This window comes from Schistocerca cancellata, chromosome 4 (assembly GCF_023864275.1).
Source record: "Schistocerca cancellata isolate TAMUIC-IGC-003103 chromosome 4, iqSchCanc2.1, whole genome shotgun sequence".
NCBI classification, from domain to species: domain Eukaryota; kingdom Metazoa; phylum Arthropoda; class Insecta; order Orthoptera; family Acrididae; genus Schistocerca; species Schistocerca cancellata.
In genome coordinates, this window is record NC_064629.1 from 660,541,868 (window position 1) to 660,830,225 (window position 288,358).

At 38.7% G+C, this 288,358-nt stretch overlaps 5 protein-coding genes and 1 long non-coding RNA gene across 26 annotated transcripts; 3 read left to right on the forward strand and 3 right to left on the reverse strand.

Moving 5' to 3' along the window:
- Positions 1 to 22,775: 22,775 nt before the first annotated feature.
- Positions 22,776 to 83,013, reverse strand: LOC126183394 (uncharacterized). Of its 14 annotated transcripts, none has more exons than XR_007536736.1 (3): positions 82,884 to 83,013; positions 82,656 to 82,795; positions 22,776 to 23,539 (listed from the first exon to the last, which is right to left on the reverse strand). XR_007536736.1 is itself a non-coding variant. In XM_049925340.1 (3 exons), the coding sequence occupies exons 1-3, from the start codon at positions 82,891 to 82,893 to the stop codon at positions 23,391 to 23,393; spliced, it is 312 nt and encodes a 103-aa protein (XP_049781297.1). In that variant the 5' UTR covers positions 82,894 to 83,013; the 3' UTR covers positions 22,776 to 23,390. The 14 variants fall into 14 exon arrangements, 3 of the variants coding, with proteins under 3 accessions (XP_049781297.1, XP_049781296.1, XP_049781294.1); XR_007536735.1 differs by having other exon boundaries at positions 82,650 to 82,795; XR_007536732.1 differs by lacking the exons at positions 82,656 to 82,795; positions 82,884 to 83,013 and adding exons at positions 37,044 to 37,224; positions 82,147 to 82,643.
- On the forward strand, positions 77,399 to 80,181 carry LOC126183390 (uncharacterized). The gene is made up of 2 exons (XM_049925333.1): positions 77,399 to 79,091; positions 79,358 to 80,181. Exons 1-2 carry the CDS (start codon positions 79,008 to 79,010, stop codon positions 79,691 to 79,693), a joined length of 420 nt encoding a protein of 139 aa, XP_049781290.1. The 5' UTR covers positions 77,399 to 79,007; the 3' UTR covers positions 79,694 to 80,181.
- Positions 77,434 to 151,725, forward strand: LOC126183391 (uncharacterized). 2 transcript variants are annotated; one of them, XM_049925335.1, is made up of 3 exons: positions 77,434 to 77,520; positions 149,043 to 150,614; positions 150,881 to 151,725. In XM_049925335.1, the coding sequence occupies exons 2-3, from the start codon at positions 150,531 to 150,533 to the stop codon at positions 151,214 to 151,216; spliced, it is 420 nt and encodes a 139-aa protein (XP_049781292.1). In that variant the 5' UTR covers positions 77,434 to 77,520; positions 149,043 to 150,530; the 3' UTR covers positions 151,217 to 151,725. The 2 variants fall into 2 exon arrangements, with proteins under 2 accessions (XP_049781292.1, XP_049781291.1); XM_049925334.1 differs by lacking the exon at positions 77,434 to 77,520 and having other exon boundaries at positions 148,979 to 150,614.
- Positions 95,255 to 154,928, reverse strand: LOC126183395 (uncharacterized). 7 transcript variants are annotated; one of them, XR_007536744.1, is made up of 3 exons: positions 153,676 to 154,173; positions 108,643 to 108,739; positions 95,255 to 96,018 (listed from the first exon to the last, which is right to left on the reverse strand). XR_007536744.1 is itself a non-coding variant. In XM_049925342.1 (3 exons), exons 1-3 carry the CDS (start codon positions 154,420 to 154,422, stop codon positions 95,870 to 95,872), a joined length of 312 nt encoding a protein of 103 aa, XP_049781299.1. In that variant the 5' UTR covers positions 154,423 to 154,928; the 3' UTR covers positions 95,255 to 95,869. The 7 variants fall into 7 exon arrangements, 2 of the variants coding, with proteins under 2 accessions (XP_049781299.1, XP_049781298.1); XM_049925342.1 differs by lacking the exons at positions 108,643 to 108,739; positions 153,676 to 154,173 and adding exons at positions 148,366 to 148,518; positions 154,413 to 154,928; XM_049925341.1 differs by lacking the exon at positions 108,643 to 108,739 and adding an exon at positions 148,366 to 148,518 and having other exon boundaries at positions 153,796 to 154,173.
- Positions 154,929 to 231,776: 76,848 nt separating this feature from the next.
- LOC126183393 (uncharacterized) lies at positions 231,777 to 233,210 on the forward strand. Its single transcript, XM_049925336.1, has 2 exons — positions 231,777 to 232,099; positions 232,366 to 233,210. Exons 1-2 carry the CDS (start codon positions 232,016 to 232,018, stop codon positions 232,699 to 232,701), a joined length of 420 nt encoding a protein of 139 aa, XP_049781293.1. The 5' UTR covers positions 231,777 to 232,015; the 3' UTR covers positions 232,702 to 233,210.
- A 2,492-nt stretch (positions 233,211 to 235,702) lies between these two features.
- On the reverse strand, positions 235,703 to 236,550 carry LOC126183397 (uncharacterized). Its single transcript, XR_007536746.1, has 3 exons — positions 236,420 to 236,550; positions 235,899 to 236,336; positions 235,703 to 235,810 (listed from the first exon to the last, which is right to left on the reverse strand). It is a non-coding gene; the product is annotated as an uncharacterized LOC126183397 (long non-coding RNA).
- Between the last annotated feature and the right edge of the window lie 51,808 nt (positions 236,551 to 288,358).

Consider the following 288,358-nt stretch of genomic DNA (forward strand, 5'->3'; position numbering starts at 1 on the left):
CTCCATAAGCTCTTCAGTGGTCATTTCTTGGCTGTGATCTTCACAAGCTCATCAGTATCATTACTATCCACTTCTAGTACAATGCTTTTGACCAAAGACACAATCTCGTTGACTGCAGGCTTCACAGGTACTGCCTCAAATGCCTGTCACATTCAACAATGCACTCCAGCCAAAGCTTCCTCCAAGCAGAAGTGAGAGTTCACTTGGTAACCCCTTCCCACACCTTTTAGATCATCTTGACACAGGCAATGATGTTGAAGTGATATTACCAAAACTCACTGGAGTGAGATTGATAGCTTCAGTCAGCCCAAAGCAATTTCCAAGAGTGCTTTGGTGCAGAGCTCCTTAAAGTTGGAAATAATCTGCAGGTCCATAGACTGGAGTAACAGAGTGGTGTTGGGAGGCAGAAATTGGATCTTGATGAATTGAAATTCTTCAAGGAGTTGGACTCGTAGGCCTTGAGAATGGGCATGAGCATTGTCCATAACATGCAAGAATTGGGAATGGCAGATTCATCTCAAGCAAATATGTTTTCACCGAAGGACCAGATACTTCATTGATCCAATCACAAAATCACATGACACCCAAAACTTGTAGTTGTTTGATCTCCACATCACATTTAACCTCTTCTCGATTTTGCTCTTCTTGAAGGCTCATGGAGTTTCTGAATGGTAAACAAGCAGTGGTTTACATTTCAAATTGCCTCTTTCATTGGTACAGAATAGCAGAGAGAGCAAAAACCCATACTGCAATATGTAGTACTCCCGGCAGTGGCATATGAACAATGAGGCTACAGCAGTGCAACTGAATGGAAAAAAGGAGAAAAATAATGGTCATGTCAGTGTACTGAACACCATATAGTGACGAATTTTTTTATTTTTATTAATAAGCTTGAGGCACTGCTGAGTATCTCACATGATGAGAAATCATCAAGATTTATATGTAGGGACTTTAATGACAATGTGCTAATGGCCTTATCACAGTGGTAACATCGGTTCCCATCAGATCATCAAAGTTAAGTGCTGTCGGACTGGGCTAGCACTTGGATCGGTGACCATCTGGTCTGCCGAGCACTGTTGGCAAGTGGGGGTGCACTCAGCCCTTGTAAGGCAAACTGAGGAGCTATTTGATTGACAAGTAGCGGCTCCAGTCTCAGAAACTGACCTATGGCCATGAGAGCGGTGTGCTGCCCACATGCCCTTTCATATCCCTATCCAGTGACACCTACGAGCTGAGAATTACACGGCGGCCAGTCAGTACTGTTGGGCCTTCATAGCCTGTTCAGGAGGTTTTTTTTTTTTTTTTTTTTTTTGCCAATGTGTTGGTAAAAAGTCCAATTAAAATTCAATTCCACAATACACAATATTTTACACAGTTTGAATTTGTATTCAAATTTAGATAACCTTAAAAGGCTAACAAATGCTTCAAAATGTCTCATAGCAAATTTATTTTGAAATATAGAAACCTCAGATAGAGAAGTTTTGAATATTGAACTAGGCATATCTGATCACAATGCACTCATTAAAGTTTTCACAGTTCAGATAAATACAAAAACAGTACATCATATGTACAAACCAATTTTCTCCACTGAAAACTGCAACCAGTTTGCTATCACACTGTCTAACCAATCCTGAGGAGCAGTATTGCTTCATACAATGTTTTCTCTTATCTTTTCATAACAGATTTTGAAATGTTCTTTCCAAAAAGATTAGTCAAAATCAACTCACATAGGAATAGACACAGAAATTCATGGATCACATCTCATATAAAAACTTCTTCCACGACTCTGAAATGAAAGCTTGTACTGATTCTAATTAAAAAAAGTAACAAACTACAAAAAGTGTATAGAAGGATAATTAATCTAGCAAAAATACTAAATAATGCTAGATTAAAAGGAAGTCAGCCAATAAATCAAGAACTCCATGAGAAATTGTTCAAAGAGAAATGAAAGAGACAGTAAGGAACAGGATATTGTACTTAAATCTAAAGATAACATAACAATAAAGATGGAAGCTTTGTCTGTATTTATTTATTTATTTATTTATTTATTTATTTACATCCCAAGATCTTTTATGTACATATATTTTACCCTAGATGTTGGACAAAATTTCATTAATTTCAATACTGTTATATCGAGTATTATTTGGTAGGGTCATTTTTATGATGTTTGTCTGAGCATAATTTGCAACAGAAAATTCTTTACTTGGGGATTTTACATAATTTTCTTTAGGTAAGTGGGATATCTTTCACATATAATGCAATTTGGCACTTTTGCACTTTCATTTTTACAATACTTGTACGTACATATTTTTAAGGAGAGCTTCCTGGCATCAGATGTACAGTATATTTACAAATTCTGTTTTTAAGATACTGTGATACTGAGTAAAAACAGTTTTCCATAAGATATAAAGTTACACTAATAATTACTTTCGAAGTGTACCTGAGAAACTAAGCAAGAACTTTATCAAACAAGAGAAAATAAAAACATCAAAGTAGTCAGCAGTTTGATAATAAGTCCCACAGATGAACATGAAACGTTGAAAGTAAGTAATAGTCTGAAATCAAAAATGTCTGCAGGAATGGACGAAGTGCCAGTGAAAAAAAAAAAAAAAAAGTTGCCTCCCAGAGTTTAAAACCACTGAACCACTGATAGATATTGCCAGTTTCTCATTCAGTAAGGTGTGTTCCCCTAGAGGCTGAAAATCTTTCAGGTTAGACGACTATTCAAACATGGAGATGCATGGAAGGTAGGAAACTACAGACCTATATCCTTCCTTCAATCTTTTTCAAAAATATTTGAAAAACTGATAAAAATCCAACTCATAAGCTACCTTGACACCTTCAGTATTCTGAATTATTGCCAGCATATCTTTCATACAGGTCACAACACAGAAACAGCTATGCAAGCCTATACAGAAGAGTATGTTATGAATTTACACAATAGCAAAAGTGTGGTGGGAATCAACCTAGAGCTTTCCAAGGCCTTTTGATACAGTAAACCATCAAATTATACTTGACAAACTGGAGGCAATAGGCATTGGAGGAATTGGGAGGAAATTGTTTGAATCCTGTCTCCAAGATAGAACTTAAGTTGTGGAACTCACCTTAAAATAAGTAAAAATAAAGCATCACATGCTAAGAAAGTGGAAGCAGGTGTCCTGCAGGTTAGAGTTCTTGGCCCATTATTTTTCTTGATCTATATAATGACATTAAAATCCCAAACAGTTCATCCAAAATTATGTTATTTGTAGATGACACAAACAAAATTATAAGTGAAGACAGAAAATCTTTATTCACTACAGCTGAAAAAGTTCTGAATCGTGTGCAACAGTGGTTTAATGCTAATAAGTTAGAACTTAATTTAAACAAAACAAATTGCATGCCAGTATAGTAAAGTAAATGAAAAGGATGACCATTTATTATTGGGTGACCAGGAACACAGAAAGTACAGTCTACAAAAATTTTGGGCATGTATACTGATCATGACTTGAGCTGGAAAGACCATGTCATATGCATATCCTCAAAACTCAGTTCTGCTCGTTTTGCATTACGAATAATTCCTCTTGTAGCACAGATTTTGCAAGATTAGTGCATTTTTCTTGTATCTGCTCTATTGTATCTTACGGAATAATGTTCTGGGGTGTAACAAAATCTCATTTGAGAAACATTTTTAAATTACAGAAAAGAGCCATTAGAATTATTACACACAGCTCTCCACAAACACACTGCAGGCCTTCATTCATGCAGTTAAAAACACATACAGCACCATATTTGTATGTATTCAAAAGAGTACTATGCACAAGAACACACTTGAGTAGTTTACATATAAATTCAGATTTCCAAAATGATGATATATGTACCAGTAAGAATCTGCAGTAGAAACAGCAAGAAAAACAAAAAGCTCAAAAACATTTGAGTTTTTATGGAATAAAGCTGTATAATGCTCTGCCAATTTGCATCAAGGGAATCGTAGAGGAGGGACAATTTAAGTCTGAAATTAGAAAGTTAACTGTTAAATAAATGTCTTTATAACATGGAGGGATATTTTGTATCCCTAAATCACCAACAAACACTTATATCTACTTCATTATCAGTACAATCACGCTGTTCTCATTGTAAATCTTATATTTCATTTGTTTCCTCTTGACTGTAAATGATGTGATAAATGTGTGTTCTTGAAGTGTACTATATGTATGTCGAATCCTATTTACTTGTTCAGAGAGGATGTTTAACTCCAATGCATTAGTTCATTGTGTCATTTTTAAAACATTGTAAAATAATAATTTTATATTTTGTTGTATTAATTTGAAGAATTGTGACAGTTCCCATATCATACAAGTGATGCAAAGTATGCTAATAAACTAAACTGAAAACTAAAAAAATTACATAAAGCTCCAAATCGGTCAAAGTTGTCTGTAAAAAATATTCTAAGTGACTCACAATATGGCTCCAAGTCCAGCCTGTCAACAGTAGAAGCAGTTGACAGTATTGTAGGCAATTGCAACACCGAGTATTCTACACCCGGCATGGAAGAGACAGACAGCCCAAAAGTTTTCACAAGATGCTCATCAGCACTATCGTGCAATGCATGGCCTAATGTGGTAGAGAAGAGAGGAGAGGTGAGAGAGACACATTTTGATCAAGCAACAGTTTAACAGGCCCAGCATCAAAGAATTTTAAACTAGAACAGTGTTTAATCCCCGATTTATCCAGTGTTAAAGGTTGTAAGTGTTGAGCTTGTAACTATAAAATCAGTAGATGGGGAATTTATTGACTGAATACCTATGTATTTTGTGGCTCCTGTAGGCCTGAATATGATTCAAGCCGAATTTAAAGCATATAGAAAGTAATTATTGACTAAATATTTCAGAACTGAATAATTTTAATTATATATATATATATATATATATATATATATATATATATATATATATATATCTGCTTGTGTCTGTGTATATGAGGATGGATATGTGTGTGTGTGCGAGTGTATACCTGTCCTTTTTTCCCCCTAAGGTAAGTCTTTCCGCTCCCGGGATTGGAATGACTCCTTACCCTCTCCCTTAAAACCCAAATCCTTTTGTCTTTCCCTCTCCTTCCCTCTTTCCTGACGAGGCAACCATTGGTTGCGAAAGCTAGATTTTGTGTGTATGTTTGTGTGTCTATCGACCTGCCAGCGCTTTTGTTTGGTAAGTCTCATCATCTTTCTTTTTATATATATATATATATATATAAAGGTCCTACAAAAATTGTCCTTTTTTTGCAACCATATGAAAGTCCTATCAATAAAATGTTGTTTGGTCTATGCTCTGTAGTGAGAAGGTGAACCACAGAGTTATCCAGCCATGATTTATTGTTTAAAATACACTTGAGGTACCACAAAGTTGACTGGGTGTTCTTCTGACAGGTATTCTTACTTTTCCATCTACATTTCTAATGCACACTTTTTTTTTGTAGTCTCTGAGAAATGAACGAATGTATTGAATTGCTAATCCCATACTACCATAGTACCCAAAGCTTATTTATAAGTGTTCTGTGGTTTACCATGTCAACAGTTTCAGTTAAATCTAAAAATACACCTGCTGTTTTCTGTTTTTCATCAATGGCTTTTAAAACAGTGGTTATATGTTCGTCGATTACCATCTTACTTGATTTCTTACTTTGCAAACCATACTGAGGACTCGCTAATAATCCATATTTGTTTATAAACTGTACTAACTTAATGTACATTATCTTTCTAATACTTTTGAAAAACAGGCTGTTAATGTAATGGGGCGACAGTTTATCACTTTATGTTTGCCAGTAACTTTGAGAATTGGAATCACTTTGGATGTTGTTAGCTGATCAGGAAAGATGCCTGTCTGTAATGAGGAGTTGCATAATAAGTGACGGGGTCAATAATATTTGGCAGGAAGAACCGCAAGTTACTGCTGGGTATGCCATCAACTCCTGCTAGCTTGACTGTATCTTCCCTGCTTACGTGATCCACAAACACTGATAATTTACAGCTGTTGATCTTGTTTTCTGTTGGCCACTCGATAATCACACAGTATGTGTTACTAACTACCTGAGCACGATGGAATACTGACGAGTGCAATTAGCATATTCAACAAAATGGTGAAATATATTAACATAAGCTACTTTGACATTAAAGTGTGTGGTTGAATTGCTGGTAAGTAAGGCAGAAGACTTCAATATATTCCATACAAGGCATGGCACTGCTTGTAAATACACACACTTCCATTCTGAGATGTATAAGTAAATACAATATTGTAAAATATTCTGAAAAAAGTGGTCGTCAATATTGTGTGGTATATCCCCATATCCCACGTTAATCAAATAACAGACTAAAACCAATATATAGGTACTAAGTACACATTATTGGTGTGTGTTATGTCTTATAAGATTGACCCCGGTATCTCCGTAAATAAACGATGGAGAAACCCAAATAAAATAACCACAGACTTTCTAGCTTTTGCAGATCACATGGCATTAATTACTGACTCACTAGATAGTGCCAAAGAACAAATCACAGAACTACAGACAGAAGGAGGCAAAATAGGGCTAAAGTATCATATGAAAAAACACACTTCATGAAAAACATCAATGATACCCTTCCACATCTTAATTCATCACAACACAACATCTAAAACAAACTTCTTTAAATATCAGTACCTAGGAGAACTGATAACAAGCAGTACAAAAGGAACGATACCATGGAAAGCAGAGTATCGTATATGAAATAGTAAGGGCATTCCAAATGACAAAAATATATATATAACTATCAATAGCTCTATTTGAAAGTGAAAATGCTAATTGATGTGGTGAGGAAAAGAAGATTACAGTTTTATGGGCACATATACCGAATGGATACTAAGAAACCAACGAAGCAGGTCTTCAACTTACTAACCAGCTACAAATCCAAACCTACACTGTTCACTGAAATTGACAATGATATGAAATACACTGGACTTAGAATGAACGTAATAGATAACAGAATACTTCTTAGGGAAGCAATAATAGATAACAGAATACTTCTTCGGGAAGCAACCCAAAAGGCAGAATTTCATGAGAAAAAAGACGAGGTCTGCAATCAGAAGAAAGTGAACCCAGGAAGAAACGGAATAACAATCTGGAAGGATGAAGGAAGTCTGGAAGTAACGAAAATTAACACAAAGAAGCTGTCGACATTGATTTCCTCGAAGAATCTGCTCGAAAGTCCCAATTAGTAAATTTAATGATGTCATTCAACTTAAATATGAAAGTTATATGTCCTACAAGATTAAACAGCTGTCTTGATCAGGTTGCTACTAACACTGATTGCACTGTAAAAATTATAAATATTGGTTTTTCAGATCACAGTCCACTAACAATATATTTTAATCCACCATTCAATGTACTCCCATCAGGAGAAACAGTTATTAAATGTAGAAGTTATAGTGATAGCAACATAAACAACTTTGTACTTAGCTTAGAGAAAGAAGACTGGCAAAGTGTATTTACTTCCTCAACAACAAATGAAAAATATGACAATTTTCTGCAGTAATTTGAATATTACTTTAACTGCCATTTCCCAGAGAAAACAAAGAGTATCACTAACAAAAAACAAGAATGCTTGGGTCACAAAAGGCATTAAAACTTTATCAAAAAAGATGAGGCTGCTGCACAGACTTAGCAAACTCGACAGTGGCAAATCCAAAGAGTTCAAGGTATACTATAAAAATTACAAAAACGCATACAGGAGTTATAAAATGTGCTAAAAAAGCTCATAATGATAAAAAAATTAGGTGCTCTTCCAACAAATGTTGGAAGAGCACCTAATAGTTTTATCATTATGAGCTTTTTTAGCGCATCAGGGGTATAATAAATGAACAGACTGGTAGAAAGTTAAGGATAGAGGATAAAATCACACTAAATATAGAAGGACAAAAGACTGAAAATGCACATAAAATTGCCAATAAATTCAACTGCTATTTTTCAGAAATTTCCACAAATCTCCTAACCAACTCTTTACATACTGTTCACTCTCCTCCCACAAATCTCCTGACTAACTCTCCAAACACTGCACACCCTTGTCTCAAAAATAATACTCATCTGAACTCCTTTTTCCTATCTCCTACAACACCGCATGAAATTGAAGATATTATTTAAAAAAAAAAAAAAAAAGCCAAAAAGATTTATTCTGCAGGGCATGATTTGATACCCTGCTCCTTACTTCATAAGTGTTCAAATTACATCAGTGGACCCCTGTCAAATATCATAAATACCTCATTTCTAAACGGAACATTTCCAGACCAGCTAAAACTTGCTAAAATTATACCTCCCTACAAGAAGGGAGAGAAAACGAACGTGACAAACAATAGGCCAATTGCTATACTATCTACCTTAAAAAATATTTGACTACTGTACGTTAACTAGATTAGAAATATGTTTAAATTCTAACAACATAATCACATCTTCCCAACACGGACTTCGGAAAAATAGGTCCACCACACATGCTCTGTATGCATTTCTAGAAAAGTACTCAAGTTTCGTTGACCATAAACAACCTGCTGTCTGTATATTTCTTGATCAGTCCAAGGCCTTTGACATGGTTGACCACAAGCTGCTGCTTATGAAACTCCATAAGTATGGGATTAGAGGTGTAGCCAACAATTGGTTCCATAGCTACCTTAGTCAAAGGAAGCAATATGTAGAAATAAGAAAATCAGACACATTCAGGAACTGCAGGTCAGATATACTACATACAACAAATGGCGTCCCTCAGGGATCTGTCCTTGGCCCTGTTCTTTTCATATTGTTTATAAGTGATCTCCCAGAACACATACCAAATGCCAGTTTCTTTCTGTATGCGGACGACACAAATATCCTGATAACCAGTAGAGGTGACACATTGCAAGATGCAGTTAATGAAACTACTTGTCATTTACAATCGTGGTTTGAATCAAATAGACTACTCATAAATACTCAAAAAACTGTAAGTATGAACTTCCATACTAGACAAAATAAAACCCCCTTCAATGCAGCTATAGTTATCGACAAAGATGACATTACGAACAGGCAGGACACCAAATTTCTTGGACTTACAATCAGTAACACACTAAATTGGAAACCACATATTGAGGCATTGTCACAAAAGCTTAGTAAAACCTGCTACCTATTACGATCATTAACAGACACAGCCATTGTAGATACCTTGAAGCTGGTGTACCATGCCCTGTATGAGTCTGTCTTGATCTATGGCCTAATCTTCTGGGGAAAGAGCTCCAAGTCTCTCACAGTTTTCAAGTTACAAAAACAAGTAGTAAGAATAATGAAATGTAAAAAAAAAGAACTGAACACTGTAAACCACTATTTCAACAGCTCAAAATCCTGCCACTAGCATGCCCTTATATATTGGAACTAGCTTGTTTTAGAGTACAGCACTTGGATGCCCTCGACAGAAATGCAGATTGCCACATGCATGACACCAGGAACAAAACACAGTTACAAATTATAACCCACAACACAAAATTATATGCGAATGGGGTTAAATGTATGGGCATTAAAATATACAATCACCTCCCAACAGACATAAAAACATGCAAAAACCCAGAAATAATGAGAATTAAATTAAGGAAATTGCTACTACATCACTGTTTCTATTCCGTACATGGATTTCTTGAAACAAAATTTTAATTACTTGCAATAAGCTGTTTATTCAGTTGTAGATGTTTCTACTTAGTAAGATAATTTAATTATTGTATCTTATCTATATTCTGTCTGTATCTCATATATGTATTCTGCTATGTGAACTATGTACCACAGTCTAACATAACAGTCGCGAACCTCACTGCTGTAAAAGTTGCCGTTTGACAGATGGAGCAACACTAGCGCTCAGCGCGGCAGGTAAGGTGAACGTCAGACGCGTCGTAAGCATAATGTTTGTTTGCATCCATTCCCTACGTAATTTCCCAATTATTCGAGTTAGTTTCTTGCCTCCAAGAGTTTGTGTAGTATCAGAAGGCATATATGTTTCTAAAAATGATTCTAAAATAAGCGCAAGTATGGACAAAAACCATGAATAGAGTGGCAAGCAACAACACATTCGTGAACAAACATTTGTGACATTGGACAGAATTGCAGCTTACCACGTTGATATCAAAAGAATGTAAACACACAGATTCACATGTAAGAAGCACAGACCTGTACCTCCACATGCAAAAGCGATGGACAGCTCGTTTACCGTTCTGTAGGCCTACTGTGTTTGTCATTGTCACTTGTTTCCACGACCTTCATCTTTATATTATTCTACGTGGGACAAGCAACTGACAAATAGTGGGAGAAATATGCTGAAACCATAATGAGCTGATTACATTACATTTCACGAAAAACCAAAAATTTGATTAATTTTCGAACAATCTGTCTGTAAGTATTTACCTTGTCCCATAATAGATTCGCTCGAAGTCTAGAGATCTGCACATTCTGACACTTCACACGCTTTTGTAAGACACGAACAGCTGCACTTAATCTAACCACTTCATCGTCAAAGCAGGTCTTGTGTTGATGATTCTCACGAATCTGGCACTAATAAATGGAGAGTTGAACTAGCTGCTTCTGTGTCATAGGACTGTTTTACAGCTTTAGATTGACTGTCGAATCTTTGTGGCAGCTTCTTCTTCATCGTCAGTTGAGGTGGCTTATCTGGAATGTCAAACAGTGTGGATACTGCATTCCACATGAGTTTGTTATTGTCTGCGTTCATGACCTGGTCTTGTTCGAAATGTAGCGAACAAAACCTAATATTATTATACAGGTAAACCGGGTCTTTCTTCATAAGGTCTTCTCGTCTGCTATTAACTAGCCATTTTTTTGCTCCTAAAACGAAACATTCACGATTGATACACATACATTTGCAAATGAATCCTGACGAAACAGTTTAGTAACATGATGGTATATACCTCTCAGGATCCATAGTAAACCTAAAAAAGACAGCTGTGGTGTCTTCTTCTTATTGCTGCTGCAATTTATTGCGCTACAAAAGCTCCCGATGGTAAAATCCATTGTATAAATCAAAATAAACAATCACTATTCGCTTTCACGATCGCGCCGAACTCACAGTTCAACCTACCGGCCGCTTGGAGCGCTGCTGGCAACAAAATCGAGGCAAAGAGTCGCGACTGTCATGTTAGACTGTGTGTCCTATATCATGATGTGCTTTGCTGTACAAATTGTATGATCTACAGGACCAATAATAAATCAATCAAATCAAATCAGTCCATTTATCGTATCCTCAAGGAGGGCTATTCGTGTATATAAATAAATAATAAAAAGGAAAGTAGAAAAATTTCCTGGACGTGTCCAGTGGTTCTTGTCTTTGCGTTTCATCTGGACGGACATTTATTTAAAAGATGTGGTAAATATTCTGAAATCCGATGAGCTCCGCGAAAATATAGTTGTACCACAGATGTACATTATGTCTGCTGCTAGTTGTTCATCCTTCACGTCAGAGATAGAGGATACTCGTGCTGCCATCTCGTGCAGACGTTACGAAACACGTAGTAACGAGTGCTTGCTGAGCTGTCTTACGTTACGTGTCATTGCAAAATTTTATTAAACTACTGAAGTACCACACTATTTACGTAGAAAACTTAAGACAAAAAATAAATTATTTATGCCAGGAACTGCTACCGTTACGCCCACAGGAATAAAAGAGCAATAAATTTCATTGCATTGGTTCCACACTCGTTTGTCTTGGCATTCTTTCTCCTTTTAAATCTCCGACTCTGTGCCCCACGCCTTCTGAGAGAGAAATGTAAAATAGGAGTACAACTCTATGTTATCTTTGTTGTTATGCGTATTTAAATATGGTTGTTAATCCCTTTAACTCCGCCTGCAGCTTCTGTGCAGTGAGTTATCTGCGGAAGCTGTTGCCGGTCCCAAGCCCGGATAAAGGAGGAGGGTTGGCCATTTAATAAAGCCTTAAAAGGGATGATTCAAGTTGTTCAGGGACTGATTTTGCGAGGGGAAGGTTGTAAGCAGTCATGGCTGCAGTACAGTTATAAATTTTAGAATTTAAAAAGCAGCCAGCCACGATTATGGTTCAAAAAAGTTTATTGAAATCAAACCATCACCGATTTCGGATTTATTACAAATCCGTGTAAGATGGCGCCTATAGATTTTCTTACTTTCCTGCTAGGGTCTCGTTTCGCAGTGTACATTTTCTGCCCTAAGAGTAAAAGTTCTTCATTCAAAATCCGATTAACTGGGAAGAGAATTTTTTTCCATTTTAAGCTACATATAAACAAATGGAATGATATTAAGTTAAATAAAGCATGCAATGTGCCGGCACACCAAGTATGTTTACGACATATTTCATGTTTTATTTTACTTTACGGTCATGTCTTGTGTGTTCCTATTACGGTTAAAAAGCAAAAAAATCTGTTGAAAGTTCACAAATACAAAACGTTTTGTTTATAGTGGTGCGCAATAACGATTGCAGAACGAAGCGATAGCAGAAAAGCAATAAAATCTTTCACAGACATCGTAATATGGAATTGTGACAAATCCAAACCGGCATTGATGTGCTTTAAATAACATTCTTTAAATTGTGTGTGTGGCTGTATCTGTTTTAAATTATAAACCGTATAATTAACAGAGGCATCCTCTAAGACTAGGTACCATAATGAGATCGTTTACATTTGATTATCCCACCCATCTTTTACTTAGGAGCATGATGGAAACCTTCGCAAATAAAGCATCTACACAGCCCCACAGCGGTGATAGCTATATGGAAATCGCGAATCAACTTGTGTGGTTTCCTTTTGTTTCTTTAAATACGACTGATGTGTCATCAACAGTTGTTTCTAGTGAATGTAGTAAGGAATTTTGCGTCTTTCAGAATAATCCACTCAAGAAATTGACGTTGAATACTACTATAAATTCCAGCGTTTTTCATCTGCATGTTACGTAGGTTAAATGGAGAAAGTTAACAATAAGCATTTCTACAGATTTCCAAGACAAACTAAAGAGTTGCATCTGATGTGGAGTAGTCCTTGTAAGCTGTGAAGGCGGAGGGAGTTTTGGCTAGTGGAGTTTCAAAAGCAGACTTAAGATTCAGATAATCGAAAAAGTCCAAGATTCATAGGAATGCTTTAACAGGGCTACCAGAACTTAAAACAAAGCTACACCATGGGAAAAATGAACGAAAACCGCTTAAAGCTTTGTACGATAGCAGCAACAAGAGCTAGGCAATGGACATATGAAGACAAGGAATTTGCTCTGTCCTTATACAAGCAAAACCCTTGCCCATACAGGTATTTGTTAGTTCATTTTTGCCTTCCTTCTGTGACTCATATGAAACCTCTATTGTGTGTTGCACCTTCCAAGCCAGGATTGAGTCCTGCAGTGATGAATGTAATAAAAGCAGAAGCCGAGGCAGTGCACAAAAATGATAAATATGTTGCTTTGTTCCTTGATGAAGTGTCTTTGGAGACAATTTTTTATTATGATGTGAATAAGCAACAAATCAGTGGGTTGTAAGAAGGGCAAATATATTTGCAGACCATGATGTGTTGGTAGTCTGATCAGAGGCATATGCAAAATTTGGAGGCAGGTAGTCGCATATCTCTTCACTCAGAGCTCAGTTTCAGGCACTACTTTAAAAGTTCTTATTATCTATGTTATAAGCAACTGCAAATAGAGCTGATGGCAGTTGGTACAATTTGTCATCAGAGTGCAGCCAACTGGGGAGCACTGAAGGGACTCTGCAGTCAGTAAACAAGTGAATCCAGTCCATTTCATTTTTTACCTATTGCAGTAATCAGGAATAACAATTTGTAAAGCCCACTATTCTGAACAGTATATATTAAGTAAATTTGCACCAATTTTGATTTACATGTATCTCAGAAATTGAAAACAGACTATCTGTACTAAAAGAATAAATGTGGTTAAGGAGAAATTGAAGAACAAGTTTAAAGCTGCTTGACAGTTCAGAGATCAATTTTGCTGTGTACTTTGAAAACAAGAAATGTAGAAGTCAATGTTTGTCTTTATTAATTGTTGTTATCCCCATTTCCTATCTGTGATACTTCTCTCTCAATCTTGATGTTGTATCTGCTATTGTGTTGAAGCATTTACTCTCGTTTTATGTAGGGACATTTTAGAGGAAGTCAGTGATTAAATAATGCAAGTTACCTGAAATAGGCCTACAGTTGTGAAAAATATTTGATAACACGTAGGTCTACATGCTTTGCCCACTTCTACTGGAAAGCTATAATAATCCTTGTGATTTTCCAGATGCAGTTCCCTCTGTGTCTAAGTACCTACATTACCTGGGAGAGAACATCCTGTAGACGTAGATTGTAGGGAATGCCTGAGTAGGCATACTTTGTTTAAAACAGCGATAACTTGCAGCATAAGTATTCAAAGTGATTGTGAGTATCTGAACTCAAGTTGCCAATGTGATCTGAGAGGGATTATAGATAATGTTTTGCGTTACTTGTTCTGGTAATGAAAATTCTATTTGTCTTGTGAAACACATACAATCCCACAAAATCTTATGCCTTGTAGTAATTAGTAATGATTTCCTTATATGCGGTTGTAGATGTAGTAGATGCATTAAGACTGATTACGTCCAGTCAGATGTATATCTAGATGTGTTGAGGTTGATTAGGTGCAAGGAAGAGAGTGGGATTTACAGATATTCCAGTTAAAAATTTGACAATTTGTATATTATGTTAGCTGAAGTGTAGGCCTAATACCTGAGGATATATTGAAAAAGTTTAGCTGTACAATTATTTGTAATATTGAAGAAAATATCTTTCTTGGAAGTACTTTAGTGCAATAAATTTCATTGCAACTGCAGGTAAATAAGTTTGGGTAAAACTTCTTGCAGGTAAGACTGGCGCACTGAACTGCTGCAGAAACAAAGCGATGTATAGATGTCAGATGATAATCTTGTGTTTGTTCCTTCATACCATTTCATCATCAAAATGAAAGTTGTACCACACTCAGGAAATGAGCACAGGAGAGCAGATGTAGGAATCAAGTGTCACTGCACTCGGTGAGGTTGTAATGGAGTTGGTTTGCAGTAGGATGAAACCCAGTGCCGGTCCATGGGCCTACTGTTCTCAAAAAGTACGTTGCGGCTGCTGAGCTTAACTCTCAATCTGAAGAACAGAAAGTGTCACATGCCTTCACATCATGAGACAGTGTGAGAAGGTACAAATGTAATCCAGGACATTAGTGCAAAATGTGATCACGAACTTTACGCCATCACCTCTCATCCCTTTGTCACCCAAATACTGGCATTGAAAATTTTCCACCACCAGGATGACTTGCATCCAAGTTGAGAGCCACCACACAGAACTTTGTTAGCAACCTTGGTTATGGAGATGGGGCCATCTCACCACAATCGTAGAAATTTCATAGCAATAGGCCTACTGCTGTGTTAACATTGCCAAGTTCTGTAAACATTCTCCTGTTTGTTTTTACCCCAAATGTCATATAAGAGTGGGATCCAACACACTCTCTACATCATTTGTCCACTAAATTCAAATGGTCGGTGGAGGAAAGATGTTTGTTTATGTTCATCCATAAATAAACATTTATTTGCACTCAATGTCATCAAGATTGAAGCTGATAACTGAAGATCTAGCTGAAGCCTCTTCAGGCTTCTTATACTTAAATGCCAATACATATATTCCCTAACGGTATTTGTGGATAACGGAAACTTTAGGATGAACTCGGCAATTCACAACCACAGTACTACAGGTAGAAATAATTTACTCCTCCTGGTTTAAAAGGGAGTTTTATATTCTGGTGCAAAAGATTGTAACAGGTGTACTGTAGAAAAGAAACTAAACATTCCCACCCATCCATATAAACGGCAAGTTGACATATCCTGAGCATGTGAATTTGTTGAAAACAAGTGACCAGTCAGTGTGTAAAAAAGAGTCGAGCTAAGACACTAAAAGTAAGTTGTCAGTCAGTGTCTGAAAATAATCAAGCTCTATACGGAAAAAAAAGAGGAAGTATCCAGTCTATGTGTGAAAGCAAACAAGCTACTGCATGTTTGTTTTGCTTCACAATTGCTAAATATGTATGGAAATTGGACATACATCCTAATCTCCTTCTCCCCTACGTCTCTGTTTCCTCCTGTCCCTCTGACGCCTACCATCTCCTTCCCCTTCTCTCTGTCCATCTCCTCCTCTGCCCTCTCTATATCCATTTCCTCCCTCCCTGCCAATGGCCATCTCTTCTCTCCCCCTTCTCTCTCTGAGCTTGAGCCTTGCTTGTTATTACAATTTTAGTTTCCATAGTAGTATTCTAATCATAAACCATAAATACAATGTTCCTGTTTCCTGTGAAAACAGACTGCAAGGAATAAAACAAAACAGTATAGTTTTGTGTTTACAGTTTGCATTTAAAGTATATATAATGAGGTAGAACATATATGGAAGAAATAATTTGTCTAGCAGTTTAAGTGCCCAGCTATCATAATTGAAACTGATTGTGAGAAAGAAAACAAAACTATACATTTTCACAGCAGAGCATGGCAAACATTTTATTTGGCACAGTCAGTTTTAACAGAAAATTGGTAGTTGGTCTTTAAAAGAATATATGGCCAGTGTCTCCCTGAATGTTTATTAGGGTATCATGTAAAAATTTGAAATAAATTGGTCAAGACCTTTTTGAGATTTCTGCTAACAGTGTTTCCCATTACCACATACAATTAAAAATGTAGCCTACATCCATCTAAGCATTTATTAGGGCATTGTGCAAACATTTCAAGTAAATCAGTCAAGTACATTTCCAGATTTTTGTTTACAATATTAAACAATGGCTTGTCTTTTCACAGTGGTATAGATTAACTAACACTGGCCAAGCGAATATCAACTGCAGTTATAATTGTGTGTTTGACTTAGTAATGGGTTACTGTAGATGAATACAAAACTGGGGGGGGGGGGGGGTGCTCAATGTATGTTAGTAGTGACATAGACTTGCATTGCAGTGCCCTTGCTGTGAATGATTACTGTACAGAAAATTTACTGGAAACAGTGGTGTTGTTCTGTCACTGTAAAATCTTACAATTGTACGTGTATAACTGCACAACAGATAGTGATATTGGTATATCTGTGCAGGTTTTACAGAAACTAATTGTACACTTTGAGAAGTGGCCTAAACATACGATTTTAATTTTTGGTGGCTTGAGTACTGATACAAGACTAAGGACACATACAAATTAACCTACTCAGTATGCTATGATCACATGACCTGTTCTGTATTAACGATCACTTAACAAGACAAACTGCTTGCCTTGACAATGTAATTACTAATGTTGATACAAATCAGTTATCAACTAGGGTTGTTCAATACACATTATATCAGTGCATAAAGGTGTTCAGTTAAATTAAATACTAAAAAGTCTATATCTGATTCCAGTGAAATTAAGTCCAGAACCTAGCTAAAGACAACAAACTGGAATGGCATTCTGCTTGAAAGCAGGCCTGCTCACATTGAAAATGCATTTACATTAACTGTCAGTGCACTGTCAGAGACATTTAAAACTAATTGCCCTAAAGCAGTGAGAAAAAATAAGGGAACTGACAGGATATATGGTCTCACATCTGTGCATTACCGGTTCACACACTATCTACAAAAGCTATTAACTCTGTTAATAATTTCCTATGACAAATCAAGGGATAGTGGAGCAGAAAGAGCAAGCCACATATAGTTAAAGTATGAATAACACTGCTGCAGCTGAACACAATCGTAAATATGACAACATCCATGACTCAAAACATGAAAACTCTTTTCCTACAAAATATTGAAGATTTAGTTCCTGGCACTAAAAGATAAGAGGTAAAAGTAACCAATAATAAAAGTGCAATAGCGAAACTAAGTTACTCAAAATCAGAAGACATTTATGAACTCTCTATTTTCGAGAGAAAAAATCTGAGGATGTAATAGCACATCCATTAAATTCTCTTATAAACTGGATGTTTGTTAGTGGTTGTTTCCCTATATCCTTAAAAATAACAGTCATTATTTATCTGCTAAAAAATTTATCGTGTTTTGTTCTAATACTTACTGCCCAACCTGTGTTGCACCCATCCTTTTTTCCTTACTGCATGACTGTGTGTGTAAGCGTACTAATTACCAGATTTGCAGAAAACTATGACTTTTTAACCTTGTGTGTGTGAAACGTAGTAATAAGGTGAAATGTGATGTCAAGTTATGTTTGTGGTCCCAAAAATGGATCTATTGCAAATGTTTAAATACCTTAGAAGAGAGAAACATAATCCGTGACTGTGGAAATGTGCACTGCAATGTTCATGATATTCTATGTTTCCAACAGGAATACCGAAAGGAAGGTGTGACTGCCTTATTAAAATATGGTATATCAGTTAAGCTGTATATAGAGAAGTCTGATAAAGTAACAGAAGACTATTCAAAGTGTCGTGAAATTGTCATAACCGAACAAAATGATAACTTCATTAGACCCAAAAAGTTCCATCGTGCTAATCGTAATGATAACAACACTAGTCTGCCAACAGCAAATAATTTTGCACATTTAACGTGTTATGAATCAAAAGATGTGAAAATAGCCATATCAACTAAGTACTCTCGCCATACTTGCACTGTACATGCTTGAGCTCTGTCCTGCAAAATGATGGTCAGGTCCTGCAGAAAGTGTCATTACTTCTGTCTGTAAGCTGGTCAAAGGTTGTGTTCCGAAAACGAACAGCACAGAGACAGAAGTGATGACACTTTATGCAGGACCTGACCATCATTTTGCAGGACAATGCTCAAGCACGTACAGTGCAAGCTGTTACTGATTTCTTTGACTGATGGGGCTGCTAAGTGCTATACCACCTACTGCACTCCCCTGAGTTAAGCCCTCATAAGTTCAACTCAATTTCTAAACTGAAAACACTTCACAGCATTTGCTGCAGAACTGCTGCAAATTCGTTGGGCAATAGACCGTGCCGCTCGAATGGTCAACACAACTGGCACTGCTAAGAGTATCCTACAACTTCCACATCATTGGCAATTGGTTATGCACAATGCAGGTGACGACTTTGAAGGTCAGTAAAACTTTGAAACACGTATCTATTTTGTACGAGCTGCAAATAAATAGTTGCCAGCATTAAAGTTCCAACCCTTGTATGTAGTTCTATAATGGAAAACGTTATAAGCCCATTCAACAATCTCTGGTGGCTTCTGATGTTTACCTGCTTAAGAGCTCTCGAAATTCCTAAATATATTTAAAACAGTTACTGTACAGGACAAGATACCGAGCAAAAAGCTGGGCAGTTCTAGGTGAGCTGGTGCATTACCAAACTCTTCCCTCTTGGGACTGAACTGTATCCCCCTGTTGACATTGCTGGACAGAGATTGTAATGTAGACACAATTGCCACATATGAAGACACATACTGGATGTGGTCACAGGAAACACAAGAGAAAAGCTGGAGGCAAAAACAACAAATGTTGTTTTGCTGATTAATGCAGATTCTTAGGTATTCTTGTGGATAATGAACTGAAATGGAAAAAACAGCCAGCCGAAGTGGCCGTGCGGTTAAAGGCGCTGCAGTCTGGAACCGCAAGGCCGCTACGGTCGCAGGTTCGAATCATGCCTTGGGCATGGATGTTTGTGATGTCCTTAGGTTAGTTAGGTTTAACTAGTTCTAAGTTCTAGGGGACTAATGACCTCAGCAGTTGAGTCCCATAGTGCTCAGATCCATTTGAACCATTTGGAAAAAACATATTAATAATGTTTGTAAGAAACTGAGCTCTGTCATATTCTTAATGATGCAGCTATCACAGTATTCAGACAAGAACCTTCTGTGTACAGTGTATCATGGACTTTTCGAACCATATTTACAGTATGGAGTGACTGTGGGGGGAAACTCAAACAAACAAGAGACAAAACGAGTGTTCACATAAAAAAAAAAAAAAAAAAACAATTAGGACCATTTTAAGAAGAAAGACCTCTGAAACGTGCAGAAACTGTTTCAAGAATTTAGGTACCTTAACTTTTTCATCGTTGTATATATACAAAACAATAATGTACATCACAAAAGGTAGTGAGGACTGGATTACAAATGCTAGTGTACACACCCACAATACAAGAAGGAAGAATGAAGTACGGAGCATTCCCCTCCGACTGGCAATGCTAGAAAAAGGACCCCAGTACTCTGGTATCAGACTACTAAGAAGTCTGCCCAAAAACCTGCAAGATAGTATACTTCATAATGACTTTCCAAAGAAACTTAAAGACTATCTCATTGAAAAAGAGTTTTACAGTGTTGCAGAATACTTATGCCATTAAATTTGTATATATTGTTACTCATTATCAGTGATGTAAAAATGTAAGCTAAAGGTGTAGAAAAATAAGTGATAAAGAATGTTAATACTTTGACATGTCCTATATTACACGTACATTTACTGTACACAATGGAATCTTACAGGATCAAATAAAATTCAATTCAATTCAACAGAAGCTGTGCACAATATAACCTACTTACTACTGCTGGAAAGCTAGTCCCAAACAATAAATCCTACCACTAAAGTAGGAGGAATTTCAATTTGCTGGTACCATGTGTGTTAATATTTTGGTCTATACTTAAACAAGAAAATTATTTTTATTATTCAAGTAAAGTAACTAAGAAAGCTTGCAAAACTGTGTATGAGGTAGCTCAGACTGAAATTGACATGAACTATCAATTCCAGTGAAAAGATTATATAGTAGCACCATTGCTGTATTTGCAGCAAACATGCGGGCCAAACAGTTGCACAGTGATCATGCAAAAGGACACCTTGGACATATGCAGAGAGATGTGCTTCTAAAACTAACTGTAGCATTGGAACTACATCAGCAAATGCATTATTAGTAACTTATTGTTGTTTTCTTTATATGATAACTTTAGACAACAGAAATATACTACATTACTGGAACATCAAATATGCGGAAACTGAAGAGGTGGCATTTCACATGGGCATCGTACTTTAATTCTATCAAATTCCACAAAAATAATGCATCATACAGATGATAAAACAAAAAAGAAAAGCAAGTTATGAACCACAAAGTATGTGCCAAGACTGTAGTTTTTCTGAGGCCAGCATAAAACCAGAGGATATGTGACATAATCTGTTCAAGTTCATAGATGATGAAAGCTTGTACAAGGTGATTAGAAACAGTCTGAAAAGCTTGTAATGGTGTTTTAGTGCAGGTTGTGCTGAGAAATAATTGTTAAGAAAAAAATTCAATATGTTGTGCCACTTCAAAGTTAAATAGCACTGAGGTTAGCCAATCAAGGCATCATGCGTGAAAATTCAAGCAGTCCACCAGTTACAATTAGTGTCAGTTGTTCCCAGAGTGCAGCTGATAGCGAATGTGACTGCTCAGCCTTTGGTTTGAGTTCAATCCTTACTACCATCCCATTTCCAATTTTTGTAAAGCTCTCTAGTTTGGTTTGGGGAAACCAAATGAAGAACATATTTTGTGACACCATCTCTGGTGGGCCACTTGAATTTGCACATGCAACAGCCTGATTGGCTAACTTCAATACTAATTAACTCGGAAACAGTGCAACACACTGAATTTTTTCCTTAATAATTATTTCTCAGCACAACCTATCCTGGGACACCCTGCAAGCTTTTCAGACTGTTTCTGACCATCCTCTGTATATTATATTTGAACATGTTTTTGTATTTTTAGAAATGTATTTACATTTTTATACTTTTATATTATGCTGAAAAAATTAGAAAATTTGTCGATGTAATATGGCAACTGTTATACAGAGTGATTATAATTAAAGTTCCAAGTACAAAAAGTTGTAAAAAAATGGACCAGTGCTTGGAAAGACGTCAAATTTGAATGGAATATTATTAAAGAAGGATGAAATGTTATGGAAAAAAAAATCTGAACGAAAATTTTACCACTATGTGTCACAGTAAGCAGCAGAATATGCAAAATAAAAGATGGGAGGTATACAGCTGTTCCCCAGTTCGTATCTGAGATGCTCTGCATGACTCTCAATGCAGGATCGTTTGCTGCTGGTAAAGCCCTTTTGTGACTGACCATACACCAGTAGTTATGCAGAAACTTCAGGCACTCAAGGGTATGAAAAAAAGGTGCAGGTCCAATGTCTGCCAAGGGTGTGGAGAATATGAGTGCCAAATTCATAAAGATAGGTCCGCTTGAACTGCAGTTTGCAACAGGGAGGAAAACAATTGATCCAACATCAGTAGAAGGTGTGGCCACAACATTGCAGGAGGGGTCGAGCAGTGGTGTGAAAATATGCAGTGCACAGGGAATTGCCCAAACTCTGGACATGCCTTTGAGCATGGTGCATGAAATTCTTCGATACTTACTGCATTGCTATACAAAATTACTCATGTTCAGGAGTTGCTTCATACTGACCTGGCAGTAAGACAAATGTTTGTTCTAGAATTTCTTACTTGCATGGAAGTGGACAATGAATGACTATGGAACATTCTGTGGACAGATGAAGCCCATTTCCACTTCTATGGACGTGTCAGTACACGGAACTGCAGAATATGGAAAATCTGCTCCCACATCAGCTGGCATCTCTTTATTCTGCAAAGTGAACAGTATGGTGCAGGTTGACAGCATTGTTTACATAGGACTGTATTTTTCTGAGGAGATGGGTTGTGGAGGTCCTGTTACCTGTACCATCACTGGCAAATTTCATTATGTCTCTATGTTTGTCATCAAATATGTGAAGTCCAGGATTCCTACTCAGTTCACTAGAAAAACAATTCAAACAAATCATATTAATGAGTTTTATTACAAAAAATTAAAAGACAATACTTAAATCTGACAATTACACAGATGTGTCACAAGCAAAGAGTGACATACAAAATAAGCAATTTCTTCAGTATAACAGGTCCCATGTCTGTGTTACATAGAGTGTACAAGCAAGGTAATGAGCACTGACGCTTCTATCCAGCTGCTGGTCGTGAAGTGGCTATTCAACTGGAGCATCACCAGTCAGTCACGGCACTTATGTCCTCTCCACATAGGGGCTGCTGTTGTCGTGTAGTCATCCTGGAGAGGGGTCAGTCAGCGTGTGACTGGCTGACGTCTTCTCACAACCACCTCTTTTCTATCATTCCCAACTAGCATGCTGGTGCTTGACTTTATGCCGTTACATTGCTCCCCGCCAAGGTGATGGACTGTCATTGTATATGGAGCACGAAAACAGTGGGGGAGGCAGCAGGGTGGACACACTAATGGACTGGAAGCTGTGGCTGCAGGGGACGTGATACTTCCAGTCATACCCCACTATCTGGCCTGTGCACTGGTGGAAATGTCCCCCGGAAGACATCCAGAAGGCTACGTGTCCACCTCCTGAGGCCCATACCACAATGTAGAAGGCGTTGGCTACTGCGGCATTTGTGGGTCCAGCTCCATTGGTAGGACGAGATCAGGCAGAGGAGGCAAAGGCTCCATCTGAATGGGGTTGTCCTGTGGTGTTGTGATGACACCCTCTGGCAGCTGCTGTGGCCACACTGTCCTTGGGATCTGTGAATCTGGGGGAAGAGATACAGAAGGATAACCATGCACATGGCAGTGGCGAATTTTATTGTGATGTCGGCGCTGCAATCCGTCTGGGCCTGAAATGAGATACATGCATAGGCCAATTTGACAAAGGATCTCGCCTTGCACCCACCATCTGCTGCCGCTAAAAACCCCGTAAAACACAAAATCATGCAGTTCAAAGCTATACTTCCAGCCTTCTTTTGATTCTGATAAAATGTTCTGCTTCACAGTTCGACTGTGGATGGAACGGTGCACTAGTTAGGTGCTGTATGCCATTGTGTTCACAGAATGATTCAAATTCATTTGATGTGAACTGAGAACCATTGTCCAACACTATGAGTTTAGGCACATCTTCAAAGGAAACAATTGAGGACAACACCTGATAAGTGCTATGTGACGTCGTTGAGTTCACTAGCACAGCAAAAGGAAACTTGCTATAAAAGTCTACCACAATCAACCAACGAGTGTTCCAAAAAGACCCCGCAAAATCTATGTGCACACATTGCCATGATGATTGTGACTTAGGCCAAGTAGAAAACATTTGTTGCTGAGCAAACTGATTTTCCACACATGCATGGCACTGTGACATAATCTGTTCTATTTGGGTGTCCATACCCAGCCAAGTGCAGTGTCGACATGCTAACTGTTTCATACAAACAATCCCCCAGTGTCCTTGGTGAAGTAACTGCAATACTTCTTTTTGCAAAGCTTTGGGGATCAGCACATGTGACTGTCCACTGTCATTTTGAACAAGAATCACTCCTTTCTGTATAGCGAGGCTATGCTGACATGCAAAGTATCAGCGCGCTACTGCAATGAGTGGGGCCAAGATGTGCGAATATATTTTAGCAAAATGTTCAAATTTGAATGAGCTTCCATGGCCTGAGGAATTTTCCTGTCATTCAGAGGAAAGGACTGAAGCAATTCAGAATTGTGAGCATTGATGTGACAACAAGATGCAGCAGAAGCATCAAAGTCTGTATCAGGGTCAATCAGAAGACGTGAAAGTGCATTTGCATTACCATGTCGAGCTGTTGGACGATACACTCTCTCATATTGTTATTGAGACAACAACAAAGGCCATCTTTACAATTTTTGGACAGTTTGTACAGGAACCAGCTTCATCGGATAAAACAAGAACTGCAGTGGCTTGTGATCCATTTACTAAGTAGAATTTTCTGCCATACAAATAGTGGTGGAATTTGGTGACACCATACACAATAGCCAATCTTTATCTATTTGTGAATAGTTACACTGAGATCTGGACAGCACTTTTGATGCAAAAGCAATAGGCCTGTCTTTATCACCAAATCTGTGCAAAAGCACTGCACCATTTCCATAAGAGGAAGCGTCAACTTACAACACAACTGGTAGGTCAAGATAAAAGTGTACCAAGTGATCACTGAGAAATACATATTTATATTTTTTAAAAGTTTCTTGGCGCTCATCTATCCAAACAAAGGGGATGTTCTTGCGATGAAATTGATGCAATGGAGCTGTGATCTGTGTAGCATTTGATATGAACTGAACATAATAGTTCATTTTCCCTAAGACTGACTGCAATTCTGTGACATTGTGAGGAACTGGCAGGTCCTGTATGGCTAACAAATGTGACTAAAGAGGATGTACACCTTGACTGTTTATGACATGACCAAGATACTGCAACTCAGGTTTAAAACTGTCACACTTGTCCAGTGTACACTCTAGTCCTGCATCAGATAACACACGAAACAAACTACACAAATTTTCAGTGTGTTCTTCAGGTGTATGACCTGCTACAACAGTATCATCCAAATAGTTTGAACAGATTGATACTTGAGCAGTCAGCTGTTCGAAATACTGTTGAAAAATGGTGGGTGCAGAAGCACTGCCAAAAGGCAAATGCAAATATTTAAACAAGCCCACATGAATGTTCACGACACACGTTTTGAGATGCTTCGTCTAGTAGTATTTGAAGATAGGCATCGCGCAAATCAATTTTTGAAAAGTAATGACTAGTGCCTAATCCATTCGTGAGATCCTCTGGGGTGGCAATGGATAATTATCAATCACAGTTTGTAGGATGACTGTAGACTTAAAGTCAACACAGAGGCGAATGCGAGCTGAAGGTTTGGGGAGCAAAACCAGTGGACTTGCCCATTGACTAGCTTGTATGGGTGCAATAGCTCCACTATCTTGCAATTCTTTAAGTTCAGTGGACACTTTGTCCCATAATGCAATGGGAACAGTTCTGCCCAGCAAAATTTCGGCTGAGCATTGTCTTTCATAGTAATATGTGCAATAAAATAACAAAATTGTTAGTATTGAATAAAGCTTCAGAAAAAGTTCAGGGAATTTTTTCAGCAAGCTACCTACACTGTCTTTGGCACTGAATGCAGTCACTGACAACAGTGTTTCCTGAATGTTAACACCAAAAAAATAAAATAAATCAAGGCCAAATATGCTCTCACAATCGCATGATTGTAGCACATGAAAGTCATAGTTCGTGTACACAAGTGATACATGGCAGGCAAAGTACATTTTCTGAGAACAGGGATGTCTTGTCTATTATAAGCTGTGAGGTGTGTGCTACTTTTAGAAAGGTGTGGGGAGCCTAACAGTTCATATGTGTCACGATTCAGCAATGTAACAGAGGCACTCATGTCCAACTGAAATTTCACATGCTTCCCACTTATATGCAATTGAACAAAAAGTTTGTTGGACTGGCATAGCACTGAAGAAAGTGTTTGCTTGCTAGTTTTGCTAATGACTGCAGCAGGCTTTGAATACACTGCATTGATTACGTGAGTGGGCAGAATTCTTTTGTTTGTTCCGTTGCAAACATATGGATTGTACGTGACCTTTCTCGCTCCAAGTGCAACACTATGCTTGTCTGGTGGACAGTCTTGGCATTTGTGCCACGAATAGCACTGAAGGTATGACTTAATTCTATTTGCCAGGTTGTTTGGTTAGTTTAAAAGAGAGGGGAAGGACGAAACTGCTAGGTCATTGATCCCTTGTTCCAAATAAAACAATGCCACAAGAATGAGAATAAAACAAGCGAGACTGACAACACAAAACGGAGAGAAGGGAAAAACCACAAGGATGAACAAAGGGCGACAAACACTTAAATGGACAAAAGGGGACAAGAAAACCACAGAAACACAATAAATAGGTAGAAGATACTAAAACGACAAAGCAGATTACGAGATGCCAGCCACTCTGCAGCACATTAAAACCTCCACCCTAAGAGCACTAGGGTGGAGGACACAGAGGGACAAAGGACATGCGCTAAAACTTAGATCAAATGATAAAACCCACCCGCAGGTATAAAACGTATAATTAAATCACCCGATAAGGTGTTGTCAGATACAATAAGTGGCAACAAGTCCGGTAACCGAAGATTTCGTCACAGGGCAGTCAAAGTGGAACAGTGCACCAATATATGGGCCACTGTCAACCGGGTGCCACACTGACACTGAGGCAGGTCTTCACAGGAGGTAGTTGTGCCCAAGCGTGGCCCATGTGGAGCCAGCATAGAACCACACAGTCCCTGTGAGAGGCCTGCATGGAGGACTGCCACACATTCGTAGTCTCCTTAATGACACACAGTTTGATGTGGTTACTAAGACTATGCCATTCCGTCTCCCAAAGCCGGAAAACCTGGTGGCACAAAAACAAACGCAGGTCAGTAATTAGAATGCCAATCTCCATAAGCGGTTTCCGTGTAGCCTGTTTGGCCAGCCTGTCAGCAAGTTCATTGCCTGTGTTTCCGACATGTCCTGGGGTCCACACAAACACCACTGAATGACCGGACTGTTCCAGGGCATAGATGGACTCCTGCATGGTTGCTGCCAAAGGATGATGAGGTTAGCACTGGTCGATAGCTTGTAGGCTGCTCAAGGGGTCAGTACACAGAAGAAATGACTCCCCAGGGCCTGAACAGATGTGCTCAGGAGCACGAGATATAGCCATCAGCTCTGTAGTGAAAACACTGCAGCCATTGGGCAAGGAATGCTGTTGAATATATCCTCCATCAACATATGCAAAGCCGATGTGACCATCAGCCATCAAGCCATCCGTGTAAACCCCTTCGTGGCCTCGGTACATGTCAAGAATCGAGAGGAAGTGACAGCGGAGATCTGCGGGGTGAACTGAGTCCTATGGGCCATGCGAAAGGTCCAGGCAATGCTGCGGCCTGGGTGTAAACCGTGGAGATGTATGTGTATGGACCTTGGGTATAGGTGGTAAAGGCACGGACTCCAGTTGAGACAGAAGGGATTGGACGCGAACTGCAATTGTAAGCCCTGACCTGGGCTGCCGATGCGGGAGATGAACCGCCATTTGTGGGAAAAGGAGATGGTAATTTGGTTGAGCAGGAGAACTACAAACATGTGCAACGTAACTGGCGAGCAGTTGCGCATGCCTGACCTGCAATAGAGGGACACCAGCCTCTGGCAGGACACTGGTCACCAGACTCATCCTAAAAGCTCCCACCACTAGTCGAACACCACAGTGGTGCACTGGCTCGAGTATACGCAATGCTGAGGGCGCCGCCAAACCGTAAACCAGACTCCCATAGTCAAGGCAGAATTGAACAAGGGCTCTCAGAGCTGCAGCAGCATACAGTGATCTGCACCCCAGTTGGTGTTCCTCAGATCCTCCTTGTCATGTTCCATACCTCACGTCAGTATAGTCCTTCCCTCCTCACGCCAGCCTGCGTGAGCTAAACGCGTGTATTTCAGCCTCCTCTCGTAACACGGTGTTGGCTCTTCTGCCAACACAACAGATGACTCAGTGGTCTTCATTTGCAGTATGATCCCACACATTTTGTAACATAACCTTTAGCATGCCTGAAACTATGTCATTGTCTGGGCCACCGAATGGCAATTGATCTACAATGCTACCAAGATGTAGTACAACATCATTCAAGGCCGCTGCACCCCAGGAGAGTTCACGAATATCAAAGTAACGGTGGTACAGTTCTCTTGCGCAACATATCACGCTACCTCGGCATCACATTGATCAAGAGTATGACATGATGTCAAAACATTGTTATCTTGCTCTCAAAGCCCAACCAGCACCATTCTTGTATCCAGTTATAAACCCAAACTCAGCCCTGGCGTCGCACCTCAGTTTTACCTTGTGCTAGGTGCTGCTCCACACTGTGTGTGAATACGTCACAGTCTAATAAGATAATGCAGCTGTGGTGCATGTCAGGAACCTCAGGCTGGAGCTACACATCTAGTGCAATCTTCCATCAGGGATAGTGTGTCAGATGGCTGGCATCCCATGTCTGTAGCAGTGCTTTCGTCACTCAGTGAAATATCCACTGCTACACATTCCCCAGATAATCAGATTGTTAAATGAATTAGACTAAAGGCCCTCCTTGGGAAGAAGCCAAAAGGAAGAATACAAAATAACAAGATGCAACAACCATAGAAAGAAAGCAAAATTGTATAATGTATTTTTAAACAACAAAAAAAGCAGCCTCCCTATTGATGGTCCACAGCCGACAGTGGTGTCTGCTTTCTTGTAGCAGCTACAATAACCTATTTGAGAGGAAGGTATGTGCATCACTAAGAGTGTGTATTCAATCTGTCCAAAAGCTAGAGTTGTGGAAAAAACTGTATGAAACTAAGATACCTTAGATGTTTGCTTTTACCATCAACCCAACTGAAGAGCTGAATCTGGCTGTGGGGTATGGAAATATGGTACTAGTTTGATGGTATATCGACATCTAGAATTTCGATCAATACACAAATCTTTGTTTAGACACTGAAAATATTTGTTGTGGTCTCCTGTCTGAAGACTGGTTGATGCAGCTCTCCACACTGACATTCATTTGAACCTGTTTACTGTGTTTCCCTCAACAACTCCTCCTGCCCCTCCCAGATAAAAAGTTTCCTTCCATTACAAAAGTGACTGTTTGTTGATGCCTAAGAATTTTTCAGTTAACTCATCCCTTCTTTTACCCAAGTTATGGCACAGATTTCTTTTTTCCCCAGTTAGATTCAGTACCTCCACATTAGTTGTTTGATCTGCCCATCTGATCTCCAGCATTACTCTGTAGCGCAGCATGACATAACAAGAATACAGATATAGAATTTAACATCTCAGTGCACAAAAAAGAATATGCTCTTGATACTCTAATACAACATTCCTGCAACTAACATCACAACGCATAGCCCCGCAATCTTGTGTAAAAATTTTCCAATTAATGTCACACTGCATCAAAAAAATTATGCTGCTGCTCTAAAATTGCAGCAAATAACGCTGTGATATGTTAACTATGCATTTTATTTTCTTCAGACACTAACACTGTGTTCATGTGATGTCAGGAATGTGTGTGGATTATGCTGGCGGAGTGCACAGGTGCCTCTGCGAATGACAACAGTTGCCGGTGGACAGTGATGGGTGGGCGGCTGACAGGGGAATGCAGCAGCTGCCAGCACAGGCAGGGTAATTATCCCTCCTCTGCCATGGTGGGCTATAAACACTTGACTCCCACTGTAGGATCAATAATTTAGTCAAAGAGCATGCAGATGAGCAATTGGCTTAGTGCAATGGGTAAGGTACTTGCAAATACAGAAAAAGGTGTGGCCCCCATCATTACTGCTGGTTGTGCTAAATCAGTCCACATTTCATATGAAAATAATAAGAAGATGCACTAAAAAACACATTTATTTTTATTTAATTCCTTTTTTACGACCTTCACATCACAGTCTAATAGGTGTAGGACCACAACCTCACAATCTCTATGCAACTGGAAATGTTTGTCACAACCAATGGTGGCTGCTGTGCACAAGCACAAGAGCACATGAACACCCCAACTTTCGACACCTTGCTAATTTATTGATTATTTTTCTTTGAATGCTGTTAAGCATAATGTAGATGCTGTAATCTGAAAGGTACGGCACTTAAATCTATCGTGCTACTGCTGCTCTAGACTCCGTGAAACTTGGCATCAGGGTCGTAAGCATATATTCAGTTGTGCACATTTTAAGGAGCTTTTGTACATGCTCAACTCTCATGGCGTAACTGCCTTATGGGCCAAATACATACGGATTTGATAAACAAACAGTTCACAACGTGCACAGTTAGATCTTGCCCCTCAACCAGAAGTTTACATCAGTGCCACCAGGTGGGAGTACACTTTTACCTCCGTTCACTTGGCATAAATCCCACTAGATGATAGCCCACTCCTCAGATATGCTAATTCACTCACTGTATCCTGTAGTAAAATTAGATCAGACATCAGTATATGTTTAAGTTGTACTGACAGTAAATCTGTTTTGTGGGTTTCTAAATGAGTTATAATATATTAAGCTTTTAAGTTATCAAACAGTAATCCATTTAAGGCGCTGACAAGGGAAACTCCCCTTCCACGCCCCCTCAGATTTAGTAGTAAGATAATCCAGTGGATAGCCCATCAAAAACTGAATGCAGATGAAGCATGAAAACAGGAAGAAGGTCTACTGAACTGTGAGAAGAAAGAAAAATAGAAACAGTGAATGGTTCAAACTAAACAAGTACAACATCAAACATATTTAGATAGCTACAGTGTTGTGGTTCAGTAGTCATGGTGTTGGACTGCGAAGCAGATGAGCAGTGTTAAAAACTCTCTAGTGCCGATTCCTTTTATTTATTTACTTTTTTCACAAAATTATCAACTGTCCATCTGGTCATTGAAATGTTTGTTCTCTTTCTGTAGTCTTGGAAATTGTCATACTATTAATTGGTTATAGAATATCAGTCATGTGGCAAGAATATATTACTTTGCAAGTAAATGTGATGACTAGCAAGAATAGGTGAGATACCACATAGACATCTCACAGAAATGAAAACAACAAATAAACAAATATGAACAATGTTACAACAAAGGAATTCAAGAGTAAAAAATTCCATAATGAAATGCAACTTCAAAAATGATAAAAACATTTGTTTTGATAAATCACAGAGAAAATTATGCGATCGTGAAACTGTTGTGTTCATTTGTTGCAGCTTATGTGACAGACTGTTATATTTTCATAATTTCTTTGGGAGTGGTCACTTTCACATTCATATGACCACCTAACTTGGGCAAGGAGTCATAACTCACTCACTCATCAGGTGTACAGTTCAGGTATGTCGATAAGAGATTCCTAACATATGACACACGTACTGTCACTAATGCCATGTATGGCACACGAGACGTGTTTTCCAGTGGAGGATTCGGTTGACTTTTCACTTTGTCAGCAAATGTTTGTAGTTCCCATTCGAAAGCCACTACCTTTTGTATGCTAATAGAATAGTTGTGCAGAATCAACTTTCATTATAGATCTCTTCCTTACATTTTGCTATTGCAAATGGGCTTTACATCATGACACAGACATAAATTTGAATACAACAAACAGACAGGTCATTGACAGGATGGTCAATTCACAATTTTGTGAAAAAAAATTGGCACGATGAAACTCTGAACATGAGCTTGTCCACTTTGTAGTCCAACTCCATTACCACTTAACCATGACACCATGGCTTTTTGGCTGTGCTTGATGATGTACTACTTGAACTTGGACTCTTCACTGTTTCTATTTTTTTTTCACAGTTCAGTACACCTTCTTCCTGTTTTCATGCTGAATCTGTGTTCAGTTTTTGATGGGCTGTTCACTGGGTCCTTTACCACTAAATCTGAGCAGGGTGTGACCAGGAGTTTCCCTTGTGAGAAATGTAAGAGCCTAAAGCACATCACCATTAGTTGTGAAATTGTAGCTTTATTTACACTTCTGAAATCTGTTGATCTTATGGTGAGTCAGGTTTATCTGTGCTGTAGGCCCACATTGTATATATGAAAATTCACAAAAAGCTGTATCACTGGTTTCTCTGATACTCACTTAAATTTGGGATCAATGGCAGTGTGCATTAGGCCCTTATGGATCTCAGTGCCTCATTTGTATTCTAGTGAAGTGACAGTGTTGGTAGACATTACTATTTGAGTATAATCATTTCCGCAAATGGCACTTTGTGTTTTAAGTTGGTTGTTTACTGTGTGGGAATTGGCTTTCATGTGCATCATAATCATGAACTATGTTGAATCTATTTTAAATGCTAACAGGGAAGTAAAGCTGTGAGGAGGGGTCATGAGTCGTGCTTTTGTATCTCAGTTGGCAGACCACTTGCCCGTGAAAGGCAAAGGCCCCGAGTTCGAGTCTTGGTCCGGCACACAGCTTTAATCTACCAAGAAGTTTCATATCAGTACACTCTCTGCTGCAGACTGAAAATCTCATTCTGGAAATAGAAAAGTAAATTACCAGGAAAAGTTAGCTGCAAAGGAGATACGGCCTCTGAGAATAGATCCTTTGATTGAGAGAGGGACGAAATCAAATAAGTGTGACTACAAGCAAACATTTAAGAAGGAAGTGTACAGTTAGCACAAGTTGTTGTGTGGGTGCAGCATAAGAATATCTGATTTTCAGCCTGGAAGTAAATTCATGAACTAATACATCTATCAGGGATCGTGTACATTTATCCAGAAAAATGGAAAAGCACAAAAACTCCCACTTACACAACAATGTGAAGTAAGGAGTTGCAAAAACTTACACATTATTTTGTTGTTGCCCTAAACTGTAATTAATTATTTAAAAAACAACAAATTCCACAAAACAATTCTTTCTTTTATCAAAAAATGTATGCATCTTATTATTATTATTATTATTATTATTATTATTATTATTATTTCTTTACTTTCTCAGACATTAAGTCTGGTTAAAAATGGAAAGTGATGCGGACCTTGATCAAGCGTCACTTCCTTTTAACTGTACGGTATATGTTACATTGCATTTAGGAACTTTCGGGTAATTGAACATGTATCAATAATTACAGATTACTGTAGTTGTATATATACGTTTGGGTGTAGCTGTATTACATTGATGTACTGGTGGATATTGCATGGTATGACTCCTGTAGTTGATAGTACAATTGGTATAATGTCAACTTTATCCTGATGCCGCATGTCCTTGACTTCCTCAGCCAGTTGGATGTATTTTTCAATTTTTTCTCCTGTTTTCTTCTGTATATTTGTTGTATTGGGTATGGAAATTTCGATTAGTTGTGTTAATTTCTTCTTTTTATTGGTGAGTATGATGTCAGGTTTGTTATGTGGTGTTGTTTTATCTGTTATAATGGCTCTGTTCCAGTTTAATTTGTATTCATCATTCTCCAGTACATTTTGTGGTGCATACTTGTATGTGGGAACATGTTGTTTTATTAGTTTATGTTGTATGGCAAGTTGTTGACGTATTATTTTTGCTACATTGTCATGTCTTCTGGTGTATTCTGTATTTGCTAGTATTGTACATCTGCTTGTGATGTGATCTAGTATTTCTATTTGTTGTTTGCAAAGTCTGCATTTATCTGTTGTGGTGTTGGGATCTTTAATAATGTGCTTGCTGTAATATCTGGTGTTTATTGTTTGATCCTGTATTGCAATCATGAATCCTTCCATCTCACTGTATATATTGCCTTTTCTTAGCCATGTGTTGGATGCGTCTTGATCGATGTGTGGCTGTGTTAGATGGTACGGGTGCTTGCCATGTAGTGTTTTCTTTTTTCCAATTTACTTTCTTTGTATCTGTTGATGTTATGTGATCTAAAGGGTCGTAGAATTGGTTATGAAATTGCAATGGTGTAGCCGATGTATTTATATGAGTGATTGCTTCGTGTATTTTGCTAGTTTCTGCTCATTCTATAAAGAATTTTCTTAAATTGTCTACCTGTCCATAATGTAGGTTTTTTATGTCAATAAATCCCCTTCCTCCTTCCTTCCTGCTTATTGTGAATCTTTCTGTTGCTGAATGTATGTGATGTATTCTGTATTTGTGGCATTGTGATCGTGTAAGTGTATTGAGTGCTTCTAGGTCTGTGTTACTCCATTTCACTACTCCAAATGAGTAGGTCAATATTGGTATAGCATAAGTATTTATAACTTTTGTCTTGTTTCTTGCTGTCAGTTCTGTTTTCAGTATTTTTGTTAGTCTTTGTCTATATTTTTCTTTTAGTTCTTCTTTAATATTTATATTATCTATTCCTATTTTTTGTCTGTATACTAGGTTATCCAATATGTAATCTTCTTGTTTAGTGTGTTTTCCCTTGACTATGCTATTTTTCTTACATTTGTCTGTTCCTAAAGCCATATTTATATCATTGCTGAATACTTCTGTTATCTTTAGTAATTGGTTGAGTTGTTGATTTGTTGCTGCCAGTAGTTTTAGATCATCCATGCATAGAAAATGTGTGATTTTGTGTTGGTATGTTCCAGTAATATTGTATCCATAATTTGTATTATTTAGCATGTTGGATAGTGGGTTCAGAGCAAGGCAGAACCAGAAAGGACTTAATGAGTCACCTTGGTATATACCACAATTAATCTGTATTGGCTGTGATGTGATATTATTTGAATTTGTTTGGATATTAAGTGTGGTTTTCCAATTTTTCATTACTATGTTTAGGAACTGTATCAATTTAGGATCTACTTTGTATATTTCCAATATTTGTAGTAACCATGAGTGGGGTACACTATCAAAAGCTTTTTGGTAATCAATGTATGCGTAGTGTAGCGACCTTTGTTTAGTTTTAGCTTGGTATGTCACCTCTGCATCTATTATCAGTTGCTCTTTACATCCTCGTGCTCCTTTGCAACAGCCATTTTGTTCTTCATTTATAATTTTGTTCTGTGTTGTATGTGTCATTAATTTCTGTGTAATTACTGAAGTTAATATTTTGTATATTGTTGGTAGGCATGTTATGGGGCGATATTTAGCTGGGTTTGCTGTGTCTGCTTGATCTTAAATTTCAGATAAGTTATTCCATGTGTGAGTGTATCAGGGGATGTGTATGGGTCTGCAATGTAACTGTTAAATAATTTAGTTGGATGTGAATGTGTTGAGGTGAACTTATTTAGCCAGAAATTTGCTATTTTATCTTTCCTAGGGGCTTTCCAATTGTGCGTAGAGTTAATTGCTCGGGTGACGTCATGTTGCAAAATTATCACTTCAGGCGTTTGTGGTATCATTTTGTATGTGTCTGTTTCTGCTTGTATCCACCATGCATACCTGTTATGTTGTACCGGGTTTGACCATATGTTGCCCCAGAAGTGTTCCATGTCTGTTATGTTTGGTGGATTGTCTATTTTAACGTGTGTGTTATCTATTGTCTGGTAAAATTTCTTTTGGTGTGTGTTGAATGTTTGGTTTTGTTTCCTTCTATTTTCACTTTATTTTGTATCTTCTAAGTCGTTTGGCCAATGCTTGTAATTTCTGCTTCTTTTCATCTAATTGCTCTATCGCTTCTTGTTGTGAGATTTTACCTAACCGTTTTGGTTTGTTGTCTGATATTTCGTTTCTTATAAATTGTGTTAGCTGTCTGATGTCTTTTCTCAGTTTTTCTATTCTGATCTGTAGCCTGTGTTGCCATGCTGGTTTTGTGGGTTTCTTCTGTGTGTTGGTTGGTTCTGATCTCTGCCTAGTGTGTATATTTAGTGTAGTGAGTGCTCCTATATAAACCAGTAATTGTAACTCTTCCATAGTTGTGTTTTCATTTATTTTGTTGTGTATGATTGTGTTGATAGTTGTTATTGTTGTTTCGACTTGTGGGTTATTTGGTGGTCTATGCAAGAATGGTCTAATGTCTGTATTTGTGTTTTTGTATTCTATATATGTCAGCTGAAGTTTTTCTTCTATATCTAACATGTGTGTCACTTTGTGTTCTATTTGTGCCTGTTCTGGTGGCTGTCTTAAGATTTCATTTTCCTCTGATTGTTTAATTGATGCGTGTTGTTCTTTGTTTGTTTGCTCTGGGATGTTTGAGTCCATTACTGTATTTTCTTCTTCTTCTGATTGCACATTATTTTGTTCCAGTATTTGTTGTACTTGTTTTTTGATGTTTTCTAATTCTGACTGGGGTATCCTGGTAATAACAGAACATGAGGTGTCGGTTAACTTCATCTGACCATCTGATCCTCTGTCTTTGTTTTCCTTCTAGATTGGTTGCAGGAAGCATGTCCTGCAAAACACCTATATGTGGATTTAAATCATTTTCCATGTGGCTAGCAGTGTCATTACTATTGTGGACGGACATAGGGTTCAAGCGTCATCCCCGACCATGACAGCACTTGTCTAAGGCTTCATTAGTTCTGTCCTGAACCAACTAATCACACTAAAAGGGGGGTTAGCCCTATTAGTGGTTTGTTCTTTTCGTCGCCTTTTACGACTGGGAGAACATACCGGAGGCCTATTCTTTTCCCAGGCCTCCATGTTATTATTATTATTATTATTATTATTATTATTATTATTATTATATTTGTTATTGGCAGTGGCTATAGTTGTATAAACTTGTTGATAAGCATAACTGTTATACAGCAGATGCTATTAATTTCACACTTTCAAATTTTTCTGAATCTAAAAATCTGTGAACACCCAGAATGTATACCCATGAGCCACCACTGGTCACAATAGCTGTACTTGGAAATAAACTCACCACTTTAAAATTCTGGTGGTAGCCTGAACTTGCAATACACACTCATTATATGTGTATAAATTAATGACTAATACCATTACTCTCTTCTTATCACATTTAGCGTCTACCATCATGACCTTATTCATTGTATGTCATGCAATGAACAAACTGTGGCATCCTCTGTATGGTTCATCTTTTATACCTGAAACCAAAGATTATAGACACATTGTCCTTTGTTTCTTTATTGTTTCATACACTGCTGCAAGTGTTATATATGTTAAGGCACTTTAAAATAGCTCTATATCAGCTGAGTAAGTACTCTTATAGGCAGAGGATGTCAAACTGTGGATTTCAGCTCACCTCCTTGATGCAAGTGACAAGTAAGTATTAGTCATGATGGAGTTAGTAAAAAAGAATGTGACTACACATGTATGAATCTCTCACATATTTCTTTGTCTTGCTGCAGGTGAGGTGAAACCATCAGATCTTAGAATTATGTTATATAATCTTACCTGCAGTTTAAACGACAGTGACAACAAACCTTTTAGTTTGGGAATTACCTCAGACTGTGAGATTTACCCAGTGCTAGTTTTCAAAAATCCTTGATATAGTGCTACAAAAGTCATAATATCCTTAGATGATTGGAGTTGCCTATGTGAAACTTAAATGTGGACTACTGCCATGTTCAATGAAATTGGTCAAGCTCCCTCAGGTGCCAAATGGTTGCCTCTGGGGACTTCCCAGGCACCTTTAAAATTTATAATGAAAATGAATGTACTCATCTACAGGGACAGACATTTAAGAACTTAATGTATGCCAGTTATGCAATTCAGCATGCTCTTATCAGGTGGATAAGCCTACAACCATGGGTGTACTGATTCTATGAGGAACTTTAGACCAGTTTAATGGAGTTGGCCTGCCAAACTCCCAAACTCTTGACAGAAATCACCACACCACTGCATGATGCATGTTGTGCATTGATGTCTGGGAATATTTATGAACCAGCCATGCCTGATATGGACAACAAACTATGATAGTATTAAGAACGTATATTTACCCTCCCATTTGCAAGAACTGATAAATGAATAAAAGTGTAAGGGCAATATGCGTTTTCTCTCTATAAAATCCTGTGTGCTAATGTAAACCTGTAGTCATAACCATAACTGAGTGGACAAAACATCCTCATCACAAGGATTTTGCAGTAACTGACTGGTCCTAGAATGAAGAAGAAGAAGAAAGGGTCACTCCTTCCTAATTTCATCTGTGCCTTAATTATTGGTCCTTCAGGGCATGGAAAAACTAATTTGGTCCTGTCACTGCTAACCCAATATGAGCGAGTCTGCTTTGAGCATGTATATATATTTTCAAAACATTGTTGCAGAACACGTATCAGCTACTGCAAGAGAGTTTGCATGGCATTGAGGGAGTAACATACCAGACATTCTGCAAAAGCAGTATAGTGCACACCCACCTGAGAAAGTCAAACCAAACACCATTCCCATATTTGACAATGCTACAGTGGAGAACCAGTATGAGATCGAAAACTATTTCTGCTTTGGCCACCATATGAAACTCAATGTCTTTTATTTGAGTCAGACATACTCAAGGACTCCAAAGCAGCTGATTCAGGATACTGCAAACCTTATTATCACTTTCAAACAGGGTAATCTGAATTTAAAGCATATTTACCAGGCTCATGTGGGAACCAACTTGTCATTCAATGAATTTGTCACAATGGGTGGTGACTGCTGGAATAACTTGCAGAATGGTGTTCTTGTTACTAATGAAAACTAGGAAATTGATTGGTGGACAGTACAGATGAAATTTCCAGGACATTATGGTTAAAAGAGATTGTACCAGTGCACAATTGTGCGAGTAAATTGTTTGTTATGCACAGATTTTCAAGGATGTCGTGTGCTCACTTTGAGGGTGTGATGCAGAGACCAAGCATAGATCTATACATTGACACAGAAATTAAAAGTCTTAAAAACTGCATTGAAAAATTCACCAAAAAGCCATGCTGTGGAAATGCAAGCTTTGGGGGGATGCCCTCAAAATGGCAGCTGAACAGGCCCATGAAACTTAAGTGACTTTATAAGATATGTAAAAAACTCCTCCCATAAATATTGAGAAAAGAAATACACTGGAAGAAAACATCAGAACCTTTCTGAGGTTAATCAATATAGTAAACGCAAATGTTAATGAGATTGAATGAGTGTTAGACATATGAAAGAGGAACCCTAGACATTAAAATGTGTATTTAAGTTGTGTACTATCTCAAAGTCAGTTTAGTATGCAGCAGCACATGAAAAAAATACATAAGCATTGAGGCGCACGCATAAGGCTATTCATTGTAAATTATGATTGCTGAAGTTAGGACAGTTGAGGTGAGGTAATACTGGTTCGGAGACATTTATACCAGTAGCCACAAGTCCTAAAAGGCTCTCACTCATGAAGGATGGAGGCAGAAGAAGGAGTGAAAGAGAGGAGGAAGGTGAGGGATATACCATTACATTAACCATCACAGTGCTAGCAAAATAGATAGGACTACAGAGTTATCAGGGAAAAACTGTCTATGTTGGAAAAGCATCCAATACACTTAACCAGATATTTAATACACATTGGAGAGAAGGAGTTTGAGTGAACACCTGGTTTAGTCAATGTGATATTCTTAAAAACTTTGAATTCTAGCCCATTCCTCCCCAAAGAGATATGATCATACGCTGAAATACACTGAAATGGCAAAAGTCATGGGATAGCTATATGTGCATATACATATGGTGGTAGTATCATGTACACAAGGTATAAAAGAGCAGTGCATTGTTGGAATTGTTATTTGTACTCAGGTGATTCACGTGAAAAGTGTAGTGGCTCCACTGTTTAGGATAGGGAAAGTTAGTTTTGTGCAATATTCTGAGCACAAGTTACAGCCAGGTGCGGGCCAGATTGCAGTGAGTTATGCATACCAACAGCTGCAAAGTAGAACAGAGGCCACAGAGCATCACAGGCAGAAGGGGCCCACTGGCCAACCTGGCATGTTATGAGTACATGACGCGAAGTGGTGCATATGGACGGTGGGGCGTGTTGCACCACCAGCTACATGCAGCAGCAGATGGGGCGCCAGCAGTCCAGTCCATGGCAGGTCGCTGGTTGGACCCTCTGAGGCCAATGCAGGGTCTGTAGCCAGCCAGTCGTGGGCCACTCCACGGCTTGCTACTGCGGGCAGTTGTCCTGGCTTCCAACACATGCCAGAGGCATCCCAAGGCGAGGGCTGCAGATTTGGATGCTGGATCACGGGCACTTGTTGTTGCTGCGATTTCAGCCACGCTGGCGAAAAGCATGTAGCTGGCTGCCTGCGGCTCACACTGAGTGGTGCTAAGTCGGCAGGGATGCAGACCGCTGATTCAACTGCCGGCATCCTGATGACAACACAACTCTGCTGGCATACAAGGCCTACACACAGTGCGTGCATGGGTTGCTGAGGCAGCCATTCTGTGCCAAGCCATTTCACAGACAGCGAAGTGGTGTCCTCAGCATTGCGGGACCCAGTGATACAGACAGAGGGGAACATGGCACTGTAGTTGGAAACAATAAATCACTTGTAAAGCTTGGATGAGTCTAAATATGGTGCCTTCTACCTCTTCCTGCTACATTTGGTCATCCTGATACATTCAGTGGCAGAAGTTCCCACTACAAAAGGTTTCTGATGTGATTATGGCTACATGATGGGAATCAACAGACTTTGAATGAGGAAGGGTAGTTGGAGCTAGACACATGGGATGTTCCATTTCAGAAATCATTAGGGAATTCAAGATTCACAGTGTCAAGAGTGTGCTAAGAATACCACATTTCAAGCTTACATCACACTATGGACAACGCAGTGGCCGATGGCCTTCTCTTAATGACCGAGAGCAGCGGTGTTAACGTAGAGTTGTCAGTGCTAACAGACAAGCAACACTGCATGAAATAACCACAGAAATCACTGTGCAACATATGGTGGACATATCCATTAGGACTATGCTGTGAAATTTTGCATTAATGGGGTATGGCAGCAGACGACCTACACGGTTGCCTTTGCTAACAGCACGACATTGCCTGCAGTGCCTTTCCTGGACTCATGATCATATCAGTTGGACCCTAGATGATTGGAAAACCAAGGCCTGATCAGATGAGTCCTGATTTCAGATGGTAAGAGCTGATGGTAGGGGTGGAGTGTGGCATAGACCCCATGAAGCCATGGACCCAAGTTGCAACAAGGCACTGTGGAAGCTGACGGTTGCTCCATAATGGCGTGGTCTGTGTTTACATGGAATGAACTGGACCCTCTGGTCCAACTGAACTGATTGTTGACTGGCTAATGGCTATATTCAGCTACCTGAAGACCACTTGCAGCCATTCATGGACTTCGTGTTCCCAAACAACAACGTGGCATGTCACCGGGCCAAAACTATTCGTGACTGGTTTGAAGAACATTTTGGACAATTTAATCAATGATTTGGCCATCCAGATAGCCCGATGTGATTCTACCAAACATTTCAGGACATAATTGAGAGGTCAGTTTGTGCACAAAATCCTTCACTGACAACACTGTCACAATTATTAGTTAATTACATGTTCAATGGATCATATTGCATGATTGATCATAGTGATGTGGAATTTATATTCAAATCACAAATTAATTTGTACATATGGTAATAGAAATTCTTCTATGGAATTGAAGGTGTTGTCAAGGAGAAACTTTCTCAGTTTGTTATCAAATTTTACTTTGCTGTCTGTCATACATTTTATATCACTGGGTACGTGATCAAAAATTTTTGTTGCAGCATTGTGCATCCCTTTTTGAGCTAAAGACAACCTTAATGTGGAGTAATGAATGTCATTTTTCCTTCTGTTGTTGTAATTATGTTCTTCATTGTTCCTTTTGAACTGTAGTGGACTGTTTACAACAAACTTCATGAGGGAATTAATATACTGTGAAGCAGTAGTGCGGATGCCCAACTCCATACACATAAGTCTACATGATGATCATGGGTGAGCACCACATATTATTCTTACAGCATGTTTTTGGCAATGAAGACTTCCTTTCTTAAAGATGAGTTACCCCAGAATATTATTCCATATGAAATTATTGAATGAAAATATGAAAAATAAGTCAACTTGCTGATTTGTCTCTCCCAAAGATTTGCAGTGATTCTAAGTGCAAATGTGGCTCAACTAAGTTTTTTTAGGAGTTCCAAAACGTGTTTATCAAAAATGGTTCAAATGGCTCTGAGCACTATGGGACTTAACTTCTGAGGTCATCAGTCCCCTAGAACTTAGAACTACTTAAACCTAACTATCCTAAGGACATCACACACATCCATGCCTGAGGCAGGATTTGAACCTGCGACCGTAGCCATCGTGCGGTTCCAGACTTTAGCGCCTAGAACTGCTCGGCCACCCCGGCCAGCACGTGTTTTACCAATTTAAATTGTCATCAGTATGGACCCCTAACAATTTTGAAGTTTCCACCCTATTTGTTACTTCCTCATCATCTATTACACTTATCATTGGTGTAGTACTTCTAGATGTGCAGAACTGAATATGTTATGTCTTTTTAAAAGTGAGGGTGAGACTATTCACAGCAAACCAGTCAATGATACTTTTAAGAACTTTGTTTATCATTTCTTCTGTTTCTGTGCATATGCTTGGATTGACTGCAATACTAGTGTCATCTGCAAAAAGTACTAATTCTGCTTGTTGTATACTAGACGGAAGATCATTTACATATACAAGAAACAATAGTGGACCTGAGACTGAACCATGAGGAGCCCCATATATATTATTTCTCCCCAGTCAGAATTATGTCCCTGGACTATGTTGCTTGAATTAATAATTACAACATTCTACCATACAGGTAGCATGGCTCAATATTTGCACAAGGGACTTCCAGCGACTTGGTGAGTCCATTACACTTCAAGTTGCTGCACTACACCACACAAAATGTGGTCTGACATGATATTAGGAGGTATCCTGTGACTTTTACTGCCTCAGTGTATTGTGTATGACTATTGCACATGAGCTAAAAAACATAAAAATAGAAAGCTTGCATAACAAGAAATACTGAATATTATTGAATGTGCATTAGAAGCTGTACATGGTGTGTCTAAAAGCACTAACATCGGCTTTAAGAAAATGAATAAGTGACCTGTGGAATACATACACTATGATGACCCTAACAAAACAGTAGAATAGTTATGGCTGCTCACAGCATCATCTGTCACAGGGAATAGAGGGCACGCAGTTGAAATTGTATCAATCACCTCTGAGATAAGAGAATGATGCATTGTTGAATAATCATGGAAACAGTTGTCCGAGAGGTCCATAAACCAACGTGAAAGGTATTTGATTGTAGACATGTTATTATATGTGGTTTGGATGATTCGTGGCAGACAGACTTCTTGGATATGAGGCAATATTCATGGGCAAATAGAGGCTTCAAATATATTTTAATGGCTATAAAGATGTATTTTAAATTTGCCTGGGCTCTGCCTGTGAAGGTGAAGACTGGTAAGGAAGTAGCAAATACTGCCGCAGACAGAGATGAATTACTGCCCTGTCAATTTTTGCACTGATCATGATGGGGTATTTTACAATTGCTATTTTGGAGTAGTAATGGATTGGTACAGAATACATCGCTACTCTACATTCATTCACATGAAATCATGTACAGGATGTCTGAAAAGACTTTCCCTGATTACGTAAATTGATAACTCAGGCTAGAAGTAAGATACAAATATGGAACTTGTGTCAAATTGTTTACAGCTATCAAAGTTTTTTTTCTGTTTTAGGATTGCAGTACGTAAGTAGTGGATGAGGTGCAGTGCCCAAGAAGCCATGTCCTGTGGTACCATGAGACACGATCACCAGCCACAGTGCAGAGACACTTCCAGACAACATTTGGAAGGAATCCACCTGAAGTCAAGAGCATTAAAGTTCAAGAACACAGGATCGGTTGCTGACCTCCCGAGGTCTGGTCGACCAAGAACCTCAGCAGACAGGGTGGGAGCTGTAAGGCAGTCTTTTCTGCGAAGTCTGAAGAAATCGGTGCGCAGGGCCTCATGTGAATTACACGTGCCAAAAAGCTCCCTCCATGACATTTTACACAAACGTTTATTGTTTCATGCATACAAAGTGCAAATCATTCAGGCCTTGTTGCCCAATGACAGTACACGTTGATATGACTTTGTGGTCGAAATGCTATCACGTATTGAGGACGATCATGGTTATCTCAGACAAATTGCCTTTTCTGACGAAGCGACCTTTTTTGTCAGTGGAGCAGTGATGTGTGAAAAAAACTTTGATAGTTTGTAAACAATTAGACACCAGTTTCAAATTTGTGACATACTTCTAGCCTGAGTTATCAATTTATGTAATCAGGGAAAGACTTTTCGGACACCCTGTATTGTGGAGCATTTAAACAGTACAATAAAAAATCATATGTTGGTTCAGTTTAATCTTTGAAGATCATGGCAGTAGCTCAGTATTCATCCTCAAATAATTGCACAGTATAACCACTCTCAATGTGATACCATTAACATGTGCGCTATAGATACCTGTGATAATGAGCTTCTAAACACAGTGCGCAATCGCATTAAAAAGCTGGATCCATGCAGACAAAGATTTAATATAGGCAGTTCAGCGCATATTTCAAAATACAAGACAGTATTTGAGAAATCAAACCTACCAAACTGGTCACTGGAGATATTTACAGTTTCAAAAGTATGATGTACAAATCTAAGGACTTACACCTTAAAATGTGGTGAAGCTGAAGAAATTGCAGTAAGTTTCTACACAGAAGAATTACAGAACAGCTCTAAATCCAATGTGTTTCTCATAGAGAGCATTATAAGACGTCAAGGGAACAGGGCATTAGTGAAAAGGCTACACTTCCCTTCACAGCGTAACAGCTGGGTGGATGCTAAAGACGTGGTGTATAATATGCATGCGATCTTTCCAAGCATATACTGGACTATCTGTATTGTGGGCCAGGAATAAAATTACAAAAGCGTCTGGTGCACAGTGATAAGGGGATTAATCTAGAGCAGGCACGTATTGAGCATGATTCAGCCTACTATGCAAATAACAATTTATCTGAAGATCATGTCATGGATCACATTTTAGCTGATAAAGCTAAACAAATATGTGAAAGAAATGATATAGGCATACGTCAACATACTGGATCATTCACAGTTGATAAGGCAATGCATGTCAAACTTAAATTGGGTTCTGTGATAAATTTCGAACAGGTTATGAACATCGCTCATTGGCTACTTAAGAACATAAAGAAACCTGTGGACAGTTAAAAAATTACATTCAGCCATTGCTGTTGGTGCCAAATGTGTTCTGAAGCAGAAAGGAGTAAGAAGAAGATGGGTTAAACCGCCCTAGATTATAGGATTACCTAGGTCATCAGGTGGAATTATTCCATTTTTAATTCCAGCCCTGTCTGGCTTATTACCTATCTGATTACGGGCCGGCAGTGCTGCCACCATAGTGTGGACAGTGAAGAATGCACAAGGTGTGGAATGGCAGCTTCGGGAATCACAAAGACCTAAGAAGTATAAGGAATCTATCGCTATCAGGTAACCATGAGGGGGGAAAGTCCATAATTGTGCTACATGTAATAACACTTATAAATACAGAACTGCCTAAATTTAAAAAAAAATCCCACATCTGGCAATTGCAGGGGTTGTTTAAGAGACAAGGACTCCCAAAGAAGATGTCAAAAAGTGGCTTACATTAGATTAGATTCACTTTTCGTTCCATAGACCCAAAAATGAGATGATTCTCATGGGTGTGGAACATGTCAGAATGAATAACATAAAAAACATAAATCATTTGAACATAATATCTGTTACACAGATCATTTGTCAGGAGATTGTCAAAATAGGTGAATGTGTTACAATAAACTGGAGCAGCTAATATTTACAGAATTAATAAACTGTCAGAATGAAACTTTGTTGTGCCTATCTGTGACTCAGCATCACCACCATATGGTGAATAGCAACTTTCCTCCTCAGAATACTGAAACATCGTTATGCACTTTTAATAACTTTGTCATGCACAAAATACCTAATCTTGATTGTTATTACCAAGTGCTGTCAAAACTGAAATCTAACAGATATTTTTACTTAAGCAGGTCTAACAGTCCCTGTTAAGATATTCATATATAGAGTACAAGGAATTGCCTATCAAAAAGTCTTTCAAACTCTGTTTGAACCACACTTTATCTGAAACCAAGTTTTTAATGGTTGCTGTCAATTTACTGAAAATGTGTGTTCCTGAATATTGGACCCCTTTTTGGACGAAGGTAAGTGATTTTAGGTCTTTATGTAGATTGTTCTTATTCCTAGTACTGAAACTATGAGTTAAGCTATTGGTTGGAAATGGAAACATTACTTGCAACAAATTTCACTAAGGAATAAATATACTGAGAAGCAGAGGTTAAAATACAAAGTTCCTTGAACAGGTTTCTACATGATGTTCTTGAATTTACACCACAAATTATTCTTATTTCACGCTTTTGTATGCTAAAAATGTTTGTTCAGTTTGATGATTTACCCCTGAATATGAGCCCATTTGATGTAATAGAATGAAAGTAAGCAAAGTATGCAAGTTTTTTTTTTTTTGTATTTCTTACATCTGATACCATTCTCACTGCAAATATAGACTTGTTTAGGCACTTCAGTAATTCTGTAGTATGCCCTTCCCAACTGAATTTATTATCGAGTTGTAATTGCAAAAATTTAACATTGTCAACCTATTCAATCTGCATGTCTTCATATGTTATACACATACTGGAAGGAAATCTCTTACAGGTTCTGAACTGCGTATGGTGAGTCTTTTCAAAGTTTAATGACAGGGAATTAGATTTAAATCATTTATTAATGTCCGTGAAAATTTGATTAGCAACTATTTCTAAATCTGTACTCGACTTGCTACTTGTTGCAATGTTTGTATCATCTGCAAACAAGACAAACTTAGGACCTGGAAACGCTACAGACGAGAAGTGATTAATGTACACAACAAAAAGCAACGGACCCAAGATGGAACATTGAGGAACATCACATGTATTTGATGTATTCTTCTCGGGTTATAAGCTGAGTGGTGGTGTCGTCTTGTCACAATGTTTAAATGAGTTTTGTACCCCTCAACATGGTTTATCGTCTGACAACCTGAGAAAAATTCATCAGTGGAATTTGCTGAGAAAGACTGCAATCGCATATACCTCCTGTATTTGATTCCCAATCAGATGAAGACTGACTGCTTACTGTGCAGGTGTTTCGCAGCGACACCCTTTGTCTCCTGTTAGTTACATAAGACTCAAACCATTCCACACCATTGCTGGTGACACCATAATATTCTAATTTACTTAAGAGAATGCTGTGGTTCACATAGTCCAAGGCTTTTAGCAGGTCACAGAAAATGCCAATAGCCTCTGATTTATTATCTAATGAAGTAAGTACATGCTTGCTGTAAGTGTAAATAGCTTTCTCTATATCAAAACCCTTCAGAAACCCAAACTGTGACTTGGACAATATATTATTTGCAGTCGGATGCTTAAGGAGACGCTTGAACACAACCATTTCAAATGTTTCTGAAAAAGCCTGTGCATACTGAATTCCTCTGCTGTGCTACCATTATCTTTCCGTTCATGGCAACTTTATGAATATCCAGTTCCTCCAACCACTGGACGTCTGTCTTGGGCAGTTAAAACGAATATTAAGGTAGAAACTCTGTAGTTCACTATCATGGCGTTTCAGGGCAAATGGAAAGAAAACCTGAAGAAAGATTCAAGCATATTCAACAACTGTAAACTGACAAATGCTGAGGTCTTTCTAAATGGAGAATTCTGCCCATACAATAATTTACAGCTGAACAGAATAATAAAGGGTACAGTCCATTATAAAACATGTATTCGAAGTTTCGTCCGTGGTATTACGAGATGGATGACGGTTTCATATACCTACTGAGCCAACAGAAGTTAAGGGATTAGCGCCAATCATTGTTATAAACACATAAAGTAGAATGAGCTCATCAAAGACTGACCTGTTGATATTCATATGGAATTTGAGTCATCAGACAATTTCCCCAAAGAAACTGTCTCATTATCATTGTTGTTACATGATATTGTGGTGAATTATTGTCCGCTGACTGGAATCGTGTACACAACACCATTTCATGAAGGAGACTCAGAGTGTGAATATTATTGCTGATGCTCAAGGGTTCAGGGATGAATTCGGCGAGTTTGTGTTTAAAGATATAGCATTTCTGACAATATTATAAAAGGGATATATTGCTACTCATTATATAGTGGAGATGTTGAGTTGCAGACGGGTGCAACAAAAAGACTGCTAAACAAGTACCGGTAAGTCACTGAGGCCACGTATGTGCGAGTTATGTTATGTGAATGCATGTCTGTATTGTCTACTTTAGGCGTTTTGAGTGAAAGCTTACTTGTTTAGCAGTCTTTTTGTTGTGCCTTTCTGCGACTCAGCATCTCCGCTATATGGTGGGTAGAGGTCTATCCTTTTGAGGATACTGTCATTATTCCAGCCTGGACCTGCCAATATTTCATATAGCATTTCTAACTTTTATGAACTCTGGACGTTTAATAGCTACATTCTCCACTACTGTACAGGCTTCTAAAGCATTCAGGAGTATTAAATGTGCGAAAACGTGAAGGGCAATGTTATGACTGGCATGAAATCATTATTCAAAGGACTGGGACGAACATGACTTGTCTCTGGAACATGTGCTGATGAAGTTTCGGAAGTTTGATCACACCTATAGTGCTGTTTACAGCAAAGGAAGTGGAAAGTGTTCTGGATGAAGAAAATATTCAAGAACGCTATGATATGTACTCTTGAATCGTATGGTTGTAGGCTATCCACCAACTAAGGAAGAGGTGCAGAGAAGAAGATGAACAGGACAGTGCTTTTATTTCTGCTTCAAATAATGTGAAATTACTTCTAAGTTGGGTGATCAATAGATTATTTTATTTAAAAAAAAAAAAAACTAAGTTATACATCTGTCAGAGCATGTGCTTCGATAAGTGCTGAAGTAATAAGGAATACCACTCAGTCCGTGATAAGAAGATTGCAGCACTGCATTGATACCAATGGTCATCACTTCGAGCACCTTCTGTATGTTCATGCCACCTATGTGACCTTCATTGACCTTCAAAGACCTTACTGTTACACATCATTCGATTCGTCCCAATAGCCACTATCAGAAAATAAGTACCAAACTATAACATACCATTAAAAAAAAAAATGTTGACCTTCATATCTCTGAAGCGACCTTACCCAGCAACAAAAAACCAACATCATATTATGGCGCCTGTTGTCCCATGCAACATTTGTCCCACAAACTTTTCAGCTCCTATCATACTTTCAGAGTTATTCTAGGTGGCAATAGTTAGTGACTCATCCTGTACATTGCACACAGTGCTTTGCTGTGGAGCAACAACTGTCCACTGTGGCAGAGCCAGATGCATCAGCTCTTCCAGACAGCGTTTGTCTGACATAGAAATTTATTACATCATCCCGAATCATGCTGGGGTCATATCAATAGCTGCTCTGTGAAGCAGTGTATTGCATCAACTCAGACTCTTTGGAATAATCCAGTCAAGCCCGTGGTTTATATATCTGGCTTACATACTGAATCAGCTATATCCTTGTTCCAGCTTGTCTGTGGCATCAGCATCATGCTTTTCTGGATGTAAACAGTCTGATTGGTGGAGGAATAAAAATGGTGGCAGAGTTATTGTCTCTGGTTGAAAAAATACTGTGATGGGTGGGCTGTATCAATTTGAGCTGGCACTAGCTGCCTGCCTTCCCTAACAACAGAGTGCTATTAATAGGTAGTGCTGCGGAACTGCAAGTCAGTAGCGATCAGACAGCGAAGAGAACCACTTCGAGCATGAAGCGAGAGCAATCAGTTTGCTCTGCATCCTCTGATGGAGATGGAGGCAAATGAGCTCTCATTAGTGGCGGTGTGTATCATGAACATTGTGCGTGTTCCCATGTACTTGTTCATTACTATGAAGCCAGAAATGGAAAGTAACACAATTTATTTCTTGTTTGCTGATTGCCCTGAGGCAGCAGCAAGATGGTTCAGACCTGTGGTCCCAGAGCCATTAACTGGAGATCTTTGTGAAGGTGAGTGCACATATTTGTGATTGATTCTCTGTGTGAGTGCACATCTTTGTGTGAATGATACTACGATTATCTGACATATTTCCTCTTTTTCTCTATAGATTTTTTCAGTGATGTACATATGGTATTTATGTTGTGGAGCCCATGACACCATTTTCAGCTCTAAGTTCCCAGGTCTTGATTCAACTTGTGAATGAACTTACATATTTGTATTGATACATATTTCTTCTTCTACAATTATCATTACTACTGTTACTACTACGTCATCTGTATGCTTTGCTTACAAGTTCTCCTTCTAGAATGAAATTTTCACTCTACAGTGGAGTGTGCGCTGATATGAAACTTCCTGGCAGATTAAAACTGTGTGCCAGACTGAGACTCGAACTCGGGACCTTTGCCTTTCGCGGGCAAGTGCTCAGTAGCTTGGTAGCAAAGGTCCCGAGTTCGAGTCTCGGTCTGGCACACAGTTTTAATCTGCCAGGAAGTTTCAAGATCTCCTTCTTTCTATGTGCAGTCGATACTCAGAATGACATTCCATCCCAGGCCATGACGCCATTTTCGTTCATTGCATTGCAGGGATCGACACCAATTATCGATGAATGCATTCGTATGTAATATTAGTAATTCATTGTTATTATACATTTATTCACGCTTGCATGAATTTCTTGCTGAATTATCTTCTTGTTTCTAGGTGTCTTCGGTAACAGTGAAGCCACAGGAGCAAAATAGATTGAGTTGTTAACTCATGACCCCATCATTCTTATCCATCAGCTCACAGGGCTGGATCCATCCCACCATAGATGAGCATAACTTTTTTGTCATACTTTCATGCAGGGCTTATGACATGTTTCTTTGTTTCTAGGTATGCTCGATAATAATAATATTTATGATCTAAGGGCAATATATGATGCAGATCAATGTATGAGTAAGCACCACAAATCGTAACTACCATATGGTTGTTTCATTCCCAACATTGTTAGATATACAAGATACTTATCATTGTCTTTTTTCCCTAGCACAATATTTGAGGATGCCATGTGGAGGCAGGCTTCACCCAGCAATAACAACTCCATCTCCTAACCCATTGTTAAGGCAGCAAGCACCATCACCACTACAATGTGTGGGGCCTTCATGGCTAAATTCCCTGCATGTGGGTCTGTCTATGGTGTGATCACCTTGATTGGGACCATCATGGCTGCAGTTCCCATGTGTAGGGCTGTTGTAGCTGCAATCCCCATTTGCGGGGCCATCTATGGTGCCAGAACCATGTACAGGAGCATCTGTGGTTTCATACCTGCATGTGGTGTCATATAAGGCACCGTCACTTGGCCCGTGACACTCATGGTGTCACCCGAGACCTGCAATGCTATCTACCTACAGACACCAGCTCGCAAGTAGTCACATGCAAGCATTACACTACTCAATGATTGCAGGCACATTTAGGGAGCAGACCTCATTTAGCCACATAGTAAATTCTACTGAGGGTACACGCACCTTCTTAACCTCTACCTTAACATGTGCTTACTCATTCTGGAAAGGGAGCTGCCTAAAATCTTAAGAGATCCATGTTATCCTGCCACAAAATGCGCCACCATACTAATCTGTGAATTAATGTATTCCCCCAAACAAGATGATGGTGTTGAGGAGAAAGTTAACATCTATATTTGGGCAGGAAATTGATGTGATAATCCAAGGGGACTAATCACTGAGTCACAGGGGCTTTGCCAATGTGGCTATAGGCACATAAAAGTGAATAACCCATGAATGGGTGGTCTGTTCAAAGAATCTGAAGATGAGAGTTACATCATTTACCTTGATGTCAACAATTGATATGGATACGCCATGCAACAATGTCTGCCTGTTGGAGAGTTTCAGTGGCTATCTGTGCTATCTGTTGATGACATTCTCAGATTAAGCCTTTTCTGGAGGAATATGCCTGAAGGAACATTGCATCATACTTGTGAACAACAGAGGAACTGCAATATCATATTTGTTTGGGAATATACATAACGAGTGTACAAGTGCCGGTTTCAGTCACATCGTAGACAAAATATGCAACATTGGGTCTGGCCATGAGGCATGCTCGGGTAGCCCAAAAGTAATGTGAGTGCCAGCAATGAGCAGGAAATCTGGCTTTAAGTAGTGGTCAGGCACAAATTTTCACTGTTGTTATTCCATTCTACAGCTGATGGTTGTCCACATTCGGACTGTGAATACATTTCACATATTTCATAACGGCATACATGCTCTATACAGCTTCACAATGCATATCTAATTTTTTTTCTGAATACATCCTTAGAAGTGTTCTCATTAGCCAGCTTTGAAAGAGCATACCAAACATTGCCAAAATATCGATAAACATATATGCATGCATGTCTGAAGGAACATTGCACCATATTTCTGAGCAACACAGGCACTGCAGTATTGTATTTACCCACCAACAATGGGCAAGAGACTTTCAATAAAAATGTCTCCCCTGTACGGAACCAAGCAAGGTGGTGCAGTGGTTAGCACACAGCACTCGCATTCAGGAGGACAATGGATTAAATCAGTGTCCAGCCATCCTGCTTTAGGTTTTCCGTGATTTCCCTAAATCACTTCAAGCAAATGCAGGAATGGTTCCTTTGAAAGGGCACGATTGACTTCCTTCCCCATCCTTCCTCAATCTGATGGGACTGATGACCTCACTGTTTGGTCCCCTACCCCAAATCAATCAACCAGCCAACCTGTATGGTAATATACATAATGGGTGTATGCGTGGAGGCGACAAGCACATAGTAGATGATATACGGAAGTTTGGGTCTGGCCATGAGGCATGTTCAGATAGCCTAATGGTAAGGTGACCACTTGCAATTAGTAGGAAATTTGGGTTTGAGTCCTGATCCACAATGAATTTTCGTTGTCGTCATTTCATTATACCACTGATATTTCTCCATATTCACAACTGTGAATACATTTCATGTATTTCATAATGGCTGTAATCACAGTAGTGCCTGTTCCTTCAGATGCATGGATGTCCGAAGGAACATTGCATCATACTTCTGAACAACATAGGCACTGCAATATTGTAAATATATAACTCTCTTTTGATCTTTTCATTTTCAAAAAAACCTATCCTTATTCTGGATAGTGCCACGGCATGTACAAATGCAAGGCTGTTATATAGCTTAGAGTCAATTGATAATGGAGGCACACTCGTTTTTTTTCTTATTGCTAGTACACGCACTACTGACCAAGTTGCAATGACACTACATCTTTTCTTGAAAATAAAAAGCACAAAGAACTTTTTAAAGGTCATTTATTTTCTCTTTGAATTTTAGGTAACTCTGTTGAGATGATAAATATATGTAAGTATGCATGCATTTCTTTGCCTACATCAGGTAGTAATGCACACCATACATGCTCTGTTCAGCTTCACAACACATATCAAAGTTTCTAGTGAATACATCCTCAGAAGCGTTCTCATAGCATACCAAGCATTGCCAAAAAATCGATTAACACAATCTCACAAAGCAACATCATCATTCACCGCCCATTGAATTGCTGAACTGGCGTACACCAAGTTTCCAAAAGTAGCTTCATGTAAATGGGTGTATTCTAATTTACCCTCATCACTGATAATTTTAACAGTATTTGGATAGTCATCAACACACCTGAATGACAACCCAATAACACAGGGGCTGCAGTTTGATTTTTGTTCAGAGATTTTACCTTTGAGAAATTCTCATGTAACTGCCAGCACTCGTATGACGAAAATATTACTAGGTTTTCAAGCACTATTAGAGTATTGAACTCATGAGCTAAGGACATTCATACAACTATACATTTACCATCACTCACATTTAGACTGTATCTAACAGTGAATAGAAACACTTTAATGCATGTGTTATACCACTGCAGCTGCATGGATGGTAGTGCAGACATAGGTGACAGTGGTAACTCATGATCATAGAAGAAGAGTTCTTTTGTACTGTCTGGTGATATGTCGCTGGTGGACAACTTTTGATGTCGTGTCGGAGGCTCAAAGTTGGATGAGACAGGCGGCAGGACCCTGAAGTCTATCAAATCAGTTAAGTGTGGGGAAAATCGAAAACCTCCCATACATCAGGCTGGTCAGTTGCATTATCATCAGGAGTTTGCTGCACTGTAGTATAAATAAAAAATATTTCTAAGAATAGCAAATAATAAGAACAATAATGAGAAGAGAGATGGAGAAATCAATACTTATATTCGAAGGAAACAGTTTTCTTTTTTTTATTCTGCTCAGTATTGGTGGATAATCTCTGACACTTTATGGTGATGGCAGTGTTACTCGAACAAGATTCACATTAAGAATGACAATCTTCGATACTCTAAGGAGCAGTGGAGGCGGTGGTGGTGGTGGGGTAATGTTCAATAGCAGCACACTGGGAGTGCGAAAGGCCTCATTTGTTTATTTGTCCTTACTACCACCCTAAAATCATCGAAACCATGGCTAAACATGAAACCAATACCGCAAGCGTGCTCATATATTATGGTAATTATCGTGAATGTTACTAATTACTAATTATGTCCTAAATAAACAAAACATGCGCCCGAAGTGACCCCGTTTGTTTGATTAATGGCCATTAAACTAGGCTAGCGCAACTGGCTAGCTAGTTAACTTAAGGGGAACAACGGCTCCCCCCCCCCCCCCCCCCACAACCACCACCATCCATTGCGCCAGAACTGGTACACAACTACAATTTCTGTTCTCTTCTTTTCTGAACTGTTTATCGTTTACGTCATTTCCGTTCAACGGCACACTCCAAACAAATACCTTCAGAAACGAGTTTTTAACACTTAAATTTATGTTAAAAGCGAACAAATTTCTCTTTTTCAGAAACACTTGTGTTGCTATTGCCAGTCTGCATCTTGTATCCTCTCTACTGCGCCATCGTCAGTTATTTTGCTACCCAAATAGTAAAACTCATCGATCACTTTCAGTATCTCATTTCCTAATCTAATTCCCTCGACGTCACCTGATCTGATTCGACTACATATCAATACCTTCGCCGGCCGTGGTGGTCTCGCGGTTCTAGGCGCGCAGTCCGGAACCGCGCGACTGCTACGGTCGCAGGTTCGAATCCTGCCTCGGGCAATTCGGCAACCTCGAAATTTTTAATTCTTCTCCCTGAAGTTCAATTTCCTGATCAAATTCGTCCTTCGTTTCATTCACTGTTTGCTCAATGTACAGACTGAATAGCATTGGGGATAGACTACAACCCTGTCTGACTCCCATCTAAACCACTCATTCCATTTCATGCCCTTCGTCTGTTAACCTGTACGCTATTTCGACATCAAAATTTTTTTGTGGGCACACACAGAGTCAGTCTCTGTGCTTTGGCGTATTCTACTGCCTCACTAGTCGTGAGCTTTGCGCTAGGTTTAGCGGTACATTGTGAAGCTAGACTTGGGTGCAAGACAAACTGTATGATGAGCATTTATCTTCTGCTGTGTTCACACCATTTTTTCCGCGAGATTTGTCTCTTAGCTAATACGTAAACTGTTAATCACTATAATTACGGATAAATGTCTTTAAATTGAACATGTGGAAATTTATAGCATTATTTGGCAATAAGCTAGTCAAAGTCATCCTCTGATGGCCTTCACTTAACACCCATGGCTGAAGGCTTACATCGATTCAAATATAAAGCAATTTTCCTCTGCTTGCACTTCATTTTGAAATATACTCCAAATTAATCAAGAAAATGGAAAATCGTTCTGAATATTAGGAAGCGCCAGACTCCAAGATAAACAGATTCGAGGGAGAGGTGGCAGAGGTGGATGGAAGTTGTTCATGGAAAATCAACTGACAGATGCTTACCTATTCTAATGAAAAAATTTCAATACTGGAACGGCGAAAGTTTGTGTGTGACATACTACACTGAAGAGCCAAAGAAACTGATACACCTGCCTAATATTATGCAGGGCCCCTGCGAGAACGCAGAAGTGCTGCAACGCGAAGTGGCATGAACTCGAATAATGTCTGAAGTATTGCTGGAGGGAACTGACACCATGAATCCGTTAGAGTACGAGGCACGGAGATCTCTTCTGAACAGCACGTTTCAAGGCATCCCAGATATGCTCAATAATGTTCATGTCTGGGGAGTCTGGTGGCCATCGGAAGTGTTTAAATTCAGAAGAGTGTTCCTGGAGCCACTCTGTGGCAATTCTGGACGTGTAGGGTGTCGCATTGTTCTGCTGGAATTGCCCAAGTCCGTCGGAATGTACAATGGACATGAATGGATGCAGGTGATCAGACAGGATGCTTACGTACGTGTCACCTGTCAGAGTCGTATCTAGACGTCTCAGGGGTCCCATATCACTCCAATAGCACATGCTCCACATCATTACAGAGCCTCCACCAGCTTGAACAGTCCCTTCTGACATAGTTCAGAGCATCAAAACACAAGACTTCAAGACACATGGAACCAAGTGCATCAACAGATAAGGGGAACATCACAGCATGTAGTACATCAATGTAGATCAGCACTGTCACACAAGATGAAGTATCAAAAGAAACAAAAAGACAAAAATCTCCAACCACTTATGTGGCTGCTCTCTTCAAACAGGTACTTTTCCTGATGTATTGGAAACATCTAAGCTAATTCCATTTGTATTGTTTAGTTACCTAGTTGTAGTTGACCTTCCTTGGTGGCACACACAAAACTGATGTCTCATCCTCTAGAATAGCTTCAGTCAGTTTTCATGTAGTTCAGTGTCAAACATAACACACGAGTTAAACTTTTCACTATTCTATATTTATTTCAAACACACATTTTCATTGGAGTGTTGACCAGCCTCTATCATTTAAAAGTTCTTTAAGTATTATTTCTCTAGTGAATTTAACATCTGTCCTGCTGATTTTATCCATTGATCTCAATAAGCAACCATGTAAAGCAACATTACTTTTTGACATTATAAGCAGCAATAATGCCTTCTGATATCTTACATACAGAGTCAATTCATGTCATCATTACAGAGTTTATTTGTACACATCACTACCTTACAGAGTATCGAGTTCACTCCCAATACGGTAACTATAATAGTCCACTAAGATAAGTTCAACATTTAGTGACAGTGGGTTACTTCTCTTTCGAGTCACAGTCCATCAAAATAATACAAAACATTATTATCATCTGCACAAGCATGTCCTGTTGTTCACAGTTAGAAGTTAATATGACACTAGCCCTATGCAGTCTGAAATAAACATTACTGCACACAGAGTGTCACTAATTGTCATTGATGTAAATATCACAAAACTGTTAACTTGATCTTAATTTTAAGCGCATGTTCATTGGAGCATTAGTTGAGGTTAACAGTACATGGATTTTCAATAGATGCTAGCTAAGTATGCTGACATGTTTTGCATAGTTCTTACTGGTGAGGGATGTGGACATTTCAACATGTAAACTTTCATGAAGATGTTAAACAGTTGACTGCCTTGCATGGACTGACTATTTTTTGCTTGTGTGAATGTGTCTGTTTTTTCTATTTTCAAAAGTCCAGTTTTCACACTGCTGTGAAACTTAAGCAGAGACACACCTTTAAGTTCTTAGAAATAGCATTCTGCTGTCACAGGGCACTGAGTTAATGTTACACTACCCTCCTTCAACTGACATGCACCTTGACCACACACTGTTGCAGGTTGTAACGGAACATATTAAAGGCTTTACTGTACCGAAGTATGCGATTCCCTCCAAATTCAACCAGTTTAACGAGTATTTATGATTATAGAAAAGTTATTGTGTATGTTGACAATGATTGCGTAACATGTCTCCATAAACAGGCAACCCATTAAATTATACTGAATAACTAACCCACACAAAAGTTAATATCACTTGATCACTGATACAGCAAATGTCATCATGTAAAAACACTGAGTTCATCTTAAATAATTAATATGAAGTACGAAAAGTAGTGTACAACTTAGGTATTTTGGATCTCCTTAAATAAAAATCACCCAGTGAAACCTATTTGTTCACTAGGAGCGGTTTCACTTAGTATTCACGAAATCAATCCTGTTTTAGATGAAAACCAATGTATTTCTTAATAATTCATGTTAATTACTTATTTATGCAAATTAGAGAAGTCAATTGACAAACTTCTAGAAAACGGACTTTTTGTAACAAAGAATTATTCTGTCAAGTCAACAAATCTGTCTGTCATTTTAATAACATGTTAAATTATGTCACTCGATGCAAATTAATAACTTTTCTGCACAAATTATGATAACAGATGTACATGTGACTTGTAAACTATATCTCTTTTTAGTAGTTCTTTGACAATGTTATAAATACGAGCAGCAAGAAGGGTCGAGAGGCAGTCGGAATGTCACTTTGGTACAGTGTGTTAGTGTGTTATTGTTTGAGGTGGATAAACAATGCAAAGAACATGTAAAGGAAGTTGTGTTGTGTCATAGTCTTTGGTGGACAGTGGAGTTAAGATGGCCACCAGAGAAATAAATATTTGTAGTTTACATATTTGTTGGTTTCGTTCATTCTTTATCATCAAAAGCACATAAAAAACACGGGACCTCATGTTTTTAACCCTAGACAACCAGATTTAGAGCCAGCATCAACATCGAGACACAGCAGCGATCCAGCAAGCAGCAGTGATTACTACAATGCATTGTAATGGCGCCAACCTAACATCAAGTGCTAACAAGCTCCGTAAATGGGAGTGGAATAGCGCGATTATAGCAATTAGCAATATCTACGACCAGGCGACCATTACAAGGTCTTAATTTGTTTACCATAGTGATGATACATATACCTGCCATAACAACAGGTTCATTACGCAGTGATACAATTTTGTTGACAAGAAATCTAGTATATAAATTCTAATTACTGCTTTGATATTCCTTTGCCAAACTAATGCAGCAGAATGTGTCACAGAACATGGAAGTGATACATCACTAACATATGATTCCTGGATTAGCACTACAAAAAAATCATTTGTGACCTTCCACATCTCAACTGAAACTCAAAGGTTAATATATAAGACTGATCTGAAGGAACCCAATACAGGCAAGTGTGCCTTGTCTCTGTGGGGTTGAAGTGAACTTGTAGGCCTTCATGAGATCTTTGTATCCCTGCACAAAGTCAAAGACCTACCACATATATTATAACACTTGAGTAAAATGTGATCTATTGTTTGACTCACTGTAAAAGTAATTAACTTTCCTTTTGGATGCATAATACATGTTATAAATGTCAAGGCTGCCTGAATAACATTAGAACCCATCAGGCCGCTCAATCTATGCTATGGAACATATCTCCTGATGACTATTTTGTGTTCTGCAAAGGAGTACATCCAGTTCTCAGTATTTTTCTAGATAGATGGTGTGGTGTACCCTTGTTATGCATCAAGGACTTGGTCATGTGACAGATCTAGCCCAATGTGTGATTAATGTCTTCATTGTTGCTGCCAGTGATTTGGGTGCTGCATTGCCTCTGTTGTGCAGGTAAGTGATGCAATGTAACTTTTTGTGGTTATTTATTTTTGTGTGATATGATAATGATCATGACATGTCTGTCAAGAAGTTGTAAAATTTTGCTTGTAACAAAATCTGGGCCAAAAATATGACTAATCATATGTCTCTTTAATTTATCATATTACACTCAATTTAATTTTTTATAAATCAGTATTGAGCCCAGAAAGATGAGCTTTAGAATGCTCCAAACTGTCTAAGTGTACACTTTTTTGGTACAGTTAGTCCATTGTTATGATGAAAAGCAAGCAAGTTTGTAGAGCAGGTGGTACCAAGTATCAGATTGTATCTTGATATTTCCAAGGAGTTCTGAGTTCATCATGGCATGATATAATTCAGTGCCAATTTACTACATACATGATCATTCACATCAACAACTTTCTGATCAATCAAACCATTCATACTAGTATCATATTTACTCACTGTTTCACATACATCAGTACACTGTTGGTCAGTCTTACCTGCTTCCATTTCAGTCTTTAGTAACGCATTTATATTGCTGTTAATTGGCAATGTTTCACACACACCTTTTCCTTGTTAAACTCATCAGCCTGGCTGGCAATTTCATTTACTATTAGTAAGCACTATGTTTCTATTACAAAATCTGCCTTAGTTGCAACAGACTATTACTCATTTACACCACTACTAATTACTAGTGACTCACATTCTCCTCTGACATAACCTTCCTGCTCAATATCATTTACTGCCACAACAGTTTCATTCATTATCTGCACACATGCCATTTCAACCTTACACACTTCAGATTCCTCTGTTAGCACCCCATTTACATCCATATCACTAATTATGGATTCACACTCTCTTTCAGTCTGACATTCATTCATACCAAGAGCTAATAATCAACCAGCTGTTTCCTGGAATTCTAGTCATGTATTCACAAAAAGGACCATAAATAAGGAAACACTGAGTGCTTTTCAGACAGCACTATCTGCAGTATAGTGGCAGTCTGGATTACAGGACATGGCAGCAACTGACGAATTTAAAGAGTTCTTTCAGACCATCAAAACCAAATTTGACTGTCTATCCACAGAACAACAAAAAAGTCCTGCAAACATGTCACAACATAGGCAAAATGTAGTGAACGGAAAAACATGGTAAATATTTACAAGCAAAAAATTTTATAAAAAGGATGTAGAAGAAGCCAAAAAGAAATGTAATGATAGGTTCATTGGAGGAACTTACAACCCATTCAAGGCACCCTGTGACTTAAGGAACAAACACAGGAAAAATCCTATCTCTCCTTTACGCTGGATAACTTCCACAGTTATTTTATTGATGTTGTGAGAAACGCTATAAGTGCAATCCCTGACTTGAATATAGACCTGCAGATCCTGTAAGAAATGACAAAAGGTGCACCATGATGAAGTGAAGGAAACTTAAAAAAATAAAAATTGTAAACTCAGTATGTATATGGGATGTCGACTAATATTATCAAGAGAATGATCTATGAAATTGTTGAACCATGAACTATGGTAATCAATAAAGGTCTTTCTGCTGGTGTATTTCCAGACTTCCTTAAATTTGCATTAACAGTACCAATTTATAAAAAGAGAGACGCCAGCATAATAGCAGGCTTCAGTCCAATCTCAGTAATTCCAGTCTTTGCTAAAGTCAGTGACACTAAAATGAAATATCAGTTGTCTAATTACTTTGAAATTAATTAATTCTTCTCAGAGGCACAGCAAGGTTTCCATAAAGACAAACCTACAACAACAACAGCACTAGATCTGTTTATTAGAATAAAGCACAGTTTCGATGAAAAATAATCTTTGGTACTGATTCTTTGTGACCTTAGTAAAGCACCTCACTGCATTCCTCAAAAGGTCCTTCCAAAGCAGCTCAGTCAGTATAGAGTTGAAGGCACTGTTCCGGCAATCCTCAAATATTACCTGGAAAATCGATGGCAGATTGTATCAGACCAAGGAATTATGTGAATGGAAGTTGGGATATGGCTTGCTGCTGGGACTTGTAATGGGGCCCTTCCTGTTCATAGTTTTCATAAATTACTTAATCTCTCATGGACAGTTCTTGCAGTTTGCAGATGACATGACTTTGTATTCAAAAGGCATAAATGCCAGAAAGGCTCAAGAAGAAGTAGATGCTTCATTTGTTGAGACAAAAGAATCATTTGCAAACACTACATAAATTTCAGTGGAGAGGAAGTGTGGCTGATGATATAGTGGGGAATGTTGGCCCCAGGGAAAATGTTCTTAGTCCTAAAAATGTCACCACAGCTTCTGGAATTATTCGACAAAGGCCAAAGCAATTTGTCGGAAGAATTGCGATAGAGACTGAGTTGAAACACTCCATCATTCAGAAAATACTTATACAGAGTCTACATGTGTTTCCATTCAATATCCAAAGCCACCCGTCTGTACCCGTACGAGTTGTGTGACAGAGGGCTGACTTTGCAAACCATATTCTCACAATGATTGACAAAAAAGGATTTGATGTTGACTGCATCTGGTTCACAGAGGAAGCATGCTTTCATCTGAATGGAGTTGTGAATAAACAAAACTGGAGATTCTGAGGTGCCAAAAATCACCATTTGTGTGAAGTAAAACCACTGTATTCTCCCGAAGTCACTGTTTGGACTGCAGCAAAGCCATTATTGGCCCTTTTTCATGCAAGAAACAATTACCAATGCATATCACATTGCAATTTTGGAATAATTTGTTGCAACACAGTTCATTTTGGAGGACTGACAAGGCACTGCGTGGTTCATGAAAGATGGGACCAGAGGACACTGCATCAAACAAGTGTTTTGCTTTCTTGAGAAATCTGAAATTATATCTGTGTTAATCAGAGAAATACATAATTTAAAGCATCAGTGTGTATTATTATTAGAACAGAAAAGACAAAACACACCTGAAGAACAAAATGATTGCCTCAACAAGCAAAATACTACAATTAACAAATGCAGTCCTAAACAAATCAGAGAACTTGGTATGAAAAAAATGGTAAATAATGTAAGCAAAATTATTATGTTGGTGGGCAGTGATGAGCATGAACTAGCAGATATTGTGAAATCAGTGTAAACAGTTAAAAGCAACCAGTTTTATTAAGCCAAATGCCTTACTGTCAGAAGTAGGGAAGGTAGCACAATCTGCTTAGTGTGCAAAGCTCATTCAAAATGATTTTGTTGTTCTGTTAGGGAGGTCAAATGATGTAAATAAAAATGAAACTCAGGAGGCTACACAGAATCTGAAAAGATACCTGAGCCACCTGCTTAGTTGGAAGCAGAACAGGGAGGAAAACCAGAAGAAAAACAGCCACCTAATGTAATAGTTTGCAATTTACCACACAGGCACAGCCTGTCTCAACAGTCCTGTGTTAATAGTGAAATCACAGTGGCAAATAAACAATATACAAGCATTTGAAAACATTTCAGAAATGTGCAAATTATTGACAAACAATATTGGTTGTAGATTTTATACAGAACATGGGCCACATCTAAACAAGTTGGGAAAGCAGGTAGTAGCCAAACAAATAGCTAATACTGTTTCAGAAAAAAACAGAATAAAACATCTGAGAAGAAACTGGCACTTAATTGACCCAGCCAATCAATATAGTGCTACATCAACTGTGGAGACATCATCATACCAAAATTTAGTAGCAGCTGAAGCACCATCTTCAGCAACGATGGCAGCAACACCACCTTCAAAAACAATAGCAGTAAGGTCAGCTGCAGCATCTCTCATAGCAGCAATAGCAGAAGTTCAACCAGCAGACCAAACATAATGCTGACAGAAACAACTGTAGTACCAACATCAGTGACAATAGCTGCAACAACAGCATCAACAATAGCTCCAGCAACAGCAATATTAGAATGTACATCAATGACAGTGTCTATAATAAGAAGCAGTGAAAAAGAAAATGTGACCACCTTACCAACCAAACGGAAAACAGTGCCTCCCACTCATGTGAGTGATTTTTTAGTTGGAAGCAGAACAGGGAGGAAAACCAGAAGAAAAACAGACAGAAGAAGTTGCCTAAGGTAAGTGATGCATCATAAATGAGGAAGACGTGTCAAACCCATAGTCAGTCAGTGCCAGCTGTCAATGAAAATTGTCTACTCTTTTTGCATATTAATATCCAGTCAATGAAAAATAAGCTCTTGGAACTGCAATATTGGTTGGAAATACTTCATTGTACTGTGCTTTTGGTAAATGAACATTGGCTATCTCATACAGAAATAGATTTGAGTGCACCTAATGGGTTTGAACTAGCTACAGGGTATTGTAGAACTAACATGAAGCATGGTGGTGTAGCCAAATATAATTGTAAGAGACTGAAATTGATATATGAAGCTATAGATATAAGTAGTTTCTGTACTGAAACATATTTTGAAGCAGCAGCTGTATTGTTTCCAAGTATTGGTATATTAGTTGTCACTGTGTATCGCACTCCTAATCAATATGAGGACTTGTTTATACAGTCTTGAAAAACTCATAGTATTCTTCCTTAAGAAGAAAAAGTGCAGAGTTTTGATATTCGGTGATATAAATATAGACATTAGTATTAAAAGCACAACTGTAAACTATCTACTTAACACATTAAGAGCACTTAACTTTTACTGCATAATCTATACACCCATGAGACAGAATGCATGTCTTGACAACATAATCAGTAATTTTCAAATAAATGAAAGTCAGAGCAACATAATTAAATTAGGCATTTCAGATCATGATGGGCTTTGGCTTAAATTTCCACTACATAATAAAATAGGAAGCTATTCAGATGAGCCAGGTAGAACAATAAGGAGACTAAATGAAAAAAAGCTACCTATCTAAAATCCAGGTTAAAACAAATAGACTGGGATGAAGTAATCACAGAAGCCAAGAAAGCTAATGAGTCAACCATTAAATTCCTAGATGTAGTAGTAAAAATATTTGAAGAAACCTGCCCTAAACAGTACCAAAGAACCCACAAGAGTAACACCCACCCCTAAACCAAAGAATGGTACACACCACAATTAAACAATTTAAGAACAGTTATGCTCATGTATCGTGCCAGGTCTCACCATAGTGAAACAGATAAAAATACCTACAAACTAGCCAGAAAATACTATAGGTCTGAAATCAAGACAGCAAAATACAAAGCCAATGACACATTCATAATCAATTCCACAAATAGATGCAAAGGAGCATGGAAAGTCATTAAAACAGAAATAAACTGCCAAAAGAAAGAAAACAGTATACAGTATTATGGAATAGTGTAGAGTGCTCTCTAACTATTACAATCTTACTTATGCAATAGAAAACAAACAGTGGCTATAAATGATAAAAGATCCAGTTTCATGCCTGTTACCAAAGGAGTGCCATAGGCCTCCGTACTTAGACCTTTTATTTATGTAGTCTACATAAATGATTTGCCTTCTTCATTATCTTGTGACACAGCACTGTATACAGACAATACAATGCTAATTACTCAGGGAAACAACTTGGATGAATTACAGAATAATGTAACAATAACAATGGACAGATGCATCAGCCAGTTTCAGGCAAATTCATTACAGATAAATAATAATAAGACAGAAGATATTGGTTTTAATTTGAATGCCCCCAAACATGAAAACAAATCTGTAAAACTACTAGGGTTCCACATAAACCAAAAACTTAACTGGGAAACTCACACAGACATGCTATGCAAAAACCTCTCAGGTGTAAATTTCTTGTTACATAAATTGAGAGGCTCTAGTAGTAGAACACTCCTACTATATGCATACTATGGGGAAACTGCCAAATTTCAAAGACTGTGTTTAAGAGAGAGAGAGAGAGAGAGAGAGAGAGAGAGAGAGAGAGCGCAATCAGCTGCCTTGTAGGACTACCACCCAGAGACTCGTGTAAGCAGCATTTTAAAGAATTAAATATAATGACAGTCCCTGGCTTGTATATTTATAGTTGCCTGATATATGTCAAAGAAAATTTAAATAACTTTGACTTTACGATGGCAATGCATCCACATAATACAAGAAATAGACATCCCGTTTGCCAGACTATCAAAGATTCACTGCAGTTATAAGTATCAAGCACCCACATTTTTAACAAATTACCCGGAAATGCACATTCTATGCCCATGGATAAATTTAAAGTAAAAGTAGCAAAATGGATAAAAAGTAAAGTATTTTATAAAGTTCAAGAATTTCAAGAGAGTGCAATAAATGATATTGGATTTTGATGGTATGTTTTGTGAAAGGGGTATATATTACAAAATTAAAAATATAATATTATGCAGGCAATTCGTCTTGTCAAAAATATGTAAAAATATGTATATATAGATGTATACAATGTACCTGTAACTTTTATTATATGACACCGATTACATGTAAAATGTTTAAAGGTGAATAAATATGAATATAAATATGGGAACAGAGCGATTGTGTTGGCATATAGTAAATTTACTGGCACGTCAATGGATTGCCTTCCACATTCACCCAATCTGACTCCTGCTGATTACTTCTTGTGGGGCACATTGGCAGACATTGATTACCAGATACATCCAGCCATGCTGAATAAACTTTAATTGGTGATCTGTGTAGCACCTGAATCCATTTCCATTGATACACTACAGGATGTGACGGCAAATTTCGTTGTTCATTTGTGTAGCCTCTGTACTGCTGTTGGTGGACATTTCAATAAGTTTATTATGTGATTGCAAAGACTACTTGCACAGAATTAGTTTAATTATGCATGCTGATACTGTATGGGCTGCACAGCACCATCTGTTAGTAGCTTTCCAAACTATTTTTAAACCTCTATATAATACCTGTATAAAATTCTTACAGTGTTCACGATAAACAATCCTTTTGTTGTTGTTGTCTATTGACCTTAGTTTCCAAGATATTTAATGCTCAAATCAGGGACTGCTTTGCTGGACACCCTTTAGCTTTTGTCTATTAATCAACATTTTAATACAATTCAAATGTAATACATGTTTTAATAATTTTTAGTATGCAAATAACTCCTCCCCTTTCCCTTCCCTGAACCATGGATCTTACCATTGGTGGGGATGCTTGTGTGCCTCAGCAATACAGATAGCCATACCATAGGTTCAACCACAACAGACTGTTGAGAGACCAGACGTACATGTGGTTTCTGAAGAGGTGCATCAGCCTTTTCAGTAGTTGCAAGGGCAACAGTCTGGATGATTGATTGCTCTGGCCTTGTAACATCAACCGAAATGCCTAGCTGGGCTGGTACTGTCAACAGCTGTAAGCAAGGGGAAGCAGCAGCCATAATTTTTCCTGAGGGCATGCAGCTCTACTGTATGGTTAAATGATGCTGATGTCCTCTTGGATGAAATATTTCTGAGATAAAATATTCCCCCATTCAGATCTTCAGACAGTGAATTCTCAGAAGGATGTTGTCATCAGGAGAAACAAAACTGGCACACTACAGATCAGAGTGTAAAATGTTAGATCCTTTAATTATGCAAGTAGGTTAGAAAATTAAAAATGAAAACAGATAGGCTGTAGTTAGATATAGTAGGAATTAGTGAAGTTCAGTGGCAGTAGGAACAGGACTTCTGGTCAGATGAATACAGGGCTATAAAAATAAAATCAACTTGGGGTACTGCCTGAGTAGGACTAATAATGAATACAAAATAAAAAAAATAGGAATGCAGGTAAGCTACTATGAACAGCATAGTGGACACATTATTGTAGCCAACATACACACAAAGCCAACACCCACAGCACTATTACAAGTCTATATGAGCACTAGCACTGCAGGTAATTAAGACATTGATGAAATGTATGAGGAGGTAAAAGAAATTATTCAAATAGTTAAGGGAGATGAAAATTTAATTGTTATGGGGAACTGGAATTATAGTGGGGAAAAGGATGAAAAATAGTAGGCCAATATGGAGTGGGGGAAAGGAATGAAAGAGGAAGCTGCCTCTAGGACTTTGTACAGTGCATAATATAATCATAACAAACACTTGGTTTAAGTATCATGAAACAAGGCTATATACATGGAAAAGATGCAGAGACAATGAAAGGCTTCAGACTGATTATATAATCATAAGACAGAGATTTTGGAACCAGATTTTAAATTGTAAGACATTTCTAAGTACATCTGTGGACTCTGAGTACAACGTATTCATTATGAGCTGTAGATTAATGCTCAAAAACTACAAAAAGGTAGGAAATTAAGGAGATGGGACCTGGATAAGTTTAAAGCATGAGAGGTTGTTGAAAGTTTCAGAGGGAACAGTAGGCAATGGATGACTAGAACAGGGGGAAGGAACATTGTAACAGATGAATGGGTAGCTTTAAGAGATGATATAGTGAAGGCAGCAGAGGATGAAATAGATAAAAAGACCATGTCTAGTGTAAATCCTCGGATAATATGGGAGATATTCAATTTAAGGGGAGTGATCCAGGAATACCAGGAGAAACCTTGAAAAAATTGTCAATTTTCTAAACAGTGCAACCCAAAGAACAAGATTTGTAAGTCCATATAATGCTTACTATCTTTTAAGTCATCTTTCAGAACATTTTTACATATGAACCACAGCTTTAGCTCTCACACATTTTTTAATTGTATTTTTTAATTGCAAATGAAAAACGATGCTAATCATTTATGTACATCATAGGTACACATTACTCAAAATACAAACAAAGTAGAAGATTTATGTTTTTCCTTTAAGTTCTTCACACTATTATCTTTAAAGCAGACTATTGAAAAGATGGTGCTGTCATAAATTGTGGTACAAAAAAATTTAAGTTTGATTAAGGATTATCAAAAATTTTGGAAATGAATTCATGGTTTTTCTTCAAAAAAGTGTTTTATTTTCAAAGTTAAATCACAAGAGTAGTCTACATTTTAGTTAAGCATGTTTTAAGACACTATACAAAATTTCAGCTCTCTATTTTTAACCCTCAGTTGGTAACATCCATCTCTTAGGCAGGTATAAACGCACTCAATGTATTGTTGACAGACATGCATTTTTACGTGGATCTGATATTTCAGCTATCCTTTATTCATGAGTTGAACTTGCTACTGTGTGGGCGTCATAGTTTCATTTCCACAATATTCACTACAGTGGAAATTCTTTGAAAAATTTTGTCACCTTAGTCTCCCAGACGGATGTTACTGTAAACAACAATTTTTCACATGTTACCAACTAAGGGTTAATAGTTTTTAGCCAAAGTGTACCAGAACATTATGTCATATTTAATTACAAACTATGTAGGAAAGTTAATCCAACAGCAATAGAGAGTTTTTTAAACCTTGTCAAGGAACAAGAGTGGCAGGATGTTTATACTGCTGATAACATAGATGATAAATACAATGCTTTCCTTAAAACATTTCTCATGCTCTTTGAGAGTTGTTTCCATCAGAATGTTCTAAATAGGGTACCAGCAGTAATGGGCAGCCCAGGTGGCTGACTAGTGGCATAAGGATATCACGTAAAACAAAGCGGGAATTATATCAAAATGTTAGAAGTAGTCACAATCAAGCTACAGTAGTCCATTACAAACAGTATTGTAAGGTGCTTAAAAATGCTATCAGGAAGGCAAAGTATGTGAATGGTATGTGAATAGAATAGCTAATTCACAGGATAAAATTAAAACTATATGGTCAGTTGTGAAGGAAGTGTCTGGTCAGCAGCACAAGGTCGACAATATAAAGTCAGTTCGCAGTAAAAATATTCCTGTTACTGATAAATCAGATATATGTACAGTACTTAACAATCATTTTCTGAGCATTGCTGGTGAATTAAATAAAAATTTAGTTTCTACAGGAAATCATATAACTTTCTTGGCAAATGCCTTTCCGAGATTGATGTCTGAAATACTCCTCTGTGATACAGACATGAGGGAGATAGATCAATAATTAAATCACTGAAGACTAAGGACTCTCAGGGTTATGATGGAGTGTCTAGCAGACTATTAAAGTGCTGTGCTGCACATGTTAGCCCTGTATTTATCCATATTTGTAATTTTTCCTTTAGGAATGGTCAGCTTCCTGAGCAAATTGATCTACACAGTATGCTACGAGCATGTGACCTATTCTGTATTAATGATCACTTAACAAGACAAACTACTTGCCTTGACAATGTAATTACTAATGTTGAGACAAATCAGTTATCAAGTGGTGTTGTTCAATACACATTTTATCATCAGGTTACCTTCCATTCAGAAAGTGGGTTCACTCAGTGACTTATGTGATTTATAAATTATACAGTGCAGCAATCAGTCATCCTAATTTTTGCAGGTTTTATTATGCAAAACCAGATTTTGGCTAGTGCCTAGCCATTATCAATGAATTATTTTCTAATCTCGATGCATGTTAGTTCCCTGTTGTTTGGGCATCAGTCACAGTTCATTGAATACTACCAATTCAAAGAACTGCGACTGACAACCAAACAACGGGGAACTAACATGCACCGAGATCAGAAATTAGTGCATTGATAATGGCTAGGCACTAGCCAAAATCTGATTTTGCATAATAAAAGCTGCAAAAAAAAGGACAACTGACTGCTGTGCTCTATAATTTTAATAATTTCCTATGATAAATCGAGGGATAGTGAAGAAGAAAGAGCAAACCACATATGATTAAAGAAGAAGTATAAGGCAGAAATCAGTCAGATTAAGCAAGTGCAATGTTAATACGTTTATATTAATAAGTTGCAAAATAAATGTACAGTAGCCTGGATTGTTGTCAGGACTCATGTGGGCAGAAGTAAAGATATTAGCAAAAATAATTCCTGTGATGCTGGTATCACACCAGATGATTTCAACACATTCTTTGTTCATGCTGGCAGTATGAATAACATTGCTGCAGCTGAACACAATCGTAAATATCACAACATCCATGACTCAAAACATGAAAACTCTTTTCCTCCAAAATTTTGAAGATTTAGTTCCTGTCTCTAAATGATAAGAGGTAAAAGTAACCAATAATAAAAGTGCAATAGCAATACTAACTAACTCAAAATCAGAAGACATTTATTGTCTATTTTTGAGAGAAAAAAACTGAGGATATAATAGTGCATCCATTATGTCCTCTTATAAACTGAATGTTTGTTAGTGGTTGTTTCCCTGAATCCTTAAAAAATAACAGCCTTTACTTCTCCGCCCAAAAATGTAATGTGTTTTGTTCTAATAATTACCACCCAGCCTGTGTTGTCCCCATCCTTTTTTTCTTACTGCATTACTGTGTGTGTAAGCGTACTAATTACCAGATTTGCAGAAAACTATGACTTTTTAAACCTCGTGTGAGTGAAACATAGTAAGAAGGTGAAATGTGATGTCAAGTTATGTCTGTGGTCACAAAAATGGATCTATTGCTAATGTTTAAATACATTAGAAGAGAGAAATGTAATTTGTGATTGTGGAAATGTGCACTGCAATTTTCATGATATTCTATGTTTACAAAAGGAATACCAAGAGGACTGTGTGACTGCCATATTAAAATATGATCTTATGTTAGCTAAACTGTATGTATAAAAACCTGAAAAAGTCATCAAAGACTATTCAATGTGTAGTGAAACTGTCATAACCGAACAAAATGATAACTTCATTAGGCCTAAAAAGTTCCATCGTGCTAATAGTAAAGAGAACACCACTAGTCTCCCAGTAGCAAATAATTTTGGACTTTTAACGTGTGGTGAGTCAAAAAATGTGAAAATACTAGAACAAATGAAGTACTCCCACAAATGTATCGGCTAAAAATCACTCAGTTACGAAATGCTGTCATAACAAGCAAGGAAATAATAGATAATGCTGGGAACATGCAAACATAACAATTATCGGTTGGGAACATGCAAACATAACAATTATCGGTAAGAACAAAGAAGATATTTACATACTTTCAGGCAATCATGGAAAAGGTTTAGCTGACATGTCTAACATACAAGCTATGCTCAAAGTTGGTGGAGTAATGAAACCAGGTATCCCTTACGGGTAGTTCTGTGAAAATTTTCTGACTCCTGGAATCAACTGTGTAATAATAGGAGGCGCTAATGATGTTAATAGAAATGAAGGTACACTTGTCATAAGAGTGCTAAGAAATACATTACAGAAAATTACAAACGTTAACTTCTTCCTTGGTAGTACAGTGGAACCTTGCGTAGTGAGCATAATTTGTTCCAGGGCAGTATATGTACTTTATTATCCACTAAACATAACTAATTCTTTTTTACTAGGAAGCTATCTATAGTCATTCGTTTCTGCTAATGCTTCAACACTTGGAGAAATTGCGATACAGCATTATCGTCAAATAAATTTCTAGTGCACGTAGCCACTGCTTTATTAGTGTGTTGATTTTCAGTGTACAATGCAACCGATTCCCATGCTTTCAGCATTTCTCTTATTGCATCAGAAGACTGCTTCTTTGCTGTTACTGCCTCCTCCTCCTCCTCTGAAGAACTCCTCTCCACAACATCCTGCTGTGAAACATGCTGCAACTCCATAAGCTCTTCAGTGGTCATTTCTTGGCTGTGATCTTCACAAGCTCATCAGTATCATTACTATCCACTTCTAGTACAATGCTTTTGACCAAAGACACAATCTCGTTGACTGCAGGCTTCACAGGTACTGCCTCAAATGCCTGTCACATTCAACAATGCACTCCAGCCAAAGCTTCCTCCAAGCAGAAGTGAGAGTTCACTTGGTAACCCCTTCCCACACCTTTTAGATCATCTTGACACAGGCAATGATGTTGAAGTGATATTACCAAAACTCACTGGAGTGAGATTGATAGCTTCAGTCAGCCCAAAGCAATTTCCAAGAGTGCTTTGGTGCAGAGCTCCTTAAAGTTGGAAATAATCTGCAGGCCCATAGACTGGAGTAACAGAGTGGTGTTGGGAGGCAGAAATTGGATCTTGATGAATTGAAATTCTTCAAGGAGTTGGACTCGTAGGCCTTGAGAATGGGCATAAGCATTGTCCATAACATGCAAGAATTGGGAATGGCAGATTCATCTCAAGCAAATATGTTTTCACCGAAGGACCAGATACTTCATTGATCCAATCACAAAATCACATGACACCCAAAACTTGTAGTTATTTGATCTCCGCATCACATTTAACCTCTTCTCGATTTTGCTCTTCTTGAAGGCTCATGGAGTTTCTGAATGGTAAACAAGCAGTGGTTTACATTTCAAATTGCCTCTTTCATTGGTACAGAATAGCAGAGAGAGCAAAAACCCATACTGCAATATGTAGTACTCCCGGCAGTGGCATATGAACAATGAGGCTACAGCAGTGCAACTGAATGGAAAAAAGGAGAAAAATAATGGTCATGTCAGTGTACTGAACACCATATAGTGACGAATTTTTTTATTTTTATTAATAAGCTTGAGGCACTGCTGAGTATCTCACATGATGAGAAATCATCAAGATTTATATGTAGGGACTTTAATGACAATGTGCTAATGGCCTTATCACAGTGGTAACATCGGTTCCCATCAGATCATCAAAGTTAAGTGCTGTCGGACTGGGCTAGCACTTGGATCGGTGACCATCTGGTCTGCCGAGCACTGTTGGCAAGTGGGGGTGCACTCAGCCCTTGTAAGGCAAACTGAGGAGCTATTTGATTGACAAGTAGCGGCTCCAGTCTCAGAAACTGACCTATGGCCATGAGAGCGGTGTGCTGCCCACATGCCCCTTCATATCCCTATCCAGTGACACCTACGAGCTGAGAATTACACGGCGGCCAGTCAGTACTGTTGGGCCTTCATAGCCTGTTCAGGAGGTTTTTTTTTTTTTTTTTTTTTTTTTTTTTTGCCAATGTGTTGGTAAAAAGTCCAATTAAAATTCAATTCCACAATACACAATATTTTACACAGTTTGAATTTGTATTCAAATTTAGATAACCTTAAAAGGCTAACAAATGCTTCAAAATGTCTCATAGCAAATTTATTTTGAAATATAGAAACCTCAGATAGAGAAGTTTTGAATATTGAACTAGGCATATCTGATCACAATGCACTCATTAAAGTTTTCACAGTTCAGATAAATACAAAAACAGTACATCATATGTACAAACCAATTTTCTCCACTGAAAACTGCAACCAGTTTGCTATCACACTGTCTAACCAATCCTGAGGAGCAGTATTGCTTCATACAATGTTTTCTCTTATCTTTTCATAACAGATTTTGAAATGTTCTTTCCAAAAAGATTAGTCAAAATCAACTCACATAGGAATAGACACAGAAATTCATGGATCACATCTCATATAAAAACTTCTTCCACGACTCTGAAATGAAAGCTTGTACTGATTCTAATTAAAAAAAGTAACAAACTACAAAAAGTGTATAGAAGGATAATTAATCTAGCAAAAATACTAAATAATGCTAGATTAAAAGGAAGTCAGCCAATAAATCAAGAACTCCATGAGAAATTGTTCAAAGAGAAATGAAAGAGACAGTAAGGAACAGGATATTGTACTTAAATCTAAAGATAACATAACAATAAAGATGGAAGCTTTGTCTGTATTTATTTATTTATTTATTTATTTACATCCCAAGATCTTTTATGTACATATATTTTACCCTAGATGTTGGACAAAATTTCATTAATTTCAATACTGTTATATCGAGTATTATTTGGTAGGGTCATTTTTATGATGTTTGTCTGAGCATAATTTGCAACAGAAAATTCTTTACTTGGGGATTTTACATAATTTTCTTTAGGTAAGTGGGATATCTTTCACATATAATGCAATTTGGCACTTTTGCACTTTCATTTTTACAATACTTGTACGTACATATTTTTAAGGAGAGCTTCCTGGCATCAGATGTACAGTATATTTACAAATTCTGTTTTTAAGATACTGTGATACTGAGTAAAAACAGTTTTCCATAAGATATAAAGTTACACTAATAATTACTTTCGAAGTGTACCTGAGAAACTAAGCAAGAACTTTATCAAACAAGAGAAAATAAAAACATCAAAGTAGTCAGCAGTTTGATAATAAGTCCCACAGATGAACATGAAACGTTGAAAGTAAGTAATAGTCTGAAATCAAAAATGTCTGCAGGAATGGACGAAGTGCCAGTGAAAAAAAAAAAAAAAAGTTGCCTCCCAGAGTTTAAAACCACTGAACCACTGATAGATATTGCCAGTTTCTCATTCAGTAAGGTGTGTTCCCCTAGAGGCTGAAAATCTTTCAGGTTAGACGACTATTCAAACATGGAGATGCATGGAAGGTAGGAAACTACAGACCTATATCCTTCCTTCAATCTTTTTCAAAAATATTTGAAAAACTGATAAAAATCCAACTCATAAGCTACCTTGACACCTTCAGTATTCTGAATTATTGCCAGCATATCTTTCATACAGGTCACAACACAGAAACAGCTATGCAAGCCTATACAGAAGAGTATGTTATGAATTTACACAATAGCAAAAGTGTGGTGGGAATCAACCTAGAGCTTTCCAAGGCCTTTTGATACAGTAAACCATCAAATTATACTTGACAAACTGGAGGCAATAGGCATTGGAGGAATTGGGAGGAAATTGTTTGAATCCTGTCTCCAAGATAGAACTTAAGTTGTGGAACTCACCTTAAAATAAGTAAAAATAAAGCATCACATGCTAAGAAAGTGGAAGCAGGTGTCCTGCAGGTTAGAGTTCTTGGCCCATTATTTTTCTTGATCTATATAATGACATTAAAATCCCAAACAGTTCATCCAAAATTATGTTATTTGTAGATGACACAAACAAAATTATAAGTGAAGACAGAAAATCTTTATTCACTACAGCTGAAAAAGTTCTGAATCGTGTGCAACAGTGGTTTAATGCTAATAAGTTAGAACTTAATTTAAACAAAACAAATTGCATGCCAGTATAGTAAAGTAAATGAAAAGGATGACCATTTATTATTGGGTGACCAGGAACACAGAAAGTACAGTCTACAAAAATTTTGGGCATGTATACTGATCATGACTTGAGCTGGAAAGACCATGTCATATGCATATCCTCAAAACTCAGTTCTGCTCGTTTTGCATTACGAATAATTCCTCTTGTAGCACAGATTTTGCAAGATTAGTGCATTTTTCTTGTATCTGCTCTATTGTATCTTACGGAATAATGTTCTGGGGTGTAACAAAATCTCATTTGAGAAACATTTTTAAATTACAGAAAAGAGCCATTAGAATTATTACACACAGCTCTCCACAAACACACTGCAGGCCTTCATTCATGCAGTTAAAAACACATACAGCACCATATTTGTATGTATTCAAAAGAGTACTATGCACAAGAACACACTTGAGTAGTTTACATATAAATTCAGATTTCCAAAATGATGATATATGTACCAGTAAGAATCTGCAGTAGAAACAGCAAGAAAAACAAAAAGCTCAAAAACATTTGAGTTTTTATGGAATAAAGCTGTATAATGCTCTGCCAATTTGCATCAAGGGAATCGTAGAGGAGGGACAATTTAAGTCTGAAATTAGAAAGTTAACTGTTAAATAAATGTCTTTATAACATGGAGGGATATTTTGTATCCCTAAATCACCAACAAACACTTATATCTACTTCATTATCAGTACAATCACGCTGTTCTCATTGTAAATCTTATATTTCATTTGTTTCCTCTTGACTGTAAATGATGTGATAAATGTGTGTTCTTGAAGTGTACTATATGTATGTCGAATCCTATTTACTTGTTCAGAGAGGATGTTTAACTCCAATGCATTAGTTCATTGTGTCATTTTTAAAACATTGTAAAATAATAATTTTATATTTTGTTGTATTAATTTGAAGAATTGTGACAGTTCCCATATCATACAAGTGATGCAAAGTATGCTAATAAACTAAACTGAAAACTAAAAAAATTACATAAAGCTCCAAATCGGTCAAAGTTGTCTGTAAAAAATATTCTAAGTGACTCACAATATGGCTCCAAGTCCAGCCTGTCAACAGTAGAAGCAGTTGACAGTATTGTAGGCAATTGCAACACCGAGTATTCTACACCCGGCATGGAAGAGACAGACAGCCCAAAAGTTTTCACAAGATGCTCATCAGCACTATCGTGCAATGCATGGCCTAATGTGGTAGAGAAGAGAGGAGAGGTGAGAGAGACACATTTTGATCAAGCAACAGTTGAACAGGCCCAGCATCAAAGAATTGTAACTAGAACAGTGTATTAATCCCTGATTTATCCAGTGTTAAAGGTTGTAAGTGTTGAGCTTGTAACTATAAAATCAGTAGATGGGGAATTTATTGACTGAATACCTATGTATTTTGTGGCTCCTGTAGGCCTGAATATGATTCAAGCCGAATTTAAGGCATATAGAAAGTAATTATTGACTAAATATTTCAGAACTGAATAATTTTAATTATATATATATATATATATATCTGCTTGTGTCTGTGTATATGAGGATGGATATGTGTGTGTGTGCGAGTGTATACCTGTCCTTTTTTCCCCCTAAGGTAAGTCTTTCCGCTCCCGGGATTGGAATGACTGCTTACCCTCTCCCTTAAAACCCAAATCCTTTTGTCTTTCCCTCTCCTTCCCTCTTTCCTGACGAGGCAACCATTGGTTGCGAAAGCTAGATTTTGTGTGTATGTTTGTGTGTCTATCGACCTGCCAGCGCTTTTGTTTGGTAAGTCTCATCATCTTTCTTTTTTTATATATATATATATATATATATATATATATATATATATATATATATATATATATATATATATATATATATATATATATAAAGGTCCTACAAAAATTGTCCTTTTTTTGCAACCATATGAAAGTCCTATCAATAAAATGTTGTTTGGTCTATGCTCTGTAGTGAGAAGGTGAACCACAGAGTTATCCAGCCATGATTTATTGTTTAAAATACGCTTGAGGTACCACAAAGTTGACTGGGTGTTCTTCTGACAGGTATTCTTACTTTTCCATCTACATTTCTAATGCACACTTTTTTTTTGTAGTCTCTGAGAAATGAACGAATGTATTGAATTGCTAATCCCATACTACCATAGTACCCAAAGCTTATTTATAAGTGTTCTGTGGTTTTCCATGTCAACAGTTTCAGTTAAATCTAAAAATACACCTGCTGTTTTCTGTTTTTCATCAATGGCTTTTAAAACAGTGGTTATATGTTCGTCGATTACCATCTTACTTGATTTCTTACTTTGCAAACCATACTGAGGACTCGCTAATAATCCATATTTGTTTATAAACTGTACTAACTTAATGTACATTATCTTTCTAATACTTTTGAAAAACAGGCTGTTAATGTAATGGGGCGACAGTTTATCACTTTATGTTTGCCAGTAACTTTGAGAATTGGAATCACTTTGGATGTTGTTAGCTGATCAGGAAAGATGCCTGACTGTAATGAGGAGTTGCATAATAAGTGACGGGGTCAATAATATTTGGCAGGAAGAACCGCAAGTTACTGCTGGGTATGCCATCAACTCCTGCTAGCTTGACTGTATCTTCCCTGCTTACGTGATCCACAAACACTGATAATTTACAGCTGTTGATCTTGTTTTCTGTTGGCCACTCGATAATCACACAGTATGTGTTACTAACTACCTGAGCACGATGGAATACTGACGAGTGCAATTAGCATATTCAACAAAATGGTGAAATATATTAACATAAGCTACTTTGACATTAAAGTGTGTGGTTGAATTGCTGGTAAGTAAGGCAGAAGACTTCAATATATTCCATACAAGGCATGGCACTGCTTGTAAATACACACACTTCCATTCTGAGATGTATAAGTAAATACAATATTGTAAAATATTCTGAAAAAAGTGGTCGTCAATATTGTGTGGTATATCCCCATATCCCACGTTAATCAAATAACAGACTAAAACCAATATATAGGTACTAAGTACACATTATTGGTGTGTGTTATGTCTTATAAGATTGACCCCGGTATCTCCGTAAATAAACGATGGAGAAACCCAAATAAAATAACCACAGACTTTCTAGCTTTTGCAGATCACATGGCATTAATTACTGACTCACTAGATAGTGCCAAAGAACAAATCACAGAACTACAGACAGAAGCAGGCAAAATAGGGCTAAAGTATCATATGAAAAAACACACCTCATGAAAAACATCAATGATACCCTTCCACATCTTAATTCATCACAACACAACATCTAAAACAAACTTCTTTAAATATCAGTACCTAGGAGAACTGATAACAAGCAGTACAAAAGGAACGATACCATGGAAAGCAGAGTATCGTATATGAAATAGTAAGGGCATTCCAAATGACAAAAATATATATATAACTATCAATAGCTCTATTTGAAAGTGAAAATGCTAATTGATGTGGTGAGGAAAAGAAGATTACAGTTTTATGGGCACATATACCGAATGGATACTAAGAAACCAACGAAGCAGGTGGAGGAGGAGGGAGGAGATTAGTGTTTAACGTCCCGTCGACAACGAGGTCATTAGAGACGGAGCTCAAGCTCGGGTGAGGAAAGGATGGGGAAGGAAATCGGCCGTGCCCTTTCACAGGAACCATCCCGGCATTTGCCTGAAGCGATTTAGGGAAATCACGGAAAACCTAAATCAGGATGGCCGGAGACGGGATTGAACCGTCGTCCTCCCGAATGCGAGTCCAGGGTGCTAACCACTGCGCCACCTCGCTCGGTACGAAGCAGGTCTTCAACTTACTAACCGGCTACAAATCCAAACCTACACTGTTCACTGAAATTGACAATGATATGAAATACACTGGACTTAGAATGAACGTAATAGATAACAGAATACTTCTTAGGGAAGCAATAATAGATAACAGAATACTTCTTCGGGAAGCAACCCAAAAGGCAGAATTTCATGAGAAAAAAGACGAGGTCTGCAATCAGAAGAAAGTGAACCCAGGAAGAAACGGAATAACAATCTGGAAGGATGAAGGAAGTCTGGAAGTAACGAAAATTAACACAAAGAAGCTGTCGACATTGATTTCCTCGAAGAATCTGCTCGAAAGTCCCAATTAGTAAATTTAATGATGTCATTCAACTTAAATATGAAAGTTATATGTCCTACAAGATTAAACAGCTGTCTTGATCAGGTTGCTACTAACACTGATTGCACTGTAAAAATTATAAATGTTGGTTTTTCAGATCACAGTGCACTAACAATATATTTTAATCCACCATTCAATGTACTCCCATCAGGAGAAACAGTTATTAAATGTAGAAGTTATAGTGATAGCAACATAAACAACTTTGTACTTAGCTTAGAGAAAGAAGACTGGCAAAGTGTATTTACTTCCTCAACAACAAATGAAAAATATGACAATTTTCTGCAGTAATTTGAATATTACTTTAACTGCCATTTCCCAGAGAAAACAAAGACTATCACTAACAAAAAACAAGAATGCTTGGGTCACAAAAGGCATTAAACCTTTATCAGAAAAGATGAGGCTGCTGCACAGACTTAGCAAACTCGACAGTGGCAAATCCAAAGAGTTCAAGGTATACTATAAAAATTACAAAAACGCATACAGGAGTTATAAAATGTGCTAAAAAAGCTCATAATGATAAAAAAATTAGGTGCTCTTCCAACATTTGTTGGAAGAGCACCTAATAGTTTTATCATTATGAGCTTTTTTAGCGCATCAGGGGTATAATAAATGAACAGACTGGTAGAAAGTTAAGGATAGAGGATAAAATCACACTAAATATAGAAGGACAAAAGACTGAAAATGCACATAAAATTGCCAATAAATTCAACTGCTATTTTTCAGAAATTTCCACAAATCTCCTAACCAACTCTTTACATACTGTTCACTCTCCTCCCACAAATCTCCTGACTAACTCTCCAAACACTGCACACCCTTGTCTCAAAAATAATACTCATCTGAACTCCTTTTTCCTATCTCCTACAACACCGCATGAAATTGAAGATATTATTTAAAAAAAAAAAAAAAAGCCAAAAAGATTTATTCTGCAGGGCATGATTTGATACCCTGCTCCTTACTTCATAAGTGTTCAAATTACATCAGTGGACCCCTGTCAAATATCATAAATACCTCATTTCTAAACGGAACATTTCCAGACCAGCTAAAACTTGCTAAAATTATACCTCCCTACAAGAAGGGAGAGAAAACGGACGTGACAAACAATAGGCCAATTGCTATACTATCTGCCTTGTCAAAAATATTTGACTACTGTATGTTAACTAGATTAGAAATATGTTTAAATTCTAACAACATAATCACATCTTCCCAACACGGACTTCGGAAAAATAGGTCCACCACACATGCTCTGTATGCATTTCTAGAAAAGTGCTCAAGTTTCGTTGACCATAAACAACCTGCTGTCTGTATATTTCTTGATCAGTCCAAGGCCTTTGACATGGTTGACCACAAGCTGCTGCTTATGAAACTCCATAAGTATGGGATTAGAGGTGTAGCCCACAATTGGTTCCATAGCTACCTTAGTCAAAGGAAGCAATATGTAGAAATAAGAAAATCAGACACATTCAGGAACTGCAGGTCAGATATACTACATACAACAAATGGCGTCCCTCAGGGATCTGTCCTTGGCCCTGTTCTTTTCATATTGTTTATAAGTGATCTCCCAGAACACATACCAAATGCCAGTTTCTTTCTGTATGCGGACGACACAAATATCCTGATAACCAGTAGAGGTGACACATTGCAAGATGCAGTTAATGAAACTACTTGTCATTTACAATCGTGGTTTGAATCAAATAGACTACTCATAAATACTCAAAAAACTGTAAGTATGAACTTCCATACTAGACAAAATAAAACCCCCTTCAATGCAGTTATAGTTATCGACAAAGATGACATTACGAACAGGCAGGACACCAAATTTCTTGGACTTACAATCAGTAACACACTAAATTGGAAACCACATATTGAGGCATTGTCACAAAAGCTTAGTAAAACCTGCTACCTATTACGATCATTAACAGACACAGCCATTGTAGATACCTTGAAGCTGGTGTACCATGCCCTGTATGAGTCTGTCTTGATCTATGGCCTAATCTTCTGGGGAAAGAGCTCCGAGTCTCTCACAGTTTTCAAGTTACAAAAACAAGTAGTAAGAATAATGAAATGTAAAAAAAAGAACTGAACACTGTAAACCACTATTTCAACAGCTCAAAATCCTGCCACTAGCATGCCCTTATATATTGGAACTAGCTTGTTTTAGAGTACAGCACTTGGATGCCCTCGACAGAAATGCAGATTGCCACATGCATGACACCAGGAACAAAACACAGTTACAAATTATAACCCACAACACAAAATTATATGCGAATGGGGTTAAATGTATGGGCATTAAAATATACAATCACCTCCCAACAGACATAAAAACATGCAAAAACCCAGAAATAATGAGAATTAAATTAAGGAAATTGCTACTACATCACTGTTTCTATTCCGTACATGGATTTCTTGAAACAAAATTTTAATTACTTGCAATAAGCTGTTTATTCAGTTGTAGATGTTTCTACTTAGTAAGATAATTTAATTATTGTATCTTATCTATATTCTGTCTGTATCTCATATATGTATTCTGCTATGTGAACTATGTACCACAGTCTAACATAACAGTCGCGAACCTCACTGCTGTAAAAGTTGCCGTTTGACAGATGGAGCAACACTAGCGCTCAGCGCGGCAGGTAAGGTGAACGTCAGACGCGTCGTAAGCATAATGTTTGTTTGCATCCATTCCCTACGTAATTTCCCAATTATTCGAGTTAGTTTCTTGCCTCCAAGAGTTTGTGTAGTATCAGAAGGCATATATGTTTCTAAAAATGATTCTAAAATAAGCGCAAGTATGGACAAAAACCATGAATAGAGTGGCAAGCAACAACACATTCGTGAACAAACATTTGTGACATTGGACAGAATTGCAGCTTACCACGTTGATATCAAAAGAATGTAAACACACAGATTCACATGTAAGAAGCACAGACCTGTACCTCCACATGCAAAAGCGATGGACAGCTCGTTTACCGTTCTGTAGGCCTACTGTGTTTGTCATTGTCACTTGTTTCCACGACCTTCATCTTTATATTATTCTACGTGGGACAAGCAACTGACAAATAGTGGGAGAAATATGCTGAAACCATAATGAGCTGATTACATTACATTTCACGAAAAACCAAAAATTTGATTAATTTTCGAACAATCTGTCTGTAGGCATTTACCTTGTCCCATAATAGATTCGCTCGAAGTCTAGAGATCTGCACATTCTGACACTTCACACGCTTTTGTAAGACACGAACAGCTGCACTTAATCTAACCACTTCATCGTCAAAGCAGGTCTTGTGTTGATGATTCTCACAAATCTGGCACTAATAAATGGAGAGTTGTACTAGCTGCTTCTGTGTCATAGGACTGTTTTACAGCTTTAGATTGACTGTCGAATCTTTGTGGCAGCTTCTTCTTCATCGTCAGTTGAGGTGGCTTATCTGGAATGTCAAACAGTGTGGATACTGCATTCCACATGAGTTTGTTATTGTCTGCGTTCATGACCTGGTCTTGTTCGAAATGTAGCGAACAAAACCTAATATTATTATACAGGTAAACCGGGTCTTTCTTCATAAGGTCTTCTCGTCTGCTATTAACTAGCCATTTTTTTGCTCCTAAAACGAAACATTCACGATTGATACACATACATTTGCAAATGAATCCTGACGATACAGTTTAGTAACATGATGGTATATACCTCTCAGGATCCATAGTAAACCTAGAAAAGACAGCTGTGGTGTCTTCTTCTTATTGCTGCTGCAATTTATTGCGCTACAAAAGCTCCCGATGGTAAAATCCATTGTATAAATCAAAATAAACAATCACTATTCGCTTTCACGATCGCGCCGAACTCACAGTTCAACCTACCGGCCGCTTGGAGCGCTGCTGGCAACAAAATCGAGGCAAAGAGTCGCGACTGTCATGTTAGACTGTGTGTCCTATATCATGATGTGCTTTGCTGTACAAATTGTATGATCTACAGGACCAATAATAAATCAATCAAATCAAATCAGTCCATTTATCGTATCCTCAAGGAGGGCTATTCGTGTATATAAATAAATAATAAAAAGGAAAGTAGAAAAATTTCCTGGACGTGTCCAGTGGTTCTTGTCTTTGCGTTTCATCTGGACGGACATTTATTTAAAAGATGTGGTAAATATTCTGAAATCCGATGAGCTCCGCGAAAATATAGTTGTACCACAGATGTACATTATGTCTGCTGCTAGTTGTTCATCCTTCACGTCAGAGATAGAGGATACTCGTGCTGCCATCTCGTGCAGACGTTACGAAACACGTAGTAACGAGTGCTTGCTGAGCTGTCTTACGTTACGTGTCATTGCAAAATTTTATTAAACTACTGAAGTACCACACTATTTATGTAGAAAACTTAAGACAAAAAATAAATTATTTATGCCAGGAACTGCTACCGTTACGCCCACAGGAATAAAAGAGCAATAAATTTCATTGCATTGGTTCCACACTCGTTTGTCTTGGCATTCTTTCTCCTTTTAAATCTCCGACTCTGTGCCCCATGCTTTCTGAGAGAGAAATGTAAAATAGGAGTACAACTCTATGTTATCTTTGTTGTTATGCGTATTTAAATATGGTTGTTAACCCCTTTAACTCCGCCTGCAGCTTCTGTGCAGTGAGTTATCTGCGGAAGCTGTTGCCGGTCCCAAGCCCGGATAAAGGAGGAGGGTTGGCCATTTAATAAAGCCGTAAAAGGGATGATTCAAGTTGTTCAGGGACTGATTTTGCGAGGGGAAGGTTGTAAGCAGTCATGGCTGCAGTACAGTTATAAATTTTAGAATTTAAAAAGCAGCCAGCCACAATTATGGTTCAAAAAGTTTATTGAAATCAAACCATCACCGATTTCGGATTTATTACAAATCCGTGTAAGATGGCGCCTATAGATTTTCTTACTTTCCTGCTAGGGTCTCGTTTCGCAGTGTACATTTTCTGCCCTAAGATTAAAAGTTCTTCATTCAAAATCCGATTAACTGGGAAGAGAATTTTTTCCATTTTAAGCTACATATAAACAAATGGAATGATATTAAGTTAAATAAAGCATGCAATGTGCCGGCACACCAAGTATGTTTACGACATATTTCATGTTTTATTTTACTTTACGGTCATGTCTTGTGTGTTCCTATTACGGTTAAAAAGCAAAAAAATCTGTTGAAAGTTCACAAATACAAAACGTTTTGTTTATAGTGGTGCGCAATAACGATTGCAGAACGAAGCGATAGCAGAAAAGCAATAAAATCTTTCACAGACATCGTAATATGGAATTGTGACAAATCCAAACCGGCATTGATGTGCTTTAAATAACATTCTTTAAATTATGTGTGTGGCTGTATCTGTTTTAAATTATAAACCGTATAATTAACAGAGGCATCCTCTAAGACTAGGTACCATAATGAGATCGTTTACATTTGATTATCCCACCCATCTTTTACTTAGGAGCATGATGGAAACCTTCGCAAATAAAGCATCTACACAGCCCCACAGCGGTGATAGCTATATGGAAATCGCGAATCAACTTGTGTGGTTTCCTTTTGTTTCTTTAAATACGACTGATGTGTCATCAACAGTTGTTTCTAGTGAATGTAGTAAGGAATTTTGCGTCTTTCAGAATAATCCACTCAAGAAATTGACGTTGAATACTACTATAAATTCCAGCGTTTTTCATCTGCATGTTACGTAGGTTAAATGGAGAAAGTTAACAATAAGCATTTCTACAGATTTCCAAGACAAACTAAAGAGTTGCATCTGATGTGGAGTAGTCCTTGTAAGCTGTGAAGGCGGAGGGAGTTTAGGCTCGTGGAGTTTCAAAAGCAGACTTAAGACTCAGATAATCGAAAAAGTCCAAGATTCATAGGAATGCTTTAACAGGGCTACCAGAACTTAAAACAAAGCTACATCATGGGAAAAATGAACGGAAACCGCTTAAAGCTTTGTACAATAGCAGCAACAAGAGCTAGGCAATGGACATATGAAGACAAGGTATTTGCTCTGTCCTTATACAAGCAAAACCCTTGCCCATACAGGTATTTGTTAGTTCATTTTTGCCTTCCTTCTGTGACTCATATGAAACCTCTACTGTGTGTTGCACCTTCCAAGCCAGGATTGAGTCCTGCAGTGATGAATGTAATAAAAGCAGAAGCCGAGGCACTGCACAACAATGATAAATATTTTGCTTTGTTCCTTGATGAAGTGTCTTTGGAGACAATTTTTTATTATGATGTGAATAAGCAGCAAATCAGTGGGTTTCACGATGTAAGAAGGGCAAATATATTTGCAGACCATGATGTGTTGGTAGTCTGATCAGAGGCATATGCAAAATTTGGAGGCCGGTAGTTGCATATCTCTTCACTCAGAGCTCAATTTCAGGCACTACTTTAAAAGTTCTTATTATCTATGTTATAAGCAACTGCAAATAGAGCTGATGGCAGTTGGTACAATTTGTCATCAGAGTGCAGCCAACTGGGGAGCACTGAAGGGACTCTGCAGTCAGTAAACAAGTGAATCCAGTCCATTTCATTTTTTACCTATTGCAGTCATCAGGAATAACAATTTGTAAAGCCCACTTTTCTGAACGGTATATATTAAGTAAATTTGCACCAATTTTGATTTACATGTATCTCAGAAATTGAAAACAGACTATCTGTACTAAAAGAATAAATGTGGTTAAGGAGAAATTGAAGAACAAGTTTAAAGCTGCTTGACAGTTCAGAGATCAATTTTGCTGTGTACTTTGAAAACAAGAAATGTAGAAGTCAATGTTTGTCTTTATTAATTGTTGTTATCCCCATTTCCTATCTGTGATACTTCTCTCTCAATCTTGATGTTGTATCTGATATTGTGTTGAAGCATTTACTCTCGTTTTATGTAGGGACATTTTAGAGGAAGTCAGTGATTAAATAATGCAAGTTACCTGAAATAGGCCTACAGTTGTGAAAAATATTTGATAACACGTAGGTCTACATGCTTTGCCCACTTCTACTGGAAAGCTATAATAATCCTTGTGATTTTCCAGATGCAGTTCCCTCTGTGTCTAAGTACCTACATTACCTGGGAGAGAACATCCTGTAGACGTAGATTGTAGGGAATGCCTGAGTAGGCATACTTTGTTTAAAACAGCGATAACTTGCAGCATAAGTATTCAAAGTGATTGTGAGTATCTGAACTCAAGTTGCCAATGTGATCTGAGAGGGATTATAGATAATGTTTTGCGTTACTTGTTCTGGTAATGAAAATTCTATTTGTCTTGTGAAACACATACAATCCCACAAAATCTTATGCCTTGTAGTAATTAGTAATGATTTCCTTATATGCGGTTGTAGATGTAGTAGATGCATTAAGACTGATTACGTCCAGTCAGATGTATATCTAGATGTGTTGAGGTTGATTAGGTGCAAGGAAGAGAGTGGGATTTACAGATATTCCAGTTAAAAATTTGACAATTTGTATATTATGTTAGCTGAAGTGTAGGCCTAATACCTGAGGATATATTGAAAAAGTTTAGCTGTACAATTATTTGTAATATTGAAGAAAATATCTTTCTTGGAAGTACTTTAGTGCAATAAATTTCATTGCAACTGCAGGTAAATAAGTTTGGGTAAAACTTCTTGCAGGTAAGACTGGCGCACTGAACTGCTGCAGAAACAAAGCGATGTATAGATGTCAGATGATAATCTTGTGTTTGTTCCTTCATACCATTTCATCATCAAAATGAAAGTTGTACCACACTCAGGAAATGAGCACAGGAGAGCAGATGTAGGAATCAAGTGTCACTGCACTCGGTGAGGTTGTAATGGAGTTGGTTTGCAGTAGGATGAAACCCAGTGCCGGTCCATGGGCCTACTGTTCTCAAAAAGTACGTTGCGGCTGCTGAGCTTAACTCTCAATCTGAAGAACAGAAAGTGTCACATGCCTTCACATCATGAGACAGTGTGAGAAGGTACAAATGTAATCCAGGACATTGGTGCAAAATGTGATCACGAACTTTACGCCATCACCTCTCATCCCTTTGTCACCCAAATACTGGCATTGAAAATTTTCCACCACCAGGATGACTTGCATCCAAGTTGAGAGCCACCACACAGAACTTTGTTAGCAACCTTGGTTATGGAGATGGGGCCATCTCACCACAATCGTAGAAATTTCATAGCAATAGGCCTACTGCTGTGTTAACATTGCCAAGTTCTGTAAACATTCTCCTGTTTGTTTTTACCCCAAATGTCATATAAGAGTGGGATCCAACACACTCTCTACATCATTTGTCCACTAAATTCAAATGGTCGGTGGAGGAAAGATGTTTGTTTATGTTCATCCATAAATAAACATTTATTTGCACTCAATGTCATCAAGATTAAAGCTGATAACTGAAGATCTAGCTGAAGCCTCTTCAGGCTTCTTATACTTAAATGCCAATACATATATTCCCTAACGGTATTTGTGGATAACGGAAACTTTAGGATGAACTCGGCAATTCACAACCACAGTACTACAGGTAGAAATAATTTACTCCTCCTGGTTTAAAAGGGAGTTTTATATTCTGGTGCAAAAGATTGTAACAGGTGTACTGTAGAAAAGAAACTAAACATTCCCACCCATCCATATAAACGGCAAGTTGACATATCCTGAGCATGTGAATTTGTTGAAAACAAGTGACCAGTCAGTGTGTAAAAAAGAGTCGAGCTAAGACACTAAAAGTAAGTTGTCAGTCAGTGTCTGAAAATAATCAAGCTGTATACGGAAAAAAAGAGGAAGTATCCAGTCTATGTGTGAAAGCAAACTAGCTACTACATGTTTGTTTTGCTTCACAATTGCTAAATATGTATGGAAATTGGACATACATCCTAATCTCCTTCTCCCTTACGTCTCTGTCTCCTCCTGTCCCTCTGACGCCTACCATCTCCTTCCCCCTCTCTCTGTCCATCTCCTCCTCTGCCCTCTCTATATCCGTTTCCTCCCTCCCTGCCAATGGCCATCTCTTCTCTCCCCCTTCTCTCTCTGAGCTTGAGCCTTGCTTGTTATTACAATTTTAGTTTCCATAGTAGTATTCTAATCATAAACCATAAATACAATGTTCCTGTTTCCTGTGAAAACAGACTGCAAGGAATAAAACAAAACAGTATAGTTTTGTGTTTACAGTTTGCATTTAAAATATATATAATGAGGTAGAACATATATGGAAGAAATAATTTGTCTAGCAGTTTAAGTGCCCAGCTATCATAATTGAAACTGATTGTGAGAAAGAAAACAAAACTATACATTTTCACAGCAGAGCATGGCAAACATTTTCTTTGGCACAGTCAGTTTTAACAGAAAATTGGTAGTTGGTCTTTAAAAGAATATATGGCCTGTATCTCCCTGAATGTTTATTAGGGTATCGTGTAAAAATTTGAAATAAATTGGTCAAGACCTTTTTGAGATTTCTGCTAACAGTGTTTCCCATTACCACATACAATTAAAAAAATGTAGCCTACATCCATCTAAGCATTTATTAGGGCATTGTGCAAACATTTCAAGTAAATCAGTCAAGTACATTTCCAGATTTTTGTTTACAATATTAAACAATGGCTTGTCTTTTCACAGTGGTATAGATTAACTAACACTGGCCAAGCGAATATCAATTGCAGTTATAATTGTGTGTTTGACTTAGTAATGGGTTACTGTAGATGAATACAAAACTGGGGGGGGGGGGGGGGGGGTGCTCAATGTATGTTAGTAGTGACATAGACTTGCATTGCAGTGCCCTTGCTGTGAATGATTACTGTACAGAAAATTTACTGGAAACAGTGGTGTTGTTCTGTCACTGTAAAATCTTACAATTGTACGTGTATAACTGCACAACAGATAGTGATATTGGTATATCTGTGCAGGTTTTACAGAAACTAATTGTACACTTTGGGAAATGGCCTAAACATACGATTTTAATTTTTGGTGGCTTGAGTACTGATACAAGACTAAGGACACATACAAATTAACCTACTCAGTATGCTATGATCACATGACCTGTTCTGTATTAACGATCACTTAACAAGACAAACTGCTTGCCGTGACAATGTAATTACTAATGTTGATACAAATCAGTTATCAACTAGGGTTGTTCAATACACATTATATCAGTGCATAAAGGTGTTCAGTTAAATTAAATACTAAAAAGTCTATATCTGATTCCAGTGAAATTAAGTCCAGAACCTAGCTAAAGACAACAAACTGGAATGGCATTCTGCTTGAAAGCAGGCCTACTCACATTGAAAATGCATTTATATTAACTGTCAGTGCACTGTCAGATACATTTAAAACTAATTGCCCTAAAGCAGTGAGAGAAAATAAGGGAACTGACAGGATATATGGTCTCACATCTGTGCATTACCGGTTCACACACTATCTACAAAAGCTATTAACTCTGTTAATAATTTCCTATGACAAATCAAGGGATAGTGGAGCAGAAAGAGCAAGCCACATATAGTTAAAGTATGAATAACACTGCTGCAGCTGAACACAATCGTAAATATGACAACATCCATGACTCAAAACATGAAAACTCTTTTCCTACAAAATATTGAAGATTTAGTTCCTGGCACTAAAAGATAAGAGGTAAAAGTAACCAATAATAAAAGTGCAATAGCGAAACTAAGTTACTCAAAATCAGAAGACATTTATGAACTCTCTATTTTCGAGAGAAAAAATCTGAGGATGTAATAGCACATCCATTAAATTCTCTTATAAACTGGATGTTTGTTAGTGGTTGTTTCCCTATATCCTTAAAAATAACAGTCATTATTTATCTGCTAAAAAATTTATCGTGTTTTGTTCTAATACTTACTGCCCAACCTGTGTTGCACCCATCCTTTTTTCCTTACTGCATGACTGTGTGTGTAAGCGTACTAATTACCAGATTTGCAGAAAACTATGACTTTTTAACCTTGTGTGTGTGAAACGTAGTAATAAGGTGAAATGTGATGTCAAGTTATGTTTGTGGTCCCAAAAATGGATCTATTGCAAATGTTTAAATACCTTAGAAGAGAGAAACATAATCCGTGACTGTGGAAATGTGCACTGCAATGTTCATGATATTCTATGTTTCCAACAGGAATACCGAAAGGAAGGTGTGACTGCCTTATTAAAATATGGTATATCAGTTAAGCTGTATATAGAGAATTCTGATAAAGTAACAGAAGACTATTCAAAGTGTCGTGAAATTGTCATAACCGAACAAAATGATAACTTCATTAGACCCAAAAAGTTCCATCGTGCTAATCGTAATGATAACAACACTAGTCTGCCAACAGCAAATAATTTTGCACATTTAACGTGTTATGAATCAAAAGATGTGAAAATAGCCATATCAACTAAGTACTCTCGCCATACTTGCACTGTACATGCTTGAGCTCTGTCCTGCAAAATGATGGTCAGGTCCTGCAGAAAGTGTCATTACTTCTGTCTGTAAGCTGGTCAAAGGTTGTGTTCCGAAAACGAACAGCACAGAGACAGAAGTGATGACACTTTATGCAGGACCTGACCATCATTTTGCAGGACAATGCTCAAGCACGTACAGTGCAAGCTGTTACTGATTTCTTTGACTGATGGGGCTGCTAAGTGCTATACCACCTACTGCACTCCCCTGAGTTAAGCCCTCATAAGTTCAACTCAATTTCTAAACTGAAAACACTTCACAGCATTTGCTGCAGAACTGCTGCAAATTCGTTGGGCAATAGACCGTGCCGCTCGAATGGTCAACACAACTGGCACTGCTAAGAGTATCCTACAACTTCCACATCATTGGCAATTGGTTATGCACAATGCAGGTGACGACTTTGAAGGTCAGTAAAACTTTGAAACACGTATCTATTTTGTACGAGCTGCAAATAAATAGTTGCCAGCATTAAAGTTCCAACCCTTGTATGTAGTTCTATAATGGAAAACGTTATAAGCCCGTTCAACAATCTCTGGTGGCTTCTGATGTTTACCTGCTTAAGAGCTCTCGAAATTCCTAAATATATTTAAAACAGTTACTGTACAGGACAAGATACCGAGCAAAAAGCTGGGCAGTTCTAGGTGAGCTGGTGCATTACCAAACTCTTCCCTCTTGGGACTGAACTGTATCCCCCTGTTGACATTGCTGGACAGAGATTGTAATGTAGACACAATTGCCACATATGAAGACACATACTGGATGTGGTCACAGGAAACACAAGAGAAAAGCTGGAGGCAAAAACAACAAATGTTGTTTTGCTGATTAATGCAGATTCTTAGGTATTCTTGTGGATAATGAACTGAAATGGAAAAAACAGCCAGCCGAAGTGGCCGTGCGGTTAAAGGCGCTGCAGTCTGGAACCGCAAGGCCGCTACGGTCGCAGGTTCGAATCATGCCTTGGGCATGGATGTTTGTGATGTCCTTAGGTTAGTTAGGTTTAACTAGTTCTAAGTTCTAGGGGACTAATGACCTCAGCAGTTGAGTCCCATAGTGCTCAGATCCATTTGAACCATTTGGAAAAAACATATTAATAATGTTTGTAAGAAACTGAGCTCTGTCATATTCTTAATGATGCAGCTATCACAGTATTCAGACAAGAACCTTCTGTGTACAGTGTATCATGGACTTTTCGAACCATATTTACAGTATGGAGTGACTGTGGGGGGAAACTCAAACAAACAAGAGACAAAACGAGTGTTCACATAAAAAAAAAAAAAAAAAAAACAATTAGGACCATTTTAAGAAGAAAGACCTCTGAAACGTGCAGAAACTGTTTCAAGAATTTAGGTACCTTAACTTTTTCATCGTTGTATATATACAAAACAATAATGTACATCACAAAAGGTAGTGAGGACTGGATTACAAATGCTAGTGTACACACCCACAATACAAGAAGGAAGAATGAAGTACGGAGCATTCCCCTCCGACTGGCAATGCTAGAAAAAGGACCCCAGTACTCTGGTATCAGACTACTAAGAAGTCTGCCCAAAAACCTGCAAGATAGTATACTTCATAATGACTTTCCAAAGAAACTTAAAGACTATCTCATTGAAAAAGAGTTTTACAGTGTTGCAGAATACTTATGCCATTAAATTTGTATATATTGTTACTCATTATCAGTGATGTAAAAATGTAAGCTAAAGGTGTAGAAAAATAAGTGATAAAGAATGTTAATACTTTGACATGTCCTATATTACACGTACATTTACTGTACACAATGGAATCTTACAGGATCAAATAAAATTCAATTCAATTCAACAGAAGCTGTGCACAATATAACCTACTTACTACTGCTGGAAAGCTAGTCCCAAACAATAAATCCTACCACTAAAGTAGGAGGAATTTCAATTTGCTGGTGCCATGTGTGTTAATATTTTGGTCTATACTTAAACAAGAAAATTATTTTTATTATTCAAGTAAAGTAACTAAGAAAGCTTGCAAAACTGTGTATGAGGTAGCTCAGACTGAAATTGACATGAACTATCAATTCCAGTGAAAAGATTATATAGTAGCACCATTGCTGTATTTGCAGCAAACATGCGGGCCAAACAGTTGCACAGTGATCATGCAAAAGGACACCTTGGACATATGCAGAGAGATGTGCTTCTAAAACTAACTGTAGCATTGGAACTACATCAGCAAATGCATTATTAGTAACTTATTGTTGTTTTCTTTATATGATAACTTTAGACAACAGAAATATACTACATTACTGGAACATCAAATATGCGGAAACTGAAGAGGTGGCATTTCACATGGGCATCGTACTTTAATTCTATCAAATTCCACAAAAATAATGCATCATACAGATGATAAAACAAAAAAGAAAAGCAAGTTATGAACCACAAAGTATGTGCCAAGACTGTAGTTTTTCTGAGGCCAGCATAAAACCAGAGGATATGTGACATAATCTGTTCAAGTTCATAGATGATGAAAGCTTGTACAAGGTGATTAGAAACAGTCTGAAAAGCTTGTAATGGTGTTTTAGTGCAGGTTGTGCTGAGAAATAATTGTTAAGAAAAAAATTCAATATGTTGTGCCACTTCAAAGTTAAATAGCACTGAGGTTAGCCAATCAAGGCATCATGCGTGAAAATTCAAGCAGTCCACCAGTTACAATTAGTGTCAGTTGTTCCCAGAGTGCAGCTGATAGCGAATGTGACTGCTCAGCCTTTGGTTTGAGTTCAATCCTTACTACCATCCCATTTCCAATTTTTGTAAAGCTCTCTAGTTTGGTTTGGGGAAACCAAATGAAGAACATATTTTGTGACACCATCTCTGGTGGGCCACTTGAATTTGCACATGCAACAGCCTGATTGGCTAACTTCAATACTAATTAACTCGGAAACAGTGCAACACACTGAATTTTTTCCTTAATAATTATTTCTCAGCACAACCTATCCTGGGACACCCTGCAAGCTTTTCAGACTGTTTCTGACCATCCTCTGTATATTATATTTGAACATGTTTTTGTATTTTTAGAAATGTATTTACATTTTTATACTTTTATATTATGCTGAAAAAATTAGAAAATTTGTCGATGTAATATGGCAACTGTTATACAGAGTGATTATAATTAAAGTTCCAAGTACAAAAAGTTGTAAAAAAATGGACCAGTGCTTGGAAAGACGTCAAATTTGAATGGAATATTATTAAAGAAGGATGAAATGTTATGGAAAAAAAAAATCTGAACGAAAATTTTACCACTATGTGTCACAGTAAGCAGCAGAATATGCAAAATAAAAGATGGGAGGTATACAGCTGTTCCCCAGTTCGTATCTGAGATGCTCTGCATGACTCTCAATGCAGGATCGTTTGCTGCTGGTAAAGCCCTTTTGTGACTGACCATACACCAGTAGTTATGCAGAAACTTCAGGCACTCAAGGGTATGAAAAAAAGGTGCAGGTCCAATGTCTGCCAAGGGTGTGGAGAATATGAGTGCCAAATTCATAAAGATAGGTCCGCTTGAACTGCAGTTTGCAACAGGGAGGAAAACAATTGATCCAACATCAGTAGAAGGTGTGGCCACAACATTGCAGGAGGGGTCGAGCAGTGGTGTGAAAATATGCAGTGCACAGGGAATTGCCCAAACTCTGGACATGCCTTTGAGCATGGTGCATGAAATTCTTCGATACTTACTGCATTGCTATACAAAATTACTCATGTTCAGGAGTTGCTTCATACTGACCTGGCAGTAAGACAAATGTTTGTTCTAGAATTTCTTACTTGCATGGAAGTGGACAATGAATGACTATGGAACATTCTGTGGACAGATGAAGCCCATTTCCACTTCTATGGACGTGTCAGTACACGGAACTGCAGAATATGGAAAATCTGCTCCCACATCAGCTGGCATCTCTTTATTCTGCAAAGTGAACAGTATGGTGCAGGTTGACAGCATTGTTTACATAGGACTGTATTTTTCTGAGGAGATGGGTTGTGGAGGTCCTGTTACCTGTACCATCACTGGCAAATTTCATTATGTCTCTATGTTTGTCATCAAATATGTGAAGTCCAGGATTCCTACTCAGTTCACTAGAAAAACAATTCAAACAAATCATATTAATGAGTTTTATTACAAAAAATTAAAAGACAATACTTAAATCTGACAATTACACAGATGTGTCACAAGCAAAGAGTGACATACAAAATAAGCAATTTCTTCAGTATAACAGGTCCCATGTCTGTGTTACATAGAGTGTACAAGCAAGGTAATGAGCACTGACGCTTCTATCCAGCTGCTGGTCGTGAAGTGGCTATTCAACTGGAGCATCACCAGTCAGTCACGGCACTTATGTCCTCTCCACATAGGGGCTGCTGTTGTCGTGTAGTCATCCTGGAGAGGGGTCAGTCAGCGTGTGACTGGCTGACGTCTTCTCACAACCACCTCTTTTCTATCATTCCCAACTAGCATGCTGGTGCTTGACTTTATGCCGTTACACTGCTCCCCGCCAAGGTGATGGACTGTCATTGTATATGGAGCACGAAAACAGTGGGGGAGGCAGCAGGGTGGACACACTAATGGACTGGAAGCTGTGGCTGCAGGGGACGTGATACTTCCAGTCATACCCCACTATCTGGCCTGTGCACTGGTGGAAATGTCCCCCGGAAGACATCCAGAAGGCTACGTGTCCACCTCCTGAGGCCCATACCACAATGTAGAAGGCGTTGGCTACTGCGGCATTTGTGGGTCCAGCTCCATTGGTAGGACGAGATCAGGCAGAGGAGGCAAAGGCTCCATCTGAATGGGGTTGTCCTGTGGTGTTGTGATGACACCCTCTGGCAGCTGCTGTGGCCACACTGTCCTTGGGATCTGTGAATCTGGGGGAAGAGATACAGAAGGATAACCATGCACATGGCAGTGGCGAATTTTATTGTGATGTCGGCGCTGCAATCCGTCTGGGCCTGAAATGAGATACATGCATAGGCCAATTTGACAAAGGATCTCGCCTTGCACCCACCATCTGCTGCCGCTAAAAACCCCGTAAAACACAAAATCATGCAGTTCAAAGCTATACTTCCAGCCTTCTTTTGATTCTGATAAAATGTTCTGCTTCACAGTTCGACTGTGGATGGAACGGTGCACTAGTTAGGTGCTGTATGCCATTGTGTTCACAGAATGATTCAAATTCATTTGATGTGAACTGAGAACCATTGTCCAACACTATGAGTTTAGGCACATCTTCAAAGGAAACAATTGAGGACAACACCTGATAAGTGCTATGTGACGTTGTTGAGTTCACTAGCACAGCAAAAGGAAACTTGCTATAAAAGTCTACCACAATCAACCAACGAGTGTTCCAAAAAGATCCCGCAAAATCTATGTGCACACATTGCCATGATGATTGTGACTTAGGCCAAGTAGAAAACATTTGTGGCTGAGCAAACTGATTTTCCACACATGCATGGCACTGTGACATAATCTGTTCTATTTGGGTGTCCATACCCAGCCAAGTGCAGTGTCGACATGCTAACTGTTTCATACAAACAATCCCCCAGTGTCCTTGGTGAAGTAACTGCAATACTTCTTTTTGCAAAGCTTTGGGGATCAGCACATGTGACTGTCCACTGTCATTTTGAACAAGAATCACTCCTTTCTGTATAGCGAGGCTATGCTGACATGCAAAGTATCAGCGCGCTACTGCAATGAGTGGGGCCAAGATGTGCGAATATATTTTAGCAAAATGTTCAAATTTGAATGAGCTTCCATGGCCTGAGGAATTTTCCTGTCATTCAGAGGAAAGGACTGAAGCAATTCAGAATTGTGAGCATTGATGTGACAACAAGATGCAGCAGAAGCATCAAAGTCTGTATCAGGGTCAATCGGAAGACGTGAAAGTGCATTTGCATTACCATGTCGAGCTGTTGGACGATACACTCTCTCATATTGTTATTGAGACAACAACAAAGGCCATCTTTACAATTTTTGGACAGTTTGTACAGGAACCAGCTTCATCGGATAAAACAAGGACTGCAGTGGCTTGTGATCCATTTACTAAGTAGAATTTTCTGCCATACAAATAGTGGTGGAATTTGGTGACACCATACACAATAGCCAATCTTTATCTATTTGTGAATAGTTACACTGAGATCTGGACAGCACTTTTGATGCAAAAGCAATAGGCCTGTCTTTATCACCAAATCTGTGCAAAAGCACTGCACCATTTCCATAAGAGGAAGCGTCAACTTACAACACATCTGGTAGGTCAAGATAAAAGTGTACCAAGTGATCACTGAGAAATACATATTTATATTTTTTAAAAGTTTCTTGGCGCTCATCTATCCAAACAAAGGGGATGTTCTTGCGATGAAATTGATGCAATGGAGCTGTGATCTGTGTAGCATTTGATATGAACTGAACATAATAGTTCATTTTCCCTAAGACTGACTGCAATTCTGTGACATTGTGAGGAACTGGCAGGTCCTGTATGGCTAACAAATGTGACTAAAGAGGATGTACACCTTGACTGTTTATGACATGACCAAGATACTGCAACTCAGGTTTAAAACTGTCACACTTGTCCAGTGTACACTCTAGTCCTGCATCAGATAACACACGAAACAAACTACACAAATTTTCAGTGTGTTCTTCAGGTGTATGACCTGCTATAGCAGTATCATCCAAATAGTTTGAACAGATTGATACTTGAGCAGTCAGCTGTTTGAAATACTGTTGGAAAATGGTGGGTGCAGAAGCACTGCCAAAAGGCAAATGCAAATATTTAAACAAGCCCACATGAATGTTCACGACACACGTTTTGAGATGCTTCGTCTAGTAGTATTTGAAGATAGGCATCGCGCAAATCAATTTTTGAAAAGTAATGACCAGTGCCTAATCCATTCGTGAGATCCTCTGGGGTGGCAATGGATAATTATCAATCACAGTTTGTAGGATGACTGTAGACTTAAAGTCAACACAGAGGCGAATGCGAGCTGAAGGTTTGGGGAGCAAAACCAGTGGACTTGCCCATTGACTAGCTTGTATGGGCGCAATAGCTCCACTATCTTGCAATTCTTTAAGTTCAGTGGACACTTTGTCCCATAATGCAATGGGAACAGTTCTGCCCAGCAAAATTTCGGCTGAGCATTGTCTTTCATAGTAATATGTGCAATAAAATAACAAAATTGTTAGCCTTGAATAAAGCTTCAGAAAAAGTTCAGGGAATTTTTTCAGCAAGCTACCTACACTGTCTTTGGCACTGAATGCAGTCACTGACAACAGTGTTTTCTGAATGTTAACACCAAAAAAATAAAATAAATCAAGGCCAAATATGTTCTCACAATCACATGATTGTAGCACATGAAAGTCATAGTTCGTGTACACAAGTGATACATGGCAGGCAAAGTACATTTTCTGAGAACAGGGATGTCTTGTCTATTATAAGCTGTGAGGTGTGTGCTACTTTTAGAAAGGTGTGGGGAGCCTAACAGTTCATATGTGTCACGATTCAGCAATGTAACAGAGGCACTCATGTCCAACTGAAATTTCACATGCTTCCCACTTATATGCAATTGAACAAAAAGTTTGTTGGACTGGCATAGCACTGAAGAAAGTGTTTGCTTGCTAGTTTTGCTAATGACTGCAGCAGGCTTTGAATACACTGCATTGATTACGTGAGTGGGCAGAATTCTTTTGTTTGTTCCGTTGCAAACATATGGATTGTACGTGACCTTTCTCGCTCCAAGTGCAACACTATGCTTGTCTGGTGGACAGTCTTGGCATTTGTGCCACGAATAGCACCGAAGGTATGACTTAATTCTATTTGCCAGGTTTGTTGGTTAGTTTAAAAGAGAGGGGAAGGACGAAACTGCTAGGTCATTGATCCCTTGTTCCAAATAAAACAATGCCACAAGAATGAGAATAAAACAAGCGAGACTGACAACACAAAACGGAGAGAAAGGAAAAACCACAAGGATGAACAAAGGGCGACAAACACTTAAATGGACAAAAGGGGACAAGAAAACCACAGAAACACAATAAATAGGTAGAAGATACTAAAACGACAAAGCAGATTACGAGATGCCAGCCACTCTGCAGCACATTAAAACCTCCACCCTAAGAGCACTAGGGTGGAGGACACAGAGGGACAAAGGACATGCGCTAAAACTTAGATCAAATGATAAAACCCACCCGCAGGTATAAAACGTATAATTAAATCACCCGATAAGGCGTTGTCAGATACAATAAGTGGCAACAAGTCCGGTAACCGAAGATTTCGTCACAGGGCAGTCAAAGTGGAACAGTGCACCAAAATATGGGCCACTGTCAACCGGGTGCCACACTGACACTGAGGCAGGTCTTCACAGGAGGTAGTTGTGACCAAGTGTGGCCCATGTGGAGCCAGCATAGAACCACACAGTCCCTGTGAGAGGCCCGCATGGAGGACTGCCACACATTCGTAGTCTCCTTAATGACACACAGTTTGATGTGGTTACTAAGACTATGCCATTCCGTCTCCCAAAGCCGGAAAACCTGGTGGCACAAAAACAAACGCAGGTCAGTAATTAGAATGCCAATCTCCATAAGCGGTTTCCGTGTAGCCTGTTTGGCCAGCCTGTCAGCAAGTTCATTGCCTGTGTTTCCGACATGTCCTGGGGTCCACACAAACACCACTGAAGGACCGGACTGTTCCAGGGCATAGATGGACTCCTGCATGGTTGCTGCCAAAGGATGATGAGGTTAGCACTGGTCGATAGCTTGTAGGCTGCTCAAGGGGTCAGTACACAGAAGAAATGACTCCCCAGGGCCTGAACAGATGTGCTCAGGAGCACGAGATATAGCCATCAGCTCTGTAGTGAAAACACTGCAGCCATTGGGCAAGGAATGCTGTTGAATATATCCTCCATCAACATATGCAAAGCCGATGTGACCATCAGCCATCAAGCCATCGGTGTAAACCCCTTCGTGGCCTCGGTACATGTCAAGAATCGAGAGGAAGTGACAGCGGAGATCTGCGGGGTGAACTGAGTCCTATGGGCCATGCGATAGGTCCAGGCAAAGCTGCGGCCTGGGTGTAAACCGTGGAGATGTATGTGAATGGACCTTGGGTATAGGTGGTAAAGGCAAGGACTCCAGTTCAGACAGAAGGGATTGGACGCGAACTGCAATTGTAAGCCCTGACCTGGGCTGCCGATGCGGGAGATGAACCGCCATTTGTGGGAAAAGGAGATGGTAATTTGGTTGAGCAGGAGAACTACAAACATGTGCAACATAACTGGCGAGCAGTTGCGCATGCCTGACCTGCAATAGAGGGACACCAGCCTCTGCCAGGACACTGGTCACCAGACTCGTCCTAAAAGCTCCCACCACTAGTCGAACGCCACAGTGGTGCACTGGCTCGAGTATGCGCAATGCTGAGGGCGCCGCCAAACCGTAAACCAGACTCCCATAGTCAAGGCAGAATTGAACAAGGGCTCTCAGAGCTGCAGCAGCATACAGTGATCTGCACCCCAGTTGGTGTTCCTCAGATCCTCCTTGTCATGTTCCATACCTCACGTCAGTATAGTCCTTCCCTCCTCACGCCAGCCTGCGTGAGCTAAACGCGTGTATTTCAGCCTCCTCTCGTAACACGGTGTTGGCTCTTCTGCCAACACAACAGATGACTCAGTGGTCATCATTTGCAGTATGATCCCACACATTTTGTAACATAACCTTTAGCATGCCTGAAACTATGTCATTGTCTGGGCCACCGAATGGCAATTGATCTACAATGCTACCAAGATGTAGTACAACATCATTCAAGGCCGCTGCACCCCAGTCGAGTTCACGAATATCAAGGTAACGGTGGTACAGTTCTCTTGCGCAACATATCACGCTACCTCGGCATCACATTGATCAAGAGTATGACATGATGTCAAAACATTGTTATCTTGCTCTAAAAGCCCAACCAGCACCATTCTTGTATCCAGTTATAAACCCAAACTCAGCCCTGGCATCGCACCTCAGTTTTACCTTGTGCTAGGTGCTGCTCCACACTGTGTGTGAATACGTCACAGTCTAATAAGATAATGCAGCTGTGGTGCATGTCAGGAACCTCAGGCTGGAGCTACACATCTAGTGCAATCTTCCATCAGGGATAGTGTGTCAGATGGCTGGCATCCCATGTCTGTAGCAGTGCTTTCGTCACTCAGTGAAATATCCACTGCTGCACATTCCCCAGATAATCACATTGTTAAATGAATTAGACTAAAGGCCCTCCTTGGGAAGAAGCCAAAAGGAAGAATACAAAATAACAAGATGCAACAACCATAGAAAGAAAGCAAAATTGTATAATGTATTTTTAAACAACAAAAAAAGCAGCCTCCCTATTGATGGTCCACAGCCGACAGTGGTGTCTGCTTTCTTGTAGCAGCTACAATAACCTATTTGAGAGGAAGGTATGTGCATCACTAAGAGTGTGTATTCAAGCTGTCCAAAAGCTAGAGTTGTGGAAAAAACTGTATGAAACTAAGATACCTTAGATGTTTGCTTTTACCATCAACCCAACTGAAGAGCTGAATCTGGCTGTGGGGTATGGAAATATGGTACTAGTTTGATGGTATATCGACATCTAGAATTTCGATCAATACACAAATCTTTGTTTAGACACTGAAAATATTTGTTGTGGTCTCCTGTCTGAAGACTGGTTGATGCAGCTCTCCACACTGACATTCATTTGAACCTGTTTACTGTGTTTCCCTCAACAACTCCTCCTGCCCCTCCCAGATAAAAAGTTTCCTTCCATTACAAAAGTGACTGTTTGTTGATGCCTAAGAATTTTTCAGTTAACTCATCCCTTCTTTTACCCAAGTTATGGCACAGATTTCTTTTTTCCCCAGTTAGATTCAGTACCTCCACATTAGTTGTTTGATCTGCCCATCCGATCTCCAGCATTACTCTGTAGCGCAGCATGACATAACAAGAATACAGATATAGAATTTAACATCTCAGTGCACAAAAAAGAATATGCTCTTGATACTCTAATACAACATTCCTGCAACTAACATCACAACGCATAGCCCCGCAATCTTGTGTAAAAATTTTCCAATTAATGTCACACTGCATCAAAAAAATTATGCTGCTGCTCTAAAATTGCAGCAAATAACGCTGTGATATGTTAACTATGCATTTTATTTTCTTCAGACACTGACACTGTGTTCATGTGATGTCAGGAATGTGTGTGGATTATGCTGGTGGAGTGCACAGGTGCCTCTACGAATGACAACAGTTGCCGGTGGACAGTGATGGGTGGGCGGCTGACAGGGGAATGCAGCAGCTGCCAGCACAGGCAGGGTGATTATCCCTCCTCTGCCATGGTGGGCTATAAACACTTGACTCCCACTGTAGGATCAATAATTTAGTCAAAGAGCATGCAGATGAGCAATTGGCTTAGTGCAACGGGTAAGGTACTTGCAAATACAGAAAAAGGTGTGGCCCCCATCATTACTGCTGGTTGTGCTAAATCAGTCCACATTTCATATGAAAATAATAAGAAGATGCACTAAAAAACACATTTATTTTTATTTAATTCCTTTTTTTACGACCTTCACATCACAGTCTAATAGGTGTAGGACCACAACCTCACAATCTCTATGCAACTGGAAATGCTTGTCACAATCAATGGTGGCTGCTGTGCACAAGCACAAGAGCACATGAACACCCCAACTTTCGACACCTTGCTAATTTATTGATTATTTTTCTTTGAATGCTGTTAAGCATAATGTAGATGCTGTAATCTGAAAGGTACGGCACTTAAATCTATCGTGCTACTGCTGCTCTAGACTCCGTGAAACTTGGCATCAGGGTCGTAAGCATATATTCAGTTGTGCACATTTTAAGGAGCTTTTGTACATGCTCAACTCTCATGGCGTAACTGCCTTATGGGCCAAATACATACAGATTTGATAAACAAACAGTTCACAACGTGCACAGTTAGATCTTGCCCCTCAACTAGAAGTTTACATCAGTGCCACCAGGTGGGAGTACACTTTTACCTCCGTTCACTTGGCATAAATCCCACTAGATGATAGCCCACTCCTCAGATATGCTAATTCACTCACTGTATCCTGTAGTAAAATTAGATCAGACATCAGTATATGTTTAAGTTGTACTGACAGTAAATCTGTTTTGTGGGTTTCTAAATGAGTTATAATATATTAAGCTTTTAAGTTATCAAACAGTAATCCATTTAAGGCGCTGACAAGGGAAACTCCCCTTCCACGCCCCCTCAGATTTAGTAGTAAGATAATCCAGTGGATAGCCCATCAAAAACTGAATGCAGATGAAGCATGAAAACAGGAAGAAGGTCTACTGAACTGTGAGAAGAAAGAAAAATAGAAACAGTGAATGGTTCAAACTAAACAAGTACAACATCAAACATATTTAGATAGCTACAGTGTTGTGGTTCAGTAGTCATGGTGTTGGACTGTGAAGCAGATGAGCAGTGTTAAAAACTCTCTAGTGCCGATTCCTTTTATTTATTTACTTTTTTCACAAAATTATCAACTGTCCATCTGGTCATTGAAATGTTTGTTCTCTTTCTGTAGTCTTGGAAATTGTCATACTATTAATTGGTTATAGAATATCAGTCATGTGGCAAGAATATATTACTTTGCAAGTAAATGTGATGACTAGCAAGAATAGGTGAGATACCACATAGACATCTCACAGAAATGAAAACAACAAATAAACAAATATGAAAATTCACAAAAAGCTGTATCACTGGTTTCTCTGATACTCACTTAAATTTGGGATCAATGGCAGTGTGCATTAGGCCCTTATGGATCTCAGTGCCTCATTTGTATTCTAGTGAAGTGACAGTGTTGGTAGACATTACTATTTGAGTATAATGATTTCCACAAATGGCACTTTGTGTTTTAAGTTGGTTGTTTACTGTGTGGGAATTGGCTTTCATGTGCATCATAGTCATGAACTATGTTGAATCTATTTTAAATGCTAACAGGGAAGTAAAGCTGTGAGGAGGGGTCATGAGTCGTGCTTTTGTATCTCAGTTGGCAGACCACTTGCCCGTGAAAGGCAAAGGCCCCGAGTTCGAGTCTTGGTCCGGCACACAGCTTTAATCTACCAAGAAGTTTCATATCAGTACACTCTCTGCTGCAGACTGAAAATCTCATTCTGGAAATAGAAAAGTAAATTACCAGGAAAAGTTAGCTGCAAAGGAGATACGGCCTCTGAGAACAGATCCTTTGATTGAGAGAGGGACGAAATCAAATAAGTGTGACTACAAGCAAACATTTAAGAAGGAAGTGTACAGTTATCACAAGTTGTTGTGTGGGTGCAGCATAAGAATATCTGATTTTCAGCCTGGAAGTAAATTCATGAACTAATACATCTATCAGGGATCGTGTACATTTATCCAGAAAAATGGAAAAGCACAAAAACTCCCACTTACACAACAATGTGAAGTAAGGAGTTGCAAAAACTTACACATTATTTTGTTGTTGCCCTAAACTGTAATTAATTATTTAAAAAACAACAAATTCCACAAAACAATTCTTTCTTTTATCATAAAATGTATGCATCTTATTATTATTATTATTATTATTATTATTATTATTTCTTTACTTTCTCAGACATTAAGTCTGGTTAAAAATGGAAAGTGATGCGGACCTTGATCAAGCGTCACTTCCTTTTAACTGTACGGTATATGTTACATTGCATTTAGGAACTTTCGGGTAATTGAACATGTATCAATAATTACAGATTACTGTAGTTGTATATATACATTTGGGTTTAGCTGTATTACATTGATGTACTGGTGGATATTGCATGGTATGACTCCTGTAGTTGATAGTACAATTGGTATAATGTCAACTTTATCCTGATGCCGCATGTCCTTGACTTCCTCAGCCAGTTGGATGTATTTTTCAATTTTTTCTCCTGTTTTCTTCTGTATATTTGTTGTATTGGGTATGGATATTTCGATTAGTTGTGTTAATTTCTTCTTTTTATTGGTGAGTATGATGTCAGGTTTGTTATGTGGTGTTGTTTTATCTGTTATAATGGCTCTGTTCCAGTTTAATTTGTATTCATCATTCTCCAGTACATTTTGTGGTGCATACTTGTATGTGGGAACATGTTGTTTTATTAGTTTATGTTGTATGGCAAGTTGTTGACGTATTATTTTTGCTACATTGTCATGTCTTCTGGTGTATTCTGTATTTGCTAGTATTGTACATCTGCTTGTGATGTGATCTACTATTTCTATTTGTTGTTTGCAAAGTCTGCATTTATCTGTTGTGGTGTTGGGATCTTTAATAATGTGCTTGCTGTAATATCTGGTGTTTATTGTTTGATCCTGTATTGCAATCATGAATCCTTCCGCCTCACTGTATATATTGCCTTTTCTTAGCCATGTGTTGGATGCGTCTTGATCGATGTGTGGCTGTGTTAGATGATACGGGTGCTTGCCATGTAGTGTTTTCTTTTTCCAATTTACTTTCTTTGTATCTGTTGATGTTATGTGATCTAAAGGGTCGTAGAAGTGGTTATGAAATTGCAATGGTGTAGCCGATGTATTTATATGAGTGATTGCTTCGTGTATTTTGCTAGTTTCTGCTCATTCTATAAAGAATTTTCTTAAATTGTCTACCTGTCCATAATGTAGGTTTTTTATGTCAATAAATCCCCTTCCTCCTTCCTTCCTGCTTATTGTGAATCTTTCTGTTGCTGAATGTATGTGATGTATTCTGTATTTGTGGCATTGTGATCATGTAAGTGTATTGAGTGCTTCTAGGTCTGTGTTACTCCATTTCACTACTCCAAATGAGTAGGTCAATATTGGTATAGCATAAGTATTTATAACTTTTGTCTTGTTTCTTGCTGTCAGTTCTGTTTTCAGTATTTTTGTTAGTCTTTGTCTATATTTTTCTTTTAGTTCTTCTTTAATATTTGTATTATCTATTCCTATTTTTTGTCTGTATCCTAGGTTATCCAATATGTAATCTTCTTGTTTAGTGTGTTTTCCCTTGACTATGCTATTTTTCTTACATTTGTCTGTTCCTAAAGCCATATTTATATCATTGCTGAATACTTCTGTTATCTTTAGTAATTGGTTGAGTTGTTGATTTGTTGCTGCCAGTAGTTTTAGATCATCCATGCATAGAAAATGTGTGATTTTGTGTTGGTATGTTCCAGTAATATTGTATCCATAATTTGTATTATTTAGCATGTTGGATAGTGGGTTCAGAGCAAGGCAGAACCAGAAAGGACTTAATGAGTCACCTTGGTATATACCACGCTTAATCTGTATTGGCTGTGATGTGATATTATTTGAATTTGTTTGGATATTAAGTGTGGTTTTCCAATTTTTCATTACTATGTTTAGGAACTGTATCAATTTAGGATCTACTTTGTATATTTCCAATATTTGTAGTAACCATGAGTGGGGTACACTATCAAAAGCTTTTTGGTAATCAATGTATGCGTAGTGTAGCGACCTTTGTTTAGTTTTAGCTTGGTATGTCACCTCTGCATCTATTATCAGTTGCTCTTTACATCCTCGTGCTCCTTTGCAACAGCCATTTTGTTCTTCATTTATAATTTTGTTCTGTGTTGTATGTGTCATTAATTTCTGTGTAATTACTGAAGTTAATATTTTGTATATTGTTGGTAGGCATGTTATGGGGCGATATTTAGCTGGGTTTGCTGTGTCTGCTTGATCTTTAGATTTCAGATAAGTTATTCCATGTGTGAGTGTATCAGGGGATGTGTATGGGTCTGCAATGTAACTGTTAAATAATTTAGTTGGATGTGAATGTGTTGAGGTGAACTTATTTAGCCAGAAATTTGCTATTTTATCTTTCCTAGGGGCTTTCCAATTGTGCGTAGAGTTAATTGCTCGGGTGACGTCATGTTGCAAAATTATCACTTCAGGCGTTTGTGGTATCATTTTGTATGTGTCTGTTTCTGCTTGTATCCACCATGCATACCTGTTATGTTGTACCGGGTTTGACCATATGTTGCCCCATAAGTGTTCCATGTCTGTTATGTTTGGTGGATTGTCTATTTTAATGTGTGTGTTATCTATTGTCTGGTAAAATTTCTTTTGGTGTGTGTTGAATGTTTGGTTTTGTTTCCTTCTATTTTCACTTTTTTTTGTATCTTCTAAGTCGTTTGGCCAATGCTTGTAATTTCTGCTTCTTTTCATCTAATTGCTCTATCGCTTCTTGTTGTGAGATTTTACCTAACCGTTTTGGTTTGTTGTCTGATATTTCGTTTCTTATAAATTGTGTTAGCTGTCTGATGTCTTTTCTCAGTTTTTCTATTCTGATCTGTAGCCTGTGTTGCCATGCTGGTTTTGTGGGTTTCATCTGTGTGTTGGTTGGTTCTGATCTCTGCCTAGTGTGTATATTTAGTGTAGTGAGTGCTCCTATATAAACCAGTAGTTGTAACTCTTCCATAGTTGTGTTTTCATTTATTTTGTTGTGTATGATTGTGTTGATAGTTGTTATTGTTGGTTCGACTTGTGGGTTATTTGGTGGTCTATGCAAGAATGGTCTAATGTCTGTATTTGTGTTTTTGTATTCTATATATGTCAGCTGAAGTTTTTCTTCTATATCTAACATGTGTGTCACTTTGTGTTCTATTTGTGCCTGTTCTGGTGGCTGTCTTAAGATTTCATTTTCCTCTGATTGTTTAATTGATGCGTGTTGTTCTTTGTTTGTTTGCTCTGGGATGTTTGAGTCCATTACTGTATTTTCTTCTTCTTCTGATTGCACATTATTTTGTTCCAGTATTTGTTGTACTTGTTTTTTGATGTTTTCTAATTCTGACTGGGGTATCCTGGTAATAACAGAACATGAGGTGTCGGTTAACTTCATCTGACCATTGATCCTCTGTCTTTGTTTTCCTTCTAGATTGGTTGCAGGAAGCATGTCCTGCAAAACAACTATATGTGGATTTAAATCATTTTCCATGTGGCTAGCAGTGTCATTACCATTGTGGACGGACATAGGGTTCAAGCGTCATCCCCGACCATGACAGCACTTGTCTGAGGCTTCATTAGTTCTGTCCTGAACCAACTAATCACACTAAAAGGGGGGTTAGCCCTATTAGTGGTTTGTTCTTTTCGTCGCCTTTTACGACTGGGAGAACATACCGGAGGCCTATTCTGTTCCCAGGCCTCCATGTTATTATTATTATTATTATTATTATTATTATTATTATTATTATTATTATTATATTTGTTATTGGCAGTGGCTATAGTTGTATAAACTTGTTGATAAGCATAACTGTTATACAGCAGATGCTATTAATTTCACACTTTCAAATTTTTCTGAATCTAAAAATCTGTGAACACCCAGAATGTATACCCATGAGCCACCACTGGTCACAATAGCTGTACTTGGAAATAAACTCACCACTTTAAAATTCTGGTGGTAGCCTGAACTTGCAATACACACTCATTATATGTGTATAAATTAATGACTAATACCATTACTCACTTCTTAACACATTTAGCGTCTACCATCATGACCTTATTCATTGTATGTCATGCAATGAACAAACTGTGGCATCCTCTGTATGGTTCATCTTTTATACCTGAAACCAAAGATTATAGACACATTGTCCTTTGTTTCTTTATTGTTTCATACACTGCTGCAAGTGTTATATATGTTAAGGCACTTTAAAATAGCTCTATATCAGCTGAGTAAGTACTCTTATAGGCAGAGGATGTCAAACTGTGGATTTCAGCTCACCTCCTTGATGCAAGTGACAAGTAAGTATTAGTCATGATGGAGTTAGTAAAAAAGAATGTGACTACACATGTATGAATCTCTCACATATTTCTTTGTCTTGCTGCAGGTGAGGTGAAACCATCAGATCTTAGAATTATGTTATATAATCTTACCTGCAGTTTAAACGACAGTGACAACAAACCTTTTAGTTTGGGAATTACCTCAGACTGTGAGATTTACCCAGTGCTAGTTTTCAAAAATCCTTGATATAGTGCTACAAAAGTCATAATATCCTTAGATGATTGGAGTTGCCTATGTGAAACTTAAATGTGGATTACTGCCATGTTCAATGAAATTGGTCAAGCTCCCTCAGGTGCCAAATGGTTGCCTCTGGGGACTTCCCAGGCACCTTTAAAATTTATAATGAAAATGAATGTACTCATCTACAGGGACAGACATTTAAGAACTTAATGTATGCCAGTTATGCAATTCAGCATGCTCTTATCAGGTGGATAAGCCTACAACCATGGGTGTACTGATTCTATGAGGAACTTTAGACCAGTTTAATGGAGTTGGCCTGCCAAACTCCCAAACTCTTGACAGAAATCACCACACCACTGCATGATGCATGTTGTGCATTGATGTCTGGGAATATTTATGAACCAGCCATGCCTGATATGGACAACAAACTATGATAGTATTAAGAACGTATATTTACCCTCCCATTTGCAAGAACTGATAAATGAATAAAAGTGTAAGGGCAATATGTGTTTTCTCTCTATAAAATCCTGTGTGCTAATGTAAACCTGTAGTCATCACCATAACTGAGTGGACAAAACATCCTCATCACAAGGATTTTGCAGTAACTGACTGGTCCTAGAATGAAGAAGAAGAAGAAGAAAGGGTCACTCCTTCCTAATTTCATCTGTGCCTTAATTATTGGTCCTTCAGGACATGGAAAAACTAATTTGGTCCTGTCACTGCTAACCCAATATGAGCGAGTCTGCTTTGAGCATGTATATATATTTTCAAAACATTGTTTCAGAACACGTATCAGCTACTGCAAGAGAGTTTGCATGGCATTGAGGGAGTAACATACCAGACATTCTGCAAAAGCAGTATAGTGCACACCCACCTGAGAAAGTCAAACCAAACACCATTCCCATATTTGACAATGCTACAGTGGAGAACCAGTATGAGATCGAAAACTATTTCTGCTTTGGCCACCATATGAAACTCAATGTCTTTTATTTGAGTCAGACATACTCAAGGACCCCAAAGCAGCTGATTCAGGATACTGCAAACCTTATTATCACTTTCAAACAGGGTAATCTGAATTTAAAGCATATTTACCAGGCTCATGTGGGAACCAACTTGTCATTCAATGAATTTGTCACAATGGGTGGTGACTGCTGGAATAACTTGCAGAATGGTGTTCTTGTTACTAATGAAAACTAGGAAATTGATTGGTGGACAGTACAGATGAAATTTCCAGGACATTATGGTTAAAAGAGATTGTACCAGTGCACAATTGTGCGAGTAAATTGTTTGTTATGCACAGATTTTCAAGGATGTCGTGTGCTCACTTTGAGGGTGTGATGCAGAGACCAAGCATAGATCTATACATTGACACAGAAATTAAAAGTCTTAAAAACTGCATTGAAAAATTCACCAAAAAGCCATGCTGTGGAAATGCAAGCTTTGGGGGGATGCCCTCAAAATGGCAGCTGAACAGGCCCATGAAACTTAAGTGACTTTATAAGATATGTAAAAAACTCCTCCCATAAATATTGAGAAAAGAAATACACTGGAAGAAAACATCAGAACCTTTCTGAGGTTAATCAATATAGTAAACGCAAATGTTAATGAGATTGAATGAGTGTTAGACATATGAAAGAGGAACCCTAGACATTAAAATGTGTATTTAAGTTGTGTACTATCTCAAAGTCAGTTTAGTATGCAGCAGCACATGAAAAAAATACATAAGCATTGAGGCGCACGCATAAGGCTATTCATTGTAAATTATGATTGCTGAAGTTAGGACAGTTGAGGTGAGGTAATACTGGTTCGGAGACATTTATACCAGTAGCCACAAGTCCTAAAAGGCTCTCACTCATGAAGGATGGAGGCAGAAGAAGGAGTGAAAGAGAGGAGGAAGGTGAGGGATATACCATTACATTAACCATCACAGTGCTAGCAAAATAGATAGGACTACAGAGTTATCAGGGAAAAACTGTCTATGTTGGAAAAGCATCCAATACACTTAACCAGATATTTAATACACATTGGAGAGAAGGAGTTTGAGTGAACACCTGGTTTAGTCAATGTGATATTCTTAAAAACTTTGAATTCTAGCCCATTCCTCCCCAAAGAGATATGATCATACGCTGAAATACACTGAAATGGCAAAAGTCATGGGATAGCTATATGTGCATATACATATGGTGGTAGTATCATGTACACAAGGTATAAAAGAGCAGTGCATTGTTGGAATTGTTATTTGTACTCAGGTGATTCACGTGAAAAGTGTAGTGGCTCCACTGTTTAGGATAGGGAAAGTTAGTTTTGTGCAATATTCTGAGCACAAGTTACAGCCAGGTGCGGGCCAGATTGCAGTGAGTTATGCATACCAACAGCTGCAAAGTAGAACAGAGGCCACAGAGCATCACAGGCAGAAGGGGCCCACTGGCCAACCTGGCATGTTATGAGTACATGACGCGAAGTGGTGCATATGGACGGTGGGGCGTGTTGCACCACCAGCTACATGCAGCAGCAGATGGGGCGCCAGCAGTCCAGTCCATGGCAGGTCGCTGGTTGGACCCTCTGAGGCCAATGCAGGGTCTGTAGCCAGCCAGTCGTGGGCCACTCCACGGCTTGCTACTGCGGGCAGTTGTCCTGGCTTCCAACACATGCCAGAGGCATCCCAAGGTGAGGGCTGCAGATTTGGATGCTGGATCACAGGCACTTGTTGTTGCTGCGATTTCAGCCACGCTGGCGAAAAGCATGTAGCTGGCTGCCTGCGGCTCACACTGAGTGGTGCTAAGTCGGCAGGGATGCAGACCGCTGATTCAACTGCCGGCATCCTGATGACAACACAACTCTGCTGGCATACAAGGCCTACACACAGTGCGTGCATGGGTTGCTGAGGCAGCCATTCTGTGCCAAGCCATTTCACAGACAGCGAAGTGGTGTCCTCAGCATTGCGGGACCCAGTGATACAGACAGAGGGGAACATGGCACTGTAGTTGGAAACAATAAATCACTTGTAAAGCTTGGATGAGTCTAAATATGGTGCCTTCTACCTCTTCCTGCTACATTTGGTCATCCTGATACATTCAGTGGCAGAAGTTCCCACTACAAAAGGTTTCTGATGTGATTATGGCTACATGATGGGAATCAACAGACTTTGAATGAGGAAGGGTAGTTGGAGCTAGACACATGGGATGTTCCATTTCAGAAATCATTAGGGAATTCAAGATTCACAGTGTCAAGAGTGTGCTGAGAATACCACATTTCAAGCTTACATCACACTATGGACAACGCAGTGGCCGATGGCCTTCTCTTAATGACCGAGAGCAGCGGTGTTAACGTAGAGTTGTCAGTGCTAACAGACAAGCAACACTGCATGAAATAACCACAGAAATCACTGTGCAACATATGGTGGACATATCCATTAGGACTATGCTGTGAAATTTTGCATTAATGGGGTATGGCAGCAGACGACCTACACGGTTGCCTTTGCTAACAGCACGACATTGCCTGCAGTGCCTTTCCTGGACTCATGATCATATCAGTTGGACCCTAGATGATTGGAAAACCAAGGCCTGATCAGATGAGTCCTGATTTCAGATGGTAAGAGCTGATGGTAGGGGTGGAGTGTGGCATAGACCCCATGAAGCCATGGACCCAAGTTGCAACAAGGCACTGTGGAAGCTGACGGTTGCTCCATAATGGCGTGGTCTGTGTTTACATGGAATGAACTGGACCCTCTGGTCCAACTGAACTGATTGTTGACTGGCTAATGGCTATGTTCAGCTACCTGAAGACCACTTGCAGCCATTCATGGACTTCGTGTTCCCAAACAACAACGTGGCATGTCACCGGGCCAAAACTATTCGTGACTGGTTTGAAGAACATTTTGGACAATTTAATCAAATGATTTGGCCATCCAGATAGCCCGATGTGATTCTACCAAACATTTCAGGACATAATTGAGAGGTCAGTTTGTGCACAAAATCCTTCACTGACAACACTGTCACAATTATTAGTTAATTACATGTTCAATGGATCATATTGCATGATTGATCATAGTGATGTGGAATTTATATTCAAATCACAAATTAATTTGTACATATGGTAATAGAAATTCTTCTATGGAATTGAAGGTGTTGTCAAGGAGAAACTTTCTCAGTTTGTTATCAAATTTTACTTTGCTGTCTGTCATACATTTTATATCACTGGGTACGTGATCAAAAATTTTTGTTGCAGCATTGTGCATCCCTTTTTGAGCTAAAGACAACCTTAATGTGGAGTAATGAATGTCATTTTTCCTTCTGTTGTTGTAATTATGTTCTTCATTGTTCCTTTTGAACTGTAGTGGACTGTTTACAACAAACTTCATGAGGGAATTAATATACTGTGAAGCAGTAGTGCGGATGCCCAACTCCATACACATAAGTCTACATGATGATCATGGGTGAGCACCACATATTATTCTTACAGCATGTTTTTGGCAATGAAGACTTCCTTTCTTAAAGATGAGTTACCCCAGAATATTATTCCATATGAAATTATTGAATGAAAATATGAAAAATAAGTCAACTTGCTGATTTGTCTCTCCCAAAGATTTGCAGTGATTCTAAGTGCAAATGTGGCTCAACTAAGTTTTTTTAGGAGTTCCAAAACGTGTTTATCAAAAATGGTTCAAATGGCTCTGAGCACTATGGGACTTAACTTCTGAGGTCATCAGTCCCCTAGAACTTAGAACTACTTAAACCTAACTATCCTAAGGACATCACACACATCCATGCCTGAGGCAGGATTTGAACCTGCGACCGTAGCCATCGTGCGGTTCCAGACTTTAGCGCCTAGAACTGCTCGGCCACCCCGGCCAGCACGTGTTTTACCAATTTAAATTGTCATCAGTATGGACCCCTAACAATTTTGAAGTTTCCACCCTATTTGTTACTTCCTCATCATCTATTACACTTATCATTGGTGTAGTACTTCTAGATGTGCAGAACTGAATATGTTATGTCTTTTTAAAAGTGAGGGTGAGACTATTCACAGCAAACCAGTCAATGATACTTTTAAGAACTTTGTTTATCATTTCTTCTGTTTCTGTGCATATGCTTGGATTGACTGCAATACTAGTGTCATCTGCAAAAAGTACTAATTCTGCTTGTTGTATACTAGACGGAAGATCATTTACATATACAAGAAACAATAGTGGACCTGAGACTGAACCATGAGGAGCCCCATATATATTATTTCTCCCCAGTCAGAATTATGTCCCTGGACTATGTTGCTTGAATTAATAATTACAACATTCTACCATACAGGTAGCATGGCTCAATATTTGCACAAGGGACTTCCAGCGACTTGGTGAGTCCATTACACTTCAAGTTGCTGCACTACACCACACAAAATGTGGTCTGACATGATATTAGGAGGTATCCTGTGACTTTTACTGCCTCAGTGTATTGTGTATGACTATTGCACATGAGCTAAAAAACATAAAAATAGAAAGCTTGCATAACAAGAAATACTGAATATTATTGAATGTGCATTAGAAGCTGTACATGGTGTGTCTAAAAGCACTAACATCGGCTTTAAGAAAATGAATAAGTGACCTGTGGAATACATACACTATGATGACCCTAACAAAACAGTAGAATAGTTATGGCTGCTCACAGCATCATCTGTCACAGGGAATAGAGGGCACGCAGTTGAAATTGTATCAATCACCTCTGAGATAAGAGAATGATGCATTGTTGAATAATCATGGAAACAGTTGTCCGAGAGGTCCATAAACCAACGTGAAAGGTATTTGATTGTAGACATGTTATTATATGTGGTTTGGATGATTCGTGGCAGACAGACTTCTTGGATATGAGGCAATATTCATGGGCAAATAGAGGCTTCAAATATATTTTAATGGCTATAAAGATATATTTTAAATTTGCCTGGGCTCTGCCTGTGAAGGTGAAGACTGGTAAGGAAGTAGCAAATACTGCCGCAGACAGAGATGAATTACTGCCCTGTCAATTTTTGCACTGATCATGATGGGGTATTTTACAATTGCTATTTTGGAGTAGTAATGGATTGGTACAGAATACATCGCTACTCTACATTCATTCACATGAAATCATGTACAGGATGTCTGAAAAGACTTTCCCTGATTACGTAAATTGATAACTCAGGCTAGAAGTAAGATACAAATATGGAACTTGTGTCAAATTGTTTACAGCTATCAAAGTTTTTTTTCTGTTTTAGGATTGCAGTACGTAAGTAGTGGATGAGGTGCAGTGCCCAAGAAGCCATGTCCTGTGGTACCATGAGACACGATCACCAGCCACAGTGCAGAGACACTTCCAGACAACATTTGGAAGGAATCCACCTGAAGTCAAGAGCATTAAAGTTCAAGAACACAGGATCGGTTGCTGACCTCCCGAGGTCTGGTCGACCAAGAACCTCAGCAGACAGGGTGGGAGCTGTAAGGCAGTCTTTTCTGCGAAGTCTGAAGAAATCGGTGCGCAGGGCCTCATGTGAATTACACGTGCCAGAAAGCTCTCTCCATGACATTTTACACAAACGTTTATTGTTTCATGCATACAAAGTGCAAATCATTCAGGCCTTGTTGCCCAATGACAGTATATGTTGATATGACTTTGTGGTCGAAATGCTATCACGTATTGAGGACGATCATGGTTATCTCAGACAAATTGCCTTTTCTGACGAAGCGACCTTTTTTGTCAGTGGAGCAGTGATGTGTGAAAAAAACTTTGATAGTTTGTAAACAATTAGACACCAGTTTCAAATTTGTGACATACTTCTAGCCTGAGTTATCAATTTATGTAATCAGGGAAAGACTTTTCGGACACCCTGTATTGTGGAGCATTTAAACAGTACAATAAAAAATCATATGTTGGTTCAGTTTAATCTTTGAAGATCATGGCAGTGGCTCAGTATTCATCCTCAAATAATTGCACAGTATAACCACTCTCAATGTGATACCATTAACATGTGCGCTATAGATATCTGTGATAATGAGCTTCTAAACACAGTGCGCAATCGCATTAAAAAGCTGGATCCATGCAGACAAAGATTTAATATAGGCAGTTCAGCGCATATTTCAAAATACAAGACAGTATTTGAGAAATCAAACCTACCAAACTGGTCACTGGAGATATTTACAGTTTCAAAAGTATGATGTACAAATCTAAGGACTTACACCTTAAAATGTGGTGAAGCTGAAGAAATTGCAGTAAGTTTCTACACAGAAGAATTACAGAACAGCTCTAAATCCAATGTGTTTCTCATAGAGAGCATTATAAGACGTCAAGGGAACAGGGCATTAGTGAAAAGGCTACACTTCCCTTCACAGCGTAACAGCTGGGTGGATGCTAAAGACGTGGTGTATAATATGCATGCGATCTTTCCAAGCACATACTGGACTATCTGTATTGTGGGCCAGGAATAAAATTACAAAAGCGTCTGGTGCACAGTGATAAGGGGATTAATCTAGAGCAGGCACGTATTGAGCATGATTCAGCCTACTATGCAAATAACAATTTATCTGAAGATCATGTCATGGATCATATTTTAGCTGATAAAGCTAAACAAATATGTGAAAGAAATGATATAGGCATACGTCAACATACTGGAGCATTCACAGTTGATAAGACAATGCATGTCAAACTTAAATCGGGTTCTGTGATAAATTTCGAACAGGTTAGGAACATCGCTCATTGGCTACTTAAGAACATAAAGAAACCTGTGGACAGTTAAAAAATTACATTCAGCCATTGCTGTTGGTGCCAAATGTGTTCTGAAGCAGAAAGGAGTAAGAAGAAGATGGGTTAAACCGCCCTAGATTATAGGATTACCTAGGTCATCAGGTGGAATTATTCCATTTTTAATTCCAGCCCTGTCTGGCTTATTACCTATCTGGTTACGGGCCGGCAGTGCTGCCACCATAGTGTGGACAGTGAAGAATGCACAAGGTGTGGAATGGCAGCTTCGGGAATCACAAAGACCTAAGAAGTATAAGGAATCTATCACTATCAGGTAACCATGAGGGGGGAAAAGTCCATAATTGTGCTACATGTAATAACACTTATAAATACAGAACTGCCTAAATTAAAAAAAAAATCCCACATCTGGCGATTGCAGGGGATGTTTAAGAGACAAGGACTCCCAAAGAAGATGTCAAAAAGTGGCTTACATTAGATTAGATTCACTTTTCGTTCCATAGACCCAAAAATGAGATGATTCTCATGGGTGTGGAACATGTCAGAATGAATAACATAAAAAACATAAATCATTTGAACATAATATCTGTTACACAGATCATTTGTCAGGAGATTGTCAAAATAGGTGAATGTGTTACAATAAACTGGAGCAGCTAATATTTACAGAATTAATAAACTGTCAGAATGAAACTTTGTTGTGCCTATCTGTGACTCAGCATCACCACCATATGGTGAATAGCAACTTTCCTCCTCAGAATACTGAAACATCGTTATGCACTTTTAATAACTTTGTCATGCACAAAATACCTAATCTTGATTGTTATTACCAAGTGCTGTCAAAACTGAAATCTAACAGATATTTTTACTTAAGCAGGTCTAACAGTCCCTGTTAAGATATTCATATATAGAGTACAAGGAATTGCCTATCAAAAAGTCTTTCAAACTCTGTTTGAACCACACTTTCTCTGAAACCAAGTTTTTAATGGTTGCTGTCAATTTACTGAAAATGTGTGTTCCTGAATATTGGACCCCTTTTTGGACGAAGGTAAGTGATTTTAGGTCTTTATGTAGATTGTTCTTATTCCTAGTACTGAAACTATGAGTTAAGCTATTGGTTGGAAATGGAAACATTACTTGCAACAAATTTCACTAAGGAATAAATATACTGAGAAGCAGAGGTTAAAATACAAAGTTCCTTGAACAGGTTTCTACATGATGTTCTTGAATTTACACCACAAATTATTCTTATTTCACGCTTTTGTATGCTAAAAATGTTTGTTCAGTTTGATGATTTACCCCTGAATATGAGCCCATTTGATGTAATAGAATGAAAGTAAGCAAAGTATGCAAGTTTTTTTTTTTTTGTATTTCTTACATCTGATACCATTCTCACTGCAAATATAGACTTGTTTAGGCACTTCAGTAATTCTGTAGTATGCCCTTCCCAACTGAATTTATTATCGAGTTGTAATTGCAAAAATTTAACATTGTCGACCTATTCAATCTGCATGTCTTCATATGTTATACACATACTGGAAGGAAATCTCTTACAGGTTCTGAACTGCGTATGGTGAGTCTTTTCAAAGTTTAATGACAGGGAATTAGATTTAAATCATTTATTAATGTCCGTGAAAATTTGATTAGCAACTATTTCTAAATCTGTACTCGACTTGCTACTTGTTGCAATGTTTGTATCATCTGCAAACAAGACAAACTTAGGACCTGGAAACGCTACAGACGAGAAGTGATTAATGTACACAACAAAAAGCAACGGACCCAAGATGGAACATTGAGGAACATCACATGTATTTGATGTATTCTTCTCGGGTTATAAGCTGAGTGGTGGTGTCGTCTTGTCACAATGTTTAAATGAGTTTTGTACCCCTCAACATGGTTTATCGTCTGACAACCTGAGAAAAATTCATCAGTGGAATTTGCTGAGAAAGACTGCAATCGCATATACCTCCTGTATTTGATTCCCAATCAGATGAAGACTGACTGCTTACTGTGCAGGTGTTTCGCAGCGACACCCTTTGTTTCCTGTTAGTTACATAAGACTCAAACCATTCCACACCATTGCTGGTGACACCATAATATTCTAATTTACTTAAGAGAATGCTGTGGTTCACATAGTCCAAGGCTTTTGGCAGGTCACAGAAAATGCCAATAGCCTCTGATTTATTATCTAATGAAGTAAGTACATGCTTGCTGTAAGTGTAAATAGCTTTCTCTATATCAAAACCCTTCAGAAACCCAAACTGTGACTTGGACAATATATTATTTGCAGTCGGATGCTTAAGGAGACGCTTGAACACAACCATTTCAAATGTTTCTGAAAAAGCCTGTGCATACTGAATTCCTCTGCTGTGCTACCATTATCTTTCCGTTCATGGCAACTTTATGAATATCCAGTTCCTCCAACCACTGGACGTCTGTCTTGGGCAGTTAAAACGAATATTAAGGTAGAAACTCTGTAGTTCACTATCATGGCGTTTCAGGGCAAATGGAAAGAAAACCTGAAGAAAGATTCAAGCATATTCAACAACTGTAAACTGACAAATGCTGAGGTCTTTCTAAATGGAGAATTCTGCCCATACAATAATTTACAGCTGAACAGAATAATAAAGGGTACAGTCCATTATAAAACATGTATTCGAAGTTTCGTCTGTGGTATTACGAGATGGATGACGGTTTCATATACCTACTGAGCCAACAGAAGTTAAGGGATTAGCGCCAATCATTGTTATAAACACATAAAGTAGAATGAGCTCATCAAAGACTGACCTGTTGATATTCATATGGAATTTGAGTCATCAGACAATTTCCCCAAAGAAACTGTCTCATTATCATTGTTGTTACATGATATTGTGGTGAATTATTGTCCGCTGACTGGAATCGTGTACACAACACCATTTCATGAAGGAGACTCAGAGTGTGAATATTATTGCTGATGCTCAAGGGTTCAGGGATGAATTCGGCGAGTTTGTGTTTAAAGATATAGCATTTCTGACAATATTATAAAAGGGATATATTGCTACTCATTATATAGTGGAGATGTTGAGTTGCAGACGGGTGCAACAAAAAGACTGCTAAACAAGTACCGGTAAGTCGCTGAGGCCACGTATGTGCGAGTTATGTTATGTGAATGCATGTCTGTATTGTCTACTTTAGGCGTTTTGAGTGAAAGCTTTCTTGTTTAGCAGTCTTTTTGTTGTGCCTTTCTGCGACTCAGCATCTCCGCTATATGGTGGGTAGAGGTCTATCCTTTTGAGGATACTGTCATTATTCCAGCCTGGACCTGCCAATATTTCATATAGCATTTCTAACTTTCATGAACTCTGGACGTTTAATAGCTACATTCTCCACTACTGTACAGGCTTCTAAAGCATTCAGGAGTATTAAATGTGCGAAAACGTGAAGGGCAATGTTATGACTGGCATGAAATCATTATTCAAAGGACTGGGACGAACATGACTTGTCTCTGGAACATGTGCTGATGAAGTTTCGGAAGTTTGATCACACCTATAGTGCTGTTTACAGCAAAGGAAGTGGAAAGTGTCCTGGATGAAGAAAATATTCAAGAACGCTACGATATGTACTCTTGAAACGTATGGTTGTAGGCTATCCACCAACTAAGGAAGAGGTGCAGAGAAGAAGATGAACAGGACAGTGCTTTTATTTCTGCTTCAAATAATGTGAAATTACTTCTAAGTTGGGTGATCAATAGATTATTTTATTTAAAAAAAAACTAAGTTATACATCTGTCAGAGCATGTGCTTCGATAAGTGCTGAAGTAATAAGGAATACCACTCAGTCCGTATTAAGAAGATTGCAGCACTGCATTGATACCAATGGTCATCACTTCGAGCACCTTCTGTATGTTCATGCCACCTATGTGACCTTCATTGACCTTCAAAGACCTTACTGTTACACATCATTCGATTCGTCTCAATAGCCACTATCAGAAAATAAGTACCAAACTATAACATACCATTAAAAAAAAAAAATGTTGACCTTCATATCTCTGAAGCGACCTTACCCAGCAACAAAAAACCAACATCATATTATGGCGCCTGTTGTCCCATGCAACATTTGTCCCACAAACTTTTCAGCTCCTATCATACTTTCAGAGTTATTCTAGGTGGCAATAGTTAGTGACTCATCCTGTACATTGCACACAGTGCTTTGCTGTGGAGCAACAACTGTCCACTGTGGCAGAGCCAGATGCATCAGCTCTTCCAGACAGCGTTTGTCTGACATAGAAATTTATTACATCATCCCGAATCATGCTGGGGTCATATCAATAGCTGCTCTGTGAAGCAGTGTATTGCATCAACTCAGACTCTTTGGAATAATCCAGTCAAGCCTGTGGTTTATATATCTGGCTTACATACTGAATCAGCTATATCCTTGTTCCAGCTTGTCTGTGGCATCAGCATCATGCTTTTCTGGACGTAAACAGTCTGATTGGTGGAGGAATAAAAATGGTGGCAGAGTTATTGTCTCTGGTTGAAAAAATACTGTGATGGGTGGGCTGTATCAATTTGAGCTGGCACTAGCTGCCTGCCTTCCCTAACAACAGAGTGCTATTAATAGGTAGTGCTGCGGAACTGCAAGTCAGTAGCGATCAGACAGCGAAGAGAACCACTTCGAGCATGAAGCGAGAGCAATCAGTTTGCTCTTCATCCTCTGATGGAGATGGAGGCAAATGAGCTCTCATTAGTGGCGGTGTGTATCATGAACATTGTGCGTGTTCCCATGTACTTGTTCATTACTATGAAGCCAGAAATGGAAAGTAACACAATTTATTTCTTGTTTGCTGATTGCCCTGAGGCAGCAGCAAGATGGTTCAGACCTGTGGTCCCAGAGCCATTAACTGGAGATCTTTGTGAAGGTGAGTGCACATATTTGTGATTGATTCTCTGTGTGAGTGCACATCTTTGTGTGAATGATACTACGATTATCTGACATATTTCCTCTTTTTCTCTATAGATTTTTTCAATGATGTACATATGGTATTTATGTTGTGGAGCCCATGACACCATTTTCAGCTCTAAGTTCCCAGGTCTTGATTCAACTTGTGAATGAACTTACATATTTGTATTGATACATATTTCTTCTTCTACAATTATCATTACTACTGTTACTACTACGTCATCTGTATGCTTTGCTTACAAGTTCTCCTTCTAGAATGAAATTTTCACTCTACAGTGGAGTGTGCGCTGATATGAAACTTCCTGGCAGATTAAAACTGTGTGCCAGACTGAGACTCGAACTCGGGACCTTTGTCTTTCGCGGGCAAGTGCTCAGTAGCTCGGTAGCAAAGGTCCCGAGTTCGAGTCTCGGTCTGGCACACAGTTTTAATCTGCCAGGAAGTTTCATTTCAGCGCACACTCCGGTGTAGAGTGAAAATTTCATTCTAGAAACATCCCCCAGGCTGTGGCTAAGCCATGTCTCCACAATATCCTTTCTTCCAGGAGTGCTAGTTCTGCAAGGTTCGCAGGAGAGCTTCTGTGAAGTTTGGAAGGTAGAAGACGAGGTACTGGCGGAATTAAGGCTGTGAGTACATGATGTGAGTCGTGCTTGGGTAGCTCAGTCGGTAGAGCACTTATCCGCGAAAGGCAAAGGTCCCGAGTTCGAGTCTCGGTCCAGCACACAGTTTTAATCTGCCAGGAAGTTTCAAGATCTCCTTCTTTCTATGTGCAGTCGATACTCAGAATGACATTCCATCCCAGGCCATGACGCCATTTTCGTTCATTGCATTGCAGGGATCGACACCAATTATCGATGAATGCATTCGTATGTAATATTAGTAATTCATTGTTATTATACATTTATTCATGCTTGCATGAATTTCTTGCTGAATTATCTTCTTGTTTCTAGGTGTCTTCGATAACAGTGAAGCCACTGGAGCAAAATAGATTGAGTTGTTAACTCATGACCCCATCATTCTTATCCACCAGCTCACAGGGCTGGATCCATCCCACCATAGATGAGCATAACTTTTTTGTCATACTTTCATGCAGGGCTTATGACATGTTTCTTTGTTTCTAGGTATGCTCGATAATAATAATATTTATGATCTAAGGGCAATATATGATGCAGATCAATGTATGAGTAAGCACCACAAATCGTAACTACCATATGGTTGTTTCATTCCCAACATTGTTAGATATACAAGATACTTATCATTGTCTTTTTTCCCTAGCACAATATTTGAGGATGCCATGTGGAGGCAGGCTTCACCCAGCAATAACAACTCCATCTCCTAACCCATTGTTAAGGCAGCAAGCACCATCACCACTACAATGTGTGGGGCCTTCATGGCTAAATTCCCTGCATCTGGGTCTGTCTATGGTGTGATCACCTTGATTGGGACCATCATGGCTGCAGTTCCCATGTGTAGGGCTGTTGTAGCTGCAATCCCCATTTGCAGGGCCATCTATGGTGCCAGAACCATGTACAGGAGCATCTGTGGTTTCATACCTGCATGTGGTGTCATATAAGGCACCGTCACTTGGCCCGTGACACTCATGGTGTCACCCGAGACCTGCAATGCTATCTACCTACAGACACCAGCTCGCAAGTAGTCACATGCAAGCATTACACTACTCAATGATTGCAGGCACATTTAGGGAGCAGACCTCATTTAGCCACATAGTAAATTCTACTGAGGGTACACGCACCTTCTTAACCTCTACCTTAACATGTGCTTACTCATTCTGGAAAGGGAGCTGCCTAAAATCTTAAGAGATCCATGTTATCCTGCCACAAAATGCGCCACCATACTAATCTGTGAATTAATGTATTCCCCCAAACAAGATGATGGTGTTGAGAAAGTTAACATCTATATTTGGGCAGGAAATTGATGTGATAATCCAAGGGGACTAATCACTGAGTCACAGGGGCTTTGCCAATGTGGCTATAGGCACATAAAAGTGAATAACCCATGAATGGGTGGTCTGTTCAAAGAATCTGAAGATGAGAGTTACATCATTTACCTTGATGTCAACAATTGATATGGATACGCCATGCAACAATGTCTGCCTGTTGGAGAGTTTCAGTGGCTATCTGTGCTATCTGTTGATGACATTCTCAGATTAAGCCTTTTCTGGAGGAATATGCCTGAAGGAACATTGCATCATACTTGTGAACAACAGAGGAACTGCAATATCATATTTGTTTGGGAATATACATAACGAGTGTACAAGTGCCGGTTTCAGTCACATCGTAGACAAAATATGCAACATTGGGTCTGGCCATGAGGCATGCTCGGGTAGCCCAAAAGTAATGTGAGTGCCAGCAATGAGCAGGAAATCTGGCTTTAAGTAGTGGTCAGGCACAAATTTTCACTGTTGTTATTCCATTCTACAGCTGATGGTTGTCCACATTCGGACTGTGAATACATTTCACATATTTCATAACGGCATACATGCTCTATACAGCTTCACAATGCATATCTAATTTTTTTTCTGAATACATCCTTAGAAGTGTTCTCATTAGCCAGCTTTGAAAGAGCATACCAAACATTGCCAAAATATCGATAAACATATATGCATGCATGTCTGAAGGAACATTGCACCATATTTCTGAGCAACACAGGCACTGCAGTATTGTATTTACCCACCAACAATGGGCAAGAGACTTTCAATAAAAATGTCTCCCCTGTACGGAACCAAGCAAGGTGGTGCAGTGGTTAGCACACAGCACTCGCATTCAGGAGGACAATGGATTAAATCAGTGTCCAGCCATCCTGCTTTAGGTTTTCCGTGATTTCCCTAAATCACTTCAAGCAAATGCAGGAATGGTTCCTTTGAAAGGGCACGATTGACTTCCTTCCCCATCCTTCCTCAATCTGATGGGACTGATGACCTCACTGTTTGGTCCCCTCCCCCAAATCAATCAACCAGCCAACCTGTATGGTAATATACATAATGGGTGTATGCGTGGAGGCGACAAGCACATAGTAGATGATATACGGAAGTTTGGGTCTGGCCATGAGGCATGTTCAGATAGCCTAATGGTAAGGTGACCACTTGCAATTAGTAGGAAATTTGGGTTTGAGTCCTGATCCACAATGAATTTTCGTTGTTGTCATTTCATTATACCACTGATATTTCTCCATATTCACAACTGTGAATACATTTCATGTATTTCATAATGGCTGTAGTCACAGTAGTGCCTGTTCCTTCAGATGCATGGATGTCCGAAGGAACATTGCATCATACTTCTGAACAACATAGGCACTGCAATATTGTAAATATATAACTCTCTTTTGATCTTTTCATTTTCAAAAAAACCTATCCTTATTCTGGATAGTGCCACGGCATGTACAAATGCAAGGCTGTTATATAGCTTAGAGTCAATTGATAATGGAGGCACACTCGTTTTTTTTCTTATTGCTAGTACACGCACTACTGACCAAGTTGCAATGACACTACATCTTTTCTTGAAAATAAAAAGCACAAAGAACTTTTTAAAGGTCATTTATTTTCTCTTTGAATTTTAGGTAACTCTGTTGAGATGATAAATATATGTAAGTATGCATGCATTTCTTTGCCTACATCAGGTAGTAATGCACACCATACATGCTCTGTTCAGCTTCACAACACATATCAAAGTTTCTAGTGAATACATCCTCAGAAGCATTCTCATAGCATACCAAGCATTGCCAAAAAATCGATTAACACAATCTCACAAAGCAACATCATCATTCACCGCCCATTGAATTGCTGAACTGGCGTACACCAAGTTTCCAAAAGTAGCTTCATGTAAATGGGTGTATTCTAATTTACCCTCATCACTGATAATTTTAACAGTATTTGGATAGTCATCAACACACCTGAATGACAACCCAATAACACAGGGGCTGCAGTTTGATTTTTGTTCAGAGATTTTACCTTTGAGAAATTCTCATGTAACTGCCAGCACTCGTATGACGAAAATATTACTAGGTTTTCAAGCACTATTAGAGTATTGAACTCATGAGCTAAGGACATTCATACAACTATACATTTACCATCACTCACATTTAGACTGTATCTAACAGTGAATAGAAACACTTTAATGCATGTGTTATACCACTGCAGCTGCATGGATGGTAGTGCAGACATAGGTGACAGTGGTAACTCATGATCATAGAAGAAGAGTTCTTTTGTACTGTCTGGTGATATGTCGCTGGTGGACAACTTTTGATGTCGTGTCGGAGGCTCAAAGTTGGATGAGACAGGCGGCAGGACCCTGAAGTCTATCAAATCAGTTAAGTGTGGGGAAAATCGAAAACCTCCCATACATCAGGCTGGTCAGTTGCATTATCATCAGGAGTTTGCTGCACTGTAGTATAAATAAAAAATATTTCTAAGAATAGCAAATAATAAGAACAATAATGAGAAGAGAGATGGAGAAATCAATACTTATATTCGAAGGAAACAGTTTTCTTTTTTTTATTCTGCTCAGTATTGGTGGATAATCTCTGACACTTTATGGTGATGGCAGTGTTACTCGAACAAGATTCACATTAAGAATGACAATCTTCGATACTCTAAGGAGCAGTGGAGGCGGTGGTGGTGGTGGGGTAATGTTCAATAGCAGCACACTGGGAGTGCGAAAGGCCTCATTTGTTTATTTGTCCTTACTACCACCCTAAAATCATCGAAACCATGGCTAAACATGAAACCAATACCGCAAGTGTGCTCATATATTATGGTAATTATCGTGAATGTTACTAATTACTAATTATGTCCTAAATAAACAAAACATGCGCCCGAAGTGACCCCGTTTGTTTGATTAATGGCCATTAAACTAGGCTAGCGCAACTGGCTAGCTAGTTAACTTAAGGGGAACAACGGCTCCCCCCCCCCCCCCCCACAACCACCACCATCCATTGCGCCAGAACTGGTACACAACTACAATTTCTGTTCTCTTCTTTTCTGAACTGTTTATCGTTTACGTCATTTCCGTTCAACGGCACACTCCAAACAAATACCTTCAGAAACGAGTTTTTAACACTTAAATTTATGTTAAAAGCGAACAAATTTCTCTTTTTCAGAAACACTTGTGTTGCTATTGCCAGTCTGCATCTTGTATCCTCTCTACTGCGCCATCGTCAGTTATTTTGCTACCCAAATAGTAAAACTCATCGATCACTTTCAGTATCTCATTTCCTAATCTAATTCCCTCGACGTCACCTGATCTGATTCGACTACATATCAATACCTTCGCCGGCCGTGGTGGTCTCGCGGTTCTAGGCGCGCAGTCCGGAACCGCGCGACTGCTACGGTCGCAGGTTCGAATCCTGCCTCGGGCAATTCGGCAACCTCGAAATTTTTAATTCTTCTCCCTGAAGTTCAATTTCCTGATCAAATTCGTCCTTCGTTTCATTCACTGTTTGCTCAATGTACAGACTGAATAGCATTGGGGATAGACTACAACCCTGTCTGACTCCCATCTAAACCACTCATTCCATTTCATGCCCTTCGTCTGTTAACCTGTACGCTATTTCGACATCAAAATTTTTTTGTGGGCACACACAGAGTCAGTCTCTGTGCTTTGGCGTATTCTACTGCCTCACTAGTCGTGAGCTTTGCGCTAGGTTTAGCGGTACATTGTGAAGCTAGACTTGGGTGCAAGACAAACTGTATGATGAGCATTTATCTTCTGCTGTGTTCACACCATTTTTTCCGCGAGATTTGTCTCTTAGCTAATACGTAAACTGTTAATCACTATAATTACGGATAAATGTCTTTAAATTGAACATGTGGAAATTTATAGCATTATTTGGCAATAAGCTAGTCAAAGTCATCCTCTGATGGCCTTCACTTAACACCCATGGCTGAAGGCTTACATCGATTCAAATATAAAGCAATTTTCCTCTGCTTGCACTTCATTTTGAAATATACTCCAAATTAATCAAGAAAATGGAAAATCGTTCTGAATATTAGGAAGCGCCAGACTCCAAGATAAACAGATTCGAGGGAGAGGTGGAAGAGGTGGATGGAAGTTGTTCATGGAAAATCAACTGACAGATGCTTACCTATTCTAATGAAAAAATTTCAATACTGGAACGGCGAAAGTTTGTGTGTGACATACTACACTGAAGAGCCAAAGAAACTGATACACCTGCCTAATATTATGCAGGGCCCCTGCGAGAACGCAGAAGTGCTGCAACGCGAAGTGGCATGAACTCGAATAATGTCTGAAGTATTGCTGGAGGGAACTGACACCATGAATCCGTTAGAGTACGAGGCACGGAGATCTCTTCTGAACAGCACGTTTCAAGGCATCCCAGATATGCTCAATAATGTTCATGTCTGGGGAGTCTGGTGGCCATCGGAAGTGTTTAAATTCAGAAGAGTGTTCCTGGAGCCACTCTGTGGCAATTCTGGACGTGTAGGGTGTCGCATTGTTCTGCTGGAATTGCCCAAGTCCGTCGGAATGTACAATGGACATGAATGGATGCAGGTGATCAGACAGGATGCTTACGTACGTGTCACCTGTCAGAGTCGTATCTAGACGTCTCAGGGGTCCCATATCACTCCAATAGCACATGCTCCACATCATTACAGAGCCTCCACCAGCTTGAACAGTCCCTTCTGACATAGTTCAGAGCATCAAAACACAAGACTTCAAGACACATGGAACCAAGTGCATCAACAGATAAGGGGAACATCACAGCATGTAGTACATCAATGTAGATCAGCACTGTCACACAAGATGAAGTATCAAAAGAAACAAAAAGACAAAAATCTCCAACCACTTATGTGGCTGCTCTCTTCAAACAGGTACTTTTCCTGATGTATTGGAAACATCTAAGCTAATTCCATTTGTATTGTTTAGTTACCTAGTTGTAGTTGACCTTCCTTGGTGGCACACACAAAACTGATGTCTCATCCTCTAGAATAGCTTCAGTCAGTTTTCATGTAGTTCAGTGTCAAACATAACACACGAGTTAAACTTTTCACTATTCTATATTTATTTCAAACACACATTTTCATTGGAGTGTTGACCAGCCTCTATCATTTAAAAGTTCTTTAAGTATTATTTCTCTAGTGAATTTAACATCTGTCCTGCTGATTTTATCCATTGATCTCAATAAGCAACCATGTAAAGCAACATTACTTTTTGACATTATAAGCAGCAATAATGCCTTCTGATATCTTACATACAGAGTCAATTCATGTCATCATTACAGAGTTTATTTGTACACATCACTACCTTACAGAGTATCGAGTTCACTCCCAATACGGTAACTATAATAGTCCACTAAGATAAGTTCAACATTTAGTGACAGTGGGTTACTTCTCTTTCGAGTCACAGTCCATCAAAATAATACAAAACATTATTATCATCTGCACAAGCATGTCCTGTTGTTCACAGTTAGAAGTTAATATGACACTAGCCCTATGCAGTCTGAAATAAACATTACTGCACACAGAGTGTCACTAATTGTCATTGATGTAAATATCACAAAACTGTTAACTTGATCTTAATTTTAAGCGCATGTTCATTGGAGCATTAGTTGAGGTTAACAGTACATGGATTTTCAATAGATGCTAGCTAAGTATGCTGACATGTTTTGCATAGTTCTTACTGGTGAGGGATGTGGACATTTCAACATGTAAACTTTCATGAAGATGTTAAACAGTTGACTGCCTTGCATGGACTGACTATTTTTTGCTTGTGTGAATGTGTCTGTTTTTTCTATTTTCAAAAGTCCAGTTTTCACACTGCTGTGAAACTTAAGCAGAGACACACCTTTAAGTTCTTAGAAATAGCATTCTGCTGTCACAGGGCACTGAGTTAATGTTACACTACCCTCCTTCAACTGACATGCACCTTGACCACACACTGTTGCAGGTTGTAACGGAACATATTAAAGGCTTTACTGTACCGAAGTATGCGATTCCCTCCAAATTCAACCAGTTTAACGAGTATTTATGATTATAGAAAAGTTATTGTGTATGTTGACAATGATTGCGTAACATGTCTCCATAAACAGGCAACCCATTAAATTATACTGAATAACTAACCCACACAAAAGTTAATATCACTTGATCACTGATACAGCAAATGTCATCATGTAAAAACACTGAGTTCATCTTAAATAATTAATATGAAGTACGAAAAGTAGTGTACAACTTAGGTATTTTGGATCTCCTTAAATAAAAATCACCCAGTGAAACCTATTTGTTCACTAGGAGCGGTTTCACTTAGTATTCACGAAATCAATCCTGTTTTAGATGAAAACCAATGTATTTCTTAATAATTCATGTTAATTACTTATTTATGCAAATTAGAGAAGTCAATTGACAAACTTCTAGAAAACGGACTTTTTGTAACAAAGAATTATTCTGTCAAGTCAACAAATCTGTCTGTCATTTTAATAACATGTTAAATTATGTCACTCGATGCAAATTAATAACTTTTCTGCACAAATTATGATAACAGATGTACATGTGACTTGTAAACTATATCTCTTTTTAGTAGTTCTTTGACAATGTTATAAATACGAGCAGCAAGAAGGGTCGAGAGGCAGTCGGAATGTCACTTTGGTACAGTGTGTTAGTGTGTTATTGTTTGAGGTGGATAAACAATGCAAAGAACATGTAAAGGAAGTTGTGTTGTGTCATAGTCTTTGGTGGACAGTGGAGTTAAGATGGCCACCAGAGAAATAAATATTTGAAGTTTACATATTTGTTGGTTTCGTTCATTCTTTATCATCAAAAGCACATAAAAAACACGGGACCTCATGTTTTTAACCCTAGACAACCAGATTTAGAGCCAGCATCAACATCGAGACACAGCAGCGATCCAGCAAGCAGCAGTGATTACTACAATGCATTGTAATGGCGCCAACCTAACATCAAGTGCTAACAAGCTCCGTAAATGGGAGTGGAATAGCGCGATTATAGCAATTAGCAATATCTACGACCAGGCGACCATTACAAGGTCTTAATTTGTTTACCATAGTGATGATACATATACCTGCCATAACAACAGGTTCATTACGCAGTGATACAATTTTGTTGACAAGAAATCTAGTATATAAATTCTAATTACTGCTTTGATATTCCTTTGCCAAACTAATGCAGCAGAATGTGTCACAGAACATGGAAGTGATACATCACTAACATATGATTCCTGGATTAGCACTACAAAAAAATCATTTGTGACCTTCCACATCTCAACTGAAACTCAAAGGTTAATATATAAGACTGATCTGAAGGAACCCAATACAGGCAAGTGTGCCTTGTCTCTGTGGGGTTGAAGTGAACTTGTAGGCCTTCATGAGATCTTTGTATCCCTGCACAAAGTCAAAGACCTACCACATATATTATAACACTTGAGTAAAATGTGATCTATTGTTTGACTCACTGTAAAAGTAATTAACTTTCCTTTTGGATGCATAATACATGTTATAAATGTCAAGGCTGCCTGAATAACATTAGAACCCATCAGGCCGCTCAATCTATGCTATGGAACATATCTCCTGATGACTATTTTGTGTTCTGCAAAGGAGTACATCCAGTTCTCAGTATTTTTCTAGATAGATGGTGTGGTGTACCCTTGTTATGCATCAAGGACTTGATCATGTGACAGATCTAGCCCAATGTGTGATTAATGTCTTCATTGTTGCTGCCAGTGATTTGGGTGCTGCATTGCCTCTGTTGTGCAGGTAAGTGATGCAATGTAACTTTTTGTGGTTATTTATTTTTGTGTGATATGATAATGATCATGACATGTCTGTCAAGAAGTTGTAAAATTTTGCTTGTAACAAAATCTGGGCCAAAAATATGACTAATCATATGTCTCTTTAATTTATCATATTACACTCAATTTAATTTTTTATAAATCAGTATTGAGCCCAGAAAGATGAGCTTTAGAATGCTCCAAACTGTCTAAGTGTACACTTTTTTGGTACAGTTAGTCCATTGTTATGATGAAAAGCAAGCAAGTTTGTAGAGCAGGTGGTACCAAGTATCAGATTGTATCTTGATATTTCCAAGGAGTTCTGAGTTCATCATGGCATGATATAATTCAGTGCCAATTTACTACATACATGATCATTCACATCAACAACTTTCTGATCAATCAAACCATTCATACTAGTATCATATTTACTCGCTGTTTTTCACATACGTCAGTACACTGTTGGTCAGTCTTACCTGCTTCCATTTCAGTCTTTAGTAACGCATTTATATTGCTGTTAATTGGCAATGTTTCACACACACCTTTTCCTTGTTAAACTCATCAGCCTGGCTGGCAATTTCATTTACTATTAGTATGCACTATGTTTCTATTACAAAATCTGCCTTAGTTGCAACAGACTATTACTCATTTACACCACTACTAATTACTAGTGACTCACATTCTCCTCTGACATAACCTTCCTGCTCAATATCATTTACTGCCACAACAGTTTCATTCATTATCTGCACACATGCCATTTCAACCTTACACACTTCAGATTCCTCTGTTAGCACCCCATTTACATCCATATCACTAATTATGGATTCACACTCTCTTTCAGTCTGACATTCATTCATACCAAGAGCTAATAATCAACCAGCTGTTTCCTGGAATTCTAGTCATGTATTCACAAAAAGGACCATAAATAAGGAAACACTGAGTGCTTTTCAGACAGCACTATCTGCAGTATAGTGGCAGTCTGGATTACAGGACATGGCAGCAACTGACGCATTTAAAGAGTTCTTTCAGACCATCAAAACCAAATTTGACTGTCTATCCACAGAACAACAAAAAAGTCCTGCAAACATGTCACAACATAGGCAAAATGTAGTGAACGGAAAAACATGGTAAATATTTACAAGCAAAAAATTTTATAAAAAGGATGTAGAAGAAGCCAAAAAGAAACGCAATGATAGGTTCATTGGAGGAACTTACAACCCATTCAAGGCACCCTGTGACTTAAGGAACAAACACAGGAAAAATCCTATCTCTCCTTTACGCTGGATAACTTCCACAGTTATTTTATTGATGTTGTGAGAAACGCTATAAGTGCAATCCCTGACTTGAATATAGACCTGCAGATCCTGTAAGAAATGACAAAAGGTGCACCATGATGAAGTGAAGGAAACTTAAAAAAATAAAAATTGTAAACTCAGTATGTATATGGGATGTCGACTAATATTATCAAGAGAATGATCTATGAAATTGTTGAACCATGAACTATGGTAATCAATAAAGGTCTTTCTGCTGGTGTATTTCCAGACTTCCTTAAATTTGCATTAACAGTACCAATTTATAAAAAGGGAGACGCCAGCATAATAGCAGGCTTCAGTCCAATCTCAGTAATTCCAGTCTTTGCTAAAGTCAGTGACACTAAAATGAAATATCAGTTGTCTAATTACTTTGAAATTAATTAATTCTTCTCAGAGGCACAGCAAGGTTTCCATAAAGACAAACCTACAACAACAACAGCACTAGATCTGTTTATTAGAATAAAGCACAGTTTCGATGAAAAATAATCTTTGGTACTGATTCTTTGTGACCTTAGTAAAGCACCTCACTGCATTCCTCAAAAGGTCCTTCCAAAGCAGCTCAGTCAGTATAGAGTTGAAGTCACTGTTCCGGCAATCCTCAAATATTACCTGGAAAATCGATGGCAGATTGTATCAGACCAAGGAATTATGTGAATGGAAGTTGGGATATGGCTTGCTGCTGGGACTTGTAATGGGGCCCTTCCTGTTCATAGTTTTCATAAATTACTTAATCTCTCATGGACAGTTCTTGCAGTTTGCAGATGACATGACTTTGTATTCAAAAGGCATAAATGCCAGAAAGGCTCAAGAAGAAGTAGATGCTTCATTTGTTGAGACAAAAGAATCATTTGCAAACACTACATAAATTTCAGTGGAGAGGAAGTGTGGCTGATGATATAGTGGGGAATGTTGGCCCAGGGAAAATGTTCTTAGTCCTAAAAATGTCACCACAGCTTCTGGAATTATTCGGCAAAAGCCAAAGCAATTTGTCTGAAGAATTGCGATAGAGACTGAGTTGAAACACTCCATCATTCAGAAAATACTTATACAGAGTCTACATGTGTTTCCATTCAATATCCAAAGCCACCCGTCTGTACCCGTACGAGTTGTGTGACAGAGGGCTGACTTTGCAAACCATATTCTCACAACGATTGACAAAAAAGGATTTGATGTTGACTGCATCTGGTTCACAGAGGAAGCATGCTTTCATCTGAATGGAGTTGTGAATAAACAAAACTGGAGATTCTGAGGTGCCAAAAATCACCATTTGTGTGAAGTAAAACCACTGTATTCTCCCGAAGTCACTGTTTGGACTGCAGCAAAGCCATTATTGGCCCTTTTTCATGCAAGAAACAATTACCAATGCATATCACATTGCAATTTTGGAATAATTTGTTGCAACACAGTTCATTTTGGAGGACTGACAAGGCACTGCGTGGTTCATGAAAGATGGGACCAGAGGACACTGCATCAAACAAGTGTTTTGCTTTCTTGAGAAATCTGAAATTATATCTGTGTTAATCCAAGAAATACATAATTTAAAGCATCAGTGTGTATTATTATTAGAACAGAAAAGACAAAACACACCTGAAGAACAAAATGATTGCCTCAACAAGCAAAATACTACAATTAACAAATGCAGTCCTAAACAAATCAGAGAACTTGGTATGAAAAAAATGGTAAATAATGTAAGCAAAATTATTATGTTGGTGGGCAGTGATGGGCATGAACTAGCAGATATTGTGAAATCAGTGTAAACAGTTAAAAGCAACCAGTTTTATTAAGCCAAATGCCTTACTGTCAGAAGTAGGGAAGGTAGCACAATCTGCTTAGTGTGCAAAGCTCATTCAAAATGATTTTGTTGTTCTGTTAGGGAGGTCAAATGATGTAAATAAAAATGAAACTCAGGAGGCTACACAGAATCTGAAAAGATACCTGAGCCACCTTAATCATACTAATGTAATAGTTTGCAATTTACCACACAGGCACGGCCTGCCTCAACAGTCCTGTGTTAATAGTGAAATCACAGTGGCAAATAAACAATATACAAGCATTTGAAAACATTTCAGAAATGTGCAAATTATTGACAAACAATATTGGTTGTAGATTTTATACAGAACATGGGCCACATCTAAACAAGTTGGGAAAGCACGTAGTAGCCAAACAAATAGCTAATACTGTTTCAGAAAAAACAGAATAAAACATCTGAGAAGAAACTGGCACTTAATTGACCCAGCCAATCAATATAGTGCTACATCAACTGTGGAGACATCATCATACCAAAATTTAGTAGCAGCTGAAGCACCATCTTCAGCAACGATGGCAGCAACACCACCTTCAAAAACAATAGCAGTAAGGTCAGCTGCAGCATCTCTCATAGCAGCAATAGCAGAAGTTCAACCAGCAGACCAAACATAATGCTGACAGAAACAACTGTAGTACCAACATCAGTGACAATAGCTGCAACAACAGCATCAACAATAGCTCCAGCAACAGCAATATTAGAATGTACATCAATGACAGTGTCTACAATAAGAAGCAGTGAAAAAGAAAATGTGACCACCTTACCAACCAAACGGAAAACAGTGCCTCCCACTCATGTGAGTGATTTTTTAGTTGGAAGCAGAACAGGGAGGAAAACCAGAAGAAAAACAGACAGAAGAAGTTGCCTAAGGTAAGTGATGCATCATAAATGAGGAAGACGTGTCAAACCCATAGTCAGTCAGTGCCAGCTGTCAATGAAAATTGTCTACTCTTTTTGCATATTAATATCCAGTCAATGAAAAATAAGCTCTTGGAACTGCAATATTGGTTGGAAATACTTCATTGTACTGTGCTTTTGGTAAATGAACATTGGCTATCTCATACAGAAATAGATTTGAGTGCACCTAATGGGTTTGAACTAGCTACAGGGTATTGTAGAACTAACATGAAGCATGGTGGTGTAGCCAAATATAATTGTAAGAGACTGAAATTGATATATGAAGCTATAGATATAAGTAGTTTCTGTACTGAAACATATTTTGAAGCAGCAGCTGTATTGTTTCCAAGTATTGGTATATTAGTTGTCACTGTGTATCGCACTCCTAATCAATATGAGGACTTGTTTATACAGTCTTGAAAAACTCATAGTATTCTTCCTTAAGAAGAAAAAGTGCAGAGTTTTGATATTCGGTGATATAAATATAGACATTAGTATTAAAAGCACAACTGTAAACTATCTACTTAACACATTAAGAGCACTTAACTTTTACTGCATAATCTATACACCCATGAGACAGAATGCATGTCTTGACAACATAATCAGTAATTTTCAAATAAATGAAAGTCAGAGCAACATAATTAAATTAGGCATTTCAGATCATGATGGGCTTTGGCTTAAATTTCCACTACATAATAAAATAGGAAGCTATTCAGATGAGCCAGGTAGAACAATAAGGAGACTAAATGAAAAAAAGCTACCTATCTAAAATCCAGGTTAAAACAAATAGACTGGGATGAAGTAATCACAGAAGCCAAGAAAGCTAATGAGTCAACCATTAAATTCCTAGATGTAGTAGTAAAAATATTTGAAGAAACCTGCCCTAAACAGTACCAAAGAACCCACAAGAGTAACACCCACCCCTAAACCAAAGAATGGTACACACCACAATTAAACAATTTAAGAACAGTTATGCTCATGTATCGTGCCAGGTCTCACCATAGTGAAACAGATAAAAATACCTACAAACTAGCCAGAAAATACTATAGGTCTGAAATCAAGACAGCAAAATACAAAGCCAATGACACATTCATAATCAATTCCACAAATAGATGCAAAGGAGCATGGAAAGTCATTAAAACAGAAATAAACTGCCAAAAGAAAGAAAACAGTATACAGTATTATGGAATAGTGTAGAGTGCTCTCTAACTATTACAATCTTACTTATGCAATAGAAAACAAACAGTGGCTATAAATGATAAAAGATCCAGTTTCATGCCTGTTACCAAAGGAGTGCCATAGGCCTCCGTACTTAGACCTTTTATTTATGTAGTCTACATAAATGATTTGCCTTCTTCATTATCTTGTGACACAGCACTGTATACAGACAATACAATGCTAATTACTCAGGGAAACAACTTGGATGAATTACAGAATAATGTAACAATAACAATGGACAGATGCATCAGCCAGTTTCAGGCAAATTCATTACAGATAAATAATAATAAGACAGAAGATATTGGTTTTAATTTGAATGCCCCCAAACATGAAAACAAATCTGTAAAACTACTAGGGTTCCACATAAACCAAAAACTTAACTGGGAAACTCACACAGACATGCTATGCAAAAACCTCTCAGGTGTAAATTTCTTGTTACATAAATTGAGAGGCTCTAGTAGTAGAACACTCCTACTATATGCATACTATGGGGAAACTGCCAAATTTCAAAGACTGTGTTTAAGAGAGAGAGAGAGAGAGAGAGAGAGAGAGAGAGAGAGAGAGAGAGAGAGAGAGAGAGAGAGAGCAATCAGCTGCCTTGTAGGACTACCACCCAAAGACTCGTGTAAGCAGCATTTTAAAGAATTAAATATAATGACAGTCCCTGGCTTGTATATTTATAGTTGCCTGATATATGTCAAAGAAAATTTAAATAACTTTGACTTTACGATGGCAATGCATCCACATAATACAAGAAATAGACATCCCGTTTGCCAGACTATCAAAGATTCACTGCAGTTATAAGTATCAAGCACCCACATTTTTAACAAATTACCCGGAAATGCACATTCTATGCCCATGGATAAATTTAAAGTAAAAGTAGCAAAATGGATAAAAAGTAAAGTATTTTATAAAGTTCAAGAATTTCAAGAGAGTGCAATAAATGATATTGGATTTTGATGGTATGTTTTGTGAAAGGGGTATATATTACAAAATTAAAAATATAATATTATGCAGGCAATTCGTCTTGTCAAAAATATGTAAAAATATGTATATATAGATGTATACAATGTACCTGTAACTTTTATTATATGACACCGATTACATGTAAAATGTTTAAAGGTGAATAAATATGAATATAAATATGGGAACAGAGCGATTGTGTTGGCATATAGTAAATTTACTGGCACGTCAATGGATTGCCTTCCACATTCACCCAATCTGACTCCTGCTGATTACTTCTTGTGGGGCACATTGGCAGACATTGATTACCAGATACATCCAGCCATGCTGAATAAACTTTAATTGGTGATCTGTGTAGCACCTGAATCCATTTCCATTGATACACTACAGGATGTGACGGCAAATTTCGTTGTTCATTTGTGTAGCCTCTGTACTGCTGTTGGTGGACATTTCAATAAGTTTATTATGTGATTGCAAAGACTACTTGCACAGAATTAGTTTAATTATGCATGCTGATACTGTATGGGCTGCACAGCACCATCTGTTAGTAGCTTTCCAAACTATTTTTAAACCTCTATATAATACCTGTATAAAATTCTTACAGTGTTCACGATAAACAATCCTTTTGTTGTTGTTGTCTATTGACCTTAGTTTCCAAGATATTTAATGCTCAAATCAGGGACTGCTTTGCTGGACACCCTTTAGCTTTTGTCTATTAATCAACATTTTAATACAATTCAAATGTAATACATGTTTTAATAATTTTTAGTATGCAAATAACTCCTCCCCTTTCCCTTCCCTGAACCATGGATCTTACCATTGGTGGGGATGCTTGTGTGCCTCAGCAATACAGATAGCCATACCATAGGTTCAACCACAACAGACTGTTGAGAGACCAGACGTACACGTGGTTTCTGAAGAGGTGCATCAGCCTTTTCAGTAGTTGCAAGGGCAACAGTCTGGATGATTGATTGCTCTGGCCTTGTAACATCAACCGAAATGCCTAGCTGGGCTGGTACTGTCAACAGCTGTAAGCAAGGGGAAGCAGCAGCCATAATTTTTCCTGAGGGCATGCAGCTCTACTGTATGGTTAAATGATGCTGATGTCCTCTTGGATGAAATATTTCTGAGATAAAATATTCCCCCATTCAGATCTTCAGACAGTGAATTCTCAGAAGGATGTTGTCATCAGGAGAAACAAAACTGGCACACTACAGATCAGAGTGTAAAATGTTAGATCCTTTAATTATGCAAGTAGGTTAGAAAATTAAAAATGAAAACAGATAGGCTGTAGTTAGATATAGTAGGAATTAGTGAAGTTCAGTGGCAGTAGGAACAGGACTTCTGGTCAGATGAATACAGGGCTATAAAAATAAAATCAACTTGGGGTACTGCCTGAGTAGGACTAATAATGAATACAAAATAAAAAAAATAGGAATGCAGGTAAGCTACTATGAACAGCATAGTGGACACATTATTGTAGCCAACATACACACAAAGCCAACACCCACAGCACTATTACAAGTCTATATGAGCACTAGCACTGCAGGTAATTAAGACATTGATGAAATGTATGAGGAGGTAAAAGAAATTATTCAAATAGTTAAGGGAGATGAAAATTTAATTGTTATGGGGAACTGGAATTATAGTGGGGAAAAGGATGAAAAATAGTAGGCCAATATGGAGTGGGGGAAAGGAATGAAAGAGGAAGCTGCCTCTAGGACTTTGTACAGTGCATAATATAATCATAACAAACACTTGGTTTAAGTATCATGAAACAAGGCTATATACATGGAAAAGATGCAGAGACAATGAAAGGCTTCAGACTGATTATATAATCATAAGACAGAGATTTTGGAACCAGATTTTAAATTGTAAGACATTTCTAAGTACATCTGTGGACTCTGAGTACAATGTATTCATTATGAGCTGTAGATTAATGCTCAAAAACTACAAAAAGGTAGGAAATTAAGGAGATGGGACCTGGATAAGTTTAAAGCATGAGAGGTTGTTGAAAGTTTCAGAGGGAACAGTAGGCAATGGATGACTAGAACAGGGGGAAGGAACATTGTAACAGATGAATGGGTAGCTTTAAGAGACGATATAGTGAAGGCAGCAGAGGATGAAATAGATAAAAAGACCATGTCTAGTGTAAATCCTCGGATAATATGGGAGATATTCAATTTAAGGGGAGTGATCCAGGAATACCAGGAGAAACCTTGAAAAAATTGTCAATTTTCTAAACAGTGCAACCCAAAGAACAAGATTTGTAAGTCCATATAATGCTTACTATCTTTTAAGTCATCTTTCAGAACATTTTTACATATGAACCACAGCTTTAGCTCTCACACATTTTTTAATTGTATTTTTTAATTGCAAATGAAAAACGATGCTAATCATTTATGTACATCATAGGTACACATTACTCAAAATACAAACAAAGTAGAAGATTTATGTTTTTCCTTTAAGTTCATCACACTATTATCTTTAAAGCAGACTATTGAAAAGATGGTGCTGTCATAAATTGTGGTACAAAAAAATTTAAGTTTGATTAAGGATTATCAAAAATTTTGGAAATGAATTCATGGTTTTTCTTCAAAAAAGTGTTTTATTTTCAAAGTTAAATCACAAGAGTAGTCTACATTTTAGTTAAGCATGTTTTAAGACACTATACAAAATTTCAGCTCTCTATTTTTAACCCTCAGTTGGTAACATCCATCTCTTAGGCAGGTATAAACGCACTCAATGTATTGTTGACAGACATGCATTTTTACGTGGATCTGATATTTCAGCTATCCTTTATTCATGAGTTGAACTTGCTACTGTGTGGGCGTCATAGTTTCATTTCCACAATATTCACTACAGTGGAAATTCTTTGAAAAATTTTGTCACCTTAGTCTCCCAGACGGATGTTACTGTAAACAACAATTTTTCACATGTTACCAACTAAGGGTTAATAGTTTTTAGCCAAAGTGTACCAGAACATTATGTCATATTTAATTACAAACTATGTAGGAAAGTTAATCCAACAGCAATAGAGAGTTTTTTAAACCTTGTCAAGGAACAAGAGTGGCAGGATGTTTATACTGCTGATAACATAGATGATAAATACAATGCTTTCCTTAACACATTTCTCATGCTCTTTGAGAGTTGTTTCCATCAGAACGTTCTAAATAGGGTACCAGCAGTAATGGGCAGCCCAGGTGGCTGACTAGTGGCATAAGGATATCACGTAAAACAAAGCGGGAATTATATCAAAATGTTAGAAGTAGTCACAATCAAGCTACAGTAGCCCATTACAAACAGTATTGTAAGGTGCTTAAAAATGCTATCAGGAAGGCAAAGTATGTGAATGGTATGTGAATAGAATAGCTAATTCACAGGATAAAATTAAAACTATATGGTCAGTTGTGAAGGAAGTGTCTGGTCAGCAGCACAAGGTCGACAATATAAAGTCAGTTCGCAGTAAAAATATTCCTGTTACTGATAAATCAGATATATGTACAGTACTTAACAATCATTTTCTGAGCATTGCTGGTGAATTAAATAAAAATTTAGTTTCTACAGGAAATCATATAACTTTCTTGGCAAATGCCTTTCCGAGATTGATGTCTGAAATACTCCTCTGTGATACAGACATGAGGGAGATAGATCAATAATGAAATCACTGAAGACTAAGGACTCTCAGGGTTATGATGGAGTGTCTAGCAGACTATTAAAGTGCTGTGCTGCACATGTTAGCCCTGTATTTATCCATATTTGTAATTTTTCCTTTAGGAATGGTCAGCTTCCTGAGCAAATTGATCTACACAGTATGCTACGAGCATGTGACCTATTCTGTATTAATGATCACTTAACAAGACAAACTACTTGCCTTGACAATGTAATTACTAATGTTGAGACAAATCAGTTATCAAGTGGTGTTGTTCAATACACATTTTATCATCAGGTTACCTTCCATTCAGAAAGTGGGTTCACTCAGTGACTTATGTGATTTATAAATTATACAGTGCAGCAATCAGTCATCCTAATTTTTGCAGGTTTTATTATGCAAAACCAGATTTTGGCTAGTGCCTAGCCATTATCAATGAATTATTTTCTAATCTCGATGCATGTTAGTTCCCTGTTGTTTGGGCATCAGTCACAGTTCATTGAATACTACCAATTCAAAGAACTGCGACTGACAACCAAACAACGGGGAACTAACATGCACCGAGATCAGAAATTAGTGTATTGATAATGGCTAGGCACTAGCCAAAATCTGATTTTGCATAAAAAAAGCTGCAAAAAAAAAAAAAGGACAACTGACTGCTGTGCTCTATAATGTTAATAATTTCCTATGATAAATCGCAGGATAGTGAAGAAGAAAGAGCAAACCACATATGATTAAAGAAGAAGTATAAGGCAGAAATCAGTCAGATTAAGCAAGTGCAATGTTAATATGTTTATATTAATAAGTTGCAAAATAAATGTACAGTAGCCTGGATTGTTGTCAGGACTCATGTGGGCAGAAGTAAAGATATTAGCAAAAATAATTCCTGAGATGCTGGTATCACACCAGATGATTTCAACACATTCTTTGTTCATGCTGGCAGTATGAATAACATTGCTGCAGCTGAACACAATCGTAAATATCACAACATCCATGACTCAAAACATGAAAACTCTTTTCCTCCAAAATTTTGAAGATTTAGTTCCTGTCTCTAAATGATAAGAGGTAAAAGTAACCAATAATAAAAGTGCAATAGCAATACTAACTAACTCAAAATCAGAAGACATTTATGGTCTATTTTTGAAAGAAAAAACTGAGGATATAATAGTGCATCCATTATGTCCTCTTATAAACTGAATGTTTGTTAGTGGTTGTTTCCCTGAATCCTTAAAAAATAACAGCCTTTACTTCTCCGCCCAAAAATGTAATGTGTTTTGTTCTAATAATTACCACCCAGCCTGTGTTGTCCCCATCCTTTTTTTCTTACTGCATTACTGTGTGTGTAAGCGTACTAATTACCAGATTTGCAGAAAACTATGACTTTTTAAACCTTGTGTGAGTGAAACATAGTAAGAAGGTGAAATGTGATGTCAAGTTATGTCTGTGGTCACAAAAATGGATCTATTGCTAATGTTTAAATACATTAGAAGAGAGAAATGTAATTTGTGATTGTGGAAATGTGCACTGCAATTTTCATGATATTCTATGTTTACAAAAGGAATACCAAGAGGACTGTGTGACTGCCATATTAAAATATGATCTTATGTTAGCTAAACTGTATGTATAAAAACCTGAAAAAGTCATCAAAGACTATTCAATGTGTAGTGAAACTGTCATAACCGAACAAAATGATAACTTCATTAGGCCTAAAAAGTTCCATCGTGCTAATAGTAAAGAGAACACCACTAGTCTCCCAGTAGCAAATAATTTTGGACTTTTAACGTGTGGTGAGTCAAAAAATGTGAAAATACTAGAACAAATGAAGTACTCCCACAAATGTATCGGCTAAAAATCACTCAGTTACGAAATGCTGTCATAACAAGCAAGGAAATAATAGATAATGCTGGGAACATGCAAACATAACAATTATCGGTAAGAACAAAGAAGATATTTACATACTTTCAGGCAATCATGGAAACGGTTTAGCTGACATCATGTCTAACATACAAGCTATGCTCAAAGTTGGTGGAGTAATGAAACCAGGTATCCCTTACGGGTAGTTCTGTGAAAATTTTCTGACTCCTGGAATCAACTGTGTAATAATAGGAGGCGCTAATGATGTTAATAGAAATGAAGATACACTTGTCATAAGAGTGCTAAGGAATACATTACAGAAAATTACAAACGTTAACTTCTTCCTTGGTAGTACAGTGGAACCTTGCGTAGTGAGCATAATTTGTTCCAGGGCAGTATATGTACTTTATTATCCACTAAACATAACTAATTCTTTTTTACTAGAAAGCTATCTATAGTCATTCGTTTCTGCTAATGCTTCAACACTTGGAGAAATTGCGATACAGCATTATCGTCAAATAAATTTCTAGTGCACGTAGCCACTGCTTTATTAGTGTGTTGATTTTCAGTGTACAATGCAACCGATTCCCATGCTTTCAGCATTTCTCTTATTGCATCAGAAGACTGCTTCTTTGCTGTTACTGCCTCCTCCTCCTCTGAAGAACTCCTCTCCACAACATCCTGCTGTGAAACATGCTGCAACTCCATAAGCTCTTCAGTGGTCATTTCTTGGCTGTGATCTTCACAAGCTCATCAGTATCATTACTATCCACTTCTAGTACAATGCTTTTGGCCAAAGACACAATCTCGTTGACTGCAGGCTTCACAGGTACTGCCTCAAATGCCTGTCACATTCAACAATGCACTCCAGCCAAAGCTTCCTCCAAGCAGAAGTGAGAGTTCACTTGGTAACCCCTTCCCACACCTATTAGATCATCTTGACACAGGCAATGATGTTGCAGTGATATTACCAAAACTCACTGGAGTGAGATTGATAGCTTCAGTCAGCCCAAAGCAATTTCCAAGAGTGCTTTGGTGCAGAGCTCCTTAAAGTTGGAAATAATCTGCAGGCCCATAGACTGGAGTAACAGAGTGGTGTTGGGAGGCAGAAATTGGATCTTGATGAATTGAAATTCTTCAAGGAGTTGGACTCGTAGGCCTTGAGAATGGGCATGAGCATTGTCCATAACATGCAAGAATTGGGAATGGCAGATTCATCTCAAGCAAATATGTTTTCACCGAAGGACCAGATACTTCATTGATCCAATCACAAAATCACATGACACCCAAAACTTGTAGTTGTTTGATCTCCGCATCACATTTAACCTCTTCTCGATTTTGCTCTTCTTGAAGGCTCATGGAGTTTCTGAATGGTAAACAAGCAGTGGTTTACATTTCAAATTGCCTCTTTCATTGGTACAGAATAGCAGAGAGAGCAAAAACCCATACTGCAATATGTAGTACTCCCGGCAGTGGCATATGAACAATGAGGCTACAGCAGTGCAACTGAATGGAAAAAAGGAGAAAAATAATGGTCATGTCAGTGTACTGAACACCATATAGTGACGATTTTTTTTTTTTATTATTAATAAGCTTGAGGCACTGCTGAGTATCTCACATGATGAGAAATCATCAAGATTTATATGTAGGGACTTTAATGACAATGTGCCAATGGCCTTATCACAGTGGTAACATCGGTTCCCATCAGATCATCAAAGTTAAGTGCTGTCGGACTGGGCTAGCACTTGGATCGGTGACCATCTGGTCTGCCGAGCACTGTTGGCAAGTGGGGGTGCACTCAGCCCTTGTAAGGCAAACTGAGGAGCTATTTGATTGACAAGTAGCGGCTCCAGTCTCAGAAACTGACCTATGGCCATGAGAGCGGTGTGCTGCCCACATGCCCCTTCATATCCCTATCCAGTGACACCTACGAGCTGAGAATTACACGGCGGCCAGTCAGTACTGTTGGGCCTTCATAGCCTGTTCAGGAGGTTTTTTTTTTTTTTTTTTTTTTTTGCCAATGTGTTGGTAAAAAGTCCAATTAAAATTCAATTCCACAATACACAATATTTTACACAGTTTGAATTTGTATTCAAATTTAGATAACCTTAAAAGGCTAACAAATGCTTCAAAATGTCTCATAGCAAATTTATTTTGAAATATAGAAACCTCAGATAGAGAAGTTTTGAATATTGAACTAGGCATATCTGATCACAATGCACTCATTAAAGTTTTCACAGTTCAGATAAATACAAAAACAGTACATCATATGTACAAACCAATTTTCTCCACTGAAAACTGCAACCAGTTTGCTATCACACTGTCTAACCAATCCTGAGGAGCAGTATTGCTTCATACAATGTTTTCTCTTATCTTTTCATAACAGATTTTGAAATGTTCTTTCCAAAAAGATTAGTCAAAATCAACTCACATAGGAATAGACACAGAAATTCATGGATCACATCTCATATAAAAACTTCTTCCACGACTCTGAAATGAAAGCTTGTACTGATTCTAATTAAAAAAGTAACAAACTACAAAAAGTGTATAGAAGGATAATTAATCTAGCAAAAATACTAAATAATGCTAGATTAATAAGGAAGTCAGCCAATAAATCAAGAACTCCATGAGAAATTGTTCAAAGAGAAATGAAAGAGAGAGTAAGGAACAGGATATTGTACTTAAATCTAAAGATAACATAACAATAAAGATGGAAGCTTTGTCTGTATTTATTTATTTATTTATTTACATCCCAAGATCTTTTATGTACATATATTTTACCCTAGATGTTGGACAAAATTTCATTAATTTCAATACTGTTATATCGAGTATTATTTGGTAGGGTCATTTTTATGATGTTTGTCTGAGCATAATTTGCAACAGAAAATTCTTTACTTGGGGATTTTACATAATTTTCTTTAGGTAAGTGGGATATCTTTCACATATAATGCAATTTGGCACTTTTGCACTTTCATTTTTACAATACTTGTACGTACATATTTTTAAGGAGAGCTTCCTGGCATCAGATGTACAGTATATTTACAAATTCTGTTTTTAAGATACTGTGATACTGAGTAAAAACAGTTTTCCATAAGATATAAAGTTACACTAATAATTACTTTCGAAGTGTACCTGAGAAACTAAGCAAGAACTTTATCAAACAAGAGAAAATAAAAACATCAAAGTAGTCAGCAGTTTGATAATAAGTCCCACAGATGAACATGAAACGTTGAAAGTAAGTAATAGTCTGAAATCAAAAATGTCTGCAGGAATGGACGAAGTGCCAGTGGAAAAAAAAAAAAAAAAAAAAAAAAAAAAAAAGTTGCCTCCCAGAGTTTAAAACCACTGAACCACTGATAGATATTGCCAGTTTCTCATTCAGTAAGGTGTGTTCCCCTAGAGGCTGAAAATCTTTCAGGTTAGACGACTATTCAAACATGGAGATGCATGGAAGGTAGGAAACTACAGACCTATATCCTTCCTTCAATCTTTTTCAAAAATATTTGAAAAACTGATAAAAATCCAACTCATAAGCTACCTTGACACCTTCAGTATTCTGAATTATTGCCAGCATATCTTTCATACAGGTCACAACACAGAAACAGCTATGCAAGCCTATACAGAAGAGTATGTTATGAATTTACACAATAGCAAAAGTGTGGTGGGAATCAACCTAGAGCTTTCCAAGGCCTTTTGATACGGTAAACCATCAAATTATACTTGACAAACTGGAGGCAATAGGCATTGGAGGAATTGGGAGGAAATTGTTTGAATCCTGTCTCCAAGATAGAACTTAAGTTGTGGAACTCACCTTAAAATAAGTAAGAAAGTGGAAGCAGGTGTCCTGCAGGTTAGAGTTCTTGGCCCATTATTTTTCTTGATTTATATAATGACATTAAAATCCCAAACAGTTCATCCAAAATTATGTTATTTGTAGATGACACAAACAAAATTATAAGTGAAGACAGAAAATCTTTATTCACTACAGCTGAAAAAGTTCTGAATCGTGTGCAACAGTGGTTTAATGCTAATAAGTTAGAACTTAATTTAAACAAAACAAATTGCATGCCAGTATAGTAAAGTAAATGAAAAGGATGACCATTTATTATTGGGTGACCAGGAACACAGAAAGTACAGTCTACAAAAATTTTGGGCATGTATACTGATCATGACTTGAGCTGGAAAGACCATGTCATATGCATATCCTCAAAACTCAGTTCTGCTCGTTTTGCATTACGAATAATTCCTCTTGTAGCACAGATTTTGCAAGATTAGTGCATTTTTCTTGTATCTGCTCTATTGTATCTTACGGAATAATGTTCTGGGGTGTAACAAAATCTCATTTGAGAAACATTTTTAAATTACAGAAAAGAGCCATTAGAATTATTACACACAGCTCTCCACAAACACACTGCAGGCCTTCATTCATGCAGTTAAAAACACATACAGCACCATATTTGTATGTATTCAAAAGAGTACTACGCACAAGAACACACTTGAGTAGTTTACATATAAATTCTGATTTCCAAAATGATGATATATGTACCAGTAAGAATCTGCAGTAGAAACAGCAAGAAAAACAAAAAACTCAAAAACATTTGAGTTTTTATGGAATAAAGCTGTATAATGCTCTGCCAATTTGCATCAAGGGAATCGTAGAGGAGGGACAATTTAAGTCTGAAATTAGAAAGTTAACTGTTAAATAAATGTCTTTATAACATGGAGGGATATTTTGTATCCCTAAATCACCAACAAACACTTGTATTTACTTCATTATCAGTACAATCATGCTGTTCTCATTGTAAATCTTATATTTCATTTGTTTCCTCTTGACTGTAAATGATGTGATAAATGTGTGTTCTTGAAGTGTACTATATGTATGTCGAATCCTTATTTACTTGTTCAGAGAGGATGTTTAACTCCAATGCATTAGTTCATTGTGTCATTTTTAAAACATTGTAAAATAATAATTTTATATTTTGTTGTATTAATTTGAAGAATTGTGACAGTTCCCATATCATACAAGTGATGCAAAGTATGCTAATAAACTAAACTGAAAACTAAAAAAATTACATAAAGCTCCAAATCGGTCAAAGTTGTCTGTAAAAAATATTCTAAGTGACTCACAATATGGCTCCAAGTCCAGCCTGTCAACAGTAGAAGCAGTTGACAGTATTGTAGGCAATTGCAACACCGAGTATTCTACACCCGGCATGGAAGAGACAGACAGCCCAAAAGTTTTCACAAGATGCTCATCAGCACTATCGTGCAATGCATGGCCTAATGTGGTAGAGAAGAGAGGAGAGGAGAGGACAGAGAAACACATTTTGATCAAGCAACAGTTTAACAGGCCCAGCATCAAAGAATTTTAAACTAGAACAGTGTATTAATCCCTGATTTATCCAGTGTTAAAGGTTGTAAGTGTTGAGCTTGTAACTATAAAATCAGTAGATGGGGAATTTATTGACTGAATACCTATGTATTTTGTGGCTCCTGTAGGCCTGAATATGATTCAAGCCGAATTTAAGGCATATAGAAAGTAATTATTGACTAAATATTTCAGAACTGAATAATTTTAATTTTATATATATATATATATATATATATATATATATATATATATATATATATATATATATATATATATATATATATATATATATATATATATATATATATATATATATATATATATATATATATATATATATATATATAAGGTCCTACAAAAATTGTCCTTTTTTGCAACCATATGAAAGTCCTATCAATAAAATGTTGTTTGGTCTATGCTCTGTAGTGAGAAGGTGAACCACAGAGTTATCCAGCCATGATTTATTGTTTAAAATACCCTTGAGGTACCACAAAGTTGACTGGGTGTTCTTCTGACAGGTATTCTTACTTTTCCATCTACATTTCTAATGCACACTTTTTTTTTTGTAGTCTCTGAGAAATGAACGAATGTATTGAATTGCTAATCCCATACTACCATAGTACCCAAAGCTTATTTATAAGTGTTCTGTGGTTTACCATGTCAACAGTTTCAGTTAAATCTAAAAATACACCTGCTGTTTTCTGTTTTTCATCAATGGCTTTTAAAACAGTGGTTATATGTTCGTCGATTACCATCTTACTTGATGTCTTACTTTGCAAACCATACTGAGGACTCGCTAATAATCCATATTTGTTTATAAACTGTACTAACTTAATGTACATTATCTTTCTAATACTTTTGAAAAACAGGCTGTTAATGTAATGGGGCGACAGTTTATCACTTTATGTTTGCCAGTAACTTTGAGAATTGGAATCACTTTGGATGTTGTTAGCTGATCAGGAAAGATGCCTGTCTGTAATGAGGAGTTGCATAATAAGTGACGGGGTCAATAATATTTGGCAGGAAGAACCGCAAGTTACTGCTGGGTATGCCATCAACTCCTGCTAGCTTGACTGTATCTTCCCTGCTTACGTGATCCACAAACACTGATAATTTACAGCTGTTGATCTTGTTTTCTGTTGGCCACTCGATAATCACACAGTATGTGTTACTAACTACCTGAGCACGATGGAATACTGACGAGTGCAATTAGCATATTCAACAAAATGGTGAAATATATTAACATAAGCTACTTTGACATTAAAGTGTGTGGTTGAATTGCTGGTAAGTAAGGCAGAAGACTTCAATATATTCCATACAAGGCATGGCACTGCTTGTAAATACACACACTTCCATTCTGAGATGTATAAGTAAATACAATATTGTAAAATATTCTGAAAAAAGTGGTCGTCAATATTGTGTGGTATATCCCCATATCCCACGTTAATCAAATAACAGACTAAAACCAATATATAGGTACTAAGTACACATTATTGGTGTGTGTTATGTCTTATAAGATTGACCCCGGTATCTCCGTAAATAAACGATGGAGAAACCCAAATAAAATAACCACAGACTTTCTAGCTTTTGCAGATCACATGGCATTAATTACTGACTCACTAGATAGTGCCAAAGAACAAATCACAGAACTACAGACAGAAGCAGGCAAAATAGGGCTAAAGTATCATATGAAAAAACACACCTCATGAAAAACATCAATGATACCCTTCCACATCTTAATTCATCACAACACAACATCTAAAACAAACTTCTTTAAATATCAGTACCTAGGAGAACTGATAACAAGCAGTACAAAAGGAACGATACCATGGAAAGCAGAGTATCGTATATGAAATAGTAAGGGCATTCCAAATGACAAAAATATATATATAACTATCAATAGCTCTATTTGAAAGTGAAAATGCTAATTGATGTGGTGAGGAAAAGAAGATTACAGTTTTATGGGCACATATACCGAATGGATACTAAGAAACCAACGAAGCAGGTGGAGGAGGAGGGAGGAGATTAGTGTTTAACGTCCCGTCGACAACGAGGTCATTAGAGACGGAGCTCAAGCTCGGGTGAGGAAAGGATGGGGAAGGAAATCGGCCGTGCCCTTTCACAGGAACCATCCCGGCATTTGCCTGAAGCGATTTAGGGAAATCACGGAAAACCTAAATCAGGATGGCCGGAGACGGGATTGAACCGTCGTCCTCCCGAATGCGAGTCCAGGGTGCTAACCACTGCGCCACCTCGCTCGGTACGAAGCAGGTCTTCAACTTACTAACCGGCTACAAATCCAAACCTACACTGTTCACTGAAATTGACAATGATATGAAATACACTGGACTTAGAATGAACGTAATAGATAACAGAATACTTCTTAGGGAAGCAATAATAGATAACAGAATACTTCTTCGGGAAGCAACCCAAAAGGCAGAATTTCATGAGAAAAAAGACGAGGTCTGCAATCAGAAGAAAGTGAACCCAGGAAGAAACGGAATAACAATCTGGAAGGATGAAGGAAGTCTGGAAGTAACGAAAATTAACACAAAGAAGCTGTCGACATTGATTTCCTCGAAGAATCTGCTCGAAAGTCCCAATTAGTAAATTTAATGATGTCATTCAACTTAAATATGAAAGTTATATGTCCTACAAGATTAAACAGCTGTCTTGATCAGGTTGCTACTAACACTGATTGCACTGTAAAAATTATAAATGTTGGTTTTTCAGATCACAGTGCACTAACAATATATTTTAATCCACCATTCAATGTACTCCCATCAGGAGAAACAGTTATTAAATGTAGAAGTTATAGTGATAGCAACATAAACAACTTTGTACTTAGCTTAGAGAAAGAAGACTGGCAAAGTGTATTTACTTCCTCAACAACAAATGAAAAATATGACAATTTTCTGCAGTAATTTGAATATTACTTTAACTGCCATTTCCCAGAGAAAACAAAGACTATCACTAACAAAAAACAGAATGCTTGGGTCACAAAAGGCATTAAAAATTTTATCAGAAAAGATGAGGCTGCTGCACAGACTTAGCAAACTCGACAGTGGCAAATCCAAAGAGTTCAAGGTATACTATAAAAATTACAAAAACGCATACAGGAGTTATAAAATGTGCTAAAAAAGCTCATAATGATAAAAAAATTAGGTGCTCTTCCAACATTTGTTGGAAGAGCACCTAATAGTTTTATCATTATGAGCTTTTTTAGCGCATCAGGGGTATAATAAATGAACAGACTGGTAGAAAGTTAAGGATAGAGGATAAAATCACACTAAATATAGAAGGACAAAAGACTGAAAATGCACATAAAATTGCCAATAAATTCAACTGCTATTTTTCAGAAATTTCCACAAATCTCCTAACCAACTCTTTACATACTGTTCACTCTCCTCCCACAAATCTCCTGACTAACTCTCCAAACACTGCACACCCTTGTCTCAAAAATAATACTCATCTGAACTCCTCTTTCCTATCTCCTACAACACCGCATGAAATTGAAGATATTATAAAAAAAGAAAGAAAAAAAAAAAGAGCCAAAAAGATTTATTCTGCAGGGCATGATTTGATACCCTGCTCCTTACTTCATAAGTGTTCAAATTACATCAGTGGACCCCTGTCAAATATCATAAATACCTCATTTCTAAACGGAACATTTCCAGACCAGCTAAAACTTGCTAAAATTATACCTCCCTACAAGAAGGGAGAGAAAACGAACGTGACAAACAATAGGCCAATTGCTATACTATCTACCTTAAAAAATATTTGACTACTGTACGTTAACTAGATTAGAAATATGTTTAAATTCTAACAACATAATCACATCTTCCCAACACGGACTTCGGAAAAATAGGTCCACCACACATGCTCTGTATGCATTTCTAGAAAAGTGCTCAAGTTTCGTTGACCATAAACAACCTGCTGTCTGTATATTTCTTGATCAGTCCAAGGCCTTTGACATGGTTGACCACAAGCTGCTGCTTATGAAACTCCATAAGTATGGGATTAGAGGTGTAGCCCACAATTGGTTCCATAGCTACCTTAGTCAAAGGAAGCAATATGTAGAAATAAGAAAATCAGACACATTCAGGAACTGCAGGTCAGATATACTACATACAACAAATGGCGTCCCTCAGGGATCTGTCCTTGGCCCTGTTCTTTTCATATTGTTTATAAGTGATCTCCCAGAACACATACCAAATGCCAGTTTCTTTCTGTATGCGGACGACACAAATATCCTGATAACCAGTAGAGGTGACACATTGCAAGATGCAGTTAATGAAACTACTTGTCATTTACAATCGTGGTTTGAATCAAATAGACTACTCATAAATACTCAAAAAACTGTAAGTATGAACTTCCATACTAGACAAAATAAAACCCCCTTCAATGCAGTTATAGTTATCGACAAAGATGACATTACGAACAGGCAGGACACCAAATTTCTTGGACTTACAATCAGTAACACACTAAATTGGAAACCACATATTGAGGCATTGTCACAAAAGCTTAGTAAAACCTGCTACCTATTACGATCATTAACAGACACAGCCATTGTAGATACCTTGAAGCTGGTGTACCATGCCCTGTATGAGTCTGTCTTGATCTATGGCCTAATCTTCTGGGGAAAGAGCTCCGAGTCTCTCACAGTTTTCAAGTTACAAAAACAAGTAGTAAGAATAATGAAATGTAAAAAAAAAGAACTGAACACTGTAAACCACTATTTCAACAGCTCAAAATCCTGCCACTAGCATGCCCTTATATATTGGAACTAGCTTGTTTTAGAGTACAGCACTTGGATGCCCTCGACAGAAATGCAGATTGCCACATGCATGACACCAGGAACAAAACACAGTTACAAATTATAACCCACAACACAAAATTATATGCGAATGGGGTTAAATGTATGGGCATTAAAATATACAATCACCTCCCAACAGACATAAAAACATGCAAAAACCCAGAAATAATGAGAATTAAATTAAGGAAATTGCTACTACATCACTGTTTCTATTCCGTACATGGATTTCTTGAAACAAAATTTTAATTACTTGCAATAAGCTGTTTATTCAGTTGTAGATGTTTCTACTTAGTAAGATAATTTAATTATTGTATCTTATCTATATTCTGTCTGTATCTCATATATGTATTCTGCTATGTGAACTATGTACCACAGTCTAACATAACAGTCGCGAACCTCACTGCTGTAAAAGTTGCCGTTTGACAGATGGAGCAACACTAGCGCTCAGCGCGGCAGGTAAGGTGAACGTCAGACGCGTCGTAAGCATAATGTTTGTTTGCATCCATTCCCTACGTAATTTCCCAATTATTCGAGTTAGTTTCTTGCCTCCAAGAGTTTGTGTAGTATCAGAAGGCATATATGTTTCTAAAAATGATTCTAAAATAAGCGCAAGTATGGACAAAAACCATGAATAGAGTGGCAAGCAACAACACATTCGTGAACAAACATTTGTGACATTGGACAGAATTGCAGCTTACCACGTTGATATCAAAAGAATGTAAACACACAGATTCACATGTAAGAAGCACAGACCTGTACCTCCCCATGCAAAAGCGATGGACAGCTCGTTTACCGTTCTGTAGGCCTACTGTGTTTGTCATTGTCACTTGTTTCCACGACCTTCATCTTTATATTATTCTACGTGGGACAAGCAACTGACAAATAGTGGGAGAAATATGCTGAAACCATAATGAGCTGATTACATTACATTTCACGAAAAACCAAAAATTTGATTAATTTTCGAACAATCTGTCTGTAGGCATTTACCTTGTCCCATAATAGATTCGCTCGAAGTCTAGAGATCTGCACATTCTGACACTTCACACGCTTTTGTAAGACACGAACAGCTGCACTTAATCTAACCACTTCATCGTCAAAGCAGGTCTTGTGTTGATGATTCTCACGAATCTGGCACTAATAAATGGAGAGTTGTACTAGCTGCTTCTGTGTCATAGGACTGTTTTACAGCTTTAGATTGACTGTCGAATCTTTGTGGCAGCTTCTTCTTCATCGTCAGTTGAGGTGGCTTATCTGGAATGTCAAACAGTGTGGATACTGCATTCCACATGAGTTTGTTATTGTCTGCGTTCATGACCTGGTCTTGTTCGAAATGTAGCGAACAAAACCTAATATTATTATACAGGTAAACCGGGTCTTTCTTCATAAGGTCTTCTCGTCTGCTATTAACTAGCCATTTTTTTGCTCCTAAAACGAAACATTCACGATTGATACACATACATTTGCAAATGAATCCTGACGATACAGTTTAGTAACATGATGGTATATACCTCTCAGGATCCATAGTAAACCTAAAAAAAGACAGCTGTGGTGTCTTCTTCTTATTGCTGCTGCAATTTATTGCGCTACAAAAGCTCCCGATGGTAAAATCCATTGTATAAATCAAAATAAACAATCACTATTCGCTTTCACGATCGCGCCGAACTCACAGTTCAACCTACCGGCCGCTTGGAGCGCTGCTGGCAACAAAATCGAGGCAAAGAGTCGCGACTGTCATGTTAGACTGTGTGTCCTATATCATAATGTGCTTTGCTGTACAAATTGTATGATCTACAGGACCAATAATAAATCAATCAAATCAAATCAGTCCATTTATCGTATCCTCAAGGAGGGCTATTCGTGTATATAAATAAATAATAAAAAGGAAAGTAGAAAAATTTCCTGGACGTGTCCAGTGGTTCTTGTCTTTGCGTTTCATCTGGACGGACATTTATTTAAAAGATGTGGTAAATATTCTGAAATCCGATGAGCTCCGCGAAAATATAGTTGTACCACAGATGTACATTATGTCTGCTGCTAGTTGTTCATCCTTCACGTCAGAGATAGAGGATACTCGTGCTGCCATCTCGTGCAGACGTTACGAAACACGTAGTAACGAGTGCTTGCTGAGCTGTCTTACGTTACGTGTCATTGCAAAATTTTATTAAACTACTGAAGTACCACACTATTTATGTAGAAAACTTAAGACAAAAAATAAATTATTTATGCCAGGAACTGCTACCGTTACGCCCACAGGAATAAAAGAGCAATAAATTTCATTGCATTGGTTCCACACTCGTTTGTCTTGGCATTCTTTCTCCTTTTAAATCTCCGACTCTGTGCCCCATGCTTTCTGAGAGAGAAATGTAAAATAGGAGTACAACTCTATGTTATCTTTGTTGTTATGCGTATTTAAATATGGTTGTTAACCCCTTTAACTCCGCCTGCAGCTTCTGTGCAGTGAGTTATCTGCGGAAGCTGTTGCCGGTCCCAAGCCCGGATAAAGGAGGAGGGTTGGCCATTTAATAAAGCCGTAAAAGGGATGATTCAAGTTGTTCAGGGACTGATTTTGCGAGGGGAAGGTTGTAAGCAGTCATGGCTGCAGTACAGTTATAAATTTTAGAATTTAAAAAGCAGCCAGCCACAATTATGGTTCAAAAAGTTTATTGAAATCAAACCATCACCGATTTCGGATTTATTACAAATCCGTGTAAGATGGCGCCTATAGATTTTCTTACTTTCCTGCTAGGGTCTCGTTTCGCAGTGTACATTTTCTGCCCTAAGATTAAAAGTTCTTCATTCAAAATCCGATTAACTGGGAAGAGAATTTTTTCCATTTTAAGCTACATATAAACAAATGGAATGATATTAAGTTAAATAAAGCATGCAATGTGCCGGCACACCAAGTATGTTTACGACATATTTCATGTTTTATTTTACTTTACGGTCATGTCTTGTGTGTTCCTATTACGGTTAAAAAGCAAAAAAATCTGTTGAAAGTTCACAAATACAAAACGTTTTGTTTATAGTGGTGCGCAATAACGATTGCAGAACGAAGCGATAGCAGAAAAGCAATAAAATCTTTCACAGACATCGTAATATGGAATTGTGACAAATCCAAACCGGCATTGATGTGCTTTAAATAACATTCTTTAAATTATGTGTGTGGCTGTATCTGTTTTAAATTATAAACCGTATAATTAACAGAGGCATCCTCTAAGACTAGGTACCATAATGAGATCGTTTACATTTGATTATCCCACCCATCTTTTACTTAGGAGCATGATGGAAACCTTCGCAAATAAAGCATCTACACAGCCCCACAGCGGTGATAGCTATATGGAAATCGCGAATCAACTTGTGTGGTTTCCTTTTGTTTCTTTAAATACGACTGATGTGTCATCAACAGTTGTTTCTAGTGAATGTAGTAAGGAATTTTGCGTCTTTCAGAATAATCCACTCAAGAAATTGACGTTGAATACTACTATAAATTCCAGCGTTTTTCATCTGCATGTTACGTAGGTTAAATGGAGAAAGTTAACAATAAGCATTTCTACAGATTTCCAAGACAAACTAAAGAGTTGCATCTGATGTGGAGTAGTCCTTGTAAGCTGTGAAGGCGGAGGGAGTTTTGGCTAGTGGAGTTTCAAAAGCAGACTTAAGATTCAGATAATCGAAAAAGTCCAAGATTCATAGGAATGCTTTAACAGGGCTACCAGAACTTAAAACAAAGCTACACCATGGGAAAAATGAACGAAAACCGCTTAGAGCTTTGTACGATAGCAGCAACAAGAGCTAGGCAATGGACATATGAAGACAAGGAATTTGCTCTGTCCTTATACAAGCAAAACCCTTGCCCATACAGGTATTTGTTAGTTCATTTTTGCCTTCCTTCTGTGACTCATATGAAACCTCTATTGTGTGTTGCACCTTCCAAGCCAGGATTGAGTCCTGCAGTGATGAATGTAATAAAAGCAGAAGCCGAGGCAGTGCACAAAAATGATAAATATGTTGCTTTGTTCCTTGATGAAGTGTCTTTGGAGACAATTTTTTATTATGATGTGAATAAGCAGCAAATCAGTGGGTTTCACGATGTAAGAAGGGCAAATATATTTGCAGACCATGATGTGTTGGTAGTCTGATCAGAGGCATATGCAAAATTTGGAGGCAGGTAGTCGCATATCTCTTCACTCAGAGCTCAGTTTCAGGCACTACTTTAAAAGTTCTTATTCTCTATGTTATAAGCAACTGCAAATAGAGCTGATGGCAGTTGGTACAATTTGTCATCAGAGTGCAGCCAACTGGGGAGCACTGAAGGGACTCTGCAGTCAGTAAACAAGTGAATCCAGTCCATTTCATTTTTTACCTATTGCAGTCATCAGGAATAACAATTTGTAAAGCCCACTTTTCTGAACAGTATATATTAAGTAAATTTGCACCAATTTTGATTTACATGTATCTCAGAAATTGAAAACAGACTATCTGTACTAAAAGAATAAATGTGGTTAAGGAGAAATTGAAGAACAAGTTTAAAGCTGCTTGACAGTTCAGAGATCAATTTTGCTGTGTACTTTGAAAACAAGAAATGTAGAAGTCAATGTTTGTCTTTATTAATTGTTGTTATCCCCATTTCCTATCTGTGATACTTCTCTCTCAATCTTGATGTTGTATCTGCTATTGTGTTGAAGCATTTACTCTCGTTTTATGTAGGGACATTTTAGAGGAAGTCAGTGATTAAATAATGCAAGTTACCTGAAATAGGCCTACAGTTGTGAAAAATATTTGATAACACGTAGGTCTACATGCTTTGCCCACTTCTACTGGAAAGCTATAATAATCCTTGTGATTTTCCAGATGCAGTTCCCTCTGTGTCTAAGTACCTACATTACCTGGGAGAGAACATCCTGTAGACGTAGATTGTAGGGAATGCCTGAGTAGGCATACTTTGTTTAAAACAGCGATAACTTGCAGCATAAGTATTCAAAGTGATTGTGAGTATCTGAACTCAAGTTGCCAATGTGATCTGAGGGGGATTATAGATAATGTTTTGTGTTACTTGTTCTGGTAATGAAAATTCTATTTGTCTTGTGAAACACATACAATCCCACAAAATCTTATGCCTTGTAGTAATTAGTAATGATTTCCTTATATGCGGTTGTAGATGTAGTAGATGCATTAAGACTGATTACGTCCAGTCAGATGTATATCTAGATGTGTTGAGGTTGATTAGGTGCAAGGAAGAGAGTGGGATTTACAGATATTCCAGTTAAAAATTTGACAATTTGTATATTATGTTAGCTGAAGTGTAGGCCTAATACCTGAGGATATATTGAAAAAGTTTAGCTGTACAATTATTTGTAATATTGAAGAAAATATCTTTCTTGGAAGTACTTTAGTGCAATAAATTTCATTGCAACTGCAGGTAAATAAGTTTGGGTAAAACTTCTTGCAGGTAAGACTGGCGCACTGAACTGCTGCAGAAACAAAGCGATGTATAGATGTCAGATGATAATCTTGTGTTTGTTCCTTCATACCATTTCATCATCAAAATGAAAGTTGTACCACACTCAGGAAATGAGCACAGGAGAGCAGATGTAGGAATCAAGTGTCACTGCACTCGGTGAGGTTGTAATGGAGTTGGTTTGCAGTAGGATGAAACCCAGTGCCGGTCCATGGGCCTACTGTTCTCAAAAAGTACATTGCGGCTGCTGAGCTTAACTCTCAATCTGAAGAACAGAAAGTGTCACATGCCTTCACATCATGAGACAGTGTGAGAAGGTACAAATGTAATCCAGGACATTAGTGCAAAATGTGATCACGAACTTTACGCCATCACCTCTCATCCCTTTGTCACCCAAATACTGGCATTGAAAATTTTCCACCACCAGGATGACTTGCATCCAAGTTGAGAGCCACCACACAGAACTTTGTTAGCAACCTTGGTTATGGAGATGGGGCCATCTCACCACAATCGTAGAAATTTCATAGCAATAGGCCTACTGCTGTGTTAACATTGCCAAGTTCTGTAAACATTCTCCTGTTTGTTTTTACCCCAAATGTCATATAAGAGTGGGATCCAACACACACTCTACATCATTTGTCCACTAAATTCAAATGGTCGGTGGAGGAAAGATGTTTGTTTATGTTCATCCATAAATAAACATTTATTTGCACTCAATGTCATCAAGATTAAAGCTGATAACTGAAGATCTAGCTGAAGCCTCTTCAGGCTTCTTATACTTAAATGCCAATACATATATTCCCTAACGGTATTTGTGGATAACGGAAACTTTAGGATGAACTCGGCAATTCACAACCACAGTACTACAGGTAGAAATAATTTACTCCTCCTGGTTTAAAAGGGAGTTTTATATTCTGGTGCAAAAGATTGTAACAGGTGTACTGTAGAAAAGAAACTAAACATTCCCACCCATCCATATAAACGGCAAGTTGACATATCCTGAGCATGTGAATTTGTTGAAAACAAGTGACCAGTCAGTGTGTAAAAAAGAGTCGAGCTAAGACACTAAAAGTAAGTTGTCAGTCAGTGTCTGAAAATAATCAAGCTGTATACGGAAAAAAAAGAGGAAGTATCCAGTCTATGTGTGAAAGCAAACAAGCTACTGCATGTTTGTTTTGCTTCACAATTGCTAAATATGTATGGAAATTGGACATACATCCTAATCTCCTTCTCCCCTACGTCTCTGTTTCCTCCTGTCCCTCTGACGTCTACCATCTCCTTCCCCTTCTCTCTGTCCATCTCCTCCTCTGCCCTCTCTATATCCATTTCCTCCCTCCCTGCCAATGGCCATCTCTTCTCTCCCCCTTCTCTCTCTGAGCTTGAGCCTTGCTTGTTATTACAATTTTAGTTTCCATAGTAGTATTCTAATCATAAACCATAAATACAATGTTCCTGTTTCCTGTGAAAACAGACTGCAAGGAATAAAACAAAACAGTATAGTTTTGTGTTTACAGTTTGCATTTAAAGTATATATAATGAGGTAGAACATATATGGAAGAAATAATTTGTCTAGCAGTTTAAGTGCCCAGCTATCATAATTGAAACTGATTGTGAGAAAGAAAACAAAACTATACATTTTCACAGCAGAGCATGGCAAACATTTTACTTGGCACAGTCAGTTTTAACAGAAAATTGGTAGTTGGTCTTTAAAAGAATATATGGCCTGTGTCTCCCTGAATGTTTATTAGGGTATCGTGTAAAAATTTGAAATAAATTGGTCAAGACCTTTTTGAGATTTCTGCTAACAGTGTTTCCCATTACCACATACAATTAAAAAAATGTAGCCTACATCCATCTAAGCATTTATTAGGGCATTGTGCAAACATTTCAAGTAAATCAGTCAAGTACATTTCCAGATTTTTGTTTACAATATTAAACAATGGCTTGTCTTTTCACAGTGGTATAGATTAACTAACACTGGCCAAGCGAATATCAATTGCAGTTATAATTGTGTGTTTGACTTAGTAATGGGTTACTGTAGATGAATACAAAACTGGGGGGGGGGGGGGGGTGCTCAATGTATGTTAGTAGTGACATAGACATGCATTGCAGTGCCCTTGCTGTGAATGATTACTGTACAGAAAATTTACTGGAAACAGTGGTGTTGTTCTGTCACTGTAAAATCTTACAATTGTACGTGTATAACTGCACAACAGATAGTGATATTGGTATATCTGTGCAGGTTTTACAGAAACTAATTGTACACTTTGAGAAGTGGCCTAAACATACGATTTTAATTTTTGGTGGCTTGAGTACTGATACAAGACTAAGGACACATACAAATTAACCTACTCAGTATGCTATGATCACATGACCTGTTCTGTATTAACGATCACTTAACAAGACAAACTGCTTGCCTTGACAATGTAATTACTAATGTTGATACAAATCAGTTATCAACTAGGGTTGTTCAATACACATTATATCAGTGCATAAAGGTGTTCAGTTAAATTAAATACTAAAAAGTCTATATCTGATTCCAGTGAAATTAAGTCCAGAACCTAGCTAAAGACAACAAACTGGAATGGCATTCTGCTTGAAAGCAGGCCTGCTCACATTGAAAATGCATTTACATTAACTGTCAGTGCACTGTCAGAGACATTTAAAACTAATTGCCCTAAAGCAGTGAGAAAAAATAAGGGAACTGACAGGATATATGGTCTCACATCTGTGCATTACCGGTTCACACACTATCTACAAAAGCTATTAACTCTGTTAATAATTTCCTATGACAAATCAAGGGATAGTGGAGCAGAAAGAGCAAGCCACATATAGTTAAAGTATGAATAACACTGCTGCAGCTGAACACAATCGTAAATATGACAACATCCATGACTCAAAACATGAAAACTCTTTTCCTACAAAATATTGAAGATTTAGTTCCTGGCACTAAAAGATAAGAGGTAAAAGTAACCAATAATAAAAGTGCAATAGCGAAACTAAGTTACTCAAAATCAGAAGACATTTATGAACTCTCTATTTTCGAGAGAAAAAATCTGAGGATGTAATAGCACATCCATTAAATTCTCTTATAAACTGGATGTTTGTTAGTGGTTGTTTCCCTATATCCTTAAAAATAACAGTCATTATTTATCTGCTAAAAAATTTATCGTGTTTTGTTCTAATACTTACTGCCCAACCTGTGTTGCACCCATCCTTTTTTCCTTACTGCATGACTGTGTGTGTAAGCGTACTAATTACCAGATTTGCAGAAAACTATGACTTTTTAACCTTGTGTGTGTGAAACGTAGTAATAAGGTGAAATGTGATGTCAAGTTATGTTTGTGGTCCCAAAAATGGATCTATTGCAAATGTTTAAATACCTTAGAAGAGAGAAACATAATCCGTGACTGTGGAAATGTGCACTGCAATGTTCATGATATTCTATGTTTGCAACAGGAATACCGAGAGGAAAGTGTGACTGCCTTATTAAAATATGGTATATCAGTTAAGCTGTATATAGAGAAGTCTGATAAAGTAACAGAAGACTATTCAAAGTGTCGTGAAATTGTCATAACCGAACAAAATGATAACTTCATTAGACCCAAAAAGTTCCATCGTGCTAATCGTAATGATAACAACACTAGTCTGCCAACAGCAAATAATTTTGCACATTTAACGTGTTATGAATCAAAAGATGTGAAAATAGCCATATCAACTAAGTACTCTCGCCATACTTGCACTGTACATGCTTGAGCTCTGTCCTGCAAAATGATGGTCAGGTCCTGCAGAAAGTGTCATTACTTCTGTCTGTAAGCTGGTCAAAGGTTGTGTTCCGAAAACGAACAGCACAGAGACAGAAGTGATGACACTTTATGCAGGACCTGACCATCATTTTGCAGGACAATGCTCAAGCACGTACAGTGCAAGCTGTTACTGATTTCTTTGACTGATGGGGCTGCTAAGTGCTATACCACCTACTGCACTCCCCTGAGTTAAGCCCTCATAAGTTCAACTCAATTTCTAAACTGAAAACACTTCACAGCATTTGCTGCAGAACTGCTGCAAATTCGTTGGGCAATAGACCGTGCCGCTCGAATGGTCAACACAACTGGCACTGCTAAGAGTATCCTACAACTTCCACATCATTGGCAATTGGTTATGCACAATGCAGGTGACGACTTTGAAGGTCAGTAAAACTTTGAAACACGTATCTATTTTGTACGAGCTGCAAATAAACAGTTGCCAGCATTAAAGTTCCAACCCTTGTATGTAGTTCTATAATGGAAAACGTTATAAGCCCATTCAACAATCTCTGGTGGCTTCTGATGTTTACCTGCTTAAGAGCTCTCGAAATTCCTAAATATATTTAAAACAGTTACTGTACAGGACAAGATACCGAGCAAAAAGCTGGGCAGTTCTAGGTGAGCTGGTGCATTACCAAACTCTTCCCTCTTGGGACTGAACTGTATCCCCCTGTTGACATTGCTGGACAGAGATTGTAATGTAGACACAATTGCCACATATGAAGACACATACTGGATGTGGTCACAGGAAACACAAGAGAAAAGCTGGAGGCAAAAACAACAAATGTTGTTTTGCTGATTAATGCAGATTCTTAGGTATTCTTGTGGATAATGAACTGAAATGGAAAAAACAGCCAGCCAAAGTGGCCGTGCGGTTAAAGGCGCTGCAGTCTGGAACCGCAAGGCCGCTACGGTCGCAGGTTCGAATCATGCCTCGGGCATGGATGTTTGTGATGTCCTTAGGTTAGTTAGGTTTAACTAGTTCTAAGTTCTAGGGGACTAATGACCTCAGCAGTTGAGTCCCATAGTGCTCAGATCCATTTGAACCATTTGGAAAAAACATATTAATAATGTTTGTAAGAAACTGAGCTCTGTCATATTCTTAATGATGCAGCTATCACAGTATTCAGACAAGAACCTTCTGTGTACAGTGTATCATGGACTTTTCGAACCATATTTACAGTATGGAGTGACTGTGGGGGGAAACTCAAACAAACAAGAGACAAAACGAGTGTTCACATATAAAAAAAAAACAATTAGGACCATTTTAAGAAGAAAGACCTCTGAAACGTGCAGAAACTGTTTCAAGAATTTAGGTACCTTAACTTTTTCATCGTTGTATATATACAAAACAATAATGTACATCACAAAAGGTAGTGAGGACCGGATTACAAATGCTAGTGTACACACCCACAATACAAGAAGGAAGAATGAAGTACGGAGCATTCCCCCCCAACTGGCAATGCTAGAAAAAGGACCCCAGTACTCTGGTATCAGACTACTAAGAAGTCTGCCCAAAAACCTGCAAGATAGTATACTTCATAATGACTTTCCAAGGAAACTTAAAGACTATCTCATTGAAAAAGAGTTTTACAGTGTTGCAGAATACTTATGCCATTAAATTTGTATATATTGTTACTCATTATCAGTGATGTAAAAATGTAAGCTAAAGGTGTAGAAAAATAAGTGATAAAGAATGTTAATACTTTGACATGTCCTATATTACACGTACATTTACTGTACACAATGGAATCTTACAGGATCAAATAAAATTCAATTCAATTCAACAGAAGCTGTGCACAATATAACCTACTTACTACTGCTGGAAAGCTAGTCCCAAACAATAAATCCTACCACTAAAGTAGGAGGAATTTCAATTTGCTGGTGCCATGTGTGTTAATATTTTGGTCTATACTTAAACAAGAAAATTATTTTTATTATTCAAGTAAAGTAACTAAGAAAGCTTGCAAAACTGTGTATGAGGTAGCTCAGACTGAAATTGACATGAACTATCAATTCCAGTGAAAAGATTATATAGTAGCACCATTGCTGTATTTGCAGCAAACATGCGGGCCAAACAGTTGCACAGTGATCATGCAAAAGGACACCTTGGACATATGCAGAGAGATGTGCTTCTAAAACTAACTGTAGCATTGGAACTACATCAGCAAATGCATTATTAGTAACTTATTGTTGTTTTCTTTATATGATAACTTTAGACAACAGAAATATACTACATTACTGGAACATCAAATATGCGGAAACTGAAGAGGTGGCATTTCACATGGGCATCGTACTTTAATTCTATCAAATTCCACAAAAATAATGCATCATACAGATGATAAAACAAAAAAGAAAAGCAAGTTATGAACCACAAAGTATGTGCCAAGACTGTAGTTTTTCTGAGGCCAGCATAAAACCAGAGGATATGTGACATAATCTGTTCAAGTTCATAGATGATGAAAGCTTGTACAAGGTGATTAGAAACAGTCTGAAAAGCTTGTAATGGTGTTTTAGTGCAGGTTGTGCTGAGAAATAATTGTTAAGAAAAAAATTCAATATGTTGTGCCACTTCAAAGTTAAATAGCACTGAGGTTAGCCAATCAAGGCATCATGCGTGAAAATTCAAGCAGTCCACCAGTTACAATTAGTGTCAGTTGTTCCCAGAGTGCAGCTGATAGCGAATGTGACTGCTCAGCCTTTGGTTTGAGTTCAATCCTTACTACCATCCCATTTCCAATTTTTGTAAAGCTCTCTAGTTTGGTTTGGGGAAACCAAATGAAGAACATATTTTGTGACACCATCTCTGGTGGGCCACTTGAATTTGCACATGCAACAGCCTGATTGGCTAACTTCAATACTAATTAACTCGGAAACAGTGCAACACACTGAATTTTTTCCTTAATAATTATTTCTCAGCACAACCTATCCTGGGACACCCTGCAAGCTTTTCAGACTGTTTCTGACCATCCTCTGTATATTATATTTGAACATGTTTTTGTATTTTTAGAAATGTATTTACATTTTTATACTTTTATATTATGCTGAAAAAATTAGAAAATTTGTCGATGTAATATGGCAACTGTTATACAGAGTGATTATAATTAAAGTTCCAAGTACAAAAAGTTGTAAAAAAATGGACCAGTGCTTGGAAAGACGTCAAATTTGAATGGAATATTATTAAAGAAGGATGAAATGTTATGGAAAAAAAAATCTGAACGAAAATTTTACCACTATGTGTCACAGTAAGCAGCAGAATATGCAAAATAAAAGATGGGAGGTATACAGCTGTTCCCCAGTTCGTATCTGAGATGCTCTGCATGACTCTCAATGCAGGATCGTTTGCTGCTGGTAAAGCCCTTTTGTGACTGACCATACACCAGTAGTTATGCAGAAACTTCAGGCACTCAAGGGTATGAAAAAAAGGTGCAGGTCCAATGTCTGCCAAGGGTGTGGAGAATATGAGTGCCAAATTCATAAAGATAGGTCCGCTTGAACTGCAGTTTGCAACAGGGAGGAAAACAATTGATCCAACATCAGTAGAAGGTGTGGCCACAACATTGCAGGAGGGGTCGAGCAGTGGTGTGAAAATATGCAGTGCACAGGGAATTGCCCAAACTCTGGACATGCCTTTGAGCATGGTGCATGAAATTCTTCGATACTTACTGCATTGCTATACAAAATTACTCATGTTCAGGAGTTGCTTCATACTGACCTGGCAGTAAGACAAATGTTTGTTCTAGAATTTCTTACTTGCATGGAAGTGGACAATGAATGACTATGGAACATTCTGTGGACAGATGAAGCCCATTTCCACTTCTAAGGACGTGTCAGTACACGGAACTGCAGAATATGGTCAGTGGAAAATCTGCTCCCACATCAGCTGGCATCTCTTTATTCTGCAAAGTGAACAGTATGGTGCAGGTTGACAGCATTGTTTACATAGGACTGTATTTTTCTGAGGAGATGGGTTGTGGAGGTCCTGTTACCTGTACCATCACTGGCAAATTTCATTATGTCTCTATGTTTGTCATCAAATATGTGAAGTCCAGGATTCCTACTCAGTTCACTAGAAAAACAATTCAAACAAATCATATTAATGAGTTTTATTACAAAAAATTAAAAGACAATACTTAAATCTGACAATTACACAGATGTGTCACAAGCAAAGAGTGACATACAAAATAAGCAATTTCTTCAGTATAACAGGTCCCATGTCTGTGTTACATAGAGTGTACAAGCAAGGTACTGAGCACTGATGCTTCTATCCAGCTGCTGGTCGTGAAGTGGCTATTCAACTGGAGCATCACCAGTCAGTCACGGCACTTATGTCCTCTCCACATAGGGGCTGCTGTTGTCGTGTAGTCATCCTGGAGAGGGGTCAGTCAGCGTGTGACTGGCTGACGTCTTCTCACAGCCACCTCTTTTCTATCATTCCCAACTAGCATGCTGGTGCTTGACTTTATGCCGTTACATTGCTCCCCGCCAAGGTGATGGACTGTCATTGTATATGGAGCACGAAAACAGTGGGGGAGGAGCAGGGTGGACACACTAATGGACTGGAAGCTGTGGCTGCAGGGGATGTGATACTTCCAGTCATACCCCACTATCTGGCCTGTGCACTGGTGGAAATGTCCCTCGGAAGACATCCAGAAGGGTACGTGTCCACCTCCTGAGGCCCATACCACAATGTAGAAGGCTTTGGCTACTGCGGCATTTGTGGGTCCAGCTCCATTGGTAGGACGAGATCAGGCAGAGGAGGCAAAGGCTCCATCTGGATGGGGTTGTCCTGTGGTGTTGTGATGACACCCTCTGGCAGCTGCTGTGGCCACACTGTCCTTGGGATCTGTGAATCTGGGGGAAGAGATACAGAAGGATAACCATGCACATGGCAGTGGCGAATTTTATTGTGATGTCGGCACTGAAATCCGTCTGGGCCTGAAATGAGATACATGCATAGGCCAATTTGACAAAGGATCTCGCCTTGCACCCACCATCTGCTGCCACTAAAAACCCCATAAAACACAAAATCATGCAGTTCAAAGCGATACTTCCAGCCTTCTTTTGATTCTGATAAAATGTTCCGCTTCACAGTTCGACTGTGGATGGAACGGTGCACTAGTTAGGTGCTGTATGCCATTGTGTTCACAGAATGATTCAAATTCATTTGATGTGAACTGAGAACCATTGTCCAACACTATGAGTTTAGGCACATCTTCAAAGGAAACAATTGAGGATAACACCTGATAAGTGCTATGTGACGTTGTTGAGTTCACTAGCACAGCAAAAGGAAACTTGCTATAAAAGTCTACCACAATCAACCAACGAGTGTTCCAAAAAGACCCCGCAAAATCTATGTGCACACATTGCCATGATGATTGTGACTTAGGCCAAGTAGAAAACATTTGTTGCTGAGCAAACTGATTTTCCACACATGCATGGCACTGTGACATAATCTGTTCTATTTGGGTGTCCATACCCAGCCAAGTGCAGTGTCGACATGCTAACTGTTTCATACAAACAATCCCCCAGTGTCCTTGGTGAAGTAACTGCAATACTTCTTTTTGCAAAGCTTTGGGGATCAGCACATGTGACTGTCCACTGTCATTTTGAACAAGAATCACTCCTTTCTGTATAGCAAGGCTATGCTGACATGCAAAGTATCAGCGCGCTACTGCAATGAGTGGGGCCAAGATGTGCGAATATATTTTAGCAAAATGTTCAAATTTGAATGAGCTTCCATGGCCTGAGGAATTTTCCTGTCATTCAGAGGAAAGGACTGAAGCAATTCAGAATTGTGAGCATTGATGTGACAACAAGATGCAGCAGAAGCATCAAAGTCTGTATCAGGGTCAATCGGAAGACGTGAAAGTGCATTTGCATTACCATGTCGAGCTGTTGGACGATACACTCTCTCATATTGTTATTGAGACAACAACAAAGGCCATCTTTACAATTTTTGGACAGTTTGTACAGGAACCAGCTTCATCGGATAAAACAAGAACTGCAGTGGCTTGTGATCCATTTACTAAGTAGAATTTTCTGCCATACAAATAGTGGTGGAATTTGGTGACACCATACACAATAGCCAATCTTTATCTATTTGTGAATAGTTACACTGAGATCTGGACAGCACTTTTGATGCAAAAGCAATAGGCCTGTCTTTATCACCAAATCTGTGCAAAAGCACTGCATCATTTCCATAAGAGGAAGCGTCAACTTACAACACAACTGGTAGGTCAAGATAAAAGTGTACCAAGTGATCACTGAGAAATACATATTTATATTTTTTAAAAGTTTCTTGGCGCTCATCTATCCAAACAAAGGGGATGTTCTTGCGATGAAATTGATGCAATGGAGCTGTGATTTGTGTAGCATTTGATATGAACTGAACATAATAGTTCATTTTCCCTAAGACTGACTGCAATTCTGTGACATTGTGAGGAACTGGCAGGTCCTGTATGGCTAACAAATGTGACTAAAGAGGATGTACACCTTGACTGTTTATGACATGACCAAGATACTGCAACTCAGGTTTAAAACTGTCACACTTGTCCAGTGTACACTCTAGTCCTGCATCAGATAACACACGAAACAAACTACACAAATTTTCAGTGTGTTCTTCAGGTGTATGACCTGCTACAACAGTATCATCCAAATAGTTTGAACAGATTGATACTTGAGCAGTCAGCTGTTCGAAATACTGTTGAAAAATGGTGGGTGCAGAAGCACTGCCAAAAGGCAAATGCAAATATTTAAACAAGCCCACATGAATGTTCACGACACACGTTTTGAGATGCTTCGTCTAGTAGTATTTGAAGATAGGCATCGCGCAAATCAATTTTTGAAAAGTAATGACCAGTGCCTAATCCATTCGTGAGATCCTCTGGGGTGGCAATGGATAATTATCAATCACAGTTTGTAGGATGACTGTAGACTTAAAGTCAACACAGAGGCGAATGCGAGCTGAAGGTTTGGGGAGCAAAACCAGTGGACTTGCCCATTGACTAGCTTGTATGGGTGCAATAGCTCCACTATCTTGCAATTCTTTAAGTTCAGTGGACACTTTGTCCCATAATGCAATGGGAACAGTTCTGCCCAGCAAAATTTCGGCTGAGCATTGTCTTTCATAGTAATATGTGCAATAAAATAACAAAATTGTTAGTATTGAATAAAGCTTCAGAAAAAGTTCAGGGAATTTTTTCAGCAAGCTACCTACACTGTCTTTGGCACTGAATGCAGTCACTGACAACAGTGTTTCCTGAATGTTAACACCAAAAAAATAAAATAAATCAAGGCCAAATATGCTCTCACAATCGCATGATTGTAGCACATGAAAGTCATAGTTCGTGTACACAAGTGATACATGGCAGGCAAAGTACATTTTCTGAGAACAGGGATGTCTTGTCTATTATAAGCTGTGAGGTGTGTGCTACTTTTAGAAAGGTGTGGGGAGCCTAACAGTTCATATGTGTCACGATTCAGCAATGTAACAGAGGCACTCATGTCCAACTGAAATTTCACATGCTTCCCACTTATATGCAATTGAACAAAAAGTTTGTTGGACTGGCATAGCACTGAAGAAAGTGTTTGCTTGCTAGTTTTGCTAATGACTGCAGCAGGCTTTGAATACACTGCATTGATTACGTGAGTGGGCAGAATTCTTTTGTTTGTTCCGTTGCAAACATATGGATTGTACGTGACCTTTCTCGCTCCAAGTGCAACACTATGCTTGTCTGGTGGACAGTCTTGGCATTTGTGCCACGAATAGCACCGAAGGTATGACTTAATTCTATTTGCCAGGTTGGTTGGTTAGTTTAAAAGAGAGGGGAAGGACGAAACTGCTAGGTCATTGATCCCTTGTTCCAAATAAAACAATGCCACAAGAATGAGAATAAAACAAGCGAGACTGACAACACAAAACAGAGAGAAAGGAAAAACCACAAGGATGAACAAAGGGCGACAAACACTTAAATGGACAAAAGGGGACAAGAAAACCACAGAAACACAATAAATAGGTAGAAGATACTAAAACGACAAAGCAGATTACGAGATGCCAGCCACTCTGCAGCACATTAAAACCTCCACCCTAAGAGCACTAGGGTGGAGGACACAGAGGGACAAAGGACATGCGCTAAAACTTAGATCAAATGATAAAACCCACCCGCAGGTATAAAACGTATAATTAAATCACCCGATAAGGTGTTGTCAGATACAATAAGTGGCAACAAGTCCGGTAACCGAAGATTTCGTCACAGGGCAGTCAAAGTGGAACAGTGCACCAAAATATGGGCCACTGTCAACCGGGTGCCACACTGACACTGAGGCAGGTCTTCACAGGAGGTAGTTGTGCCCAAGCGTGGCCCATGTGGAGCCAGCATAGAACCACACAGTCCCTGTGAGAGGCCCGCATGGAGGACTGCCACACATTCGTAGTCTCCTTAATGACACACAGTTTGATGTGGTTACTAAGATTATGCCATTCCGTCTCCCAAAGCTGGAAAACCTGGTGGCACAAAAACAAACGCAGGTCAGTAATTAGAATGCCAATCTCCATAAGCGGTTTCCGTGTAGCCTGTTTGGCCAGCCTGTCAGCAAGTTCATTGCCTGTGTTTCCGACATGTCCTGGGGTCCACACAAACACCACTGAATGACCGGACTGTTCCAGGGCATAGATGGACTCCTGCATGGTTGCTGCCAAAGGATGATGAGGTTAGCACTGGTCGATAGCTTGTAGGCTGCTCAAGGGGTCAGTACACAGAAGAAATGACTCCCCAGGGCCTGAACAGATGTGCTCAGGAGCACGAGATATAGCCATCAGCTCTGTAGTGAAAACACTGCAGCCATTGGGCAAGGAATGCTGTTGAATATATCCTCCATCAACATATGCAAAGCCGATGCGACCATCAGCCATCAAGCCATCGGTGTAAACCCCTTCGTGGCCTCGGTACATGTCAAGAATCGAGAGGAAGTGACAGCGGAGATCTGCGGGGTGAACTGAGTCCTATGGGCCATGCGAAAGGTCCAGGCAATGCTGCGGCCTGGGTGTAAACCGTGGAGATGTATGTGAATGGACCTTGGGTATAGGTAGTAAAGGCAAGGACTCCAGTTCAGACAGAAGGGATTGGACGCGAACTGCAATTGTAAGCCCTGACCTGGGCTGCCGATGCGGGAGATGAACCGCCATTTGTGGGAAAAGGAGATGGTAATTTGGTTGAGCAGGAGAACTACAAACATGTGCAACGTAACTGGCGAGCAGTTGCGCATGCCTGACCTGCAATAGAGGGACACCAGCCTCTGCCAGGACACTGGTCACCAGACTCATCCTAAAAGCTCCCACCACTAGTCGAACGCCACAGTGGTGCACTGGCTCGAGTATACGCAATGCTGAGGGCGCCGCCAAACCGTAAACCAGACTCCCATAGTCAAGGCAGAATTGAACAAGGGCTCTCAGAGCTGCAGCAGCATACAGTGATCTGCACCCCAGTTGGTGTTCCTCAGATCCTCCTTGTCATGTTCCATACCTCACGTCAGTATAGTCCTTCCCTCCTCACGCCAGCCTGCGTGAGCTAAACGCGTGTACTTCAGCCTCCTCTCGTAACACGGTGTTGGCTCTTCTGCCAACACAACAGATGACTCAGTGGTCTTCATTTGCAGTATGAACCTACACATTTTGTAACATAACCTTTAGCATGCCTGAAACTATGTCATTGTCTGGGCCACCGAATGGCAATTGATCTACAATGCTACCAAGATGAAGTACATCATCATTCAAGGCCGCTGCACCCCAGGAGAGTTCACAAATATCAAAGTAACGGTGGTACAGTTCTCTTGCGCAACATATCACGCTACCTCGGCATCACATTGATCAAGAGTATGACATGATGTCAAAACATTGTTATCTTGCTCTCAAAGCCCAACCAGCACCATTCTTGTATCCAGTTATAAACCCAAACTCAGCCCTGGCGTCGCACCTCAGTTTTACCTTGTGCTAGGTGCTGCTCCACACTGTGTGTGAATACGTCACAGTCTAATAAGATAATGCAGCTGTGGTGCATGTCAGGAACCTCAGGCTGGAGCTACACATCTAGTGCAATCTTCCATCAGGGATAGTGTGTCAGATGGCTGGCATCCCATGTCTGTAGCAGTGCTTTCGTCACTCAGTGAAATATCCACTGCTGCACATTCCCCAGATAATCACATTGTTAAATGAATTAGACTAAAGGCCCTCCTTGGGAAGAAGCCAAAAGGAAGAATACAAAATAACAAGATGCAACAACCATAGAAAGAAAGCAAAATTGTATAATGTATTTTTAAACAACAAAAAAAGCAGCCTCCCTATTGATGGTCCACAGCCGACAGTGGTGTCTGCTTTCTTGTAGCAGCTACAATAACCTATTTGAGAGGAAGGTATGTGCATCACTAAGAGTGTGTATTCAATCTGTCCAAAAGCTAGAGTTGTGGAAAAAACTGTATGAAACTAAGATACCTTAGATGTTTGCTTTTACCATCAACCCAACTGAAGAGCTGAATCTGGCTGTGGGGTATGGAAATATGGTACTAGTTTGATGGTATATCGACATCTAGAATTTCGATCAATACACAAATCTTTGTTTAGACACTGAAAATATTTGTTGTGGTCTCCTGTCTGAAGACTGGTTGATGCAGCTCTCCACACTGACATTCATTTGAACCTGTTTACTGTGTTTCCCTCAACAACTCCTCCTGCCCCTCCCAGATAAAAAGTTTCCTTCCATTACAAAAGTGACTGTTTGTTGATGCCTAAGAATTTTTCAGTTAACTCATCCCTTCTTTTACCCAAGTTATGGCACAGATTTCTTTTTTCCCCAGTTAGATTCAGTACCTCCACATTAGTTGTTTGATCTGCCCATCTGATCTCCAGCATTACTCTGTAGCGCAGCATGACATAACAAGAATACAGATATAGAATTTAACATCTCAGTGCACAAAAAAGAATATGCTCTTGATACTCTAATACAACATTCCTGCAACTAACATCACAACGCATAGCCCCGCAATCTTGTGTAAAAATTTTCCAATTAATGTCACACTGCATCAAAAAAATTATGCTGCTGCTCTAAAATTGCAGCAAATAACGCTGTGATATGTTAACTATGCATTTTATTTTCTTCAGACACTGACACTGTGTTCATGTGATGTCAGGAATGTGTGTGGATTATGCTGGCGGAGTGCACAGGTGCCTCTGCGAATGACAACAGTTGCCGGTGGACAGTGATGGGTGGGCGGCTGACAGGGGAATGCAGCAGCTGCCAGCACAGGCAGGGTGATTATCCCTCCTCTGCCATGGTGGGCTATAAACACTTGACTCCCACTGTAGGATCAATAATTTAGTCAAAGAGCATGCAGATGAGCAATTGGCTTAGTGCAATGGGTAAGGTACTTGCAAATACAGAAAAAGGTGTGGCCCCCATCATTACTGCTGGTTGTGCTAAATCAGTCCACATTTCATATGAAAATAATAAGAAGATGCACTAAAAAACACATTTATTTTTATTTAATTCCTTTTTTTACGACCTTCACATCACAGTCTAATAGGTGTAGGACCACAACCTCACAATCTCTATGCAACTGGAAATGCTTGTCACAATCAATGGTGGCTGCTGTGCACAAGCACAAGAGCACATGAACACCCCAGCTTTCGACACCTTGCTAATTTATTGATTATTTTTCTTTGAATGCTGTTAAGCATAATGTAGATGCTGTAATCTGAAAGGTACGGCACTTAAATCTATCGTGCTACTGTTGCTCTAGACTCCGTGAAACTTGGCATCAGGGTCGTAAGCATATATTCAGTTGTGCACATTTTAAGGAGCTTTTGTACATGCTCAACTCTCATGGCGTAACTGCCTTATGGGCCAAATACATACGGATTTGATAAACAAACAGTTCACAACGTGCACAGTTAGATCTTGCCCCTCAACCAGAAGTTTACATCAGTGCCACCAGGTGGGAGTACACTTTTACCTCCGTTCACTTGGCATAAATCCCACTAGATGATAGCCCACTCCTCAGATATGCTAATTCACTCACTGTATCCTGTAGTAAAATTAGATCAGACATCAGTATATGTTTAAGTTGTACTGACAGTAAATCTGTTTTGTGGGTTTCTAAATGAGTTATAATATATTAAGCTTTTAAGTTATCAAACAGTAATCCATTTAAGGCGCTGACAAGGGAAACTCCCCTTCCACACCCCCTCAGATTTAGTAGTAAGATAATCCAGTGGATAGCCCATCAAAAACTGAATGCAGATGAAGCATGAAAACAGGAAGAAGGTCTACTGAACTGTGAGAAGAAAGAAAAATAGAAACAGTGAATGGTTCAAACTAAACAAGTACAACATCAAACATATTTAGATAGCTACAGTGTTGTGGTTCAGTAGTCATGGTGTTGGACTGTGAAGCAGATGAGCAGTGTTAAAAACTCTCTAGTGCCGATTCCTTTTATTTATTTACTTTTTTCACAAAATTATCAACTGTCCATCTGGTCATTGAAATGTTTGTTCTCTTTCTGTAGTCTTGGAAATTGTCATACTATTAATTGGTTATAGAATATCAGTCATGTGGCAAGAATATATTACTTTGCAAGTAAATGTGATGACTAGCAAGAATAGGTGAGATACCACATAGACATCTCACAGAAATGAAAACAACAAATAAACAAATATGAACAATGTTACAACAAAGGAATTCAAGAGTAAAAAATTCCATAATGAAATGCAACTTCAAAAATGATAAAAACATTTGTTTTGATAAATCACAGAGAAAATTATGCGATCGTGAAACTGTTGTGTTCATTTGTTGCAGCTTATGTGACAGACTGTTATATTTTCATAATTTCTTTGGGAGTGGTCACTTTCACATTCATATGACCACCTAACTTGGGCAAGGAGTCATAACTCACTCACTCATCAGGTGTACAGTTCAGGTATGTCGATAAGAGATTCCTAACATATGACACACGTACTGTCACTAATGCCATGTATGGCACACGAGACGTGTTTTCCAGTGGAGGATTCGGTTGACTTTTCACTTTGTCAGCAAATGTTTGTAGTTCCCATTCGAAAGCCACTACCTTTTGTATGCTAATAGAATAGTTGTGCAGAATCAACTTTCATTATAGATCTCTTCCTTACATTTTGCTATTGCAAATGGGCTTTACATCATGACACAGACATAAATTTGAATACAACAAACAGACAGGTCATTGACAGGATGGTCAATTCACAATTTTGTGAAAAAAAATTGGCACGATGAAGCTCTGAACATGAGCTTGTCCACTTTGTAGTCCAACTCCATTACCACTTAACCATGACACCATGGCTTTTTGGCTGTGCTTGATGATGTACTACTTGAACTTGGACTCTTCACTGTTTCTATTTTTTTTTCACAGTTCAGTACACCTTCTTCCTGTTTTCATGCTGAATCTGTGTTCAGTTTTTGATGGGCTGTTCACTGGGTCCTTTACCACTAAATCTGAGCAGGGTGTGACCAGGAGTTTCCCTTGTGAGAAATGTAAGAGCCTAAAGCACATCACCATTAGTTGTGAAATTGTAGCTTTATTTACACTTCTGAAATCTGTTGATCTTATGGTGAGTCAGGTTTATCTGTGCTGTAGGCCCACATTGTATATATGAAAATTCACAAAAAGCTGTATCACTGGTTTCTCTGATACTCACTTAAATTTGGGATCAATGGCAGTGTGCATTAGGCCCTTATGGATCTCAGTGCCTCATTTGTATTCTAGTGAAGTGACAGTGTTGGTAGACATTACTATTTGAGTATAATCATTTCCGCAAATGGCACTTTGTGTTTTAAGTTGGTTGTTTACTGTGTGGGAATTGGCTTTCATGTGCATCATAATCATGAACTATGTTGAATCTATTTTAAATGCTAACAGGGAAGTAAAGCTGTGAGGAGGGGTCATGAGTCGTGCTTTTGTATCTCAGTTGGCAGACCACTTGCCCGTGAAAGGCAAAGGCCCCGAGTTCGAGTCTTGGTCCGGCACACAGCTTTAATCTACCAAGAAGTTTCATATCAGTACACTCTCTGCTGCAGACTGAAAATCTCATTCTGGAAATAGAAAAGTAAATTACCAGGAAAAGTTAGCTGCAAAGGAGATACGGCCTCTGAGAACAGATCCTTTGATTGAGAGAGGGACGAAATCAAATAAGTGTGACTACAAGCAAACATTTAAGAAGGAAGTGTACAGTTAGCACAAGTTGTTGTGTGGGTGCAGCATAAGAATATCTGATTTTCAGCCTGGAAGTAAATTCATGAACTAATACATCTATCAGGGATCGTGTACATTTATCCAGAAAAATGGAAAAGCACAAAAACTCCCACTTACACAACAATGTGAAGTAAGGAGTTGCAAAAACTTACACATTATTTTGTTGTTGCCCTAAACTGTAATTAATTATTTAAAAAACAACAAATTCCACAAAACAATTCTTTCTTTTATCAAAAAATGTATGCATCTTATTATTATTATTATTATTATTATTATTATTATTATTATTTCTTTACTTTCTCAGACATTAAGTCTGGTTAAAAATGGAAAGTGATGCGGACCTTGATCAAGCGTCACTTCCTTTTAACTGTACGGTATATGTTACATTGCATTTAGGAACTTTCGGGTAATTGAACATGTATCAATAATTACAGATTACTGTAGTTGTATATATACGTTTGGGTGTAGCTGTATTACATTGATGTACTGGTGGATATTGCATGGTATGACTCCTGTAGTTGATAGTACAATTGGTATAATGTCAACTTTATCCTGATGCCGCATGTCCTTGACTTCCTCAGCCAGTTGGATGTATTTTTCAATTTTTTCTCCTGTTTTCTTCTGTATATTTGTTGTATTGGGTATGGATATTTCGATTAGTTGTGTTAATTTCTTCTTTTTATTGGTGAGTATGATGTCAGGTTTGTTATGTGGTGTTGTTTTATCTGTTATAATGGCTCTGTTCCAGTTTAATTTGTATTCATCATTCTCCAGTACATTTTGTGGTGCATACTTGTATGTGGGAACATGTTGTTTTATTAGTTTATGTTGTATGGCAAGTTGTTGACGTATTATTTTTGCTACATTGTCATGTCTTCTGGTGTATTCTGTATTTGCTAGTATTGTACATCTGCTTGTGATGTGATCTACTATTTCTATTTGTTGTTTGCAAAGTCTGCATTTATCTGTTGTGGTGTTGGGATCTTTAATAATGTGCTTGCTGTAATATCTGGTGTTTATTGTTTGATCCTGTATTGCAATCATGAATCCTTCCGTCTCACTGTATATATTGCCTTTTCTTAGCCATGTGTTGGATGCGTCTTGATCGATGTGTGGCTGTGTTAGATGATACGGGTGCTTGCCATGTAGTGTTTTCTTTTTCCAATTTACTTTCTTTGTATCTGTTGATGTTATGTGATCTAAAGGGTCGTAGAAGTGGTTATGAAATTGCAATGGTGTAGCCGATGTATTTATATGAGTGATTGCTTCGTGTATTTTGCTAGTTTCTGCTCATTCTATAAAGAATTTTCTTAAATTGTCTACCTGTCCATAATGTAGGTTTTTTATGTCAATAAATCCCCTTCCTCCTTCCTTCCTGCTTATTGTGAATCTTTCTGTTGCTGAATGTATGTGATGTATTCTGTATTTGTGGCATTGTGATCGTGTAAGTGTATTGAGTGCTTCTAGGTCTGTGTTACTCCATTTCACTACTCCAAATGAGTAGGTCAATATTGGTATAGCATAAGTATTTATAACTTTTGTCTTGTTTCTTGCTGTCAGTTCTGTTTTCAGTATTTTTGTTAGTCTTTGTCTATATTTTTCTTTTAGTTCTTCTTTAATATTTATATTATCTATTCCTATTTTTTGTCTGTATCCTAGGTTATCCAATATGTAATCTTCTTGTTTAGTGTGTTTTCCCTTGACTATGCTATTTTTCTTACATTTGTCTGTTCCTAAAGCCATATTTATATCATTGCTGAATACTTCTGTTATCTTTAGTAATTGGTTGAGTTGTTGATTTGTTGCTTCCAGTAGTTTTAGATCATCCATGCATAGAAAATGTGTGATTTTGTGTTGGTATGTTCCAGTAATATTGTATCCATAATTTGTATTATTTAGCATGTTGGATAGTGGGTTCAGAGCAAGGCAGAACCAGAAAGGACTTAATGAGTCACCTTGGTATATACCACGCTTAATTTGTATTGGCTGTGATGTGATATTATTTGAATTTGTTCGGATATTAAGTGTGGTTTTCCAATTTTTCATTACTATGTTTAGGAACTGTATCAATTTAGGATCTACTTTGTATATTTCCAATATTTGTAGTAACCATGAGTGGGGTACACTATCAAAAGCTTTTTGGTAATCAATGTATGCGTAGTGTAGCGACCTTTGTTTAGTTTTAGCTTGGTATGTCACCTCTGCATCTATTATCAGTTGCTCTTTACATCCTCGTGCTCCTTTGCAACAGCCATTTTGTTCTTCATTTATAATTTTGTTCTGTGTTGTATGTGTCATTAATTTCTGTGTAATTACTGAAGTTAATATTTTGTATATTGTTGGTAGGCATGTTATGGGGCGATATTTAGCTGGGTTTGCTGTGTCTGCTTGATCTTTAGATTTCAGATAAGTTATTCCATGTGTGAGTGTATCAGGGGATGTGTATGGGTCTGCAATGTAACTGTTAAATAATTTAGTTGGATGTGAATGTGTTGAGGTGAACTTATTTAGCCAGAAATTTGCTATTTTATCTTTCCTAGGGGCTTTCCAATTGTGCGTAGAGTTAATTGCTCGGGTGACGTCATGTTGCAAAATTATCACTTCAGGCGTTTGTGGTATCATTTTGTATGTGTCTGTTTCTGCTTGTATCCACCATGCATACCTGTTATGTTGTACCGGGTTTGACCATATGTTGCCCCAGAAGTGTTCCATGTCTGTTATGTTTGGTGGATTGTCTATTTTAACGTGTGTGTTATCTATTGTCTGGTAAAATTTCTTTTGGTGTGTGTTGAATGTTTGGTTTTGTTTCCTTCTATTTTCACTTTTTTTTGTATCTTCTAAGTCGTTTGGCCAATGCTTGTAATTTCTGCTTCTTTTCATCTAATTGCTCTATCGCTTCTTGTTGTGAGATTTTACCTAACCGTTTTGGTTTGTTGTCTGATATTTCGTTTCTTATAAATTGTGTTAGCTGTCTGATGTCTTTTCTCAGTTTTTCTATTCTGATCTGTAGCCTGTGTTGCCATGCTGGTTTTGTGGGTTTCTTCTGTGTGTTGGTTGGTTCTGATCTCTGCCTAGTGTGTATATTTAGTGTAGTGAGTGCTCCTATATAAAACAGTAATTGTAACTCTTCCATAGTTGTGTTTTCATTTATTTTGTTGTGTATGATTGTGTTGATAGTTGTTATTGTTGGTTCGACTTGTGGGTTATTTGGTCTAATGTCTGTATTTGTGTTTTTGTATTCTATATATGTCAGCTGAAGTTTTTCTTCTATATCTAACATGTGTGTCACTTTGTGTTCTATTTGTGCCTGTTCTGGTGGCTGTCTTAAGATTTCATTTTCCTCTGATTGTTTAATTGATGCGTGTTGTTCTTTGTTTGTTTGCTCTGGGATGTTTGAGTCCATTACTGTATTTTCTTCTTCTTCTGATTGCACATTATTTTGTTCCAGTATTTGTTGTACTTGTTTTTTGATGTTTTCTAATTCTGACTGGGGTATCCTGGTAATAACAGAACATGAGGTGTCGGTTAACTTCATCTGACCATCTGATCCTCTGTCTTTGTTTTCCTTCTAGATTGGTTGCAGGAAGCATGTCCTGCAAAACAACTATATGTGGATTTAAATCATTTTCCATGTGGCTAGCAGTGTCATTACCATTGTGGACGGACATAGGGTTCAAGCGTCATCCCCGACCATGACAGCACTTGTCTGAGGCTTCATTAGTTCTGTCCTGAACCAACTAATCACACTAAAAGGGGGGTTAGCCCTATTAGTGGTTTGTTCTTTTCGTCGCCTTTTACGACTGAGAGAACATACCGGAGGCCTATTCTGTTCCCAGGCCTCCATGTTATTATTATTATTATTATTATTATTATTATTATTATATTTGTTATTGGCAGTGGCTATAGTTGTATAAACTTGTTGATAAGCATAACTGTTATACAGCAGATGCTATTAATTTCACACTTTCAAATTTTTCTGAATCTAAAAATCTGTGAACACCCAGAATGTATACCCATGAGCCACCACTGGTCACAATAGCTGTACTTGGAAATAAACTCACCACTTTAAAATTCTGGTGGTAGCCTGAACTTGCAATACACACTCATTATATGTGTATAAATTAATGACTAATACCATTACTCACTTCTTATCACATTTAGCGTCTACCATCATGACCTTATTCATTGTATGTCATGCAATGAACAAACTGTGGCATCCTCTGTATGGTTCATCTTTTATACCTGAAACCAAAGATTATAGACACATTGTCCTTTGTTTCTTTATTGTTTCATACACTGCTGCAAGTGTTATATATGTTAAGGCACTTTAAAATAGCTCTATATCAGCTGAGTAAGTACTCTTATAGGCAGAGGATGTGAAACTGTGGATTTCAGCTCACCTCCTTGATGCAAGTGACAAGTAAGTATTAGTCATGATGGAGTTAGTAAAAAAGAATGTGACTACACATGTATGAATCTCTCACATATTTCTTTGTCTTGCTGCAGGTGAGGTGAAACCATCAGATCTTAGAATTATGTTATATAATCTTACCTGCAGTTTAAACGACAGTGACAACAAACCTTTTAGTTTGGGAATTACCTCAGACTGTGAGATTTACCCAGTGCTAGTTTTCAAAAATCCTTGATATAGTGCTACAAAAGTCATAATATCCTTAGATGATTGGAGTTGCCTATGTGAAACTTAAATGTGGATTACTGCCATGTTCAATGAAATTGGTCAAGCTCCCTCAGGTGCCAAATGGTTGCCTCTGGGGACTTCCCAGGCACCTTTAAAATTTATAATGAAAATGAATGTACTCATCTACAGGGACAGACATTTAAGAACTTAATGTATGCCAGTTATGCAATTCAGCATGCTCTTATCAGGTGGATAAGCCTACAACCATGGGTGTACTGATTCTATGAGGAACTTTAGACCAGTTTAATGGAGTTGGCCTGCCAAACTCCCAAACTCTTGACAGAAATCACCACACCACTGCATGATGCATGTTGTGCATTGATGTCTGGGAATATTTATGAACCAGCCATGCCTGATATGGACAACAAACTATGATAGTATTAAGAACGTATATTTACCCTCCCATTTGCAAGAACTGATAAATGAATAAAAGTGTAAGGGCAATATGTGTTTTCTCTCTATAAAATCCTGTGTGCTAATGTAAACCTGTAGTCATCACCATAACTGAGTGGACAAAACATCCTCATCACAAGGATTTTGCAGTAACTGACTGGTCCTAGAATGAAGAAGAAGAAGAAAGGGTCACTCCTTCCTAATTTCATCTGTGCCTTAATTATTGGTCCTTCAGGACATGGAAAAACTAATTTGGTCCTGTCACTGCTAACCCAATATGAGCGAGTCTGCTTTGAGCATGTATATATATTTTCAAAACATTGTTTCAGAACACGTATCAGCTACTGCAAGAGAGTTTGCATGGCATTGAGGGAGTAACATACCAGACATTCTGCAAAAGCAGTATAGTGCACACCCACCTGAGAAAGTCAAACCAAACACCATTCCCATATTTGACAATGCTACAGTGGAGAACCAGTATGAGATCGAAAACTATTTCTGCTTTGGCCACCATATGAAACTCAATGTCTTTTATTTGAGTCAGACATACTCAAGGACCCCAAAGCAGCTGATTCAGGATACTGCAAACCTTATTATCACTTTCAAACAGGGTAATCTGAATTTAAAGCATATTTACCAGGCTCATGTGGGAACCAACTTGTCATTCAATGAATTTGTCACAATGGGTGGTGACTGCTGGAATAACTTGCAGAATGGTGTTCTTGTTACTAATGAAAACTAGGAAATTGATTGGTGGACAGTACAGATGAAATTTCCAGGACATTATGGTTAAAAGAGATTGTACCAGTGCACAATTGTGCGAGTAAATTGTTTGTTATGCACAGATTTTCAAGGATGTCGTGTGCTCACTTTGAGGGTGTGATGCAGAGACCAAGCATAGATCTATACATTGACACAGAAATTAAAAGTCTTAAAAACTGCATTGAAAAATTCACCAAAAAGCCATGCTGTGGAAATGCAAGCTTTGGGGGGATGCCCTCAAAATGGCAGCTGAACAGGCCCATGAAACTGAAGTGACTTTATAAGATATGTAAAAAACTCCTCCCATAAATATTGAGAAAAGAAATACACTGGAAGAAAACATCAGAACCTTTCTGAGGTTAATCAATATAGTAAACGCAAATGTTAATGAGATTGAATGAGTGTTAGACATATGAAAGAGGAACCCTAGACATTAAAATGTGTATTTAAGTTGTGTACTATCTCAAAGTCAGTTTAGTATGCAGCAGCACATGAAAAAAATACATAAGCATTGAGGCGCACGCATAAGGCTATTCATTGTAAATTATGATTGCTGAAGTTAGGACAGTTGAGGTGAGGTAATACTGGTTCGGAGACATTTATACCAGTAGCCACAAGTCCTAAAAGGCTCTCACTCATGAAGGATGGAGGCAGAAGAAGGAGTGAAAGAGAGGAGGAAGGTGAGGGATATACCATTACATTAACCATCACAGTGCTAGCAAAATAGATAGGACTACAGAGTTATCAGGGAAAAACTGTCTATGTTGGAAAAGCATCCAATACACTTAACCAGATATTTAATACACATTGGAGAGAAGGAGTTTGAGTGAACACCTGGTTTAGTCAATGTGATATTCTTAAAAACTTTGAATTCTAGCCCATTCCTCCCCAAAGAGATATGATCATACGCTGAAATACACTGAAATGGCAAAAGTCATGGGATAGCTATATGTGCATATACATATGGTGGTAGTATCATGTACACAAGGTATAAAAGAGCAGTGCATTGTTGGAATTGTTATTTGTACTCAGGTGATTCACGTGAAAAGTGTAGTGGCTCCACTGTTTAGGATAGGGAAAGTTAGTTTTGTGCAATATTCTGAGCACAAGTTACAGCCAGGTGCGGGCCAGATTGCAGTGAGTTATGCATACCAACAGCTGCAAAGTAGAACAGAGGCCACAGAGCATCACAGGCAGAAGGGGCCCACTGGCCAACCTGGCATGTTATGAGTACATGACGCGAAGTGGTGCATATGGACGGTGGGGCGTGTTGCACCACCAGCTACATGCAGCAGCAGATGGGGCGCCAGCAGTCCAGTCCATGGCAGGTCGCTGGTTGGACCCTCTGAGGCCAATGCAGGGTCTGTAGCCAGCCAGTCGTGGGCCACTCCACGGCTTGCTACTGCGGGCAGTTGTCCTGGCTTCCAACACATGCCAGAGGCATCCCAAGGCGAGGGCTGCAGATTTGGATGCTGGATCACGGGCACTTGTTGTTGCTGCGATTTCAGCCACGCTGGCGAAAAGCATGTAGCTGGCTGCCTGCGGCTCACACTGAGTGGTGCTAAGTCGGCAGGGATGCAGACCGCTGATTCAACTGCCGGCATCCTGATGACAACACAACTCTGCTGGCATACAAGGCCTACACACAGTGCGTGCATGGGTTGCTGAGGCAGCCATTCTGTGCCAAGCCATTTCACAGACAGCGAAGTGGTGTCCTCAGCATTGCGGGACCCAGTGATACAGACAGAGGGGAACATGGCACTGTAGTTGGAAACAATAAATCACTTGTAAAGCTTGGATGAGTCTAAATATGGTGCCTTCTACCTCTTCCTGCTACATTTGGTCATCCTGATACATTCAGTGGCAGAAGTTCCCACTACAAAAGGTTTCTGATGTGATTATGGCTACATGATGGGAATCAACAGACTTTGAATGAGGAAGGGTAGTTGGAGCTAGACACATGGGATGTTCCATTTCAGAAATCATTAGGGAATTCAAGATTCACAGTGTCAAGAGTGTGCTGAGAATACCACATTTCAAGCTTACATCACACTATGGACAACGCAGTGGCCGATGGCCTTCTCTTAATGACCGAGAGCAGCGGTGTTAACGTAGAGTTGTCAGTGCTAACAGACAAGCAACACTGCATGAAATAACCACAGAAATCACTGTGCAACATATGGTGGACATATCCATTAGGACTATGCTGTGAAATTTTGCATTAATGGGGTATGGCAGCAGACGACCTACACGGTTGCCTTTGCTAACAGCACGACATTGCCTGCAGTGCCTTTCCTGGACTCATGATCATATCAGTTGGACCCTAGATGATTGGAAAACCAAGGCCTGATCAGATGAGTCCTGATTTCAGATGGTAAGAGCTGATGGTAGGGGTGGAGTGTGGCATAGACCCCATGAAGCCATGGACCCAAGTTGCAACAAGGCACTGTGGAAGCTGACGGTTGCTCCATAATGGCGTGGTCTGTGTTTACATGGAATGAACTGGACCCTCTGGTCCAACTGAACTGATTGTTGACTGGCTAATGGCTATGTTCAGCTACCTGAAGACCACTTGCAGCCATTCATGGACTTCGTGTTCCCAAACAACAACGTGGCATGTCACCGGGCCAAAACTATTCGTGACTGGTTTGAAGAACATTTTGGACAATTTAATCAAATGATTTGGCCATCCAGATAGCCCGATGTGATTCTACCAAACATTTCAGGACATAATTGAGAGGTCAGTTTGTGCACAAAATCCTTCACTGACAACACTGTCACAATTATTAGTTAATTACATGTTCAATGGATCATATTGCATGATTGATCATAGTGATGTGGAATTTATATTCAAATCACAAATTAATTTGTACATATGGTAATAGAAATTCTTCTATGGAATTGAAGGTGTTGTCAAGGAGAAACTTTCTCAGTTTGTTATCAAATTTTACTTTGCTGTCTGTCATACATTTTATATCACTGGGTACGTGATCAAAAATTTTTGTTGCAGCATTGTGCATCCCTTTTTGAGCTAAAGACAACCTTAATGTGGAGTAATGAATGTCATTTTTCCTTCTGTTGTTGTAATTATGTTCTTCATTGTTCCTTTTGAACTGTAGTGGACTGTTTACAACAAACTTCATGAGGGAATTAATATACTGTGAAGCAGTAGTGCGGATGCCCAACTCCATACACATAAGTCTACATGATGATCATGGGTGAGCACCACATATTATTCTTACAGCATGTTTTTGGCAATGAAGACTTCCTTTCTTAAAGATGAGTTACCCCAGAATATTATTCCATATGAAATTATTGAATGAAAATATGAAAAATAAGTCAACTTGCTGATTTGTCTCTCCCAAAGATTTGCAGTGATTCTAAGTGCAAATGTGGCTCAACTAAGTTTTTTTAGGAGTTCCAAAACGTGTTTATCAAAAATGGTTCAAATGGCTCTGAGCACTATGGGACTTAACTTCTGAGGTCATCAGTCCCCTAGAACTTAGAACTACTTAAACCTAACTATCCTAAGGACATCACACACATCCATGCCTGAGGCAGGATTTGAACCTGCGACCGTAGCCATCGTGCGGTTCCAGACTTTAGCGCCTAGAACTGCTCGGCCACCCCGGCCAGCACGTGTTTTACCAATTTAAATTGTCATCAGTATGGACCCCTAACAATTTTGAAGTTTCCACCCTATTTGTTACTTCCTCATCATCTATTACACTTATCATTGGTGTAGTACTTCTAGATGTGCAGAACTGAATATGTTATGTCTTTTTAAAAGTGAGGGTGAGACTATTCACAGCAAACCAGTCAATGATACTTTTAAGAACTTTGTTTATCATTTCTTCTGTTTCTGTGCATATGCTTGGATTGACTGCAATACTAGTGTCATCTGCAAAAAGTACTAATTCTGCTTGTTGTATACTAGACGGAAGATCATTTACATATACAAGAAACAATAGTGGACCTGAGACTGAACCATGAGGAGCCCCATATATATTATTTCTCCCCAGTCAGAATTATGTCCCTGGACTATGTTGCTTGAATTAATAATTACAACATTCTACCATACAGGTAGCATGGCTCAATATTTGCACAAGGGACTTCCAGCGACTTGGTGAGTCCATTACACTTCAAGTTGCTGCACTACACCACACAAAATGTGGTCTGACATGATATTAGGAGGTATCCTGTGACTTTTACTGCCTCAGTGTATTGTGTATGACTATTGCACATAAGCTAAAAAACATAAAAATAGAAAGCTTGCATAACAAGAAATACTGAATATTATTGAATGTGCATTAGAAGCTGTACATGGTGTGTCTAAAAGCACTAACATCGGCTTTAAGAAAATGAATAAGTGACCTGTGGAATACATACACTATGATGACCCTAACAAAACAGTAGAATAGTTATGGCTGCTCACAGCATCATCTGTCACAGGGAATAGAGGGCACGCAGTTGAAATTGTATCAATCACCTCTGAGATAAGAGAATGATGCATTGTTGAATAATCATGGAAACAGTTGTCCGAGAGGTCCATAAACCAACGTGAAAGGTATTTGATTGTAGACATGTTATTATATGTGGTTTGGATGATTCGTGGCAGACAGACTTCTTGGATATGAGGCAATATTCATGGGCAAATAGAGGCTTCAAATATATTTTAATGGCTATAAAGATATATTTTAAATTTGCCTGGGCTCTGCCTGTGAAGGTGAAGACTGGTAAGGAAGTAGCAAATACTGCCGCAGACAGAGATGAATTACTGCCCTGTCAATTTTTGCACTGATCATGATGGGGTATTTTACAATTGCTATTTTGGAGTAGTAATGGATTGGTACAGAATACATCGCTACTCTACATTCATTCACATGAAATCATGTACAGGATGTCTGAAAAGACTTTCCCTGATTACGTAAATTGATAACTCAGGCTAGAAGTAAGATACAAATATGGAACTTGTGTCAAATTGTTTACAGCTATCAAAGTTTTTTTTCTGTTTTAGGATTGCAGTACGTAAGTAGTGGATGAGGTGCAGTGCCCAAGAAGCCATGTCCTGTGGTACCATGAGACACGATCACCAGCCACAGTGCAGAGACACTTCCAGACAACATTTGGAAGGAATCCACCTGAAGTCAAGAGCATTAAAGTTCAAGAACACAGGATCGGTTGCTGACCTCCCGAGGTCTGGTCGACCAAGAACCTCAGCAGACAGGGTGGGAGCTGTAAGGCAGTCTTTTCTGCGAAGTCTGAAGAAATCGGTGCGCAGGGCCTCATGTGAATTACACGTGCCAAAAAGCTCTCTCCATGACATTTTACACAAACGTTTATTGTTTCATGCATACAAAGTGCAAATCATTCAGGCCTTGTTGCCCAATGACAGTACACGTTGATATGACTTTGTGGTCGAAATGCTATCACGTATTGAGGACGATCATGGTTATCTCAGACAAATTGCCTTTTCTGACGAAGCGACCTTTTTTGTCAGTGGAGCAGTGATGTGTGAAAAAAACTTTGATAGTTTGTAAACAATTAGACACCAGTTTCAAATTTGTGACATACTTCTAGCCTGAGTTATCAATTTATGTAATCAGGGAAAGACTTTTCGGACACCCTGTATTGTGGAGCATTTAAACAGTACAATAAAAAATCATATGTTGGTTCAGTTTAATCTTTGAAGATCATGGCAGTAGCTCAGTATTCATCCTCAAATAATTGCACAGTATAACCACTCTCAATGTGATACCATTAACATGTGCGCTATAGATATCTGTGATAATGAGCTTCTAAACACAGTGCGCAATCGCATTAAAAAGCTGGATCCATGCAGACAAAGATTTAATATAGGCAGTTCAGCGCATATTTCAAAATACAAGACAGTATTTGAGAAATCAAACCTACCAAACTGGTCACTGGAGATATTTACAGTTTCAAAAGTATGATGTACAAATCTAAGGACTTACACCTTAAAATGTGGTGAAGCTGAAGAAATTGCAGTAAGTTTCTACACAGAAGAATTACAGAACAGCTCTAAATCCAATGTGTTCCTCATAGAGAGCATTATAAGACGTCAAGGGAACAGGGCATTAGTGAAAAGGCTACACTTCCCTTCACAGCGTAACAGCTGGGTGGATGCTAAAGACGTGGAGTATAATATGCATGCGATCTTTCCAAGCACATACTGGACTATCTGTATTGTGGGCCAGGAATAAAATTACAAAAGCGTCTGGTGCACAGTGATAAGGGGATTAATCTAGAGCAGGCACGTATTGAGCATGATTCAGCCTACTATGCAAATAACAATTTATCTGAAGATCATGTCATGGATCATATTTTAGCTGATAAAGCTAAACAAATATGTGAAAGAAATGATATAGGCATACGTCAACATACTGGAGCATTCACAGTTGATAAGGCAATGCATGTCAAACTTAAATTGGGTTCTGTGATAAATTTCGAACAGGTTATGAACATCGCTCATTGGCTACTTAAGAACATAAAGAAACCTGTGGACAGTTAAAAAATTACATTCAGCCATTGCTGTTGGTGCCAAATGTGTTCTGAAGCAGAAAGGAGTAAGAAGAAGATGGGTTAAACCGCCCTAGATTATAGGATTACCTAGGTCATCAGGTGGAATTATTCCATTTTTAATTCCAGCCCTGTCTGGCTTATTACCTATCTGGTTACGGGCCGGCAGTGCTGCCACCATAGTGTGGACAGTGAAGAATGCACAAGGTGTGGAATGGCAGCTTCGGGAATCACAAAGACCTAAGAAGTATAAGGAATCTATCGCTATCAGGTAACCATGAGGGGGGAAAAGTCCATAATTGTGCTACATGTAATAACACTTATAAATACAGAACTGCCTAAATTTAAAAAAAAATCCCACATCTGGCAATTGCAGGGGTTGTTTAAGAGACAAGGACTCCCAAAGAAGATGTCAAAAAGTGGCTTACATTAGATTAGATTCACTTTTCGTTCCATAGACCCAAAAATGAGATGATTCTCATGGGTGTGGAACATGTCAGAATGAATAACATAAAAAACATAAATCATTTGAACATAATATCTGTTACACAGATCATTTGTCAGGAGATTGTCAAAATAGGTGAATGTGTTACAATAAACTGGAGCAGCTAATATTTACAGAATTAATAAACTGTCAGAATGAAACTTTGTTGTGCCTATCTGTGACTCAGCATCACCACCATATGGTGAATAGCAACTTTCCTCCTCAGAATACTGAAACATCGTTATGCACTTTTAATAACTTTGTCATGCACAAAATACCTAATCTTGATTGTTATTACCAAGTGCTGTCAAAACTGAAATCTAACAGATATTTTTACTTAAGCAGGTCTAACAGTCCCTGTTAAGATATTCATATATAGAGTACAAGGAATTGCCTATCAAAAAGTCTTTCAAACTCTGTTTGAACCACACTTTATCTGAAACCAAGTTTTTAATGGTTGCTGTCAATTTACTGAAAATGTGTGTTCCTGAATATTGGACCCCTTTTTGGACGAAGGTAAGTGATTTTAGGTCTTTATGTAGATTGTTCTTATTCCTAGTACTGAAACTATGAGTTAAGCTATTGGTTGGAAATGGAAACATTACTTGCAACAAATTTCACTAAGGAATAAATATACTGAGAAGCAGAGGTTAAAATACAAAGTTCCTTGAACAGGTTTCTACATGATGTTCTTGAATTTACACCACAAATTATTCTTATTTCACGCTTTTGTATGCTAAAAATGTTTGTTCAGTTTGATGATTTACCCCTGAATATGAGCCCATTTGATGTAATAGAATGAAAGTAAGCAAAGTATGCAAGTTTTTTTTTTTTTGTATTTCTTACATCTGATACCATTCTCACTGCAAATATAGACTTGTTTAGGCACTTCAGTAATTCTGTAGTATGCCCTTCCCAACTGAATTTATTATCGAGTTGTAATTGCAAAAATTTAACATTGTCAACCTATTCAATCTGCATGTCTTCATATGTTATACACATACTGGAAGGAAATCTCTTACAGGTTCTGAACTGCGTATGGTGAGTCTTTTCAAAGTTTAATGACAGGGAATTAGATTTAAATCATTTATTAATGTCCGTGAAAATTTGATTAGCAACTATTTCTAAATCTGTACTCGACTTGCTACTTGTTGCAATGTTTGTATCATCTGCAAACAAGACAAACTTAGGACCTGGAAACGCTACAGATGAGAAGTGATTAATGTACACAACAAAAAGCAACGGACCCAAGATGGAACATTGAGGAACATCACATGTATTTGATGTATTCTTCTCGGGTTATAAGCTGAGTGGTGGTGTCGTCTTGTCACAATGTTTAAATGAGTTTTGTACCCCTCAACATGGTTTATCGTCTGACAACCTGAGAAAAATTCATCAGTGGAATTTGCTGAGAAAGACTGCAATCGCATATACCTCCTGTATTTGATTCCCAATCAGATGAAGACTGACTGCTTACTGTGCAGGTGTTTCGCAGCGACACCCTTTGTTTCCTGTTAGTTACATAAGACTCAAACCATTCCACACCATTGCTGGTGACACCATAATATTCTAATTTACTTAAGAGAATGCTGTGGTTCACATAGTCCAAGGCTTGTGGCAGGTCACAGAAAATGCCAATAGCCTCTGATTTATTATCTAATGAAGTAAGTACATGCTTGCTGTAAGTGTAAATAGCTTTCTCTATATCAAAACCCTTCAGAAACCCAAACTGTGACTTGGACAATATATTATTTGCAGTCGGATGCTTAAGGAGACGCTTGAACACAACCATTTCAAATGTTTCTGAAAAAGCCTGTGCATACTGAATTCCTCTGCTGTGCTACCATTATCTTTCCGTTCATGGCAACTTTATGAATATCCAGTTCCTCCAACCACTGGACGTCTGTCTTGGGCAGTTAAAACGAATATTAAGGTAGAAACTCTGTAGTTCACTATCATGGCGTTTCAGGGCAAATGGAAAGAAAACCTGAAGAAAGATTCAAGCATATTCAACAACTGTAAACTGACAAATGCTGAGGTCTTTCTAAATGGAGAATTCTGCCCATACAATAATTTACAGCTGAACAGAATAATAAAGGGTACAGTCCATTATAAAACATGTATTCGAAGTTTCGTCTGTGGTATTACGAGATGGATGACGGTTTCATATACCTACTGAGCCAACAGAAGTTAAGGGATTAGCGCCAATCATTGTTATAAACACATAAAGTAGAATGAGCTCATCAAAGACTGACCTGTTGATATTCATATGGAATTTGAGTCATCAGACAATTTCCCCAAAGAAACTGTCTCATTATCATTGTTGTTACATGATATTGTGGTGAATTATTGTCCGCTGACTGGAATCGTGTACACAACACCATTTCATGAAGGAGACTCAGAGTGTGAATATTATTGCTGATGCTCAAGGGTTCAGGGATGAATTCGGCGAGTTTGTGTTTAAAGATATAGCATTTCTGACAATATTATAAAAGGGATATATTGCTACTCATTATATAGTGGAGATGTTGAGTTGCAGACGGGTGCAGCAAAGAGACTGCTAAACAAGTACCGGTAAGTCGCTGAGGCCACGTATGTGCGAGTTATGTTATGTGAATGCATGTCTGTATTGTCTACTTCAGGCGTTTTGAGTGAAAGCTTACTTGTTTAGCAGTCTTTTTGTTGTGCCTTTCTGCGACTCAGCATCTCCGCTATATGGTGGGTAGAGGTCTATCCTTTTGAGGATACTGTCATTATTCCAGCCTGGACCTGCCAATGTTTCATATAGCATTTCTAACTTTTATGAACTCTGGACGTTTAATAGCTACATTCTCCACTACTGTACAGGCTTCTAAAGCATTCAGGAGTATTAAATGTGCGAAAACGTGAAGGGCAATGTTATGACTGGCATGAAATCATTATTCAAAGGACTGGGACGAACATGACTTGTCTCTGGAACATGTGCTGATGAAGTTTCGGAAGTTTGATCACACCTATAGTGCTGTTTACAGCAAAGGAAGTGGAAAGTGTCCTGGATGAAGAAAATATTCAAGAACGCTACGATATGTACTCTTGAATCGTATGGTTGTAGGCTATCCACCAACTAAGGAAGAGGTGCAGAGAAGAAGATGAACAGGACAGTGCTTTTATTTCTGCTTCAAATAATGTGAAATTACTTCTAAGTTGGGTGATCAATAGATTATTTTATTTAAAAAAAAAAAAAAAAAACTAAGTTATACATCTGTCAGAGCATGTGCTTCGATAAGTGCTGAAGTAATAAGGAATACCACTCAGTCCGTGATAAGAAGATTGCAGCACTGCAGTGATACCAATGGTCATCACTTCGAGCACCTTCTGTATGTTCATGCCACCTATGTGACCTTCATTGACCTTCAAAGACCTTACTGTTACACATCATTCGATTCGTCTCAATAGCCACTATCAGAAAATAAGTACCAAACTATAACATCCCATTAAAAAAAAAAGTGTTGACCTTCATATCTCTGAAGCGACCTTACCTAGCAACAAAAAACCAACATCATATTATGGCGCCTGTTGTCCCATGCAACATTTGTCCCACAAACTTTTCAGCTCCTATCATACTTTCAGAGTTATTCTAGGTGGCAATAGTTAGTGACTCATCCTGTACATTGCACACAGTGCTTTGCTGTGGAGCAACAACTGCCCACTGTGGCAGAGCCAGATGCATCAGCTCTTCCAGACAGCGTTTGTCTGACATAGAAATTTATTACATCATCCCGAATCATGCTGGGGTCATATCAATAGCTGCTCTGTGAAGCAGTGTATTGCATCAACTCAGACTCTTTGGAATAATCCAGTCAAGCCTGTGGTTTATATATCTGGCTTACATACTGAATCAGCTATATCCTTGTTCCAGCTTGTCTGTGGCATCAGCATCATGCTTTTCTGGACGTAAACAGTCTGATTGGTGGAGGAATAAAAATGGTGGCAGAGTTATTGTCTCTGGTTGAAAAAATACTGTGATGGGTGGGCTGTATCAATTTGAGCTGGCACTAGCTGCCTGCCTTCCCTAACAACAGAGTGCTATTAATAGGTAGTGCTGCGGAACTGCAAGTCAGTAGCGATCAGACAGCGAAGAGAACCACTTCGAGCATGAAGCGAGAGCAATCAGTTTGCTCTTCATCCTCTGATGGAGATGGAGGCAAATGAGCTCTCATTAGTGGCGGTGTGTATCATGAACATTGTGCGTGTTCCCATGTACTTGTTCATTACTATGAAGCCAGAAATGGAAAGTAACACAATTTATTTCTTGTTTGCTGATTGCCCTGAGGCAGCAGCAAGATGGTTCAGACCTGTGGTCCCAGAGCCATTAACTGGAGATCTTTGTGAAGGTGAGTGCACATATTTGTGATTGATTCTCTGTGTGAGTGCACATCTTTGTGTGAATGATACTACGATTATCTGACATATTTCCTCTTTTTCTCTATAGATTTTTTCAATGATGTACATATGGTATTTATGTTGTGGAGCCCATGACACCATTTTCAGCTCTAAGTTCCCAGGTCTTGATTCAACTTGTGAATGAACTTACATATTTGTATTGATACATATTTCTTCTTCTACAATTATCATTACTACTGTTACTACTACGTCATCTGTATGCTTTGCTTACAAGTTCTCCTTCTAGAATGAAATTTTCACTCTACAGTGGAGTGTGCGCTGATATGAAACTTCCTGGCAGATTAAAACTGTGTGCCAGACTGAGACTCGAACTCGGGACCTTTGTCTTTCGCGGGCAAGTGCTCAGTAGCTCGGTAGCAAAGGTCCCGAGTTCGAGTCTCGGTCTGGCACACAGTTTTAATCTGCCAGGAAGTTTCATATCAGCGCACACTCCGGTGTAGAGTGAAAATTTCATTCTAGAAACATCCCCCAGGCTGTGGCTAAGCCATGTCTCCACAATATCCTTTCTTCCAGGAGTGCTAGTTCTGCAAGGTTCGCAGGAGAGCTTCTGTGAAGTTTGGAAGGTAGAAGACGAGGTACTGGCGGAATTAAGGCTGTGAGTACATGATGTGAGTCGTGCTTGGGTAGCTCAGTCGGTAGAGCACTTATCCGCGAAAGGCAAAGGTCCCGAGTTCGAGTCTCGGTCCAGCACACAGTTTTAATCTGCCAGGAAGTTTCAAGATCTCCTTCTTTCTATGTGCAGTCGATACTCAGAATGACATTCCATCCCAGGCCATGACGCCATTTTCGTTCATTGCATTGCAGGGATCGACACCAATTATCGATGAATGCATTCGTATGTAATATTAGTAATTCATTGTTATTATACATTTATTCATGCTTGCATGAATTTCTTGCTGAATTATCTTCTTGTTTCTAGGTGTCTTCGATAACAGTGAAGCCACTGGAGCAAAATAGATTGAGTTGTTAACTCATGACCCCATCATTCTTATCCATCAGCTCACAGGGCTGGATCCATCCCACCATAGATGAGCATAACTTTTTTGTCATACTTTCATGCAGGGCTTATGACATGTTTCTTTGTTTCTAGGTATGCTCGATAATAATAATATTTATGATCTAAGGGCAATATATGATGCAGATCAATGTATGAGTAAGCACCACAAATCGTAACTACCATATAGTTGTTTCATTCCCAACATTGTTAGATATACAAGATACTTATCATTGTCTTTTTTCCCTAGCACAATATTTGAGGATGCCATGTGGAGGCAGGCTTCACCCAGCAATAACAACTCCATCTCCTAACCCATTGTTAAGGCAGCAAGCACCATCACCACTACAATGTGTGGGGCCTTCATGGCTAAATTCCCTGCATGTGGGTCTGTCTATGGTGTGATCACCTTGATTGGGACCATCATGGCTGCAGTTCCCATGTGTAGGGCTGTTGTAGCTGCAATCCCCATTTGCGGGGCCATCTATGGTGCCAGAACCATGTACAGGAGCATCTGTGGTTTCATACCTGCATGTGGTGTCATATAAGGCACCGTCACTTGGCCCTTGACACTCATGGTGTCACCCGAGACCTGCAATGCTATCTACCTACAGACACCAGCTCGCTAGTAGTCACATGCAAGCATTACACTACTCAATGATTGCAGGCACATTTAGGGAGCAGACCTCATTTAGCCACATAGTAAATTCTACTGAGGGTACACGCACCTTCTTAACCTCTACCTTAACATGTGCTTACTCATTCTGGAAAGGGAGCTGCCTAAAATCTTAAGAGATCCATGTTATCCTGCCACAAAATGCGCCACCATACTAATCTGTGAATTAATGTATTCCCCCAAACAAGATGATGGTGTTGAGGAGAAAGTTAACATCTATATTTGGGCAGGAAATTGATGTGATAATACAAGGGGACTAATCACTGAGTCACAGGGGCTTTGCCAATGTGGCTATAGGCACATAAAGGTGAATAACCCATGAATGGGTGGTCTGTTCAAAGAATCTGAAGATGAGAGTTACATCATTTACCTTGATGTCAACAATTGATATGGATACGCCATGCAACAATGTCTGCCTGTTGGAGAGTTTCAGTGGCTATCTGTGCTATCTGTTGATGACATTCTCAGATTAAGCCTTTTCTGGAGGAATATGCCTGAAGGAACATTGCATCATACTTGTGAACAACAGAGGAACTGCAATATCATATTTGTTTGGGAATATACATAACGAGTGTACAAGTGCCGGTTTCAGTCACATCGTAGACAAAATATGCAACATTGGGTCTGGCCATGAGGCATGCTCGGGTAGCCCAAAAGTAATGTGAGTGCCAGCAATGAGCAGGAAATCTGGCTTTAAGTAGTGGTCAGGCACAAATTTTCACTGTTGTTATTCCATTCTACAGCTGATGGTTGTCCACATTCGGACTGTGAATACATTTCACATATTTCATAACGGCATACATGCTCTATACAGCTTCACAATGCATATCTAATTTTTTTTCTGAATACATCCTTAGAAGTGTTCTCATTAGCCAGCTTTGAAAGAGCATACCAAACATTGCCAAAATATCGATAAACATATATGCATGCATGTCTGAAGGAACATCGCACCATATTTCTGAGCAACACAGGCACTGCAGTATTGTATTTACCCACCAACAATGGGCAAGAGACTTTCAATAAAAATGTCTCCCCTGTATGGAACCAAGCAAGGTGGTGCAGTGGTTAGCACACAGCACTCGCATTCAGGAGGACAATGGATTAAATCAGTGTCCAGCCATCCTGCTTTAGGTTTTCCGTGATTTCCCTAAATCACTTCAAGCAAATGCAGGAATGGTTCCTTTGAAAGGGCATGATTGACTTCCTTCCCCATCCTTCCTCAATCTGATGGGACTGATGACCTCACTGTTTGGTCCCCTCCCCCAAATCAATCAACCAGCCAACCTGTATGGTAATATACATAATGGGTGTATGCGTGGAGGCGACAAGCACATAGTAGATGATATACGGAAGTTTGGGTCTGGCCATGAGGCATGTTCAGATAGCCTAATGGTAAGGTGACCACTTGCAATTAGTAGGAAATTTGGGTTTGAGTCCTGATCCACAACGAATTTTCGTTGTCGTCATTTCATTATACCACTGATATTTCTCCATATTCACAACTGTGAATACATTTCATGTATTTCATAATGGCTGTAGTCACAGTAGTGCCTGTTCCATGCATGGATGTCCGAAGGAACATTGCATCATACTTCTGAACAACATAGGCACTGCAATATTGTAAATATACAACTCTCTTTTGATCTTTTCATTTTCAAAAAAACCTATCCTTATTCTGGATAGTGCCACGGCATGTACAAATGCAAGGCTGTTATATAGCTTAGAGTCAATTGATAATGGAGGCACACTCGTTTTTTTTTCTTATTGCTAGTACACGCACTACTGACCAAGTTGCAATGACACTACATCTTTTCTTGAAAATAAAAAGCACAAAGAACTTTTTAAAGGTCATTTATTTTCTCTTTGAATTTTAGGTAACTCTGTTGAGATGATAAATATATGTAAGTATGCATGCATTTCTTTGCCTACATCAGGTAGTAATGCACACCATACATGCTCTGTTCAGCTTCACAACACATATCAAAGTTTCTAGTGAATACATCCTCAGAAGCATTCTCATAGCATACCAAGCATTGCCAAAAAATCGATTAACACAATTTCACAAAGCAACATCATCATTCACCGCCCATTGAATTGCTGAACTGGCGTACACCAAGTTTCCAAAAGTAGCTTCATGTAAATGGGTGTATTCTAATTTACCCTCATCACTGATAATTTTAACAGTATTTGGATAGTCATCAACACACCTGAATGACAACCCAATAACACAGGGGCTGCAGTTTGATTTTTGTTCAGAGATTTTACCTTTGAGAAATTCTCATGTAACTGCCAGCACTCATATGACGAAAATATTACTAGGTTTTCAAGCACTATTAGAGTATTGAACTCATGAGCTAAGGACATTCATACAACTATACATTTACCATCACTCACATTTAGACTGTATCTAACAGTGAATAGAAACACTTTAATGCATGTGTTATACCACTGCAGCTGCATGGATGGTAGTGCAGACATAGGTGACAGTGGTAACTCATGATCATAGAAGAAGAGTTCTTTTGTACTGTCTGGTGATATGTCGCTGGTGGACAACTTTTGATGTCGTGTCGGAGGCTCAAAGTTGGATGAGACAGGCGGCAGGACCCTGAAGTCTATCAAATCAGTTAAGTGTGGGGAAAATCGAAAACCTCCCATACATCAGGCTGGTCAGTTGCATTATCATCAGGAGTTTGCTGCACTATAGTATAAATAAAAAATATTTCTAAGAATAGCAAATAATAAGAACAATAATGAGAAGAGAGATGGAGAAATCAATACTTATATTCGAAGGAAACAGTTTTCTTTTTTTTATTCTGCTCAGTATTGGTGGATAATCTCTGACACTTTATGGTGATGGCAGTGTTACTCGAACAAGATTCACATTAAGAATGACAATCTTCGATACTCTAAGGAGCAGTGGAGGCGGTGGTGGTGGTGGGGTAATGTTCAATAGCAGCACACTGGGAGTGCGAAAGGCCTCATTTGTTTATTTGTCCTTACTACCACGCTAAAATCATCGAAACCATGGCTAAACATGAAACCAATACCGCAAGCGTGCTCATATATTATGGTAATTATCGTGAATGTTACTAATTACTAATTATGACCTAAATAAACAAAACATGCGCCCGAAGTGAACCCGTTTCTTTGATTAATGGCCATTAAACTAGGCTAGCGCAACTGGCTAGCTAGTTAACTTAAGGGGAACAATGGCTCCCCCCCTCCCACAACCACCACCATCCATTGCGCCAGAACTGGTACACAACTACAATTTCTGTTCTCTTCTTTTCTGAACTGTTTATCGTTTACGTCATTTCCGTTCAACGGCACACTCCAAACAAATACCTTCAGAAACGAGTTTTTAACACTTAAATTTATGTTAAAAGCGAACAAATTTCTCTTTTTCAGAAACACTTGTGTTGCTATTGCCAGTCTGCATCTTGTATCCTCTCTACTGCGCCATCGTCAGTTATTTTGCTACCCAAATAGTAAAACTCATCGATCACTTTCAGTATCTCATTTCCTAATCTAATTCCCTCGACGTCATCTGATCTGATTCGACTACATATCAATACCTTCGCCGGCCGTGGTGGTCTCGCGGTTCTAGGCGCGCAGTCCGGAACCGCGCGACTGCTACGGTCGCAGGTTCGAATCCTGCCTCGGGCAATTCGGCAACCTCGAAATTTTTAATTCTTCTCCCTGAAGTTCAATTTCCTGATCAAATTCGTCCTTCGTTTCATTCACTGTTTGCTCAATGTACAGACTGAATAGCATTGGGGATAGACTACAACCCTGTCTGACTCCCATCTAAACCACTCATTCCATTTCATGTCCTTCGTCTGTTAACCTGTACGCTATTTCGACATCAAAATTTTTTTGTGGGCACACACAGAGTCAGTCTCTGTGCTTTGGCGTATTCTACTGACTCACTAGTCGTGAGCTTTGCGCTAGGTTTAGCGGTACATTGTGAAGCTAGACTTGGGTGCAAGACAAACTGTATGATGAGCATTTATCTTCTGCTGTGTTCACACCATTTTTTCCGCGAGATTTGTCTCTTAGCTAATACGTAAACTGTTAATCACTATAATTACGGATAAATGTCTTTAAATTGAACATGTGGAAATTTATAGCATTATTTGGCAATAAGCTAGTCAAAGTCATCCTCTGATGGCCTTCACTTAACACCCATGGCTGAAGGCTTACATCGATTCAAATATAAAGCAATTTTCCTCTGCTTGCACTTCATTTTGAAGTATACTCCAAATTAGTCAAGAAAATGGAAAATCGTTCTGAATATTAGGAAGCGCCAGACTCCAAGATAAACAGATTCGAGGGAGAGGTGGCAGAGGTGGATGGAAGTTGTTCATGGAAAATCAACTGACAGATGCTTACCTATTCTAATGAAAAAATTTCAATACTGGAACGGCGAAAGTTTGTGTGTGACATACTACACTGAAGAGCCAAAGAAACTGATACACCTGCCTAATATTATGTAGGGCCCCTGCGAGAACGCAGAAGTGCTGCAACGCGAAGTGGCATGAACTCGAATAATGTCTGAAGTATTGCTGGAGGGAACTGACACCATGAATCCGTTAGAGTACGAGGCGCGGAGATCTCTTCTGAACAGCACGTTTCAAGGCATCCCAGATATGCTCAATAATGTTCATGTCTGGGGAGTCTGGTGGCCATCGGAAGTGTTTAAATTCAGAAGAGTGTTCCTGGAGCCACTCTGTGGCAATTCTGGACGTGTAGGGTGTCGCATTGTTCTGCTGGAATTGCCCAAGTCCGTCGGAATGTACAATGGACATGAATGGATGCAGGTGATCAGACAGGATGCTTACGTACGTGTCACCTGTCAGAGTCGTATCTAGACGTCTCAGGGGTCCCATATCACTCCAATAGCACATGCTCCACATCATTACAGAGCCTCCACCAGCTTGAACAGTCCCTTCTGACATAGTTCAGAGCATCAAAACACAAGACTTCAAGACACATGGAACCAAGTGCATCAACAGATAAGGGGAACATCACAGCATGTAGTACATCAATGTAGATCAGCACTGTCACACAAGATGAAGTATCAAAAGAAACAAAAAGACAAAAATCTCCAACCACTTATGTGGCTGCTCTCTTCAAACAGGTACTTTTCCTGATGTATTGGAAACATCTAAGCTAATTCCAGTTGTATTGTTTAGTTACCTAGTTGTAGTTGACCTTCCTTGGTGGCACACACAAAACTGATGTCTCATCCTCTAGAATAGCTTCAGTCAGTTTTCATGTAGTTCAGTGTCAAACATGACACACAAGTTAAACTTTTCACTATTCTATATTTATTTCAAACACACATTTTCATTGGAGTGTTGACCAGCCTCTATCATTTAAAAGTTCTTTAAGTATTATTTCTCTAGTGAATTTAACATCTGTCCTGCTGATTTTATCCATTGATCTCAATAAGCAACCATGTAAAGCAACATTACTTTTTGACATTATAAGCAGCAATAATGCCTTCTGATATCTTACATACAGAGTCAATTCATGTCATCATTACAGAGTTTATTTGTACACATCACTACCTTACAGAGTATCGAGTTCACTCCCAATACGGTAACTATAATAGTCCACTAAGATAAGTTCAACATTTAGTGACAGTGGGTTACTTCTCTTTCGAGTCACAGTCCATCAAAATAATACAAAACATTATTATCATCTGCACAAGCATGTCCTGTTGTTCACAGTTAGAAGTTAATATGACACTAGCCCTATGCAGTCTGAAATAAACATTACTGCACACAGAGTGTCACTAATTGTCATTGATGTAAATATCACAAAACTGTTAACTTGATCTTAATTTTAAGCGCATGTTCATTGGAGCATTAGTTGAGGTTAACAGTACATGGATTTTCAATAGATGCTAGCTAAGTATGCTGACATGTTTTGCATAGTTCTTACTGGTGAGGGATGTGGACATTTCAACATGTAAACTTTCATGAAGATGTTAAACAGTTGACTGCCTTGCATGGACTGACTATTTTTTGCTTGTGTGAATGTGTCTGTTTTTTCTATTTTCAAAAGTCCAGTTTTCACACTGCTGTGAAACTTAAGCAGAGACACACCTTTAAGTTCTTAGAAATAGCATTCTGCTGTCACAGGGCACTGAGTTAATGTTACACTACCCTCCTTCAACTGACATGCACCTTGACCACACACTGTTGCAGGTTGTAACGGAACATATTAAAGGCTTTACTGTACCGAAGTATGCGATTCCCTCCAAATTCAACCAGTTTAACGAGTATTTATGATTATAGAAAAGTTATTGTGTATGTTGACAATGATTGCGTAACATGTCTCCATAAACAGGCAACCCATTAAATTATACTGAATAACTAACCCACACAAAAGTTAATATCACTTGATCACTGATACAGCAAATGTCATCATGTAAAAACACTGAGTTCATCTTAAATAATTAATATGAAGTACGAAAAGTAGTGTACAACTTAGGTATTTTGGATCTCCTTAAATAAAAATCACCCAGTGAAACCTATTTGTTCACTAGGAGCGGTTTCACTTAGTATTCACGAAATCAATCCTGTTTTAGATGAAAACCAATGTATTTCTTAATAATTCATGTTAATTACTTATTTATGCAAATTAGAGAAGTCAATTGACAAACTTCTAGAAAACGGACTTTTTGTAACAAAGAATTATTCTGTCAAGTCAACAAATCTGTCTGTCATTTTAATAACATGTTAAATTATGTCACTCGATGCAAATTAATAACTTTTCTGCACAAATTATGATAACAGATGTACATGTGACTTGTAAACTATATCTCTTTTTAGTAGTTCTTTGACAATGTTATAAATACGAGCAGCAAGAAGGGTCGAGAGGCAGTCGGAATGTCACTTTGGTACAGTGTGTTAGTGTGTTATTGTTTGAGGTGGATAAACAATGCAAAGAACATGTAAAGGAAGTTGTGTTGTGTCATAGTCTTTGGTGGACAGTGGAGTTAAGATGGCCACCAGAGAAATAAATATTTGTAGTTTACATATTTGTTGGTTTCGTTCATTCTTTATCATCAAAAGCACATAAAAAACACGGGACCTCATGTTTTTAACCCTAGACAACCAGATTTAGAGCCAGCATCAACATCGAGACACAGCAGCGATCCAGCAAGCAGCAGTGATTACTACAATGCATTGTAATGGCGCCAACCTAACATCAAGTGCTAACAAGCTCCGTAAATGGGAGTGGAATAGCGCGATTATAGCAATTAGCAATATCTACGACCAGGCGACCATTACAAGGTCTTAATTTGTTTACCATAGTGATGATACATATACCTGCCATAACAACAGGTTCATTACGCAGTGATACAATTTTGTTGACAAGAAATCTAGTATATAAATTCTAATTACTGCTTTGATATTCCTTTGCCAAACTAATGCAGCAGAATGTGTCACAGAACATGGAAGTGATACATCACTAACATATGATTCCTGGATTAGCACTACAAAAAAATCATTTGTGACCTTCCACATCTCAACTGAAACTCAAAGGTTAATATATAAGACTGATCTGAAGGAACCCAATACAGGCAAGTGTGCCTTGTCTCTGTGGGGTTGAAGTGAACTTGTAGGCCTTCATGAGATCTTTGTATCCCTGCACAAAGTCAAAGACCTACCACATATATTATAACACTTGAGTAAAATGTGATCTATTGTTTGACTCACTGTAAAAGTAATTAACTTTCCTTTTGGATGCATAATACATGTTATAAATGTCAAGGCTGCCTGAATAACATTAGAACCCATCAGGCCGCTCAATCTATGCTATGGAACATATCTCCTGATGACTATTTTGTGTTCTGCAAAGGAGTACATCCAGTTCTCAGTATTTTTCTAGATAGATGGTGTGGTGTACCCTTGTTATGCATCAAGGACTTGGTCATGTGACAGATCTAGCCCAATGTGTGATTAATGTCTTCATTGTTGCTGCCAGTGATTTGGGTGCTGCATTGCCTCTGTTGTGCAGGTAAGTGATGCAATGTAACTTTTTGTGGTTATTTATTTTTGTGTGATATGATAATGATCATGACATGTCTGTCAAGAAGTTGTAAAATTTTGCTTGTAACAAAATCTGGGCCAAAAATATGACTAATCATATGTCTCTCTAATTTATCATATTACACTCAATTTAATTTTTTATAAATCAGTATTGAGCCCAGAAAGATGAGCTTTAGAATGCTCCAAACTGTCTAAGTGTACACTTTTTTGGTACAGTTAGTCCATTGTTATGATGAAAAGCAAGCAAGTTTGTAGAGCAGGTGGTACCAAGTATCAGATTGTATCTTGATATTTCCAAGGAGTTCTGAGTTCATCATGGCATGATATAATTCAGTGCCAATTTACTACATACATGATCATTCACATCAACAACTTTCTGATCAATCAAACCATTCATACTAGTATCATATTTACTCACTGTTTCACATACATCAGTACACTGTTGGTCAGTCTTACCTGCTTCCATTTCAGTCTTTAGTAACGCATTTATATTGCTGTTAATTGGCAATGTTTCACACACACCTTTTCCTTGTTAAACTCATCAGCCTGGCTGGCAATTTCATTTACTATTAGTAAGCACTATGTTTCTATTACAAAATCTGCCTTAGTTGCAACAGACTATTACTCATTTACACCACTACTAATTACTAGTGACTCACATTCTCCTCTGACATAACCTTCCTGCTCAATATCATTTACTGCCACAACAGTTTCATTCATTATCTGCACACATGCCATTTCAACCTTACTCACTTCAGATTCCTCTGTTAGCACCCCATTTACATCCATATCACTAATTATGGATTCACACTCTCTTTCAGTCTGACATTCATTCATACCAAGAGCTAATAATCAACCAGCTGTTTCCTGGAATTCTAGTCATGTATTCACAAAAAGGACCATAAATAAGGAAACACTGAGTGCTTTTCAGACAGCACTATCTGCAGTATAGTGGCAGTCTGGATTACAGGACATGGCAGCAACTGACGCATTTAAAGAGTTCTTTCAGACCATCAAAACCAAATTTGACTGTCTATCCACATGTGGGGCGGCGAGTGAGTACTGCAAATTGCTTGTGAAATAAAGTTTGTTATTTAAACGTGGGAAAAACACTGCACTTCCCGGCTTTTGGAATGTTGTATAATGCTGTCTTTCGCCGTTCTCAACACCGGCTCTCTCTTTGCTTTTTGGCACCCAGAAAGTGATTTAACGAAACGTGGAGCCTATAATGAGAGTTCCTAGTGCCCACTTAACCTGAGCGTATTATTATAGCTGCAGCTTATAGCTCTGAAGAAGTAGGAGATTGTTCGGGATTTCTAATCAAAAACAATTTTCCAAAATAGTTGAGTATATTCTGAAATTCACTGATAACATCACAATTATCCCAACAGCCTAACAAACAGAGCAGTTCAGAGTCTAATTCGCTGATGCAACTATAAATGTCCGAATTGAATGTCAAAAGAATGCTCGCCAAAATTTGATGAGAAAATCTCATCAAACGCCACGCTAAAATGATTGGTAGAATGTCTGTACCGCGACGGCACGTGAAAATACAACAACACGCAAACTGAAGCTAGATAATGAAAATCATTCCAAAATAATCCTTCATTTGAAATGTTTTCACAGTTACGCGTATACATCGTAACTCAATACGGCACCCGAGGCAGTTTGTAGCAGCGCTACCGTAGCGAAGCGACTCCCGACACAGCTGACGTGCTATTCAGCGTCTGGAGAGAACTGGGGCCTTTCTTACTCGCGCAGTGCTCTTATATATATAGCCTCGGTGCGGACGGCTAAGAGAACGCCGGCTCTAACTTGGCTCTCACGACTGGCCGCTGGGCTAGTAACGCACCACTTCAAGTTACATAATAATTTATAGCTTCTTTTGCTGATGGCTTATGAAGCTGTTAATTTAATCGTGCATTTAGCACGCAGGTAAGTATTTATAATAAAATTATGACGTGGCTAAGTTAAATATCTTGGGCGAGAGAAATAATTAAGTTACGCTGCACGCAGCAGATTAGCTCTGAACTGGTCCTTTTGAGATCCGCTATCGCTATAATTTTATAGGTATTCAAAAGAAACTTTTCACATCTTCATAGTCATAGCGGACCTCCAACCTATTTAAATCTAAACATCCTAGTCTTATTCATTAGCCTACTTAATCTATCTTGCTTCCTTCAGTTTTGAGATGAAAACCAGAAAATCATGAATTTCCACTAAAGTCTTAACCTGTGAAATCCAAAGTACTGTTTTTATTAAATCATTATGAAAGATGAGTCTAAATATAAATTTTGAAGTCTCTAGCTCCTTTCTGTTGCGCCAATTATTTTTTTAGAAAAACGCCCAAATTACAAAATTGGCTGAAGTTATCGCACTGATATTTAATACACATTAATTTAGTATTATTCCTTACATGCTGGAAAAGTTTCAGATCATTTGCTTGAATTTTAAGGTATTGCGCAACATTTATGACGTCAGAGCTAGTTACAGCAGACTGGCTGGCACACAATGGAAACTGATGTGAATTTACTACAGCGTGAGTAGGCTGCTTCCCTACATCACCCTCTACTTAAAATTTTTTTTTTGTTTATGAATGTTAATGAATGAAAAAAAATTTAATTACAAAAAGGGAAGCAAGAGTACAATTTAACTCCCTATAAAAATCAAAATTGAAATATAAACATGTAGAAACATTAAAGAAAACTGATTATCTACATTAATTATTTAAATTGTGGGCATGTTCACGGCCTTTTTAAACAATGTCAGTACTCAAAATTCTAAGCGAAGTCACTGAAATATTTCGGCATACATATTGCCTTAGACCAACAAACACATAATAATTGAAAAATTATGAAAATCTTAGACCCATTAAATACATTAAATACACTTTTACATACACAAATTCAAAGAAAATAACATGATACATAAACAGATGATTATCTCTTAGCAGTCTTTTCTAAACCTGAAAGAAAGTTCACAAATAATTTTTACACACGTGGTTGTAGCCGCTTTGGCTGGCGTCCTACACTTCCATTCACAAGGGTAGAGGAGGGGAAGTTGCTATGGTGTGCGTCCTTCACGTTCTCTCTAACTTACATGGGGGAAAGGGGAGGGTCACTGTGAGTTGTGTCCAAGTCACTCCACGCTTTCACGCAGCTACCAGGCTGCCATTATCTGGTTTGTCCTGTAGAACAAACAAAAGAGTGCCTCAGACTCTGTTCACTTAATATCTAAGGGTGGGTCACAATGAAATGGGTAAATATACATTTTAACTTCCAATATATTACTGGAACAAAGTTAACAGAACTTTTTTTTTCAACATTACTCTTGCGGTTACTTAAATGTCATAAAATCGGTAAATAAATGACTCAAAACGCCGTTAGTCACGTACTAGAGAAAATCTATGCTCATGGCATACAATCATGAATCCTATTTAACGTCAATTTATTATTTCTGGGCCGGAACACTGAACCAATGCTCGGTACATTCCTGACATTTGTATATTAAGCACTTAACTGAATCATCTTTGATTATCTTATTCTTAGAGATAGTATGAGTATGATTAGTGGTTGTTTTCTCAGCTTCTTTGTATATGTGAGTAACTTTTGGTAATAGTACAGTCCTGAGTGTTCAAAACACACTACGTTTAGTTGCCTACAAAATCCACTTATTGGTCCTCTGCTGTTGTCAGTTCCACATCTGCAATTAGGGTCTTACTTACTTTGAAGTGTATTTATGCTGAGCTAAAATTGCTGTTTCACGTCTGCTATTATGTTTCTTATTTATGTTGCTAGTGTATGTACTTATTTACCACTCACTCTATTAATATTTAAAGCATAGGATAGCACATCCATTTCATATTCATAGTGTATTGCGGCTGATCAATTTGCTCACGTGACAATCCATTTCCACTCGATCGGACGCTGAAACCTCAGGTAGTCTCTCTCGGACCTACCACTAAAGTGCATCAAGTAATTATGGACTAGCGTAATGCTAAATTCCTTAAACCTATAGGACACCATGGGCTGCTCTGTCTCATCTAACATAAGGGTACCTATGGTCGCATTCACGCTTCCAACTCATAACCTCAATACGTGTAGGTGTATCCTGTCACACACTACACTAAAATATTGGCCAGCTCCAACCTTATAAATACTTCAGGGACGTGTCCTTCACGAGTCAACCACAAACACTGCTCACTTCTATTACACTGCTTTTCCTTGCTACATCAGGCGAGTTTAAACTTACAACTTATCTGCATATTTTTCATAACACTTAGCAATCTCTTTCTTATTATTTATTAGTTAGCTCTAATGTATCCACTAGGTTTCATTACCACTTCAGATTCTGCTTGTACACGAATTCATACATCTTTTTAAATTACTGTTGATGGACCATTTCCAACCAAACAACACTTTGTACTTACTATATTACCAGGGTACTACACATAATTGTTACTCAAATACATTTGTATCTTAATTACGTCATACTTCTCTATTGTTTGTCACTATTCAGTTTATCACATAGGTATTTTTCTTCACTAATCGGTGGATAGAATGGTTACAGAACTCATGGCCTGATAGTCATGACAGAAAAATTTCATGTCTGAAAGAAGAGATCTAAATTTTGGTGGATAGGAAAGATGAAGAATGAGTGAGACCTGAAAGGGAAAGAAGATCTCACACAGCTGGGACTGCACAGCTGCCACACTGTGTAGAGGTTACAGAACAACCTCCTCCCTACAGCTTTCATTGGCTGAATGCTGGTTTGGTAACCATAACGGAAAATTTTGGTGTATGAAAGAAGAGGTCGAAATTTTTGTGGATAGTAAAGATGAAGAATGAGTGAGACCTGAAAGGGAAAGAAGATCTCACACAGCTGGGACTGCACAGCTGCCACACTGTGTAGAGGTTACAGAACAACCTCCTCCCTACAGCCTTCATTGGCTGCCTATGAATCTGCCACCTCGATCTGAAAATACTTTATGATGCCTTTTTAGAACCTGCCTCAGTTCTTTCTTCTGATTGTCTGAAATCTTATCTATTTCCTGCAATTTAGCTTCTATTTTGTCCAAAATAATTGCTTCTTCTTCTTCTGTGTTTAGCTTACTTGTACTAGGATTAACACCTTCGTCCCAATACCTCCTATTTTTCAGAACTCGTATAGGCAACTCCCAAGTTTCATGATCAGTTACTACATGTTTATCACTAAAAGGTACTACAATTACTCCGGTTATTGGTAAGACCATTTTTAACTGGCTTCTTTCAAAGTCCACAACACTCTGATATTTTGACAAGAAATCTATACCAATTAAAACCTCAATACTGAGATTGTTTACAATTAAACATGGATGATCAATTAAATTACCATTAATGTTAAAGGGTAGTAAAGCTTCTTGCTTTACCGTTTTTGAAACCTTGCCAGTAGCACCAATTATTCTTAGTCCTGATACTCTCATTACTGTAAGCTTATCTTTACCAGGTAATGCATCAAAGAAGGACTGAGATATTGCACTTACCTCACTTCCACTGTCTAAGAGACAACGTACATTGATGCCCAACATATTCACTATTATTATAGGGTGGCTTATTCTAGGTTGTACAGGTGGTTCCTCAAATTCATCTAGTAGTTCCTTTTGGATTTGTCTCCAACTAAAGTGATTGACATCTGTCTTCATTACATTTAGGTCACAGTGTGTAGGGGTTTCCGGAATTATAATTTCAGCTGCCTTTTCCAGTCGGTCTATTAATTTTAAATCGAAACACCGCACGACTTCATTACATTTCGTTTGCTGAACATAACCCAAATTACTGTAGTCTGAGCGATTCTGCGTCTCCAGACCGGGCATAGCACTAGTTACAGCTAAACCACTTTCACCATTATCGTCGGTTTCCTTCTCAAGTGACAACTGGTCACAGCTACTGGGTTCATCGACCCTCAACAGCCTACCCTCTACATTCTTACTTATCTCCTGTCCTAAATCTATTAGTACATTATCAACATCCTGCACAGGCACTTTAGATAAGAGCACATCATCCTCATCGTAAATATAAGCATGAATTTCTTCTGCTTCTTCACCTGTCAATTCAATATTTTGTAGCTCTTCCCTATTGTTACACTGCTGCGCCTTCTCTTTCTCTTCCCACTTAGAAAGCGTTTCTAACACGGTATCTATCAAATACTGTGAGTGATCTAATATTTCTGTTGTATCTTTAGATGCTACCGACTCTTCATCCACATCTTCAGTTTGAGTATTCTGATCTGTCTTACCAATTCCCTTAACTACTGGCTTAGGAAAAGTAACCGCCTGGTGAGCGCCAGTGTCCTCATAGACGGGAACTAGTTTTCCTGCCTCGGCCTATTGCTGTTTTCTTTAGTTTCATTATAATTGACGGGCACAGCATTGCTTTCCGTACTGTTGTTTACATGCATATTTCTGTTCGGAACAAAATTATTATCTCTTGGACGCCATTGTTGGTTCTGATAATTATTTCCCCAATTCCTACCTCTCTTAGGATGGCGAATACCTACTGTTCTGATGTTTACATTACCATTTTGCTCATTCCTAAAATTACTATTATTGTTAGTGGCATTTCTGTTATTACGTGCCTGCTCCTCATTGGCAGCAACACGTTCTACACGTTCCAAATATTCAATGAAACGATCAAGATTGTCTCTAGGGGCCGATATAATTCTGGTTTGCCAATACCATGGCAGTTTGGCTTCAAGACCTAGTATAATCATTTCTGGTTTTAGTTTTTCCGTCAAATGTGACAAACGTGAGATCCATGACCTAGCAAATTCTTTAATTGATTCCTTGCCTGCATTGAAGCGTTTTCCACTCCAAAATTCTCTTAACACTTCATTTTGCTTATTGCTAGACCAATACTCATTAATGAAAGCTGTTTTAAACTCCGCTAAAGTTTTACACTTTAACATAACATCAGCTGACCAACGCAAGGCGTCACCTGCTAAATGGCTTTTAATAAATGAGATTTTCTCTCGTTCAGACCAAGTTGGTGGAATTACATCCTCAAAATCGTTCCAGAAATCTAACGGGTGGATATTTTTATCTGGATCAAACCGCAAGAACTGCCGACACCCGATAAAAGCGGCGTTTGTAGCTACAACTTGTTGTACACTACCATTACCAGAAGTTACTGAAGCTACTTTACTCTCAATGTTAGCAATGTTAGTACTAATATTTTCTACTCTCATTTCAACATTATCTACTCTTTGTACAATATGAGTAGTATCACTTTTGAGTGCATCTACGTCTGCTTGACATATGTTTACTTTTATGTTAACATCTTTAAATCTGTCTGAGCAAAGTTCAGATTCCGCCTCGATCTTTTCTGTTAACTTGTGCTCCAGCTTCGCATCTTCCATTTGGAAGTCTTTGCGAACCTCAGCAACTTCGGATTTAACTGTTTTATACATTTCAGAAAATTGTTGAGCAACCTTTTTCTTAATATCCTCATGATTGTAGTCAATTTTATAATTCAAACTGTCTAGATCCTCTTTCAACTTATTGCAACCAGCCTTGAAGGTATCGTCCATTACCTCCAATCGTTTATTAAAATTAGTTTGACTGGCCACAATCCTGTTATTTACCTCAATTATATCAGATTTTAATTCAGCATTACTGTTTTTGACCTGTTCACTTATTTCAGACTTTAACTCAGCATTATTGGATTCTAATTTATTGTCCATTGCCTCAAACCGCATATTAAAATTTGTTTGACTGGCAGCTATTGCTTGTAATATAACATTTAAATCAACAGCCCCAGTATCTTTGGGTTGCTCACGAGCTGGCTTTTTATCACACTCAGGTGACGAAAAACTAGCTCCAATACCAGAATCATCAAAACTAAATGAAACTTCTGATTGATTAGTCCTATTTAACTGCTCTTTCTTAAACTCTACCATCTCTGAAGACTGTTTCAATTTTAATTCATCAGAGAAACCATCATCCAATAAATTCACATTTTCTACTTTCTGTTTTACTCCAGGGGTCTCTATTATCGAATCATTCTCCCTTCCCACACTACTGTCAGGAGACAATACTTCATATTTCACTTTAACATTACTACTTTCATGCATATTTACATTTGAAACGTTGTCTGGATTTACAGTTTGCTCAACAGACATAGGTTCTGATTTAAGTTTAACCCCAGTTTCTTTTGGCGGTTCCATCGCCGACAGTCTTTTAGTGCAGGTTAGTAAAATTTTAAACAGTTTTTCACTTAACTTAGTTCCTTCTGCACGACGTTGTTGTTGCCGGCGCGGCGTACCAGGATTCCTGATGCGACGTGGCACGTTGAACTGCAGACGGCACTCCGACGGCTGTTGTGTGTTCGCGTGACCCGCAACTGCAGGCGCGGCCCCGGCTGCTGTGGCGGACGACTGCGGTACGGCGAAACTGGCTTCTCGCGATGCCGGCAGCACCGCTAGACTCAGTGCCAGCTCCGTCAATCCAGATGCGTTGTTAATTCAACTGCGTTGCCCACATGCCCACGTAACACTTTCACTGTTCTATACTCAGTTGCGTGTCGCATTTCACTCGCGAATCCGAATAGTTAAAATCACTTTCACTTAGTTAACTTCCCGGCCGATGCACCATATGTGGGGCGGCGAGTGAGTACTGCAAATTGCTTGTGAAATAAAGTTTGTTATTTAAACGTGGGAAAAACACTGCACTTCCCGGCTTTTGGAATGTTGTATAATGCTGTCTTTCGCCGTTCTCAACACCGGCTCTCTCTTTGCTTTTTGGCACCCAGAAAGTGATTTAACGAAACGTGGAGCCTATAATGAGAGTTCCTAGTGCCCACTTAACCTGAGCGTATTATTATAGCTGCAGCTTATAGCTCTGAAGAAGTAGGAGATTGTTCGGGATTTCTAATCAAAAACAATTTTCCAAAATAGTTGAGTATATTCTGAAATTCACTGATAACATCACAATTATCCCAACAGCCTAACAAACAGAGCAGTTCAGAGTCTAATTCGCTGATGCAACTATAAATGTCCGAATTGAATGTCAAAAGAATGCTCGCCAAAATTTGATGAGAAAATCTCATCAAACGCCACGCTAAAATGATTGGTAGAATGTCTGTACCGCGACGGCACGTGAAAATACAACAACACGCAAACTGAAGCTAGATAATGAAAATCATTCCAAAATAATCCTTCATTTGAAATGTTTTCACAGTTACGCGTATACATCGTAACTCAATACGGCACCCGAGGCAGTTTGTAGCAGCGCTACCGTAGCGAAGCGACTCCCGACACAGCTGACGTGCTATTCAGCGTCTGGAGAGAACTGGGGCCTTTCTTACTCGCGCAGTGCTCTTATATATATAGCCTCGGTGCGGACGGCTAAGAGAACGCCGGCTCTAACTTGGCTCTCACGACTGGCCGCTGGGCTAGTAACGCACCACTTCAAGTTACATAATAATTTATAGCTTCTTTTGCTGATGGCTTATGAAGCTGTTAATTTAATCGTGCATTTAGCACGCAGGTAAGTATTTATAATAAAATTATGACGTGGCTAAGTTAAATATCTTGGGCGAGAGAAATAATTAAGTTACGCTGCACGCAGCAGATTAGCTCTGAACTGGTCCTTTTGAGATCCGCTATCGCTATAATTTTATAGGTATTCAAAAGAAACTTTTCACATCTTCATAGTCATAGCGGACCTCCAACCTATTTAAATCTAAACATCCTAGTCTTATTCATTAGCCTACTTAATCTATCTTGCTTCCTTCAGTTTTGAGATGAAAACCAGAAAATCATGAATTTCCACTAAAGTCTTAACCTGTGAAATCCAAAGTACTGTTTTTATTAAATCATTATGAAAGATGAGTCTAAATATAAATTTTGAAGTCTCTAGCTCCTTTCTGTTGCGCCAATTATTTTTTTAGAAAAACGCCCAAATTACAAAATTGGCTGAAGTTATCGCACTGATATTTAATACACATTAATTTAGTATTATTCCTTACATGCTGGAAAAGTTTCAGATCATTTGCTTGAATTTTAAGGTATTGCGCAACATTTATGACGTCAGAGCTAGTTACAGCAGACTGGCTGGCACACAATGGAAACTGATGTGAATTTACTACAGCGTGAGTAGGCTGCTTCCCTACACACAGAACAACAAAAAAGTCCTGCAAACATGTCACAACATAGGCAAAATGTAGTGAACGGAAAAACATGGTAAATATTTACAAGCAAAAAATTTTATAAAAAGGATGTAGAAGAAGCCAAAAAGAAACGCAATGATAGGTTCATTGGAGGAACTTACAACCCATTCAAGGCACCCTGTGACTTAAGGAACAAACACAGGAAAAATCCTATCTCTCCTTTACGCTGGATAACTTCCACAGTTATTTTATTGATGTTGTGAGAAACGCTATAAGTGCAATCCCTGACTTGAATATAGACCTGCAGATCCTGTAAGAAATGACAAAAGGTGCACCATGATGAAGTGAAGGAAACTTAAAAAAAATAAAAATTGTAAACTCAGTATGTATATGGGATGTCGACTAATATTATCAAGAGAATGATCTATGAAATTGTTGAACCATGAACTATGGTAATCAATAAAGGTCTTTCTGCTGGTGTATTTCCAGACTTCCTTAAATTTGCATTAACAGTACCAATTTATAAAAAGAGAGACGCCAGCATAATAGCAGGCTTCAGTCCAATCTCAGTAATTCCAGTCTTTGCTAAAGTCAGTGACACTAAAATGAAATATCAGTTGTCTAATTACTTTGAAATTAATTAATTCTTCTCAGAGGCACAGCAAGGTTTCCATAAAGACAAACCTACAACAACAACAGCACTAGATCTGTTTATTAGAATAAAGCACAGTTTCGATGAAAAATAATCTTTGGTACTGATTCTTTGTGACCTTAGTAAAGCACCTCACTGCATTCCTCAAAAGGTCCTTCCAAAGCAGCTCAGTCAGTATAGAGTTGAAGGCACTGTTCCGGCAATCCTCAAATATTACCTGGAAAATCGATGGCAGATTGTATCAGACCAAGGAATTATGTGAATGGAAGTTGGGATATGGCTTGCTGCTGGGACTTGTAATGGGGCCCTTCCTGTTCATAGTTTTCATAAATTACTTAATCTCTCATGGACAGTTCTTGCAGTTTGCAGATGACATGACTTTGTATTCAAAAGGCATAAATGCCAGAAAGGCTCAAGAAGAAGTAGATGCTTCATTTGTTGAGACAAAAGAATCATTTGCAAACACTACATAAATTTCAGTGGAGAGGAAGTGTGGCTGATGATATAGTGGGGAATGTTGGCCCCAGGGAAAATGTTCTTAGTCCTAAAAATGTCACCACAGCTTCTGGAATTATTCGACAAAGGCCAAAGCAATTTGTCGGAAGAATTGCGATAGAGACTGAGTTGAAACACTCCATCATTCAGAAAATACTTATACAGAGTCTACATGTGTTTCCATTCAATATCCAAAGCCACCCGTCTGTACCCGTACGAGTTGTGTGACAGAGGGCTGACTTTGCAAACCATATTCTCACAATGATTGACAAAAAAGGATTTGATGTTGACTGCATCTGGTTCACAGAGGAAGCATGCTTTCATCTGAATGGAGTTGTGAATAAACAAAACTGGAGATTCTGAGGTGCCAAAAATCACCATTTGTGTGAAGTAAAACCACTGTATTCTCCCGAAGTCACTGTTTGGACTGCAGCAAAGCCATTATTGGCCCTTTTTCATGCAAGAAACAATTACCAATGCATATCACATTGCAATTTTGGAATAATTTGTTGCAACACAGTTCATTTTGGAGGACTGACAAGGCACTGCGTGGTTCATGAAAGATGGGACCAGAGGACACTGCATCAAACAAGTGTTTTGCTTTCTTGAGAAATCTGAAATTATATCTGTGTTAATCCAAGAAATACATAATTTAAAGCATCAGTGTGTATTATTATTAGAACAGAAAAGACAAAACACACCTGAAGAACAAAATGATTGCCTCAACAAGCAAAATACTACAATTAACAAATGCAGTCCTAAACAAATCAGAGAACTTGGTATGAAAAAAATGGTAAATAATGTAAGCAAAATTATTATGTTGGTGGGCAGTGATGAGCATGAACTAGCAGATATTGTGAAATCAGTGTAAACAGTTAAAAGCAACCAGTTTTATTAAGCCAAATGCCTTACTGTCAGAAGTAGGGAAGGTAGCACAATCTGCTTAGTGTGCAAAGCTCATTCAAAATGATTTTGTTGTTCTGTTAGGGAGGTCAAATGATGTAAATAAAAATGAAACTCAGGAGGCTACACAGAATCTGAAAAGATACCTGAGCCACCTTAATCATACTAATGTAATAGTTTGCAATTTACCACACAGGCACGGCCTGTCTCAACAGTCCTGTGTTAATAGTGAAATCACAGTGGCAAATAAACAATATACAAGCATTTGAAAACATTTCAGAAATGTGCAAATTATTGACAAACAATATTGGTTGTAGATTTTATACAGAACATGGGCCACATCTAAACAAGTTGGGAAAGCAGGTAGTAGCCAAACAAATAGCTAATACTGTTTCAGAAAAAAACAGAATAAAACATCTGAGAAGAAACTGGCACTTAATTGACCCAGCCAATCAATATAGTGCTACATCAACTGTGGAGACATCATCATACCAAAATTTAGTAGCAGCTGAAGCACCATCTTCAGCAACGATGGCAGCAACACCACCTTCAAAAACAATAGCAGTAAGGTCAGCTGCAGCATCTCTCATAGCAGCAATAGCAGAAGTTCAACCAGCAGACCAAACACAATGCTGACAGAAACAACTGTAGTACCAACATCAGTGACAATAGCTGCAACAACAGCATCAACAATAGCTCCAGCAACAGCAATATTAGAATGTACATCAATGACAGTGTCTACAATAAGAAGCAGTGAAAAAGAAAATGTGACCACCTTACCAACCAAACGGAAAACAGTGCCTCCCACTCATGTGAGTGATTTTTTAGTTGGAAGCAGAACAGGGAGGAAAACCAGAAGAAAAACAGACAGAAGAATTTGCCTAAGGTAAGTGATGCATCATAAATGAGGAAGACGTGTCAAACCCATAGTCAGTCAGTGCCAGCTGTCAATGAAAATTGTCTACTCTTTTTGCATATTAATATCCAGTCAATGAAAAATAAGCTCTTGGAACTGCAATATTGGTTGGAAATACTTCATTGTACTGTGCTTTTGGTAAATGAACATTGGCTATCTCATACAGAAATAGATTTGAGTGCACCTAATGGGTTTGAACTAGCTACAGGGTATTGTAGAACTAACATGAAGCATGGTGGTGTAGCCAAATATAATTGTAAGAGACTGAAATTGATATATGAAGCTATAGATATAAGTAGTTTCTGTACTGAAACATATTTTGAAGCAGCAGCTGTATTGTTTCCAAGTATTGGTATATTAGTTGTCACTGTGTATCGCACTCCTAATCAATATGAGGACTTGTTTATACAGTCTTGAAAAACTCATAGTATTCTTCCTTAAGAAGAAAAAGTGCAGAGTTTTGATATTCGGTGATATAAATATAGACATTAGTATTAAAAGCACAACTGTAAACTATCTACTTAACACATTAAGAGCACTTAACTTTTACTGCATAATCTATACACCCATGAGACAGAATGCATGTCTTGACAACATAATCAGTAATTTTCAAATAAATGAAAGTCAGAGCAACATAATTAAATTAGGCATTTCAGATCATGATGGGCTTTGGCTTAAATTTCCACTACATAATAAAATAGGAAGCTATTCAGATGAGCCAGGTAGAACAATAAGGAGACTAAATGAAAAAAAGCTACCTATCTAAAATCCAGGTTAAAACAAATAGACTGGGATGAAGTAATCACAGAAGCCAAGAAAGCTAATGAGTCAACCATTAAATTCCTAGATGTAGTAGTAAAAATATTTGAAGAAACCTGCCCTAAACAGTACCAAAGAACCCACAAGAGTAACACCCACCCCTAAACCAAAGAATGGTACACACCACAATTAAACAATTTAAGAACAGTTATGCTCATGTATCGTGCCAGGTCTCACCATAGTGAAACAGATAAAAATACCTACAAACTAGCCAGAAAATACTATAGGTCTGAAATCAAGACAGCAAAATACAAAGCCAATGACACATTCATAATCAATTCCACAAATAGATGCAAAGGAGCATGGAAAGTCATTAAAACAGAAATAAACTGCCAAAAGAAAGAAAACAGTATACAGTATTATGGAATAGTGTAGAGTGCTCTCTAACTATTACAATCTTACTTATGCAATAGAAAACAAACAGTGGCTATAAATGATAAAAGATCCAGTTTCATGCCTGTTACCAAAGGAGTGCCATAGGCCTCCGTACTTAGACCTTTTATTTATGTAGTCTACATAAATGATTTGCCTTCTTCATTATCTTGTGACACAGCACTGTATACAGACAATACAATGCTAATTACTCAGGGAAACAACTTGGATGAATTACAGAATAATGTAACAATAACAATGGACAGATGCATCAGCCAGTTTCAGGCAAATTCATTACAGATAAATAATAATAAGACAGAAGATATTGGTTTTAATTTGAATGCCCCCAAACATGAAAACAAATCTGTAAAACTACTAGGGTTCCACATAAACCAAAAACTTAACTGGGAAACTCACACAGACATGCTATGCAAAAACCTCTCAGGTGTAAATTTCTTGTTACATAAATTGAGAGGCTCTAGTAGTAGAACACTCCTACTATATGCATACTATGGGGAAACTGCCAAATTTCAAAGACTGTGTTTAAGAGAGAGAGAGAGAGAGAGAGAGAGACAGAGACAGAGAGAGAGAGAGCAATCAGCTGCCTTGTAGGACTACCACCCAGAGACTCGTGTAAGCAGCATTTTAAAGAATTAAATATAATGACAGTCCCTGGCTTGTATATTTATAGTTGCCTGATATATGTCAAAGAAAATTTAAATAACTTTGACTTTACGATGGCAATGCATCCACATAATACAAGAAATAGACATCCCGTTTGCCAGACTATCAAAGATTCACTGCAGTTATAAGTATCAAGCACCCACATTTTTAACAAATTACCCGGAAATGCACATTCTATGCCCATGGATAAATTTAAAGTAAAAGTAGCAAAATGGATAAAAAGTAAAGTATTTTATAAAGTTCAAGAATTTCAAGAGAGTGCAATAAATGATATTGGATTTTGATGGTATGTTTTGTGAAAGGGGTATATATTACAAAATTAAAAATATAATATTATGCAGGCAATTCGTCTTGTCAAAAATATGTAAAAATATGTATATATAGATGTATACAATGTACCTGTAACTTTTATTATATGACACCGATTACATGTAAAATGTTTAAAGGTGAATAAATATGAATATAAATATGGGAACAGAGCGATTGTGTTGGCATATAGTAAATTTACTGGCACGTCAATGGATTGCCTTCCACATTCACCCAATCTGACTCCTGCTGATTACTTCTTGTGGGGCACATTGGCAGACATTGATTACCAGATACATCCAGCCATGCTGAATAAACTTTAATTGGTGATCTGTGTAGCACCTGAATCCATTTCCATTGATACACTACAGGATGTGACGGCAAATTTCGTTGTTCATTTGTGTAGCCTCTGTACTGCTGTTGGTGGACATTTCAATAAGTTTATTATGTGATTGCAAAGACTACTTGCACAGAATTAGTTTAATTATGCATGCTGATACTGTATGGGCTGCACAGCACCATCTGTTAGTAGCTTTCCAAACTATTTTTAAACCTCTATATAATACCTGTATAAAATTCTTACAGTGTTCACGATAAACAATCCTTTTGTTGTTGTTGTCTATTGACCTTAGTTTCCAAGATATTTAATGCTCAAATCAGGGACTGCTTTGCTGGACACCCTTTAGCTTTTGTCTATTAATCAACATTTTAATACAATTCAAATGTAATACATGTTTTAATAATTTTTAGTATGCAAATAACTCCTCCCCTTTCCCTTCCCTGAACCATGGATCTTACCATTGGTGGGGATGCTTGTGTGCCTCAGCAATACAGATAGCCATACCATAGGTTCAACCACAACAGACTGTTGAGAGACCAGACGTACATGTGGTTTCTGAAGAGGTGCATCAGCCTTTTCAGTAGTTGCAAGGGCAACAGTCTGGATGATTGATTGCTCTGGCCTTGTAACATCAACCGAAATGCCTAGCTGGGCTGGTACTGTCAACAGCTGTAAGCAAGGGGAAGCAGCAGCCATAATTTTTCCTGAGGGCATGCAGCTCTACTGTATGGTTAAATGATGCTGATGTCCTCTTGGATGAAATATTTCTGAGATAAAATATTCCCCCATTCAGATCTTCAGACAGTGAATTCTCAGAAGGATGTTGTCATCAGGAGAAACAAAACTGGCACACTACAGATCAGAGTGTAAAATGTTAGATTCTTTAATTATGCAAGTAGGTTAGAAAATTAAAAATGAAAACAGATAGGCTGTAGTTAGATATAGTAGGAATTAGTGAAGTTCAGTGGCAGTAGGAACAGGACTTCTGGTCAGATGAATACAGGGCTATAAAAATAAAATCAACTTGGGGTACTGCCTGAGTAGGACTAATAATGAATACAAAATAAAAAAAATAGGAATGCAGGTAAGCTACTATGAACAGCATAGTGGACACATTATTGTAGCCAACATACACACAAAGCCAACACCCACAGCACTATTACAAGTCTATATGAGCACTAGCACTGCAGGTAATTAAGACATTGATGAAATGTATGAGGAGGTAAAAGAAATTATTCAAATAGTTAAGGGAGATGAAAATTTAATTGTTATGGGGAACTGGAATTATAGTGGGGAAAAGGATGAAAAATAGTAGGCCAATATGGAGTGGGGGAAAGGAATGAAAGAGGAAGCTGCCTCTAGGACTTTGTACAGTGCATAATATAATCATAACAAACACTTGGTTTAAGTATCATGAAACAAGGCTATATACATGGAAAAGATGCAGAGACAATGAAAGGCTTCAGACTGATTATATAATCATAAGACAGAGATTTTGGAACCAGATTTTAAATTGTAAGACATTTCTAAGTACATCTGTGGACTCTGAGTACAATGTATTCATTATGAGCTGTAGATTAATGCTCAAAAACTACAAAAAGGTAGGAAATTAAGGAGATGGGACCTGGATAAGTTTAAAGCATGAGAGGTTGTTGAAAGTTTCAGAGGGAACAGTAGGCAATGGATGACTAGAACAGGGGGAAGGAACATTGTAACAGATGAATGGGTAGCTTTAAGAGATGATATAGTGAAGGCAGCAGAGGATGAAATAGATAAAAAGACCATGTCTAGTGTAAATCCTCGGATAATATGGGAGATATTCAATTTAAGGGGAGTGATCCAGGAATACCAGGAGAAACCTTGAAAAAATTGTCAATTTTCTAAACAGTGCAACCCAAAGAACAAGATTTGTAAGTCCATATAATGCTTACTATCTTTTAAGTCATCTTTCAGAACATTTTTACATATGAACCACAGCTTTAGCTCTCACACATTTTTTAATTGTATTTTTTAATTGCAAATGAAAAACGATGCTAATCATTTATGTACATCATAGGTACACATTACTCAAAATACAAACAAAGTAGAAGATTTATGTTTTTCCTTTAAGTTCATCACACTATTCTCTTTAAAGCAGACTATTGAAAAGATGGTGCTGTCATAAATTGTGGTACAAAAAAATTTAAGTTTGATTAAGGATTATCAAAAATTTTGGAAATGAATTCATGGTTTTTCTTCAAAAAAGTGTTTTATTTTCAAAGTTAAATCACAAGAGTAGTCTACATTTTAGTTAAGCATGTTTTAAGACACTATACAAAATTTCAGCTCTCTATTTTTAACCCTCAGTTGGTAACATCCATCTCTTAGGCAGGTATAAACGCACTCAATGTATTGTTGACAGACATGCATTTTTACGTGGATCTGATATTTCAGCTATCCTTTATTCATGAGTTGAACTTGCTACTGTGTGGGCGTCATAGTTTCATTTCCACAATATTCACTACAGTGGAAATTCTTTGAAAAATTTTGTCACCTTAGTCTCCCAGACGGATGTTACTGTAAACAACAATTTTTCACATGTTACCAACTAAGGGTTAATAGTTTTTAGCCAAAGTGTACCAGAACATTATGTCATATTTAATTACAAACTATGTAGGAAAGTTAATCCAACAGCAATAGAGAGTTTTTTAAACCTTCTCAAGGAACAAGAGTGGCAGGATGTTTATACTGCTGATAACATAGATGATAAATACAATGCTTTCCTTAACACATTTCTCATGCTCTTTGAGAGTTGTTTCCATTAGAACGTTCTAAATAGGGTACCAGCAGTAATGGGCAGCCCAGGTGGCTGACTAGTGGCATAAGGATATCACGTAAAACAAAGCGGGAATTATATCAAAATGTTAGAAGTAGTCACAATCAAGCTACAGTAGCCCATTACAAACAGTATTGTAAGGTGCTTAAAAATGCTATCAGGAAGGCAAAGTATGTGAATGGTATGTGAATAGAATAGCTAATTCACAGGATAAAATTAAAACTATATGGTCAGTTGTGAAGGAAGTGTCTGGTCAGCAGCACAAGGTCGACAATATAAAGTCAGTTCGCAGTAAAAATATTCCTGTTACTGATAAATCAGATATATGTACAGTACTTAACAATCATTTTCTGAGCATTGCTGGTGAATTAAATAAAAATTTAGTTTCTACAGGAAATCATATAACTTTCTTGGCAAATGCCTTTCCGAGATTGATGTCTGAAATACTCCTCTGTGATACAGACATGAGGGAGATAGATCAATAATGAAATCACTGAAGACTAAGGACTCTCAGGGTTATGATGGAGTGTCTAGCAGACTATTAAAGTGCTGTGCTGCACATGTTAGCCCTGTATTTATCCATATTTGTAATTTTTCCTTTAGGAATGGTCAGCTTCCTGAGCAAATTGATCTACACAGTATGCTACGAGCATGTGACCTATTCTGTATTAATGATCACTTAACAAGACAAACTACTTGCCTTGACAATGTAATTACTAATGTTGAGACAAATCAGTTATCAAGTGGTGGTGTTCAATACACATTTTATCATCAGGTTACCTTCCATTCAGAAAGTGGGTTCACTCAGTGACTTATGTGATTTATAAATTATACAGTGCAGCAATCAGTCATCCTAATTTTTGCAGGTTTTATTATGCAAAACCAGATTTTGGCTAGTGCCTAGCCATTATCAATGAATTATTTTCTAATCTCGATGCATGTTAGTTCCCTGTTGTTTGGGCATCAGTCACAGTTCATTGAATACTACCAATTCAAAGAACTGCGACTGACAACCAAACAACGGGGAACTAACATGCACCGAGATCAGAAATTAGTGCATTGATAATGGCTAGGCACTAGCCAAAATCTGATTTTGCATAAAAAAAGCTGCAAAAAAAAAAAGGACAACTGACTGCTGTGCTCTATAATGTTAATAATTTCCTATGATAAATCGCAGGATAGTGAAGAAGAAAGAGCAAACCACATATGATTAAAGAAGAAGTATAAGGCAGAAATCAGTCAGATTAAGCAAGTGCAATGTTAATATGTTTATATTAATAAGTTGCAAAATAAATGTACAGTAGCCTGGATTGTTGTCAGGACTCATGTGGGCAGAAGTAAAGATATTAGCAAAAATAATTCCTGAGATGCTGGTATCACACCAGATGATTTCAACACATTCTTTGTTCATGCTGGCAGTATGAATAACATTGCTGCAGCTGAACACAATCGTAAATATCACAACATCCATGACTCAAAACATGAAAACTCTTTTCCTCCAAAATTTTGAAGATTTAGTTCCTGTCTCTAAATGATAAGAGGTAAAAGTAACCAATAATAAAAGTGCAATAGCAATACTAACTAACTCAAAATCAGAAGACATTTATGGTCTATTTTTGAAAGAAAAAACTGAGGATATAATAGTGCATCCATTATGTCCTCTTATAAACTGAATGTTTGTTAGTGGTTGTTTCCCTGAATCCTTAAAAAATAACAGCCTTTACTTCTCCGCCCAAAAATGTAATGTGTTTTGTTCTAATAATTACCACCCAGCCTGTGTTGTCCCCATCCTTTTTTTCTTACTGCATTACTGTGTGTGTAAGCGTACTAATTACCAGATTTGCAGAAAACTATGACTTTTTAAACCTTGTGTGAGTGAAACATAGTAAGAAGGTGAAATGTGATGTCAAGTTATGTCTGTGGTCACAAAAATGGATCTATTGCTAATGTTTAAATACATTAGAAGAGAGAAATGTAATTTGTGATTGTGGAAATGTGCACTGCAATTTTCATGATATTCTATGTTTACAAAAGGAATACCAAGAGGACTGTGTGACTGCCATATTAAAATATGATCTTATGTTAGCTAAACTGTATGTATAAAAACCTGAAAAAGTCATCAAAGACTATTCAATGTGTAGTGAAACTGTCATAACCGAACAAAATGATAACTTCATTAGGCCTAAAAAGTTCCATCGTGCTAATAGTAAAGAGAACACCACTAGTCTCCCAGTAGCAAATAATTTTGGACTTTTAACGTGTGGTGAGTCAAAAAATGTGAAAATACTAGAACAAATGAAGTACTCCCACAAATGTATCGGCTAAAAATCACTCAGTTACGAAATGCTGTCATAACAAGCAAGGAAATAATAGATAATGCTGGGAACATGCAAACATAACAATTATCGGTAAGAACAAAGAAGATATTTACATACTTTCAGGCAATCATGGAAAAGGTTTAGCTGACATGTCTAACATACAAGCTATGCTCAAAGTTGGTGGAGTAATGAAACCAGGTATCCCTTACGGGTAGTTCTGTGAAAATTTTCTGACTCCTGGAATCAACTGTGTAATAATAGGAGGCGCTAATGATGTTAATAGAAATGAAGATACACTTGTCATAAGAGTGCTAAGAAATACATTACAGAAAATTACAAACGTTAACTTCTTCCTTGGTAGTACAGTGGAACCTTGCGTAGTGAGCATAATTTGTTCCAGGGCAGTGTATGTACTTTATTATCCACTAAACATAACTAATTCTTTTTTACTAGGAAGCTATCTATAGTCATTCGTTTCTGCTAATGCTTCAACACTTGGAGAAATTGCGATACAGCATTATCGTCAAATAAATTTCTAGTGCACGTAGCCACTGCTTTATTAGTGTGTTGATTTTCAGTGTACAATGCAACCGATTCCCATGCTTTCAGCATTTCTCTTATTGCATCAGAAGACTGCTTCTTTGCTGTTACTGCCTCCTCCTCCTCCTCTGAAGAACTCCTCTCCACAACATCCTGCTGTGAAACATGCTGCAACTCCATAAGCTCTTCAGTGGTCATTTCTTGGCTGTGATCTTCACAAGCTCATCAGTATCATTACTATCCACTTCTAGTACAATGCTTTTGACCAAAGACACAATCTCGTTGACTGCAGGCTTCACAGGTACTGCCTCAAATGCCTGTCACATTCAACAATGCACTCCAGCCAAAGCTTCCTCCAAGCAGAAGTGAGAGTTCACTTGGTAACCCCTTCCCACACCTTTTAGATCATCTTGACACAGGCAATGATGTTGAAGTGATATTACCAAAACTCACTGGAGTGAGATTGATAGCTTCAGTCAGCCCAAAGCAATTTCCAAGAGTGCTTTGGTGCAGAGCTCCTTAAAGTTGGAAATAATCTGCAGGTCCATAGACTGGAGTAACAGAGTGGTGTTGGGAGGCAGAAATTGGATCTTGATGAATTGAAATTCTTCAAGGAGTTGGACTCGTAGGCCTTGAGAATGGGCATGAGCATTGTCCATAACATGCAAGAATTGGGAATGGCAGATTCATCTCAAGCAAATATGTTTTCACCGAAGGACCAGATACTTCATTGATCCAATCACAAAATCACATGACACCCAAAACTTGTAGTTGTTTGATCTCCGCATCACATTTAACCTCTTCTCGATTTTGCTCTTCTTGAAGGCTCATGGAGTTTCTGAATGGTAAACAAGCAGTGGTTTACATTTCAAATTGCCTCTTTCATTGGTACAGAATAGCAGAGAGCAAAAACCCATACTGCAATATGTAGTACTCCCGGCAGTGGCATATGAACAATGAGGCTACAGCAGTGCAACTGAATGGAAAAAAGGAGAAAAATAATGGTCATGTCAGTGTACTGAACACCATATAGTGACGAATTTTTTTTTTTTTTTATTAATAAGCTTGAGGCACTGCTGAGTATCTCACATGATGAGAAATCATCAAGATTTATATGTAGGGACTTTAATGACAATGTGCCAATGGCCTTATCACAGTGGTAACATCGGTTCCCATCAGATCATCAAAGTTAAGTGCTGTCGGACTGGGCTAGCACTTGGATCGGTGACCATCTGGTCTGCCGAGCACTGTTGGCAAGTGGGGGTGCACTCAGCCCTTGTAAGGCAAACTGAGGAGCTATTTGATTGACAAGTAGCGGCTCCAGTCTCAGAAACTGACCTATGGCCATGAGAGCGGTGTGCTGCCCACATGCCCCTTCATATCCCTATCCAGTGACACCTACGAGCTGAGAATTACACGGCAGCCAGTCAGTACTGTTGGGCCTTCATAGCCTGTTCAAGAGGTTTTTTTTTTTTTTTTTTTTTTTTGCCAATGTGTTGGTAAAAAGTCCAATTAAAATTCAATTCCACAATACACAATATTTTACACAGTTTGAATTTGTATTCAAATTTAGATAACCTTAAAAGGCTAACAAATGCTTCAAAATGTCTCATAGCAAATTTATTTTGAAATATAGAAACCTCAGATAGAGAAGTTTTGAATATTGAACTAGGCATATCTGATCACAATGCACTCATTAAAGTTTTCACAGTTCAGATAAATACAAAAACAGTACATCATATGTACAAACCAATTTTCTCCACTGAAACTGCAACCAGTTTGCTATCACACTGTCTAACCAATCCTGAGGAGCAGTATTGCTTCATACAATGTTTTCTCTTATCTTTTCATAACAGATTTTGAAATGTTCTTTCCAAAAAGATTAGTCAAAATCAACTCACATAGGAATAGACACAGAAATTCATGGATCACATCTCATATAAAAACTTCTTCCACGACTCTGAAATGAAAGCTTGTACTGATTCTAATTAAAAAAAGTAACAAACTACAAAAAGTGTATAGAAGGATAATTAATCTAGCAAAAATACTAAATAATGCTAGATTAATAAGGAAGTCAGCCAATAAATCAAGAACTCCATGAGAAATTGTTCAAAGAGAAATGAAAGAGACAGTAAGGAACAGGATATTGTACTTAAATCTAAAGATAACATAACAATAAAGATGGAAGCTTTGTCTGTATTTATTTATTTATTTATTTACATCCCAAGATCTTCTATGTACATATATTTTACCCTAGATGTTGGACAAAATTTCATTAATTTCAATACTGTTATATCGAGTATTATTTGGTAGGGTCATTTTTATGATGTTTGTCTGAGCATAATTTGCAACAGAAAATTCTTTACTTGGGGATTTTACATAATTTTCTTTAGGTAAGTGGGATATCTTTCACATATAATGCAATTTGGCACTTTTGCACTTTCATTTTTACAATACTTGTACGTACATATTTTTAAGGAGAGCTTCCTGGCATCAGATGTACAGTATATTTACAAATTCTGTTTTTAAGATACTGTGATACTGAGTAAAAACAGTTTTCCATAAGATATAAAGTTACACTAATAATTACTTTCGAAGTGTACCTGAGAAACTAAGCAAGAACTTTATCAAACAAGAGAAAATAAAAACATCAAAGTAGTCAGCAGTTTGATAATAAGTCCCACAGATGAACATGAAACGTTGAAAGTAAGTAATAGTCTGAAATCAAAAATGTCTGCAGGAATGGACGAAGTGCCAGTGGAAAAAAAAAAAAAAAAAAAAAAAAAAAAGTTGCCTCCCAGAGTTTAAAACCACTGAACCACTGATAGATATTGCCAGTTTCTCATTCAGTAAGGTGTGTTCCCCTAGAGGCTGAAAATCTTTCAGGTTAGACGACTATTCAAACATGGAGATGCATGGAAGGTAGGAAACTACAGACCTATATCCTTCCTTCAATCTTTTTCAAAAATATTTGAAAAACTGATAAAAATCCAACTCATAAGCTACCTTGACACCTTCAGTATTCTGAATTATTGCCAGCATATCTTTCATACAGGTCACAACACAGAAACAGCTATGCAAGCCTATACAGAAGAGTATGTTATGAATTTACACAATAGCAAAAGTGTGGTGGGAATCAACCTAGAGCTTTCCAAGGCCTTTTGATACAGTAAACCATCAAATTATACTTGACAAACTGGAGGCAATAGGCATTGGAGGAATTGGGAGGAAATTGTTTGAATCCTGTCTCCAAGATAGAACTTAAGTTGTGGAACTCACCTTAAAATAAGTAAAAATAAAGCATCACATGCTAAGAAAGTGGAAGCAGGTGTCCTGCAGGTTAGAGTTCTTGGCCCATTATTTTTCTTGATCTATATAATGACATTAAAATCCCAAACAGTTCATCCAAAATTATGTTATTTGTAGATGACACAAACAAAATTATAAGTGAAGACAGAAAATCTTTATTCACTACAGCTGAAAAAGTTCTGAATCGTGTGCAACAGTGGTTTAATGCTAATAAGTTAGAACTTAATTTAAACAAAACAAATTGCATGCCAGTATAGTAAAGTAAATGAAAAGGATGACCATTTATTATTGGGTGACCAGGAACACAGAAAGTACAGTCTACAAAAATTTTGGGCATGTATACTGATCATGACTTGAGCTGGAAAGACCATGTCATATGCATATCCTCAAAACTCAGTTCTGCTCGTTTTGCATTACGAATAATTCCTCTTGTAGCACAGATTTTGCAAGATTAGTGCATTTTTCTTGTATCTGCTCTATTGTATCTTACGGAATAATGTTCTGGGGTGTAACAAAATCTCATTTGAGAAACATTTTTAAATTACAGAAAAGAGCCATTAGAATTATTACACACAGCTCTCCACAAACACACTGCAGGCCTTCATTCATGCAGTTAAAAACACATACAGCACCATATTTGTATGTATTCAAAAGAGTACTATGCACAAGAACACACTTGAGTAGTTTACATATAAATTCAGATTTCCAAAATGATGATATATGTACCAGTAAGAATCTGCAGTAGAAACAGCAAGAAAAACAAAAAGCTCAAAAACATTTGAGTTTTTATGGAATAAAGCTGTATAATGCTCTGCCAATTTGCATCAAGGGAATCGTAGAGGAGGGACAATTTAAGTCTGAAATTAGAAAGTTAACTGTTAAATAAATGTCTTTATAACATGGAGGGATATTTTGTATCCCTAAATCACCAACAAACACTTATATCTACTTCATTATCAGTACAATCACGCTGTTCTCATTGTAAATCTTATATTTCATTTGTTTCCTCTTGACTGTAAATGATGTGATAAATGTGTGTTCTTGAAGTGTACTATATGTATGTCGAATCCTTATTTACTTGTTCAGAGAGGATGTTTAACTCCAATGCATTAGTTCATTGTGTCATTTTTAAAACATTGTAAAATAATAATTTTATATTTTGTTGTATTAATTTGAAGAATTGTGACAGTTCCCATATCATACAAGTGATGCAAAGTATGCTAATAAACTAAACTGAAAACTAAAAAAATTACATAAAGCTCCAAATCGGTCAAAGTTGTCTGTAAAAAATATTCTAAGTGACTCACAATATGGCTCCAAGTCCAGCCTGTCAACAGTAGAAGCAGTTGACAGTATTGTAGGCAATTGCAACACCGAGTATTCTACACCCGGCATGGAAGAGACAGACAGCCCAAAAGTTTTCACAAGATGCTCATCAGCACTATCGTGCAATGCATGGCCTAATGTGGTAGAGAAGAGAGGAGAGGTGAGAGAGACACATTTTGATCAAGCAACAGTTTAACAGGCCCAGCATCAAAGAATTTTAAACTAGAACAGTGTTTAATCCCCGATTTATCCAGTGTTAAAGGTTGTAAGTGTTGAGCTTGTAACTATAAAATCAGTAGATGGGGAATTTATTGACTGAATACCTATGTATTTTGTGGCTCCTGTAGGCCTGAATATGATTCAAGCCGAATTTAAGGCATATAGAAAGTAATTATTGACTAAATATTTCAGAACTGAATAATTTTAATTTTATATATATATATATATATATATATATATATATATATATATATATATATATATAAGGTCCTACAAAAATTGTCCTTTTTTGCAACCATATGAAAGTCTTATCAATAAAATGTTGTTTGGTCTATGCTCTGTAGTGAGAAGGTGAACCACAGAGTTATCCAGCCATGATTTATTGTTTAAAATACCCTTGAGGTACCACAAAGTTGACTGGGTGTTCTTCTGACAGGTATTCTTACTTTTCCATCTACATTTCTAATGCACACTTTTTTTTTTGTAGTCTCTGAGAAATGAACGAATGTATTGAATTGCTAATCCCATACTACCATAGTACCCAAAGCTTATTTATAAGTGTTCTGTGGTTTACCATGTCAACAGTTTCAGTTAAATCTAAAAATACACCTGCTGTTTTCTGTTTTTCATCAATGGCTTTTAAAACAGTGGTTATATGTTCGTCGATTACCATCTTACTTGATTTCTTACTTTGCAAACCATACTGAGGACTCGCTAATAATCCATATTTGTTTATAAACTGTACTAACTTAATGTACATTATCTTTCTAATACTTTTGAAAAACAGGCTGTTAATGTAATGGGGCGACAGTTTATCACTTTATGTTTGCCAGTAACTTTGAGAATTGGAATCACTTTGGATGTTGTTAGCTGATCAGGAAAGATGCCTGTCTGTAATGAGGAGTTGCATAATAAGTGACGGGGTCAATAATATTTGGCAGGAAGAACCGCAAGTTACTGCTGGGTATGCCATCAACTCCTGCTAGCTTGACTGTATCTTCCCTGCTTACGTGATCCACAAACACTGATAATTTACAGCTGTTGATCTTGTTTTCTGTTGGCCACTCGATAATCACACAGTATGTGTTACTAACTACCTGAGCACGATGGAATACTGACGAGTGCAATTAGCATATTCAACAAAATGGTGAAATATATTAACATAAGCTACTTTGACATTAAAGTGTGTGGTTGAATTGCTGGTAAGTAAGGCAGAAGACTTCAATATATTCCATACAAGGCATGGCACTGCTTGTAAATACACACACTTCCATTCTGAGATGTATAAGTAAATACAATATTGTAAAATATTCTGAAAAAAGTGGTCGTCAATATTGTGTGGTATATCCCCATATCCCACGTTAATCAAATAACAGACTAAAACCAATATATAGGTACTAAGTACACATTATTGGTGTGTGTTATGTCTTATAAGATTGACCCCGGTATCTCCGTAAATAAACGATGGAGAAACCCAAATAAAATAACCACAGACTTTCTAGCTTTTGCAGATCACATGGCATTAATTACTGACTCACTAGATAGTGCCAAAAAACAAATCACAGAACTACAGACAGAAGGAGGCAAAATAGGGCTAAAGTATCATATGAAAAAACACACTTCATGAAAAACATCAATGATACCCTTCCACATCTTAATTCATCACAACACAACATCTAAAACAAACTTCTTTAAATATCAGTACCTAGGAGAACTGATAACAAGCAGTACAAAAGGAACGATACCATGGAAAGCAGAGTATCGTATATGAAATAGTAAGGGCATTCCAAATGACAAAAATATATATATAACTATCAATAGCTCTATTTGAAAGTGAAAATGCTAATTGATGTGGTGAGGAAAAGAAGATTACAGTTTTATGGGCACATATACCGAATGGATACTAAGAAACCAACGAAGCAGGTGGAGGAGGAGGGAGGAGATTAGTGTTTAACGTCCCGTCGACAACGAGGTCATTAGAGACGGAGCTCAAGCTCGGGTGAGGAAAGGATGGGGAAGGAAATCGGCCGTGCCCTTTCACAGGAACCATCCCGGCATTTGCCTGAAGCGATTTAGGGAAATCACGGAAAACCTAAATCAGGATGGCCGGAGACGGGATTGAACCGTCGTCCTCCCGAATGCGAGTCCAGTGTGCTAACCACTGCGCCACCTCGCTCGGTACGAAGCAGGTCTTCAACTTACTAACCGGCTACAAATCCAAACCTACACTGTTCACTGAAATTGACAATGATATGAAATACACTGGACTTAGAATGAACGTAATAGATAACAGAATACTTCTTAGGGAAGCAATAATAGATAACAGAATACTTCTTCGGGAAGCAACCCAAAAGGCAGAATTTCATGGGAAAAAAGACGAGGTCTGCAATCAGAAGAAAGTGAACCCAGGAAGAAACGGAATAACAATCTGGAAGGATGAAGGAAGTCTGGAAGTAACGAAAATTAACACAAAGAAGCTGTCGACATTGATTTCCTCGAAGAATCTGCTCGAAAGTCCCAATTAGTAAATTTAATGATGTCATTCAACTTAAATACGAAAGTTATATGTCCTACAAGATTAAACAGCTGTCTTGATCAGGTTGCTACTAACACTGATTGCACTGTAAAAATTATAAATGTTGGTTTTTCAGATCACAGTGCACTAACAATATATTTTAATCCACCATTCAATGTACTCCCATCAGGAGAAACAGTTATTAAATGTAGAAGTTATAGTGATAGCAACATAAACAACTTTGTACTTAGCTTAGAGAAAGAAGACTGGCAAAGTGTATTTACTTCCTCAACAACAAATGAAAAATATGACAATTTTCTGCAGTAATTTGAATATTACTTTAACTGCCATTTCCCAGAGAAAACAAAGACTATCACTAACAAAAAACAGAATGCTTGGGTCACAAAAGGCATTAAAAATTTTATCAGAAAAGATGAGGCTGCTGCACAGACTTAGCAAACTCGACAGTGGCAAATCCAAAGAGTTCAAGGTATACTATAAAAATTACAAAAACGCATACAGGAGTTATAAAATGTGCTAAAAAAGCTCATAATGATAAAAAAATTAGGTGCTCTTCCAACATTTGTTGGAAGAGCACCTAATAGTTTTATCATTATGAGCTTTTTTAGCGCATCAGGGGTATAATAAATGAACAGACTGGTAGAAAGTTAAGGATAGAGGATAAAATCACACTAAATATAGAAGGACAAAAGACTGAAAATGCACATAAAATTGCCAATAAATTCAACTGCTATTTTTCAGAAATTTCCACAAATCTCCTAACCAACTCTTTACATACTGTTCACTCTCCTCCCACAAATCTCCTGACTAACTCTCCAAACACTGCACACCCTTGTCTCAAAAATAATACTCATCTGAACTCCTCTTTCCTATCTCCTACAACACCGCATGAAATTGAAGATATTATAAAAAAAAAAAAAGAAAAAAAAAGAGCCAAAAAGATTTATTCTGCAGGGCATGATTTGATACCCTGCTCCTTACTTCATAAGTGTTCAAATTACATCAGTGGACCCCTGTCAAATATCATAAATACCTCATTTCTAAACGGAACATTTCCAGACCAGCTAAAACTTGCTAAAATTATACCTCCCTACAAGAAGGGAGAGAAAACGGACGTGACAAACAATAGGCCAATTGCTATACTATCTGCCTTGTCAAAAATATTTGACTACTGTATGTTAACTAGATTAGAAATATGTTTAAATTCTAACAACATAATCACATCTTCCCAACACGGACTTCGGAAAAATAGGTCCACCACACATGCTCTGTATGCATTTCTAGAAAAGTACTCAAGTTTCGTTGACCATAAACAACCTGCTGTCTGTATATTTCTTGATCAGTCCAAGGCCTTTGACATGGTTGACCACAAGCTGCTGCTTATGAAACTCCATAAGTATGGGATTAGAGGTGTAGCCCACAATTGGTTCCATAGCTACCTTAGTCAAAGGAAGCAATATGTAGAAATAAGAAAATCAGACACATTCAGGAACTGCAGGTCAGATATACTACATACAACAAATGGCGTCCCTCAGGGATCTGTCCTTGGCCCTGTTCTTTTCATATTGTTTATAAGTGATCTCCCAGAACACATACCAAATGCCAGTTTCTTTCTGTATGCGGACGACACAAATATCCTGATAACCAGTAGAGGTGACACATTGCAAGATGCAGTTAATGAAACTACTTGTCATTTACAATCGTGGTTTGAATCAAATAGACTACTCATAAATACTCAAAAAACTGTAAGTATGAACTTCCATACTAGACAAAATAAAACCCCCTTCAATGCAGTTATAGTTATCGACAAAGATGACATTACGAACAGGCAGGACACCAAATTTCTTGGACTTACAATCAGTAACACACTAAATTGGAAACCACATATTGAGGCATTGTCACAAAAGCTTAGTAAAACCTGCTACCTATTAGGATCATTAACAGACACAGCCATTGTAGATACCTTGAAGCTGGTGTACCATGCCCTGTATGAGTCTGTCTTGATCTATGGCCTAATCTTCTGGGGAAAGAGCTCCGAGTCTCTCACAGTTTTCAAGTTACAAAAACAAGTAGTAAGAATAATGAAATGTAAAAAAAAGAACTGAACACTGTAAACCACTATTTCAACAGCTCAAAATCCTGCCACTAGCATGCCCTTATATATTGGAACTAGCTTGTTTTAGAGTACAGCACTTGGATGCCCTCGACAGAAATGCAGATTGCCACATGCATGACACCAGGAACAAAACACAGTTACAAATTATAACCCACAACACAAAATTATATGCGAATGGGGTTAAATGTATGGGCATTAAAATATACAATCACCTCCCAACAGACATAAAAACATGCAAAAACCCAGAAATAATGAGAATTAAATTAAGGAAATTGCTACTACATCACTGTTTCTATTCCGTACATGGATTTCTTGAAACAAAATTTTAATTACTTGCAATAAGCTGTTTATTCAGTTGTAGATGTTTCTACTTAGTAAGATAATTTAATTATTGTATCTTATCTATATTCTGTCTGTATCTCATATATGTATTCTGCTATGTGAACTATGTACCACAGTCTAACATAACAGTCGCGAACCTCACTGCTGTAAAAGTTGCCGTTTGACAGATGGAGCAACACTAGCGCTCAGCGCGGCAGGTAAGGTGAACGTCAGACGCGTCGTAAGCATAATGTTTGTTTGCATCCATTCCCTACGTAATTTCCCAATTATTCGAGTTAGTTTCTTGCCTCCAAGAGTTTGTGTAGTATCAGAAGGCATATATGTTTCTAAAAATGATTCTAAAATAAGCGCAAGTATGGACAAAAACCATGAATAGAGTGGCAAGCAACAACACATTCGTGAACAAACATTTGTGACATTGGACAGAATTGCAGCTTACCACGTTGATATCAAAAGAATGTAAACACACAGATTCACATGTAAGAAGCACAGACCTGTACCTCCCCATGCAAAAGCGATGGACAGCTCGTTTACCGTTCTGTAGGCCTACTGTGTTTGTCATTGTCACTTGTTTCCACGACCTTCATCTTTATATTATTCTACGTGGGACAAGCAACTGACAAATAGTGGGAGAAATATGCTGAAACCATAATGAGCTGATTACATTACATTTCACGAAAAACCAAAAATTTGATTAATTTTCGAACAATCTGTCTGTAGGCATTTACCTTGTCCCATAATAGATTCGCTCGAAGTCTAGAGATCTGCACATTCTGACACTTCACACGCTTTTGTAAGACACGAACAGCTGCACTTAATCTAACCACTTCATCGTCAAAGCAGGTCTTGTGTTGATGATTCTCACGAATCTGGCACTAATAAATGGAGAGTTGTACTAGCTGCTTCTGTGTCATAGGACTGTTTTACAGCTTTAGATTGACTGTCGAATCTTTGTGGCAGCTTCTTCTTCATCGTCAGTTGAGGTGGCTTATCTGGAATGTCAAACAGTGTGGATACTGCATTCCACATGAGTTTGTTATTGTCTGCGTTCATGACCTGGTCTTGTTCGAAATGTAGCGAACAAAACCTAATATTATTATACAGGTAAACCGGGTCTTTCTTCATAAGGTCTTCTCGTCTGCTATTAACTAGCCATTTTTTTGCTCCTAAAACGAAACATTCACGATTGATACACATACATTTGCAAATGAATCCTGACGATACAGTTTAGTAACATGATGGTATATACCTCTCAGGATCCATAGTAAACCTAAAAAAGACAGCTGTGGTGTCTTCTTCTTATTGCTGCTGCAATTTATTGCGCTACAAAAGCTCCCGATGGTAAAATCCATTGTATAAATCAAAATAATCAATCACTATTCGCTTTTACGATCGCGCCGAACTCACAGTTCAACCTACCGGCCGCTTGGAGCGCTGCTGGCAACAAAATCGAGGCAAAGAGTCGCGACTGTCATGTTAGACTGTGTGTCCTATATCATGATGTGCTTTGCTGTACAAATTGTATGATCTACAGGACCAATAATAAATCAATCAAATCAAATCAGTCCATTTATCGTATCCTCAAGGAGGGCTATTCGTGTATATAAATAAATAATAAAAAGGAAAGTAGAAAAATTTCCTGGACGTGTCCAGTGGTTCTTGTCTTTGCGTTTCATCTGGACGGACATTTATTTAAAAGATGTGGTAAATATTCTGAAATCCGATGAGCTCCGCGAAAATATAGTTGTACCACAGATGTACATTATGTCTGCTGCTAGTTGTTCATCCTTCACGTCAGAGATAGAGGATACTCGTGCTGCCATCTCGTGCAGACGTTACGAAACACGTAGTAACGAGTGCTTGCTGAGCTGTCTTACGTTACGTGTCATTGCAAAATTTTATTAAACTACTGAAGTACCACACTATTTATGTAGAAAACTTAAGACAAAAAATAAATTATTTATGCCAGGAACTGCTACCGTTACGCCCACAGGAATAAAAGAGCAATAAATTTCATTGCATTGGTTCCACACTCGTTTGTCTTGGCATTCTTTCTCCTTTTAAATCTCCGACTCTGTGCCCCATGCTCTCTGAGAGAGAAATGTAAAATAGGAGTACAACTCTATGTTATCTTTGTTGTTATGCGTATTTAAATATGGTTGTTAACCCCTTTAACTCCGCCTGCAGCTTCTGTGCAGTGAGTTATCTGCGGAAGCTGTTGCCGGTCCCAAGCCCGGATAAAGGAGGAGGGTTGGCCATTTAATAAAGCCGTAAAAGGGATGATTCAAGTTGTTCAGGGACTGATTTTGCGAGGGGAAGGTTGTAAGCAGTCATGGCTGCAGTACAGTTATAAATTTTAGAATTTAAAAAGCAGCCAGCCACAATTATGGTTCAAAAAAGTTTATTGAAATCAAACCATCACCGATTTCGGATTTATTACAAATCCGTGTAAGATGGCGCCTATAGATTTTCTTACTTTCCTGCTAGGGTCTCGTTTCGCAGTGTACATTTTCTGCCCTAAGATTAAAAGTTCTTCATTCAAAATCCGATTAACTGGGAAGAGAATTTTTTCCATTTTAAGCTACATATAAACAAATGGAATGATATTAAGTTAAATAAAGCATGCAATGTGCCGGCACACCAAGTATGTTTACGACATATTTCATGTTTTATTTTACTTTACGGTCATGTCTTGTGTGTTCCTATTACGGTTAAAAAGCAAAAAAATCTGTTGAAAGTTCACAAATACAAAACGTTTTGTTTATAGTGGTGCGCAATAACGATTGCAGAACGAAGCGATAGCAGAAAAGCAATAAAATCTTTCACAGACATCGTAATATGGAATTGTGACAAATCCAAACCGGCATTGATGTGCTTTAAATAACATTCTTTAAATTATGTGTGTGGCTGTATCTGTTTTAAATTATAAACCGTATAATTAACAGAGGCATCCTCTAAGACTAGGTACCATAATGAGATCGTTTACATTTGATTATCCCACCCATCTTTTACTTAGGAGCATGATGGAAACCTTCGCAAATAAAGCATCTACACAGCCCCACAGCGGTGATAGCTATATGGAAATCGCGAATCAACTTGTGTGGTTTCCTTTTGTTTCTTTAAATACGACTGATGTGTCATCAACAGTTGTTTCTAGTGAATGTAGTAAGGAATTTTGCGTCTTTCAGAATAATCCACTCAAGAAATTGACGTTGAATACTACTATAAATTCCAGCGTTTTTCATCTGCATGTTACGTAGGTTAAATGGAGAAAGTTAACAATAAGCATTTCTACAGATTTCCAAGACAAACTAAAGAGTTGCATCTGATGTGGAGTAGTCCTTGTAAGCTGTGAAGGCGGAGGGAGTTTTGGCTAGTGGAGTTTCAAAAGCAGACTTAAGATTCAGATAATCGAAAAAGTCCAAGATTCATAGGAATGCTTTAACAGGGCTACCAGAACTTAAAACAAAGCTACACCATGGGAAAAATGAACGAAAACCGCTTAGAGCTTTGTACGATAGCAGCAACAAGAGCTAGGCAATGGACATATGAAGACAAGGAATTTGCTCTGTCCTTATACAAGCAAAACCCTTGCCCATACAGGTATTTGTTAGTTCATTTTTGCCTTCCTTCTGTGACTCATATGAAACCTCTATTGTGTGTTGCACCTTCCAAGCCAGGATTGAGTCCTGCAGTGATGAATGTAATAAAAGCAGAAGCCGAGGCAGTGCACAAAAATGATAAATATGTTGCTTTGTTCCTTGATGAAGTGTCTTTGGAGACAATTTTTTATTATGATGTGAATAAGCAGCAAATCAGTGGGTTTCACGATGTAAGAAGGGCAAATATATTTGCAGACCATGATGTGTTGGTAGTCTGATCAGAGGCATATGCAAAATTTGGAGGCAGGTAGTCGCATATCTCTTCACTCAGAGCTCAGTTTCAGGCACTACTTTAAAAGTTCTTATTCTCTATGTTATAAGCAACTGCAAATAGAGCTGATGGCAGTTGGTACAATTTGTCATCAGAGTGCAGCCAACTGGGGAGCACTGAAGGGACTCTGCAGTCAGTAAACAAGTGAATCCAGTCCATTTCATTTTTTACCTATTGCAGTCATCAGGAATAACAATTTGTAAAGCCCACTTTTCTGAACAGTATATATTAAGTAAATTTGCACCAATTTTGATTTACATGTATCTCAGAAATTGAAAACAGACTATCTGTACTAAAAGAATAAATGTGGTTAAGGAGAAATTGAAGAACAAGTTTAAAGCTGCTTGACAGTTCAGAGATCAATTTTGCTGTGTACTTTGAAAACAAGAAATGTAGAAGTCAATGTTTGTCTTTATTAATTGTTGTTATCCCCATTTCCTATCTGTGATACTTCTCTCTCAATCTTGATGTTGTATCTGCTATTGTGTTGAAGCATTTACTCTCGTTTTATGTAGGGACATTTTAGAGGAAGTCAGTGATTAAATAATGCAAGTTACCTGAAATAGGCCTACAGTTGTGAAAAATATTTGATAACACGTAGGTCTACATGCTTTGCCCACTTCTACTGGAAAGCTATAATAATCCTTGTGATTTTCCAGATGCAGTTCCCTCTGTGTCTAAGTACCTACATTACCTGGGAGAGAACATCCTGTAGACGTAGATTGTAGGGAATGCCTGAGTAGGCATACTTTGTTTAAAACAGCGATAACTTGCAGCATAAGTATTCAAAGTGATTGTGAGTATCTGAACTCAAGTTGCCAATGTGATCTGAGAGGGATTATAGATAATGTTTTGCGTTACTTGTTCTGGTAATGAAAATTCTATTTGTCTTGTGAAACACATACAATCCCACAAAATCTTATGCCTTGTAGTAATTAGTAATGATTTCCTTATATGCGGTTGTAGATGTAGTAGATGCATTAAGACTGATTACGTCCAGTCAGATGTATATCTAGATGTGTTGAGGTTGATTAGGTGCAAGGAAGAGAGTGGGATTTACAGATATTCCAGTTAAAAATTTGACAATTTGTATATTATGTTAGCTGAAGTGTAGGCCTAATACCTGAGGATATATTGAAAAAGTTTAGCTGTACAATTATTTGTAATATTGAAGAAAATATCTTTCTTGGAAGTACTTTAGTGCAATAAATTTCATTGCAACTGCAGGTAAATAAGTTTGGGTAAAACTTCTTGCAGGTAAGACTGGCGCACTGAACTGCTGCAGAAACAAAGCGATGTATAGATGTCAGATGATAATCTTGTGTTTGTTCCTTCATACCATTTCATCATCAAAATGAAAGTTGTACCACACTCAGGAAATGAGCACAGGAGAGCAGATGTAGGAATCAAGTGTCACTGCACTCGGTGAGGTTGTAATGGAGTTGGTTTGCAGTAGGATGAAACCCAGTGCCGGTCCATGGGCCTACTGTTCTCAAAAAGTACGTTGCGGCTGCTGAGCTTAACTCTCAATCTGAAGAACAGAAAGTGTCACATGCCTTCACATCATGAGACAGTGTGAGAAGGTACAAATGTAATCCAGGACATTAGTGCAAAATGTGATCACGAACTTTACGCCATCACCTCTCATCCCTTTGTCACCCAAATACTGGCATTGAAAATTTTCCACCACCAGGATGACTTGCATCCAAGTTGAGAGCCACCACACAGAACTTTGTTAGCAACCTTGGTTATGGAGATGGGGCCATCTCACCACAATCGTAGAAATTTCATAGCAATAGGCCTACTGCTGTGTTAACATTGCCAAGTTCTGTAAACATTCTCCTGTTTGTTTTTACCCCAAATGTCATATAAGAGTGGGATCCAACACACACTCTACATCATTTGTCCACTAAATTCAAATGGTCGGTGGAGGAAAGATGTTTGTTTATGTTCATCCATAAATAAACATTTATTTGCACTCAATGTCATCAAGATTAAAGCTGATAACTGAAGATCTAGCTGAAGCCTCTTCAGGCTTCTTATACTTAAATGCCAATACATATATTCCCTAACGGTATTTGTGGATAACGGAAACTTTAGGATGAACTCGGCAATTCACAACCACAGTACTACAGGTAGAAATAATTTACTCCTCCTGGTTTAAAAGGGAGTTTTATATTCTGGTGCAAAAGATTGTAACAGGTGTACTGTAGAAAAGAAACTAAACATTCCCACCCATCCATATAAACGGCAAGTTGACATATCCTGAGCATGTGAATTTGTTGAAAACAAGTGACCAGTCAGTGTGTAAAAAAGAGTCGAGCTAAGACACTAAAAGTAAGTTGTCAGTCAGTGTCTGAAAATAATCAAGCTGTATACGGAAAAAAAAGAGGAAGTATCCAGTCTATGTGTGAAAGCAAACAAGCTACTGCATGTTTGTTTTGCTTCACAATTGCTAAATATGTATGGAAATTGGACATACATCCTAATCTCCTTCTCCCCTACGTCTCTGTTTCCTCCTGTCCCTCTGACGTCTACCATCTCCTTCCCCTTCTCTCTGTCCATCTGCTCCTCTGCCCTCTCTATATCCATTTCCTCCCTCCCTGCCAATGGCCATCTCTTCTCTCCCCCTTCTCTCTCTGAGCTTGAGCCTTGCTTGTTATTACAATTTTAGTTTCCATAGTAGTATTCTAATCATAAACCATAAATACAATGTTCCTGTTTCCTGTGAAAACAGACTGCAAGGAATAAAACAAAACAGTATAGTTTTGTGTTTACAGTTTGCATTTAAAGTATATATAATGAGGTAGAACATATATGGAAGAAATAATTTGTCTAGCAGTTTAAGTGCCCAGCTATCATAATTGAAACTGATTGTGAGAAAGAAAACAAAACTATACATTTTCACAGCAGAGCATGGCAAACATTTTATTTGGCACAGTCAGTTTTAACAGAAAATTGGTAGTTGGTCTTTAAAAGAATATATGGCCTGTGTCTCCCTGAATGTTTATTAGGGTATCATGTAAAAATTTGAAATAAATTGGTCAAGACCTTTTTGAGATTTCTGCTAACAGTGTTTCCCATTACCACATACAATTAAAAAATGTAGCCTACATCCATCTAAGCATTTATTAGGGCATTGTGCAAACATTTCAAGTAAATCAGTCAAGTACATTTCCAGATTTTTGTTTACAATATTAAACAATGGCTTGTCTTTTCACAGTGGTATAGATTAACTAACACTGGCCAAGCGAATATCAATTGCAGTTATAATTGAGTGTTTGACTTAGTAATGGGTTACTGTAGATGAATACAAAACTGGGGGGGGGGGGGGGGGTGCTCAATGTATGTTAGTAGTGACATAGACATGCATTGCAGTGCCCTTGCTGTGAATGATTACTGTACAGAAAATTTACTGGAAACAGTGGTGTTGTTCTGTCACTGTAAAATCTTACAATTGTACGTGTATAACTGCACAACAGATAGTGATATTGGTATATCTGTGCAGGTTTTACAGAAACTAATTGTACACTTTGAGAAGTGGCCTAAACATACGATTTTAATTTTTGGTGGCTTGAGTACTGATACAAGACTAAGGACACATACAAATTAACCTACTCAGTATGCTATGATCACATGACCTGTTCTGTATTAACGATCACTTAACAAGACAAACTGCTTGCCTTGACAATGTAATTACTAATGTTGATACAAATCAGTTATCAACTAGGGTTGTTCAATACACATTATATCAGTGCATAAAGGTGTTCAGTTAAATTAAATACTAAAAAGTCTATATCTGATTCCAGTGAAATTAAGTCCAGAACCTAGCTAAAGACAACAAACTGGAATGGCATTCTGCTTGAAAGCAGGCCTGCTCACATTGAAAATGCATTTACATTAACTGTCAGTGCACTGTCAGAGACATTTAAAACTAATTGCCCTAAAGCAGTGAGAAAAAATAAGGGAACTGACAGGATATATGGTCTCACATCTGTGCATTACCGGTTCACACACTATCTACAAAAGCTATTAACTCTGTTAATAATTTCCTATGACAAATCAAGGGATAGTGGAGCAGAAAGAGCAAGCCACATATAGTTAAAGTATGAATAACACTGCTGCAGCTGAACACAATCGTAAATATGACAACATCCATGACTCAAAACATGAAAACTCTTTTCCTACAAAATATTGAAGATTTAGTTCCTGGCACTAAAAGATAAGAGGTAAAAGTAACCAATAATAAAAGTGCAATAGCGAAACTAAGTTACTCAAAATCAGAAGACATTTATGAACTCTCTATTTTCGAGAGAAAAAATCTGAGGATGTAATAGCACATCCATTAAATTCTCTTATAAACTGGATGTTTGTTAGTGGTTGTTTCCCTATATCCTTAAAAATAACAGTCATTATTTATCTGCTAAAAAATTTATCGTGTTTTGTTCTAATACTTACTGCCCAACCTGTGTTGCACCCATCCTTTTTTCCTTACTGCATGACTGTGTGTGTAAGCGTACTAATTACCAGATTTGCAGAAAACTATGACTTTTTAACCTTGTGTGTGTGAAACGTAGTAATAAGGTGAAATGTGATGTCAAGTTATGTTTGTGGTCCCAAAAATGGATCTATTGCAAATGTTTAAATACCTTAGAAGAGAGAAACATAATCCGTGACTGTGGAAATGTGCACTGCAATGTTCATGATATTCTATGTTTGCAACAGGAATACCGAGAGGAAAGTGTGACTGCCTTATTAAAATATGGTATATCAGTTAAGCTGTATATAGAGAAGTCTGATAAAGTAACAGAAGACTATTCAAAGTGTCGTGAAATTGTCATAACCGAACAAAATGATAACTTCATTAGACCCAAAAAGTTCCATCGTGCTAATCGTAATGATAACAACACTAGTCTGCCAACAGCAAATAATTTTGCACATTTAACGTGTTATGAATCAAAAGATGTGAAAATAGCCATATCAACTAAGTACTCTCGCCATACTTGCACTGTACATGCTTGAGCTCTGTCCTGCAAAATGATGGTCAGGTCCTGCAGAAAGTGTCATTACTTCTGTCTGTAAGCTGGTCAAAGGTTGTGTTCCGAAAACGAACAGCACAGAGACAGAAGTGATGACACTTTATGCAGGACCTGACCATCATTTTGCAGGACAATGCTCAAGCACGTACAGTGCAAGCTGTTACTGATTTCTTTGACTGATGGGGCTGCTAAGTGCTATACCACCTACTGCACTCCCCTGAGTTAAGCCCTCATAAGTTCAACTCAATTTCTAAACTGAAAACACTTCACAGCATTTGCTGCAGAACTGCTGCAAATTCGTTGGGCAATAGACCGTGCCGCTCGAATGGTCAACACAACTGGCACTGCTAAGAGTATCCTTGTGGATAATGAACTGAAATGGAAAAAACAGCCAGCCAAAGTGGCCGTGCGGTTAAAGGCGCTGCAGTCTGGAACCGCAAGGCCGCTACGGTCGCAGGTTCGAATCATGCCTCGGGCATGGATGTTTGTGATGTCCTTAGGTTAGTTATGTTTAACTAGTTCTAAGTTCTAGGGGACTAATGACCTCAGCAGTTGAGTCCCATAGTGCTCAGATCCATTTGAACCATTTGGAAAAAACATATTAATAATGTTTGTAAGAAACTGAGCTCTGTCATATTCTTAATGATGCAGCTATCACAGTATTCAGACAAGAACCTTCTGTGTACAGTGTATCATGGACTTTTCGAACCATATTTACAGTATGGAGTGACTGTGGGGGGAAACTCAAACAAACAAGAGACAAAACGAGTGTTCACATAAAAAAAAAAAAAAAAAAAAAAAAAACAATTAGGACCATTTTAAGAAGAAAGACCTCTGAAACGTGCAGAAACTGTTTCAAGAATTTAGGTACCTTAACTTTTTCATCGTTGTATATATACAAAACAATAATGTACATCACAAAAGGTAGTGAGGACTGGATTACAAATGCTAGTGTACACACCCACAATACAAGAAGGAAGAATGAAGTACGGAGCATTCCCCCCCGACTGGCAATGCTAGAAAAAGGACCCCAGTACTCTGGTATCAGACTACTAAGAAGTCAGCCCAAAAACCTGCAAGATAGTATACTTCATAATGACTTTCCAAAGAAACTTAAAGACTATCTCATTGAAAAAGAGTTTTACAGTGTTGCAGAATACTTATGCCATTAAATTTGTATATATTGTTACTCATTATCAGTGATGTAAAAATGTAAGCTAAAGGTGTAGAAAAATAAGTGATAAAGAATGTTAATACTTTGACATGTCCTATATTACACGTACATTTACTGTACACAATGGAATCTTACAGGATCAAATAAAATTCAATTCAGTTCAACAGAAGCTGTGCACAATATAACCTACTTACTACTGCTGGAAAGCTAGTCCCAAACAATAAATCCTACCACTAAAGTAGGAGGAATTTCAATTTGCTGGTGCCATGTGTGTTAATATTTTGGTCTATACTTAAACAAGAAAATTATTTTTATTATTCAAGTAAAGTAACTAAGAAAGCTTGCAAAACTGTGTATGAGGTAGCTCAGACTGAAATTGACATGAACTATCAATTCCAGTGAAAAGATTATATAGTAGCGCCATTGCTGTATTTGCAGCAAACATGCGGGCCAAACAGTTGCACAGTGATCATGCAAAAGGACACCTTGGACATATGCAGAGAGATGTGCTTCTAAAACTAACTGTAGCATTGGAACTACATCAGCAAATGCATTATTAGTAACTTATTGTTGTTTTCTTTATATGATAACTTTAGACAACAGAAATATACTACATTACTGGAACATCAAACATGCGGAAACTGAAGAGGTGGCATTTCACATGGGCATCGTACTTTAATTCTATCAAATTCCACAAAAATAATGCATCATACAGATGATAAAACAAAAAAGAAAAGCAAGTTATGAACCACAAAGTATGTGCCAAGACTGTAGTTTTTCTGAGGCCAGCATAAAACCAGAGGATATGTGACATAATCTGTTCAAGTTCATAGATGATGAAAGCTTGTACAAGGTGATTAGAAACATTCTGAAAAGCTTGTAATGGTGTTTTAGTGCAGGTTGTGCTGAGAAATAATTGTTAAGAAAAAAATTCAATATGTTGTGCCACTTCAAAGTTAAATAGCACTGAGGTTAGCCAATCAAGGCATCATGCGTGAAAATTCAAGCAGTCCACCAGTTACAATTAGTGTCAGTTGTTCCCAGAGTGCAGCTGATAGCGAATGTGACTGCTCAGCCTTTGGTTTGAGTTCAATCCTTACTACCATCCCATTTCCAATTTTTGCAAAGCTCTCTAGTTTGGTTTGGGGAAACCAAATGAAGAACATATTTTGTGACACCATCTCTGGTGGGCCACTTGAATTTGCACATGCAACAGCCTGATTGGCTAACTTCAATACTAATTAACTCGGAAACAGTGCAACACACTGAATTTTTTCCTTAATAATTATTTCTCAGCACAACCTATCCTGGGACACCCTGCAAGCTTTTCAGACTGTTTCTGACCATCCTCTGTATATTATATTTGAACATGTTTTTGTATTTTTAGAAATGTATTTACATTTTTATACTTTTATATTATGCTGAAAAAATTAGAAAATTTGTCGATGAAATATGGCAACTGTTATACAGAGTGATTATAATTAAAGTTCCAAGTACAAAAAGTTGTAAAAAAATGGACCAGTGCTTGGAAAGACGTCAAATTTGAACGGAATATTATTAAAGAAGGATGAAATGTTATGGAAAAAAAATCTGAACGAAAATTTTACCACTATGTGTCACAGTAAGCAGCAGAATATGCAAAATAAAAGATGGGAGGTATACAGCTGTTCCCCAGTTCGTATCTGAGATGCTCTGCATGACTCTCAATGCAGGATCGTTTGCTGCTGGTAAAGCCCTTTTGTGACTGACCATACACCAGTAGTTATGCAGAAACTTCAGGCACTCAAGGGTATGAAAAAAAGGTGCAGGTCCAATGTCTGCCAAGGGTGTGGAGAATATGAGTGCCAAATTCATAAAGATAGATAAACAGGGAGGAAAACAATTGATCCAACATCAGTAGAAGGTGTGGCCACAACATTGCAGGAGGGGTCGAGCAGTGGTGTGAAAATATGCAGTGCACAGGGAATTGCCCAAACTCTGGACATGCCTTTGAGCATGGTGCATGAAATTCTTTGATACTTACTGCATTGCTATACAAAATTACTCATGTTCAGGAGTTGCTTCATACTGACCTGGCAGTAAGACAAATGTTTGTTCTAGAATTTCTTACTTGCATGGAAGTGGACAATGAATGACTATGGAACATTCTGTGGACAGATGAAGCCCATTTCCACTTCTAAGGACGTGTCAGTACACGGAACTGCAGAATATGGTCAGTGGAAAATCTGCTCCCACATCAGCTGGCATCTCTTTATTCTGCAAAGTGAACAGTATGGTGCAGGTTGACAGCATTGTTTACATAGGACTGTATTTTTCTGAGGAGATGGGTTGTGGAGGTCCTGTTACCTGTACCATCACTGGCAAATTTCATTATGTCTCTATGTTTGTCATCAAATATGTGAAGTCCAGGATTCCTACTCAGTTCACTAGAAAAACAATTCAAACAAATCATATTAATGAGTTTTATTACAAAAAATTAAAAGACAATACTTAAATCTGACAATTACACAGATGTGTCACAAGCAAAGAGTGACATACAAAATAAGCAATTTCTTCAGTATAACAGGTCCCATGTCTGTGTTACATAGAGTGTACAAGCAAGGTAATGAGCACTGACGCTTCTATCCAGCTGCTGGTCGTGAAGTGGCTATTCAACTGGAGCATCACCAGTCAGTCACGGCACTTATGTCCTCTCCACATAGGGGCTGCTGTTGTCGTGTAGTCATCCTGGAGAGGGGTCAGTCAGTGTGTGACTGGCTGACGTCTTCTCACAACCACCTCTTTTCTATCATTCCCAACTAGCATGCTGGTGCTTGACTTTATGCCGTTACATTGCTCCCCGCCAAGGTGATGGACTGTCATTGTATATGGAGCACGAAAACAGTGGGGGAGGCAGCAGGGTGGACACACTAATGGACTGGAAGCTGTGGCTGCAGGGGACGTGATACTTCCAGTCATACCCCACTATCTGGCCTGTGCACTGGTGGAAATGTCCCGCGGAAGACATCCAGAAGGCTACGTGTCCACCTCCTGAGGCCCATACCACAATGTAGAAGGCGTTGGCTACTGCGGCATTTGTGGGTCCAGCTCCATTGGTAGGACGAGATCAGGCAGAGGAGGCAAAGGCTCCATCTGGATGGGGTTGTCCTGTGGTGTTGTGATGACACCCTCTGGCAGCTGCTGTGGCCACACTGTCCTTGGGATCTGTGAATCTGGGAGAAGAGATACAGAAGGATAACCATGCACATGGCAGTGGCGAATTTTATTGTGATGTCGGCGCTGCAATCCGTCTGGGCCTGAAATGAGATACATGCATAGGCCAATTTGACAAAGGATCTCGCCTTGCACCCACCATCTGCTGCCGCTAAAAACCCCGTGAAACACAAAATCATGCAGTTCAAAGCTATACTTCCAGCCTTCTTTTGATTCTGATAAAATGTTCTGCTTCACAGTTCGACTGTGGATGGAACGGTGCACTAGTTAGGTGCTGTATGCCATTGTGTTCACAGAATGATTCAAATTCATTTGATGTGAACTGAGAACCATTGTCCAACACTATGAGTTTAGGCACATCTTCAAAGGAAACAATTGAGGACAACACCTGATAAGTGCTATGTGACGTTGTTGAGTTCACTAGCACAGCAAAAGGAAACTTGCTATAAAAGTCTACCACAATCAACCAACGAGTGTTCCAAAAAGATCCCGCAAAATCTATGTGCACACATTGCCATGATGATTGTGACTTAGGCCAAGTAGAAAACATTTGTGGCTGAGCAAACTGATTTTCCACACATGCATGGCACTGTGACATAATCTGTTCTATTTGGGTGTCCATACCCAGCCAAGTGCAGTGTCGACATGCTAACTGTTTCATACAAACAATCCCCCAGTGTCCTTGGTGAAGTAACTGCAATACTTCTTTTTGCAAAGCTTTGGGGATCAGCACATGTGACTGTCCACTGTCATTTTGAACAAGAATCACTCCTTTCTGTATAGCGAGGCTATGCTGACATGCAAAGTATCAGCGCGCTACTGCAATGAGTGGGGCCAAGATGTGCGAATATATTTTAGCAAAATGTTCAAATTTGAATGAGCTTCCATGGCCTGAGGAATTTTCCTGTCATTCAGAGGAAAGGACTGAAGCAATTCAGAATTGTGAGCATTGATGTGACAACAAGATGCAGCAGAAGCATCAAAGTCTGTATCAGGGTCAATCGGAAGACGTGAAAGTGCATTTGCATTACCATGTCGAGCTGTTGGACGATACACTCTCTCATATTGTTATTGAGACAACAACAAAGGCCATCTTTACAATTTTTGGACAGTTTGTACAGGAACCAGCTTCATCGGATAAAACAAGGACTGCAGTGGCTTGTGATCCATTTACTAAGTAGAATTTTCTGCCATACAAATAGTGGTGGAATTTGGTGACACCATACACAATAGCCAATCTTTATCTATTTGTGAATAGTTACACTGAGATCTGGACAGCACTTTTGATGCAAAAGCAATAGGCCTGTCTTTATCACCAAATCTGTGCAAAAGCACTGCACCATTTCCATAAGAGGAAGCGTCAACTTACAACACAACTGATAGGTCAAGATAAAAGTGTACCAAGTGATCACTGAGAAATACATATTTATATTTTTTAAAAGTTTCTTGGCGCTCATCTATCCAAACAAAGGGGATGTTCTTGCGATGAAATTGATGCAATGGAGCTGTGATTTGTGTAGCATTTGATATGAACTGAACATAATAGTTCATTTTCCCTAAGACTGACTGCAATTCTGTGACATTGTGAGGAACTAGCAGGTCCTGTATGGCTAACAAATGTGACTAAAGAGGATGTACACCTTGACTGTTTATGACATGACCAAGATACTGCAACTCAGGTTTAAAACTGTCACACTTGTCCAGTGTACACTCTAGTCCTGCATCTGATAACACACGAAACAAACTACACAAATTTTCAGTGTGTTCTTCAGGTGTATGACCTGCTATAGCAGTATCATCCAAATAGTTTGAACAGATTGATACTTGAGCAGTCAGCTGTTTGAAATACTGTTGGAAAATGGTGGGTGCAGAAGCACTGCCAAAAGGCAAATGCAAATATTTAAACAAGCCCACATGAATGTTCACGACACACGTTTTGAGATGCTTCGTCTAGTAGTATTTGAAGATAGGCATCGCGCAAATCAATTTTTGAAATGTAATGACCAGTGCCTAATCCATTCGTGAGATCCTCTGGGGTGGCAATGGATAATTATCAATCACAGTTTGTAGGATGACTGTAGACTTAAAGTCAACACAGAGGCGAATGCGAGCTGAAGGTTTGGGGAGCAAAACCAGTGGACTTGCCCATTGACTAGCTTGTATGGGCGCAATAGCTCCACTATCTTGCAATTCTTTAAGTTCAGTGGACACTTTGTCCCATAATGCAATGGGAACAGTTCTGCCCAGCAAAATTTCGGCTGAGCATTGTCTTTCATAGTAATATGTGCAATAAAATAACAAAATTGTTAGCCTTGAATAAAGCTTCAGAAAAAGTTCAGGGAATTTTTTCAGCAAGCTACCTACACTGTCTTTGGCACTGAATGCAGTCACTGACAACAGTGTTTCCTGAATGTTAACACCAAAAAAATAAAATAAATCAAGGCCAAATATGTTCTCACAGTCACATGATTGTAGCACATGAAAGTCATAGTTCGTGTACACAAGTGATACATGGCAGGCAAAGTACATTTTCTGAGAACAGGGATGTCTTGTCTATTATAAGCTGTGAGGTGTGTGCTACTTTTAGAAAGGTGTGGGGAGCCTAACAGTTCATATGTGTCACGATTCAGCAATGTAACAGAGGCACTCATGTCCAACTGAAATTTCACATGCTTCCCACTTATATGCAATTGAACAAAAAGTTTGTTGGACTGGCATAGCACTGAAGAAAGTGTTTGCTTGCTAGTTTTGCTAATGACTGCAGCAGGCTTTGAATACACTGCATTGATTACGTGAGTGGGCAGAATTCTTTTGTTTGTTCCGTTGCAAACATATGGATTGTACGTGGCCTTTCTCGCTCCAAGTGCAACACTATGCTTGTCTGGTGGACAGTCTTGGCATTTGTGCCACGAATAGCACCGAAGGTATGACTTAATTCTATTTGCCAGGTTTGTTGGTTAGTTTAAAAGAGAGGGGAAGGACGAAACTGCTAGGTCATTGATCCCTTGTTCCAAATAAAACAATGCCACAAGAATGAGAATAAAACAAGCGAGACTGACAACACAAAACGGAGAGAAAGGAAAAACCACAAGGATGAACAAAGGGCGACAAACACTTAAATGGACAAAAGGGGACAAGAAAACCACAGAAACACAATAAATAGGTAGAAAATACTAAAACGACAAAGCAGATTACGAGATGCCAGCCACTCTGCAGCACATTAAAACCTCCACCCTAAGAGCACTAGGGTGGAGGACACAGAGGGACAAAGGACATGCGCTAAAACTTAGATCAAATGATAAAACCCACCCGCAGGTATAAAACGTATAATTAAATCACCCGATAAGGCGTTGTCAGATACAATAAGTGGCAACAAGTCCGGTAACCGAAGATTTCGTCACAGGGCAGTCAAAGTGGAACAGTGCACCAAAATATGGGCCACTGTCAACCGGGTGCCACACTGACACTGAGGCAGGTCTTCACAGGAGGTAGTTGTGACCAAGTGTGGCCCATGTGGAGCCAGCATAGAACCACACAGTCCCTGTGAGAGGCCCGCATGGAGGACTGCCACACATTCATAGTCTCCTTAATGACACACAGTTTGATGTGGTTACTAAGACTATGCCATTCCGTCTCCCAAAGCCGGAAAACCTGGTGGCACAAAAACAAACGCAGGTCAGTAATTAGAATGCCAATCTCCATAAGCGGTTTCCGTGTAGCCTGTTTGGCCAGCCTGTCAGCAAGTTCATTGCCTGTGTTTCCGACATGTCCTGGGGTCCACACAAACACCACTGAATGACCGGACTGTTCCAGGGCATAGATGGACTCCTGCATGGTTGCTGCCAAAGGATGATGAGGTTAGCACTGGTCGATAGCTTGTAGGCTGCTCAAGGGGTCAGTACACAGAAGAAATGACTCCCCAGGGCCTGAACAGATGTGCTCAGGAGCACGAGATATAGCCATCAGCTCTGTAGTGAAAACACTGCAGCCATTGGGCAAGGAATGCTGTTGAATATATCCTCCATCAACATATGCAAAGCCGATGTGACCATCAGCCATCAAGCCATCGGTGTAAACCCCTTCGTGGCCTCGGTACATGTCAAGAATCGAGAGGAAGTGACAGCGGAGATCTGCGGGGTGAACTGAGTCCTATGGGCCATGCGATAGGTCCAGGCAAAGCTGCGGCCTGGGTGTAAACCGTGGAGATGTATGTGAATGGACCTTGGGTATAGGTGGTAAAGGCAAGGACTCCAGTTCAGACAGAAGGGATTGGACGCGAACTGCAATTGTAAGCCCTGACCTGGGCTGCCGATGCGGGAGATGAACCGCCATTTGTGGGAAAAGGAGATGGTAATTTGGTTGAGCAGGAGAACTACAAACATGTGCAACGTAACTGGCGAGCAGTTGCGCATGCCTGACCTGCAATAGAGGGACACCAGCCTCTGCCAGGACACTGGTCACCAGACTCGTCCTAAAAGCTCCCACCACTAGTCGAACGCCACAGTGGTGCACTGGCTCGAGTATGCGCAATGCTGAGGGCGCCGCCAAACCGTAAACTAGACTCCCATAGTCAAGGCAGAATTGAACAAGGGCTCTCAGAGCTGCAGCAGCATACAGTGATCTGCACCCCAGTTGGTGTTCCTCAGATCCTCCTTGTCATGTTCCATACCTCACGTCAGTATAGTCCTTCCCTCCTCACGCCAGCCTGCGTGAGCTAAACGCGTGTATTTCAGCCTCCTCTCGTAACACGGTGTTGGCTCTTCTGCCAACACAACAGATGACTCAGTGGTCTTCATTTGCAGTATGATCCCACACATTTTGTAACATAACCTTTAGCATGCCTGAAACTATGTCATTGTCTGGGCCACCGAATGGCAATTGATCTACAATGCTACCAAGATGTAGTACAACATCATTCAAGGCCGCTGCACCCCAGGCGAGTTCACGAATATCAAGGTAACGGTGGTACAGTTCTCTTGCGCAACATATCACGCTACCTCGGCATCACATTGATCAAGAGTATGACGTGATGTCAAAACATTGTTATCTTGCTCTCAAAGCCCAACCAGCACCATTCTTGTATCCAGTTATAAACCCAAACTCAGCCCTGGCATCGCACCTCAGTTTTACCTTGTGCTAGGTGCTGCTCCACACTGTGTGTGAATACGTCACAGTCTAATAAGATAATGCAGCTGTGGTGCATGTCAGGAACCTCAGGCTGGAGCTACACATCTAGTGCAATCTTCCATCAGGGATAGTGTGTCAGATGGCTGGCATCCCATGTCTGTAGCAGTGCTTTCGTCACTCAGTGAAATATCCACTGCTGCACATTCCCCAGATAATCACATTGTTAAATGAATTAGACTAAAGGCCCTCCTTGGGAAGAAGCCAAAAGGAAGAATACAAAATAACAAGATGCAACAACCATAGAAAGAAAGCAAAATTGTATAATGTATTTTTAAACAACAAAAAAAGCAGCCTCCCTATTGATGGTCCACAGCCGACAGTGGTGTCTGCTTTCTTGTAGCAGCTACAATAACCTATTTGAGAGGAAGGTATGTGCATCACTAAGAGTGTGTATTCAAGCTGTCCAAAAGCTAGAGTTGTGGAAAAAACTGTATGAAACTAAGATACCTTAGATGTTTGCTTTTACCATCAACCCAACTGAAGAGCTGAATCTGGCTGTGGGGTATGGAAATATGGTACTAGTTTGATGGTATATCGACATCTAGAATTTCGATCAATACACAAATCTTTGTTTAGACACTGAAAATATTTGTTGTGGTCTCCTGTCTGAAGACTGGTTGATGCAGCTCTCCACACTGACATTCATTTGAACCTGTTTACTGTGTTTCCCTCAACAACTCCTCCTGCCCCTCCCAGATAAAAAGTTTCCTTCCATTACAAAAGTGACTGTTTGTTGATGCCTAAGAATTTTTCAGTTAACTCATCCCTTCTTTTACCCAAGTTATGGCACAGATTTCTTTTTTCCCCAGTTAGATTCAGTACCTCCACATTAGTTGTTTGATCTGCCCATCCGATCTCCAGCATTAATCTGTAGCGCAGCATGACATAACAAGAATACAGATATAGAATTTAACATCTCAGTGCACAAAAAAGAATATGCTCTTGATACTCTAATACAACATTCCTGCAACTAACATCACAACGCATATCCCCGCAATCTTGTGTAAAAATTTTCCAATTAATGTCACACTGCATCAAAAAAATTATGCTGCTGCTCTAAAATTGCAGCAAATAACGCTGTGATATGTTAACTATGCATTTTATTTTCTTCAGACACTGACACTGTGTTCATGTGATGTCAGGAATGTGTGTGGATTATGCTGGCGGAGTGCACAGGTGCATCTACGAATGACAACAGTTGCCGGTGGACAGTGATGGGTGGGCGGCTGACAGGGGAATGCAGCAGCTGCCAGCACAGGCAGGGTGATTATCCCTCCTCTGCCATGGTGGGCTATAAACACTTGACTCCCACTGTAGGATCAATAATTTAGTCAAAGAGCATGCAGATGAGCAATTGGCTTAGTGCAACGGGTAAGGTACTTGCAAATACAGAAAAAGGTGTGGCCCCCATCATTACTGCTGGTTGTGCTAAATCAGTCCACATTTCATATGAAAATAATAAGAAGATGCACTAAAAAACACATTTATTTTTATTTAATTCCTTTTTTACGACCTTCACATCACAGTCTAATAGGTGTAGGACCACAACCTCACAATCTCTATGCAACTGGAAATGCTTGTCACAATCAATGGTGGCTGCTGTGCACAAGCACAAGAGCACATGAACACCCCAACTTTCGACACCTTGCTAATTTATTGATTATTTTTCTTTGAATGCTGTTAAGCATAATGTAGATGCTGTAATCTGAAAGGTACGGCACTTAAATCTATCGTGCTACTGCTGCTCTAGACTCCGTGAAACTTGGCATCAGGGTCGTAAGCATATATTCAGTTGTGCACATTTTAAGGAGCTTTTGTACATGCTCAACTCTCATGGCGTAACTGCCTTATGGGCCAAATACATACAGATTTGATAAACAAACAGTTCACAACGTGCACAGTTAGATCTTGCCCCTCAACTAGAAGTTTACATCAGTGCCACCAGGTGGGAGTACACTTTTACCTCCGTTCACTTGGCATAAATCCCACTAGATGATAGCCCACTCCTCAGATATGCTAATTCACTCACTGTATCCTGTAGTAAAATTAGATCAGACATCAGTATATGTTTAAGTTGTACTGACAGTAAATCTGTTTTGTGGGTTTCTAAATGAGTTATAATATATTAAGCTTTTAAGTTATCAAACAGTAATCCATTTAAGGCGCTGACAAGGGAAACTCCCCTTCCACGCCCCCTCAGATTTAGTAGTAAGATAATCCAGTGGATAGCCCATCAAAAACTGAATGCAGATGAAGCATGAAAACAGGAAGAAGGTCTACTGAACTGTGAGAAGAAAGAAAAATAGAAACAGTGAATGGTTCAAACTAAACAAGTACAACATCAAACATATTTAGATAGCTACAGTGTTGTGGTTCAGTAGTCATGGTGTTGGACTGTGAAGCAGATGAGCAGTGTTAAAAACTCTCTAGTGCCGATTCCCTTTATTTATTTACTTTTTTCACAAAATTATCAACTGTCCATCTGGTCATTGAAATGTTTGTTCTCTTTCTGTAGTCTTGGAAATTGTCATACTATTAATTGGTTATAGAATATCAGTCATGTGGCAAGAATATATTACTTTGCAAGTAAATGTGATGACTAGCAAGAATAGGTGAGATACCACATAGACATCTCACAGAAATGAAAACAACAAATAAACAAATATGAAAATTCACAAAAAGCTGTATCACTGGTTTCTCTGATACTCACTTAAATTTGGGATCAATGGCAGTGTGCATTAGGCCCTTATGGATCTCAGTGCCTCATTTGTATTCTAGTGAAGTGACAGTGTTGGTAGACATTACTATTTGAGTATAATGATTTCCACAAATGGCACTTTGTGTTTTAAGTTGGTTGTTTACTGTGTGGGAATTGGCTTTCATGTGCATCATAATCATGAACTATGTTGAATCTATTTTAAATGCTAACAGGGAAGTAAAGCTGTGAGGAGGGGTCATGAGTCGTGCTTTTGTATCTCAGTTGGCAGACCACTTGCCCGTGAAAGGCAAAGGCCCCGAGTTCGAGTCTTGGTCCGGCACACAGCTTTAATCTACCAAGAAGTTTCATATCAGTACACTCTCTGCTGCAGACTGAAAATCTCATTCTGGAAATAGAAAAGTAAATTACCAGGAAAAGTTAGCTGCAAAGGAGATACGGCCTCTGAGAACAGATCCTTTGATTGAGAGAGAGACGAAATCAAATAAGTGTGACTACAAGCAAACATTTAAGAAGGAAGTGTACAGTTATCACAAGTTGTTGTGTGGGTGCAGCATAAGAATATCTGATTTTCAGCCTGGAAGTAAATTCATGAACTAATACATCTATCAGGGATCGTGTACATTTATCCAGAAAAATGGAAAAGCACAAAAACTCCCACTTACACAACAATGTGAAGTAAGGAGTTGCAAAAACTTACACATTATTTTGTTGTTGCCCTAAACTGTAATTAATTATTTAAAAAACAACAAATTCCACAAAACAATTCTTTCTTTTATCATAAAATGTATGCATCTTATTATTATTATTATTATTATTATTTCTTTACTTTCTCAGACATTAAGTCTGGTTAAAAATGGAAAGTGATGCAGACCTTGATCAAGCGTCACTTCCTTTTAACTGTACGGTATATGTTACATTGCATTTAGGAACTTTCGGGTAATTGAACATGTATCAATAATTACAGATTACTGTAGTTGTATATATACGTTTGGGTGTAGCTGTATTACATTGATGTACTGGTGGATATTGCATGGTATGACTCCTGTAGTTGATAGTACAATTGGTATAATGTCAACTTTATCCTGATGCCGCATGTCCTTGACTTCCTCAGCCAGTTGGATGTATTTTTCAATTTTTTCTCCTGTTTTCTTCTGTATATTTGTTGTATTGGGTATGGATATTTCGATTAGTTGTGTTAATTTCTTCTTTTTATTGGTGAGTATGATGTCAGGTTTGTTATGTGGTGTTGTTTTATCTGTTATAATGGCTCTGTTCCAGTTTAATTTGTATTCATCATTCTCCAGTACATTTTGTGGTGCATACTTGTATGTGGGAACATGTTGTTTTATTAGTTTATGTTGTATGGCAAGTTGTTGACGTATTATTTTTGCTACATTGTCATGTCTTCTGGTGTATTCTGTATTTGCTAGTATTGTACATCTGCTTGTGATGTGATCTACTATTTCTATTTGTTGTTTGCAAAGTCTGCATTTATCTGTTGTGGTGTTGGGATCTTTAATAATGTGCTTGCTGTAATATCTGGTGTTTATTGTTTGATCCTGTATTGCAATCATGAATCCTTCCGCCTCACTGTATATATTGCCTTTTCTTAGCCATGTGTTGGATGCGTCTTGATCGATGTGTGGCTGTGTTAGATGATACGGGTGCTTGCCATGTAGTGTTTTCTTTTTCCAATTTACTTTCTTTGTATCTGTTGATGTTATGTGATCTAAAGGGTCGTAGAAGTGGTTATGAAATTGCAATGGTGTAGCCGATGTTAAGTGTGGTTTTCCAATTTTTCATTACTATGTTTAGGAACTGTATCAATTTAGGATCTACTTTGTATATTTCCAATATTTGTAGTAACCATGAGTGGGGTACACTATCAAAAGCTTTTTGGTAATCAATGTATGCGTAGTGTAGCGACCTTTGTTTAGTTTTAGCTTGGTATGTCACCTCTGCATCTATTATCAGTTGCTCTTTACATCCTCGTGCTCCTTTGCAACAGCCATTTTGTTCTTCATTTATAATTTTGTTCTGTGTTGTATGTGTCATTAATTTCTGTGTAATTACTGAAGTTAATATTTTGTATATTGTTGGTAGGCATGTTATGGGGCAATATTTAGCTGGGTTTGCTGTGTCTGTTTGATCTTTAGATTTCAGATAAGTTATTCCATGTGTGAGTGTATCAGGGGATGTGTATGGGTCTGCAATGTAACTGTTAAATAATTTAGTTGGATGTGAATGTGTTGAGGTGAACTTATTTAGCCAGAAATTTGCTATTTTATCTTTCCTAGGGGCTTTCCAATTGTGCGTAGAGTTAATTGCTCGGGTGACGTCATGTTGCAAAATTATCACTTCAGGCGTTTGTGGTATCATTTTGTATGTGTCTGTTTCTGCTTGTATCCACCATGCATACCTGTTATGTTGTACCGGGTTTGACCATATGTTGCCCCAGAAGTGTTCCATGTCTGTTATGTTTGGTGGATTGTCTATTTTAATGTGTGTGTTATCTATTGTCTGGTAAAATTTCTTTTGGTGTGTGTTGAATGTTTGGTTTTGTTTCCTTCTATTTTCACTTTTTTTGTATCTTCTAAGTCGTTTGGCCAATGCTTGTAATTTCTGCTTCTTTTCATCTAATTGCTCTATCGCTTCTTGTTGTGAGATTTTACCTAACCGTTTTGGTTTGTCGTCTGATATTTCGTTTCTTATAAATTGTGTTAGCTGTCTGATGTCTTTTCTGTTTTTCTATTCTGATCTGTAGCCTGTGTTGCCATGCTGGTTTTGTGGGTTTCATCTGTGTGTTGGTTGGTTCTGATCTCTGCCTAGTGTGTATATTTAGTGTAGTGAGTGCTCCTATATAAACCAGTAGTTGTAACTCTTCCATAGTTGTGTTTTCATTTATTTTGTTGTGTATGATTGTGTTGGTGGCTGTCTTAAGATTTCATTTTCCTCTGATTGTTTAATTGATGCGTGTTGTTCTTTGTTTGTTTGCTCTGGGATGTTTGAGTCCATTACTGTATTTTCTTCTTCTTCTGATTGCACATTATTTTGTTCCAGTATTTGTTGTACTTGTTTTTTGATGTTTTCTAATTCTGACTGGGGTATCCTGGTAATAACAGAACATGAGGTGTCGGTTAACTTCATCTGACCATCTGATCCTCTGTCTTTGTTTTCCTTCTAGATTGGTTGCAGGAAGCATGTCCTGCAAAACAACTATATGTGGATTTAAATCATTTTCCATGTGGCTAGCAGTGTCATTACCATTGTGGACAGACATAGGGTTCAAGCGTCATCCCCGACCATGACAGCACTTGTCTGAGGCTTCATTAGTTCTGTCCTGAACCAACTAATCACACTAAAAGGGGGGTTAGCCCTATTAGTGGTTTGTTCTTTTCGTCGCCTTTTGCGACTGGGAGAACATACCGGAGGCCTATTCTTTTCCCAGGCCTCCATGTTATTATTATTATTATTATTATTATTATTATATTTGTTATTGGCAGTGGCTATAGTTGTATAAACTTGTTGATAAGCATAACTGTTATACAGCAGATGCTATTAATTTCACACTTTCAAATTTTTCTGAATCTAAAAATCTGTGAACACCCAGAATGTATACCCATGAGCCACCACTGGTCACAATAGCTGTACTTGGAAATAAACTCACCACTTTAAAATTCTGGTGGTAGCCTGAACTTACAATACACACTCATTATATGTGTATAAATTAATGACTAATACCATTACTCTCTTCTTACCACATTTAGCGTCTACCATCATGACCTTATTCATTGTATGTCATGCAATGAACAAACTGTGGCATCCTCTGTATGGTTCATCTTTTATACCTGAAACCAAAGATTATAGACACATTGTCCTTTGTTTCTTTATTGTTTCATACACTGCTGCAAGTGTTATATATGTTAAGGCACTTTAAAATAGCTCTATATCAGCTGAGTAAGTACTCTTATAGGCAGAGGATGTCAAACTGTGGATTTCAGCTCACCTCCTTGATGCAAGTGACAAGTAAGTATTAGTCATGATGGAGTTAGTAAAAAAGAATGTGACTACACATGTATGAATCTCTCACATATTTCTTTGTCTTGCTGCAGGTGAGGTGAAACCATCAGATCTTAGAATTATGTTATATAATCTTACCTGCAGTTTAAACGACAGTGACAACAAACCTTTTAGTTTGGGAATTACCTCAGACTGTGAGATTTACCCAGTGCTAGTTTTCAAAAATCCTTGATATAGTGCTACAAAAGTCATAATATCCTTAGATGATTGGAGTTGCCTATGTGAAACTTAAATGTGGATTACTGCCATGTTCAATGAAATTGGTCAAGCTCCCTCAGGTGCCAAATGGTTGCCTCTGGGGACTTCCCAGGCACCTTTAAAATTTATAATGAAAATGAATGTACTCATCTACAGGGACAGACATTTAAGAACTTAATGTATGCCAGTTATGCAATTCAGCATGCTCTTATCAGGTGGATAAGCCTACAACCATGGGTGTACTGATTCTATGAGGAACTTTAGACCAGTTTAATGGAGTTGGCCTGCCAAACTCCCAAACTCTTGACAGAAATCACCACACCACTGCATGATGCATGTTGTGGATTGATGTCTGGGAATATTTATGAACCAGCCATGCCTGATATGGACAACAAACTATGATAGTATTAAGAACGTATATTTACCCTCCCATTTGCAAGAACTGATAAATGAATAAAAGTGTAAGGGCAATATGTGTTTTCTCTCTATAAAATCCTGTGTGCTAATGTAAACCTGTAGTCATCACCATAACTGAGTGGACAAAACATCCTCATCACAAGGATTTTGCAGTAACTGACTGGTCCTAGAATGAAGAAGAAGAAGAAAGGGTCACTCCTTCCTAATTTCATCTGTGCCTTAATTATTGGTCCTTCAGGGCATGGAAAAACTAATTTGGTCCTGTCACTGCTAACCCAATATGAGCGAGTCTGCTTTGAGCATGTATATATATTTTCAAAACATTGTTTCAGAACACGTATCAGCTACTGCAAGAGAGTTTGCATGGCATTGAGGGAGTAACATACCAGACATTCTGCAAAAGCAGTATAGTGCACACCCACCTGAGAAAGTCAAACCAAACACCATTCCCATGAAACTTCCTGGCAGATTAAAACTGTGTGCCCGACCGAGACTCGAACTCGGGACCTTTGCCTTTCGCGGGCAAGTGCTCTACCAACTGAGCTACCGAAGCACGACTCACGTCCGGTACTCACAGCTTTACTTCTGCCAGTACCTCGTCTCCCACCTTCCAAACTTTACAGAAGCTCTCCTGCGAACCTTGCAGAACTAGCACTCCTGAAAGAAAGGATATTGCGGAGACATGGCTTAGCCACAGCCTGGGGGATGTTTCCAGAATGAGATTTTCACTCTGTAGCGGAGTGTGCGCTGATATGAAACTTCCTGGCAGATTAAAACTGTGTGCCCGACCGAGACTCGAACTCGGGACCTTTGCCTTTCGCGGGCAAGTGCTCTACCAACTGAGCTACCGAAGCACGACTCACGTCCGGTACTCACAGCTTTACTTCTGCCAGTACCTCGTCTCCCACCTTCCAAACTTTACAGAAGCTCTCCTGCGAACCTTGCAGAACTAGCACTCCTGAAAGAAAGGATATTGCGGAGACATGGCTTAGCCACAGCCTGGGGGATGTTTCCAGAATGAGATTTTCACTCTGCAGCGGAGTGTGCGCTGATATGAAACTTCCTGGCAGATTAAAACTGTGTGCCCGACCGAGACTCGAACTCGGGACCTTTGCCTTTCGCGGGCAAGTGCTCTACCAACTGAGCTACCGAAGCACGACTCACGTCCGGTACTCACAGCTTTACTTCTGCCAGTACCTCGTCTCCCACCTTCCAAACTTTACAGAAGCTCTCCTGCGAACCTTGCAGAACTAGCACTCCTGAAAGAAAGGATATTGCGGAGACATGGCTTAGCCACAGCCTGGGGGATGTTTCCAGAATGAGATTTTCACTCTGCAGCGGAGTGTGCGCTGATATGAAACTTCCTGGCAGATTAAAACTGTGTGCCCGACCGAGACTCGAACTCGGGACCTTTGCCTTTCGCGGGCAAGTGCTCTACCAACTGAGCTACCGAAGCACGACTCACGTCCGGTACTCACAGCTTTACTTCTGCCAGTACCTCGTCTCCCACCTTCCAAACTTTACAGAAGCTCTCCTGCGAACCTTGCAGAACTAGCACTCCTGAAAGAAAGGATATTGCGGAGACATGGCTTAGCCACAGCCTGGGGGATGTTTCCAGAATGAGATTTTCACTCTGCAGCGGAGTGTGCGCTGATATGAAACTTCCTGGCAGATTAAAACTGTGTGCCCGACCGAGACTCGAACTCGGGACCTTTGCCTTTCGCGGGCAAGTGCTCTACCAACTGAGCTACCGAAGCACGACTCACGTCCGGTACTCACAGCTTTACTTCTGCCAGTACCTCGTCTCCCACCTTCCAAACTTTACAGAAGCTCTCCTGCGAACCTTGCAGAACTAGCACTCCTGAAAGAAAGGATATTGCGGAGACATGGCTTAGCCACAGCCTGGGGGATGTTTCCAGAATGAGATTTTCACTCTGCAGCGGAGTGTGCGCTGATATGAAACTTCCTGGCAGATTAAAACTGTGTGCCCGACCGAGACTCGAACTCGGGACCTTTGCCTTTCGCGGGCAAGTGCTCTACCAACTGAGCTACCGAAGCACGACTCACGTCCGGTACTCACAGCTTTACTTCTGCCAGTACCTCGTCTCCCACCTTCCAAACTTTACAGAAGCTCTCCTGCGAACCTTGCAGAACTAGCACTCCTGAAAGAAAGGATATTGCGGAGACATGGCTTAGCCACAGCCTGGGGGATGTTTCCAGAATGAGATTTTCACTCTGCAGCGGAGTGTGCGCTGATATGAAACTTCCTGGCAGATTAAAACTGTGTGCCCGACCGAGACTCGAACTCGGGACCTTTGCCTTTCGCGGGCAAGTGCTCTACCAACTGAGCTACCGAAGCACGACTCACGTCCGGTACTCACAGCTTTACTTCTGCCAGTACCTCGTTGGAAGGTGGGAGACGAGGTACTGGCAGAAGTAAAGCTGTGAGTACCGGACGTGAGTCGTGCTTCGGTAGCTCAGTTGGTAGAGCACTTGCCCGCGAAAGGCAAAGGTCCCGAGTTCGAGTCTCGGTCGGGCACACAGTTTTAATCTGCCAGGAAGTTTCATATCAGCGCACACTCCGCTGCAGAGTGAAAATCTCATTCTGGAAACATCCCCCAGGCTGTGGCTAAGCCATGTCTCCGCAATATCCTTTCTTTCAGGAGTGCTAGTTCTGCAAGGTTCGCAGGAGAGCTTCTGTAAAGTTTGGAAGGTGGGAGACGAGGTACTGGCAGAAGTAAAGCTGTGAGTACCGGACGTGAGTCGTGCTTCGGTAGCTCAGTTGGTAGAGCACTTGCCCGCGAAAGGCAAAGGTCCCGAGTTCGAGTCTCGGTCGGGCACACAGTTTTAATCTGCCAGGAAGTTTCATATCAGCGCACACTCCGCTGCAGAGTGAAAATCTCATTCTGGAAACATCCCCCAGGCTGTGGCTAAGCCATGTCTCCGCAATATCCTTTCTTTCAGGAGTGCTAGTTCTGCAAGGTTCGCAGGAGAGCTTCTGTAAAGTTTGGAAGGTGGGAGACAAGGTACTGGCAGAAGTAAAGCTGTGAGTACCGGACGTGAGTCGTGCTTCGGTAGCTCAGTTGGTAGAGCACTTGCCCGCGAAAGGCAAAGGTCCCGAGTTCGAGTCTCGGTCGGGCACACAGTTTTAATCTGCCAGGAAGTTTCATATCAGCGCACACTCCGCTGCAGAGTGAAAATCTCATTCTGGAAACATCCCCCAGGCTGTGGCTAAGCCATGTCTCCGCAATATCCTTTCTTTCAGGAGTGCTAGTTCTGCAAGGTTCGCAGGAGAGCTTCTGTAAAGTTTGGAAGGTGGGAGACGAGGTACTGGCAGAAGTAAAGCTGTGAGTACCGGACGTGAGTCGTGCTTCGGTAGCTCAGTTGGTAGAGCACTTGCCCGCGAAAGGCAAAGGTCCCGAGTTCGAGTCTCGGTCGGGCACACAGTTTTAATCTGCCAGGAAGTTTCATATCAGCGCACACTCCGCTGCAGAGTGAAAATCTCATTCTGGAAACATCCCCCAGGCTGTGGCTAAGCCATGTCTCCGCAATATCCTTTCTTTCAGGAGTGCTAGTTCTGCAAGGTTCGCAGGAGAGCTTCTGTAAAGTTTGGAAGGTGGGAGACGAGGTACTGGCAGAAGTAAAGCTGTGAGTACCGGACGTGAGTCGTGCTTCGGTAGCTCAGTTGGTAGAGCACTTGCCCGCGAAAGGCAAAGGTCCCGAGTTCGAGTCTCGGTCGGGCACACAGTTTTAATCTGCCAGAAAGTTTCATATCAGCGCACACTCCGCTGCAGAGTGAAAATCTCATTCTGGAAACATCCCCCAGGCTGTGGCTAAGCCATGTCTCCGCAATATCCTTTCTTTCAGGAGTGCTAGTTCTGCAAGGTTCGCAGGAGAGCTTCTGTAAAGTTTGGAAGGTGGGAGACGAGGTACTGGCAGAAGTAAAGCTGTGAGTACCGGACGTGAGTCGTGCTTCGGTAGCTCAGTTGGTAGAGCACTTGCCCGCGAAAGGCAAAGGTCCCGAGTTCGAGTCTCGGTCGGGCACACAGTTTTAATCTGCCAGGAAGTTTCATATCAGCGCACACTCCGCTGCAGAGTGAAAATCTCATTCTGGAAACATCCCCCAGGCTGTGGCTAAGCCATGTCTCCGCTATATCCTTTCTTTCAGGAGTGCTAGTTCTGCAAGGTTCGCAGGAGAGCTTCTGTAAAGTTTGGAAGGTGGGAGACGAGGTACTGGCAGAAGTAAAGCTGTGAGTACCGGACGTGAGTCGTGCTTCGGTAGCTCAGTTGGTAGAGCACTTGCCCGCGATAGGCAAAGGTCCCGAGTTCGAGTCTCGGTCGGGCACACAGTTTTAATCTGCCAGGAAGTTTCATATCAGCGCACACTCCGCTGCAGAGTGAAAATCTCATTCTGGAAACATCCCCCAGGCTGTGGCTAAGCCATGTCTCCGCAATATCCTTTCTTTCAGGAGTGCTAGTTCTGCAAGGTTCGCAGGAGAGCTTCTGTAAAGTTTGGAAGGTGGGAGACGAGGTACTGGCAGAAGTAAAGCTGTGAGTACCGGACGTGAGTCGTGCTTCGGTAGCTCAGTTGGTAGAGCACTTGCCCGCGAAAGGCAAAGGTCCCGAGTTCGAGTCTCGGTCGGGCACACAGTTTTAATCTGCCAGGAAGTTTCATATCAGCGCACACTCCGCTGCAGAGTGAAAATCTCATTCTGGAAACATCCCCCAGGCTGTGGCTAAGCCATGTCTCCGCAATATCCTTTCTTTCAGGAGTGCTAGTTCTGCAAGGTTCGCAGGAGAGCTTCTGTAAAGTTTGGAAGGTGGGAGACGAGGTACTGGCAGAAGTAAAGCTGTGAGTACCGGACGTGAGTCGTGCTTCGGTAGCTCAGTTGGTAGAGCACTTGCCCGCGAAAGGCAAAGGTCCCGAGTTCGAGTCTCGGTCGGGCACACAGTTTTAATCTGCCAGGAAGTTTCATATCAGCGCACACTCCGCTGCAGAGTGAAAATCTCATTCTGGAAACATCCCCCAGGCTGTGGCTAAGCCATGTCTCCGCAATATCCTTTCTTTCAGGAGTGCTAGTTCTGCAAGGTTCGCAGGAGAGCTTCTGTAAAGTTTGGAAGGTGGGAGACGAGGTACTGGCAGAAGTAAAGCTGTGAGTACCGGACGTGAGTCGTGCTTCGGTAGCTCAGTTGGTAGAGCACTTGCCCGCGAAAGGCAAAGGTCCCGAGTTCGAGTCTCGGTCGGGCACACAGTTTTAATCTGCCAGGAAGTTTCATATCAGCGCACACTCCGCTGCAGAGTGAAAATCTCATTCTGGAAACATCCCCCAGGCTGTGGCTAAGCCATGTCTCCGCAATATCCTTTCTTTCAGGAGTGCTAGTTCTGCAAGGTTCGCAGGAGAGCTTCTGTAAAGTTTGGAAGGTGGGAGACGAGGTACTGGCAGAAGTAAAGCTGTGAGTACCGGACGTGAGTCGTGCTTCGGTAGCTCAGTTGGTAGAGCACTTGCCCGCGAAAGGCAAAGGTCCCGAGTTCGAGTCTCGGTCGGGCACACAGTTTTAATCTGCCAGGAAGTTTCATATCAGCGCACACTCCGCTGCAGAGTGAAAATCTCATTCTGGAAACATCCCCCAGGCTGTGGCTAAGCCATGTCTCCGCAATATCCTTTCTTTCAGGAGTGCTAGTTCTGCAAGGTTCGCAGGAGAGCTTCTGTAAAGTTTGGAAGGTGGGAGACGAGGTACTGGCAGAAGTAAAGCTGTGAGTACCGGACGTGAGTCGTGCTTCGGTAGCTCAGTTGGTAGAGCACTTGCCCGCGAAAGGCAAAGGTCCCGAGTTCGAGTCTCGGTCGGGCACACAGTTTTAATCTGCCAGGAAGTTTCATATCAGCGCACACTCCGCTGCAGAGTGAAAATCTCATTCTGGAAACATCCCCCAGGCTGTGGCTAAGCCATGTCTCCGCAATATCCTTTCTTTCAGGAGTGCTAGTTCTGCAAGGTTCGCAGGAGAGCTTCTGTAAAGTTTGGAAGGTGGGAGACGAGGTACTGGCAGAAGTAAAGCTGTGAGTACCGGACGTGAGTCGTGCTTCGGTAGCTCAGTTGGTAGAGCACTTGCCCGCGAAAGGCAAAGGTCCCGAGTTCGAGTCTCGGTCGGGCACACAGTTTTAATCTGCCAGGAAGTTTCATATCAGCGCACACTCCGCTGCAGAGTGAAAATCTCATTCTGGAACCATTCCCATATTTGACAATGCTACAGTGGAGAACCAGTATGAGATTGAAAACTATTTCTGCTTTGGCCACCATATGAAACTCAATGTCTTTTATTTGAGTCAGACATACTCAAGGACCCCAAAGCAGCTGATTCAGGATACTGCAAACCTTATTATCACTTTCAAACAGGGTAATCTGAATTTAAAGCATATTTACCAGGCTCATGTGGGAACCAACTTGTCATTCAATGAATTTGTCACAATGGGTGGTGACTGCTGGAATAACTTGCAGAATGGTGTTCTTGTTACTAATGAAAACTAGGAAATTGATTAGTGGACAGTACAGATGAAATTTCCAGGACATTATGGTTAAAAGAGATTGTACCAGTGCACAATTGTGCGAGTAAATTGTTTGTTATGCACAGATTTTCAAGGATGTCATGTGCTCACTTTGAGGGTGTGATGCAGAGACCAAGCATATATCTATACATTGACACAGAAATTAAAAGTCTTAAAAACTGCATTGAAAAATTCACCAAAAAGCCATGCTGTGGAAATGCAAGCTTTGGGGGGATGCCCTCAAAATGGCAGCTGAACAGGCCCATGAAACTGAAGTGACTTTATAAGATATGTAAAAAACTCCTCCCATAAATATTGAGAAAAGAAATACACTGGAAGAAAACATCAGAACCTTTCTGAGGTTAATCAATATAGTAAACGCAAATGTTAATGAGATTGAATGAGTGTTAGACATATGAAAGAGGAACCCTAGACATTAAAATGTGTATTTAAGTTGTGTACTATCTCAAAGTCAGTTTAGTATGCAGCAGCACATGAAAAAAATACATAAGCATTGAGGCGCACGCATAAGGCTATTCACTGTAAATTACGATTGCTGAAGTTAGGACAGTTGAGGTGAGGTAATACTGGTTCGGAGACATTTATACCAGTAGCCACAAGTCCTAAAAGGCTCTCACTCATGAAGGATGGAGGCAGAAGAAGGAGTGAAAGAGAGGAGGAAGGTGAGGGATATACCATTACATTAACCATCACAGTGCTAGCAAAATAGATAGGACTACAGAGTTATCAGGGAAAAACTGTCTATGTTGGAAAAGCATCCAATACACTTAACCAGATATTTAATACACATTGGAGAGAAGGAGTTTGAGTGAACACCTGGTTTAGTCAATGTGATATTCTTAAAAACTTTGAATTCTAGCCCATTCCTCCCCAAAGAGATATGATCATATGCTGAAATACACTGAAATGGCAAAAGTCATGGGATAGCTATATGTGCATATACATATGGTGGTAGTATCATATACACAAGGTATAAAAGAGCAGTGCATTGTTGGAATTGTTATTTGTACTCAGGTGATTCACGTGAAAAGTGTAGTGGCTCCACTGTTTAGGATAGGGAAAGTTAGTTTTGTGCAATATTCTGAGCACAAGTTACAGCCAGGTGCGGGCCAGATTGCAGTGAGTTATGCATACCAACAGCTGCAAAGTAGAACAGAGGCCACAGAGCATCACAGGCAGAAAGGGCCCACTGGCCAACCTGGCATGTTATGAGTACATGACGCGAAGTGGTGCATATGGACGGTGGGGCGTGTTGCACCACCAGCTACATGCAGCAGCAGATGGGGCGCCAGCAGTCCAGTCCATGGCAGGTCGCTGGTTGGACCCTCTGAGGCCAATGCAGGGTCTGTAGCCAGCCAGTCGTGGGCCACTCCACGGCTTGCTACTGCGGGCAGTTGTCCTGGCTTCCAACACATGCCAGAGGCATCCCAAGGCGAGGGCTGCAGATTTGGATGCTGGATCACGGGCACTTGTTGTTGCTGCGATTTCAGCCATGCTGGCGAAAAGCATGTAGCTGGCTGCCTGCGGCTCACACTGAGTGGTGCTAAGTCGGCAGGGATGCAGACCGCTGATTCAGCTGCCGGCATCCTGATGACAACACAACTCTGCTGGCATACAAGGCCTACACACAGTGCGTGCATGGGTTGCTGAGGCAGCCATTCTGTGCCAAGCCATTTCACAGACAGCGAAGTGGTGTCCTCAGCATTGCGGGACCCAGTGATACAGACAGAGGGGAACATGGCACTGTAGTTGGAAACAATAAATCACTTGTAATGCTTGGATGAGTCTAAATATGGTGCCTTCTACCTCTTCCTGCTACATTTGGTCATCCTGATACATTCAGTGGCAGAAGTTCCCACTACAAAAGGTTTCTGATGTGATTATGGCTACATGATGGGAATCAACAGACTTTGAATGAGGAAGGGTAGTTGGAGCTAGACACATGGGATGTTCCATTTCAGAAATCATTAGGGAATTCAAGATTCACAGTGTCAAGAGTGTGCTGAGAATACCACATTTCAAGCTTACATCACACTATGGACAACGCAGTGGCCGATGGCCTTCTCTTAATGACCGAGAGCAGCGGTGTTAACGTAGAGTTGTCAGTGCTAACAGACAAGCAACACTGCATGAAATAACCACAGAAATCACTGTGCAACATATGGTGGACATATCCATTAGGACTATGCTGTGAAATTTTGCATTAATGGGGTATGGCAGCAGACGACCTACACGGTTGCCTTTGCTAACAGCACGACATTGCCTGCAGTGCCTTTCCTGGACTCATGATCATATCAGTTGGACCCTAGATGATTGGAAAACCAAGGCCTGATCAGATGAGTCCTGATTTCAGATGGTAAGAGCTGATGGTAGGGGTGGAGTGTGGCATAGACCCCATGAAGCCATGGACCCAAGTTGCAACAAGGCACTGTGGAAGCTGACGGTTGCTCCATAATGGCGTGGTCTGTGTTTACATGGAATGAACTGGACCCTCTGGTCCAACTGAACTGATTGTTGACTGGCTAATGGCTATGTTCAGCTACCTGAAGACCACTTGCAGCCATTCATGGACTTCGTGTTCCCAAACAACAACGTGGCATGTCACCGGGCCAAAACTATTCGTGACTGGTTTGAAGAACATTTTGGACAATTTAATCAAATGATTTGGCCATCCAGATAGCCCGATGTGATTCTACCAAACATTTCAGGACATAATTGAGAGGTCAGTTTGTGCACAAAATCCTTCACTGACAACACTGTCACAATTATTAGTTAATTACATGTTCAATGGATCATATTGCATGATTGATCATAGTGATGTGGAATTTATATTCAAATCACAAATTAATTTGTACATATGGTAATAGAAATTCTTCTATGGAATTGAAGGTGTTGTCAAGGAGAAACTTTCTCAGTTTGTTATCAAATTTTATTTTGCTGTCTGTCATACATTTTATATCACTGGGTAAGTGATCAAAAATTTTTGTTGCAGCATTGTGCACCCCTTTTTGAGCTAAAGACAACCTTAATGTGGAGTAATGAATGTCATTTTTCCTTCTGTTGTTGTAATTATGTTCTTCATTGTTCCTTTTGAACTGTAGTGGACTGTTTACAACAAACTTCATGAGGGAATTAATATACTGTGAAGCAGTAGTGCGGATGCCCAACTCCATACACATAAGTCTACATGATGATCATGGGTGAGCACCACATATTATTCTTACAGCATGTTTTTGGCAATGAAGACTTCCTTTCTTAAAGATGAGTTACCCCAGAATATTATTCCATATGAAATTATTGAATGAAAATATGAAAAATAAGTCAACTTGCTGATTTGTCTCTCCCAAAGATTTGCAGTGATTCTAAGTGCAAATGTGGCTCAACTAAGTTTTTTTAGGAGTTCCAAAACGTGTTTATCAAAAATGGTTCAAATGGCTCTGAGCACTATGGGACTTAACTTCTGAGGTCATCAGTCCCCTAGAACTTAGAACTACTTAAACCTAACTATCCTAAGGACATCACACACATCCATGCCTGAGGCAGGATTTGAACCTGCGACCGTAGCCATCGTGCGGTTCCAGACTTTAGCGCCTAGAACTGCTCGGCCACCCCGGCCAGCACGTGTTTTACCAATTTAAATTGTCATCAGTATGGACCCCTAACAATTTTGAAGTTTCCACCCTCTTTGTTACTTCCTCATCATCTATTACACTTATCATTGGTGTAGTACTTCTAGATGTGCAGAACTGAATATGTTATGTCTTTTTAAAAGTGAGGGTGAGACTATTCACAGCAAACCAGTCAATGATACTTTTAAGAACTTTGTTTATCATTTCTTCTGTTTCTGTGCATATGCTTGGATTGACTGCAATACTAGTGTCATCTGCAAAAAGTACTAATTCTGCTTGTTGTATACTAGACGGAAGATCATTTACATATACAAGAAACAATAGTGGACCTGAGACTGAACCATGAGGAGCCCCATATATTATTTCTCCCCAGTCAGAATTATGTCCCTGGACTATGTTGCTTGAATTAATAATTACAACATTCTACCATACAGGTAGCATGGCTCAATATTTGCACAAGGGACTTCCAGCGACTTGGTGAGTCCATTACACTTCAAGTTGCTGCACTACACCACACAAAATGTGGTCTGACATGATATTAGGAGGTATCCTGTGACTTTTACTGCCTCAGTGTATTGTGTATGACTATTGCACATGAGCTAAAAAACATAAAAATAGAAAGCTTGCATAACAAGAAATACTGAATATTATTGAATGTGCATTAGAAGCTGTACATGGTGTCTAAAAGCACTAACATCGGCTTTAAGAAAATGAATAAGTGACCTGTGGAATACATACACTATGATGACCCTAACAAAACAGTAGAATAGTTATGGCTGCTCACAGCATCATCTGTCACAGGGAATAGAGGGCACGCAGTTGAAATTGTATCAATCACCTCTGAGATAAGAGAATGATGCATTGTTGAATAATCATGGAAACAGTTGTCCGAGAGGTCCATAAACCAACGTGAAAGGTATTTGATTGTAGACATGTTATTATATGTGGTTTGGATGATTCGTGGCAGACAGACTTCTTGGATATGAGGCAATATTCATGGGCAAATAGAGGCTTCAAATATATTTTAATGGCTATAAAGATGTATTTTAAATTTGCCTGGGCTCTGCCTGTGAAGGTGAAGACTGGTAAGGAAGTAGCAAATACTGCCGCAGACAGAGATGAATTACTGCCCTGTCAATTTTTGCACTGATCATGATGGGGTATTTTACAATTGCTATTTTGGAGTAGTAATGGATTGGTACAGAATACATCGCTACTCTACATTCATTCACATGAAATCATGTACAGGGTGTCTGAAAAGACTTTCCCTGATTACGTAAATTGATAACTCAGGCTAGAAGTAAGATACAAATATGGAACTTGTGTCAAATTGTTTACAGCTATCAAAGTTTTTTTTCTGTTTTAGGATTGCAGTACGTAAGTAGTGGATGAGGTGCAGTGCCCAAGAAGCCATGTCCTGTGGTACCATGAGACACGATCACCAGCCACAGTGCAGAGACACTTCCAGACAACATTTGGAAGGAATCCACCTGAAGTCAAGAGCATTAAAGCCTGGTATGAGAAGTTCAAGAACACAGGATCGGTTGCTGACCTCCCGAGGTCTGGTCGACCAAGAACCTCAGCAGACAGGGTGGGAGCTGTAAGGCAGTCTTTTCTGCGAAGTCTGAAGAAATCGGTGCGCAGGGCCTCATGTGAATTACACGTGCCAGAAAGCTCTCTCCATGACATTTTACACAAACGTTTATTGTTTCATGCATACAAAGTGCAAATCATTCAGGCCTTGTTGCCCAATGACAGTACACGTTGATATGACTTTGTGGTCGAAATGCTATCACGTATTGAGGACGATCATGGTTATCTCAGACAAATTGCCTTTTCTGACGAAGCGACCTTTTTTGTCAGTGGAGCAGTGATGTGTGAAAAAAACTTTGATAGTTTGTAAACAATTAGACACCAGTTTCAAATTTGTGACATACTTCTAGCCTGAGTTATCAATTTATGTAATCAGGGAAAGACTTTTCGGACACCCTGTATTGTGGAGCATTTAAACAGTACAATAAAAAATCATATGTTGGTTCAGTTTAATCTTTGAAGATCATGGCAGTGGCTCAGTATTCATCCTCAAATAATTGCACAGTATAACCACTCTCAATGTGATACCATTAACATGTGCGCTATAGATATCTGTGATAATGAGCTTCTAAACACAGTGCGCAATCGCATTAAAAAGCTGGATCCATGCAGACAAAGATTTAATATAGGCAGTTCAGCGCATATTTCAAAATACAAGACAGTATTTGAGAAATCAAACCTACCAAACTGGTCACTGGAGATATTTACAGTTTCAAAAGTATGATGTACAAATCTAAGTACTTACACCTTAAAATGTGGTGAAGCTGAAGAAATTGCAGTAAGTTTCTACACAGAAGAATTACAGAACAGCTCTAAATCCAATGTGTTTCTCATAGAGAGCATTATAAGACGTCAAGGGAACAGGGCATTAGTGAAAAGGCTACACTTCCCTTCACAGCGTAACAGCTGGGTGGATGCTAAAGACGTGGTGTATAATATGCATGCGATCTTTCCAAGCACATACTGGACTATCTGTATTGTGGGCCAGGAATAAAATTACAAAAGCGTCTGGTGCACAGTGATAAGGGGATTAATCTAGAGCAGGCACGTATTGAGCATGATTCAGCCTACTATGCAAATAACAATTTATCTGAAGATCATGTCATGGATCATATTTTAGCTGATAAAGCTAAACAAATATGTGAAAGAAATGATATAGGCATACGTCAACATACTGGAGCATTCACAGTTGATAAGGCAATGCATGTCAAACTTAAATCGGGTTCTGTGATAAATTTCGAACAGGTTATGAACATCGCTCATTGGCTACTTAAGAACATAAAGAAACCTGTGGACAGTTAAAAAATTACATTCAGCCATTGCTGTTGGTGCCAAATGTGTTCTGAAGCAGAAAGGAGTAAGAAGAAGATGGGTTAAACCGCCCTAAATTATAGGATTACCTAGGTCATCAGGTGGAATTATTCCATTTTTAATTCCAGCCCTGTCTGGCTTATTACCTATCTGGTTACGGGCCGGCAGTGCTGCCACCATAGTGTGGACAGTGAAGAATGCACAAGGTGTGGAATGGCAGCTTCGGGAATCACAAAGACCTAAGAAGTATAAGGAATCTATCGCTATCAGGTAACCATGAGGGGGGAAAAGTCCATAATTGTGCTACATGTAATAACACTTATAAATACAGAACTGCCTAAATTTAAAAAAAAATCCCACATCTGGCGATTGCAGGGGTTGTTTAAGAGACAAGGACTCCCAAAGAAGATGTCAAAAAGTGGCTTACATTAGATTAGATTCACTTTTCGTTCCATAGACCCAAAAATGAGATGATTCTCATGGGTGTGGGACATGTCAGAATGAATAACATAAAAAACATAAATCATTTGAACATAATATCTGTTACACAGATCATTTGTCAGGAGATTGTCAAAATAGGTGAATGTGTTACAATAAACTGGAGCAGCTAATATTTACAGAATTAATAAACTGTCAGAATGAAACTTTGTTGTGCCTATCTGTGACTCAGCATCACCACCATATGGTGAATAGCAACTTTCCTCCTCAGAATACTGAAACATCGTTATGCACTTTTAATAACTTTGTCATGCACAAAATACCTAATCTTGATTGTTATTACCAAGTGCTGTCAAAACTGAAATCTAACAGATATTTTTACTTAAGCAGGTCTAACAGTCCCTGTTAAGATATTCATATATAGAGTACAAGGAATTGCCTATCAAAAAGTCTTTCAAACTCTGTTTGAACCACACTTTATCTGAAACCAAGTTTTTAATGGTTGCTGTCAATTTACTGAAAATGTGTGTTCCTGAATATTGGACCCCTTTTTGGACGAAGGTAAGTGATTTTAGATCTTTATGTAGATTGTTCTTATTCCTAGTACTGAAACTATGAGTTAAGCTATTGGTTGGAAATGGAAACATTACTTGCAACAAATTTCACTAAGGAATAAATATACTGAGAAGCAGAGGTTAAAATACAAAGTTCCTTGAACAGGTTTCTACATGATGTTCTTGAATTTACACCACAAGTTATTCTTATTTCGCGCTTTTGTATGCTAAAAATGTTTGTTCAGTTTGATGATTTACCCCTGAATATGAGCCCATTTGATGTAATAGAATGAAAGTAAGCAAAGTATGCAAGTTTTTTTTTTTTTTTTTTTTTTTTTTTTTTTTTTTTTTGTATTTCTTACATCTGATACCATTCTCACTGCAAATATAGACTTGTTTAGGCACTTCAGTAATTCTGCAGTATGCCCTTCCCAACTGAATTCATTATCGAGTTGTAATTGCAAAAATTTAACATTGTCAACCTATTCAATCTGCATGTCTTCATATGTTATACACATACTGGAAGGAAATCTCTTACAGGTTCTGAACTGCGTATGGTGAGTCTTTTCAAAGTTTAATGACAGGGAATTAGATTTAAATCATTTATTAATTTCCGTGAAAATTTGATTAGCAACTATTTCTAAATCTGTACTCGACTTGCTACTTGTTGCAATGTTTGTATCATCTGCAAACAAGACAAACTTAGGACCTGAAAACGCTACAGACGAGAAGTGATTAATGTACACAACAAAAAGCAACGGACCCAAGATGGAACATTGAGGAACATCACATGTATTTGATGTATTCTTCTCGGGTTATAAGCTGAGTGGTGGTGTCGTCTTGTCACAATGTTTAAATGAGTTTTGTACCCCTCAACATGGTTTATCGTCTGATAACCTGAGAAAAATTCATCAGTGGAATTTGCTGAGAAAGACTGCAATCGCATATACCTCATGTATTTGATTCCCAATCAGATGAAGACTGACTGCTTACTGTGCAGGTGTTTCGCAGCGACACCCTTTGTTTCCTGTTAGTTACATAAGACTCAAACCATTCCACACCATTGCTGGTGACACCATAATATTCTAATTTACTTAAGAGAATGCTGTGGTTCACATAGTCCAAGGCTTTTGGCAGGTCACAGAAAATGCCAATAGCCTCTGATTTATTATCTAATGAAGTAAGTACATGCTTGCTGTAAGTGTAAATAGCTTTCTCTATATCAAAACCCTTCAGAAACCCAAACTGTGACTTGGACAATATATTATTTGCAGTCGGATGCTTAAGGAGACGCTTGAACACAACCATTTCACATGTTTCTGAAAAAGCCTGTGCATACTGAATTCCTCTGCTATGCTACCATTATCTTTCCGTTCATGGCAACTTTATGAATATCCAGTTCCTCCAACCACTGGACGTCTGTCTTGGGCAGTTAAAACGAATATTAAGGTAGAAACTCTGTAGTTCACTATCATGGCGTTTCAGGGCAAATGGAAAGAAAACCTGAAGAAAGATTCAAGCATATTCAACAACTGTAAACTGACAAATGCTGAGGTCTTTCTAAATGGAGAATTCTGCCCATACAATAATTTACAGCTGAACAGAATAATAAAGGGTACAGTCCATTATAAAACATGTATTCGAAGTTTCGTCCGTGGTATTACGAGATGGATGACGGTTTCATATACCTACTGAGCCAACAGAAGTTAAGGGATTAGCGCCAATCATTGTTATAAACACATAAAGTAGAATGAGCTCATCAAAGACTGACCTGTTGATATTCATATGGAATTTGAGTCATCAGACAATTTCCCCAAAGAAACTGTCTCATTATCATTGTTGTTACATGATATTGTGGTGAATTATTGTCCGCTGACTGGAATCGTGTACACAACACCATTTCATGAAGGAGACTCAGAGTGTGAATATTATTGCTGATGCTCAAGGGTTCAGGGATGAATTCGGCGAGTTTGTGTTTAAAGATATAGCATTTCTGACAATATTATAAAAGGGATATATTGCTACTCATTATATAGTGGAGATGTTGAGTTGCAGACGGGTGCAACAAAAAGACTGCTAAACAAGTACCGGTAAGTCGCTGAGGCCACGTATGTGCGAGTTATGTTATGTGAATGCATGTCTGTATTGTCTACTTTAGGCGTTTTGAGTGAAAGCTTACTTGTTTAGCAGTCTTTTTGTTGTGCCTTTCTGCGACTCAGCATCTCCGCTATATGGTGGGTAGAGGTCTATCCTTTTGAGGATACTGTCATTATTCCAGCCTGGACCTGCCAATGTTTCATATAGCATTTCTAACTTTTATGAACTCTGGACGTTTAATAGCTACATTCTCCACTACTGTACAGGCTTCTAAAGCATTCAGGAGTATTAAATGTGCGAAAACGTGAAGGGCAATGTTATGACTGGCATGAAATCATTATTCAAAGGACTGGGACGAACATGACTTGTCTCTGGAACATGTGCTGATGAAGTTTCGGAAGTTTGATCACACCTATAGTGCTGTTTACAGCAAAGGAAGTGGAAAGTGTCCTGGATGAAGAAAATATTCAAGAACGCTACGATATGTACTCTTGAATCGTATGGTTGTAGGCTATCCACCAACTAAGGAAGAGGTGCAGAGAAGAAGATGAACAGGACAGTGCTTTTATTTCTGCTTCAAATAATGTGAAATTACTTCTAAGTTGGGTGATCAATAGATTATTTTATTTAAAAAAAAAAACTAAGTTATACATCTGTCAGAGCATGTGCTTCGATAAGTGCTGAAGTAATAAGGAATACCACTCAGTCCGTGATAAGAAGATTGCAGCACTGCATTGATACCAATGGTCATCACTTCGAGCACCTTCTGTATGTTCATGCCACCTATGTGACCTTCATTGACCTTCAAAGACCTTACTGTTACACATCATTCGATTCGTCTCAATAGCCACTATCAGAAAATAAGTACCAAACTATAACATACCATTAAAAAAAAAATGTTGACCTTCATATCTCTGAAGCGACCTTACCCAGCAACAAAAAACCAACATCATATTATGGCGCCTGTTGTCCCATGCAACATTTGTCCCACAAACTTTTCAGCTCCTATCATACTTTCAGAGTTATTCTAGGTGGCAATAGTTAGTGACTCATCCTGTACATTGCACACAGTGCTTTGCTGTGGAGCAACAACTGTCCACTGTGGCAGAGCCAGATGCATCAGCTCTTCCAGACAGCGTTTGTCTGACATAGAAATTACATCATCCCGAATCATGCTGGGGTCATATCAATAGCTGCTCTGTGAAGCAGTGTATTGCCTCAACCCAGACTCTTTGGAATAATCCAGTCAAGCCCGTGGTTTATATATCTGGCTTACATACTGAATCAGCTATATCCTTGTTCCAGCTTGTCTGTGGCATCAGCATCATGCTTTTCTGGACGTAAACAGTCTGATTGGTGGAGGAATAAAAATGGTGGCAGAGTTATTGTCTCTGGTTGAAAAAATACTGTGATGGGTGGGCTGTATCAATTTGAGCTGGCACTAGCTGCCTGCCTTCCCTAACAACAGAGTGCTATTAATAGGTAGTGCTGCGGAACTGCAAGTCAGTAGCGATCAGACAGCGAAGAGAACCACTTCGAGCATGAAGCGAGAGCAATCAGTTTGCTCTTCATCCTCTGATGGAGATGGAGGCAAATGAGCTCTCATTAGTGGCGGTGTGTATCATGAACATTGTGCGTGTTCCCATGTACTTGTTCATTACTATGAAGCCAGAAATGGAAAGTAACACAATTTATTTCTTGTTTGCTGATTGCCCTGAGGCAGCAGCAAGATGGTTCAGACCTGTGGTCCCAGAGCCATTAACTGGAGATCTTTGTGAAGGTGAGTGCACATATTTGTGATTGATTCTCTGTGTGAGTGCACATCTTTGTGTGAATGATACTACGATTATCTGACATATTTCCTCTTTTTCTCTATAGATTTTTTCAATGATGTACATATGGTATTTATGTTGTGGAGCCCATGACACCATTTTCAGCTCTAAGTTCCCAGGTCTTGATTCAACTTGTGAATGAACTTACATATTTGTATTGATACATATTTCTTCTTCTACAATTATCATTACTACTGTTACTACTACGTCATCTGTATGCTTTGCTTACAAGTTCTCCTTCTAGAATGAAATTTTCACTCTACAGTGGAGTGTGCGCTGATATGAAACTTCCTGGCAGATTAAAACTGTGTGCCAGACTGAGACTCGAACTCGGGACCTTTGCCTTTCGCGGGCAAGTGCTCAGTAGCTCGGTAGCAAAGGTCCCGAGTTCGAGTCTCGGTCTGGCACACAGTTTTAATCTGCCAGGAAGTTTCATATCAGCGCACACTCCGGTGTAGAGTGAAAATTTCATTCTAGAAACATCCCCCAGGCTGTGGCTAAGCCATGTCTCCACAATATCCTTTCTTCCAGGAGTGCTAGTTCTGCAAGGTTCGCAGGAGAGCTTCTGTGAAGTTTGGAAGGTAGAAGACGAGGTACTGGCGGAATTAAGGCTGTGAGTACATGATGTGAGTCGTGCTTGGGTAGCTCAGTCGGTAGAGCACTTATCCGCGAAAGGCAAAGGTCCCGAGTTCGAGTCTCGGTCCAGCACACAGTTTTAATCTGCCAGGAAGTTTCAAGATCTCCTTCTTTCTATGTGCAGTCGATACTCAGAATGACATTCCATCCCAGGCCATGACGCCATTTTCGTTCATTGCATTGCAGGGATCGACACCAATTATCGATGAATGCATTCGTATGTAATATTAGTAATTCATTGTTATTATACATTTATTCATGCTTGCATGAATTTCTTGCTGAATTATCTTCTTGTTTCTAGGTGTCTTCGATAACAGTGAAGCCACTGGAGCAAAATAGATTGAGTTGTTAACTCATGACCCCATCATTCTTATCCATCAGCTCACAGGGCTGGATCCATCCCACCATAGATGAGCATAACTTTTTTGTCATACTTTCATGCAGGGCTTATGACATGTTTCTTTGTTTCTAGGTATGCTCGATAATAATAATATTTATGATCTAAGGGCAATATATGATGCAGATCAATGTATGAGTAAGCACCACAAATCGTAACTACCATATGGTTGTTTCATTCCCAACATTGTTAGATATACAAGATACTTATCATTGTCTTTTTTCCCTAGCACAATATTTGAGGATGCCATGTGGAGGCAGGCTTCACCCAGCAATAACAACTCCATCTCCTAACCCATTGTTAAGGCAGCAAGCACCATCACCACTACAATGTGTGGGGCCTTCATGGCTAAATTCCCTGCATGTGGGTCTGTCTATGGTGTGATCACCTTGATTGGGACCATCATGGCTGCAGTTCCCATGTGTAGGGCTGTTGTAGCTGCAATCCCCATTTGCGGGGCCATCTATGGTGCCAGAACCATGTACAGGAGCATCTGTGGTTTCATACCTGCATGTGGTGTCATATAAGGCACCGTCACTTGGCCCTTGACACTCATGGTGTCACCCGAGACCTGCAATGCTATCTACCTACAGACACCAGCTCGCTAGTAGTCACATGCAAGCATTACACTACTCAATGATTGCAGGCACATTTAGGGAGCAGACCTCATTTAGCCACATAGTAAATTCTACTGAGGGTACACGCACCTTCTTAACCTCTACCTTAACATGTGCTTACTCATTCTGGAAAGGGAGCTGCCTAAAATCTTAAGAGATCCATGTTATCCTGGCACAAAATGCGCCACCATACTAATCTGTGAATTAATGTATTCCCCCAAACAAGATGATGGTGTTGAGGAGAAAGTTAACATCTATATTTGGGCAGGAAATTGATGTGATAATACAAGGGGACTAATCACTGAGTCACAGGGGCTTTGCCAATGTGGCTATAGGCACATAAAGGTGAATAACCCATGAATGGGTGGTCTGTTCAAAGAATCTGAAAATGAGAGTTACATCATTTACCTTGATGTCAACAATTGATATGGATACGCCATGCAACAATGTCTGCCTGTTGGAGAGTTTCAGTGGCTATCTGTGCTATCTGTTGATGACATTCTCAGATTAAGCCTTTTCTGGAGGAATATGCCTGAAGGAACATTGCATCATACTTGTGAACAACAGAGGAACTGCAATATCATATTTGTTTGGGAATATACATAACGAGTGTACAAGTGCCGGTTTCAGTCACATCGTAGACAAAATATGCAACATTGGGTCTGGCCATGAGGCATGCTCGGGTAGCCCAAAAGTAATGTGAGTGCCAGCAATGAGCAGGAAATCTGGCTTTAAGTAGTGGTCAGGCACAAATTTTCATTGTTGTTATTCCATTCTACAGCTGATAGTTGTCCACATTCGGACTGTGAATACATTTCACATATTTCATAACGGCATACATGCTCTGTACAGCTTCACAATGCATATCTAATTTTTTTTCTGAATACATCCTTAGAAGTGTTCTCATTAGCCAGCTTTGAAAGAGCATACCAAACATTGCCAAAATATCGATAAACATATATGCATGCATGTCTGAAGGAACATTGCACCATATTTCTGAGCAACACAGGCACTGCAGTATTGTATTTACCCACCAACAATGGGCAAGAGACTTTCAATAAAAATGTCTCCCCTGTACGGAACCAAGCAAGGTGGTGCAGTGGTTCGCACACAGCACTCGCATTCAGGAGGACAATGGATTAAATCAGTGTCCAGCCATCCTGCTTTAGGTTTTCCGTGATTTCCCTAAATCACTTCAAGCAAATGCAGGAATGGTTCCTTTGAAAGGGCACGATTGACTTCCTTCCCCATCCTTCCCCAATCTGATGGGACTGATGACCTCACTGTTTGGTCCCCTCCCCCAAATCAATCAACCATCCAACCTGTATGGTAATATACATAATGGGTGTATGCGTGGAGGCGACAAGCACATAGTAGATGATATACAGAAGTTTGGGTCTGGCCATGAGGCATGTTCAGATAGCCTAATGGTAAGGTGACCACTTCCAATTAGTAGGAAATTTGGGTTCGAGTCCTGATCCACAACGAATTTTCGTTGTCGTCATTTCATTATACCACTGATATTTCTCCATATTCACAACTGTGAATACATTTCATGTATTTCATAATGGCTGTAGTCACAGTAGTGCCTGTTCCTTCAGATGCATGGATGTCCGAAGGAACATTGCATCATACTTCTGAACAACATAGGCACTGCAATATTGTAAATATATAACTCTCTTTTGATCTTTTCATTTTCAAAAAAACCTATCCTTATTCTGGATAGTGCCACGGCATGTACAAATGCAAGGCTGTTATATAGCTTAGAGTCAATTGATAATGGAGGCACACTCGTTTTTTTTCTTATTGCTAGTACACGCACTACTGACCAAGTTGCAATGACACTACATCTTTTCTTGAAAATAAAAAGCACAAAGAACTTTTTAAAGGTCATTTATTTTCTCTTTGAATTTTAGGTAACTCTGTTGAGATGATAAATATATGTAAGTATGCATGCATTTCTTTGCCTACATCAGGTAGTAATGCACACCATACATGCTCTGTTCAGCTTCACAACACATATCAAAGTTTCTAGTGAATACATCCTCAGAAGCGTTCTCATAGCATACCAAGCATTGCCAAAAAATCGATTAACACAATCTCACAAAGCAACATCATCATTCACCGCCCATTGAATTGCTGAACTGGCGTACACCAAGTTTCCAAAAGTAGCTTCATGTAAATGGGTGTATTCTAATTTACCCTCATCACTGATAATTTTAACAGTATTTGGATAGTCATCAACACACCTGAATGACAACCCAATAACACAGGGGCTGCAGTTTGATTTTTGTTCAGAGATTTTACCTTTGAGAAATTCTCATGTAACTGCCAGCACTCGTATGACGAAAATATTACTAGGTTTTCAAGCACTATTAGAGTATTGAACTCATGAGCTAAGGACATTCATACAACTATACATTTACCATCACTCACATTTAGACTGTATCTAACAGTGCAGACATAGGTGACAGTGGTAACTCATGATCATAGAAGAAGAGTTCTTTTGTACTGTCTGGTGATATGTCGCTGGTGGACAACTTTTGATGTCGTGTCGGAGGCTCAAAGTTGGATGAGACAGGCGGCAGGACCCTGAAGTCTATCAAATCAGTTAAGTGTGGGGAAAATCGAAAACCTCCCATACATCAGGCTGGTCAGTTGCATTATCATCAGGAGTTTGCTGCACTGTAGTATAAATAAAAAATATTTCTAAGAATAGCAAATAATAAGAACAATAATGAGAAGAGAGATGGAGAAATCAATACTTATATTCGAAGGAAACAGTTTTCTTTTTTTTATTCTGCTCAGTATTGGTGGATAATCTCTGACACTTTATGGTGATGGCAGTGTTACTCGAACAAGATTCACATTAAGAATGACAATCTTCGATACTCTAAGGAGCAGTGGAGGCGGTGGTGGTGGTGGGGTAATGTTCAATAGCAGCACACTGGGAGTGCGAAAGGCCTCATTTGTTTATTTGTCCTTACTACCACGCTAAAATCATCGAAACCATGGCTAAACATGAAACCAATACCGCAAGCGTGCTCATATATTATGGTAATTATCGTGAATGTTACTAATTACTAATTATGACCTAAATAAACAAAACATGCGCCCGAAGTGACCCCGTTTGTTTGATTAATGGCCATTAAACTAGGCTAGCGCAACTGGCTAGCTAGTTAACTTAAGGGGAACAATGGCTCCCCCCCCCCCCCCCCCCCACACACACACACACAACCACCACCATCCATTGCGCCAGAACTGGTACACAACTACAATTTCTGTTCTCTTCTTTTCTGAACTGTTTATCGTTTACGTCATTTCCGTTCAACGGCACACTCCAAACAAATACCTTCAGAAACGAGTTTTTAACACTTAAATTTATGTTAAAAGCGAACAAATTTCTCTTTTTCAGAAACACTTGTGTTGCTATTGCCAGTCTGCATCTTGTATCCTCTCTACTGCGCCATCGTCAGTTATTTTGCTACCCAAATAGTAAAACTCATCGATCACTTTCAGTATCTCATTTCCTAATCTAATTCCCTCGACGTCACCTGATCTGATTCGACTACATATCAATACCTTCGCCGGCCGTGGTGGTCTCGCGGTTCTAGGCGCGCAGTCCGGAACCGCGCGACTGCTACGGTCGCAGGTTCGAATCCTGCCTCGGGCAATTCGGCAACCTCGAAATTTTTAATTCTTCTCCCTGAAGTTCAATTTCCTGATCAAATTCGTCCTTCGTTTCATTCACTGTTTGCTCAATGTACAGACTGAATAGCATTGGGGATAGACTACAACCCTGTCTGACTCCCATCTAAACCACTCATTCCATTTCATGTCCTTCGTCTGTTAACCTGTACGCTATTTCGACATCAAAATTTTTTTGTGGGCACACACAGAGTCAGTCTCTGTGCTTTGGCGTATTCTACTGACTCACTAGTCGTGAGCTTTGCGCTAGGTTTAGCGGTACATTGTGAAGCTAGACTTGGGTGCAAGACAAACTGTATGATGAGCATTTATCTTCTGCTGTGTTCACACCATTTTTTCCGCGAGATTTGTCTCTTAGGTAATACGTAAACTGTTAATCACTATAATTACGGATAAATGTCTTTAAATTGAACATGTGGAAATTTATAGCATTATTTGGCAATAAGCTAGTCAAAGTCATCCTCTGATGGCCTTCACTTAACACCCATGGCTGAAGGCTTACACCGATTCAAATATAAAGCAATTTTCCTCTGGTTGCACTTCATTTTGAAATATACTCCAAATTAATCAAGAAAATGGAAAATCGTTCTGAATATTAGGAAGCGCCAGACTCCAAGATAAACAGATTCGAGGGAGAGGTGGCAGAGGTGGATGGAAGTTGTTCATGGAAAATCAACTGACAGATGCTTACCTATTCTAATGAAAAAATTTCAATACTGGAACGGCGAAAGTTTGTGTGTGACATACTACACTGAAGAGCCAAAGAAACTGATACACCTGCCTAATATTATGTAGGGCCCCTGCGAGAACGCAGAAGTGCTGCAACGCGAAGTGGCATGAACTCGAATAATGTCTGAAGTATTGCTGGAGGGAACTGACACCATGAATCCGTTAGAGTACGAGGCGCGGAGATCTCTTCTGAACAGCACGTTTCAAGGCATCCCAGATATGCTCAATAATGTTCATGTCTGGGGAGTCTGGTGGCCATCGGAAGTGTTTAAATTCAGAAGAGTGTTCCTGGAGCCACTCTGTGGCAATTCTGGACGTGTAGGGTGTCGCATTGTTCTGCTGGAATTGCCCAAGTCCGTCGGAATGTACAATGGACATGAATGGATGCAGGTGATCAGACAGGATGCTTACGTACGTGTCACCTGTCAGAGTCGTATCTAGACGTCTCAGGGGTCCCATATCACTCCAATAGCACATGCTCCACATCATTACAAAGCCTCCACCAGCTTGAACAGTCCCTTCTGACATTCAAGGACCGTGGATTTATGAGGCAGAAAAATGGCTCTGAGCACTATGGGACTTAACATCTGTGGTCATCAGTCCCCTAGAACTTAGAACTACTTAAACCTAACTAACCTAAGGACATCACACACATCCATGCCCGAGGCTGGATTCGAACCTGTGACCGTAGCAGTCACGCGGTTCCGGACTGCACGCCTCGAACCGCTAGACCACCGCGGATTTATGAGGCAGACTCCATACCCGTACACGTCCATCCGCTCGATATAATTTGAAACGAGACACGTCCGACCAGGCAACATGCTTCCGTTAGGCAGCTCCCTTTCCAGAATGAGTAAGCACATGTTAAGGTAGAGGTTAAGAAGGTGCGTGTACCCTAAGTAGAATTTACTATGTGGGTAACAGTCCAGTTTCGGTGTTGACAGGCCCAGGCGAGGCGTAAAGCTTTGTGTCGTGCAGTCATCAAGGGTACACGAATGGGCATTCGGCTCCGAAAGCCCATGTCGATGATGATTCGTTGAATGGTTCGCACGCTGACACTTGTTAATGATCCAGCATTGAAGTCTGCAGCACTTCTGTCACGTTGAATGATTCTCTTCAGTCGTCGTTGGTCTCGTTCTTAAAGGATCTTCTTCCCGCCACAGCGATGTCGGAGATTTGATGTTTTACCGTATTCCTGATATTCGCGGTACATCCGTGAAGTGATCGTACGGGAAAATCTCCACTTCCACTTCGGAGATGCTGTGTCCCGTCGCTTGTGCGCCGACTATAACACCACGTTCAAACTCACTTAAATCTTGATAACCTGCCATTGTAGCAGCAGTAACCGATCTTAACAACTGCGCCAGACACTTGTTGTCTTATTATTGGCGCTGCTGACTGCAGCGCTGTATTCTGCCTGTTTACTTATCTCTCTATTTGAATACGCATGCCTATACCAGTTTCTTTGGTGCTTCAGTGTAAAACAATCCACACAGGAATGTGCATTTTAGACATACCCAAGCACTAGATGCACATATTACTTGCTTTAAGTTGAGTTGGACAGATTAATCTATTCTGTAAAGTATGGCTTTCAGCTACATCAAGTGGTACAATAAAAAGCAGGAGAATTCGATACCAGCTGCCTCATTCTACCCTCCTCTGCACCTTTAAAAACGTTCCTAAATCAACTCACATCTCAGTCCCATAAGCTCTCCTAAATGTAACTCGCTCACACCCACTAGTTCATCGCTGTAAATTGCTCATACCTATCCACTCTCACTTGCTCATTCGCATTCATTCATTCAGCGCAACTCACTGTCATTATCTCTATGTGTCTCTCTCACTGTCATTGTCCCTTGTCTCACAGCCACAGTTTCCTTCGTTCTGTCCCACTAATATTGTCTCCTCCCACTGTCACTGTCTCCCTCTTGCTCTCTCTTACTGCTAGTCTCTCATTCATTCGTTCCCACTTCTGCTGTCTCTTCTCACTGTCACTACCTCTCCCCACTTCGTTGTTATTGTCATATACTTTGTCTCTCATTATCACTGGCTCTCACCCACTTCCTATTTCTCCTTCTCTTTATTCCTTCCCCACTGGCATTGTCTTCTTCACTCTTTTCCTAGCATTGTTCTGTCACTGTCAACTATGTTTCACTGCCTCTGTGTCCTTCTCTTTCTCTCATACTGCCATTGCCTCCTTCACTCTTTCTAAACCACAGCCACTGTCTACTACCTTCCAGTATTTATTACTTTTCCTTCTCTTTCCCACTGCCAGTGTCTCTTTCTCAGCATAAAAAGGCGCGAATATCTTCGCATGCTAAAATTTTTAAAAGTGCTGCAGAAGGTAGAATGAGGCAGCTAGTACTCCATTTTTCAGTCAGTCTTTTAAAACGGGAGTGTATTAGCCTTTCTTGTGCTCCTATAGGAGCATTTTTGCGCTGGTTCTCTTTTTTTCCCCTGCTACAGCAGGACATGTCTCTCATATGAAAATACCTTTATAAGTCGGTAAAATTTAGATAGTTAACTTACGTGAAATTGAAATAACGCAAATTTAATTTGACACCTCAGACCAGATATTAAGTGCACAAAAATTTTGCATGTGCTTCAGTACTACAGCTTTGGTTTCCCAGAACCCTTCTGATGATAATGGAGACACTTTGGAACATGTTTCTCTCTGCTACATGACTTTATAAACTACATTTTCGCCTCACACCGGATATTACCTGCGTATCTTATGTGTGCAAGCAGCGTAACTTTGTACCCCCGTATCTAGGAATCGGATATCTTGAAAAGTTTCGAGACTGTTCGAGATCTGGATCTCAGAAATAAATCGTAAGAATTTTAGTCATTTGCTGTGTATAGCCGTCATGGAATCCACGGCTCGGTTTTGTACCCAAAAACCACGTTTCTCTGGTTTTGTCAGCAACCGCCCATGATCTAAATGGTGCCCCCATAAGTTCCTTCAGGCGCGCCATAGACCACACATAATGCAAAAAGAACCAACCGATTTGCTCCGTTTCCCCCAGCTGGAGAAAGTGTGTAACTGTCAAATTTTGCCTTTGTACTGTAGGATTGTTACATTAAGACAATCCTTGTGTTGGGTGTACAAATGGTTCCTAGCCCA

Bases quoted from the DNA above. Each gene is read 5' to 3' on its own strand.
- LOC126183391 (XM_049925335.1), top strand. From the start codon at position 150,531: ATGCTAATTGATGTGGTGAGGAAAAGAAGATTACAGTTTTATGGGCAC. The intron at 150,615-150,880 runs GTGGAGGAGGAG...GGTACGAAGCAG, and splicing joins CTAAGAAACCAACGAAGCAG to GTCTTCAACTTACTAACCGG.
- LOC126183393 (XM_049925336.1), top strand. From the start codon at position 232,016: ATGCTAATTGATGTGGTGAGGAAAAGAAGATTACAGTTTTATGGGCAC. The intron at 232,100-232,365 runs GTGGAGGAGGAG...GGTACGAAGCAG, and splicing joins CTAAGAAACCAACGAAGCAG to GTCTTCAACTTACTAACCGG.
- LOC126183394 (XM_049925337.1), bottom strand. From the start codon at position 67,012: ATGCCCTCAGGAAAAATTATGGCTGCTGCTTCCCCTTGCTTACAGCTG. The intron at 23,540-66,756 runs GTAAGATCCATG...CTCTTCCCCCAG, and splicing joins CACAAGCATCCCCACCAATG to ATTCACAGATCCCAAGGACA.
- LOC126183395 (XM_049925341.1), bottom strand. The intron at 96,019-148,365 runs GTGAGTCACTTA...CTCTTCCCCCAG, and splicing joins GCTGGACTTGGAGCCATATT to ATTCACAGATCCCAAGGACA.
- LOC126183390 (XM_049925333.1), top strand. From the start codon at position 79,008: ATGCTAATTGATGTGGTGAGGAAAAGAAGATTACAGTTTTATGGGCAC. The intron at 79,092-79,357 runs GTGGAGGAGGAG...GGTACGAAGCAG, and splicing joins CTAAGAAACCAACGAAGCAG to GTCTTCAACTTACTAACCGG.